Consider the following 284,943-nt stretch of genomic DNA (forward strand, 5'->3'; position numbering starts at 1 on the left):
CAGAATTAAGAATAGATACAAAGCTTATTCTAAATTCCAGTGCACCCAACTTAACCTCTCAGAATTCTGCAAGCTTTGGGAAACATTTTGGACAGACAACCTATGATGAGAGTATAATTTCAGTCAAAACATATCATAGCTCTTCAAGTTAATTAAGGAATGAGTTGCTCGGTTATACATTTTCACAATAAAGTGTTTCACTTGTGTTCCACTCCACTGTCAGAGCGAAACTTTGTAGTATCATAGTTACATTACAAAACCTGTGGACCTTTAACAGAAAAGTTAACTTTTGCTAGAAGGTTGTAACATCTCATTGTACGTTAATTTACTGGCATCTTTTAAACAAAGCAACACAGCTTCTATCATATTTATTACTTCTTATGAATGACATCAAGTATGGCTTCTTCTGAATTAAAGAAAAACTTGGAGGTTGGTAATTTGATTACTTGGAGGATAGTTTAGTTTCTTTGCTTAAAAGTGACCAAGGTTAAAATCATAAGCAGCCAAGTTATTTTACCCTGAGCTATCTTTTACTTTTTCCTAATAGTGATGTAATGAACTCTTTTTAGTTATTAGATACTTTACGTTGAGGGAAAAACTGTGTGTGAACTTTGACTAGATTGTGGAAAAAAAGATATCTTAAATCTCCAAAAGATATAAAGAGAGTCAGATGTTGATTGTAATTAGGGTACTTATCTCTGTTCCTACTCCAGAAAGCATGACAAGTGACTTAAACATCTATACACCTGCTTTCCCAGTGGAAGAATAGCCACAGGAGTATTCACTTCTACATAATTAATATTTGAAGAGTATAATACATGTGGAATGTATTAAAATATTTTCTGAATATAGTTCTCTCTTTACTGCAAGGTTGCATTGCTAATTGTCTAAAAGCATTTTGAACAGAGAAGTAATATTACAGATTATAGCTTGGTAGGTTAATCCATTTGTGCTTTTGCAATTTTAAAGTTACAGTGAATTTTGGAAAAGTGAATACTCTAGGAAATGAATATTTATCAGGGAGGAAAGAAATCTGTTCATTGTAGGCCGGCAAAACTTTGCATTTTATCCCGAATGCTAAAGTCTCTGGCTAATTTATTGAAAGATTCAGTTTGCATTTAGTCATAAAATGTCAGTGAAATAAACTTTCGACTTTGATCTGCCTTTTGGGTTATAACTTAGATTTTCCCAGTGATAACAACTTTGATGGAGTACGAGGAGGAAACTTAAGCTAAATTCTCCAGCAAATCAGAATTTAAAATGACAAAAAAATAAATGTGCTTTATGTTTAAATTTATAATTATCTTTCTGTTAAGGCTGAAGAGATGGTTTTGACAGGAAGCTTGAAATCTCTCCTTCCCCATGTGCTGAGAAGAATAATTCGATGCAACAGACTCAGTATTAGTAATACTTCAGGAATGGCGGAGGGTAAGTAAACCCAACAGCTCTAAGTGCGAAAGTGACTCCATTTTAGATTCGTAGCAATGTGTTTTCTATTTTTGTTTGTGAACGAACGTGGGAATATCAAAAGCACTGAAGTAAAACAGAAGAAAACCTTAAGTTGACTTACGTTCTTAAGTCACTTTGGTGTTTTTGAAATCACATTGTAAGCACCTGACACTGTGTTCTTAAATCATAAAGCTACGTCACAGAAAATGTAATATCCTACCTGTGTAAAGTACATGGACTTTGTTTTCAAAGTTTGCAGTGCGTGCCTCAGCTCCCAGTCATGTCATTAAGAAATTACGGATGCAGAAAATATTTGAAAAATCTTTAACCGAATGTGGCTTTTCTTACGTATGTTATTATCATGTTTTGTAGCCTGACATACTGGGTTCTTTACAGAGACCTTGCTTTACTTAGCACATGGGATGCACTTTGGGGAAGAATTAGAGACACAGTTAGAGAAGTGGTTTTCTGCTTCATTTGTTGCAGAAGTTGGAAATTACTGACTCAGCAAGGCTTAGAATTACAAGGGGGAGGGGAAAATAGTTTTATACTCAGATAACTGAATACATTCTGGAAAATTGATTTCTATCTTGCCTCTCCTAGCTGGACTTTCACAGAAGCAGAGAAGTCTGTGTCATTGTTCTTATCAACTTTAAAATGTAACAACTAAAAATACTGTGGCAAGTACCTGATCAACAAGAATGTTAAGGGTCATTTTATAGAAGCATACTGAGTCTTGAAATTATGGTTTTCTTTTCCATCAGTACAAAAGTTGAAAAATACTAACAGAATTAGCATTGTAATGTTAATAATCTGCAGTTTGCCCCAGCTGTATTTTTAAGTACATGTATTGCTGCAGTAGTTGTAAATGTGTTAGTTTTAACATTTCAGAAAAGTATTGTTTACATAGAAAACAAGTTCAGACTTCTAGCCATGAGCATACAGCTCTGTTATGCACAAACTAAAAACAAAACAAAAAACAAACAAACAAACCAACAACCAAAAAAACCCAAACTAATTGGAATTTCTCAGAATCACAGAATGGTTTGGGTTGGAAGGGACCTAAAAGATCATCTAGTTCCAACCCTGCTGCCATGGGCAGGGACACCCTCCACTAGACCACGTTGCCCAAAGCCCCATCCAACCTGGCCTTGAACACTTCTAGGGATGGGGCATCCACAACCTCTCTGGGCAATCTGGTCCAGTGCCTCACCACGCTCATCGTAAAAAATTTCTTTCTTATATCTAATCTAAATCTACCCTCTTTCAGCTTAAACACATTACCCCTTGTCCTTGTCTTACATTTGTTGGGTGATATACTACTAAAACAATTCTTTCTTACTGCCCTCATTGTCATTCACCTAAGAAATTAAACACTCTAAACTTCTCTGAGCTAGGACATGAACGTGTTGAAGCAATGCGCAGGGTGAAGCACATCCAGCTTCACCAACCTTGCTTGTGAATATATCCATAATGATGGATACCTAATGCAAGTATGTATGTAAGATGATGTGGGAAGGGAAAAATATCTCTTCATCTATAAAGGAAGTAAGGATAGTTATCAGGCGGATCAATAAAGTTGTCAAAGAGTTATAACGAAGCTTTCTGAGTTTATAGAATGACTGAAAGTTACCTACAGCTTCAGACTGTCAGCTGTGACTAGTATTTTAAATTCAGCGTTGTCCGAGTTGAATGCACTGACTAAAACCATAATTTTAAGAATTCATGAATATCACCAGCAAAGTAGAAAGTGCCTGTGGATTTCACATGACGACAGGGGATGAAGTTGAGGGGTAACCGAACGTAGTATTTTATTCAGTGGTAAATTTAGTATGTTTATTTAACAAAAATATATTTCTGTATTTAGCAAGAAACTGTTTCTGCATTTAGTAACTTTTGCTAGTAATAAAATGAATTTTTGTGCTGAGTACTCCCAAGAGAGCAGTTTGTGGTCACATTCAGTATGCAAATACAGGCTTACCTCAGCCTTTGCTTTGCATTTTTCCATCAGGAATAAATTTTATCTTTTGGTTTCTCTGGTTTCTTTGTTACTTAGAGAGTAAGATTTGACTGATTTTCTACAGCCTTTTAAGGCAGATCATTGATTTCATCTAAACGATTGCCTCTTGAATGACAGGCTACTGCAGTATTTAAGAAAGTGAGAGCTTCTATGCGACCTCTTACTCGCCTGCCTGATATTAGACATGGTAATAACTTTTCAAGACAGTGTCAATACAGGAGTTAGGGGCTGATAATTGGCAGTTTTATACACCATAGACTAGTTGTGCTCCAAATTTCCTCTCTGTATTTGAACAGCTGGTATTTACATGCAGGAAAATTAAAACGGCATTGGTATTAACTACTACTGTTTAGAAAATAAATTTTTGCTAAATAAATGAATGTGAGCTTTCTTCATTGATACACATTGCAAAAATGTTAATGCATAGCAGTAGTCAACAACCTTTTAAATCAAAGTTGATTCTAAGTGAAGAAAATGCAGCAGTTCTGCTCATTTTAGTTTTTAAATTAGAAATAGTAGAAATAACTGAGATTGAGAGACAGGTAAGAGTTTATTCCTGAGCTGTGATTATGCCTGTTACGTTGCAGCCCCCCAGTGAAATTCCATAGCCAACAAACTCTAAAGAATGGGCTACATAATGTCAGGATACCAGGAGTTTACTATTGGACTGGCCATGATTTACAGCTTGGTATTAAATGAAAAAAAATGGTGAAAGTGTGGTATGCAATAGCCTTCCTTTGGCTCTGTGCCAACATTTGCAAAATAAAACATTTTCCTGTAGAGTACTAATTTCCCAGGTTAGGTAATAAATTATGTTTATATATAAATTCATAGAAGCATTTATTAAAATAATTATGCTATCTTTATATTCTAGTACTATCCATGTCTGCCAATTAAGCTGTGAACTTCACATACAAAGTACATCTAGCTATGATTTCAAAAACATTTCAGAAAGTTGTTTAATTTAATTACAGAGTTTGGAATTAAAAATTTCCTTTGGGTAATTTTTTTTACAGACCATCTAAAGAAATCTATACAGAGAAGTTACTGTTTCACAAACAAAAAGCTGAATTATAACCAGTCACTCCTACCTTCCACAATTTCAGGCTATAAACAGGCCAATGTCGTGATTTTGCACAAGTCCTTGGCTGATGACTTTGAGAAGTTTTGCCATGCAAACGATGGACCCCTGCCGCTGCTGTACAGAAGTAAACCGGGTGATTGGAAATGTCCTTCTCTGAGCGGTGATTCTGATATCAGGTAACTACAGACCAACTCTGCTTCTCAAAATGCTGCAGTGAATGCTGGTGGTGATTAGGAGGGTTTCAGGGAACAGCCTGCTTACACTGTTGCACATTTTGAACAAGTTTGTTTACTTGGAATTAAACCTTTGAATGAAAACTATGCATGAGTGTAACAGCCTGATCATCTTGTTCTTGAGAAACATGTTATGGTAATTTTAAGTATTGTAACTATTTCTCTAATGCAAAAGTGAAATTGTGTAATTTCTAAATACTTTGCAGTCTGAGCAAGCAGAATTAAATAATAGGGTTTTACCTTTGTTTTATTTAGTAATAACACAGGCATGGTGACTGCATGATATTGGTAGGGCGTCTGAAATTTAAAAGATGTACTCCTGTAGTAAATGCTAAAAACAAGACTTAAAAAGCTCCTTAATTTTTGAAACCCTGAGACAAGACAGATTAATCTAAGGGACATTTACCTGTAAAACCTAAAAAGTACCAAACTCTACCATGTTCTGTTTACTGGCTTGTTTTTGTGCAGAATAAGGTGTTCTGGGGTTTTTGCATGTGTTTGTTTCGTTGCTACTCAGAAAGAAAAGAAACAGATAAAGTAGGCTGCATCTTGTGGTTTGATACTGGATTAATGTCAATTCAAACAATTCACCTTGTCTTCAAAAAAAATGATAAAGCTGTGATAACTTCTTATTTCACTAGAACTGACTGCCTACAGTACAGAATGTATGAGTATGGAGCTTGTACTGGATCCCTGAAAAGCCTAATGGAGTATTCTGAACAACTTAAGGACATGGTGACTTTTTATTTAGGCTGCAGCTTCTCTTTTGAAAAAGCAGTCCAAAATGCTGGCATTCCCATCAGAAATGTTGAGCAAAAATGTAATGTAAGCATGTATAAGGTAAGTATATTCGCACACATACATAGTCTATGTCGTATTGCCTTTGAGTATTTGCCCATGTTCACATTATGTGCATATACCTATTGCTCAAAATCAGAACTTTTTTTTTTTTTTTCCTATCTGCATAGTAACTTTAGGCATGTGCTAGTGCTGAGTACATAAAAATACAGCGTAAAATACGCTCAGCCTCAGTTCAGTGCTTTTCTCAACTTCCTGCAGGGCCAATCTGCTTTTTTACTCATTTATGGTGACAAAGTTTTTCCTTGTTTGCCATGGCAGCCATTTCATTTGGATTCTGTTCTGGTTTGCTCCAAATTGCTTATTTGCTATGAACCCAGACCCATGGGACAGAAGATGTTCCCAAAAACTTGAGGTATCTACCATAGCACTGAAAATTATAATTGTGCTCAGAAAGTTTATAGTGCAGATTTTAATGTCAGCAGAAGTCCTCAAATAATTCTGGCTCCAGTAGGAAGACCCTTTAATATTAAGAACGCTTAACTACACATCTGCATGCCTTTTTCATATAGTTTGTATGCTGTTCTACTAGACAAAGGTTATTGTCATTTGCAGTGTTAGCATTTCACAATCTTTTTGCTATACTCCTAGTCAAAATGAAGGCACAAATATCTCATACATGAGTCCCTCTACCAAGCTTAAAGAAAAAAAATAATTATGTATCTGCTTAAAACACTTAAGAGTATTTCATAGTTCATAGCACGTCAATACTCTAAAGAACTGTACAGTGTGTTTCTTCAGTGACAGGTATAACAACTTTTATTATAAAGATTGTTAATGAACATTTTCTATACAGCTCTAGCTCTCTATATATCTTGTTTATGTTTGAATGCAACTTAGATATCAAACATTTTGTTCTAAAAAGCCAGACTGCTTTATTTCTGAATAGAAAAGATGCTTCAGCATCCCAGTCAGTGAGGATGTTGAATTCCATAGAACCTTTCTAGAGGCGCAAAGGGTTTATGTGCGTGGAACAGGCATGCTGCTTCTGTAGCAGGGGGTACTGCCAGCAGTAGGAGTCCCTGACCCTGGCGTGTTACAGAGCTCTGGAGCTGCCCTCAGTTCAAATACAGAGGATAGATTCAGACCAGGCAGATTTGTCGTTGTTGTTACTAGCTTTTTGCCTTTCTGTATAGGAAGCACACCATCGTTTTCTGACAATATTTAGAATATACTGAGCTCACCACACTATATGCTGCATGCACTGAAGCAAGAAGTGCATAGTGTTGAAAATTGTAGTGATCTATATGAAGATGCTCAAGGATGGAACATTTCACTCCTGCACTGCTGGATCTTACAAAAAAAGAAAAAAATAGGGATGCTAAGAAGTACTTTTTTTTTTTTTTTAACATATTTAAAATTATTGTTAGTATGTGGCCTTTCTAAACTCAAGTACAGCACAAAGTTTTAGACTTATTTCTTCTAATACTTTAGAAGCATTATTCAATATTCCTGCTAACACTTTGGGTTCTTTTAAACCACCAGACAGCTGTGCCTTGCTACCGTGTTTCTGCTTTTTGCTGCAACTTAGTAGTCACAATGAGACCTATTCCTGAAAGCAAGTTGGAAGCAGCTGTGCAAGCAACATCTGAATTAAAAGAAGCCCATGGAGCACCAATTCACATGGGTGACCCTGGTCAGTGCTTTTCATGTTTCACTCTGCATGCACTTTACTGCATATAAAAATGAAAGGGGGAGCCATGGGAAGCAGTAGGACTGAAATACTTGCACCAGTAAATTTATTAGGTTTTAATCCTTTCTAATGGTCCCAAACCTGAATTGAAAAAAAAAAAAAAAAAGTAGGTTTTGAATGATCTGAACACAGCGATTTCTTGGATAAAAGATAGCTGTCTGATGTCGATAAGTTATATGGCAGGGGTGGTTTTGGTAAAAAAGTGTAATCACATTTTTCTAAAATGTATGCAGTTTCATTTATATGTGAATACTTTCTTGCTGTCAGAGACTGCAGTGACAGGCAATGATTGACAGCATGGGGAGAAGTATGTGTGGATGCATTTTATGTCTTAGCAGATGACTGCGAAAATAAATACTGCATTATTTTTAAAAATACTGAAATAGGATACATTGAGTAGAACACTTAAGACAGAATAAATAGAAGTATGACAAGAATATATTTTTTTTAAAATCCAGCTCAAAACAAGTACAACTCTATTCTTTACAAGGAAAAACTGAAAAAAATTATAAAACAGGAGGCTGTTTGGAAAAAACAAAACAAAACCAAACACCTGTAAGATGAAGATATATCACAATAAAAAGAAAATTCCTCTCTGCTAACAGAAATGTGTCAATCAGTAGGCTTATGGGCTGCATACACGGAAGGATCACATTGCAGAGCACGGAAGGAGATGCCATTGGTAACAGTACACCCCAATAAGTCTGAGTGCTTAAATCTGAAGAACTAGTAATAAGTCATTACTTTGAGTAAGATGATTGGGCAAGTGAGGGTCTCCACTATTTATTTATTTTTAACAGAAAAGAGTAAATTATTATATGTACAGATTATATAAATTAATTCCAGAAAATACAGTGGTACATTAAAGCATCCGAAGAATTTAAAACCAAGGGAAGAGAGCAAATGCTTAGAATGACCCAGAATATTACAAGTAGTTGTTAAAATAAAGCAAAAAATTTAGTGAAGGCTGGATAAGAGTGAGATGTAGTTATCTAACCCAGAGAGGTAAAAGAGCAGTTGCTCGTTTCTCTAGCTAAAGAACGTAGGAAGCTGAAGCAGTAGAAAACATGTTCTAGAAAGAACCCATTTTGCATTGCAGTAATTTTTTCTTGTTTGCCAGCGTTATGAATATAATTCTTCTGTTGATAGAGAAGATTTATATCATCTTGGAAGCTCAGCATAGACATCTAGCTTGCGTTTTGTTGCAGAAATAAAGCGAATACATTTTTACTGATGTCATCAAGTACAAAAAGGGAAAACAAGTGAGCTCAGTTTCTGGGGACACGCACTCAAAGGAAAACTAAATATGCCACCTCAGTGGGACTTGCCACTGTTGCAGTTCTAGCTTAGTGTCACTGAACGGTGTTTGGCATCCGCCCCCCCAGCTTCGCAGTAGTACTGCTTAATTGGAATCTCTCATCATTTCATTTTTGATCAATTCCAGGTCTGCTGGGAATACAAGATCATTCCAAACCAGATTATGGAGATCCAGTTCACCTTCACCCCGGTGATATTCCAGTGTTTTGGGCCTGTGGAGTAACAGGAGTAGAAGCAATCATCAGCTGTAGTATGTACTATATTTGGAGATGCTTTTGAAATTATCCTTCAATCTCTTTTTCTCTGTCTCGTCCTTCTTTTTTTTTTTTCTTTCTTTCTTTTTTCTTTCCTTTTTTTCTTTCTTTTTTTTCTTAAATATGAACTGAATGAGTTGGCTGATTAGCAGACTTGATTTTAGGGTGAGCTAAAAACCACCCCAACCAAACAACAAAAAGACCTTTGGCAGGACTATTTTCCACTGTGAAATACAGGTCTACCTTCAAGGAAGCTCTTACTGAAATTCCACCACTTTTGTTTATTTTAGAGGCAGAAATCCAAAGCGCTCTCAGCATCAAAACATGTTTTTTAAGTATTATTAAAAACTAGAAGTTTAAAGGCATTCTTTTTTAAGCTTCTTCCTTTTAAAATGTTATTTTTTATTACACTGCTGTAAAATAATAATAAAGGGAAAAAAGAAAAAAGAGGGGAAGAAAAAGCAGCCAGAAATCTTTCCAAAGTGTTGTCAAGAGCTAGCAAATTGCTTGACCTGGAAAAGAATTCTGAGCTTTTAGGTTTTGTTCTAAAATGAAGGGAGCGTGACACACTTTACATAAATGAAGCTTTGTCCTCCACACAGAGCTGTCCTGCACTTTATCCAGTCATTTATAACAGGCGTGAGCACAAAGGGTAAGAAAATGCAACTAAACCATAGTGACAGTATTACACACTGCTCTAAATCACTAGTGTGGAATGAAATCTCATATTTTCGTTCTTACTGAAAAAGAAGCTTAATAGTCATAGGCAGTATAACTAGGAGAGCCTTGGGAGGTCATCTGCTTCGTCCTTCTCTCCTTGCAGGATCTATTACATCCTTACAGATCTTTATCTAACCTGCTCTCAACATGTTGAGCACCAGGAGCAGAGACTTCTTTTTCTTACATACAACCCCTTTTCTCCAGTCCCAAATCCAAACTGAAAAATCCTGTTCTTTTTCATGTTCTCCAGCAGTTTTATTCATCTTGCTCATGCATTCTCATTGCAGGGAAAGGAGAGAAAAAAAAATTACCAACCTCCCTACAATCTTTTCCCAAAGCAGCTGTCTAGCCTGCCTTTTACTTTTGTTTATTTCTCCATTTTCTGTATTAAACTCAGTTGTCATTAATGCATTCCAGGAATTTTTTGTCAGTTTGTATCTTTCTGTGCTCCTTTCTCATCTCGATAGTTAAAATTCTGCCTAGATTCTCACAAAACTCACATGGTGTGGTGAGGTATATTAAACCCCAACTACCATGTTCCCCAGCCGCTTTTAAATTAACAAGCCATAGACTCCCAACAGATCCAGCACAGACCAAGCACGTATGTACTTGTTACAGAAATATCTCCTTCCTTTTCACCATCCTAACAAAGTAAGATTTTGCTTGTACCAGTTGTGATTTATCCAACAACATACCAATTTTGCCAAATCAAGTATAATCTAGATCAAGACTTCTGGAATTAGTATAAGGACAGCAAATATTTTCAGTTTAGGGAGCTACTGTTCTGTCTTATTTAGACCAAAGTTTTAGATGCTACTCAGATTCCCTTTGCTAAGGCTTACTGGTCACCTTTTGTCATTATTCCTTGCCAGTTTATAGGTCTCCTAGCTAGGTCAGCAGGACACTGCACAGACATGCTTTTCCCCATTTTCTTAATCCGATAAAGGACTACTCCTAGCCAGCAGGCAATACCTGACATAGTTTTGTCCTGTCACTATTACAAGGATATTCAAAGGAACGAGAGACATGCTATAGCTTCCAGCAGCAGTCTAGAACCTAGAAAATTAATTTATTCTTATGGAAACAATATCACCACCACACTCTGCAAACTTAAGCATTAACTTGTTCTTATGTCAATGCACTAGTTTCTTCATGAGTGTCAAACCCAATTTTCAGACTTCAGACTGACAGACTTCCTTGGAGGGTACCAGTGTTCAGTTCCTAAGTTGCCTCAAATTTATAGCAAATAAGATATTGTAGAAAAACCTGATCTCAACTACCTACATGAGCTTTTTAAAAGTGAGAATATTTTCAGATGTATATGCATACATTTCTTTCTCAAAGTGTATTAATTGCTGCAGTGTAACTTAAAATATCACCTGTTCTTATATAAGTGCCATCAGACAGGGACTCTGTGTTGTTAAATAGCTTTTTGTGATTTTATCATTCTGATATTTCGAAATATTGCAATAACAACGTGTTTAATTGAAATTTTTTTCACCCATTTTAGGAGCTCCGTTAGCTTTTACTCATTCTCCTGGCTGCATGTTCATTACTGACCTAAAGAATGACAACGTTGCAGTCAGATCCTCAAGAGAAACCCCCGAAGTCCACTGCATTTCTCAAGATCCTCTGCATTATAGTTTAGTATCAGCAGAAGCAGCCCAAAAGATAAAGACTCTAGAGACCCTAATTGGAATAGATCCAGGTAAAAAACAAAACCCCTCTTCCTTTAATGGATTTGTTATGAGGTAGATAGGACCTATCCTGCTTTTTTATATATCCACAAAGTTCAAGAAAACAGTAAGAATCTAATGGCAATTTTAAGATTTTAAAAATTCTTTGTGGAATATAGCGAGTTAATATAACTAGGTCTTACATTTTCTGTAACCGTACTTAATATCAGAGCCTGGCCAAAACCATTCAACCTTATGGGTAATGGAATATCTGATCCTGATGACTGTATACTCTCAAAGTACACAGAAGCATCGAAGTTTACAGCAGACTGAAGAGTCCACAGAGAATAAGAACTGTTACTGAATAAAACTGAAATTGGTATGTAAAGTACAGGGCACCTCAGCCTGCTGGGTGAGTAAATAGCACAATTCTTAACATATATTCATGGCTACTGTGCTCCTACCAGAAAATTCTAGTAGCTGTGTGTGCTTTTCAAACATCCCTCTCTGATGGGTGGAATTACATCAAGCTCTGCTGACATATTCATCACCAAGGTGGTGTGTGATGGACCACAGTGACCCCATCACCACAGAAGGTTGAGAGGTAGGGCTGCATGTGTGCACAAGGCAGATGAGATGGAAATAAGGTTGCGCTATTCAGTTCGCCTGTTCCCAAAATACACACTTAAATAGTCCCCTCTGTCTGCTGCAACTTCAGAGAATTTCAGAAAATTTATGGGAAACATCAGTAGGCAGTAGTGGAAAACAGCTTACACCCGGCTCTCCCAAGCTCCGGGTTTGGGCTGTGTGCATATGTTTGGGTCTGTTTATTTTTACTCACAAGGCCTCTCCTTTTCCCTCTCTCTGGAGTTCAGCTTGGCACAATGCCATACTCTGCAGAAATACAGGGCCTAACTTAAGAGTTAGCTCATTTTACTGCTAAAGGAGAGTACAGTACTTTATCTCAGTTAATATACCCCACTTCTCAGGGACTAATATTCCCTGCTTCTGTTACTTAAATTTTGCTCAGAACTTTTTCTGTGTCCACTATCTATATATTGCCTGTATGTTATGTAGGAGGAACAGAGGACGAAATGGCAAGGGGGAAACTGAGGACAGAAAGAAGAAAGTGTGGCGGGCGATGGGGGTAGGTGAGAAAGATGATGTGAGGAGGCTAGAAAACAATAGTGAGGACTTACCTCTCGCTATCAACCCATGAATATCAGTGTGTCATGCTGGTATTCATGGTTTTCAGGAGTGCTAGCAAATCGAAAGGACTGCGCTGTGAACTTGTGTTTCTGAGTGCCGGGGAAGGGAGAGGGGAGAGGAAGTGTTTGAACAATGAAAGACACGCACAGATAACACAGCATTGCCTCTTTAGAGGCTGACCCATGAGAAGAGGCATCGGTTAATATTCACCTATTTCTCAAGATCAGATAACATGGTTCTCTGCTGCATAAAGTGTTACAAGATCTTTTAGCAGTCACCTGGATACCACTGTATTAACTGAGTTTATAAAGCCCCCTGGTAACTTGCCATGTCTCTGAAACCTCACTTCTGTGGTTAATCATTTCATGAAGTGGAATTTATTTGGGAATTAGCTCTTCCCTAAAGGGATGGAGTTAAAGACAGACAAAAGACCAGCTTACTCATCTGAAATCTGCATCAAAACTTCTGTGAGATCTGGGATACTTGAGTTGCAGTCCAGCTTTAGTATCTAGGCATGGTCAAACATGTCTCACCACAGATCGGAGGAAAGCAGAAGGCCAAAGGAAAGGAAGCAACATGCAATAAGCTCTCAGAAAAAGCTATTTACACGAATACCTAGAAATGCTAGGTATAGTAATTTTCAAAATCCACTTAACTGAAATTCTTAACCTGGAAGCACAGCCCATTATCTTCATTACTCATATCCTACACCTTCCTAGGTTTCCTGAGGAAATTATCCCAATTCCTGCCTTGAACAGAGGTTTTTCTTTTTTTTTTTTTTTAAACCCATGTTATGTCATTAAAGTATGCAGGTTCACCCACACAGAAATGTCAAAAGGAGAATGATATATTGAAGTGTACTGCTCTCTTTAAAAACACTTTTATAGGAGACCGGGGTATAATTCATCTACACCGCCAGGACGAGCTGCTGAAGGCTTGCCTGTCTATCTCCCATGCTCGGTCTGTGCTGATAACAACTGGATTTCCTACCCACTTCACTTACGAGCCGCCAGAAGAGAATGACGGGCCCCCAGGAGCCCTCGCTATTGCAGCCATGTTGCAGGCCTTGGAGAAAGAGGTTGCCATAGTAACCGATCAGAGAGCCATGAATCTGAATAAAAAGATTATTGAAGAGGCTGTTCAACTAGGTAAGACACACATTTTCTCAGGTTTTTATCTTGCCTATTTGAGCCAAGGTTTGTTTCAGTTAATCTCACTGTCACTTAGTACAAGTTGGATTTTTTTTTCCAGAGAATGAACCAGAGTTCATCCTCTAAGTTGTGATCAGCATTGCTACGATGACATTTTGTTAAACCTAGCTGGCATCAAGTTAATGCTTGCATAGCTGGGTAGTGATTCCAGATTAGCTGTTTGTGATGAATTCTGGATGTCTGTTCTTATTCTTGTAGACCTGTTTTCTACCTCAAGGTCCCACTAACATCCAAATGAGTTTAATTTAAAGTAAGGATGCAGGGAGCTTATCAGGGACTGTGTAAAGACATTGAGTCCTTCCTATTCTAACTGTTCTGCTTGCTCTTTTTTGTTTTTAAAGTTACTCAAATGTACATCAAAAAACCCTGTACATAATACCAGAATTGTATTTTGTTTTCCTGTAGGAATCCTGAAGAGACCTGTCCCTCTATTGAGTTTTCAAAGGGAAAGTGCTGATTCAGCTTTAATGTTTTTGTGCGAGAATGGGAATCCTGGAAGACCTAGGTATGTGTATTCAGTTTTTGAGAACGGGTCACACCTCTACGGTGTAAAGTTATGATAAAAATAATGACCATGATCTAAGAAGGCGTAATGGTTACAAGTAAATCCTTAAGACTTGGAAGGAACAGAACAAACTTTGAAGCCAAACATTGGTATTAGAGCACACGTGAGTACAGAATTCCATGTTATTCTGCAGTTGTGCATTTCTGGAGTACAAAAAAAGAAACAATACTTCATACGTCAATAACTCCTTTCCTTTGAAAAGTTTTTAAAAGCTTTTCAGCTGTTATCCCATAGATACATACACACACACTATATTATTGTACCAGTTTTTAAATCAGTGAGAAAATCAGAAAGGGGAAGTATTATGTCAGAGTCAGTGAGAATCTAGGAAAAGACTAGGAAAAGGAGTGTGTTCGCTTTCTAGAGCTTTGGCTCAAGTCTGACAACTGGGGAATCTGATTTAATAAAAGGGAGTGTGTTTGTAATAGTGTGAAAGTAATCATCCTGCTGTCTTTAGGCAGCCACGGCTGCGTGCATGCATTTCTCAATATTGATTTCAACTGTTATCATATGCATTGTTGAGTATACAATGTTGGGCAAAAGTTCAGATTTATACAAAGTGTGTGATTAGGGTGAATGCACTGGAGAATTTGCTAAGTAGCTGTACACACATTTCATTACTTAGCAGGCAACTTACATTTCCTTCAAGTAGGCATATGTTGCTCATTCCTTGTAAAGCATTCTAATGTAGTTACCTTCAGTTTGCTCTCTTTAATAAAAAGATCTTTCACCCTGGTATTTGCTTCATCAGCTTACTCAAGTCCCATTTCTTTCCACAGGTTAGTATATGCAATAATTGTATGCTGTAATAGTATGCAAGATAGTGTCTTCATTTTTTATGTATTGTTTTACAGCTATGCATAATATAATTACAGGCAGCTTCTATTTCAATTGATCCCACAGTCCCAAAAAGCTAAAGTAACCGTTTCTTTAAAGTAGACAACTAACCTGCTTAAGGTATCTGGAGTCACAGTGGGAGATACCCACCCACAAAAACATTAAGTAATTCAGCAGAATTAGTAACCTCTTGACAGTAAAATTGAGGAAACAGAAGCAAAATAACTTAATTCTAACATACAGCATCAGCACTGAGTACGAAAATTCTGCTTAAAACATAGGCCATCTGCAGTACATCTGTCTACTTTCACAACTAGCAAAATAGCCATAGACTTAAAGAAAAATCCTCCAAATCTGAAGACCCAAACAAAAAACTCCCTAACTAGAAACAAAGGAACATTTGCCACGCAATGTACTTTAAGCAGAGACTGTATTTACACTAACAAGGATTTAGATGATCATTAATTTGCCACTTTTGTGTTTTCTTTGAAAACACTTATAGAGACTAACATCTTAAAAGGTACTACATATTTTAGCATGAAACAGAGCAAGGCCAGATGGCTGACCCAACGGATTGCTGGCTAGGAGGGTTTCAGGAACTTCTCCATTTCTTGGTGGCAAATGTGGTTTGAGGGAGTTATGCTAAAGCTATAAAGGAACTAGACTAGCCTTTGAAAATAAACCATAGAGAACTGCATTCTGAAATAACAAAACAGTATCCAAGTTTTACCTTGAGTCCCAAATGGTCAAAAAGTAGAACAACAAAAGAGCACAACAGGAGAAGCAGCCAACAGAAGAGTTTGTTATGTGAGAATCACAGCTTTGACTCTTCTCCTGTGTTTTTTCACTCGTCTCTAACCAGATTTGATCACCTGATAGCAATAGAGCGTGCTGGGATGGCTGCTGATGGCAATTATTACAATGCCAGGAAAGTTAACATTAAACATCTCGTGGATCCTATAGATGAACTATTTTTGGCTGCACGAACCATTCCAGGAGTCACAACAACAGGTATATCTGAGTTTTTGTGTTATATTTTCAGAGGCAAGAGAAGCACAGAACAGGAACTGTTACTGGAAGTGAAGGGGAGCAGGAGGCAGGTGCTGAATCACTAACTGCTTGTGGGCTACAGCTGTTTGTCGTGGTTGAATTTAGAGACCGTTGCTGGAGAAAAATTAGAGGTTTCTTTTGAAGAGTTCTCACAACCAAAAAAAATGAAGGGCTTGGTTTCAAAGTTATTTAAGGACAAAAAAAGCAAGCCCAGATGTGTGTATTACCTATCCATCAGCGTGCATACACGTGCTTCTCTAAGTGTAGTTTTTGACACTGACTTTAGCCTGTATTTTATGTGTGAAAGGCAGCACAGAAAGCAAATGTCTACTGAATTGAAACATTACTTACTAAAATACTGTAGTTATTTTTATGATTGTTACACCTGTGTTAAAACAGCAGTCTGGACAGAATCTTAGTTTATATTGCCTTTTAGCAGTACATTCTCTTGAGCAGGGATTGCATATTTGCATCTATTATAATAGTGCCTTCTCTAACAAAACATACATATACAATAATAATCTTTAAAGGAGTACATTGTCTTTCCTAACAAAACTACATTAACATTGACTAATACATCTAATAAGAGTACTCTTGTCAACATGGTGCTCCTCTCTTTTATCCATAGTCCTTTTTTTTTTCCTGAAAACTGACTTGTGTTAGGTTTTGAAACAATATGCCATAGATCAAGGATTTCCAGACATATATAAACTGTTGTACAACACCCTTGTATAATTAGATGCTTCGTGCAACACTGTGTGGCCCAAAATGGACTTCGGAGATATATAATCTATATAAATATTAGAAACAAAATTAGAAATAACTGTACATGCCAGGCTGATTTCAGTCACATCTGTCTGCTGATCTGTCTTTTTTTCTTCTTGTAGTACTGTGGACTCACTCCTAAATATTACAAAAGCACTGGAACTTTGACTTCTCAGTAGTAATATTTTTCAAATGTTTCCACAGAATTTAGAGAGCTCCTGCAGAGATAATGCGTAGTCTGATTTCACTGTATTGGAATAATTTAAAAGCTGTATAGCAGAAGAGTTCATTGGTATTTTTTTGTATTATCTTAAAACTTGTAATACATTTTACCTAGGTTTAATTCAAATTTTTGTCCTATTGCTAAGGAGTAACTTCCAACATTGAAAAAGCAGCACTCTAGATGGCACTCTGTTGGCAGTCTCAGCAGAGAAGCTGAAGATTGACTGAATAAGGATAGAAAAAGCCCTCTTTCATAAAGATGTATTCTACACTGCAGAACTAATTGAGTAGCTATAGACAAAACAATGTAATTCTTTCTTACATTGTCTGTTACCTAGTTAACAATTTCTTATTTTGCTTATCACACTAACTTTTTGTGTCTGCTTTTTAATTTGATTATGATTTCTCGGGATAGCTGTTGGCTTTTTCAATGTATTTCTGCAAAGCCTAGCTTAACAAGGCATGAATCTGGGCTGTGGCCTTTGCATCTTGTCTCTCATTACTGATGATAATGTATTGCTACTAATTCTAATAATTTTTCTGGTGGGGTTGTCTTTGACTTTCTTCATGGTCAGTAGGAATTTGGAGGCATATGTCTAGTTCCAAAATACAATGCAAATACTGTACAGCACCCATTAGGGTGGAGTTCTCAGATAACTTTATAGATTGGAAAAGGATACTATAAAGATCAAGTTTTCAGCCTTACAGAAATCTTTATATAGTGTGCTCAGTGGCAAGAAGTCCTGTGCTAGTAGGTGGAGAGGGGAAATATTAGAACATTTGTTACATGCTGATTAATTGCTGTCAAACAAGATCTGTGTTTAAAAAAAAAATCTGATCTAGGAGTCTGAGCACAGACAAATCATGAACGATGTCTACAACTATATGGGTACCAGTATCATAAAAAGTCATGGAATAAGCAGCAACCTTCAGGAATATACAAAATAAGAAGACATAAAAGACTGTGGATGAAAGGACTCATTTTCCACAAAAGACTGAAATAAAAGATTAAGAGATGTTACTGAAACCACATGCTATTTTTTTTCAGCTGTCATACAATTGACATAGCTAAATGCTATTTATACAGGAGCTAATGAAAAGCTTTCCAAAGTGCTGCATGTAAAAAATGTGGTCACACTTGTTTCCCTTTCATACAAATGATTTTTAGCATAGAAGACTGAAGTTTCCTGCATTTTTCATGAATGTAGTTTCAGAAACCAACGTAGTCAGTGAAAACTTGCATGGAATATCTGACAGAACTATTTTTCCTCTGCCTGGAAAGCATTCAGGCATTTAGGAGAAGAGGATTCATCTTGTCTATTTTCAGACGTCTATATTTGAGATGTCTGCCTTGGGGTGAGATGAACTGAATGTTTGAAGGGTCTGTTTCTCTCTGCTGACGTTAAAATAAGTCTAGCTGACTAGCTCACATGTAGATGGCTGCGTTTTGTCAGGGGAATCTCATGCTGGAAATCTACAGTAACATGTAGTCCTCTGCCGATGTGTAGAGGAAGAAGAAAACAGATGGTACAGGAAAATTTTCCGTGTGGTGTTCTTTTCCTCCCAGTGTAATGCTAATGGGATCCATCCACAGCAGTAGATCTCCTAACCGCATAACCATCCTGGTGACAGGACTTCCACATACAAGACAAAGCAAAGCAAGGCTGATACAAAAAACCCTGAGCAACAGATTAGTGTCTTTCAGCTAAAGGGGCTGGTGATGATCTTCGAAGGACAAGAGATCATTTTAGCCTTTTTTAAGAACATTAAGATCAAAATTTTAGATTTTGAATATAAGAAAAATCAAAACATCATGTGGCTTCCTACAAAAGAGTAGTAACTACCATATTTATACACACTATGATTATGTCATTACCTGTTTGAAAAGTACAACCAACAAACAGATTTTGGAACGCACCATTAAATCCCAATGCCAGAATAAATGTGAACAGATTATTAAAGTAGGTAAGAAAAAAGATTAGCTCTTTCATGGCAAATCCTTTTATGTAAGTTATGTGTCACTCAGTTACACTCTCCTTGACTATATAAACTTAAGGAGTTAAAAAAAAAATTGCCAGTGAGAAATAACTTTCGATTTCACTTAAAGAAGAAATTTGCTACAGACTTATGTGAGATATTTATGCAGTTACTAAAAGTGTTAAATTTATCAATTTTCAGGGCTTGAAGTATAAATTATAAATACTGTAATTTCTCTCCTGTAACACATGCTATGCATTAGAGCACAGTCACATTTCAAATTCAAATACTATACATTGCAGTGAGGAATTGGAGCTCTTCACTGTTCTGTTTCACAGACATTACCTAGGATTTTTTCTATAAAATCTTCAAACTTGAGAACATGCCATTTGGACTAACAGGTGAAAGAGAAATGTTCATTTCCATTTAAATAGATGGATTTTTTTTCCATTTTTTTAATACATTGGTAAGAGACTAGAGGTACTATCCAGCTTTCATGTAAGCTGCTAGTTTATGTCTTACCCTCATCTCTAGATCTCTGAACAACATCTAACAATTTTATGTCCCAAACATAGGGTTGCTCAGAATTTTTCTGAAATGACATAGGTCCCACTGATTTTACTGAAATCACTGAGACAAATACATAGTTTTTCTGTTTGACCAACAAAAATCAAGGCCCCACACCCTGAATATAAGAACACTAAAAAAAACTTTTATAAAGACTAACTATTTTTTTCTTAAATTACTAGAAAAAATGAAAACAGTAATAATACACAGGGTTGGGCTTTTCGTATCCTGTTGCACAACGATAGTGATCTGTGTAAAACAGATTGCCAGTGCAGTAAGTCCTACTTCTGCCAAAGACCTTATGCATATTTTTGCTCATCTTTCTGCAATAATTGCTACTTTTAATCTCTGTTTTGTAATTAAAACTTGTAACAAGCCGAAGTTTTCTATGCTTGCTTTATTATAGAATCATAGGCTAATTTCTCAGGTTATTTGGGATTCATTTTCTATCTTCTTTCTCTATTTGTGCTAATGTACTTATGATAATGCATTACACAGAATACTCGTTTAAGGCCTTCCGTAAGCAAAGTTTACTATCTTAATTCTGTCTGCAGCTCATGAGCGCTTGGTAATTTTGATTTCTTCTGCATGCACCAGTACAGCATACATCGCATATGTACACTTATAGGTTAGCATGTGATTGGCGATGCTTTCAACTATTTCAGAGTCTTCTGTTTTTAGACACTTTTGATGAAAAAGGCTAAATCGTCTCGTACAGAGCCCTTAACTGTCACAGAGACTCTGGGGAAGACACTGGGTGCTTTCTAAATGGATTGTTAGTTATATGCTGGGTTCATACTCATTTGGTCTTCTTCTCTTTTAATAAAGGTGTCGGAGATGGAGGAAATGAATTAGGAATGGGCAAAGTAAAAGATGCTGTAAAGAAGCACATAAAAAATGGAGATGTTATAGCTTGTGATGTTGAAGCTGATTTTACTGTCATAGCTGGTAAGAGATTTTTTGGGGTGTGGGAGAGTTGCCGATGTTTAAGAATAGAACTGACAAGAAAACATCTGTCTTTCCAACTAATTTCTATTGGCCCTTTCTTTGTATGACAAAGTCATCATTAGCAAACAAATCTGTCTCTGGTTTATGTGCATTTTCTGAATAGTTAAGCAACTATGATTCCAGCAGGAATGACTGAAAATTGAGGATGTTCCATGAAGAAAGTGTATTTAACTGGAAATAGTTGGGCAAGTCCTGAATATTCTTTAAAAATCACACCTTAAATAAAATAACAAGGAAGACTGCAGGAGTGATCTATGTGGGAATTAAAATGTCTATGCACATAGGAATTGTCAGTATAATTGATGAGCTTCTGTGGGTGTGAGCCTGTCAGGGTCATCAGTCACATTGCTCTTGCACAAAGAGATGAGAAGTCCTTTCACTGGCCACTCAAGGACAGATGTACATTCTTAATGTACAACAAAAGCTGAATGCTATAATTAAAATTCTCGTCTACCCTAATGTCTTAACCACCATGAAATAAAATTTGCAGTGAGAGAGACGTGTTCAGCAAGGACCAATTTATGAACTGAATGGTCCCTATTGTACTTAGGCTGAGGCCTCTAGGTTTCTGACCTGGGTATCTAACACTCTTGATACTAAACCAGCAATTTTTGGGGAGAAATGAGAGTGTGGTGATAATTACATCTACTTCTTCTGGCTAGATGTATATAATATCTACGGTGGCTTGTTTGGCAATTCTGATGATTTTTACTTTGAAAGCAACTGTCACACCCAGACCATGCAAAGGGAAGTGAGGTGGAGGTTTGGAGATGTTTATGTGTGGAAAACTACATGCACTAAAACAACTTCCACACTTTTGACAATTTTGCTATTCTGCATTTCTGCAAAAAAGGTGTCAGGCAGCAGAGGTAACTTCTTACAGCACATTTCAAACCTAATGATCTCCAATACAGTCTTGCCAAAGAAGCTGTCAAACAAGACTGTGTGGATTGATTTGATAACAGTGTACAAATATTTATGGATATTAACTATGTTAGAATGTCTTTTTGTACATGACATTTGCACTAAGGACACATCAACAAGGACAATTAGTTTCACCATGGCTTCATATCTTATAAAATAGCTGAACTCTTTAATCATTCATCATTTGTGACCAAAAAGGGATTCTCGGCAGTGGTACAGAATTCCATTATAAAATCTGACATCAGTGAAGATTTGCCTGGTTCAGGATGCTTTGTCAAAATCTCCTACCTCTGCGTGGGTAAAAGCAGACACTGGGCTGTAACACAGCTCCTCACGGTTCATGGACTTTACATTAAGCCAAGTGGAATTGTATTATAGACAATGCCTGTTTGAGTTTTTGCTTTGTTGGAAAGACAAATCACAAACTAAGCTAGATGGAAACTTGCAGAAGTTCAATCTGAAATACTAATGAAAACATTTTAATACGTTAAGCATTGTGTATTTCTGAAATAAATGCTCCAAATTCATGTCAATATTTAATTCATATCCACATTCCATTTCACCATTGCTACATGAGACTCCATTGTACGTGCCTAATGACTTATGCAGGTTAGGTATCTTTGCAATAACCATTCTTTACTTTTTTTTTACAGTTTGGTTTCACAGTGACATTGTTTTGCAGGGGTCTCTAACTGGGGAGGCTATGCCATTGCTTGTGCTCTGTATATTCTCAGCACCTGTGAAATACATGACCGCTATCTGAGGAAAGCTGTTGGGTTTCCACAGTTATCAAAGAAGATGGTCTGGCTATCAGCACTTCCATCGGTTACCAAGGTAATTTCTGGGCGTTGTGACTTGCTTGTGACATGCAGATGGAACTGGCTACCAACCGCTAAATGCTGCCTAGTCCAGTTCAATAGCTGACTGCAACATGGTCCTTTGCTGACTTTTGGGAATCCCTGGTGAACGAGCAGCCACACTGTACTGAGAATATTCTGCAAAGGTTTCAAGATAGATTGAACATAAAAACCCTTGAAAATGAATGTATTCGTGTGCTGCAACTTCCAGCACAAGGCTCTGCTACAATTTTACGGGCAGTGCAAGATATCCTTGTATTGCAATACAGTGATTAAAATTCCTCGTTCACTTCCTCAGCATTGTTCATGCTTTTATAAATCTCTGTTGTATCCTCCTTTAGATGTCTCTCTTTCAAAACCAAAAGTCACAGTCCTAATACAGAAGCCACTCCACACTTCTAATCTTTGCACCTTACTTATGATCTTTCCGCCTTTTCTAGTTATGTTAGAACCTTTCTATAAGTAGTTTTGAATGTTTCTAAATTAAAGTTGGAGAAAAACTTGCAGCTGCATATTTTTAAATGTGTTTTGTCTAATGCAGCTCTGAACAGTGTGATATTCTGGGAATGCAATGCTTTCAGACTGAGAAAAAGTAAAACAACTGAGGGGTGAGAAATGACTGTGATCTGTGCTCATCCTGCTAAGCACATGGCTCTATTTTAAACTTGGCAGTATTTAAAAAAATAAAAATATACTCAACGATCAAGTAAGGTTTGTTCCACCATTACTTAGGAACTTCAGGTCAGTTTTATTGGCAGATTACCTCTGCCAGAGTACAAAACCAGTAAGTTTGTGACCTACAAGAATGCTAAGCAAAATTTAATCCCTCTACCATAGATACTGCCCACAACAGTGGAATACTTCTGCTGAGATGACAGTACATTCTGTGTGAAATTCCAACAAAGCACCACTTAAGTATTTTAATTCTTGCTATTTTGGTTTTTCATCTGAAGGTCGTAAAGCTGAAACTGATCCCAACGTTTAGCATAGCCATATAGCCACTTATCTTTTAACTTAACAAAGCATATGGCACCTTTTGGTGCAATCTTTTCCAAAAATAGATTAATCACTTTTCACTTTTCCATGTTTTTTTTTCCAGTTACCTCTAATTTTTTTGCCTTTAAATTGACATATCCTAAAAACTATGATCAAAATTCCTGGTAATGAGATACTGTAATTAAATGTGATATTGTGTACAGGAAATCCTTCTTGTTTTTGTTTTACTAAGCTATACAGCTGGGAATATTGATAATGAGCCAATAATGGGTTATTGAAAGTGCAATACTAAAAACTATTGAGATAAAATTAATGGAAACAGTTTTGTGGAGGAGAGAAAATTACAAAGTGTCTGCCGAGAATATATCTTTAATTATAAATCATGCAACAATAAACAGTGTAGAAGATCAAACACATTAGTGTTCATATCCTCCATTAGTATAAAAAAAAATTCAGACCATTTATATGACTAATTTCTGCCCAATGCAGTTACTTTTAATGCTATAATAATTACCCTAGTAAGATAAAGAGCACCACCACACATACCCACCTCAGTGTTCATGTTTGTCTGTAATTGGAAAGAAGACATGTGAAGCAGTGCCTAAGCACCAAACAGCTTGCGTATAATGTGGGGGGTTTTTTCTTCCAAAAATGGCGTTCCTTCCATGAAAACTATAGAGCGTAATAACTAAATGAAGACTTCTCCTGAAACACAAAGATTATTTCTCTGCAGCCTGGTGGTCAAGCACTGTAACAAACCCCAGAACTGTGGAGCTCTCCATCCCCACTGAACAAAACGCTGAGATTGTTCTAAGTGCACAGATTAGTCTTGACCTACATTTTAATAAGAGATACTGGAAAGTGTTTGTTCCTTGTTGTTTCTTGCTCATCAAGTTCTCAATTTGATCTAAAGAATCTTTACTTACCTTTCAGTTGTGGAGTTGAATCATAATGATGTTGGTTAATACGGTATTTTTCAGATGTTTGTGGTATTTTTACACTGAAGTGACTGTAGGGAAATAAATTAATTCATACACAGCTAGTGCTGAGCATCCTACAGTCAACTCTGTGTTTCCTTGCATCTCACAACCAGGTTAATATGCCAGGCAGTTGTTCTTTCACTGAACTCTTCATTAATGGTAAGAAATGAACTGCCTAGTATTTATTTTGAAACTATGACCTATAAGAATATGAATTACTTTATAAATCAGCAATATATAAAGGTGTGACATTTGGTTTAGTATTCTTTATTAGCTTTGAGATTCATAAGGAAGTTTTTTTCCCTTGAAAAAAATGCAAATTAACAAGTTCTTTTTCTATTAATTTGCTTGTTTTTCTGGTTACCCCACTCCCAATGTAATTATTTACTAAATAGAGAACTGTGAGCAAATTGCAGCACTTCGCAATTAAGGAAGGGTACTGTAATTGTGTATGTTCCTTACAAATAGACACAATAGCATCAAGTTTTTCAGGCATAGTTAAATAATATTAAGGAAGCAAGCCTTTTTTCGCCATGTAAGCAGATCAGAGGACTAGTATGTAAATACATAGGAGAAACAATTCAAGTAAGAAATGATGTTTTGCTTATCTAATTCAGGTATCTATTCTGTGACATGAGAGATCTAATTTGCTACTTTGCATATAGACACTTAGTGCTAAGAAAAAACTCTCTCATGCAGAAAGATCAGGTGCTTAACTTCGCTGGTGTATATTTATAATTTTATAAATGACAAAGTAGCACTTTTTAGTGCTACTGATCTATCCAGATAATTTTCTTAAATAGCTGTATGGTTGCTGTATCATTACATAATGTCAAGACTGACACCATGTAACTATGTATATTTTTTCTTTAATAGAAAACCAGCGTCTCATTTAACTTTGTTACAGCTAAGAACTAGGACGCATTACCAGGAAGTATAAACCAAATCTTTATAAAAATTATACTAACTTCTCTGCTAATTGACTATGCAAAGTAGGCTTTAATTCTTTCTAGAAATGTTTATGTTTTGGCCATATGCAATATTATGTAAGATACAATCATATTGTGTCTAAATTCAGATTTAAAGATATTGTGTTCTTTATGGTTTAGAAGTCTTCCTAGAACAGACTTTAACATTTAATAAGAGAATATTAGACATTTGAACTTCATAATTTTTTCATCATTAATTTGCATCCAGGAGACAAAGGACTTTGCTAGAGGTTATTGTGTAGGAAAATCACACAAGAAGTACTTCAGCCTATAAAACTGTTTGTGGAGGACACCAGTAGGGCAGTTTCAGTAGCAATTTCCATCAAGGCAGGCTCTCACACAAATAGAAACAGAGTAGTAGGCCAAAGACCAGCAAAAAAAGGGGAAAAAAGATAGGTCTGTGACTATTTCAAAGTCTTCTGTAAATTACCATGGGCTTGGGGCGGGGAGAAGCTGAGACGTGACTAAGCTTTTTATTTTTCTTAGATTTTTATTAATAGAATTAGAGAAATAAATTCTTTTTATAGTAAATACTAAGACAGTAGAAAGAGTTTTACTGTGTACATTTCATGTCAAATGAAAAGTAAAGCAGTTTATGCTAGACATACGCCCATTTGAAACCAGACCTTCTAATTTCACCATTCATAGAACCTGAGGTTTTTCAGAGCTGATTTTTATTCCATCTTTTCATCTCGCAATGCTAACTGGCCCGTAGCTCACAACCAAGGATTTTGTTCCCTCTGTGTACTTTAACAGCTCAACTTGGAACACACTTTACTATCTGCTTACATTACTGTTAAGCAAGAAAATAACTGTTATAAACATGAAATTGAGTTGCAGTTCTAAACAAAGTAAAGTATCTGCTATTTCAGAGAATCCCAAGGAAGCACAACTTTGGGGTTTTCTTTTTTTCCCCATCCCTCTTCTAAGCAATCAGAATTCTCATAAAATCAGTAGGAAAAGAGGACAGAAAGCAAAAGGCACGCAGAGATCACAGAAGATGCAGGCAGTGTGATCGCGCAGCCTGTTCAGGTACTCCCTGTAATCTTTTTTCCTGACGTCTCCTCTTTCCTTTCTATTGTTTTTCCTTTAAAATGCATCCGCAGCCAGCTGCTACGCTGGGGAAGTGACAGGTAGTTTTTTGAGATACTTTGGGTGGAGGTTCCTCTGATTCTGTTTTATGCAATATGGGAACGTGAAACCAGGCAGAAAGGATTCATGCTTCTGTATCGTCACCAGCGGCTTTGTGTGAGGGAGCGTGGAGAAAATAGTATCATTCAGTAGTGAAGAATATGAGCCTTTTGTCAGTCCCTAAGTTCCAGACACTACGTACATTCTCTGGGACAATTTAAAATGGTGTTAGCAAATTGCTATCCAAAATTAATATGGAGGATGTGGTCTGAGCCTCCCCTAAATAAGTTTAAAATAAAAATCTTGATGAATGCTCTTGTCTGATTCAGGATTTTAATTATATTCTATTTCTTTGGGTTTTTAAGGAAGAAAAGCTTCTGAAAACACTTGTGCGGCACAGGGTCCGCAGTGGAAAAACTGCCAGCCTAGAAATGGAAGTGGACGGGCTGCCCTTCTACAACACCCATTCGCTTATGATTGAAAATCTGCTGCGAGAAGCACAGCACTGACTGCCCCAAATGATTTCGATATCAAGAATTGCTCCCATGTTATTTCTTTATTTCCTAGGCTCTCACAAGGTATAAAAGGTCAGAAAGAGATGACTTTTCATCTCTGGTGTCTTGGCCGCACACAACCTTTCATTGTTACCCTTACAACATCTCTGTGAAGCGAGAAGGGGATATCATCATGCTGATTTGGTCTAGCTTTCTTTCTGTAATTTTATAATGGATATTAAATGATACTATATACTAAGAGGTAATCTGGCTTTTACAAAGAAAGCTTGTCATTAAAATGAAATATTATTTCATTGCTGTTCCTGTTTTACTAACCTCATAACTGCAACAGGAAGTAACCCCTACAGCAACTTGGATTTGAAAATACATTGTGGTGGGGAAAAAAGCTGCGGTGGAGAGGGGAGGTTCAAACAAAAAAACCCCAGAAAGTGTTACAGTAGCGACAGTTGTTAAATACAGCCCCCCTGCACACCTCCTGTAGGCTCTCTTCTTACGGTGGTAGATAGTTTGTGGACGAGAAGTGGAGAGCTAACTGAGCTAATGAAACTAAGAGCAGCATTGCAGACATTCTGTGTAAAGGGCAGGCTATACCCTTTGCCTCCTTCGTATTAGTACTTTACCATTTCAATATTTTGTCCCTTTCAGGTAACACAGAGAGGTTGTAGGCATTTCAGGGTACCCTGTTGTTAAGAATAAATGAATTAAACACATAAATAGTGATTAAAAATTAATGCTTAGAAATTAAAACATCATTAGAAATAAAAAAAATTTGCATTCAGTATGAAATGAAATTATGTAAATGAACATTTAGATTAATTCCAGTTATAGAAACTCAGCTCCTGACAAGGCTGAGTGAAGCAAAATTAAATTATATCTCAAAGGCCTCCTAACGCCGAACCAGTACATGACAAATGGTTGTGAATTGTGCCTGACTTTTGCCATTTAAAGCTGTGATTTTACTTCAACTCCAGAAGATTGTCAGGGCTGAAGTTCTGCTAGTTGTCAGCTCTCACAGCAGAGAGGACAGGGTATATTTGACACTGCATCTCACAGGCACTGATGCTTTAGCTGCCATACAATGATTATAATGGTACAAAAGGCGAGCATCAAAACAGTGTGCTTTAGCAGGATGAGAGCGGCAGTTCAGTTTAGCCACTGCTTTTTTCAAAGGACAATGGACTTCCAGCAGCCAGCGACACCTGGTATCTACTTTTCTTTCTGGCAAGTGAGTTTTATTTTCCTTCTCTTAGATAAGACAAGCACATAACTTTTTGAGAATGATAAAAATCAGTTCATACCACAGACACCAGCATACTTTGACCGTTAATCTTCTGAAGTCCTTGAGGATACACAGCTTTGAAAGACTTAAAACAATTGAACAAGTGACAGAAAGATATCTTAATGCCAGACTTACTGCTAGACAATCAGACTCACCAAAGCTCCCAACGTTTATTTTATGGATCAGTCATTTGGTTTAGATTCATTTTATCTAAAGCCTTATTGAAGGATGTTGCAGTGAAACTACCTTTGAAGTTTCATAATTAGAAAATAGCTCCTTTAGAAGTCTCCAAACTATAACTATTAAGTAAAATATTTCATATGAATGCCTGAGGTTTTTGCCAAAGCCAGTAACCCCGCAGGGTGGCATATGTTCACTGCTACACAGAACCCACAAAATGAAGTTAGCATCATTTAAACATGTCTGTCTGGGAAGAGAAGCAACTGATTTCCTTCTCTGTGTGCTATGTGCTTAGCAGCTTACTGACATACTACGCTAACAGGTGCAATGTATATTATTCTTTCCAAACACTAACTTTTGTCAAAAAACCCTTAATTTAGTAAGCTTTTGCTCTTTTTTTCCCCAAAATACAAGTTTTAATGGAGTTCATTAAGAAATATAAAATGTAATAATTGTCTTTTTCTCTAATGTGTGTTTTTAAAATCCCTTCTCCTGTGCAGTCCCAGCGCTGTATTTAATCCGATAGCAATGCATAGCTTATCTCTAGCAACCAGAGTAGGACCCTTGATTGACTTTGTTCTGCCTGAGACAGAAAGAAAAGCTCTGGGTGAGAGTTACCTTCCTTCTATATTGGTTACAGTTCTGCAGCCTAAGCCTAACAGTTACAATATAGAAAGAATGCATAAAAAAATGACTTCAGAAAAAGAAAAGAGATAAAAAAAGAAAAACAAATGAAGAAAAAACTCCCCCTTCTCTTGCGGGTTAGCAGGTCAAATGTTGAGAACTGGAGCAAAATGATGGACTCCATTACACAAGTTTCCATCTGATTTTAAACTGCAGCAGCTGACCAAAAGCCAACCACATCAAAGTACCAACTCAAATAAGCCTTAATCCTTCAGATGACAATTTGATGTAATAGGCCATGCTCTGCATTCCAGCTGTCTAATGTAAACAACATGGGTAACTGTAAAGAAGTAAAGTATAAACAGGACAACAAATGTTTCATCCTAGAACAAACCACGTGTGTGTCTTCCAGCCTGCCAGGTCATGGGAGTCCAAGCATTTGGCTCAGTGTGTAACAACCCAGAAGCATGGCATTATGGCCGTCAGGAGTCACTGCCTTACGGCTCTGTTGATGCAGACAGGAGATCACAGGAAAGATTAGGAGAAAGTAAAGCTAAACAGCACTGATAGAAGAAAAAATACATGTATAAGGTAATTAATCCAGCTGGGTAAGTGCTCTAAGTATAAAGAAATGTAAAATAATTAAACAAACCAAATGTTAACCTAAGCAAACCTAATCCCCTCCTGCGAGTGGGGACATGAATCCTTTCTGCAAGAGGAGAGAGGAGAGGACCTCTAGTCTCACAAACAGAAACTGTGGGCCAAAGCCATAAGACAGTTATTTCAAACAAAGAGTGAACAAATATAGGAAGAAAATTACAAAATCATTCTTTATTAAACACATCCCCTACTTATTTCTAATATCACACTCTCAAGGTGATTTCCAGAAAGCTGTTAGAATATATTGCCTTTAGGAAACTGATGACAAGCAAGGCTGTGTCACAGTGACACAGGTGTAGACCGTCTGTCTAGAGAATCTTTTGACATTTAAAAAAACCAAAGAAACAAAACTGGTTATGCTGCTGGAAGTTATCAGCTCCAGGTTGCAGAGAGAGAAGTGTTTCAAGAAAGGTTTGAAACTAGAGGAGTGAAAGGACAAGGCAACAGTTACAGATACAAAAAGGTATGATGAACAGATCACAAAGAAGAATGATACAGGATTCATTAGTATAATAAAGAAAGAAAAAAAAACCACCAAACCTAGAGAGCAGATAGTGGTAGAAACAACACTATAAAGCACAACTCTCACATCTTTAACTGTCATTACCTCCACTTATTCCTGTATTTTGTTTGCTGTCTAAACCAGGAAACATAGCTCATTCATACATCATATTTCCGATACTGTGTTTACTGAACAATGACCAAACCCTAAGCTATAGTATCTGTGGGAAAAAACAGAGTTTAAACAGTATCCATTTAACAGTTTCCCTGACAAATGCATGGTTATTTAATTGCCTGTATGGTCTATGCTGCACAAGACACACAAACTGCGAAGGACACAATCCAAACCTTAGCAAGGTTTAGTAGAATTCACATGTAACTAAATTTGTGTTTGAACACAGTGACTCAGAGAAGCACACGGGTTCAAAGCACCTCATGTGCTATCAACCTCCTGTTCTTTACCAAGTCAACAGATCAAATTATTTATCCCCATCGGAGCCAAGAGATCTCATAGCTCTGGAAGTCAATAGGAGCCTTATGATGAGGTTCAGCAGTCTGAGATTCAACAGTCAATCAACAGACTGAAGGTCTCAGTAGATGCTGAGTTTAGAATCATAGAATGGTTTGGGTTGGAAGGGACCTCAGAGATCATCTAGTTCCAACCCCCCTGCCATGGGCAGGGACACCCTCCGCTAGACCAGGTAGCCCAAAGGCCCATGCAGCCTCCAGCCTGGCCTTGGAACTTCTTGTGCATGTTCTCCCAGAACACCTTATGTTATTGGACTGGTTGTTTTAGGAGGTTGGTTCTGGCAGAATCTCTGCACGCGTTGAAACTGGCTGAAGGGGAAGTTATTTCAAAGAGTTATGGGAATGTTACAGAAATGCAATTTTTTTTTCTTTTAAAAGTACACATGGGGACATTTATTCTGTCTCCAACCTTTTCAACAGATGATGACAGTTTGTAGAGAATTATTTTCTCTAGATGCTACAGGGACAAACAGAAAGCAGTTAAAGACAAATTCAACAGAACCACACACCATGAGTACTAGCTTATTCCAGTCAATGCATTTATCAAGACAACAGGTTTTGAGCGGTACTACAATGACAACAGACATGCAATCGTAACTGAACTGACTTAGCAAGTGCTTTCCTCACTACCACCAAGGTCCAAGCACCTCCAGAAATGACCTCACTGTACTGCATTGCTAGTAAGTCTTTTAGAGGTAACACTGTTGTGATACACAGATAAATAAAATGGATGCACAAACACGGCCACAGCTGCAGATTTTAGATTGATGTCCTTTTTTGATGAATGCTATAGGCTGCCCATGTTAGTTGCGGGGAAGTCCTTCATTTCAGCACCATCATGTGATATTTGTAATAACCCTGGTTGTTGCTCGTGCTGTGGCTTGCTGAGTTTCTGGAGCGTTCAGCGGATAGGATTCCTTCATCTCAGTTCTTGGACACCCTAAATATGTTAAACAAGAGTCTCGCATCTTGGCAAAGTTCTGGTAAATGCTTTCACTGGAAAAACAGTACAATACTGGATCAGCAACACAGTTAAAAGTAGTCAACAGGAGAGAAACATGGTAAATATTGAATATTTTCTCAGCAAATGAGCAGTTGTTCTCCAATAAGCTGCGAATTACCAGTAGAATGTGGTATGGTCCAAAGCAAACTAAAAAAATCAAAACAGTGCTTGAAACCAGTCGTTTAATTTGGATTTTCTTCTTCTTTTGAGTGCCATGACTCTTGTGGACAACTCGTAAAATCCCACAGTAAGAAAAGGCCAGTAGAAAGAAGGGGAAAAGGAATCCAGCAGAGAAGCGGTAGTAATTGACATTGTGCTCCCATTCTTTGATGGGGTAATGCTCGAAGCACACCACGTGGCTATCGGCATCTGTACTGATCTCCCTGTGCCTAAAGACAAAGCAGCATGTCATTATTTCTTTGGTCCAGATAATGATGCTCACAATCACAGCAGCCTTCATTGTCCGAAACTGTTGAAACTGAAAAGGGTGCACTACTGCGAGATAGCGGTCAATGGAGATGCAGCAGAGGAAACCCACACTGATATAGATATTCTCATACAAGAGGATGCCACAAATTTTGCACAGCAGCTCATCATAGGTCCAATTGTCATGCTGTAAAACATACTGAAGCCAAAAAGGCAAAGAAAATATGTAGAGCAGGTCTGCTACAGTCAAATTGCAGAGGTAGATACCCAATTCATTTTTAGCCTTGATCTGTAAATACCCATAGTACAGCGACAGGCAGTTAGCTGGCAAGCCTAATATAAATACAAATATGTATACCACAGGGGATAATGTCTGGTGGATATTATGATTAATAGTGCACTCCTCAGTTGCATTCTCTGTGATATTCACCATCTTCTACCTCTTCCTGTGTATCACTCATCAGGGTCCTGAATGAATGGATGTAAAATTTAATTTCATCCAGTTTCATGTATTGCTTATTTCTTCCACAAACCTTTAGGCTGAGGTGATGACTTGCCGCAGGATGTTAATAACCTGGAGGTAAAACACATGAAAATCTTCAGAAGGGATATGACTATCAAATATATAGTACGGTTTTCAGGAAGCTGTCTTTTCTTAGCCCTAAGTTTTCTTATAGTCTCTGATAGAAGTTAAAGCCTGTCTGGGAAATCATGGTTCGTGTAAGTCTAGTACTTACCAGAAAGCCACCAAAAAATTGTGTGTCCGAGAATCCCAAAGCAAATTACAAACATTTGTTGCTTTAGCTTTGCAAGTATCGATATAAAAGGTGAAGAAATATCATCTCTGTTTTGCAGATGAGGCACAAAAGCAGTAATCTGACTTGTCCATGATGGAAAAAATGTCTCTGGCAAACCAGCGGTCCACTCAGACTTCCTTAGAGGATGCAGGGCGCACAAAACAGTTGATTTTTAATTTCCATTTCTTAAATTTGCCTTTAGATACAAGAATATGCAGTTCAATGCATCAGGATGAAAAAAATGGAATTTTTAGCAGTATCTCTTACAGTTACAGTAAACACAATCCTGAAAGCAAGCTGTCTGTCTTTGTCGGAAGGACACTGTAAAAACCTGGTACAATGTATGCCCATGGTCTCAGTCCCACAGGACATGCTATTACAGACTCCTTATTTGCCATCGACTCTCAAACCCACTCATTTACTGTTACTATCTATACATTTGTATCTTTCCTTTTCATCTTCATTGAATATGAATCTAATTGTTTTCACCTGAAGAATCTTCCATAGTGCAAGCACATACTCATACAAACCATTCCTATACTATACTCTTGCTATTTAAGACACTTATAAAATAACTCCTGGCAATGGGTTAGCACCCAGCTCAACTAGGACAAGCATTCAGCCTTGAGCCAGCTCACAGTGATTAAGCCCTAGACTAAACGAAGTATCACATTCAGCATTTTATCACCTCAAGTGATGTATTCACATTGGTACAAATGCTCAGGACTGGAAAACAGTGGGGCAAACTGAGCCCAGTCTGAAGAAGATGTATGTTTTACCTGATGATGCAGAGCAGCAAGACTATATTTCTTTCAACCTCTTTGCAGAAAATTCACAGTTGCAGTGTATTTTGTGTACTCTTCCTACAGCTTCAGTTAATATGGATTCAAAAGGAAACAGCGCTATCCAGGGACAAAGGTAAGGCCTTGTTGCTTTTTCCTGTTTACTATCCTAATTTGTATTTTTGTCATCATCCTCTGTCCTGTCTAGGAACATACAATTTTTTCCAAGGCAACCCTTATGAAAACATGACCATACTACAGTAAAATTACTGTCAGCTGCAGCATTTGAGGATGTTACTATCAAATAATTTTTTTTTATAATTTTTTTTTAAATAGTTCTGGGTTTTACTCCTATAGAAATTGAAAAGAAAATCACTTCCTTCGGGCCAGAAAAGAACTGCCTGGCTGAAATAATTGACCAAACCTGCAAAGATTTTCAGTGTTTAGCTTTAACAAGTGTAGCACAGTCCCACAGAAATCACAGCAAACTTAAGGTCACATGTAAATATTTAAGAATTAGATGGTAGTTTTCATTCCTTCGCTTTTCCTCTTTTTCTTACCAACAGACAGAACTCCAGCCTCTGTTTTGGCAGAAGTATTCTCGGGGATCTCAGATACCTTCAGTCATGAAAGTCATGAAACAGGCCAACAGAAGCTCATCTCTCAAAACTTCTAACTTTGTTGTCCAATGCAACTTGTGTGAAAGACTGGTCAAGCCTAGCACAGGGCCAGTTCTGCTCTCCTCCTCTCGCTCTCATGCAGCTCCTTTGGGGGTTGAGAGACTGACCCTCTCAACTGTGGGTGACACAATAGTTATTACGGATAAATCAAGCACAGCAGGAGAAATGCTGCTTAAGGGACCCAGTCACAGATACCTATGGTTCAGTTTGTACAAAGAGACTGCCATAACCTTCCCACAGAATAATGACAGTAACGTTAGCAGCGCAGACGTGTACAGCAGAAATTACTTGCTAAAGTTATGTACTAATTCCCCAAAGGAAAATGTTACTGTTACTTAGGGGCCATTACCTCTCCTGTAACAATCCAGTGCACTATGCATTTCTCAATGGCTTCATAACCATCACACAGCTTTTCTGTCTACAGGAGACCAGGTTCCACACCTGCAAGGACAGCGCACAGGATCTTTGCTGAAGCAGGTTTGATAACCTACTTACCCCGCCTTTTCCAATCCAGGCCAAGTACAGTTGTATTTGAGTTTGTATTTGATACCATTTACCTCTGTATAATAATTTGGTTTTACATGTAAGAGTTTGCCTGTACAGGATGATTGGCACACCTAATTATAGTCTAAAATGCCTAAAAATCTGAGATCTATCATCTAATCTACCGACTAAAAGTGTGCAGTCAGTGTCCAGCTCCTGCTGGCGAGGCCAAATAGTAATTCAAAAGCTGTTGACAACTTTGAAAAATCAGACCTGTCTTTATATGTCTAACATAGTTCAATGGTGCTAAGTTTTGTTCATTGTTACCCAGTGAGTCAATATGGATCGCAGTATGAGAAAAAGCAGATGTACTCTACAGTTGCACTGTTTTTTGAAAAATGTTTCTTTTCCTCTAAAAACTTAAACTGTTTTTGTTAAATTATGTTTATGTCAAGGAGAACTTGTTTGGAAAAATAATTTCTGTTTAGCTTACAAGTCTTGCCAGAATGCAAAATGTGAAGGAGACAGCAAAAGTCTTATTGATATGACATTATGCTAATATAATACACACTTATGATTACAGCAACATTTCCTGCTCCCGGAGGAAGTGCTGGAGTGGGCTGTTTTAGGGGGCAGGAAGAAAAAGCTGGCTGTTACGAATCTCTTTGCCTTGTGCTAACAAACCTTCCCTGATTTCAAAGATAGGGATGAAAAACAAAGGACCAGATTCTTGCTTGTGCAACAGCTGTCTTATACCGCTCTCCTGGTCAGCGGTAGCAGTGAGCCAGGAAATCCTTCCCTCCTTTCAGCTGCCTCAGCGCGTGGGGTCCAGGACACCTTTGTGCCCCCTGACCCCTCGTGCCTGGCTAGTGCCAGGCTCAGGAGCCAAATGGGAAATATAAAGGTAATTCACCTTTCCCCAGCACCAAGTATACTAAACATAGCTCTGCGCTAGCCAGGGAGGGAAACTATGATTTTTTCAACAAACTGGTATCAAAGTACTGCAATGGCAGTGTTCAGCAAATGGGCGCAGAACCCCCCAACCTGTCATTAAGAACCTAATACACAACATCTTACATGCTGTCTGGAAAAGTGAAAACTGAAGGAAAGGTGATGCAGGGTATGGGACAGAAAAGGCAAATAGCTCCCCCATTACTTACTGACCTTGTCTGGATAGGAGGAGGAGAAAAATGAAAGAAGTTGCTGTATGAAAAACATCTGGGGTGCAGATAATCATAAAGCTGAAAGCAGTTACAAATGGGAACACACAGGATTCCTTTTAGACAGCTTTAATATGGAAATAATGCAGCTGTGTTTTAGAGCATAGTTTATGTAACACCTTCAGTATCACGAGCCTCCAGTAATTTCCAGACAATATTTCCCTCTCATATACCCACATCTTTTAGGTGATACTCATCTAAGCCCAAGTCTTGGAAACAAATTAGAAGACTCGCCACCTACATGAGCTCCAAACAATTCTCTTGTTCCTGGATGAAAAATAAAGCCAAGGATGCCAGGGCTTCAGAGAGCTTCATTTTTTCTTGGTTTAAATAAGCCAACTTTCATTACTCACTGGACAGTTCAGCAACAGATTCTTTTCTTTCCAAACTCCTTTGTGCCTTAACTGTTGACAAAAACATAAGTCCCCCTGCACTGTGAACCATGGAGCAGCTCACGTGTTAAGCGCTGTCTGCTGGCATCGGCACAGGAAATAGCTCAGAGCCGCTTACAACAACAGCCTCTTCAGCTCAGACTGAGTACTAGCATGGAGCCTGGGTGGGTTTTTTAGTTTCAGTGAACATTGCTACAGTTTTCCTCATAAGAAATCTGTCTGCAATTAGACCTACACATTTTTAGCTGAGATAAAGGGGACTACACCAAAGGACTTTCTGGTAGACATGTGCAAAAGTTGCATGCACAGCTTGTCTCATCCGCAAAGCACTCGCTTCTGTGAACAGGGAGCTAATGTGGTTGTGAGCCTTTATGTGACAGTAGGTCTCTTGCTGTTTAATCTGTCTCCATACCTGTCATACACTGCAGACAGGCCTGAGTCACTCGGCTGTCATAGCAGGACTTGGACTATGCTGCATATCTCGGAATCAGAAACCTGAGGTTGTTTCAGTTTAGTATTTGGTTCAGATCATTACCTACACGAACACCAGCCCTTAAACTCACACACTAAGCTTCTCCCCACACTTGAGGGTTTGTCAGTTTGGTTTGATCCTGGTTGCCAAAGCCTGGAATAATAAGGTCAGGTAAAGAGGCTGGGAAGCAATGACCAGCAGAAGAGACTAGAGATCAGTCGAACAATCTAAAATGGGCAGAAACTAGCTAATATGCGTAGAGCAAGTTTGTTGTGGTTTTTTTGTTTGTTTGTTTGTTTTGGTTTTGTTTTCTTTTTTTTAAAATATGTAGAAGAAAATGGAAATCAGAGTGTGTGATTGAGTATGAGGAAATGGCACAATGATGTTTGGATTCAGTTGGAAGAATTATGATGTAAAAGACAGACCTGTTGGAGCAGGTGCAGAGTAGGGCCACAAAAATGGTCAGAAGGATGGAACACCTCTCCTGTGAGGACAGGCTGAGAGACCTGGGGTGGCTCAGCCTGGAGAAGAGCAGGCTCCAGGGAGACCTTACTGGGGCCTTTCAGTACTTAAAGGGGCTTATAAGAAAGATGGGGACAGACTTTTTAGTAGGGCCTGTAGCAATAGGACAAGGGCTAATGGTTTTCAACTAAAAGAGGGTAGGTTCAGACTAGATATAGGGAATAATTTTTTTATGATGAGGGTGGTGAGATACTGGCACAGGTTGCCCAGAGGCATGGTAGATGCCCCATCCCTCAAAACATTCAAGGTCAGGTTGGATGGAGCTCGGAGCAACCTGATCTACTTGAAGATGTCCCTGCTCATTGCAGAGGGGTTGGGCTAGATGACCTTTAAACATCCATTCAAACCAAAACTATTCTATGATTCTAAAAGGGTCACAAGTAGAAAGAGCCATAAAAGGCAATGAAGGTTGTTTTATTAACACACAGGAAAAGGAAGGGTAAAGACAGACAAGTGCATATAAGGCACAAGCACAGTTTATAGATCTAAACATAGATGCTGGTTCACAGTTTTGTTTCTAAAGATTGAAATAAAAAATAACAATAAATATTTCAGCTAACAAATGTGTTTTTAACAGTAGGATGGAGGCATAGAAAAATTAAATAAGCAAAGGCTAACAGATGTTTCGAAAGTCTCTGTGCACTCCAAGGGAATTAACTAAAGCAATTTGTGAACTATTGATGATGTCGTTTCAGGAATTATGGTGGACTGGGGTAAAACAGACATAACACCTGTCTTGTGAAAAGAGTAGTTGGAGAATTACACACCAGACAGCTTAGCTTCAACCAGACTAGTCATCAGACAATCAATACACTTATCTCTGCATAAGTGACTCACAGCTGCAGAGACTCACCCCAAGTGAGTCCTGCCATACTTCAGGAGTAGATGACATTGGGCTGGGGTTGGCAGCTGCACTTACTTCACACCCTGTCTTGGAAAGACAGGAGAAGTTCCAGCCTCAGTCCTACCTGCTTTCTGTAGGAGGACCAGCGCAGGCATGGATGGGCCCTATTTTCCCTGCAACATGCAGCCTTACCAGATCATGTTGCTGCTCCAGTGAGCAGAAAGCAAAGGAGAGTTGGAAGGAATAAAGGACAGTAGTGGAAGCTGGTCTCATCTCCCCTGATTAATCCATGAACCTGTTGCCTCCCCTCCACTGTCAATGATCGGTCCTGCCCCACACAGCATCACACCCAAATATCATCCCAGTCATATCAGTACCCCAGTTACCAGAAACTACCTGCCATGGCTCACTGCCATTCCCATCCTCATAGCCTCTTCAGCCTGATTTCAGACATGATGGCCACCTCCTCAACAGCTTTCAGCTCCTGTGATACCCTAACAATTCCTTTCTCACAAAGAGCCCCCACGCACCAAGGCTATTGATGCACGGGGGGAAGGCAGGACCTGAGAGGGAGTAGAGTCGCTAGCTGCATTTCAGCGCTGGTGAAAACCAGGGAAGGAACAGGGGGGAAGACACATGGGCAGAAAGGCAGCAGCGCTGCAGCCAAACAGCTTGGAAAACCACTTTAGAGATGCTGCTGCAGTAAGAGACGCACTATTCAACAAGAAACAGCAGTGTCGGACCAATCTCATTTCCTTCTTTGATAAGGTATGCGGCTGAACAGCTAGACAGAAAACAACAAGTGTAATACATCTTGACTTTATGAAGACTTTGACACATCCCAATGTACATTCTCATTAACACCTGGGAAATTATAAAGGCATTATGTACTGCCAGATGTGTTACACGGCCACACTTGGAAAGCAGCCACCTGTAGTCCACTATTGGTTTGGAACGATGACCTGAGTTGAGTGTGCTTTTCAGGATGCTAGTCAGTATTTTCATCTATTCATAATTTCTGTCTCATTCAGAATGGGATAGAAAACGCACTTACTAAATCAGCAAATGATACTGACTTGAGGAGGAGTATGTAACACAAACAGGATTTAAGATTATCTTGATCAGAAAACAAAACAAAATCCATTGAGGGCAAATGTAAAATTACTGTGCTTGGAAAGAAAAAAAATCAAATTGTCAGTATGCAATGGGGAACATCTGGCTATGCAGCAGCATGGATAACCATGCACTTAGGTTCACTCTTGCTGCTGAGAAGAAAAGAATTACAGTGGGACACAGTACTTAAAGGGCACAAAGTCAGGTGTCCTCTCTAATGACCACTGGTGAAGTCTCTGGAACCTTTTGCACTTCAAGAGATACACAGGCAAATTAGAAAAAGTCCAAATATTTTGGGCAACCAAATTATATAATCCCCATTTCTCTGTCTCCATAAATTCAAAATTATATATTCCCTTTCAGACAGGAGTTTCCTGAAGGTAAGTTGACAATGCTTGTGAAGCACTCAAATGTCCTACCAATGACCTGTAGATAAAACAAACAAATGGACAATAGGCACATTTATTAGAGGTGGAAACAATTTAGTGAATAAGATATGTTATCCTTGTTCATCACTTGGCATCAGGCAACATATTACACAGCTATGCTTAGGGGCACAATACAAAGCCATGGAGATACACTCAAGCTAGCACTGACACTTATTTCAGGGACCAGAAATGGCAAAGCTGCAGTGGTGTGATATTGGCCTGGCAGGTCAAAGAAGGGCGCAGGGAGAAAACCAAGGTAATACCAGTCTACTGCATTAACATTTCTACAGGAAAGATGCTCAGATTTGGCTCAAGTGTCTCAGCAGGGCACTGGTTTTGTTGAGCTCAGAGTTGGCAGAGTGCAGTTCATTTTATGTGCACCATAAACGTATAGTTTCACTTCTAAACCATTCTCAGTGAATCTGGAATTAAACATATACCACTTTAAAGACAGATACATGGGCCCTACAAGTATCAATTATAAATCACTAACAACAAAGTGCGCAGAAATTTTGGGTTTTGTCAAACCTCTGTGTGAAGAGCAGTTGGGTGCAAGCTTTGTTTCTGTCTTCTGCTGGTTTTGTTGTTTGTAAAGCAGAAAGTCTACCTCTCTGCTATACTTACATTCCTTTTTTTTTTTTCCCTGTCTGCTTTTTTGCATTAGAAGAACAAACTCTGTATGTCCTTTTTGCAAGAGAGTCTTACCGGAAGCATACAGTAAAAAAAAGACTGTATCTTTTTAAACCTCTGAAACCATCTTACGTAAATTGGGAGAAAAAAGACAAAAACTCAATTTCTCCTTAAACTGAATTCCCTTCTAAAATTAATTTAGGTCTATACACAACCCATTCAGTGTTTGTTAACTTGCAAGTGGACCCTTCTAACATGAACCTCTGTGTATAATAATTACTCTGTGGATCTGTTTCAGTGGGAAGAAACCATAAAAGTATTCTGTAAATTACAAATCACTTTTGTCATTATTGTATGACTCCATTTATAAACCTATTGTCAAAGAAGGAAGCCAGCAACATTTTTTCAGAACCCACATAAACAAAAGACTAATTAGTCACCAATGTCAAATTTTCCCTAACACAGACATGCAATTATTCACAGCATTGGGTAAATGACTCCATTTGCTTGAACTTTAATATCCTGGGAATTTGTCCCAACTTCTTGGTATCTGCTTACCAAGTTTCTCCAAAGTCTGAAGTAAGCTCGTTACGTTAAATTTTTCAGCCCTAAAACTTCAGATGCCATCTGGCCCACAGTGGTGGGGTAGTTGAGGGTTTCATGCCCGCAACCTGTAAATATGTCATTAAGAATTGATCACGTGGATTTGAGCAGCAGGTTCATGTTAAAATACTTGAATCATGAATCTTTTTTTTTTTTCCTGATAGTGAATTCAGTGCTTGTTGAAAGTACTAGATTGGACATCACCACAAGCTGAGAAATTTGACCCGTGCAGCCTAACACAGGCAGTGTGGGCAGATGAATGCAATGCAGCTAGAAGCCAATGAAGATAAGCCCACGTGGATTAGCCATGTAATTAATTCAAATAATTTCATGACCTCTAAATCTAGTTCAGTGTTCATTTCCCATCAGTAATGACATGGTAATGTAGTTTAACCTTACAAGTGTGCAGGCCCGCAGATCATGAAGCTCTGTAAGGAACAGCTGAATCAGTATGGACCACAAACCTAAATGTTCCATATTCAACCCACTTTGTAAGTCAAACTCACTCTCAATTAAGCAGAAAGCCACCTAGGAAGCAAGCAACTGAGCACTTCTGAATCGCCATAAGAAAGCTGAGGTTCCACACACCAGTAAGTTGCAATAGCACATTACCCTATAGGCTACAGTGGGAGAGGTCACAGGGAAGATTTTTTGGAACACAAAATTTACATTCCTAGGAAATGGCAATATTTTAGAAAAAAATGCCCTAACCCAGGAGATTATCATCCCAGGCTCACATTTGTCATTTTAGAATGCCAAGTATTCAGCTTCTTTCTTACCTGATGTGCAAACTGCTGCATATGACATATTACATATTCCGTATGATACAAGAAGTCAGTAATGAAAGGTATCCTGGAACACTGGGAAGGATGTGGGCGTTCCAGGGGTCACATACTGAACTGAAGTCAACAACACACTTTTATAGAACACCCACACATATCACACTGCGATGTCTCAGCAGGCTGTAGGTACTACCCCTCCATCCTGTAAGGCTCTACAGAGGTGCACAGATCCTCTGGGATCCACTGGCTGTGGTCAGGAGAAGCACAGGGGAAAGGTCAGAGGTCTAGCAAAGCCAAAGACTGTGAGAGTCGGCCTTGTTTAGTCTAAAGACAATCAGATTGAGGGCAAACACAGCAACAACCTTCAAACATGTTAAAGATTGTTGCAAAGATGAGAGAGGCTGGGTTAAATAACATGAAAAACTTTCCACTAACAAAGGCAAGTGGAGCACTGGGACAGATGGTGCATGGGATGTAGGGCTGTCATCATGGAAGGTCCTAAGGTCTGGCAAACAACTTGAGAATGGTTCAGCTGATGCCCCTTGAAGGCAAAGAAATGCTTGGGGAGCTCTCAGGACCTTCCCATGCTATTATCCACTATTGTTTGCCAGGTGACGTGACACAACTCATCCCTCTTAGCGACATGCAATAGCATGGAAACAAATTGTATAAATCTGACATGAAGTAAAGTAATTTCCACAAAGGAATTTTGTTTTGAAACAAATAATCATTTTCCAATGACTTCTTATGAAATGTTTTTCATTTTGAAAGTTTTTTTCCTAGAAATTAAACCTATATCAAAGTGAAATCTATATGACTTCACATGCACAAAAACTAATGCAAAAAAATCCATGTACTGTACCATTTCATTTCAGGTTTTTAGGACTTTAGACTTCTTAGACAAGGCCTGCAGATATGAAGGAGAACTTGACATGAAGGGTAAGGAGGGCAGATAGGATAATAAGCACAGTTAGTCCAATATCTCAGACTACTTCTTATTCTTTATTTAGAATTAGGGTCTTTTTATCAAATGTAAGGTCTGAACAACTGGCTGAGGACAAGGAAGTGCTGAAAAGAAACTATGCTTTGGAAAATCCCTATTTATGGTAATAAGAAGTTCATATGATGTGTAATTTCAGGCAAGCAGTCCAAGTGGTATCAGGGAGGTGAATCACGTAACAGGAATTAGTCATGCCATAGTTGCTTCAAAGCTTTTAAAAATGATCCTCATCTGCCCCCTCCTTCCTGCTGCTAAAGATCAGCCAGGTGGATGACATGACCCTCCAAGTACTTCACCGCTGAGCTATTGTGACTAGCTCCTACCCACAGGGGACATCCCCCTGAGGCTTCACAGATGACTTGCTTGAGTACAGTACAGTGGATGGAAGGAAATAAATACATCCCACCACTTTCTGCAGAGACCTTAAATCTCCGTATTCCTCAGAGAACAGCTCCAAATCTTCCCTTCCCCTCAACTAAAACCTCAGCCCACTTAACCTCGCTCTCCCCCACAATCCTCCTTGACACAAAAGCCAAAGCACTGTCCTGTCTCTACTTGCCTGCCTGCTGCCTGTCCAATAATGATCAATCATAGACAACAGAACTGCTTATAACAGAACCTGTGCACTGACCCTTATTTAAAACACCAACGCAAGAAAAGCCAAGATTACACAGGTCTTGCTGATTAGAAGCCACACAAGCCATGATCAATGGCAATATTACCAGTAAGGAACAAGGACTGGAATGCCTGTGTTGCAGCCTGGGATTGAGAAATAGGAACTTCACCCTGCTGAACTAAATGAGTTCTGATTCATTTTACTATCTACAGCCTTGGGGAAAATCACTCTTCTGATTCATGTTCCCAAACTCTGTGTTACTGCCTCTTTGGTGCTTTGACACCAGCCCTGTGCTCCATCAGGCAACGCCAGATGTCTTGCACAGAATTCAGTGACTTAAGGTTTAGGTCATATCTGTATTACATTTCAACGGTTTTTGCCTGCCTTGGTTTGCCAGCGTGCCCCTCTACCCCCAGCTCTGCCATACAGCCCCTGCGTCACTGAGCGACTGCCCAAAGGGAGCCGTGGCCCTGTGGGAGTCACCCCGCAGTTTTCTCAGCTGCCTGAGCATGGGCCACCCATTTACAGCAGGTGGGCCATAGCACACTGCCAGCATCCCGTACTGGTCAGTTTGCACACACCAAGGCTGGGCAGAGCGAGGCAGGTGTTAGCCTGTATCTTCACCCAGATGCTTACCGCACTATACAGACACAGCCGATGTGTATATTGAGAGCAACTTGCTCTGTGTACCCATATGCTCTCACAGAAAGGGGAAGGGGTGCCAACAACATGCAAGGCAGTCCCTTCTGTCAAGCCTCCCCAGCACCACTCACTGGTTACAAGGGAAAACTTTTTTTCAAAAACTAACAAGTTGGAGACCAAAGCAGGGACCAAATTCTCTTTCTGCCTGCATCTTTTATAATGCCACTGCCTCCTGACAGAACAAGGTATAATTAAACCCAATATCAGCACATCATGCCCTCCAAACAGAACTATCTCATTAACTGAAAGTAGTTTGGAAAGCAACCAAACATCCATCTGTACAATTTTTTTCTCCTCCTTTACTGATAGTTCAGTGGATAGAACTGATTTTGCAGGGCTGCTGACAAGCAGTAGCTTGGGACGTCAATATGTTTGACAAATAGAAAAGGCTGTCTAAGAGAAAAATTTTGCTTGCTAGGTCTAACCGGAATGTGGTTGAAACTGCCATGTCTAAAGAGATTGAGCACATCTCCTGTTCAACGAGAATGTTAACATTTTCATTATTCCACGCATCAGCAAATAATGATACATTCAATAGAGTCATCTCTTTTAAATGCTATTTTCTGCATATATGATTCAGTATATGATTCATTTTGTACAGCAAAAGTATTAGGACACAGCAAAGTGAAAAGTTGTTTACAATATTTGGAGATTATTCCCTTCCTCCCCTCACTTTTGACTTCATTCTTTTTCTTCTATTTGGATTTATTTTAATCCAAGAGATGAAATTCATCATAGAATAAGAACCCATTCAATGGAAGCACCTAACATCGCGTGCACTGTCACCATTTTAAACTGGAATAATTCCAGTACAATTCCAGGCACAATAATTTGTGCCTTTGTTCTGTGTTTGTGTTTCTGGCTTACACTGATCCCCATTGTGTGTTTCAAACATGTTTCTGTTCTAGATCCAATTCTTTCCAGTCTAGCACACCAGCCACCCTTCCACACACTGCTGTTTAGCTGTGCTCATTTCCTTTCAGACTCAGTTGAGTCTTTTTTGGCCCCTGTTCTGTATTTCTGTATTTATTCCTTGGATCCAGCATTGGAGGAGGGGTGCACTCACGCGTTTGTGCATGTCTTCAAATAGTCCCCATCTAGCCTGTAGAGATTTAACTCTTCTAAGCTATCCCTTTTTGCTGTCTTTAATTAAGCTTCCTCCTTTTTTGCAGTTTCCCTTTTGGAGATTAACCAAGTTTCCTGTAGATCTAAGTCAATATTTGCATGTAAGGCGTGTTCTCCAATGTTATTTCTCAGACTTCTCACGACTGTGTTTTCCTCTACCCTCTTTCCCTCGTTGCTCTCACTCCCTAGATGACTATTGAAAACTTCTGTCTTTTTTTTTTTTTTTTCACTTGAGGATAACAGACTTCAACAACCCAGTCCTCAATGGATAAATCTAAACAAAGTGCTGGCATCTATATTTGCAGTCTTGCTTACATTTTCATTTCCTGAATTTTCATTTCCTCAATTCTCTTAATTTTAATTTTAAAAAGTCTTCTAGTACTCACATGATTTTAAGTGCTAGTATCTTGCTTTCATTGAGATTTAAACAAAGTCTATCCTGCCATTACTCCTGAGTGTCCTCATTTCCCAATGTATATGAGCCTGTCTTCACTCCTCCATTCTTTTTGTCATACCTTGAAACTGCCTCTCTCTGGCAGTTTTGTCAGTCTGGCCTTGCATATGCTGTGAGAAGCCTTCCTCAGCACATTGCTGCTGAATTCCTGTACTTTATAGAATCACAGAATGGTTTGGGTTGGAAGGGACCTCAAAAGATCATCTAGGTCCAACCCCCCTGCTGCGGGCAGGGACACCCTCCACTAGACCACGTTGCCCAAAGCCTCATCCAACCTGGCCTTGAACACTTCCAGGGAGGGGGCCTCCACAACCTCTCCGGGCAACCTCTTCCAGTGCCTCACCACTCTAACAGTAAAGAATTTCTTCCTAACATCTAATCTAAATCGACCCTCCTTCAGGTTAAACCCATTACCCCTTGTCCTGTCACTACACTCCCTGATAAACAGTCCCTCACCAGCTTTCCTGTAGGCCCCCTTCAGGTACTGGCAAGCCGCAATTAGGTCTCCCCGGAGCCTTCTCTTCTCCAGGCTGAACAACCCCAACTCTCTCAACCTGTCCTCACAGGAGAGGTGCTCCAGCCCCCGATCATCTTCATGGCCCTCCTCTGGACTTGCTCCAACAGGTCCATGGTCCTTCTTATGTCGGGGACCTCAGAGCTGGATGCAGTACTCCAGGTGGGGTCTCATGAGAGCAGAGGAAGAGAATCACCTTCTTGACCTACTGGTCGTGCTTCTTTTGATGCAGTCCAGGACACGGTTGGCTTTCTGGGCTGCAAGCACACAGTGCTGGCTCATGTTGAGCTTTTCATCCACCAACACATCCCCACGTCCTTCTCCTCAGGGCTGCTCTCAATCCATTCTCCTCTCAGCCTATAGCTGTGCTTGGGATTGCCCTGACCCACATGCAGGACCTTGCATTTGGCCTCATTGAACTTCATGAGGTTCACATGGGCCCACCTCTCCAGCCTGTCAAGGTCCCTCTGGATGGCATCCCTTCCCCTCCAGCATGTTGACTGCACCACACAGCTTGGTGTCATCAGCAAAGAGTGCACTTGATCCCACTGTCCATGTCACTGACAAAGATATTAAACAGCGCTGGTTCCATTAGTGACCCCTGAGGAACGCCACTCATCACTAGTCTCCATTTGGACATCAAGCCATTGACCACAAGTCTTTGAGTGCGACCATCTAGTCAATTCCTTATCCACCAAGTGGTCCATCCATCGAATCCATGTCTCTCCAATTTAGAGACAAGGATGTCATATGAGACAGTGCCAAATGCTTTGCACAACTCCAGGTAGACGATGTCAGTTGCTCTTCCCTTATTCACCAACGCTGTAACCCTGCCATAGAAGGCCACCAAATTTGTCAGGTACAATTTGCCCTTGGTGAAACCGTTTTGGCTGTCACCAACCACCTCCTTATTTTCCATGTGCCGGAGCATAGTTTCCAGGAGGATCTGCTCCATGATCTTGCTGGGCACAGAGGTGACTGACTGGCCTGTAGTTCCCCAGGTCTTCCCTTTTTAAAAATGGGGATTACATTTCCCCTCTTACCAGTCAGTGGGAACTTCACGGCTATACTTCAGCGTCCTGTCTAAGAACCTAAATTTTCTTTCCAGCACCTCTCCATCCCACCTTTGGATGTACACTGGCATCCACACAAGTGGTGATTGCCCATTTCCCCTGTGTCAGAGCCCCATCAGGTTTGTCACCTCTCTCCTAGAAGACAAATTGCAGCATCCTGCCTGGAGGCACAAAGTCAGCCATCCATGTTCTTGAAAACTGACTGACCCTTCTCTAGTCTCCTTTTAAAGAAAATTGGGAGGAACAACCTGCCCACACTAATGGTATTAATCTGGATAAAAAGTCCAACACAAAAATGGAAAAAATAGTTGAAGAATCATGATCTTACAGAAATGAAAACCCCCTTCTTTTATGGTACCAGAGAAGCAACTCAGAGCAAAAGCAACAACTATACTGTAAATTGTTCACATTTCCCAACACGCATTTGACTAGAGAAAAAGGAGAGAATTAAATACTTGTTACAGGGGAGTTCTGACGAGCTCTTGGGCAGGAGATGGAAAAACTGGCACAGGAGATGTGGGATTCCAAACCTGAGAGCTGTTCAGAAATCCAGGTTCTGCTCTGGGGTGGAGGTGTAAGACCATCTCTGCAATTTGGATACAAATTCAAATTCCAGATAATAATGTCCTGACATAATAAGTTAAGGGATCTTAGTTTAAACCTCTTCCTAGTTTAAAAGACAATTCTTATTTTGAAAGCTACATCTGATCACTTCTTAAACACAGAGCATAGAACAGATACATCCTCTAATTAGACATGTGCATGGACACTAAATCATTATCCATCAGAGAGTAAAAAAAAAAAAAAAATTCTTCTTCCTTTGGCAGATGGAAGACAAAATGTTTCCAGATATAAAATGATCAAATTCTAATTGTTACTAAAATATTAAGTTATAAGAAAGCCAAACCAAGAGATCTCTGTAATAATATTTCCATTCTTCCCTACTGATGTTGTGCTGCTTTAGCATTTTGTTCAGGTGTCATTAAACTGGCTTAAGTTCTATAGTTTGATTGCTTTAGCAATGCATTCATTTTTGGTCTCCCTTTCCTCTGTCAGCTATCTAATCTCCCTTCAAAGCCCATGCATCTTTACTGTCAACCCATAGCAAACAACATGAGAGAAAGGAAGCTTGAAAGCTTGTGGAATAAAGCAGAAATGAGACACTCAGCTCATCCAAGCAGCGATAGCTGTCCGTAGCAATTTTTCAGTGGAGAATGTCAGGAGGATGCCACTCGTGGAGTGACAGTAAGAGCAGCACAGTGTCCTCGCCATTACCCGTAGACCAGATCAATTTTGCATTTCTACTTGCTTCTGGCATAGTGACAGATCTGAGCATAAGCAACCCCAGATCAAACTCCAAGACAGCCCAGCTGGAAACAAATTTGTTGCCACAGAAACAAATTTCTGGCAAGAGGACTCCACGGAGAGGAACAGAGTATACTTTCAGGTGAGCCCGTTTCTCTACCTCTAACAGTGTTTTAATCCTATTATTTAGTCTTTTTTTTCTTTTTCAGACAGATTAGCTACAGCTTCTGGATGACGTGTGTAAAAAGTTCTCCTTTTGCTACCCGGTAGATTAACAGAGTTCAGAGCGTGGTTTCTAGTGGAGAAAAAGGAATTACAGTGTACGCATCCCTCAGAGAATAAACTGCAATGTTGCTCTTGGCTGTTGATGATTACTAATACCTTTACTTAAAATTATTGGCCAGTTTCTTCTAAACATTAAAGCTGTTCTGTGTCTTTTCAAAACCAATTGCCATCAGCTGTCAGGGACAGCAGCTCTGCAAATGCTTCAGCTGGCAGAATAATTCATAACAAGCATTAAAAGCCACTCAGAATAAGCTTTATAGAAAAAACAAACCTCTTAGAGGAGACATTCAGCTAATTACAAAGTAATGAGCCTCACAAACCCACCATGTCCGGAGATCTCTTTCCACAGTTCTCCACTTAAAAATAATTAGCAACTTGTGTAAATGTCCTCGTGAGTCCAAAATAACTTTTTCTTTGGTTATCACTACACTGACACAAGAATAGTCAGAAGCCCCAGGGCAACATGAATGCACTCTCAGGTCAGGTCTAGAAAAACTGGCAGGGAAAAAATTTCCTTCTCCGTGCACTGTTCAATAGGATGCCAAGAAAACTTGCAGTTACAGCATCAGCTGGTTAATCTGAGTGACAACATCCCCAGGGCTGACGAGGGGAGGAAAACTTACACTGATGCCCACACCTTTGTACACCTGGCCCTGTGCAACCAACTGTGCCTAACCACAGGTAAGAAGTTTCCAGTCTGTCCGACCTCAGGAACCCCCAGGCTCACCCTATTCGATGACATCTAGTATGATAACACCTTTGTACACCTAGTTTGGCTGGGAACTGGTTTTCTCCCTTCTCTCCCCTTTCCCCACATCTCCCTTCTCTCTTTTCCCACTGTCTAGGATTGCTTACACTCCTCAGGTTCCATAACAAAGGGAGTCAATTTTTGTCCACCAGCCACAGTGAGATAAATACATCTCACTGCATATGTCAAATGAGATGAGGTTTTTTAATGACATATTGGAATTGCCACATCTTTCATTTAGAACTGTGATATTCAAATCACAACACTGTGATGTAGACATTTTCACTCCCCTGGCTGTGCCCTGCTATCACAGAACAACATACTGGTCTGATCCTTTAAACCCCACATTTTCTCACTGTGTACTCCCCAGACCCTGGAAAGACTCCTAGAAGTTACCTCCCCAAAGTTTTATGTTATCCATCTAAACTGCAGCTGTATAGCACCGAGCATAAAATAAGCTGGAAACAGCTACCTTTTGCCTCTTCCCTCATAGGGAAGGTAACAGAAAGACCTTACAATTGCATGTGTAGAAGTGGCACAATATTGGGGAACAACAACATGTTAGCAATAGGATGGGAAGGCAGGAAGGATAGGGGTGAGGACAGTAAAAAAATTTGTTTCCTCAGAAAAGGAACGGAAGAGTGGGTGTTAAACACAGAGGACTGACTGACTTTTACAGGCTTCTTGATTAAAGCAAACTTGAAAGAAGAAGTGGTAAGACACCATACTCTTCTGGAGCCAGTGTGAGCACAGTGCTAATGTGGAAAAAGTCACGGAGGGAGCTGATTAACAGACTGCTCAGAAAGTCCCGTAATGCTCACAATGACAGTGTCATGTCTTATGAGCCTATGTGTAGCCATTTTTCCTTGCCACACTGTTAAGTTTCCTTAAATTTTTATTAATAAATATCTGCACGTGTTCTGAATGGAAAAGGACAGGAAAAGGCTGTTATATTCTTCTAAATTCTCTATTTCTCAGCTCCTCTCCCCATGCATACATGAAGTTGATCGCTCAGTGATTTACTTTTCTTGTTTCCTTACAAAGACTGTCAAGAACCAGAAAAAGGCACTTGTAACACAGGCAACCTACAATAAGGAACAAAGGTTTTTAATCCTATTAAAAAAAAAAAAAAAAAGAGGAATAGATTCATTTCTGACCAAATGGATTTCATTTCACTAAACAAACCTTCACGTTTCAAGTTTTCCGAGTCAGGTTCTGAACAGCAGCAAGAAAAGTAGCTTACTGTTTGGAAAAATATAGTAGTGACATACTTTTGAGATACAAAGACAAATCTATATAGGTGTACACAGAGCACCCACACACCAAGGTTTAGCAGTTCCTTGTTAGGCATAATTTTTGGCTTGATTTTTTTAGGAGAAATGAAGTATTTGAATTGCTTATTAGTCATTCAAAATAGTTCATGTCTAGTCAACTTATACAGTCCTACTAAGTTCTCTGAAAATGAGTACTGGAATTTATCTACTGGCTATTGCTCTGGTTCCCTGCTGCAAACATGAAACAGTATCTTGGTTTATCTTAGCAATTCCCTTTCATCAATAAAACTTCAACATTCAGCTGTCCTTGCACCTAAGTGGAACTCAAGAAAGTTTTTTTGGAAGAACTTTGAATAAAAGTTCCCACTAGTGGGAACTTGCCAAGGAAATTAATTTTTAAGTTGTGAATTTTTTGGACATGTTGCTGTGGTTGAATCCTTGGACTGCCTTCTCGTTCTGCTTTAACAACCTAGCCAAAAAACTGTCCTTCCACCTTTCCAGGGGTCATAACCTTGTATAACCTGGCTCAGTGATGGAAAATTAACTTGCTTTTCAGAATTAATAGATAAAAATGAAACTCACCTGTGAGCAGAGTTTATGCAAAGATGTTTTCCCTGCAGTGCAAAGAGCACAAAACTTCCCTTCTCCCAGCTCTTGCTCAGGCTGCTGGTGAAGCTGTCCTCCTCCCAGCTGTGAGTGAGGCTGTCGGTGAAACAGCACAGGGGAGGAGGAGGAGATTGTGTTTCAGCTCCTGTGCTCTTTATGGTTCAACTGCAAAGGAGTCAGCCCAGCCCTCGCCTCCCTCACCCACTCATTCATAAATGAAAGAGATGAGTGCCAAGAGCAAAAACTAAATACGGAGATGGCAACGCACGCAGAGCAGTGTTCACACCCATACCTACTGTCACAGACGTGAACCATCAGATAACTGCACTATGATTACAGCAGCAAAGCCCAAATACTGCTGCTTACAGCTTGTCTAAACACACAGAGATATTGGCTCATGCACGTGTATTACAAAGTATACAGAGCATTAGTGCTGTTATTAGTATTATTTCCAGTAAGTTGTTTCTAGAGCTTGTTGAGATCAGACCTTCATTATGTCCAAACACAGCAGAAGCTGATCTCTACATAAGGGAGCATCTTCTCTGACTGCAAGAGCAAGGGCTGCAAGGGCAGATTTCCTTCCTCTCGTTTACACAGCAAGACAGACTGAGACATTATCAGATCAAAGAGCTTGTCCAAGGTCATTCAGGAAGACTGTAGCAGACGCAAAAGCTGACCTCCTGCTAACTCACACCACTACTCTTATTCCTGCAGGAGTGAAAGCTGCACCATGGGATATATGTATTAAAGTATCTGTCATTGAAACTGAAATGCACTACTCTTAAACCAGATAGATACGAATTACGCCCCTGAAGCTGGAAACAAAAGCTGTTACCAGTTCAGGCTCTGAACTGGTACACAACTCACCTGATGTAACGCTCTGCTGTGGTGCTGCAGGGGCACAAATAGGAATCTTGTGTGGGGTACTCCAAGACATGTTCTCCATTTCCAGCCTGGTGGAAAGCAGAGTGACATAAGCACAGAAACAAAATAGGAAAAAAAAAAAAATCAAATCAGGGAGAGGATGCCACGATACTTACAAAACTTGGAAATACTTCAGGAATACCCATGGCTAATGTCAGAACCGGCATCAAAAAAACCTCCTTATTCCAAACACAGGCAAAGGGATCTTCAGGTATGACAGGCTACCAGATGGCAGAGCCCTTCCTCTGCCAGGGCCTCCAGCAGATCAGAGATCTAAAATTATCTGTGAGGTTAAGGGACCTGTCTGAGTTTCTGAGGAGGAATGCAGCAGAAAAAATAGGAAATTCTTGAACATGGACAGAAAAGACTGCAAAAAAGCACAGAATGGTCCTTTGCAGGCTCACCATGCTGCTCGGAGGATGGCAGAGCTGCAGACAGCATACCTGGCTGAACAGGCAAGGCACAGGCTCCTGGGAGCACAGCCAGAGGGTGAACACACTGTGCAATATTAAGAAGTATGAAGGGTTGATATCAAATTTATCAGGGCTACTTGAAATGCTCCCTCCTCTGTTTTGTTGGTGTTTTAATTTAGTACTCATTTAGTGTTTATTACTTATTTAGTATTTATATGTATTTCTATATACATATAAAAGAATACATGTATTAAGAAAAATCACACAGACTGGGATCTTTCAGGAAGAAAAGTAAAACACTTGTTCCAGTGCCTTTTAAACCACAGTTATGTACCCTTGGATATCGCAGCTCTTATTAGATTTAAAGAATTTATAAAAGATGATATTAAAAAATGAAGTGCAGTTACCCCCTTAGCAATATGCGCACTACTCTTCAGTAAGGAGCAAAGGGGCATTATATTGGACTACTTGCCTTCCCTGAGAGCCTGCCAGGGGCAGAGATCACTTTGGTAGCCAGGTCTCATTTGTAGCTGCAGGGAAAGCATTTCCACCTCCTGCAGGGTCCCAGCTGCAGATGAGGAACAAGTCCTGAGAAGACCTACAGACAGCAATTACCCCTCTGAGTGCCAGGGAAAGCAGAGACGCTGGTGGAAGTAACGTGGGCAGTATCTCTTTCCTAGTTCCCACCTTGGCTACAAGTCTCTGTCGTGCTGAACAGCATACGTGCTCAAAGATGTGTTAGACAGATGTTACATACAGGTGACCGGAATATCCAGAAAGCAGAGGCAGAGCCTTGGTCATCAGACACAATATATGTCTATCAGAGTGTGCTAAAAACACAGTGCTTGATGAGCGCAGGTGGTCAATCAAGCCTTGCAAGTGGAACAGAAACAGTCTCTTCCACAAAAGTCCTTTTCAAAAAACTTACAGAGCAAAATAAACTCCAGAAAAATCCTGGTTTGTTTTTCTTTCATCCAGCCATTCTATTTTGCTTGTCTCAGCATGCAGATGCTGTAAAGCGGGTCACTAAAATAAAGGGATTTGGTGGCTTGGGTCACCTGCCCTCGTCACTTCCAAGGGGAAGTTGTTGCAGCCACAGCCTCCATCACACACACTCAGCAACTGCATGTTGGGCTGTATTTAAAACTCTAAAAATGAAAAGAAATTACAGTTTTCGTAGACTTTTATCTCCATGAATTATACAGCAGCTATTAAAGCTGACAAAGAGCTATTATTTGGTGCAAGTGGCAATTCTTGCTTTTCACTCGCTTTGGCCAAATCATTTTAATGTGTATGATGATTAAGTAACTCCACTGAATTGAATAGCTCCTGGCTTACATGTGTCAGAACCAGAAGCAGCAGGCTTCAAAAAGAATGGAGTTAAACCGGTGCTATAAATGTCACAGATGTCACAGAAATGCAGCAGGAAGGAGGTCATTTAGACCATGTCCTTACTCTGAGGCCTAATAAGGAAAGCTAGACTACCTCCTCCAGAGCTTTAGCTTCTCCTCTTAAATTGCCATTGAAGAAGATTCTGCCTCTCCTCTGGCAATGTCTCCATCTCCTGGCTAGGCTTGTTCTTAAAAAGCTTGTGCTAATTTAAAAAACTTATTCTTCCATGTTTCCAATTATTTTTTTTCTTGTCCTTCTGTGAATGGACATGAAAAATTATCTATTGCTACCTTTCTCAACGTTCATCATGTAAATGTCTGAGGATTAATCATGCTGTCCCTCTTAAGACTTTTCTTTGGTAGACTAAACAACCCCATTTTTTTCATTCTTCTTCACAGATCATGTTTTCCAGACCTCTGCTCACCCAGTCAATCAGCATGCCTCTCTAAGTGTATTCCAGTGGAGGTCCTTTCTAGCAGTGTTGGCTCTGTTTAATTCCAATTACCTGATCTATGCTTTGCCTATAAGGGTCAACTTTCCTTTCAAGCACCCATTTTTGTGAAGATAGGAGGAAAAAATAACCTCTCTCTCTTTTGCAGTGATAATCCACACACACATTCCCATTTTGTGCAGCTGAGAAACAAGGACTTGCAACTGCTCTTCCTTCCACCCTGGTACCATCTCTAGAGCCCTTGCAGGTCCAGCTCTTACACTGCACTTAGGGGTGGCTATGCAATGCCCCAAGACTTACAGCTCAGCTCTGTCTTCCAAGCCAACAGAAAAGCACCAAGCTCGTATCCCCAAGAAACAAAAGAAAGGAGAAGAGCCAAAGTGCTCACTAAGCAGACCACTGTGTGCGTCAGTGCTCTACTGACAGCATGAGAGGGCTTTGACAAAGCCAGCACGGATGAAAAGCACTGGCCTGAAGAAGGGCTGCTGATACCATGACAATATGCAAGGCTTGTGGCTGGGGTCACCCGCAAGCAACACCTTGATTATCGTCCTGAGGTCTCACACATGTGACACTGGCTATTTGGGAGCTTCTGTCCTTCGAATGGTAAATCTCTGAAGATACACCCATTCATTAACTACTTGAAAGACTTTCATTTCTGCTAGTAATGTCTGTTGACCAGACTTTTATCCCATTCACCGTCATGCCCCACAGAGGAAGAGATGGAGTCAGGACACGCAGGGGACCACTTTTGCAGCCTCCACTGCCAGTGAACAGTGCCTTTCTGCTGACTTGGTGGGTTAGTGCCTCAGCTCTATCTCACATTGGCTAGCACAACTCTGGCTGGGTATCAGTCAAGCTCTGCAGGGCTAGAAATGCAATCTGGGGCCAGTTAATGTATGCTTTCATAATTCAACTTACCTTATCCCTTTCCAGGGATCCTCCTTATGAGAGCCTCTTTTAGCAAGTATAAACTCTATCCTGGCTCAGAGGTTACCAAACTGCTTCTCAATTGGTACCTTCAGTAGCTACTTTCTGGAAGGTGGAAAAAAGATTGGCAACACCTTTGGCAACTCAGAAAATCTGGGGATCTTCTGCCACAAATTGAAGCCTAGCATGGTGATGCAGGCTGAGAACATCTCAGCTCATCACAGGAACATGTCCACACCTCATAACCAGCAGGAAATTCTCTCTCTGTCCTCACCATGCTGGTGTTACCTAAGCTCCTTCAAAAAGTAAATTCAGAAGAGCTCATAATTTCCTAATTCTGCCCACCTCAGCAGAGGTGGGAACCTGGAAGGGCAGAAAGATTTAGTAAACTAGTTATGGACAGCAAACCATCCTCACAGATTTTTTTTTTTTTTCCAGATAGCGTATGCCTCTCTAGTTTTCTCCTGAGGTAGAAAACGTTTCATTTACACTGGAAGAATAATTTAACCATCTTTTGCACCTAGACTGCAAACATGGAACACAGAGACTGCATTTTACACACTAGAAATGGGCTTCATGTCGCTGAACTTGGAGGCCTACTAATATTGTACAGTGCCTACGTGTGGATTAGCAGTCATCATCTGCAGAGGATTAAGGACCTGTAAAGGGTGAGTTGGCTTGTCCTAGAGTGAGACTCTGCCGTACAGTTGCAGGTACCTGGTTCTCCACTGGGGAGAAAGGCCTCACTCTTACAGCGTGAAGAGTGAGGTGATATGAATATTACGCTGCTGTCCAGGAGCTCTGCCTGTTTCTATTCATAGTACTGAACAATGCAATGACAGACATAAAGAAAGTTGAGAAAGCAGAAATTTCTATGCAGGAACTATCAGAATGAAGAAAATGTTTTGTCAAAATCTAGGAGGCAGGGACAGTGAAATTATTTGTAGTCATCACAGTTACTCCAGAGTCCAAGCTAGAATATCTCTGTTCTAGCTATCTGCAGAACAACAGATCAAATTCATTCTTTCCCCAGCTATTATGCCACTAAAGACACACTGGCTTTGATGTGTGGCCTTGCAACTACTGGTTGTGTGAAGGACCTGTGGATGGTTGTGGATGTTTTGGGAGTAACCAGCTGGACCCACTATGAGTGCATGCATGGACTTCCACTGAGAAATGGAAAAGAAGGTTGGTCACAGGTAAGTGGAGCTCTTCAAGATGGATAGCCATGTGGGCTTGAACTCCTGTGCTGCTGCTTACTAGTATGGATCTGGGAATTTTAGATTGAGAAGAACTGTGGTCATAAGGTGGTCCGTATGCCAGTGCTGCCCCCATGCAGTAGGGGAGTCAGGGCCTAAAAGCCCTTGAACCAATACTTCAAAGGCAAAAAAAGTCCCTGGTCTTCAGTAACTGCAGTAGATGGTCAGTCAAAGTATGAATGTACATTGTTCTCCAGATACTGGTGTTTCCTATAAAACATTTCTGCAAAGACATCTGGCTAAAAACAATAGACTGAGGTTACCGAGTTACTTCACTTTTGGAGTTTCTTCTCACTTTCAGTTTTAGACTTGCTTGTAAGTTTATTCTCCTTTTCCCAATAAACGGTCTGTTAAAGAGATATAATCTGTTAGAGTTTTACACATTAAGGGAACATTTCTTTTGATTTTACTTACAAAACTTTATGTGGGTGAAATTTGATCCAAGAAAGCCTTGTTATTATCTGTTTTCATTCATTTGCCTGATTACATAAGAAGAAAACAAGCACGTGTTTGTATAGGATGGGGTGGGAGACTGAAGGGAATTCAGGATCTGCCAAATGTGACTCTGTTACCATTGATATGGCTGGTTAAATAAACAAGGAAAAGGATCTGTGTTCACGGGAGCTGCATGTCGGTAATAGGACTGGGCTTCAGGAATTCAAGGGGTTTTTTCAATTAAAGAAGCCAAAATAAGCAAGGAAGGAAATTCTAAAACAATGAAAATTATGTGGAAACTCGTATTGTTAAAAATACTTAATACTAAATAGAAACAATATTGTCTCAATATGCAAAAAGTGATATGAGCCTTCTTAAATGCATCTATCATCCTATTAGTATTTTTAAGGGCTAACAAATTCTCACAGAACTTTAACCATCAAAGCTATCTGTTGGGCCTAAAATGTGTAACAAGCAAACCTAGAAATTGTTATAAGATCTTGCATTAAAATCCTGCTACAAATAATAGAATTCTCTATTTATTGTGATGAATAAACGTTTGAAAGACATTTAGATGTCTAATAAGTAGATAATTACATTTGAAAACAAGGCTGGCTCTAGACTTCATGCAAATGTGCATTTTCTACACCTAAAAAAACCCGCAGTGGTTTCTAGCACACAATATATTTCCTGCCCCAAGGCTTGGCCATCACTTGTCATGAACACAGAGCAAAATGGAACAATACAAATGAGCTAAAGGAAGACGTGGGGAAGAGACATGATGAGAAGATTGTGTGAGGGAGGAAAGGTCCCTTGAACTGATGGCACTGGTGTATTTGGGCAAAATGTTTGAGCAGGATGAGCAAGAATGAGGCAAGGGAGTGTGGGGAATGTTTGAGATGAAGAGCTAAGGAAGCATCAGGAAGCACTGAGAACAGATACTGTGATCAGGACTACAAAGTGACCTCAAGACTTCAGAACGTGACTGCGTAACAGAGTCTGACAAGGGCAGAGATGTACAAAGAGATGATGACAGCAAGAAAAAAAATGGCAAAATGGTGAGAGCTGGCTGATAGATGACTAAAACCTTTAGCAATGGAAGCAGGCATGGAAAGAGTAGAAAAAGCTAGAAGTCCATCTGGAGGGAAACGGTACAAAAAGCAAAAAGTGAACTCAAGAGTAGGAAATAGTTAAAGGTAGCACTCTGGGTTAAAGAACAGAAAGGTCTCTAGTGCTGAGAAGTCATGAAGGACAGAAAGTTGTTAAAGATAAGGTGGGTTTGGCCAGACTGCGGTAGTTGGTTCCACTATCTGAGCTGTGGGACAGGATTTAGCAAGAATGCTCTTTTGTTTCCGCATTTCATGCAAAGTGTTTTCTGCTAACACATTGTGTGGTTCTTGGAAGAAGTGGTTTTAAGGGTAGACCAAAACATTAAAAATATACTGTTGCCCATCAAACATACGTTACCCACTGCCTTTAAGCCTAAGCTAACCAGGAGCAAAATACTACTATGTGGAAAACATAAGTAAGAGAAAGTAGCAACAGCAGAGAGATCCTTGCGTCAATGTAGGTACCAAAGCTGCATTCTGGAGTGTACACACTGGTACCCTCATCGGATGCCGATTTACACCTTTTATGCCTTAACCGATCTAAAACTAGTCTACATGGAGGAGGAACAACTTTACCTGATAGCTGGGAGGCCTAATGGAAATGGAGTACATAAGCTGTCTTTCTGCTTACACAATGCTCTTAATACAGCTCTCTAAAGGGTTCTACCCTGTTGTCTCATTCACTTATGGACCAAAAAAGCTGTGAGGAAACGAAGATTATCAACCGTAGCTTAACTTTAGTTAAATCCCAACTAAATCGATACCAGGTCTATCCCACACAGCTCATTCCTGCCAGTTTTCTACATTTGCCTTTTCATAGACTCATAGAATACCTTGAGTTGGAAGTGACATATAAGGATCAAGTCCAACTCCCTGCTCCTTACAGGACTACCTAATACTAAACCATATGACTAAGAGCATCGTCCAGATGCTCCTTGAACTCTGACAGGCTTTTGCACTGCTATGAACAAGCAATCATTGTTCAGAGGACTGCGGTTCTAAAAAAAGTTCCCAAGATTTTCACTTCACAGTTATTTCCCTGATTCTCAGTATTTCTTCTACTTTCACCCACAAATAGCCAAAGGGCTCCTACAGGAACACTCTTGAACTGACTGGGAGTTTTCCATCTGTGCAGAAGGCTGAGATGCTGCAGCTGAACATCCCCAGGTAATCAGCAGCCCCGAAACACACATATCTGTGAATTAGGTGTTTTATGGGCTCACAGTGCGCACACATACAAATTCAAAATTTTGGATAACATCCAGGATGTCAAGGACAACAAGAAAAGCTTCTATAGGTGTTAGTGATAAGGGGAGGATGAGGGAAAATGTGGGTCCCCTCCGGAATGAAACGGGTGAACTGGTTACCCAGGATATGGGGAAGGCTGAGGTACTCAATGACTTCTTTGCCTCAGTCTTCACTGGCAAATCCTTGAGCCACACTGCCCAGGTCGCAGAAGGCAGGGCCGGGGAGAATGCAGAACTGCCCACTGGAGGAGAAGATCAGGTTCGAGAATATCTAAGGAACCTGAAGGTGCACAAGTCCATGGGACCTGATGAGTTGCATCCGTGGGTCTTGAGGGAACTGGTGGATGAAATGGCCAGGCCACTCTCCATCATATTTGAGAAGTCCTGGCAGCCTGGCAAAGTTTCCGCCAACTGGAAGAGGGGGAACATAACCCCCATTTTTAAGAAGGGTAAAAAGGAAGACCCAGGGAACTACAGGCCGGTCAGTCTCACCTCCGTGCCTGGCAAGATCATGGAGCAGGCCCTCCTGGAGACTATGCTCAGGCACATGGAAAACAAGGAGGTGACTGGTGACAGCCAACACAGCTTCACGAGGGGCAAATCGTACCTGACAAACTTGGTGGCCTTCTATGATGGGGTTACAGCATCCGTGGATAAGGGAAGGGCAACTGACGTCACCTACCTGGACTTGTGCAAGGCATTTGACACTGTCCCGCATGACATCCTGGTCTCTAAATTGGAGAGACATGGATTCGATGGATGGACCACTCGGTGGATAAGGAATTGGCTGGATGGTCGCACTCAAAGGGTTGTGGTCAATGGCTCAATGTCCAAGTGGAGAATGGTGACGAGTGGTGTTCCTCAGGGGTCGGTACTGGGACCGGCACTGTTCAACATCTTTGTAGGCGACATGGGCAGTGGGATCGAGTGCACCCTCAGCAAGTTTGCTGATGACACCAAGCTGTGTGGTGTGGTCGACACGCTGGAGGGAAGGGATGTCATCCAGAGGGACCCTGACAGGCTGGAGAGGTGGGCCCATGTGAACCGCATGAAGTCCAACAAGGCCAAGTGCAAGGTCCTGCACGTGGGTCGGCGCAATCCCAAGCATGACTATAGGCTGGGCAAGGAATGGATTGAAAGCAGCCCTGAGGAGAAGGACTTGGGGGTATTGATCGATAAGAAGCTCAACATGAGCCGGCAGTGTGTGCTTGCAGCCCAGAAAGCCAACCGTGTCCCAGGCTGCATCAAAAGAGGCGTGACCAGCAGGTCGAGGGAGGTGATCCTGCCCCTCTACTCCGCTCTTGTGAGACCCCACCTGGAGTACTGCGTCCAGCTCTGGGGGCCCCAGTACAGGAGAGACATGGAGCTGTTGGAGCGAGTCCAGAGGAGGGCCACAAAGCTGATCGGAGGGATGGAGCACCTCTCCTGTGAGGACAGGCTGAGAGAGTTGGGGTTGTTCAGCCTGGAGAAGAGAAGGCTCCGGGGAGATCTAATTGCGGCCTTCCAGTACCTGAAGGGGCCTACAGGAAAGATGGTGAGGGACTGTTTATCAGGGAGTGTAGTGACAGGACAAGGGGTAATGGGTTTAAGCTGAAGGAGGGTCGATTTAGATTAGATGTTAGAAAGAAATTCTTTACTGTGAGGGTGGTGAGGCACTGGAACAGGTTGCCCAGAGAGGTTGTGGAGGCCCCATCCCTGGAAGTGTTCAAGGCCAGGTTGGATGAGGCTTTGGGCAACGTGGTCTAGTGGAGGGTGTCCCTGCCCGCAGCAGGGGGGTTGGACCTAGATGATCTTTTGAGGTCCCTTCCAACCCAAACCATTCTATGATAATTAGAGAAAAAAAAAATCCTCTTGCAAAGGTGCACGGAAGCATTTTCCATGAGTTTAACAAGACTGGAATAATTTTGGTCAGAAATATTTAAAGCAGCAAGGGAACACAGACTTCCACATCCCATAACCTTCAAAATACCCTGCCAAATGATAAAATAATCAGACCAGAAGCACTACGAAATGCTCATTTTGGTCCTTCACAGACATACTTTCCTACTTACTTATTGCAAAAAACTCTCTTCCCTCCAATGTAAGTCTCTAGAGATGCCTCAAGCAGTCCACTGGGGAGTTGTGCTTCTCCAGCTGGAATATCCTTCTCAAACTCTCGTGTTCTTCCTTAGCAGCATGTTCCCAAATACAAACTGTGCTTTCTTGCCATTAATGTGTCTCACACTTCCAGATCACACCGACTACTGAAAAAGTGAGGTGATCCTTGACTTGCAAATTTCAGGGATTATCACATGGAGAAGGTGCCCACTGTTCCTAGTGTGGTAGCCCAGCTCCATCCTGAATCCAAAGGCAGCCAGCACCTGATGTTGGAGAGGAGGGGGAGCCTCTTACATTTTACCTCATGATGTTGTCTTAAAGGAGCAGCAGCTCAGCTCTCATACCATAAATCAAAGGCATTAAAACACTACGATATTATATTAATCTATTTGATTCCATAAAAGCCTGGTGCAATGAGTCTCACCAAGAGCTTCATTTTTCCCTTCCTAAGCACTCTCTCCTTTAGCATGACTTTCAGATCACACCACAGGGAGTCACTCACTGAAGAGGGAGCTGGGCTCCTCCCATTTTCCCTTTGTGCAATACATGCTTTCGCAGGCTAATGCCAATACTTAGATCTATTGCTCTTCTCATTCTGGTATGCAACGCACACATTACATACTTTGGTAAAGCCTCACCGTCACAGCTACATAATCCTCAGTTACAATAATCTGTGGTTAAAAACATGCAAGTGTTCTAACTAGAGCTGATCAGAACAGCATCTGGGAATGATAGAGTGCTGACGTTAGTTTCCACAGCATTCTGTGTTTTGTTTTAGGTTCGTAGCTTCTGTGTAATAACTACATTTTCATTGTCCTGTCCTCAGTAAAAATCAATTTCGCTCCCTCACCACTACCCCACAAAAAAAATCCAACAGTCAATCAGGTGTCCCTCCCACGACTTCAGCAGGGGTAAGCACAGGTAGTCTGTCACTGGGTTGCCCGCTCATCCATGTTACTCTTTAATGGGATTCTTCACAATCCTCCAAATCTGAACTAACCTCAACTTTGTGTCGCACTTCATCAACTCGTATCTCACTGTCCTTAGGGCCCAAGTTAGCCTTTTAAGGACTTTCCTATTGAGAAGCTTTTAAACATGAGGTCTCTTATCTACTGTTCTCGTCATACTTTTGAAGAAATCCTTGTGACCAGAAAAATCAGTTTGGTTTTGCAGAACGTGCCATGGCTTCTCTGTCACCTTAAACTCTCTAAATCATCTATTTTTTCACCACTTTCCAGCTGATGTCATTCTCTCTTAGTTCTTATGGCAGCCTCTAGTACCAGCTTTGAAGATAGACCTTCAAAGCCCAGTCTATTTCTCCAGTCTAGCAACCCTAAATAACGATAACTTCATTTGTTATATTAAGTAACTGAATTATTTCATTCTGCACTACTAGGTTAATTCTGCCTGGTAGTGGTGATTTGTAAAACCATTCCCAAGTTTTCCATTTTGCCTTGAACATCTCCAGTGCTGCCAGGATCTGATATTCCACCATCCTGATGGGCAGAGAAGCTATTGTTAGGATAAAATTTTTTGGTGAAGTTTACTGCAACTGATTTTTTCCCCCACCTCCCTTTCATCTAAAAATGCAAAACCACAATTCAAATGCTCTCAGCACAGCTAGGTTCATGTTTAACAAAAAATAATCAAAAAAATCAAAAAACAAAACCAAACCTAAATTGTGTTAATCTTAATCATCTGTTTAACAGCCAGGTTGTAGTCATTTCACATGAACTAACAATTTCTGGACTATTTCTTCCATGTTCTGTCTTACAGTCATTTACCTTTGGCTGAACTTCTGATATGCCCCCAAACATCTGGATGATCAGAAATAATTTCCAACCACGTGGTGTTCCTGGATGTGGGGGGTTTTTTTTATGTGTCATGGTTTAACCCCAGCTGCTCACTAAGCACCACGCAGCCGCTCACTCACCCCTCTCCCTGCAAGGAGATGGGGAAGAGAATGGGAAAGAACCCCCAATTTGTGGGTTGAGATAAAGACAGTTTAATAGGATAACAAAGAAAGAGAATAACACAATACCAACAATACAAGTGATGCACAAATGCAATTGCTCACCACATGCGAAAAGGAAAAAAAACCAAAACAACAATCTGATGCCCAATCTGTTTCTGAGCAGCAATCCCAGCTAGCTTCCCCAGTTATATCTGGAGCTTGACATTCTACGGTAGGGAATATCCCTCTGGCCAGCCTGGGCCAGCTGTCCTGGCTGTGCTCTCCCAGCTTCTTGTGCACCTGGCAGGGCATGGGAAGCTGAAAAGTCCTTGACTTAGTGCAAGCACTACATCTACCTAGCAACAACTAAAAACATCAGTGTGTTATCAACATCATTCTCATACTAAATCCAAAACACAGCACTACACCAGCTACTAGAAAGAAAATTAACTCCATCTCAGCTGAAACCAGGACAGTATCCACCTCTTATTCCATACCGTTTACATCATGGCCAGGTCCTATACTTCCCAATACATTCCAATTAACCACCATCACTTTTCCTGTCTTTTGATACGTACACACAGATTTAATTCCCTTAGTCTATGGGCCATCCCTCTAAAATGTCCGCTGAGTTCATTTAGTCCATGACCTTTGGGCTCCATCTGCCGTAACAGTCTCTCAGGGCAGGAACGATGGTGTCTGCTGTTGGATTGTTGCATGCTGCATCTGGAGCTCGTAGCTGCTGTATCTGGCGTGGTCCATGCTCACAGTCTGTGGGTTGAAGATGTCAATCTCGAGGAAGTTGCTGGGCGCACGTTGCTGAAGCCAGTTTTGGTTTCATCACCTCTGCACCTTGTTTGGTTTCATCAAAGTTCATTCTTCATTAATCTGGGTGATTCTTACTGGAATACTGTTGCTATGGCATATAGTAGTGATGACAAACAATATTATGTAGCAATTAACATTATACAATTTAAATCATTGGCTATTCTCACCCAAAATCAAATCCCCTGAGGTACACATCAGACTGCCACGTTCTTCTGCATCACCCACCAAGTGCAGCCAGGTCCTTGAGTGAAAGCAATCCCACAGATGGGTTTGCCTTTGCCTGAGGCAGGAGACTCTCCTCCCTAAAATATTCTTCGTCTGCACTACAGGGACTTTTATCTCCTTCAACAATACGTGAACATTTTGACTGGGTGGGGCCAGCTCAATTGGCGGACACCCTAGCGTTGACTAACCAGGTGGTCTTTGCTAAATATCTCTTCCCATGTTTGAAGGTCCCACCATCCATTGCTCTCAGTGTAGTTTTTAGCAGTTCATTGTATCCTTTGAGGCTGGTGCATGACAGGGGATGTGATACACCCACTCAACGCCATGCTCTTTAGCCCAGGTGTCTATGAGGGTGTTTCAGAAATGAGTCCCGTTGTCTGACTCAGTTCTTCCTGGGGTGCCATGTCACCACAGGACTTGTTTTCCATGGCACAGGATAGTGTTCCGGGTGGTGGCTTGGGGCACGGGATATGTTTCCAGCCACCCGGTGGGTGCTTCCACCATTGTAACATGGTGCTTGCCTTGGCAGGTTTGTGGGAGTGTGATGTAATCAACCTGCTAGGCCTCCCCATATTTATATTTCAGCCATCATCCTCCATACTACAGAGGCTTTAACCACTTGGTTTGCTTGATCACAGCACATCTTTCACATTCAAGGATAACCTGTGCAAGAGTGTCCACGGTTAAGTCCACCAGTTGATGATGAGCCCATCTATATGTTGCACCCCTTCCTTGATGGCGTGAGGTGCCATAGGCCTACTGAGCTATAAATAATTCACCCTTAGGTTGCCAGTCCAAATCCACCTGAGCCACTTCAATCTTAGCAGCCTGATCCATCTGCTGCTTGTTTTGATGTTCCTCAGTGGCCCAACTCTTGGGTACGTGGGCATCTACATGACATACTTTTACAACCAGCTTCTCTAGACAGGCAGCAGTATCTTGCCACAGTGCAGCAGCCGCTGTGCTGCCAGTTGCTCCACTTCCATTGCTGCAACCACCCCACACGGCATTTACCACCACCCTTGAGTCAGTGTAAAGTACTGTCCACATTTGCTCAGCAATGTCTAAAGCCAGCTGGATGGCTTTCACCTCGGCAAACTGACTCGATTCACCTTCTCCTTCAGAAGCTTTTGCAACTCATCGTGTAGAATGAGGTAGCTTTCCACCTTCAGTGTTTTCCCACAATGCAACCAGACCCATCAGTGAATAGGGCATACTACTCATTTTCTGGTAGTTTATTATGTGGTGGGGCTTCTTCAGCACGCATCATCTCCTCCTCTGGAGACATTCCGAAATCTTTGCCTTCTGGCCAGTCTATGATCACTTCCAGCATTCCTAGACAACTGGCGTTTCCTATTCAAGCCTGCTGCGTGATCAGCGCGACACACTCCATGTAGCGTCAGTTGCATGATGTGTAGAAGGAGCCCTCTCTTTGAACATCCAGCCCAGCACCGGCAGTCGGGGTGCCAGGAGGAACTGTGCTTCAGTACCAATCACTTCCGAAGCAGTACAAAATCCTTCATATGCTGCCAATCTCTCTTCCCAGTTAGGCTTAGGCTTACTTCAGCTTCCAGTACAGTCAACTGTTGGGATCCCCCTGTCACTCCAGAAATACAGATGGGTTCTGCCCCTTCATGGCTTGATGCCATTAGGGTACACTGCGCACTAGTGTTCACTAGAGCTTTGTACTCCTGGGGGTCTGATGTGCCAGGCCATCGGATCCACAGAGTCCAATAAACCCAGTTGTCCCTTTCCTGCACCTGGCTGGAGGCAAGGCCCCTCTAGTCCTGGTCATCATATTAATTACCAACAAAAATTTGTTTCCTCACATTAAACAGCTTCACTGACTTCAGAGCTTGAGCATGCTGCAGGGAGCAAGTGTTGGCAAAGGTACAGCTCTTTGGCTTTCCCAGAAACCTATCAGCTACTTAGCTGCCTCCTTGGGAGGGGATCCCCTTCAAAAATCTGGCCTTTAATAGAAAACACGATCTAGAGAATTAAAGAGCCACATATACAAACTGAGACACTCCATTACTGACCATTACTTGAAGCATTAAGTCCAGAACCATTCACAGCATTGTTTAGTACACATAATTAGCAATCTTTAGAGAGCACGCCCTTCCCTCTCTATGTCAGGAAATACCAGCATCCTACAGCCATTTGCCACGCAGAGCTGGGAAAACCCGGCATGCTGAAGCCTGGGGCTCCTATGAAGAGAGGTCCCTTTTCCCTGGTGCTCAACACGTACCGGTGCACACCAGCGGCCGGCAGCTTGCCAGCTTGCTGCCAGCACTTCCAACAGCTAGGCCCATGCCCATGCCCATGCATGGCGGGTCTCAGTAGCCTTCAAAGTTGTGCAAATTCAAACAGCCACTATTTCATTGCAGTTTCCCTTTTTTTTCTTGGAAGGAATCAAGAAGCTGGAAGTGAGATGGTCTGGCAGCTCTGTTCCCTCTCAGAAAAACCTCTCCTTGGCAGCTCCTGTCACCTCACACAAGCCTCCTGCCCCACAGCAGCTCCAACTGCCTAGCTCAACTGGCACAAAGGCAGAAGGATTTGCCATTACTCTCTAAACACAGTTGACTTCTTTCCTGTTAGCTTCCACATGCTGAAAACACCCATTTATCCTAACGACAACTGCTTTAGGCGCGCCAGAAAGGCAAAGAGTAGCAGCCCCTTAGCTACGGGCAGGCCTTGTTCTCCCACCCACCCCATTTCTTACCTGATGGTGCAGCACACAGCAGGAGCACACTGACCTGGTAGCCACTGCATCTATCAAAGAACTGAAAACAATGAATTAACTGAGCAGACTGCAAAATGACTGCTCCTGCCGCAGCAGGACAGGTATCTATACCAAAATTATCCTTAGTGTTCTCAGGAAGGCCCAAGCACCACAGCATCATGTGCTTCAACAGTTGTTCATGTTGTAACATCTGTATTTAAAATTATCCCATACTTGAAAGGTACTATGTAAGTATTAAGCACATTTTTATTCAAACTCACTAGAACTGAGAAGGTAAATAACCATAAGTAACTCAGAAAATGACAGTAAGTTGTGACTGGGCAGGTATTTATAGCAAGAGCAGATCTACAGTAACTGACAACTCACAGATCAATTCCTAAGCAGTCCAGCCTGCAGGACAACCAAGCACATCCCTCCAAAAAGGAGCTGAAACAAGGGAGAAACACCAGTCTTTCATCTTTAGTGATCTGGTCAAGAATCAATGTTGAGAGGGAATTTCTGGAAGAATAATTTCAGTTTAGCAAAAACAGTATGTTCTAAAACTGCTGTATAGCACATAATTTAAAAATTGTTGCTGAACTATTGGTTTGCCATTAAAATAGCAGAGAAGGCAGAAAGGTCCTTTTGCCATTCTCTTCATGTTCAAAGACGAATAATTTCTCAGTTTTTTAAGGCATCCTGAGAGTTAAGCATGAAACGTATTTTACAGAATGCAAGCTTGGTCAAAATTGACAGCATGCTTGGCACTATGTGAACAGGTCAGAGAAGCATAAAAATCTCATGGTCTGATTCTACAGTGACCTGGAAGTCACTTAATTTGCATGATCAATTCTCCTAAGGTCTTCAGTAAGAAGGTTACAATCAAATGGAAAGATTTCTGATATGCCTTTTGTGGCAAGATTACAAAAACAAACACGACTCTGCCACTCAGAGATGCAAATAAATACTGAGGCTTACACGAAGCTATTGCAGACAGATCTCCATCCAGCACCATGAATTATGTTGTGGAAATTTTTTCCCCAAGGAAAAAAAAAAAAGTACAACATCCATCTATTTTATTTTAATCTTTATTATAAACAATTTTGTAGTTTCCAGAATGGGATTACTACATATTAGATAACAAAAACATCCTCAGCTGAATCAGTTTTAGCTTTTACTAGATTAAATCAGAACCAGCAAAACAAGTTTTCTTTTTTTTAAGGATTTAGTCTATCGCAAGAAAAACAGCTTTATAAACATGAAATACAATTAAAGATACACATTTGATCATATATACATAAGCAGCTGGTGACACTCTGGACAGAAACATACAAGGAACTTCTTTGCACATAAATAGATTTTTAAAATTATATTTCTTTCACACGTATACAAAATTATTTTGCCTTCTATACTGAGCAAAGTTCTTGGAGACACAAACAAGGATTTCTAACAGACAAAATCCCACATATCACTTAGGATGTGGGCTGTCATGCACACAAGGATGTAACAATACAATTTACACAGCATTCCTATACAATACTTGAGCTTCTTATATACATACTTACAAGACACTTTTGTACATGAGATGCCACCTTTGCAATTGAAATGGCATCTCCCCTGAAAGGCTGCATTAGTTCCAGTGTTTGTATAAAAGATAAAACAAGTTTCAAAATGCAGCACCACTTGGCTTGCAGAGTCAAGGATCCACTGAGCTGCAGCTATAGTGAAGGCAGCGGGGTAATTACACTGGCCTCTCTGTGTTTACACAGTCCCAGTGGGGAAGGTTAAGATGTGACCTTTGAAGTCTACACGTTACCTCTATAAAATGTGGCTGTGGCAAGACCACTGGATTTTAATAGATCCATGGCTAAATCTGCACACTTTTGCTGTTCGGCTTTCTCTTTAACCTACTTAAGCCAAGTGTCTGGTTCTGTCTTTGGGGGAGAAGTTTGGCCTTTGTATGACCTTTTTAAGTATAGTTATTTACCAACGGTGGGGCTGGGTTCAGCACACACACAACCTGTGAAACTTTTCTTTAATGCAGGTAGAAGGGGTGCACAGCACAGTGATGTCAGAGGACCCTGTTAAGCTTCTCTTGGAGTGGGGAATGCTCAGCACCTGTAAGAATCGCGTGCCAAGCCTGCTGTGAGATTAGGTCAGGCTTCCACACTTTGTTTTAGGCACAACAGTGTCAAAAGAAGGGCTGGAGTTTTGCTCCTTGTTTCTCTTAATCATACTTTGTCCAACTAGAAAACAGTACCTGGAGAACACTCGAAAGCAGCATGCAGGTGATGCCTCTCGCACAGCATCTAGACAAATGCTACCGCATGTCTGCAATGACAAACACATATACTACTAGCTGCACCTGTGGGTTACACACATCCATACTCATACCAAACTGTCTGCTGATCCCCCTGGGGATCTGGAGACCCGGGAGTGCTGTTGGAGCTACTTCCTCTCACAGGCTCCTCCATAGCCCCAGCGCTGCCTTCTGGCAGCTTACCCTGGCACTTGCTAAGTAGGGCATCACCCTGGCCTTGGCCCAGGGAAAAATTTCCCTCAGTGCTGCTGGATACAGCTCTGGCAGGGACCACCGTGGCCACCTCCCCAGTACGAGGGGCTGGCTTGGGTTTGACTTTAGAGGGAGTGTGTGATGCAGGTGAGTACTGTTGCCCAGGGTTCACACGCTCCTGTTGCTGCATGTTCAGATTGCTGGTGGACGTAGTGGGTGAGGCAGAGAACTGATGGAAGGAGAGTGGCCTCTCATCCTTCGGTGGGGCCAGGGAAAGGCGCCTCGCGTCCAGCTGCCGACAGCGGGAATCGACACCTTGCAAGGAACCTGCCACCTTTGCGGACTGTGGCCTCTCTCTTAATGTTGCCTGGGAGCTCGTTGGCACAGAAGCCCTGCCGGTCTGACTGACAGCATCCTTGCCCCCACGTGGGTCTGCTGCTGACTTCTGAGGGCTCTCCTGCCTGTATATCTCTGGGCCGGTAGCTCTGAGGAGGTCTGCTGAGGCTAAGCTAAACGCTCTGCTCAGTGACGTACTCCTCCTGCTCGCGGTTCCGGGCTGCTGAGGCTGTGCCATCTGCCGCATCCCACTGGTGGGCTGGTGCTGTGGCGTGTGAGGAAGCTTAAGGGACCCCTGGGAGTTTGCCAGAGGCTCAGGTTCAACTTGTCTGAGGTTTGGCTTTATGTGATGTCCAGGCTTAGCCATTCTTCCTTCTTCATTGGCGATGGTCATCTTTATAGTTGGAGCAACAAGACTAGTGGGCATCTTAGCAGCCTCCTTTCTGGATGGCTGAACCAGCAGGTTCCCAGTAGCTGAAGGCTCATTTGCTTTCCTAAAATAATCGCTGAGCAAGTCATCTCTGTTAATGGAGGTGTCCTGGTGTGAGAAAATATGCACATGCCACATTAATGACAACACTTCTTGTTTAAAGAATCATGCAGAGCTTTGTGTTCAGATTATCTTCCGTCCCACTTAGTTCAACCCAAATACAACCACAGATTTTATATTTAAAGTGGGGAATGGAAGATACACATGTTTACAATGGGTATAAATCCTAATCAAGGAGTAACATGCTCATCATAATTAAATCATGACAGCCTTGTTTGCCAGATTAATTGTCTTAAATTTAAAAAATTTCATCTCATTTGCAACTTGGGCAGCAGCTCTTTTGCTTCCTTTCACATCAGCCACTGTAACATCAATATCATATTAACAACAGCCATTGGTATCAGCAAGATATCAATGATGGTCTGTCATCTTACAGAATACAGTTCATCTGAATAACACTCTACTGTAACTTCAGAGATATAACAGGAGAGAATACCTTGGGGAGGTGTGCTAGCATTACAAGAAAGTTGCATTGCTTCTCCACTGATTCCCTTCATCTCTCCCAGTCAATATACTATACACGTTAAAAGCTGCACGTACAATATAATGAAATGTACAAAAAATCATTACAAAAATGGAGAAATGATTGCTTGCCCACAATTAGCTTGCAAATTTCAAGTCAGACAATTAACCTGGCAGTAAAAGAAAACATACAATGAATATTTTATGGATATGGTCCATGCAATCCAAAAATGGTGATGTTTGATCAGCTGCCATTGGACTATTAGTACAAGGCATGCTCAGAATAGTTAAAGGACATGCTGTCTTCACGAAAAACGTGCTGAAACAAGCTCATGGAATTTATTTCTTTACTTGTCTCTAGGAACTATGTTAAAACTTAATATATTCATTTCGGTAGTGTTCCAAACGTTTCTTCCAGTCACAAAACTCGTTCGCTAGAAGCACACACCATCAATGGTAATAGCGCAGCGGGAAGATTTCTATGCTCAACTAAATGTTAAAGTGTTAGGGTTATTTTTAACTTCACTTTAAACCACTGTTACGCATGTTAACATTACAGAATGACTAGTCCTCCAAAAAAAAGCATGTTTATGAACAAGCACTGGAAATACTTCATGAACAATTAATGCAAGTGATCTGGCAGCCTTTAAAATAACAGCTAAGAGTTACAGTATGCTTCTATAGGCATTAATATGCTAGCAAAAGCTGTGGTAAGTTGGGAGCTGTTGCCTTCATAGCAAGAACAAGGGATACCCTGGGGATATACAGTGAAGTAGATCTCCTATTTCCCCTGCCTGTTCTGTGCCTCATGCTGTCGGGACATGAATGATTGAGGACCGATTCGAGTGACTGCGAAGATTCCTGATGGAGGGAAGGACATAGGGAGTAGCAAGAGGGATACAGGGCATCAGCTTCTAACAGAAATTGGTGCAATGAAATCATTTCACTCTCATTTAAACTGCGCCGATGCTGAAAAGGAACAAGGACGACAGAAAGAATGAAAATGGAGACATGGTCAGGTACAGACAAAAACAAACAAAAAAATTTTGAATTTTAAAACATCTCTAAAAGCTAAGAATTGTATTTAGGATAATAAGGGAATAGGAGGTATATTTAAACATTGCTCTGAAAAGTCAAGGACCAGAATTTACTGATGCCATAAAATGGTGCAGCTCTGTTGATTTCAATACTGTTACCAAGGCATTCATGAAACAAACAGCTGCTCACTTACACTATCAGTGAATTGTTAAGATATTAACATGCTCAATACTGCACTGCCTCACTGCTGTACAGCACGTCTGAGCAGTGAAAAAACAAATGCCATCTAGAAAGCAAACATTTCATTTCTGACAAAGTACTTCAGCGTGTGGCATATTCTTGCAGTCATTGAACCAACAGAACAGTGCCAGTCAGCACACAAACACGTGGCATGGTGAAAGCATCAAGAACTTCCTTCGGCAAGAAAAATATTATCCCTCAAATGCACTGATGGTATTTTCAGATTAGGAGATGGTTTTAACAATTGTGCTTCAATTAAAAACTACTGTTAGGTTTCACTTTTAGTTACAGATCTAGCAGCTGAAAATTACACAGAAAACTTACTAGTTCACAAATAAAAATACCTGGAGCTGAGACCTGATGACATAACGAAACTTTGACCACAAGTGTTTGATATTAAAAAGGCCCAGTAATCCAATACATGGTACTTGCAGTGAATTATCTGACTTGCCATAGCTGATAAACCAAAATAAATTAGCTGAGTGCTGTGTGAAAGTTAATCTTGCCTTAGTTGTTGGAACTGTTTCATTCATTTTGCAAATTTCAATAGTTCGCTGCAAATTCCACAGATATGAACAAGGATCTTCTTGTCTCTCCTTGATTCCCTATGCCCTCGCTCCCCTGAATCAGCTTTGAACAGTTTTTTTGACATCTGGAATGGACCATCTAGCTCTATTTACTTACACTTGGTGGGGACAGCCTGTTGCTCTCTTCCAAGAACTCTTCCAAAGTTACCATCTCACTGCCAGGTGAGGCAGACCGTTGCCTGCCTGTGTAAGACTGGGATGGAATACTCTTCTGAGGTATATCATAAGAGATTGAACCATTCCTGTGGGAGGAGGACTCATGCCTGCTGCTAGGGCTCAAGATGGCAGAAGCGGAGTGAAAGGGATAGGTGTCTTGGAGCAAGGCTGGTGCCTCTCTGCTTGGCACCATATCTTCACTGCTGAGACTCTCGGTTCTACCATGGATATGATCTAAGGAACCTGAGGAGAAGCATAAACATCATTAAAGACACTGTTCTTCCCTCATTTCAGTAGATTTCCTACTGAGGTAGGAACTCTATCATACAGGGACACTTCTACACAGACTAGGTGGCATTTTTGACCTTACTTTCTTCTCCCACAGAACTTGAAGCAGTCAGAACTTTGAAAAATCAGGACTAGTAAATGTCTTACAGTACACACTTTGAGCCCCTGTGTCAAACAAGCACAACTACTTGTCCAAAGAATAGGTATTACACAGAGAGCAAGGGGCCTCTTTACCACCTCCGTGCCAGGAGATCTCCCAGTCTTGGCTGTGTGCGATCTGAGAGCCAGAACCTGGCAGTGGGAAACCAGAAAGTGGATTTTTCCACAGTGTCAGGTCTCCTGGAATCCTTCAAGGACACACAATTTCAGCAAAAGCAAATCTCCAGAGCACACTGATTTCATACACAAGCTGCATACAAAGTAAGAACGGCAGAGACCTGTTGTTGTAAAAGGAGTCTAAGAGTGGCCTGATACTTCCCACAACATAATGCCAGTCAGACTGAAGCAAAATTAGATTGCCTGCCTTAAAAGCCACTCCTTGCCAGAATCAATCTTAGAAAAATACTTCTTGCCAGCAGTTTTGATTCCCAAGGCAGCCATGTCCAGATTGCATAATCATTACAATTTCAAAACAACAGTCTTCAAATTTAATTGGAAGGAAAACGGCATTTCGCACACAGTTTCATGGATTTCCACTTCCTGTTTGTCAGAACTCAGCTATAAAAGCTTTACCTTTCAAATTGAGAGGTGAACTACTGCTGGAAGCGTTTCTGCTGCTCTCTAAACTGTTTGGCCTGGATGCTGAAGAACACAAAACAAGCATTGAACGAACAGATTTTAAGTTCCTCTGATTCTCTAAAAGACTTGGCTACAGTCTGCCTTCTGAAAATAGGACTTGTGCAACTAAGTGACTTTGAAAACATTAACAACATAATATACAGAGGATGCCAAAGTCTGGACAGACTAGAAACCTCTTTTTTTTTTTTTTTTCTTCAAGTCACATTGTTCAGGATCCATGTTGTTTTTCTCACTTAGTTTTTGCACAAAGAAATATGTTCTGGGTTTTGCTTTTACAGCAACTATAAACAAAGTAATGTAAATACTTAAGAAGTTCAACAACAAGTTGCTGTCTCTTGCTCAGTTTGTTTCTTTGGAAGGAGCTGGTAACCAGCCTGCAAATTAAGTCTTCCAGAAATCTCTAAGGAGACAGTGCTGCTGCTGCACCAGCATTCCCGCTGTGCATCTGCACCCCCCCACCCGAATTTTTTTTAATTGCTGATTCACTCCCTTAAGGAAGGAATTTAATATTGTCTAAAAAAATCAGCAACCAATCTGTAGGACGTGCATTGAAGGGTCTGTTGCTGGGACAAGGCAACTCATCTCAACATCAGCATTGTTTTTGAAAATTTATTTTGTTAAAAAGTCCATTAAAAGCTTCTCAATAGAAAAATAGAAGTACTTAGACCCACATTCCCAAAATGGTGTTGCATTACTACATCTATCATGTTAACTTAGCTAAAATGCTCCAGAACAGTTCACGTGGATGCAGTGAAACAAATCTTAGTGTAGAGGTTTAGAACATTTGTGTATGCTACAAGCTTACCGTGCTGTCTGGTGCTTGCAAACTCTACCTCAGGGCACTGTTCACACAGATTATCTTCTGAATTATAGCCTGAAAAGAACACAGAACTTAAAAGGCAATATTAAACACAGGAAGGTTAATCCTTCAGCTCAATCTCCAATGCATTCTGAGGTGATCGAGAGGCTTTTCTAGAGCCAACATTGGAAGAGCAGCCATCTTCTAACCACTGCTGTGAACCAAGGGCAGGGAACCACAGGAGAACTGACATCCAGATGTGGTCTGTCAAGTTGATGACATTACAAAAGGAAACCTTGTATCTGATCAATTAAACCATTAAGCAGATAAAGTAGGAGTGAAGATACTAGTGCTCTGGTTTTGTACTTGAATGCCACTAGAAACCACATTTCACCCAAGCAGGAATGACGAAGTAGCCTGACTTATACTAACAGCTGGTATAACAAATGCACTGCACACCTTTTGGTCTGCTCTGGAGCCTGGGGATGGGGGTGGAAGTGTGCAGATGAATAGCTGAGGTCGAGTAAGTCCTGGGACCCAGTTCCACACAGCAGTGTTTTGTCGCAGAGTCTGCTGAGATTTCAACATTATCATTGCTGCCTCCATGATGGGAATTCCTCTTTTGCTTTAGGTCCATTAGCACTGCGGGGGAGAGAGGTAAATAAGTAAGAATCAATGAAAAATAGCATTAAGAGATTTGCATTTATCTGCCCATACAAACATGACAAGCAGGCACAAATAAACCGCACAACAGAGGCGCTAGTTTTGCAAGCTTTTCCATAAACAGTTCAGTATTGGATAGGAAATTTCTGCCACCAGTTTTTCAATCATGTGTGCTCTCTGTAAAGTGTGGGAGTGACAAGGGCTGCTTAGTGCCAGTGGGAGGGTTGATATTATACATGCAACAATTACCGTGAAAGGAGGAAGAAAAGGAGCAAAGACATGAATGCAGAAAAGATAAGTGAGGTGTGAAATTCCCGTAACATTATTCCTTGCAGGTACATTTTATAAGCACTTACTTCAGTAATAAAATAGAATAAGGAAAGAGTGACAGAAGTCACGCTTTTGTTCAAAGAGAAATAATGCTGATTTGGAAATTACCTAGCATGATCCACACACTAAGCTAAGTGCTTTCAGGTTTAGATCTTTGCTATGGGGTAAGAGCTCAGTCTCTACAAGGTTAAAACTCTGCTGCTCTTACGATGCTCTGGTGCAATGATTTTTAAGTGGAATTCCTGGGATCTTCACATGAGAACAACAAAAACTACCTGCTAGAATATTATTTACAATCAGAAAGCTGAAGAAATCTTTCCTAGTGATGAGGTAGGTTAATTCATTTCTTGTAATGTGAATGCAACGCTTTAAGGCACACAAATTAGAACAAAATTTTTAAGAATTTACTATAGGAAACACCCTTAATGAGATGGAAAGTTCTAGTTTTCTATATATTTCTATGGAGCACTTGCTTAACTAATAGTAATCAAATGTTGAAAACACAGCAGAATGCAGTGGTCAAAATAAACAGCTTGCAGAGACAACGGGCAGACAGTTAGTTCAAAGCACAGAGCAACAGCAAAGCTGTATTAGAGAAATGGACCAAGTTACTGTCATCTTAGATGATTCCTGGAAGCTGACTTCAGAAACAATGTTTTCTCCCACAGTCTGTGTGGGCTGCACAGCACAGGATGGCACTTTGTCTCAGAACTGAAGTTTATTGCATGCCTGTAGGGGCAATTACTGGCTAAAGCTCAGCATGCAAATCTGTATTTCTAATTGACTTTGTAGATGCAGTTAACATCTTCCATAGATGCCAGAATTATTAATTGCCCTGGAGACAAACATTCTCTACAAATCCCAAAACAGGCAGCAACAGGCTGCTGTGCCACAGAGGAACAGTTCTCAGAGTGAGAAGGGAGATGAGATCTTTTGGCCTTCTACGCTGAGCTCCCTGCAGTTGCCCATGCTACATACGCTTCTCTAACGCAGAGTGGGGACTGGACCCATGCATTCATTTCAGAAGCCACCACGTCGTGACTATCAGGCAATAAGAATTCCAGGCAGTGGATCTGTGATGAAGGTTAGTCCCAATCTTAAGAGAACAAATCTACTTTTTTCTTTTTAAAAAAACAAAAGAAAACACCTGTCAAAACTGAAGCAGCAGAACTGTAACTTTAGCTCAATTCAAGATGAATTTTTGTAGCTGGAATTGTAAAACCTTGCTAAACAGCAGGTTTGAATGCAAACGTCAAGACACTTTGTGGAGAATGATTTTCCCAGTAGCTTCCACTCTATATTCAAAGTTAGACTATTTAAAAGCAGACAAAGATGGTAAAAACCCTGTCATTTTTAGCATTAAGTGGCACAGAAAATTGGAAAAATCTCCAGGATTTGAGACTGTTTATATATTGGATGTGTATTTTAGTAGGACTACAACATCATAGAAAGCATAGCAACAGCAAATCAGGTCAACGCTTTAACTGGACACGATGCAAGAATGTGATTGCAAGAAAATACCGAAGCACATAGCAACTTCACTTACTTATAACATGCACCACAGCCAATATACATACGCAAACTGTATGCCATGAGGTCCCCTAAAAATGTGCTGCATTGAAGAAATGATCCACAGTGTGCAATAGTGATTCATCTTCTACAGGAAAACTTAAGTCCATGTTCACTAATCTGTGCTTGTATTTAGAGTATTGCAAAGACATGCTGAATGTTTCTATCAAGGTGTGTGTTCTTTTAAGGCATGTGGGATTTATTTATTGATTTATTTTGCTTTAAATATTTGTCAGAAATAAATGAAGATAAATACTAAAGAGAAGGTGTTAGAAATTTCCCATTTCTGGGAAAGAAAGAGGTTCATTAGGAGAGGATGGCATGTCGGAAGACGACCAGAACCGGAGCCGATTAGAGAGAGACTGGTGATTCGATGGAGACTTAGGAGATTTTTCTTTATCCTTGCTTTTGCTTCTCAAAAAGGCAATCTTTTTGCGTTGCGCAGCTAAATTGTTATCACCCAGGTATCCCAAAAAGAAGAAGAAAAAAAAAAGTAAAAAACCCTTGTAAATAAAACTTAAGTGTCTACACAACCAGCAAAAATGAAAAAGGCTAAACAAAGACCAATGCATATATTTGGAGGACTAATTAACACAGTTAATCATAGTTAATCTGACTCAGATTAATACATAGATTACTATAACTAAATGTAACCAAGTCCATTAAGAAATTACTGTTAGATCACCCAAAATGTTTTTACTTTAATTAAGTAAAAATCAAATAGGTGTGCATGTTACTTGGTGATAACATACTCAGATTTCCTAGATGTCTTCTAGACTTTAATACTATTGATCATTATCTCAACATAAGCATGTTTCATGTAACATCAAGAAGAACGAAGTCCCAGAGACTTTCTCTTATCTCTGGCACTCCATGAAGGCCTTGTTGTGTGGAAATCCCAGCCCAAATTCCCAGGTTGAACTTTGGATGCATGTTAAACACTTAACATCTCCTGGAATCACACGGATGATCTGAGACATGCATTTTAAGTGAATCAACGACCTCAAAGAATTAGAACAGAGAAAGGGAAATATAAAACCCAATCAAAACAAAAACTTCAGACAGACAGACAACAGAATAAGCAAAACTTGGGATATATATTAGCTTTAATAAAGATCAGAGTATTTATTTTGAGGACCTTTCTTTTAAATTTCCCATAATTAGGAACACATGATTTACTGTAGGAACTATGTGACTAAACAGAAGAAATCATTCCATCTTCCTTAAATTTGCCTTAGAATCATTTTACATTATGAATTTCTTAGTTTAATTCAAAGTCAAAACACAATATCATCCTCCAAAATAATTAGATTGCAATAAATTAGCATTTCCTGTTATTTCTTTTGCATGTGCGCCATCTCCTGGCAGTGGCTGTAAGACCAACTATTACCCATTTGAAGAAGAGTTGCTAATGAACCATAATATTATACGGTCCAACTTTAATCTGCTTTGTGGCAAAACCCCAGTAAATGAAGTATCTCCACCAACTTATTCAGTAACATGCAATATATTCAGGCAAACCAAGAAACTATACATGAAAGCTGAAGGGAGAAGTAGATAAAAGGAACAAATCAAACAAAAAAAAAAGCAAAACACCACCCCGCTCCCCATACCTTTTAGTTTACTCAGCTTTTAGTTTAAGGATTTTTTGCTTACTAAAACTTCTTAGTTCACTAAAAAAGGGATACAAAACATAATGTGATGGAGTATAAACATATCCTATATATTAAATCTTTTTTACATCTTTTTTTGCTCTTTTAAAAAAATACTGTTCATGTTCAGCTCATGAATTGAGGCTGGACATTCCTTACCTTTGCTTGAAGAACGCCCAGGCTTCTCTCTCTCTTCCATGGAGTTTGACCCTTGAGAGGTATTATCCTGAGTTTCTTGTTGATGTTTCAGTTTTTGGGAGGCAGATGGAGAGTTCACTGTCTCTGGGGATTCAGAATGCCATGGAGGGCCTTCTGCTGCTGGTTTCAACCGCTCCCTTGTAGTATCCTTCTTTGGCTTCATGAATTTGACTAAGGCTCTGGCTCCAATCCAGTGGTTTTTCCTGATAAGGCAGGTTTTGTGAATGGGATTCATGAAAGACTAAAAGAAATACTCCCCAGAGAAGTTTACAGCTGTGCTAAAGCCATGAAGCCAACCTACATTCTTATTTGTTTACTGTCATGAATTGGTTGGAAAGATGCAGCATGAATTTCACAGAGCTTAAGACCCATTTTCTCTTCCACAGTCAAAATTATTTTACAGAAATATGTCTTCAGCATGAGAAATGTGAGAAAGTTCCCTCTGCTGGAAATCTAAACTACACATACGGACCCCTATAAGACATTTTAACAGTGTGAAAAGCTCTACTACAGAAACAGACTGAGAAGGAACGAAATGAAAACTGCTTTAAAGATGAATCCTTCTCTTTGCTAAGGCTATCAGTCAGAACTACGCGTGGTGAAATTAGCTTGGCTTGTTTTTGTTGTTCTTAATACAATTATAAGTCCTTCCTCTCTGATGGACTGCTTATCCCCTTTGAAAGGGTAGCTCTGGAAGCTCCTACTGCTGCTTAGTCACCATAGCGGGGGTCCCTCGCCCCTGCTAGGGATGACATGATATTCATCAGGGCAAAGTGGCTCTTTTCCTATTAATACTGTTTTAGATTCCAGTACAAAAACAGAGGGCCCTGCGCGAGGTAGGTACTGTGCTCTATATTAACACAACCTGCTGCTTCAGGGAATGGCTTGCAGAGTGAGAGTGAAGAAAGAAGTGGAGATGACACTGGCCTTATTTCAGACGAAATTTCTGTTATCTCCAGTCATGGAGAGCCCCTTCTCACCCTCACAAATCTGTACAATAGCAGAACTGAACCCATATGGGACTTACTTTTTTGGAGTAGGATCATAAAACTTGTACTGATCCATTATCTTCTCTTCAAGTTTTTCCTTGTGTCTCCTTAAGGCATTCAATTTATCACTGTGAGGGGGAAAAGCACATTCTGAACCATCTGTATGAAATTAAGCATAATCAAAAAAACTGAAGACCAAAAGCCACTAAGAGAGGAAAGGGATTGAAATACCTTCCTATCACATAACCTTCAGACTCCTACTGAACTCATTCACTGTCTGTTTAGAGGGCAAACACAAAAGCCTACAAAACTTGTTGATGGGTGATTTTTGTGCAATAAGCATGAAAGGTGAAAGAACAACAGTAGATTGGTGCTAGATTACTCACTAATAACTCAGGCAGAGTTTGTTTGGTGGGTGTTAATCTTTGTTTCTTGAAAATTTGTTTGCTGATTGTTCAGTCTTATTCACAGACAATTACTCAAGGGTTAAGATCCTTACATAGTCTGAACTTGTTGTCTACATGATAACTGAGTATTTTACTCCTGTTCTGCTTGCTCTGTTGTAACTAGAGAAAGAAATAATGTTTGATCTTTTTAAGATTACTTTAGTCCCCTGCGAGCAGTGTCAAAGCAGCTTCAGCAGCAGTGCCATGTAATCTTACTATTTCTTTTTTACTCATTATTTTATTAACCTGGACAGTGGATATTAGCAAATCTTTTTTCATTCAGGTAGTAGGTCTAAGGTACTTCCATCACAGAACTGTCAGACACCTGGATAAATATGCTTAGAGCACATTTGAATTGTATTCAAGCCAATTTCAGCAAACAATTTCTAACATTTCAACCATATAATCCAGTACTGAAATAAAACTTTAACTCCCACATCATCCTGAGGTGCTTAGACTAAAATTTCTTGAGATTAAGAACACTTTTCTTCCTTCTTTCATACCTATAAGAGAAATTCACTGCAGTGAGGACAAGATTCTTTATAAAAGTACACTATGTTTAAACAGGTTATCTCACTTCAATTAAGTGTGTGACCCTGTGCACAGGGGACACAATGATGTATGTTGACACTTGCATCCTTAAAAACAACATCAAAGGAAGTACTTCTTATAATGCAAATGACAAACTAGAGGAGTACAATTATTTGCTATTCTTCAGGAATCTAAATATAAAATGATTAAATTTTTTTGCAACTCAGCTGTTTTCCAAGCTCTTCAGAAATCTTTGAGAGGTACTACTGGGTTTAGCATCCCATCTTTTGTAACTAAGTTTTCACATGGGTTCATGTATATTATTTGAAAAGAGCTGTGCTTGTCCAGGTGTCTCCTGAACATCCCTTTGCAGTAAAGGCAATATGAAGAAATTTTGTAGCTTCTCCCCATTACATGTATCTTCTCCTAAATATCCCCTTTTCTAGCCAGATATCAAGTAGACCTATCATTCTCCTGCCTGTCCTACTCCTGATAGGTGATGTGTATTCTATGTTTGTCTAGATGACCTTTTTAGGTTTCACAATTCAAATCTCTAGTTTCTTACATATACTGTTTCTGTTCTTCATGATACTGCTCCTTGTTCTCCATGTTCTGCTCCAGTAACATCTGATTCTGCTGGCTCAGCATCTGAATCTGACTCAGGAGATGATGGTTTTCTTCTTCCAGATTTCCCTTTAGACGGGACAGCAGCTATTAAACAAGATAGATTAATCTCTCCTCTGCATCTGGCTTCCCCGGAAGTGCACCATAATCAAGCTAACACAATAGCATAACAATCTAGGACACAAATCAATAAACTTCAAAGTATATGGGGGTATTATTATGACCACATAGCTTGACCTTCTATACATAGTGTGCCAAAAACTTTGCACAAGGAAAGTTAGCACTCTAACAGGAACCCTACCTACAGCTACTCACCTCACAGTGGTTATCCAGCTTGGTCAGAGAGATATCCATGGACTGGTGCTGTTCTTTCAGCTCATCGTAGCGAGCCTGCCAACGATTCAGCTCCAGCTGAGAGTTGTTCAAGGAAGTTTTCAGTTCTTTAGTGTGTGAATGCAGCCCTTCATACTCTGCCTTTAGCTGGTTGTGCAAGAAATTCACCCTAAACACAAATAAGCCAGCAGGCTTATGAAGGACACTTCACAGAAAGTACCTCACATTCAAAGACCACACCATCAGTGTGCAGCTGTCACTAAATCAAACATTAAGTTCCAAAGACCAACTTCTAGAGACATTTTTATTCTAAGCATATAACAAAATTTTATTTAGTAATAGCATTATGAAATATTTTAAATGTACAAAAGAACTGAAAGGAAAATAGATGGAACGTAAAACTGCTATTTCCTCAATGTGTAAGAAACAGACCACAAATTTCTGAGGCACAATGTATTTAAGAACATTTGGATATAAAGGCAGCTGTATTTGGCACAAATAAAGAACACTCACAGAATTTCTTTCCTGATGCATGAAATATGAGCATTAAAGTGTCCTGAACTGTGAGACATTGTAATGTCGTAAGACGATACTGTGGTATTCTTTTATAGCTTTTGGCAAGTCTAAAAACATCTAAAATCATAAAGGCATAAAATTAAATAAATAGATAAATAAAAAAAGATTAAGTTCTGTATCTGCTGACAGATCAGCTAAGCCTTGCCCTCTGCCAGCATTGCTATCAACATTGTGCCACATCTTCCTTTGTCCCTAGAGAAACTGAGTTGAAAACAACAAGCTTGAGGAAACCTCCTTTGCGGAGCTCTGCAGTGTTCTAAAGCAAATTACGACTGGGACAGCATATGAAACTTTCGTGACTGAACTTAAGATGTGATTTTTAAATATGATTCAGTCTGACATTGCTTTAACTTGATATGACCTTGACTGCTTATTCGTACCAAACTATTTCTCAAAATGCCTTTGTAGTATGAACAGTGGCATTGAACAGGTTATAATGGAGAGAGCCCCAGCAGGGATACAGGTTGAGGGCAGGGGGAGGGTACGTTTTACTGCTGTATTATATAATGTTCAGAAGCTAGCTCACACAAGGGGTTTTGACATGAGCTAACACTTACCCAGTGATTATATGAATCACTAAGCCCACTTTTAATAACAAAAATCAAGTCTCTTTCAAGTATTAACAAATGGCAGCTTTCTCTGGGCAGCAGAAAGTAAACAGCAATGGTAACTCCTAGAACTAAGTCATATTGTGTAAAAAACATAATACAGTTCTCCTTAAGGGAAAAAACTGGGTAGGAACGATTTCACACAACTCCAGATATTACTGGGGATTTTGGGTATTTGTAGTTCTACTTAAAGATAAGCGCTTGGAAACAACTCGTTACAGAAACGCTTGTGAACTGAACCACACATGGAAGCTTATTTTGAGTGAACAAAAGTGCCGGGATCAGAGCATGTTTGAAGCACTGAACAACAATATTTGTTGACAGTGTCCATGAAGCTGATAATCTTAAATGAGTTAAACAAAATGATCAAATTAACAAGACAGAAACTGAGAAAAATTAACAGACACATTAATGAAGGTATTCTGGAACTACAGTTAACACAGCAAAACAACTGTGTGTTTTGTATAATTGACTTTTTAATGATATATACAAGAATTTAGCAAGGGAATCATACCTGTCCAGTTCCTCCCTCAGCTTCTGATTTTCCCCAGTGGTTATTGCATTTGATCTCCTCTCTTGTTGCAGAACCTCTCTCTCATTTTTTAAAACTATTTCCAACTCTTCCAATTCTGCCTTGTGTTTCATTAAACTGTTGTATCTGTAAAAAGAGGAGTAGCATACTCTCAGCTTTCATTTAAACATTTTTCTTCCTCTTGTTTAAGATTTTTAATAGGTAATACCACAACGACCAGAAAAGATTTTTTTTTCCCTGCCTGCTTAGTTCCATACATATTTGTGTGGTTAAACATCTACCAAGGCTGAAGAATTCCACAGTATGCATGGCAATTTGGCTTAGTTTATAAGTTAACAGGGAGGCTTTTAGAAAAAAAAATGCATTTTTTAAGCAAAGTGGAATGCAATTGCCAGAACCTTATTTCAATTCCAGATTCTGATCATTTGGTAAAAAGCATGCAAGTCTCCAGGGTGAGTGGAAACTGCACCATTAAACTGGAATCCCACTCATAAGTAATTGTCAGTGGCAGGTTTTGAAACCTGACTAAAAAGCAGAAAGCAGCAGCCAAAAAGAAACAAGAAAGCAGTGGAATGAGCAACGGTTTATTAGGTAACAACCTAATGCATATTAGGTTATAGGCAGAGGTAATAGCATCCTGCATAGGTAATAAATCTCCTGCATAAGTCAGACAGATGATGAAGCTAGTGTCAGTGAGCTGACAGCAAAACACCTTTAAGCAGGGGCTGACCCATCTGCTCGAGTGCCTCTACTTGTTCACTAGCGAGAAACCCAAGAGCAACACCGGTGTTCACGTCCAGGCTCCCACTGTTACCTGGTTTATACAATTTGTGCATAAATCATTCAGGGTGGGGAGACAGACAGAGACAGAGGGCAGATGCTGTCACCTGTGTCTTTAATTTCAATCTCTGGAATGCTAAAATAACAGAGGTGTGGAACAACTCCCCTGATACTTGGCACAGGCATCGATTAGGCAGGCTCAGCCTCCCTGAGCTGCTACACCACAAGCATTCAGAAAATGCTGCAAAGAATGAGGTGGTTTGAGACCACTCTGCAAAACAGCAAGCTGTTCTCAGAAGATTTTTTTTTTTTTACCCCTCTGGTGGCCTCTGTCAGAGTCTGTGCCCACTCCCCCCTCCCCCAGCAGAAGCCACTGGGGACACTTGTGCAGTGAATGTTAAGTCATCAGCACATTTTTCTATGACTGTGATAAAAGGATATTGCCCCAAAATATCCCTGGGCAGATACACCTGTGCCAGTCACAGAGAAACATCCTTCTAAGCAATTTTAAAACATCAACTAGGTGGAAGATGCAGCATTGCATGAAAAAGCAAGAGAACAAGCATCATCTATCTGTGACGCTCATCCCAGCGGAGATGAATGCAGAACACAGTTATTCTGCAGTCACAAAAACTTCAAAATAAAACCACAAGCTGCAGACAGCACCAAACACACTGACTCCTGCCAACTTGTTTTTCTTTCAGGCTACCATTCCCTTCATCCCAGGGTCAAATTACAGCCTGTCCCAAATTCCAGTCCATTGAAGGGCCACACAGAAAAGTACCTGTCTCCCAGACAAAAGCTGCTTTTTACTATTCATTTCCAGTAACAGCAGTGGAGTTTAATTAACCTTATTTATTTGTTTGCTTCCTCCATTCAGCTCCAGGACATTTCAAATTCAATGTCTGTACAACAAATGGAAGAACCTGAAAGCAGAGGAAGGTTTCACATCCAGCTCCAAGAAGGATTTAAGACAGACTGCGTGCCAATCCAGAGTCTGAGAAGACAAACTCCACAGTGAGTCCCTTGGCAGAGACTACCACGGCTGCCTCTGCAGAAACTGTTGTGAATTCTTTTGCCATTTCTGTATGATAGGGCTATAGGGCTACTCCATTCATTTTTATTCAAGCCCTCTATTTTTTTTAAAGAGGGCTACTTAGAGGAAAGCAGTATACTGGTCGAGTTTTAACAGCCTGGCCCAGCTCCACATGCTGCCTCTAAGCATGGGAACCTGAAGGTAAACCACAGCTGCTCCCCTAGATATTAGGTAAAAGGTAAGAAAGAAGAAACTGTCTGCAAAAATACAAGTGATTCTGCATCTCTGGAGCCCTAATGAAGTCCTCAGGCAAAATTTTCTTGCAGTCAATCATGTGTCACTTTACTCCTTTTGGCTTTCACTTTTCTGCTGCTTTGTTAGGAGAAATACTGTGGGTAGGTATTTGTGACTGAGGGAACTTGAAAAATGCTCAGAAATGCTATGATAAAAAGCATATGGCAAAAGGAACCCAGAAGAATAATTACCAGCCAGCACTGGTAACATAGTAATACAAGTCCCTGCAATATGTAACCTTCCACAGCAGGGATTCTGTTTTTCCAGTGAGATGAGTTTTTCCCAGTGAATCTGCAGGATTAGACTTCTCCAGAGTAAGCCACAAAGAAATACTCAAGGATCTGCTAACCAATCGTAGCTTGTAAGTTATTACCTCCCTTTAGTAATGTGCAGTATGTAAAGCAATTTTAAAAATGCAGCAAGAGAGTCCAGCCTTTGTGTTCACTGAAGCCAGCCAAACACTGCAAAGTCAAGAAACTGCTATTAATGGTAAATGATCCTAACATAGTAACTCTCCTCTTCTTGCTAAGTCAAACTCACATGTCTGGTTTGTTGCGCTATGACAGGCCATTTCACTGCAGTTACACACAACCCATTATTAAATCCCCACTGCAGTGCTAATACTGTGCAGACAGAGCCCTCAGAGGTTTAATGAAGTTTGCTCAGGTGCAGAAAATATTCTGCGGTTAGAATGCATCAGAGTGAACTACACAAACCTTGGAGATGTTGGCTGTACATAGTGTTATGAGCCCACAAGCTAACTAAAGTTGCTGTGGATTTTTCTAGATGAGCTGCAGTCATAGGTTTATGCAGGACTGTAATCCTGCCTTAAGCAACAGAACTATGATTACAATGCTGTCACCAACTGAGAAAAAAACAATTGCCTTGGAGCTGGGACAAGCAAAACCTGTCTCTTAGACACTGCACAAGCAAACTTGGCTGTGCTGAACTGCTCTGCAAAAATTTATCAGGTAGTGCATTCTAGCTGAAGTTGAAAATGAGGTATTTCATCTTAGCAGTTAAATGCCTCAGAGTGCCAGAAGAAAACAGTTTTCTTACAGCTGTTTTTCTAACTTTTTCCCCTCTGCTCCCTCAGCCAGCTGAACTGCACATAGCACGTGATGGAGGGAAAACAACACGCACAAAGAAAGTGGCTTGTCTCTTTCTTCTGACAGCCAAATGGAGACACAGGCTGTCCTTGGACAAATCACCTTGATAAGTATCTTTTGAGACTGATCTGCTGAGGAGGACACTGCACTCAAAATTGCCAAAATCAACCTGCTTTGAGTATAGAAAAGGGCCACTATCTACCTACCATCTGCTCCCCTGCAACATCTCTCATTGGCAGCCCCATCTTGGTATCAGACAGTGCAAATTGTTAATATTTACACTGGTGACCTGAGCACTTATCACTAGAGATAACCTATTTTTAGAAAACCACTTTTTCCTTAGGCTAGAACTGTTTAATAACTGGCTCATCAAGAAAAGAACCCAACAAACTACCTCAAGTAATCTCAAGCAAAGTCTGAATCAATGAGAACCATTTATCGGTCAGAGAGACTTGGTAAGCAGGAACAGTGTCTGTGTAATCACTTACAGCTCATTTAGTTGACAGCCAAGCAGCTGTCCTGTCACACAGCCCTGGTGGATATTTTAATCACAATACATTTGTTTCTGTACTTTATCAAAAGCTACCACACATTGTATTGCCAGCTCCTTAGTCTTGGGGGAAAAAAACCGTTTAGCATCAGTTTTTAGTCCACCCTTAAAGATCAGTGCTGAGTCGCTCTGAACCCAACTCATAGACTTGCACAGAAACTGAACCTAAACACAGATATTGAGGAAAGTCACTGAATTGTATAAGAAAAGTTTGAGGGGTAGGCAGAGCAGCATTTGTGTAGTAGTACATTATATATATTGTTCAATCCATGCACAATTGTTAGAAAATGACAGTGGCTAGCAACTAAACAATAAACAGATTACTCTGATTTCACAATTGAATTGAAGGGCTTGAAGCAAAAGCCTTAAATTCTGAGAACTAAAAGAAAATAAGTAATATATCACTATCTCCTAGTTAGCCCAATACAGCCTCCTTCAGAAAGCCTCCTTCATCATGAAGTTGATGCCACACAATCTTCAATGACTTAAATTTCTCAAGATACATACTACTCACACGTAGGTAATTACGTAGGTGACTTGCAGACCTTACTGTATGGCTAGAAAAGATACCCCGCACAGTAGAACTGGGAGAGTCTTTTTCAGGCTGCATGTTCTTATAGCACAAATCCTTAAATGTAGTAAAAGCATCGACGCAACTTCTGATGAAGCATCCCTAAGACCCAAGACCATGTTTGCTAAATATCACCAGTCATCTGTGGTCTGCCACCTTTAGAGGTCTAAAGTCGACATCTTTGCAAATATTTTGACCTAATCTCCTAACTATAGTAAGGATGAGAAGACACTTTTTCAGAGGAACAATCTCCTAATGATATTAAGAATGAGAAGACACTTTTTCAGAGGAACAACTTAGTAGTTTCTATTTGTAATTGGAGACCAACATTTAAGGCTAAAATTGTAACATGGGCACATTCTGGCTACACTACATCCCCGAGCAGTGAGCGTACCTCTCACCCAGACCTTTGTGCTCCAGATCCAGGTTTTTGTGTAAAGTTTTCAGGCAGCTGTGCTGGTTTATTAGCATTTCATATTCTGCAGACTGTCGTTCATGCAGTGAAGTAAGGTGTTCATGGTCCTGAAGCAATGACTCATACTCAGCTTTCAGCTGCTCCTTCTGTTTCAGTAGATTTTCATTCTCATTTTCCTTGGCTGTCTGCTGATTTTGGAGTAAAGTATTCTGGGCCATCAGTGAAGCACTCTGGGAACTGAGGGTTGAATTTTCTACCTAAAGTTTCTCAAATAAAAAGCAAGCATTACTTATTTACACCTACTGGTACGTACAACAAACATGTAGTAGCAGCTTATATCTGTATAGAGTTAATCAAGAATGCATCCATTGCTTTGTGGACTTAATACATCTATGGACAACTTGGCATCATTTTGATATTATTGCTGGTAGTATGCACCATATAAAACCATGCTATCAGCAGTGTGAAAAGTATCAGGATAACCTCCAAACTGAAAAAACATTGCTTTACTAGCAGAAGCTCTTGAGCCTGAAGACCAAGATGAGCTGGAATATGCAACTGCATCTCTGACAATCGTGTACAAAGCCAAAAGTTACCCCATGTTTGTGTACAAGTAATGAAAACTGAAGTTCACCCAAACTCAACAAAACTAACTGCACCACTGTGTATGGGGGCAGCACTCCTAACAAATGTGATTTCAGTAGAGCTAATCCAATGTTGTCCTTTAAAACTGTTCTCATTCTCAAGCTAAGTTTATTTCTTCAAAATTAAATTAATGTTTAAGAGTTACTATTTTCCACCAGCAACTTTGACATTTTGTCTGAGAGTATGAAAATTGTGTTTGGAACTCATTGCTACAATGTCTCTTGGGAGCTGACTTGTGTCCTCTTCCCATTTCTTCCAAACTCTTTCACAGGTATGGCATTTAACAGAAAAAAGAGCAAAGATCTTTTATTCCAGAAGTGCTGCTTCTGGAACAACACATCTGCATTTTGCTGTGCTGATTTTAAAAATTCCTCTCTAAATAACTACCTTCTTAATGAAGATGGCTCTGTAGCTAATGTCTGGTAGCTAATTTCCCTCCTTGCTTGGAGGAATTCAGACCTCAAATTAAGCTCCACCTTATGGGCCTCATCTTTACATTGCTACATCTGCCTACCAATACAAACATTTTCTTATTAGCTGTCATCATCTCCACCTACTATAATCAAATCAAGTCCCCTGGCACAGACCTGGAGTTTGGCCGTCTGCGTCTGCAAGGCAGTGTTGTGCTCCTGAAGGAAGACGTTTTGCTTCTGTAGTGTCAAGATCTGATTGTTGAAGGAGACATTTTGTGTTTCCAAATGCTTCAGCTGTTCTTTAAGCAGCTGCTTCTCAGTATGCAGGGCTGCATTCTGAAAGAGAGGTGGCATTGAAATGGTGACAGGAAGAAATAAAACAGCTGTCCTGATCATTTGGAGTCCTATCAAAGATGAGAACCCATTAGCAATGATCATTCTGCAACAAATGTGCAAAAGCAAACTCTTCCCAGCATTAAGTGAAGGTAGGACAGATGTTATACACAGGATTAACCCCTGCAATGATGTTATACAAGACATATATAACATTAAAGTCCCATGCAATCCCAAGAGATACCCAAGGAATTTGGTAGACTTATGCGCTCCAGAAAATCCAGCAGATTCCTACAAGCTTAAAAATCCAGTTCCCAGCAACCCACTCATGATCACAAGGGAAGTCTGAAAGACAACAGGAAACAGGAGAAGGCTTACATTCCTTTCCAGTTCAATTGCTCTGTCCTTCAGTTTCAGCAGCTCCATGGTAGCTTCTTGGTGTCCCGTTTCCAATTTCTCATTCATTTGGTGGTTGGGAATGAGTTTCTCTGCAGAATACCTGAGTGACTTCTGAGCATACTGCCCATCCTGTTGAGTCTGCTTAAGTGCATCAAAGTCCTTCTTTACCTGTAAAGCCAACCAGCAACAACCTTCAACACTGATTTAACAGTGGGATTTTATATTCATAATTATTAGATATGCAGTTCCTCTCTTGCACTGTAGGGACTTTAAGGGATTCAAGAACCATTACTCTGACTTCACAGATGAGGAGGAAGCTGAGACACAGACAGGTGGAGGAATCCATGTATCTCGGCCTCCAGTCAGGTGCCCTTTGACTCAAGCTCACTGTCACCTAACAAACCAGCTGTTTGTAGGTGAGATGTTTCAACTGCAGTCTTCCTCAGTCTATGCTCTCACTACATAAAGTAGAAAAACACCGCCATGGCAATGAAAAAAAAGCCAAGGGAAAGCAGAGATCTGCAAATAGTGGTTATGTAAAAAAAACTCCTGCCGTGCCCCCAGCCCAACAATTTTGTTCAAACTGGTACCATTATACAGAAAGGGCCAAGAGAAACCAGTCCAGTCAAAGGTTTTTGGGAAGTGCATGTATGTGTGTAGGCATGGGGGAAGTAGAGATAACTTGGTCTTGCCAAGTTAAGGAAAAAAAAAAAAAAAAGTATGTGAATGTGGCAAAACCACATGGTGAACAATTAAAATTCAGTTAACCTCTTACCATATTTAGATCATTCTGTAACTGCTGGTTCAAGTTCAGATAGTCTTTCACTTGAGCTTCCAGCATTGCAATCTTTTCCTCTTTCACAGCTAGCGTTGTTTTTAGTGCTGATTCAGTTTTGCTCTCCAGAATCTTGTATTTTCTGAAAGACAAGAGAATAGCTTTCCAATGTCTGCCACTAGGATATGAGCCACCATCTATGTAGGAGGCTTCACCTTCACCCATTCCAAATCTCCGCACGTTACATTATATGTGTTTGCTTCGTCAGGAAAATTATTTCCTCTACTGCCACGAATTGCTACAGATATATTATTATATTGGGGAACCTGCTTTTGGAAAATCCAATCCATTTTAATAGAGATAATGCCAACATGGTTCTACAGAAATATCTAAGAGCTATATAACTTAAAAGTAAATAAGTTTTTTTTCCCCTAATGACACTACAGAAATTTCTCATGGCTCTTTTGTACATTCTTGATAAGGAGAAAAATCTGCAGTAGATTCTAAAGACTCCTACGAGGTGGGTATGTTTTTCTAACTAGGTCTTACCAAGAGGCCTACATACACATAGGTTGTTGGGGTTTCTTTGTTTATTAACTATAGGACTTGCAAAGGAATTCCTTGCAATCAGGAATTTCTTAGGCAACATCTACATTTATATTAATAGGTGATTGGGCCATCAATTACATGGAGTAATGACAGACTGTTTAATAGACATTATTCTTACTTGTAAGGAAAATATGAGGAGGGATACACACTGAAACAGCTACTCAGCTATTCTGCTGTGGAGCAGAGGGGGGCTGTAGTAACACCGGCTAGCGTTGAGAGAGAAAATGGCATTTCCTCCTTCCATCCAAGAAAAAGTTTTGCAAAACTTGCAGTATACTGCCAAGCTTGCTACAGAAAAATATGCTTTATGTCCAAAATTGGTAAGGGTAATTGGAGTGAGACAGATGAGAACCAAAAAGAAAAGCAAAGGGCTTGAGTTAGGCTGAAGGAAAGCCTGCAGAGTCAAAAGAATGACTTAAGAGATCAGTTTCGTTACGTGTCATCATTGCCGTTGTCATCCTGTAGCAGCAGCTCTTTGTTCAATCCTATCTTCTCCAGTTCCTGGCTCAGTTTGTCCAGCTCACTAGACAACTGTTGACTCTTCAGCTTCTCCAGGACCAAATCCTGTAATGGCACTAACATTAGTTGCTGTGCAAAGGGTGGTGATAATTACGTAGCACTATAGATTTTTTTTTTTTAAAAGTACTGAAAAAGTCATTGGATAAAATCCTAGTTCCAAGAAGGTCAGCTAAATTTCTTCACCAGTGGCAGCAGACTGCAGAATTAAACTGATTGCTTTTATTTCTAGTTTACTTGGAATAAATCAGAAGAATGCTTCTTTTAGCCTTTGTCTCCCTTACAGAATTGAATTACTTCTGCCAACGCTGGCATCCTGCCCACCTGCCAAGTGGGAATGTGTGCAGGCCAGGAGACGTCCTGCCCTTGTGTCACAGGCAGGATGTGTGCAGGATGGGACACCAGCAGAGGGAGTTCCCACCTCTCAGCTAGGACAAAAAGCCCTGCTGAAAAGCCCAGCCAACACTGGTGCACACACACAGACAAGTGACAGGACTTCAGCATGAAAGTTTCCTGCGATGATATGGTTAAAATGTTATTACCAAGGAACTTGGCAATAGTGCATTTTCATTATTGACTCTGAGTTTCTGACATACAGTAAATTACTGCCAAAATTAAAAAAAGCATAATTACACTGTTATGTAAGAGGACAGCTCTGGAGACTACAGAGCTTGGTCACTTATTCTGGTATCTACTGGCCCATTCTGGTTTCATTTAGGTTTCTTTGGAAGCAACGTTAGAAAACCTAGGCAAGGAAGTCGTAAGAGGAGGACATTTGATGGAGTTGTACCAGAAGGTATATTGGGACAATGCTTTGCTGTTATGCCAGTAAAGTAGTCTGTGTGAAAATGGCCTGAGAAGATGTAATACCAGCCTGCATGTTTAAAAAGAACACATCATTTCTGGTGAATAGGCAAGTTCAAGGATTCCTACCATTCAAAATTCTCTGAAATGCAAATGTACCATAGAAAACTACATTGCTCATGTTTCTGCTCAAAAGTTTTCTTAAACAAGGCATGAGGAAAGAACAAAGTTACTGAAGCACTTCAAGAAAGAAAAAAAATATTCTGGATATCAAACAGAAGCAAGAATAAAATTTTTAAGAAATACTTTGTTAAGCATAGACTGTAGGTATTCAATAGTCCTCTGATATCACAAATTTAGCCACACATTCATTCATACGGCAAGGGAAAAAAAGGTAAGGTTAAGGTCAGTGCCAGTCCATGGTCTGTAAACAGGTCCCTTCAACATCCATGAACTCCTTCTGTAGAATCTATAGAAAGTACCTAAGGAAAAGAAGATACGCTCCTGTATGGGTCTGCACCACTGGAAATTCACAGAGGTCTGAGAAGGGAAAGATTAAAAAGGAGCCTTCTCAAAAATGCTATTTTATTTATTTTAAGGATAGTTGGATAGAAACACAACTTGGTGACTGTTTCAAATGTTTCTAATAAACTTTTTTCCTCCTCAAAGTTACATTAATGTTTCAAAAACTAAAATAAAACTAAATCTTCAAGTAATTGCTTACTGTATTAGTGTTGCTAAACTTATTTCACTGAACTACTGCAGCATTGACTGTTTTCCTTTGAATGCTCTTTCACAAGAAATCCTGTTTCCAGCAGGACAACAGCTGCTGGGGCAGGCAACGAGAGCAAGTTGCAATAACCTGAATCTGTTCATGGGCCACTTATGAGAGTATCAGGTTCTGGCACACACATCATTAGTTAGCCAATGTCCTAATGCTAACTGTGTATTTTTAAAAGATGACTTCTAGGAAAAAAGTGTGATTACTGCAGTGGAGAGGGGTGCTGGAAGATATGGCTGGTGCTTAACAGCAGAGCTGTTTAGCAAGCTCTCACTTTGCATGGAAGCTTTTGGGGAAAAACACTGTAGGTAGTGTAAAGCAAAAACCTGGTGCAGCTGTTTTTGAAAGGGTTAGGTTGGTCATCTGGGATGATTCTTAGCTAAGTCTGTTTTAGAACAGGGATGCTAATGTGTCCGCAACAAGTGCTCTAATTTCTAGGCTTAAGACCCAATCTCCCCTGCTGGAGCTCTCATGTTAGTGAACAATTTTGTAGTCCAGGGTTAAAGAAAGTACCAGAGTCTTTGGTTTACAGCTACCACGTGGGAGGTGTGTTGAGGCCTTATTCTGCATGAAAAAAAGGCGTCATGTTTGTGGACACAAAGCGGTACATCGCAGTTTTTAGCAGGTTCCGCTTTCCAAAGCGACACTATCCAGTGATGGCTGTTAAGGCTGTGAAGATCTCCTAGCTCATGTATTAGTCATGGGACAGATGTCTCCCTTTGGTACTTCACAGAGCTGAAATAAAAAAATAGTATTGTATTGAAACCAGTAGTATTACTTTGCTTACCTCTCTCAAGGTAGCCAGTGTTCTTTTATCAATTGTAACTTGCTTTATGAGATCTTTATTGTCCTTTTCAAATTCTTTCAGCTTATTAGATGAATCTCTAAATCGAGCAATTTCCTTTTCTAGTGTCTTGTTTTCTTTCTCGGCAATTGCCAACTTTACTGTACTATCATCCAAAATAGCATCTTTCAGCTCCACTTGCTGCCAAAGCCGTTTCGTTTCTTTCTCTAGCATTTTTTTGTCTTTCTCAAGTTGAGACATTTCTTGTTCTAGGGTTTTGTTCTCCTTTTCTAGCATCTCTAGCCGTTTGGCAGAAATCTTTAGCTCCTCAAGGTTTCTTTGGAGGACCTGATTTTCACTCTCCATTCCCTGTACTTCTTTTTCTAACTCCTGGATCTTTTTGCTGCTGTTCTCCACAATTTGCTGAAGTCTTTGGTTTTCAGAGTTGACGCTCTGATAGCTTAACTCCAGCCTCTCTGATTTCTTGCTCATTGCTTTTAACATTTCCACATTCTTTCGTAAGTCCTCTTTCTCCCTTTCCAAATCTTTATTTTCTGCTTCTATTTGTGCCATTTTTGTACTGGTAAATCTCATGGTCTCCACCACTCTCCTAAGCTCCAGATTTTCTTCATCCAATTGCTTGTTGTCCCTTTCCAGGTCCCCAAGCCGGATGGAGATATTTTGCAACGTATCCAGGGATTTTCTTAGTTTCCTATTTTCCACTTCCAGATCCCCATTCTCCTGCTCAAGAACTTCCACTTTTTCTGTCACTATTTTCATTGCTGCTGCCTTCTTTGTGAGCTGTTCATTCTCCCTCTCCAGCCGATGGAGCTCCTTTTCCATTTCTTCCACTCTTTCCACTTTTTCTTTAACCTGGTCAAAATCCTTTTGCAGTTGTTTCTTCTCAAATTCCAGCTTGCTCAGTTTGCTACTAGTGTCTGTAACTGTTTCATGAAGGATCTTGTTCTCTTTTTCAATATCTTTTACTCTTGCCTCACTGCTCACTTGAGATCTTTGTCTCAGGGATAAGACAACTTGATTAAGGTGATCATTCTCTTGTTTAAGATCCTTTATCTACAAAAACAATAAAAAAGTCATGCAAATGTTACTCATCTACCTTACAAAGTGCAGTATAAATTAGTCCTGAAGCAGACAGACTATTGTTAACAAACCCACATCCATCTAATCCAAGACAAATTTCTCAACAGTTTTTCCTGACTAAAACCAACAACCCAAACTAATGAAAAACATTGTTACCTCTGATAACCTGCGATTCTAACAAACTAAAAATAGCGCTATAGTCCTGCTACCAGCTAGGAAGGTCAAGGCAGAGGAAGAAAGTAGGCAGGGGACCTTCAGAGAACACTTTGAAGAAGATGCTTTGTTAGGAATCATTCCTAAGAAAGGGCATCTTTCTGTCTAGGTTTACATTCATCTTTGGGATCTGAAGACACAAATTATCTCTGATAAGGTGTCAGAAACCCCAAAATGTTTGAAAATTTATAGCAGTTATAGATCTCATTAAAGACACACTTTCTGTAAGAACAGTGGACTTACCCCACTGGTCAAAATTTCAGCTGAAGCCATTGTGATTTAGACCGCAATTTGCATTTGATTCTTATCTAGACAACTTCCACAGAAATCAAAAAGGACTTAGACCTGAAAAAATCAGAATCTGCCCTTTTCTGACGATTGAGGATACTTCTGGTTTTACTTTCTGTCCTACCTGTGAACTATTCATTAATTCTTACCACAAAGAGTCTGCGTGTGTTCTAACTGAAATGTAGGACTTCGGTGGTAAAGTGGTTTCCCAGATAGAAGTCTGAGTAAGAATCCTTCAAGATGAAAAGCACTACGCAAATAAGACATTTTGTTATTTAATCTTCACTGCACAAAACTTGGAGCAAATTTTAATACAGCTAGAAAATACACAGACCAGTCTCCAATGATCTGTGTCTGTATTTTCTTCACTAATCAAATTAATATAGATGATACCTTGCACGAACCTGTAATAGGATAGTTTAAAGGCACTGCACATGAACTGCAGCACTGCAGTAAAAGCTGAAGGGCATTTAAAATATCAATCTAGAAGACATAAATGGTCTCTCAGCATCTTTTTAAAACGTAGAGCAAAAAAAGGTTGGGTGGCTAAAAAAAACCCCAACCAAACCAATGAGGATATACAGCTGGCAGAAGACCAATCTTCTGCAATAAAATCAGGTTTTATTTGCACATCCTAAAATCAGTTGGTATCCCATTTAGTAAGATACAGGGCTTTTTTCCCCAAAGAGGGAAGGTCTGTCCTTACAAAAGCCTGAAGATCCCCCTATGGCAACAGGAGCAGTAGCTAGCAAAACATGCTGGGCTTTTTTGCTTGAAGAAGCCTCTTACCTACATTTGAAGAAGTTCACCCTCCACTTAAAAGCTCAAACTGCCCTACCTCCCCAAGAGAGCCAGATGCTCTAAATGGTATCACTAAATTACCGCTTCCAAGCATACATTTTTATATTACATTTGTAAAGTTTGCACCTGTCTGTCTTTGTCAGCTTTCAGAGTCTCCACGACAACTTGTAGCTGTTCTTTATCTTTTATCAGCTCTTCACTCAAGGTCTCCAGATCTTGATTACTTTGCTTCTCTTTTTCAATTTGATTTTGCAACTTCTCAATCTGTGTGGAGAGAACACACCAAAACACATCAGCCACAGAGCGACACAATGACTGTTTGCACTTTAAGTTATTCTGAAGACCAGAGAGGAATGAGATTTATGGCTGAAAAATGTAATCCTTCCCTTCTGCAGCTTGCCAGTCCCAGAGGAGGAAATGGACTGTTTTGTTTCTCTCACAGTGCCAAGAATCTCCCTTCATGCCTATTAAGATCAGACCATGTAAGACACAGCAGTAAGAAATGCTTCACCTGACTGCCCGAATGTCCTATTGTGCTACTGTCATCAGTGATTAAGTTTCTGGTGCTCACCTTTCTGAGGGACTTTTCAAAGTTGTACTGATAATGCACTAAGCACTGAAAAGCAGTAGCTCTTCAGTATTTAGAAACAACAGGTTCAGAGAGCTAGGCTCCCCAAGTCAGGAAGTATTCCTTTTATGTTTGTAAAGCACTGCGAGCACCTACAGCTCTCACAAGTATCAGCTCATTTTTTTTATGTTGGTATTGCGAACTTTGCCAACAGTGAAAATGTCAGTGAAAAAGGTATTAACAATAATTCTTACAAGTGGGAAATAGCTGGAGGCTGGGCTCTGCCTATGTCAACATGTGCCTCATTACAGGAAGTGTTTAAACAAGCAGGGGCTGCCCAGATTGGAGATAAGAAGGGCTTAACAGTTAGAAATGTAACCATGTTAAGGTTCATTGCTCTCAAAGGAGCTGCTCAGAGAAAGCTGCAACAAACTCAGTAACTCAGCAATAGCTGGTCTTCATTAGCACCTTCCAGAGAACTACAGGCAAGTAAGAAATTACTGTTTACAGCTTGTTTCAATCCAAGAAGTCAGGAAAGCAGAGAAAACAGACAGGTACTTGGAGTGCTACTGCTTGCCTGTGCCTGAAAGGAGGGTTTTCTATTATTAGCTCCTCTGAAAAACTTGCAAGAAAGGAAAAAAGATGTATGTGACTTTTCCTTCATGTCATATCCTCTTGTACTACCTGAATAATCCTGTTCTGGCTATGGGATCCTTCCAAGCACTAGATCAGAAGACAGCCAAGCATACTCAAACAACAATTTTTGAAAGTCTCAGTTGATGAAATCTAACTCCAGTTAAATGACTTGAGGGAGGCCAGAGCTTACTATGGATATCTCAGGAAAGCTACAAACAAATAACAAAAACCCACAAAAAACCCCCACCAAGGAAAAAAACCCACCCCACAGGCACACAACAGTCGAGAAAACCACTTTTATCTCATCCTGTAACTTTATACACGCTTGTCTTTAACAGTCCTTAAGAACTGTTGTCCTCTTCCTGTTACTACAGTGTAGTAACCATTCTGCAATGAATCAGAGAGACTTCCCCACTTAACCCCATCTCCCCTAGCGCATCCTTCTGTGGACATGCATACCCTCTAATTAAGGGGATATATGTGTGAGAGAAATACAAAAACACATTAGAGAAAGAGAAGATAAAACAATCACCAAATTCAAGATTATTTTACATATCATGTATCAGGTCTCTGTACACTGAGACACAACTGCATGTCTTGCACAGACTACAGAATACTGTCTACTACCTTCTTCCCCCAAATCTCCCTGAATGGGATGTGAAATCCATCAACAACTTGACTGACCTGTGGTATTCAGCCAACAGCTCCCATCATATTCTGTGTTTCCCTGGTGAAGAGTCCATGCATTTCAATCGCTCCTAATAGTATTTTTACATTCCATTTTTTTCCTCATTGGTCTGATACATACAGTGCCCCCCCCTTTCACCACACAGGCACTCCCCACTACTGGTTTTTGCCTTATTTAACTACCAGGCCTGTAGGTGACCCCACCATGTCAACAGATTCATCATCATCAAAAACATTAGACTAATTCTGGAATCACAACTGTTGGCACCAATACAGTGCCATAACAAGAGGTGCCCACAGGAATGTGCCTGGGGCAAAGCCAAAGGTTGACCACAGTTGTTCAAGTGATTTAAATTGCTGTACACCACAGGTATCTGCTGAGTGCTTTATATGCCTTGATCTCAAATTTTTAGCATGTAAATTAGAGCTGGAGTGAATTACTCATACACAACAGGTCATAAATGTGAGTGTGGAAGGAGGAGTAGTGAACTGAATTTTTGGAGTTTTCCTTGTTCACAGAAGAAAGCCAAGAAGTAGAACTAGTCTCTCAACTCAGCAAAAGAATCTCTCCAGAAGACAGAATGATCCAGTGGTGGATACCTGTTCTCCTTGGCAGAGAAACTGGTGCTCTGATAGTTATAATCTGATAATCCATGACCATATCCAGACTCTTTCTCCCCGTGTCCTTTAAAGCATTCAGTTAGCCCACAGGCAGGCCAGAAGGGACTGAAACCTTTTATCAATGTCTCACACAGAGGTTACAGCAGTAAAGGGAAAAGGAGACATGAACCTTATATTCTGGATAATTTAGCAAAGGTAAGAATGTGGAAAAAAAATTATATGGAATTTTTTTATACTCAGACTAGCAAGCATCCTCTTACTCCACTGGCACTTGGCTCAATTAATCAGAGTTCAGGATGCAGGTTACTAGCCAGACAAAAATAAAACTAGTGGTTGGAGGTGAACTGAGCACTGTGTTTCACAAGGACAAGCACTGAGTTGGCATTTGTGCTAAATGTAATCACAGTTAATAATAGTGTAACACACGTATATATAAAAATAAATTTAAAAAGTGATGACCTACATGTTTATCATGAAGATTAAAAGAACTCTTTGCAGAGAGCAAGACACTAGAGAATTTCTAATAGCCAAAAGGACAAGACAAAGAAAGAGCTGATCCAGGACTATGGACAGCAAAAAACCCAAACAAACTTACTTAAAAATATACTAACCTGAATTCACCTGTGTGATTTATTTGACCCACATGGAAACAATATTAAAACTTTCAAACAAACAAAACAGTTCAATGTGGCCATGGCTCCTTGGCTAGTAGCAACTGCCATGAGATGACAAAAAAGGGACACAATCAACAGTACCACCTGAGAGGGGCAAATGAGCACTGAAAAGACAGCTCTTATGAAATAGGAACAGCCACTCTCGCTTACAATGATGCACATAAGTAGGCAGTGAAGTAAAAGGCAATAGAATACACCAATGTTAGAACGCAATTAAACAGATGGGCCCCAAAACATGCCCAGTCTTCTGGGGAACATGGGTGAATTGCCTGCAATCCCTCATTGTACAGCCCTGCGTGCACTGTGTTTAAAAAATGAAGACCTCTTTGTTCCTGTGAGCAAATTACCTTTTTACTAAGTTGTTGATTTTCCTTTTCCAGTTCCACAAACTTTAGGCTGCTCTCTCTGGAGGTCAAGGAGGCATCTCTCAGCTCTTGGATTGTGTTCTGCAAGCTCTGATTATCCTTCTCTAGCTTCAGTATGCGACTCGAAGCACATTCATTCAACTCAAACACAAAGGACTTTCTGGCTGTTGAAACATGAGACTCAGAAGGTGGCACTAACCAATTCACAAACCCTTCCTAGGTCCTTAAGATTCACTTGTATGAAGACAATTGCAGTCAAATCCTTATCATTTCAGCTTGACTGCTAAGTAAACTGTTAAAAATAGAACCCATTTTCACAGATAACAATTAAGACCTTTAATAAATAGGTAAGTATCTGAAAAGATAACCATCTTAAAAGTTAGTTACTTTCCTAACTCTTCTTAAAGTTGCTTTAGCCATGTTAGCAGAGTGTTTAATGTTAGTAGCAAAATATACTTTGATACCCTCACATACTTCCATCAGAGGAAATAAATTGAGGCAGAAAGTAAACCACTTCAAACTGTTTGCTAAAACAGCAAGATGGTGCACTTCCAAAAGCTAGTGAAAACTTAGGTGTTCGATCATAATTAGTCATGGAAAAAACCATTCAGTTATTTTACAAAACAAAGCTATTCTTCCAGACAGCTTTACTGAAAACTGAACATCTGCTTACTCTAATGTATTCCTTTTGTCTTCAAGTTAAACTGTTCCTGGTACACAAAGGCAAACATGCAAGTCTTAGAAGAATCAGGTGAGTAATCAATAAAAGCTGAACTGCACAAAATAGCTTATATTTCCCACGTTCCATTTAGCATTGTTATTTAGGCTGGTATTCTAGACAGAATGAATGTTAGACACAGAAACCAATGCTAAAACCTGACTAGTGAAGGAAGCATTAGTTATGTTTGTCACAGTTATGGAAATCAAATCAACCATTCAGAAAAAAAAAATCAGCCAGTTATTTTAACTGCACACATTTTTCAGTATCTAGTAAAAATAAATGACTTCAGCATACACTACTTCCTGGGACTTAAAGACCAGCTAATTGTCTGTACTAATTGTACTAAAGAATAGGAAAGATCAGACTCCTCCCAGTCATTCAGTCAGAAATATCCAGCATTTGGTGTGACATTTCTGCTGTGTCATTTACAAAACTCTCTTTTTTTTTTTCTTCCTTTTTTTTTAATTTGTATCATTTTACTTAAAAATCACTCTCTCAGTGACAAACACAATAAAAGGAAAACTTTTTAATGCTTTCAAAAGAAAGGGAAAGAAACTAGAATGAATACATTTTAGAAGTTCTGAAAAACTAAGTTCAATGTCAAGTGCCTGAACGAAGGAAGTTCTCCAAACTTGGATTCAACTTCTGTTCCCATTTTAGTCAACCAACCTGTCTAGTCTGAAAGAGACCACAACCACCACAGCAGCTACCCCAGCTGGTACTCACTATCTGCAAGATCTGTGCTTTTAGACAGCTGTTCTAGTTCCCAGCCTAGGTGTGCAGACTCGTTCATGCTCTGTTTCTGTGCAATCTCCAACACCATGTTCTCCTCCAGCAGCTCTTCAATTCTCTTCTTGTCTGTGTCCCGGTCCTGTGCAAGACATGCACGAATGAAAACGCACAGTTTATCTATAAGATTGTTCTGTCAGTTGAACTGCTACAAGCACAACACACGTTGAAGGCAGAAAAATCTCCTTAAACACTTTGTACTTTTATATTGAAATACATGTACAGCATTAAACGTTTGCTGTGGGCTACCACACGTGCCACAGAACACAGTGCAGAGACACCCAGCTGGCCCTGTTTAGAGTCAGCTCAGGTCCATGATACACCTGAAGGGAGGGCCACTGGTGTGAGAACATAGTGGGTGATGACAAGGCCAGTACAAGCCAGGGCTGGTAAGGCAGGCTGGATTCAGGCTGTCTCCAGAGCTAAGCTCTTGAAAAACATGTAGCATCATGCACTGACACACTGGAGACTCTGCAGATGTAACCTTGAATTCTACTGAGCTTCCACAAGTCGTCATGTCAAATTTGGATCCAGTCATATGGATCAGCAAGTAACACCTCCCTCAATTTGAGTTTTAAAATATCCAGAAAACAGCTATGGAGAATGAATCTACTGTTGTCTCTTGTGACTGTTTTGGCCATTTGCATTTGTGGGAGCTGAAGTGGTGCTTCAGAGGGTCACAAATTTTCAGAAAGCATTACCCAAAAATTCATCAAGTCACCCAGAAAAGCATCCTTCAAAATCACCAGCCACTTTGGGACAGCTGGAGCGTGACATGACCCTTATAATGCCCTGAATCAGAATCAGTCATTAAACATAACTCCACACAGCACCCTGGACATCTTTGTTTCCAACAGACTCTGTTGGAAACCCTATACAGTTAAACCCACAAGAATTCAAAACACAGTGGGATAAGAGGGGGGCTGTTAAGTAAAATACAAGAGACAAAAGAGTATTTACTTCCAGTGGGATTATAAAATCCAATGTTGCTTTTTCTTTGTATACAATCTGCCACTTCTTACATTTCCTTGTCTATGAAGCAATAAGCCATGTCTCTGATTTACACAGAAATAAATTTTGGAATTCTGTGTCTTTTCTTCTACAGCAGTAATGGATTCTTAAAATCACTGTAATGGGTGGGGGTTAAGATCATTCACTACAGTAATTTCATTTCCCATATCTGAGATATTTCTACTTAATTCACCAGTCTCACACAAAGTAGCGTGGGCAATATTTACACTGTTAACATTATAATATTTCAAGAATTCATGTACACAAAGTTCAAACCAAAGACCTCTTTAAAAGCACTGTTGATTTATTTGCCTGTCTCCACTGGTTTCTGTGACATGAATCTGTGACTTAGCATAAAAACAGAAGTTCAAAAAATTAGCATAATGAAAAAGAGAGGACATACCAGCTCTACATCATGAAGTTTGGATTTCAACTGCAAATTTTCCTTCTCTAATTCATGCAGTTTATCACCACGAGCTCTTGCCATTGTTAGCTGTTCTTCTAGCATGGCCTTCGTTTCAATTAATATAATGTTGTCCTCTCTTAACTCCTAGGGATAAAAAGTAATAATGTTAACCTCTTTACATAAACTGACTTTTCAAAGACTAGGTGACTTTCATAAACTGAAACACATAGTTTTGTGTTGTGCAAAACACAAGAAAGAAATTTGACATGTTTCTCTGTTTCATAAAAAAGTTTTTACCTGATATTTTAATGGCAGATGATACTACATTTAATTATCTGTGAGTCATTAATGCAAGTAAATCTAATATTTCTTATTGTTTTCCCCTGAATTTTGAAAGTTTAATGGAGTTCCTTTTGCTTTGTATGAGGCTAGATCAAGAGGTGCACCAAAGAGACTCAAGACACAGAAGAGAAATTCTTCAATTCCAATTCCACTGTTATAATACCCTTTCCTGAGCCAACTCACTGCAGTCCCCAGTTTCAAACCAGATTATTTACTTTCAGGGGACGTTATAGTGTATTCAAAACACATTGGGGAGCACCATCTTCAATATATACTATGTCCACATCCCTGTTTTCAGTACACTTACACATCCATCCAGAGGGACCTTGACAGGCTGGAGAGGTGGGCCCATGTGAACCGCATGAAGTCCAACAAGGCCAAGTGCAAGGTCCTGCACATGGGTCAGCACAATCCCAAGCACGACTATAGGCTGGGCAAGGAATGGATTGAAAGCAGCCCCGAGGAGAAGGACTTGGGGGTATTGATTGATGAGAAGCTCAAGACGAGCCGGCGGTGTGCGCATGCAGCCCAGAAGGCCAACCGTGTCCCAGGCTGCATCAAAAGAGGCGTGACCAGCAGGTCGAGGGAGGTGATCCTGCCCCTCTACTCCGCTCTTGTGAGACCCCACCTGGAGTACTGCGTCCAGCTCTGGGGGCCCCAGTACAGGAGAGACATGGAGCTGTTGGAGCGAGTCCAGAGGAGGGCCACAAAGCTGATCGGAGGGCTGGAGCACCTCTCCTGTGAGGACAGGCTGAGAGAGTTGGGGTTGTTCAGCCTGGAGAAAAGGCAGCTCCGGGGAGATCTAATTGCAGCTTACCAGTACCTGAAGGGGCCTACAGGAAAGATGGTGAGGGACTGTTTATCAGGGAGTGTAGTGACAGGACAAGGGGTAATGGGTTTAAGCTGGAGGAGGGTCGATTTAGATTAGATGTTAGAAAGAAATTCTTTACTGTTAGAGTGGTGAGGCACTGGAACAGGTTGCCCAGAGAGGTTGTGGAGGCCCCATCCCTGGAAGTGTTCAAGGCCAGGTTGGATGAGGCTTTGGGCAACGTGGTCTAGTGGAGGGTGTCCCTGCCCGCAGCAGGGGGGTTGGAACTAGATGATCTTTAAGGTCCCTTCCAACCCAAACCATTCTATGATTCTATAAATGTCTGTTTAATAAAGTTTCTCATCCTCTCTCATGAACAGAATTTTAATTCACTTAAACAAAAGAAGTTGTTTTATATTTATCACTTAATACCCCCCCACCCTTCCCCAATAAACACATGAGCATTAACTGCACAAGCCCTGTTGCTTATCCATTACAGCTTTTGCATCCATTTGTACTGAGTAAAAGTTTAACTTGTTATTCTGCTGTAGCCACAGGATTAGAAACAAGTTAATTACACTGCACTCTGAACATCCCTTGCAAAGCAACAAATGAAGCTCTGGGCATTCAAGTATCTTATCTCCAGAAACATGAAATGTCCAAAGCATTAAATCTGGCCATGTATTCTTGGTCATGTTTCAAAACACATTTATTAAATTATGTCTTATTTCAAGTTTTAATACCTCACTGCTAGCTCTTACTCTTGTTGAGCCTAAGGTAAGTCTTGAGTCAGAGACAGAATTTTCTATGGCAGGAACATACCAGCATTTAAAAGATTAAATGGATACAGGAAGGATTTTTGCCCAGAAGAGTTACAATGGGGCAAGAAGCCAATTATTTGATTCTCTAAAAAAATTTCCTTTTGTCTTTCTTTGCTTTCCTCCCTCCTCTCCCCATCCCTTCCCCTGCTCCAATACAATATGCAAAACCAGAAAACCTGCACATAGGCAGAATGAAATGCTGATGGTTTGACAAGTTTATTCCTGGACAACTGTCCTCAAAATGTGAGGTCTCTGCTGACATCAGTGCTCATGTCTGCGCTCTCAGACCACAAACATCCAAACCAAGTAGATTCCTGAAAGATCACCAGGCATGAGCAAATCACTTTCACTGCTTAATCAGCAACTACCTTCTCATTTTGGGGCAGAATCAGCCTTAAGCAGCCTTATATGGTTCAGTTATTTAAAAATACAAAAAGAAAAAAGGAAAAAGGAAAAAAAAAAGATCGTGAAGCACAAGTTAAGAGTGTCTGATGACAGCCACTCCCCTTGCCTTTTGATACTACAGGGGCCATGTTTTAATAGCCTTATATAGCAAGTAATCTTAGTTGTTTGCTGCATCTTGACTGTAGATGGCGTAATATGGAAAGTCTACCTTATGCAGTACCATATTGCCCTTGATTTCTCAGTGGGTCAGCTACCAACTTGCAAAATATGAGAGGAAATATCTCCCGACGACAGTAGCATTAAAAGGACAAGTATGTTAGTGCTTGTGAAGTGGTTCAACTCCCGCAATTAAAATGTCTGAGTCTGCAAGTAACTAAAATAATAATAATAATGAAACACTAATGTTACAGAACCAGCATTTTGGGCCAAGTCTGATTTAACAGAGTCACTTAGGGTGGGCAAACTAAAACGGCTGACACTGAACAGATGACAGACCAGAGAAAGTACATGACACAACGTGCTGGGTGTCATGAAAGCTGCCAGAATACCTGTAATGAAACAGCAACATGACAAGAGTTTACTTTGCTACATCATGACACTTGATCTGGACCACAGCCCTTAGGTGGTGCGTAAGGTGGTGCCTGACCTCAAAAACATGGCCTGAGAACTATTCCCAAAACTGCCTACCAAGCAGGAACTAGTTACTTTAGTGTCTCATGAAGAGACAAGCTATGTGCCAAGTACGTACACACACCTAGGCTCTGGTACAAACCACACATCACTGCGAGCTGCAATACATGGAAGACCGAAGCACTTTCCATGCTGGGGGGGGGGGGGGGGGGGGGGGGGGGGCGGCGGCGCAGACATGTCAGTTCAAAGGAGTTCTGATGAAATCTTAAATTAATAACCTGGTGGAAATGCCTGCTATGGCAAGGTCAACATTGCTCACTGGTATACCCATGATCTGAGGTTGTCTTAATATTGAAAAAGTTCATATAATTTAAATAATTGTAGAGTTACATCTCAAGGCCTGGAAGGTAAAAATGTCCTAACCAAAACATGTCAGCACCAAAATCTCCCAGAAGTCACTAGGATAAAATAGTTGACATAAAAACGTGTCTGGCTACAAATCACACTTGTTAGACAATCAGCAGGCGGTGGTCATGGGGTGGTGGTGCTTCCACTGGAATTAAGGTGTTAATTAAAGAAAAAATACAAACCCATCAACATTATTCTGTAACTATGAGTTTATTTTAAAATTGACAACAAAAATAGTTGGCTGTGGATTTATTTTTAAATACTCTGAATTTACTAGGCAAGGGATTAAAAACCCCTTTGTTTTAGATCACTTAGGTCAGGATGGTTTAATATCTAATGTATATAATTCTGCTTTTGTAATTTCTAAAATAAATTACATATTGTGGTTTGATGCTGTATCACTGTGCCTTGAAATAGCTTTAAGAATGCGCATTGTGTACTCATATGGTTACAATTAACTCTGGGGGTAAGCGGTTGCACAATCAGGGTGTGTTGCTACTGGAAAACATTTTCAGAAACTAAAGTAGCAATCGGATTGTTTAAATATGAAACTAGAGAATTTGTACACACATCCAGACCTAATTATTAAACAGAGTTCAGACCCCTGCAGTTCAGAAGCTGCCCCTATTGCGCCATGACACAGTTAACATCTTGTGACAATCAAACATTGCCTTGGACAGCTATATGAAAACACACAAGAGATGCTTTTGCTTTTTTCAACATTCACAGAAATTCCTCCTGTCATGCCGCACGGAAACGCGACTGCAGTGAGAAGGAGAAAGAATGGGCAAGGCGGACTCCCTGGCCATCAAAAATGATCTGATCTCCTGGAGCAGCACAAGGTTCTATGAAGAGGAATGCTGGAGAGAAGCACCTCCTTGGAGGAAGCCCTGCATTAAGCCTGCTCCTCTACATTCACAGTTTCGACCTCATTAAGCCATCTCAGCAGGAAGGTCTCCAGAGCATATTCATCTCCACGTTCTTTGAACAATGGTCAAATTAAAATATCATTTCTGAACAACTTTGTGAAGACATACAGAGAAGGAAAACAACACACATGCCTAAATGCATCACGTTCACATAAAGATTTGCTCCTTTTGCATCCCTTCTGAAATAGCTCCTTAAAGCTCTTCCTGCTGCCATTGCTGATTCGTATTATGTGCTTTCAGAAACTACTTCTAAGCTTGCTCGCAATTCCTAAAGTTTGTCACAGTACCACACACAGAGCACATTCCATGTTTTTTGCTCAGCTACCAAATGTGTACGTGAACTACAAGAAAGAAAAGATTTTTAAGTGCTCATTTAATAGCTTTCTGCGTTGATGCACAAAGGTAAACCCACTTTTTCTTCTCACTTACCGATTTGGCACTGCTTATTAACAACCCTGTCAAGACCCTATGAGCCTTAAGGTATCACATTATCATAGAAAAGTGGCTTATGCTGTACTTTATGCACCTACATTTGCATTGCTGTGCCTCTAAGATTTGTTCAGGTCTTAAGACTTAGAGCTTAGGAAGCCATCTGCAACCAGTAAATGCCATGAGATGAATCAGCACTGTACTGTCTAGTGGTAACAACTTCTACCATGTTAAATCTCTTCATAAATCTTACAACTTGGAATTGTAAGCTAAACAGTTTTTGAGGGAGTGGGAGGAATCTGAGCAGACACTGAACTGACTTGAGCCATTAACCCTTCTTTTGGAGGGGCAGAGGACTTGAGAAAGACAAGACAGAAAACTGAGGGACCATGGAAAGTAGCCTTTGTACTACTCCAAAACCATAAAAAAAAAAAGACAGAATAGTGCCCTGTGGAATCAGCGTGACACCAGTGGAGTTTGCCTGACAGTGCCACTGCTCAACGCTGTCAGTCCACGGCTGTGCCAAGACTCGATCAATAATGGCAGAGGGAGTGGTGAGAATGTGAAACACTCTGGCTATTCTAGACCACAGAGCAGCCTGCAGACAGCTGTGCAATCCTGTTGCATATTAGAAGAGCTCAGCCCCTAGAGCAGCAACAACTTTTGCTAGAGGCCACGCTGTGACCCAGAATAAGAAAAGTGCCATTTCGATGGGAAATATTCTTTGTCCCACTACTGTATTTCAGGGAGGTATTCTTGGAGAGCCAGCACTCATCTCTATGTTCATCAAAAACTGACAGGGTGGAAGAGGGAGGGAGAAAAGTTGGGAACAAATCTGAAACTGAAGTGGAGGTCTCTCTACCAAATATGTTAAGATGAGCATGCAGACAGCAAAGCGGGAAACTGCTGGCTCCAGGACAAGCAAGGAGGCTGAGAACTCAAAAACAGAAATAGCTACTCCCTTAGATGAAGACAAGACTAAAAAACTGTCCTAGGTCCAGCTAAATTATCTGAGCAGCAGGTAGAAGCTAAGTGACTCCAGTACACAGGCAGAAGGGAAATGCCAGGATGCCACACTGATAGCTAGTGTGCCAGGTTAATGCACGACTGATTTGCCAGCTTCAGGGAGGAAAACAGACAGAGCTTCATACTTCCTAATGTAAACTGGGAATTACCAAGAGGGAAGACAAGCTTTTGTAGTCTATTACTACATTTAATAACCATCCATTTTAGTGAACCTATTTGTAAGAAGCAGCAGCTAGCTGGCCCCCTAGAATCAGAGTCATTTAAGTTGGAAAAGACCTTTAAGATCATCAAGTCCAACCATTAGGTTGCGGGGGGTAGGTCACCTACTAAGAAGAGTTTATAGAGCAGAAATAAGGTCTGTGTTCTCAGCCAAAGGCCTGACAAATGTGAGTTTCAACATCACTATTCTACCTCAGATCCGGAATTTTATCTAGTTGTAGTGAGGTTATCGTTTACTGAACCTCCATGTATTCAGCAAGTCTGGATATTTATTTGACTTTGGCTGAAGTGTTGTGGATTATTGAGAGTTAAGGTGAGAATGGCTCAAGGAACTGAAAGGACAGAAAAAAAGAGCAGTCTGATCTAAATTTAAGGTCAGCCATGCTGTGAGCAGTGAGTTTGTCTAGATGATCTCCAAGGTCCTTTCCAACTTAATTAATAATTCCAGCATGAGCATAGCTGCAGGTGACTAAGCTGAGTAACTGGCATTACTACTGGAAGAAAGCTATACATTTTCATTCACATAGTGTAAACCTAGTCAGGGCACTAGAGAAGATCCAAGTTTTCCCTCCTTTCTATTACAAGCAACAGTTGCAAAAAGAGGTGGCTAGAATTTATCATCTGAGGTTACGCTTAGAAAAGCCCAGCCATTTTAACAACGGTTGTGTCTGCTACAAACCCCTAAGGAAAAACACCCAGACATTCATTTAGCTAATAAATACATGACATTTAAAACGTTGGTCAAAAGGAACAACTCTGGAACACAGGCATTTTACTTAAGAGTAAATTTTCAAGGCTAAACTAAAGGTCTGGATTCTCTAGAAGTATCCAGAAAAGGTTTGTCCTGTTTAGCCACATAATGCCGAACTAAGCAGAGTTTATTAAAACTAATGGGTATTTATTTTTTGTGTGTACCAAGTCCTTCTTGCCACTGAAAGAAGTTTTAATGTTGCTAAGTCAATAACTATGACGTACATTATGAAATTTCCACTTGCTCTGATGTTTTGCTACAGTCAGCTCAATGACAAATGGCACGTGAACCAGTAAAACAACACAAGCCAAACATTAAGGATTACTCAGCAAATCTTCCTCCCAATTTTCACTTGCCTCCATGCGAGCTTTGTAAAAATCCACATCATGAAGTTTCTCTTTGCACCGAACGAGTTCCATCTCAAGTCTCTCCACACGGTTTGCCCTCTCTCTCAGAGAGTCGAGCTCATCTCTGTATGCTCTGGCAGAGCGAGCATCTGAGGCCAGGTGGATATTCTGTGAGAAGTGAGGAATAAGCAGAGAGAAAAATCTTAGTTAATACTTTAAAGCATGTTCTTTCTTTATTTATTTACTTATTTAAAGCACAGGCAAATAGCATTCCCCTGGTTCAGGAGTAAGAGAATTCTCCTACTAGCCAGAGGTTCTTTAGCCTTTTGGGACTGACATTTCTAATGTCTGATGCTGCATAAGCCTCAGGCATTACTAGGCTATTTGCAAGCTGAAGAGATAAGACTGCTCTCACCAGTTAAGTGGAAAGCGTAGCATTGCTATGCCATAGCCATAATCATCAAACAGCTTGCTGGAGTAACTTGATTTCTTCATTAAAAAATAGGCATAGTAGTATTTTTAGCCTTACAGTGACAGAGGGTTGTGGGTTTTTTTAAATAGGGAAGACTATCACAGTAAAACAAGCCCATCTTACCTCTTGTTTTATTTTTTGCAGCTCTAGGGTGAGCTGCTCAACTTCATGTTTAGAATCTACAAGCTGCTCAGACTTCTCTTCCCTGAAAAGGATTAGAAGAAAATCTTAGTAATTTTTTTTTCCCCTGAAACAATATGGATTATATGGACACTGCTGGGAATCTGGAAAGGGAGATAGAGATCTCCTAGCATATTCTGAATGTAGAGCCTCTTTGGCATGACACCTTCATGTAAGAGGTTTTTTCTCATGATACCATACACAATATCATGGATCTGAGTTTGCAACTCTATTTTTATACTAAGTACGTCTGCTTAAATCTCACTGGTGCTACTACTGTCGTAAGTAGCTTCGCTGGCCTCTGAACTTCCCACTAATAATTAAAGAGTGCAGCTAGCAGTTGGCATTTTGAAGAGGGGAAGAGAGAGATGAGACACAAAAAGAAAAATGGAAGTAGCCATCACTCTGTGTTTAAAGACCAGTTAAGAAACAAGAAAGATGGAACACCCATACTAGCTTCCTACTGCTATGAATAACAAATATGAAAGATGCGATTCTGAGAGTTCTCATGGAGGTCAGCGTACTGAAGCCGACAGGCACCTGCATTTTCAGGATTTGCCAGACTTAATATACAAGTCTCCCTAGAAGCACAAATCACTGGTGACTCACAGCTCCTGCCGGATTCTTCTTAATTTAGCCTTTGTGTCTGCCAGCTCAACTGCAAGGTGCTGCTTGTCTTCATTAGAAAGAGGGTTGGCTGGGTTTGGTGAAGAAGCTGGACTTGGTGCTTTCAGAGGACTTGGTGGTTGCTGAGACTGCAGATAATCTCTCTCTTGAGTGAGATCTACAATGACCTGGAAATACAGAGAAGTATGTAGTGTCGAGAGATAAATAGTGTAATTATACATTGTTTTTCAAGTGTCTAAAAATTATTTATAAATGTAGAAAATTATTAGTCTGGTATTATACAGAATTCGAGTGATAGCCAGGACAGAAGGTTACACAAAGGAGGAAAGGAATCTCCACTATGCTCAGACCACTGAAACATTCCCCTTCTAATGCTCAAAATAAGCAGTTTATTTTGGTTGGAGAATTCATAAAAACCTGTTATAACTAACAGTTCTAACTAACACTACCACAGTCAAAAGCATGACAGAAAATTAATAGGTTAAAGAAGGGGAGAAGCCTCCTCCAGAGATCTGAAGGGAAAGGAACGGATGAGTTAGCAACAGATAGGGCTGTCTTCACACAGAAAAAGGCTGGAGAAGACACTGGAACCCATGATGGTAGATATCAACAGAGGGACAGGCAAGCAGTCACTCAAATATGAATGACTGAGCAGACACGTAGAGACAAAAAATCTCACGACAAAGCCACAACTCCAAATACTCCACTCCTCTTTACCAATCATTTGACCACACCTTAGTGTTTATATAACAGAATCAATGGAAAAGTCAAAATCTTTCTACAGATTTTCAGAGGTGTAGTAGAAAAGTGCAGAAGAAATAGAAACCCAGTGCACAAACAAGACACAACAGAAGGAATAGAGCCTGTATCTGCTACTTCACATGAGCTCTATATGGGAGAGATAAGTCATCGTACTTCTGTGCATTCATCTCTCTCATCAATGAGCCTCTTGAGGTGGAAAACCATATTCCTGGAGAGAGACTCTAATTCTTCTGGGGCCATATCTGGGAGTTCCAGCCACTGCAAGTCAAAGACATTCTCCTGGTTCTGAGTCACCTAGGAACAGGAACAACAACAAAAAAAAAAAAGTCTTGCCACTGGTTGATCTATAAGTTTGTTTGCTGTGTATGCTGCGTCCCCCAGGTTCTTCTACTGATCAATTAAAAAAATACATCACATTTCACCAAAACCAGCTTGCAAATAACAAACCTTAGCTGTAACACTACCCAGCCATTTCTGGTATTTAGATTTTTTTATAATTATTAAGGCTGATTTTTTAAGAGTAATCAGATACATATTATGATCAATAGCACCTGTGCTTGCATATTAGAAGTATGCAGTTGTCTTACTGCAAGCACTGAGGTGGTCACCACAGGGATTTGAAGGGACTGATCCCACACTGAACAGTTAGGCTGGTGTCTCACTGAGAAGCCCCGCTTTCAATGAATTTGCAATTTGCAGCTGATACAGCTGGGAGGAACTGCCTTTAGCAGAAGTATCTCTGGTTGCTGCCAGCAGTGCACCTTTCAACTGCTGGCTTACCCAAACTGATTTCCTCTGAATCATTTAGCAGAAATGTCAGGCAAGTGTCTCACGCTCAGTTAAAGACTGTTCCTGCTTTAGCCATAAATGCTTAGCTCATCACAATTTTATGTGTGTGGTTTTTTTTAAGCAGAACTGTTTTTACATGTTAAGAAAAAAGTTCCTGTCTCAGACTTTCACTATTTGTTCCTCAAATCTGAGCGTATCAGGCTTTCTACACCAGCATACACTGGCACCCGGTCGCAGGTAGTGCCCGCTCCCGGCAAGGCACACCCAGCAGGGGCCATTTCCACATGGCTCTGGCTTTGGGTCTCCAAAGCAAGCTGGCTCCTAACACCTACCTGTATTCCTTCCTTCTACAGAAACCTCAGAAGTTCAAGAATATTCATCATTAGATCAAACTTCTCTTTAAAAACAGAGCGTATGTCCAGTTTCAGCTGCAGACTACACTTTTCAAGACCATCTGATTAAGTGCTTACACCATTGGTGCAAGGGGCACTGCAGCTCCTAAGCCATACATACCTTTTGAAAATATTACATGTGTATCCTTACAACAATTCCTTCTACATAGCCTCTACCTGGCAAGCAAGGCACTTGCCACTGCATCTCCTTAAAAGACCACTGAGCCAAGTTCCCAGCGGCTATAACTTTCATCTTATAATTTGATTACAGTAACATATTAATTTTTTTTTTTGTGAAGCTCATTATGAAATTCCAAGCATTAGTATTTCATAGGGAAAAAACCCAAAAAACCAGAACAGCAACACAAAAACCCCCCATTAAGTCAAGGAAAAGAGAGGTAAAAAGTTAAAATAGACAATACTGAGAGTCTCACCTCCTGAATGTGTGACACAATGGCAGCTTGTGTTTCAATATCCAGTTGTTTTATTCTTTCAATAAATTCTTCTTTTCTTTCACACTGTTAAAAGAAAACACACTATGTTCTAAAACTTACTTTCCATTTTTTGTTTAAATAAAAAAAATCCCCACATTACTAGCGACAATGTTCAAGATCTACACTTTGTCACACTAGAAAGTATAACACTTCACTGCTCCATATGGAGCAAGAACCAAATTATGCATTAAGTTATTTAAACTTTTTACAGTCAGTACAATTAAGGCTAAGTTAAATGGCTGGTTTTGCTCTTTAAAAACAAGCTCAACATGCAATGAGATCAAGAGATGGGGCAACAGCCAGAGGAAATCATCACAGCTTCATTAATGGAGCTGCACAAACGTAAAGCTACATTTACATTGCATCATTTAACCTGTCTGCTTTGCTGTTTGCATTTTGCTTTGTTTTGGCAATGAAAAGAGATGCATCACTTCAGATACTATTCACATCAATGAAAATGTTGCTTGTTGGACTAAATCAACATGTGCTTTAGATAAAAAAATGAGACTGGAAAACATTTTGGATATAAATGAGTGGTGTTTCAGACAAACAGATTTTAGTAAATCTTTTACTTAAGACTTTAAAAGAGGCAGACGTCTGCTATCTGTGATTATACACTAACACCACCATTGCCTTCTTGTAACAACTCTGCATTGTGGAGAAGTTAAGCATTACTTAAAGTTGTTTTTAACTCATTTACAGCGTCCTTTTGGGGCCTGCTTCTGAGTCTCAACCATTCCTTTCACTGGGAAGAACCTCAGACCCGAAAACGGGGACTGAGGATGCACAGCAGCTTGCCACATCAGATCTTCAGTCTTTGTGCTGTAACACAACACTGCCACAGTTCAGAGCAGCCATATGTAGACAGCTTTACCCTGACATAATTGACTTGACGTAGCTGAGCAGGGTAAGTGTCCTAAGGCATGACAAAAACACTAGACAGACCTACAAACAAGGTCAATTATAAGCAAAGGCTAGCCTGCAATGCGTCCATTGTTTACCACCACAGAGGTTTGGTGGGCAGAACACTGATTGCTTTATCTGGTAACTGTCCTGCATTTCTGGGGAGTTTCCCATATACATTGCCACATAAAAATCCCCACATGAATATACAAAGTATCTATTCATTTCAGATTTTCTACATGTAATATTGAATCAAAAGATTCTGCAAATAAAATCAGGATTCATTAAGCAAATGTTTAGACTGTTAGCTTATCTATTTGTTTGGCATTAATATGCACACTTCCACCCCGTATTTTAAAATGGTAAGAAAATAAACCAACAACAATCTTGATATCAAGAACACTGTTTAAAGCTTATCTCTTCCTACTTTGTTATCAAAGTGGACTACTTAGTTGCAAGAGTACATATCCTATGGCTGATTAAGCACTGGCAACAAATTGAGGGTACTGCTATCACAAAGTGTGCTTCCTTTCCCCTCCATTTCTTTCATTCACCTACTGGATCTTTTCACAATTTCAGCTCACAAGCTGTCTTGAGCTGGTGATTCGTTCTTACAGCACTCATCTTTGGATGGATTTTTTCTCAGTCCAGAAAAAACCCAAAAAACAGATTCACCCAAAAAAACCTCACAAAAACCCATCTTATTTTTCAAGCCTTTAATGAATGTTCACCTGCACAGCACATCCCAGAACCAACAGCAGCAGCTTCTTAATTTCATCCATACTTTTACCTAGAGAGGAAAAAAGAGAATCAGTACATATGTACAACAAATTAAGTACTTGCAAGTGATTCTCTCCAAAACATCCACCTGAAAAAAGAAATAAGATCTTTGAACAAGTGCCCGAAAAATACATATGCACCCATTACAACATTACCATACTTTCCACGTAACAATACAGTTCTTGTAAATTCAAGTCCCAAATCCAGCAAAACTTTTTCCTCAATGTGCTAATCCTCACCTACATTTTCTGAGGCTTTTCTGATCAATGCGGGGGGGGGGGGGGGGGAGTACTTTAAACTGTTCAACTCATACGCCCGATGCTTTTGCCTTGTTTTGTGATTAACAAGGGTGCAAAAGCACCCACCAAATCACCACCTCTCTCCCCTCTTCCAAAGCAAACCCACCCTGGGTAGCAGCAAAGGAGGGTTACTCTCAGAGAAAGAACTTGTCCTAAATTCCCTGTCTGTAAAATAGTTGCCATTCGACTCCCCAAAGCTGAATGCCATTCTGTACACATAAATTCTCTCCAAGAGATGTTTTAGCAAATAAATTCTGCCTCTGTTCTGCATCAAAGCCTGTTCACACTTTGAAGCGCAAACCCCAGGTGCTAAGAGGGATAAAAACTGAACAATGTAGAAGGGAGAATATGCAGCTAACCATATGCTCGGGGAGCGGTGGGGGGGACGAGATACACGCAGGTTGTTACTGCGGGGAATCCTGCTGCGACCAACAGCCCTGCCTGCCACCTCCTAAGGTTAGGAGAGAGAAAGCTGCACAAGGGGAACCAGTGTGGCTTTGAGCCAGCTCCAGGTCTTGTCTGAACAAAATTAATGGAGAGATTTTTGGATGGTAAAGAAAATTCGTACATCAAAGATAGACAAAGAGAGATGGAAGGCAAAGAGCTTCAAAGAGGAAATAAATCATTATAGAGTGAGGTTCAGGAAAAGCCTGTCCTCATCCACACTGAGGGAAGGAGAGAAATAGGCCACATATAGTTTTCTCTCATCCCTACAGATCTGCATGCTTCCTGGTACAGAGTGTACAACTGATAGGTAAACACTTTCATTTTATACCCTGCTTTACTTGGGTGTTCAATTGCACTAAATAGATAATAATTTCTGAGGGCAACCCTGTTCCTCTGCCAACACCATGCCCTTGTAAAGCTGCCCTGGCAGAAAGTTAAGAGGCATATGCAGGACGCAAGGCTGGGGAACTGGAGTTAAACTGATTCATCAATTAAGCTGCCGCAGCCCTGCAGATACACAAAGACATACTGACCTAAATTACTGCGAGGTTACTTCCATTATCAGAACCTTGCAAGCCAGCGTGGCCATGTGCAGGCGGCTTAGGAAATAACTTCTTTTCTGATTTCCTGATTTTAGAGCACACAAATGGCCTTCAATGTACCTTACTTGTTAAACAGTTTTTCAACAACTTTTAGGAATGTTGATCTTTAAAATGTTTCAAGAATGCCCTACAGAAATTATTAGTATACTGTACGAATCAACACTAGAATTCTCAATATCCAAGTCCCACATTATTAATCATTAAGATTTGGAAGCAGGAATTCTTCTCTTCAGCAGAGACAGACATATTTAAAACGTGCTAGTTCACACTTCACCCTGCAAATACAATATTATTCATTTCCCTGCAGAATATTTAAAAACTGTTTTTGAAAGATGTACAATCTTTCCTACTCTTCTCCCCCTATCTGGCAGCACACATGGCTTGGTCTTTTCTGAAAAATTACAATTTAACATGCAAATAACATTTCAGTTTGTGAAAGTCAGATTGTTCTGTATGATTCTGAATAACGCAACCTTAAATGTAGACAGTGCCACAACAAAAGCCCTCAGCAACAACAAAAAAAGATCTGTTACTTCATGAACAGTTCCTCTGAGGGCACTACTAGCCCAAGCAGATACTTAGTTTGGTCAGAAGACATTTTTTCATGAAACTGAGTTCTCATAGGAGTTTCAGCACTGAGTTTCATTCTGCATCAGCTTCAGAACAGATCCAGACCAGGGATTAAACGCAGAGCATGTCTGTGGGACATGAGAGCAAGTTGCTAAATTATAGACAGCAAGTGACTCAAGTGTGCGTGTCTCCTTCTCCCAAACTCACTCAGGGCAGAACACCTCCATAAGAGACTGAAGGACTAGGCACCAGGCTGCTTGCTCTGGATCACACCAGACAAGTGCTCTAACCCTTGTGTGCTCTGGGCACCTCCATCTGTTGTTGACCATAAATTCCAATCTGTGCACCATGGCATCACAGCTATCCTCAGGGTGTGCCTAGTGGCTTGAAATTACTCATTTTAAAAACCATAAGGGTTACTTTCCAACAGTGAGAGCATCTCTACCATCCTACAGACACACAAGCTACTTAACCCATTCAAACCACACTCTCTGTACCAGAGGGCTTTGCTATTCAGTCCATGAGGTAACAGATGGGCATTGGTGATGCTGCATGACCCTGTGAGGTGAAAGACCTTCAGCTATTACTGCAGAGTAACTTAGCAAGGTCAGCTCTGTTCTCCCACCAGGGACTGACCTTGCCTGGAAATATCACTTTGAGACCTTGTTCCCACTCAGGCCCTCCCTTCAGGAAGGGAAGCTGAGGCAGACATGGCAAGCCCCTTCGGCAGGGAAGGCCAAGCCAGAGTTTATAGAAAGGAGTGAGAAATTAAAAGACTTGAGGTAATAATGAAATTATTAGTTTGATACTGTTTTAAAGCTAACATTTGGCAGACTGCTCTCCCAGGAAACTTAGCTGTCAGGATTTTTCCAAAATTTCTTTTTTAATAAATTATGCTTGCAGACATGCTACGCACATGTAAATAAAAATGAGACTGCACACCCACGAGAAACACTTTTAAGGTTGAAAGGTCTACTTAGCAGATCTACTCTGCCAGCCAGACAAGTGTTTCAGAAGATCATGTGTGACTGTTTTAAAGAGTTACACTTCTCTCAATTCCTTGGGCTTTCATTCAGAAAGCCATTTCCCATGGGGTGGAGACAGTTGGTTGGCATTAAGGCACTCCAGGATCACTCATACTCAAGCTAGATTTGAGTAACATTTTAAAGCCTTGTAGAATAACATTATTTATAGGAGATATTTAGAAGAAATAGGGAATGAGTATGAAAAAACCCACCTCTCTACTAATCTGAAGTGCTTCAGAGAGTTTTCAATTAAACCTCAGAATGAGCCAGGAAGGGATTAATTACCCCTCTCCCCTTTCATCTCACCCACAGGAGAGCTGAGATACCACACACTTAAGTGGAGTGCCCAAGGTTACTGTGTGAATCGAAAGCACATCTAGGATTATTATGCAGTGCAGCAGCTAAGTTCTACACTCAGGACAGTGCGTTTATGCTGTAATGCATGCTGAACAAAAGCGAACGATCTTTATCCCCAATTCAATCATGCCTCCTGAACAGTGAATGATTCTACTGTGTTTTTCAAAGGTTTGATTTGTGCCAATTTAGTAAGGTTGTAAAGCTCCTTGTGCACTGCATGAGCAGGAATGTGTGGGCTTCCCTATGCTGGCTCACTGGGATGACACAAGTCCTTCCCAGACAGCGGGGAGAAAGTCTGCTGGGTCCACCCAGGCTTATTAGCTGACTTTACCAAGACAGAGTCCTCCTATGACCCAGGATGCAAATGCTTAGGTCTGGGGCAGCTCATGGCAGACAGGTACCCGCCAGCTGAAACAAATGGACAGGACTCAAACTAGCACTTAAACAGAAAGGTGCTAATTAAAAAAACCAAACCAACAACAAGAAAAAAACCTAACACCAACCCAACCCAAAAACCTCTTTTCTTTTACACCTTTTTGAAAATTCCAGGGCAGCTGCTCTCAGGCCGCATGTTTGTGCCTGCAAGGGAGCCAGCCACCTGGGGGATTTGCAGAAAGACCATCTGCTCCCAACTGTGAGAGAGGGCCAGCAGGTTTTCTGGAAAATAAAGGGAGGGAAAGCCAGAGCACCACCTGTGCATCCTGGGAGCCTCCCTGTGCCAGAGCCAGGAGACTCCTCTGCTCTCACAGGGGACGGAGGGTGGGAAACAGATGGCAGGACTCAGGGAGAAGGCGGGCAGAGGGATTAGGAGACACAACAACAAAAATGGAGGATCAAGGTACAGAGAGAACACAGACAATGAAAGAAAACGAGAGGGGGTAGGAAAGATGTCAGAGAACACTGAAATGAGAGAGCCCAAGCACATGAAGTCTTCAGCTTGTGATGCTTCTTTCTGCATATTTCTACTCTGACGTTCCTCCAGTGGAGGAGAGGGAGCACCAGAGTGCGTAGCGCTGCACACAGTGGCCGGTGGATGTGCACAGGACATGGCAAGGGGTGAAACACACAAGTGCTGTTTTTCCCAACTGTAGCAACATCCTGAGAGAAAAGAGCTTGAATGCTAAATTTACACTATTGAGGCAGTGTTGTGTTATTAACTTCATATTTTATGAACCTTTGTGCCTCTGGAGGACTGTGAAACAAAGTGAGGAAGGAAATCAGGTATGAAAAAATACCCTAGTGAGAGCAGACATCTTTTATGAATTTAGTGAAAAACAGTTTCTATAGACACTTATTAGCAGGGACTTTGGGCGCTCTCATTCACAAACTTAACGTGTAATTTGAAAAGGGGATCTAAATAGCAAAGTTTGCTGGAGAAACAGAAATGAGCCTACTTCAGGCAAAACCAATCTCATTTCAATTCTTGGTCTGAAAAAAAAGTTTAACCCCCCCAATAAGCTATGACTGTTTCAAAGGATTAATTGCCATTAGCGTCCAAGTGCATTCACTAGCTGTGTTAAACTAAGCATGTCCAGAAACTAAGAAATCAAACAGCACCTCTAAATAGAGGTTCAGGACCATTACTATACACTGATATTCCTTGTGTGGACACATGAATGAATGGCCTATGTAAGACATGCTAAAATCAAAGGTAATTATTGCAGTGGTGTGTATAGATTATAAATATGCTGGTGATTCTCATACTGAGCACAGAGGGATTTGTAGTGCAGTAATGAATTGAAAAAGCTGTTTGGCAAGAAAAAACATGGAAGACAACAAAACCAGAGGAAATTTAATAGTAGTAGCTGTCTACTGTACAGTGCAGTGAAGAGTATAAATCCTGTAATGTCAGCTGCATCCTTCTGCAAGTCAGATTCCTGGGAAAATTTTCTAAATCCTGTAATTAAACTTTAAAGTTTATTTTCAGCTCCCTATATTCCAGAAAACAGTCAAAGTCTTCATCGTCTTACAAATATTTTTGCAACTTTTATGCCCATGGCCAAATGAACCGAAGTAGGCTAAATTGCCATGGCATGGAACAAAATGATTTAGAGGACACGAAAGCAAGCAAAGCTCCTGAACTCTGCAGACGTGTAGCTTCTCCTATGCAAAAGCCTAACTGCTACTGCATTTTTAGTGGTGGCAGCTCTGTGTTTCCAATAGTCTCATGTTCAAAGCAGAGCTGCAGAAGCCTTCAATAGTCCCAACTGTTGAGAGCCAAATGGGAGCCAAATAGCACAAACAGCAGTCTCAGCTTCAGAGTGGTTCAGATTATAATTTAATACATGTAACACCACTTTTGGCTGTGTTTTAAAAGGAAAAAGTAAAATTTGCAGATAGCACGGGTGAACAGACAGCTCTGAAAAACCTGCATAACAAAATATCACATGGGCTTGTTACAAGGAATAAGTCACTGAAATTGTTACACAGTGAATCATATTGAATGATCTCACAGTGCTCTGGTCTTGGACCTATGGAGTCAATACAGTCATTAGGACCCTTCCCAGCTCAAACAGTACAAAGCAACACTGAATTTGTTCCAGGAATGTGATCATGGGATCACTTTTTCTTCCTCTTGTCAAGAGGGGCCTTTCATTCAGGTAACTTACCTACAGGATGGGGGAAGGCAAAACTGGGATTTCATTGCTGCCTCTCAGATCCACCCCAGCCCTGCGGACTGCCTGCACCTCAGCCTCCAGCTCCTCGTGCTCCCCACATCGCCCAGCGCTGTCTCCGCAGATGTCCCCTCCAGAACTCTCCTCCTTTCCCCCTCAGTCTCTGTCCTGGACTGAATCACTGACACAGAGAAAGAGGTTTCTTCTCTACCATTCTTGATGCTTCCCTCAAATAACCATCTCCATCATCTCTTCTCTCCATACTGCTGTCAACCCCAGCCTCCTCACTTCTCTGTCAGCTTTTCCTGGGGCTTCTCTGTATTCATGCCAGAAGCACCACTTCCCATGCTGATGGCTGCTTTGTCCTCACATCTCTATTCAATCTGCAGCCCTCCTTTAGCTTTCTCACTGACAGAAAATCTCTCATTTCACTTGTTCTTCCCCTCTCAAGTGCCCCTGCCTTCTCACTCCTCTCTGCAAGACACTCAGTAACAAAGACATTGACAGTCACCTGGTCATCGCTCACACACATTGCTCACCACAGCCTATTACTTCATCCAGCTTTTTGTATTGGTTTTACTAACTTCTCCTCAGCCTTCTCCTCCCTGTTCCCTCTTTAAGAGCTTCCCAGGTTCCTCTTCCTTTCTCAGCCAGGTTCCTTGTCCTGAAGGAAGTTCTAGTTCTCCACTTCTCTGTTTCCTCAGTACATCTTACCAGTGATCACCTACCTAAGGGTAACATTAAGACAAGCTTCTCTTGAAATCCTATCCCTCAGACACTCTCCTCCTTGAACACATTATTGGGAGCAAGTATATCTCAAACCCTTCTTAGTTCACCACCTTCCTCTGTAGTGTCTAAGCTGAGACTGGTTCTCAAAATCATTAACATAATATGGCTAAGCAAGAACTTCATACTTTTTATACACGCATATCCCATCAATTTTAGACATTCAGAAGTTACATTTTTGCATTCTTTATCCTCTTCTCACGTTCTGAATAATGCCAATGATAAGTCAGCAATGGATAAAATAAATTTTAAAAGACCACAAGAAAACCCTTACAAAATCAAACAAAACCAAACCACCACATTTTAAAAGATCTTGGAAAATGAAGCAAACTTTCTGGTTGTAATTAAAGAAGGTGAAAGATGGGAACACACGATTACCAATATCTTCCCTACAAGAGACACATCAGGTACTTTCCTCCTAGAAAGATCTATCGTGCTGACAAAAAACAGCAGGTCAATGGTGGGAAATTATAGCCAAATACAGGACAGCTTTCAAATGCGCAGCTTCCCCAGGAACCAACACTGTGGTTACTGCATTATGAATCTCCTGCCAGCTGTCGCTCAGGAATAGCCATGACAAGAAACCAGCCAGCCTTTTCCATTGACGCTTAGCCAGCAGAGATACTGCCTTGTTGGCCCAGACATCTCTATTCACTAGCACTCTTGACGTTAGCAGCCCAGGCTCTGCCCATTGCCTATATAACTGAAAAAGCAACAGCTCTTGTATTTTTGTTTTCTTCCTTACCCATAACAGTAGCCTGTACAGGAGACTTAGGACTGGCACTGATTGCAGAAGAAGTGGATGCCTTACCCTCAGCTTGACTTTACTGCAGAAGTGCCCAGGCTATGAGTTTCAATGATCCAACAACTCTAAATTAATATTCTTTTCTGATATAAACCCTTTTTTGTACATGCACACACTACTGCTGCTAAGAGCAGCAAAATAAAACCTTCTGCCAAGGTTTCTGCCATTTGTTTGTTCTGGAGATGCTGATTACCATGTCATTCCCCATCACTGCTGACACGGTTCATCCAGTTTTCCTTCTTTGGTAAAAACAAATACACCATGCTCGGCACTGGCACGGGGCTAAGGCAGTAAACCCAGTAAAAACCACAGCAACAAAACCTTTCATTTCAGAAATGTGGTTCTAAGGAGAAGTCAACTTCATTTTCAGGCTAAACAGCTTTCATTTTGTATCACCAAAGACAATGGACTCTGGACATGAGCTCATTGGCTTTCAAGTCATTTTTGATGTGATACCTCACGTGACAGATGTCCTTGCCTAGACAACACAGCCAGATAGATGTTTTCCTCACTTTTTCCAATTTGTCGCGTATGTATTTTTCTTTCCATCCTCACATATTTTTCTTCCCACACTTCATTTGCAACAGTTCCTTCAAACTTTAGAGCAATTCTGCAAGACTCTTCTGGTATGTACACACTGCCACAACTGAACCGATTATGCAGGCACACAGGACAGAAAACCTGGAGGACAAACGATCCTCCTATAGCAGAATGTATCCTGGGTCACTTGCAGCAAGGAGTGAAGAGACGTGACTTTCAAGCAAACAGTTGCTGCTCTGGCAAGAACTAACTCACTATCACATGTTTATGTGTATGACGTGCAAACACAGATATATCAGATTATATTTGTATGTACAGGTATGTAAATATAAGTTACATATTAGATACATTAAACTGTGAGACTCAGAAGTACTCAAATATTTGTAGTTTGGCTACAAATACATACAGTTTAAAAGCATGTTTGTAATTTAGGAAAATAAAACAAATACAGATTTTATTTAGCATTTCAGAGGAGGGAGATGAAGAATCCAACAAACTACTCACCAGAAAGAGGATCTTTGCCAATCATTAAAACATTTGGTAAATTCATTACAATCAGCTGCTGGAGGACCTCCTAAACAAAAGAGGACAACAGGCAAAGTTCAGTGTGAAGGAATCCCAATCAATCACATCACAAAGAATACAGAGCTCCATCGATTACAAAGCTTTTAACGTACTGGCAGGTCAGAGGTCACAAGAGGAAGCCCCACATGAGAGAAATCACTATCTGAAGATGGCATCAGGTTGCACAGCTAACATGCACTAATCACCTCTTAACAATGGCTAATATAAAACTTAAAGGGTCCCATGGCACTAATCAGGATAAATGCGTGGCCATGCCAGGCACATCCATCAGTCATGCCTTTATCCCAGGCATGACCTGTACTCATTTGATGTTCCACATACAGCTGCTGTCATGTTCCAGGGTGTACAAATGCAGTGGGTTCTTCAAAGGTACCTCAGCCATTCTGTGAAGTTTGAGTAATTCAAGTAATTGGTCAAATTATTTAATGGGTCTGAGATTTTAATAGTGGGTTGGGGAAGTGGGTGTGGGGGGAAGCTGTTGAACAGACATCTTGCACGGCTCAGAGAAACTGGATTTGAAGTTCTAGATTTGTTTGCATTCTTTTTAATAAGGAGTAAAACAAATTAAGTATGTCATGAACCTCGTTTAAAGGTCATTTTATTTTGGAGGAGACAAGGGAAGGGAGGTGCATTGCTTGGTCAGGTTCAATGTGTAAATGTCAGCTGCCTGAAGCCACTCTGAAATGACAGAATGAGCTTAAGGGACAGGCAAGGTTACAAGCCCTGGGGCAAGCAAAATGCTCAAAGGTGGACAAATAAATACACTGCAAAGGGTACTCTGCACAGTAACACGCTCAGCTATGCACCCCAGTAACATACAGAGCACAGGAGTACAGTTATTAGCTTCAACTCTCCTGACGATCTGAACAAAACATTTTGCAGGCAAGTATTTATTTCACATGAAAAGCCTGGGAGGAAAACGGTTGTGGGATTAAAGCACTGTGCTGTTATTCAGGAAACAAAGGTTCACACATACAACTCTACCACATGTTTGGCAAGTGCCTTCTTCCCCTGCTTGTCTCCAGTTCCCAGCCTACCTCTAGGCCACTGGGAGGGCACATGCATTGGGACTTGCAGAGCATTCAGAGCCAAGGCAAAAAGTACTGCAGCTGAGCACAGAAACACATTTCCTGAAATAATCACCCATTCACCCAAACACTTCCCCTCCAAGTTACCCCATTGTTATTTCTCTGCTTTCATAGGAGGAAAATTAAGCCTGATTGAAAAAGGAAATATTTCAGTGAGCCTGCAGCATTTGATAAGTAATCGGAGTAGATATTAAAAAAAAAAAAAAAAAGTGTTTTGGACATAACATCTCATTTTTTTCCTCCATCCATATCCAAAACATACTCCTCAGTAGTTTCTCTTTAGGATAAAGTAGAAATAGCTCATTGTCACAGCTGATGGGGTTTTTGGTGCTGTTAAGAAAGAAGGCTCTACAGACCTTTATGTAATGTGGAGTTTGGCTAATGCGGACCAAGCATTAGCTGAATCATTAGCCAAATGCATTTTCTAGATTGTGCATTTGAGACACATTAAACAAAAGTTTGTTTGCATCTGTCACCAAAACAGGTGCAAAACCTATTGGATTTAACAAGCACATGGCTGGACTGTGATATCTGCTATGACAATACAGCGTGGCATTGAGGCTTCAAACAAAATTAAAAAAACAGAATTTGCATATACCAAAGTATTGAGCTTTAACCAGCAATTTCCATGGCAAAAAAGAGAAAGAATTTTGCTTCCAGTCACCCAGCGTGTGGAGCGGCACTGAGGCAGGAATGCATAAGGAATTTGCGTTGTCTTTGTGTAATCATCAGATCGCTAGCTATTTAACTGGCAGACACAAAAGACATTACAGCTAACCTTTATGCTGTTAACATTCCCATGAGCTCCTTCTGCAAAATTATTTGAGTATACCATCCAACATAACCATGACTGAACACCCTCATAGCTGTTTGAACTTAGTATTTTCTGGCAAGAATCCGACAGTCACTGAATATAAGCAGAAATGGCCCCGAGCCTGTGAAGAGTGATTTCTTAGTTCAGACTGAAAGATTCAAATTGTTGCAAGAGGTGATACTCTGACCTGTTTATTTTTAAAATAAATTAAACAGATAACGATCTTTATTGTTCTAAACACCTTCACCTTCAGATTAGTGCTTGTGATGATAGTACCTAGCCTTTACGCAGTGCAGCTCACCAGTAGATCTCAACATTTTATAAAGGAAGGTCAGAGTCATTCACTTTCCTTACCTTGAAAAAGGAGAGCAGTCACAGAAATAAAGTTACTTCAGTTTAATAAACTATCCTTTGTTAACAGAGATGTACCAATGAACCGTCCACTCACACAGCTACAAGTGTGAGATAAAATGTGTTAATTGAAAGCTCTTGCACTGACACTGATGTATTTAGCTCAGATTTTGTCAGGGCTAAAACCACAAAAAGTTAGTAAGGCTCAGCTGACACCCGGTGAGTGACTCAGTAGCTAGGATAATGTGACCATGTCTCAGGTCAATTACTTAAAATCCTACATCTGGAAATACAACCAGAGTCCCCTCCCCTAACAGCAAATCAGGAAATCTTCAACTTCTATACACTTACCAATATCTTCTTGGTTTACTTATCTGAAGCAGCAATAACACAGGTTGACAACTAAAATGCTGTCCCTCAATCCAGCCTCTCCGCTCCTCTCACATCTTACCATCCCACCCTGAAGACCCCACGAAGTCAAACTTGGGCTTCAGGCTGGGAGCTGTGCTGTTAGAGCCTGTGAACTGGTGCTGACAATCAAAGGGCTCCATGGACCCGACCGTCTCCCAGGGTACAGCTACACTGGGCATTGGGTTAACCTGGACACACTGCTAGAGCCCAGCTAGAAAAAGAAATGGTAGATAAAATGCAGCATTTCCCCACAAGGGCAGAAAGTTATAGTATTATATAAAAGGATGCTGTTATGCTTGAAATCAAACACAGCTGTGAGACACCACAGCAGAGGCAGAGATAGCATGTACATGTCCTTCTGCCTCAGGTGAGCCGCCTGGCTAGGGGCGGCACGCCCAGGCAGGAGCTGCTGGAGAGCAAAGCACAGTTTTCAAACACTTCAAATAACCCACAAAACTCCACAGTACTCCAGAGAGCAACTGTACACACAAAAAGTCTAATTCCTCCTGTGAGAAACCTTTTAATCATTTTCACAGCACGCCTAAAGCTTGGTTAAAACAGTAAAGGTTACAGCAACGACATATGGTAACAATTTCCCTGACTATTACAACAATTAGGGTTTGAGCTGCCAGCTTTACACCTACACCATTAACCCAACTGAGAGGCCTGAGTGCAGCATCTGTAGGTGCCTGAAATGCTCTTCTGCCAAAGATCAGGATACTTGAAGCTTGAGGAGATTTGTCCAAACTCTCATCTCTTGACAAGCAGTGATGGTTGCAAGAATGGATGCTTCTAGTTAACAGGTCAACACTACTATGGCAAAATATAAACATCAGCAGCCAAGTCTTACACTACTTGGAACCAGACCCCCGAACTCAGTAGATAAAGCCCACAAAGGTTTCTGTGTGCAGAGTTACGTGACCCCGTATCGAGAGGGAGGGCTTTCTAAGGGAAGGTCAAACTGGGCATTCAGTCCTTGCTCGCTCCCTCTGCTGTACTTGTCTGCAGAGCATGAAGCAGGCTGAGACAACCAGCAGATTTGAGCAACGAGAAGGGTACTGCCTAAGCCAGAGGTAAATATTGCTGAAAGCAGCTAAGCGTTCCAGGACTGGTACCCCAAGGATTCAAAAACATTATTACGTTACCTAGAAATCATAAGGTTAAACATAAATAAATGCTGTGTTCTCATTAGCAGCCTTCTGGCATCTAAGCCCTTGCTGTGCACTTGCTTCACATTTGCAAGGTCTTTGCAATCACTTTGCTAAGAAAGGAGCTTAAAAAAAAATAAAGCCAAAATTCCCCCACGTTGATTCTAGCAGTCAAGGGCTTTAAGAAAAATCAAGACACATACAAGATTCAGGATAAAATTCTAAGCACCGAGTTAAGCACTTAGACTTACTAAGAGCATGAACAAACATATTCATTCCCTCCATCTAAAAGTTTTCAATTCTTTTCTGGAGTGCTGAGGCACATTTTACCTACTCTTTTTATCCTTCCAAGATCACACACACTGGATGTTTTCTCTCTGCCTCAGATCATCAGAAGAGATGCGGTGGCAGCTCTCACTCTCAAGTCACCATGGTCACATATTAATGTTTCATTTACCTGTAACAGGGACCCTTGTAATTTTGTAGGAACAAAGCCTCCTTGGTCCGTACTACACTTCAATACACGTTTGCTCCTTAAAAATACATGTGCAGCAGCATGGAATAAAATGGTCTTAAGGTATTACTCTGGGCTGCATTTTTAAGTGCCAATGTAAGCGTGCCAATGGCTCTTGCAAAGAATGCATTGCTAGGAAAGGAGTAGGTAAAATTGTCCTTTTCATGGCTGAGAGACCAGGCAAATACAAGCTCTACACAAAAACTTTCCCCTGACTGCAGCACAGCATTAATGTCAAATAACTACTAGCTTCTCATGCAGAATTAAATTAACCTCTGCCTGAATCCTAAACAAGAAGTGAGTACTAAGTAAATTATGTAAGAAGAGCAGCAGTCTGCTGGCCATTGTAATTCAATGCTCAAGCCAAGCAATTCCATTTAAGTATATTGCTTGGCTATAAAATGCTAATTGTCCAGCTGACTGGAAACCAAATGGTGCTTTCCGACTTAAAATGCCCATGAGGAAAACCCATCACCAGCTTTATTTATACCAGCAAGAGCAAACAGGGAACCTGGCTTACATTTCAGCTGCAACTCAGGCCAACAGAGTAGGAAAGTTCAGCAGCATCCTATCTGCGCAGCAAAACCAACAACTTTCTCCGATAACCTCAGTGTGGATCTGATCTCACAGTCATCCCTGGAGTGGGAAACACTTGGTGAAGGAGACACTACATGCTTAGAGAAGGTCGCAGCGGGAGTCAGTGGCCACCTGCGCCAGCTCAGAGCCTCCCTGCAGCAGGATGGGGCAGCAGCGTTTCTCAGGCAAGGTGCACTCCAAGTCCAAGGGACAACTGAACTCAAATTCAAGCTTTTCTGGAATCAGAACTCTAAGGAAGAGTGAACACTTGGGCTAATGAACAAGTTTTAGCATTAAGACATCTTTTAAACAGCAAATTGAGACACAGGAGTTGTTTTTTAAATATGGTTTTTCAAAGTTTCCATTATTATATTAAAACTGCAAACAAGTTAATCTGCAGCCTATGAGGAGGTTGTGTATTAAAAGAAAAAAAATAACTGTCTTCCAATGTGAAAAAATTTTTAAAAGTCTATTTCACCATAATTATCTGAGGAGTTAATGGTGACAGGGAAATAATTTATAGCAAGATTCTGTAAACTGCACGACAGGGTACCACAAAAGATTAGACAAGATGAAACAAGTTGTTGCAGATGAATGACAAGGAAGTGAAACACAAACAGATCTTTTATTGAGATGTTTTCCACGTACATCTTACCATGCGAGCACACCTGATGACACTATGCACTTGACTCAGTATTCAGTGTTTCCCTGCCAACATATTATATACATGACAAAATTTGATTAAGAACTTTGCTCATCTCTGCAACAATTGTATTTGTTATGTGACAGACTAAGGGATTAGCTGTCTTTAAAGGGATTTTTTTTTTCTCCCTGAAATCCAGCAAATTACAAAGCATGCTTCTAAAGACCCTTCAGGTGAAAACCCAGAAGCCACTAAATTAACTGTTGCCTCATCTGCTATAAATAATCAGTTCTGACAATCGTAGACTGGAATCTCAGTAGGAGGGGATGTAAAGGAACCATACCTAGTCTTAGCCGTGCTCAGCCTGTGCAGGGTGCAGACAACCCACCAAATGACAGAAATACACTCAACGTATACCATACAAGATCAGGTTTTATTTAAAAAAGAAAAACACACATATGCAATTTGGGTGGCACATAATAGAGTATCATATAAAAAACCCTAGAAAGGACCCAGGCACAATCATTCATCCGAGTCATTGTTATGGATCAGGTTTTGTTATTTGTATTAGAGTAGTGCAGAGGTCTCAGCCAGGAGCAAAACCTCATCTGCTGCAAGCTGTACAAATACATAGTGAGACATCCCGGAAACAAAGAGCTTGTCATATATATGCAAGGCATCAGTAGGCTGATGAAAAGAATAGTAACAAGCAACAGAGGAAGGAAACGAAAATAAGATTCTGTGGCTATAATGTGATCCATTGTGCGTACTCTCGCTGCTTTATGAACTGGTTAAATCAACTGCTCCAAGCCAGCACAGAAATGAATCACTCTGGACATCAGAGGGCAAGTGAGCAAGGCAAGTCCTGATAAAAACATTTGCTTTAAAAATCAATTTGAATTGTTTACAGTGTATATTGTTTACATCATATAACAAAAATTCTATGTATATTTAAATAAAGGTATTTTTATATATGTAAAAAGTATTTTAGGACACAATTAGTTTTACTTCTAGCCCAACAGAATAAATAATGGAGAAACCTGCCACCCCCCCCATCAGTTGCAGAGGAAATATTTCTTTTTAATCAAACTAAATACGAAACCGTACATTTACTTCTAAAACATGAAATGAAATGTTCAATGGCTATGTAGCAGCAGATTTCCTGCCCTAGTTTCACTGACTCCAAGATAAATGACTCATGTTAATACAACTATACAGGTCTATGGTTCTGCCTAGTGGCAGTATTGATTTGACCCAGAGAGGAAAAAAATCCGATTGCGGAGCACCGCGTTCTCCTGCTTTTATTGCCAGCAGCACCTTTGACTAATTTACCTACTTTGCTGAAAATAAAAAACCTATTGATTTATCCTCAACTTCTGTCTTCAAATCATGTGCAAATGACTTCAAATGTTTATAATAGTATCCAGACAAATTACTCTTGACTTCTATTCTATTTCACCTTAGATTTGTCCTGGGGTGGTTTGTGCAGTAACAGGGAATATGAAGTGTGCTGTGTTAAAGACCTGTCACTTGACATTACAAATACAACCAGCTGAAATGCAATCCATCTGTTCAACATGCTTCCACCTAATCTACGGTGGTCTCTAAGGACCGTAATAATTCAGGCTAACACACATTAAAAAGAAACACCATAGGGCATCAGAACAGACTTGAAGCACTTGTGAATTCTCTGAAACTTGGTGCCAAGCACACTCGTTTTAAGTCAGTTTTCCCATATAGAGTTTGAGCATATTTTGCTGGAATAATAAAGCCAAAAGGTTTCACATCAAACTCTAAAACCAAGCAAGTATATTTCAGCTTTTAACACCAAAGCCTGACACCAAAGTGCATTAGCCATGCAGAGCTCCAAGGTACAAACTCTGCTTCACTTCCCTTGTTCACTGGAGTGAAAAAATTTACAGTATTAAAATACAGCTTGCCATCAAGAAACAAACACCAATCCAATAAAAGCATTTCTAGGAAGATTATGTATAAGATGTGTTTTCTACCATTTCTCTTATTACAAGTATTTCTAAAACTTGGGGGGTGGGGGGTGTTACATGGAACAGGCACACTAAACACCTAATTGGGCACATGACACTGGTTCACATAAAAAACACTGAATTTGTTAATACAATTTCTACAGTGCCATGAAGTGCAAAAATAATTAACCTGAGGTAAGTATATCCTGAGTTGTGGGATTTATTTAGAGGGTCAGAGAAAGAGATCTGCATTGTAACTTCAGCACTGCAAATATGAGTCCCAGGCTCTGAAAAAGCACCAAGAACTCCAAAGAAGCAGTTGACCACTGGAGTGGCAATCATAATGCAACGCCTGAAAAAAAAAAATCAGCAGCCAAAGTACAGGACTACAAAGGAGTTAGAGACAGGAAGATGAAGGAATACTGGTTACATATCACAGCAATACCGCTTTCCTAAAGATTAATAACAAGCAGAAGCTACGTGTATAAACGTACACACATTTTGCACTTTTGCCAGTATCATCAAGTCATTTATTAGTATAAATGTTGCTTGAAAGAGAATGATCCATCTTGGGGAAAACTCTGTAAAACAAACTGTTAACCCCAGAAGGGCGCAGAGGTATGTATGACAAGAACACTTAGGAGGTTTTCTAATACAAATATTGACAAGTCAAATCAAAGCCAAATTTAAACAAGAAAACAAATCTGTGAAACTAGAAAAAAATTAATAAAGTGGAGAAGGGACACACACAAGAATGGGATACTTTCAGGATTTCTAATGAATTCCTTGTTATGAACAATATTTTAGTAGCCAACAGAAGGCCTAACAGATGCAATCAAGTTTAATGTGAACGTATGAGTCAAATTTCATTAGCAGTAAAGAGTATTAGAAGTAAAACAAACATCTAGGTTGGCTGTTACTAATCTGATGTCCTGTTTGAAGCAGGAACTCCCTAGTAATTTTCAATCTACCCCTCAGTCCCCAAAAGGGACAAGCTGCTTTACCCTGACACTCTTAGTAATGCTGAGTAACATCCTACTGTCTCAGTAGCCGTCTTGATTGCCATGGGGTCAGCTCAGAGAAAAGTATTTCTCATGTTAGCAAGAGGTGCCATGCCTCGCCTTTGCAACATCCAAACATCCTCGGAGTTGCTCAAATATAAGGTAGTTAAATGCTTAGAAACAAGCACAAACGTGCTCGGTCTTTCCAGGATAATACTCCCTGAATAAACAGGATTTAATTCACATTACATTGGTAAACCATTTTAAGAAGCTTGAATGGATGGAAACTAGAATGGAAAAATGCAGAACACCATACCTAGAAACTGAGGAACAGTAAATACATGGACAGCATTCAGGCAGTGATGACCAACAGGGATCTTATGGGATAAAACATGTAGGTTATTGGTTAACATTGCTTGTTTTGAAATGCATGAAAATCTTTCAGTCCATAACTTGGGAAAAACATTAATCCCAAAACATTTTTTCTCCCAGAGAAGAAAGGGACTGTGACAGTACTGGAGGAATACCAGAGAGGGAACTGAGCAACTGGTCTGTTAGCGCTCATCCTGCCCCACTAACATGTATATAAACTTGGAAGGAAAAATAGAAATCAATTAAGTTTAATTGAAACTGATTGATTTCCAAAAGCTTAAAGATTTTTAACCATGAGTTTCCAACAAGCTTAAGCCTTCTTGTGCTTGGGCAGCTTATGGGCAATCTAGTATTGAACAACAAATTCATGTTTCAGAAAGCATGCGAACAGTCACTATGCCATCAGTTTATTGTCGAACTTCAACAGAGGATAGCAGCACGGGCAAGAGAGAGGTCCTGGCAGCATTTGCAGACAGCTGTGCAAAGATCCATATGGGATTTACAGAAAAGGGAAGCTTTCAGCTGGTCTGAAGCGAAGACAGAAAGGGTACAGGGACAAGCTATCCCACCCTGCAGGGATGCCTGACCAGACAGTGAGATGCTATGTGACAAATGGGGTTGGGGAAGTACAGGGAAAGGTTTTATTGATAATGGTTGTAGGTTAAAACAGAGGAGCTCATACACGCTACTCATCTGATTACATTAGCTGCTTTCGCATTCATCTCCTGCAACAACCCGACCTTCTCATTACTGAGAGCTCTCTCTTGCAAGCAAACTCCTGTTACCAACCAGTTACCAGGGGTGCCAAAAACTCAAATACCAGTAATGTAGAGAGAGAGTCCTCACAGTTCAGGCATGCCACTATCAAACACTCCTAGAAAACTTTAAGGGTTGCAGGTTCATGTTATGAACTTTCCAATTATTTTGAAGCAGAATTTATACCCAACATCATTACCTCAACATATCACTGCGTTATCAGTATCATCTAATTTACCCAATAGCAACAAGTTCAATAAAAACCCAGGCAGTCCCTAGCCAGGAGATTTGCCACTGCAGCAACGGTCTACAAATTTTTTCTTAAGATGGGTAAAGGGAGAAGCTTCAAGTCAGACCACATGGTTCTTCCATGCACAAACATACAGTGGTGCTTCTCTTCATAGCCAGCAGACTGCCCCAGGCAGATCACAGGCAAGGGATTTCAAAGGCCGTCAATGCTTCTTGCACTGTACAGGTGGAGAGGCTGCAGTGAATTTCATGCAGCTTTCCCAAAGTAACCCAAGCACCTTTGTGAAAGAAAACGCTCCCAGCATTTACTACATCAATCACCAGTTTTACCATTAGCACTGTGCTGCAGTTACAATAGAAAAAAAAGAGACCGCAGAAACTAGCAACAGTAAAAACTAATAGTGAATAAAATGGGAGAGGGCAGGGAGAGGACATGGGGGGCATGCCCTCAAAACAGCCTCTAGGCCTCTCAGCATTCCCTTTCTGGATTTTCTATGCTTATTTGTTTTCAATAGCAAACCACCTTTCCATCTGCAGAGTTATTACATCTGGCTTGGAGATGGGAACAGTTACCTACAGAGAGGAGGCAGTCATTTGCAGTGGATACTTGGATATTCACAGAGTTCGCCACCAATAATTTGCACCTCGGCAAAGCTCAGCCAGGTGTAACCCACAGACAATTACCAGGTCAGGTTGCCAGGAACAGCCTCCCTGGTTTTCCCAACTTGTTGCCACAGAGGAGGTGACAGGAGCCGCCTCCTCTGTCCCACCCCAAGGTGACCTCTCGCTGGCATCTGATCCCTTTGTAAACGGCCAGCCCAAAGCTACCATGACAAAAAAGGATGATGCTTCACGATGCTTAGCCCTTCAGCAGCCAACCAAGGCAAGCAGGTCCAAGAGGATACCTGGGGCAGCCCCACTACATCCTCAGCCCCAGGATACTGGGGCTCAGGTCCCATCCTGTGTCATCTCCATCTAATACTCTGGAATTACTACATCTGCTCAAACCTGGGACAAGCAAAATCCTTCTGGAAACACCATTAGATTTGTTGTACATACACTGTCCCGTGTTCAAGCAGTTAGAGTACCACGGCTCAGCAGCAGGAGCATTAGGAGTTTTACCCCACACCACACAGTAACAAGCTAGCTTCTTAAGCACACAACACTGAAAAGTCTGCAAAGTGATCCTGTATACCTGATTAAATTTAAGGTTAGTCTTTCAGGGTCAGGAAAATTCAGTTATTCAAGGTATTTTGAGTCTGAGAAATCACACAAAAAATGAGTTGCTCTAACACTTCCTTTAAAAAAAAAAAAGTGAAAACTCAGACATTTTGAACAAGTATGGAAAACCTCAACACAAGGTGCTGTGGTACATTAAGATTTTAAATCTGCAATCATTAAAACCTCCCTTATGACAGATTCATCCTCTACACACTTATAAAACCCAGTCACCTTCCATGCTCCATTTCACACATGTGAAAGAGAGAAAAACATCAAAAATTAACAGTGAAAACCCACCAAGCCACAATGAGTCCACAGTTCAAGTAGCAGTTAATATCACAGGATAACAAAGATCATCTTACTGTTGCAACTGCACAGCAGGGGAAATATTTCATATTCAAGAAGAAAGAAGTTATGGCCAAAAAAGAAAGATAAAAGAAAGAAGTCATCACTTCTAACAGCTGCCACAATTTCACCTACACACAGAACAGGAAATAGCCAATGTCCCCGTGTGGTAGCTTCTAGGCAAAATTTACTTATCAATGGTAATCCAGGCTATGCATTCACACAGATATGCATACTTGCACATGCAAACACTCTCTCAGGAAGAGTTTTCAGTCTTGCTAGTTCTTAACAGTGCTCCTTTAAGGATCTGAAATGACTGATTAACCCTGCTTAATACAATCTGTGTAATCTACTGTGAATCTTGCAGATAACTCATAACTGTTAACATTAATTATCTCAGCAGAGCTTTACCCTTCTTGCTCCCGCACCAGCCTCATACTGCAGACCTCAATTTAAGAGTTCTCTTTCATGACAGCCCTAGCAGACAGCTTAGGCAGAGTTAAGCAGGAATGGCAAGCATCTGATGTAGAAAACCCGGCTGAATAATTTATGTGCATTTTTAAAGACGACTTTCTCTCCCCATTTTATACTTTTCTTCACCAGTACTCGCTGGTAGTCACAGCATACAATATCCTAGGAATACCCATGAAATCATAAGAAAAAATGTGAGGGGTGCAGTTGCATCCTAGAAGATCCTTTCTTTATGCCATCTGTCACAAAAACAGAGGTAAACTGTGTCACTGTTGTTATTAACATTCAGGAAAGATTAACTTCTAATACTCCTGCTACACCAGTTTTAAGGCTTCTGACCACTGGATTTCCTACGTCAACAACATACAATTTCCTCTTAAGCTGCAATGTTTAGGGTTTTCATGAAAGCTAATCTCATCTATCATGTACTCATACAAAACCTCACCTATAACTGAAAGAAAAAGTGACTTTGAAGACCTTGTACTTACTGAGGAAAACCTTAAAAATGGTCACAAAAGTTTCAAAATCAGCAAGAGCCCCCAGACACTAGGAGCTGCTCTGGCTACAGGCAGAAAAAGCAGAAATATGCACACTACCAAAACCCTTTTGTATTACTAGTGTAATTTTTCAATTGTAATCCTTAATCTTCAGTGTCCTTTAAAGGCACATGAAGGTGGCAGGTATGTATGTTTCTAGGCAACTTCTGAGCTGCCTCACATGTGGAGATCCTATCCCTTACCTACATCAAAGCTCAGGTTTACTATTTAAGCAACATAATCAAGGGAAACTTAATATGACGTATCGAGTGACTTGCGGTCCCTATCAACCAGATCACAAAACAACAGCAGTGCAGCCATGACTGGCTGGCCTCTCAGCTAGCTGAAAGCAGGAGAGGAAGGGAGGGTAAATCCCCAGAAAGATTGCTCCAGGCAAGAGGAATTCAAGCCTCAGGCTACAGAGAGCAGCAACATCTCCTCCAGCCTAGCACATTTGGACTGTGTTGCTCTGTAAAAATAAAGATTATTAGAATTTTAAAAGGTGCAGGATACACAGAAGTTTATATTGTTGCTGCAACTACTGAGCAGTAGATCTAAGCCTAGTAGTGTTCAAAGCATGCCGAACCTCCTTGGTGGTCTGGAAGAAGTCGGACTCCTAGAAGCAGCCTTAGGTGAAATTTTAAGGGATGCTACAAACGGAAAAAGGTAACACAAGCAACATTTTATCAGGGAGAGTGTTCACACCCTTCACCTCAGTGAAACAAAACCTTGGCAAGGAGATCCAGCTGTACAACAGGGAAAGGAGCAATGCTAGGTCTACTGCAAACTCCAAAATGTTGACGTTAAGTGCTGGAGTAAGGACTCTTTTTTGTTCTGGTTTACACGCAGCTTTTCACATAACTTATTAAAATGGCTCTGCATCATTGTTTAAACATACTTTGGTGGAGGCATTGAGTTACTTTGACAAACCTGTTTTTTGCTGAGAGCATCATGAATTGGTTGAGTGATGAATGGCCAATCAGAAACTGGAGCTCTATGGGAATTAGTGCAGTAATTCACCAAAAGAAGTGCTGCAGTAAAACAATTTGTGCTCTTCAAACCTACAGTAGTAGTTCACATTTTGAAGCTGGGCATCTGAACGAATGGTCTTACTTCTCAGTGCTCAGAAAACTTGCAGCTCCCACTGATTTTAAAGGGAGAAACAGATTCTTACTATTTGGAGGAAATAATCAGAGAAAATCCAGCAGTTATAATACAGTATCTGAATGCAAGTCTAAATGCTCTGGCACCTCAGTAGCACTACCTGAATTCACCATTCCTCTAAATCTCAGTATAAGCCAATGTCTATATCTCCCTAACATTAAGACCTATGGTAAATACAGGTGCTAAAATCAGGTTTTTAAGTTTGAATTTCCATGCTAAGCAATTTCTATTGACAGCGTAAACATGCAGAAGATCTGCTAGGTCTCAAATATTTACTACTGAACATTAACACACAGTAGTAAAAAAAAAATCAGAATTTCCCGAGCTAATCTGCAGTCACTGATTTCACTTTCTAAGCAGCAATACAGAAACAGGCACAACCCAAACTGAACATAAAAAGAGCATTTGCTGTGTTTCAGATTAGCGGATACATGATTCCTTGTGAATTTTGACTGAAAGTCATTCTCACGAGGTAGAAGCAACAGCCCCTTTGAAATCAGCTCAGTACAATGCGGGCAGGAACTAAGCAAACTTCTTCAAACAGCTCTGCCAACACCATTCAGCTCCAAGCTGCAAAACTCCTGCTGTTTCAAACTCAGGGCCTACTGTGAGCAGACTGCTGATTACACCAGGTTGTATGGCAGGTTTTTGGTATGTGCACAGGGCAGAAGAATGAGAGTGAAACCTGCCCAGTGGTCACATTAAATAAAAAGATTTCACACCACAGTGAAAGAAAAGGACACTTTGCCATCTATTCAATCCTTTGTCCCCCACTAAAGAGAAAATATACTGTAGTAAGTTATACACATACTCTGCTCAGAGTGTACAACTCATGTAAGTGTTACTGGACATGGCACCATCGTGAAAGAGATATGGGAGACAGCACAACACAAACATACTTCCAAAGCAAAGGAGATACGCACAGTCAAACAAGCCAGAGTGCTGAAATGCAGCGCTGCGGCACATTTAATTTGGCTCTTTATTCCCAGTTACACATGTACATCAGAGAAGACTTGGAGCAGTCAAGGAAACGAAAGCAACTCAACAGGCATTTTTCAGGCTGAATTTTATGAGGAGCTGCCACAGGAATCAAACTGTTAGAAGTTTCTGTGAAATTCAGACAGGGAAGACCCTTGGGTATATCTCTGAGCAAGGGCTCCATACCAGGCAGCATCCACCTCACCCAACACACACCTCAGCACATGCCTGCTGTCAGGTGCAAGCCATGGGGGGAAAAAGCAGGGTTTGTGGAGGACATAGGATCTGCAGAAAGGTCTCCTCTGTTCCCAAAATAGTTGGTTTTATTTATGAATTTGAGCAAAGAGGCCTCTGCTGCCTAATCAAGTGCAGCCCCCTCGTTGTCTTGTAGCATCACAGCTGTGAATCTCCTAATTGCATCTTTGGTATGCAGAAGGTAAGAAAGATGACATGAAAAGCTGCACTGGTTGGTCATAAACATGGACATTAGAGTCTTTCCTCAGGGAATGGCCAGTACAGAAATCAGATGTTCAGAATATATTTCTGCCCATATGGTTCAAAGTGATGAATAATGCACTTTGGAAAAGACGGATGACAAAAATAATACAACACTGCAGTAAAGCGCCCATCATATTAAACAAATAACAGGTGGTGACTAAAAATGCATTTTTAATGAGCACCTCTTTATAAATGCACACAATGCAAAGTGGTTTCCACTGCTTTGTAACACACCACTCCTCATTGTGGATTAAAAATATCTCAGTTACAGAGCTAGATGTATAAGCTCTTTACTTTCTCTTTGGACATCTCATGGAAATATTTTTTTTTTTATTTTTAAAAAGAGCAGCCAAACAACATGAACTTTAATTTCTGAACTCTTAATACTCGTAGATTAATTAACGCTAACTTTTTTCACTAGGTAAATTTGTAATTAAATATTCTGCCTCATCAAATGTGCTGTTCTTCACATGTATACAATTAGCTGAGGAAGAGGGCATTCCAGTGGTTAATGCAGAAGACAGTGAATTCCTGGGTCCAGACAGGCATGAAACACAGATCCACAGCAGTTCTTCAAAGTGAATTACTGTGTTCCCAAGCTCTTCCCAAACCAGTCTGCATGAAATCCAGTGGCCAAGAATGAGACACTACTCCATAGCAGTAGGTGCTCCTATACCACGAGGTATTAAAACATCCTAAGAAACATTTCACAAGGATTACTTATCCAACTGAGAAAAAGCTAGAGAAATTACTATATAAAATAGTTATCCAAGATATTTAGAAAGCAAGACTGGTTTAAATAGACTGCTTATGAAGCTGGAAGAAGTCTCAGAAAGAAATCTCAGGCTGTTAATACAGTGAGGAAGTGAGACTTGCACTATTACAGCTACAGCGTAATAAAGTATGTTCAGCTAAACCTGTACCTGCTCTGTCTCAGCAGAAAAGCCATATTATCTCAAGGACTGTGGCAACAGTTTAAGCAGTTACTCAAGTCTGAATCTTCTTGCATGAAAGTCAGTGTTACAGAACATGAAAATAAATGTATTCCTCCTCTCTCAAGTGCGGCTGTCTTGTTAATCTCAAAAATGACATATTCCTCGTATATCAGTCACCACTTTAAAGCCCTGATTCATACAGAGAGACTTAGGAGCACATAGCAGGCTATTACTTCAGCAGGTTGCTTATTTCTACTAAGCATAATACTCCTTGTAATTCTTAACTGCTTTCCTCCCCGAGGGCATACAGCATACGTCTTGGGAACTGGAACAGACTTGCTCTGAATATCAAAGGAAAATTAATGACTTGTCATTAAAAAAGGTGAGAGGTAGTAGTTAAACTCCACCCTCTTCTAGTTGGTTCCTTAAAAGGACAATAATTTTTAAAAATGTTATTTTTCTCTGTTTAATAATTGTTTAGACAATATGCTACAAAAAAACAAAAAAAGCTTGTCCCTGCAAACAGAAATTATTTTAGGCTGCTGCTTATTTAATATCGTATTAGTCAGCCTGGTTGCTCTGTTAAGCACAAACTTCGATGGCTTCCCAAGTGCCAGGAAACCAGTTCACTCCATTCATAATTTCTCTTTGATTCAGCAGCAGCGTGTGCCAAAGATGCAGAACTCAAAAGGGTCCGTATCACACAGAGGGGATGATGATTAAACAAACTGGGAGTACTTAAACTGACACAATTTCCCTCTCTCTCCATCCTCACAATAGTAAGTGCAGTGAACAGATCTCAGTGTTAAGAGCCAAATTCTGCCTTTTTATGAACTTCCCCGAGGCCTTGAGATTTGCATCACAGAATACAAAAATCTTTCACATCCTTTCCTAATTTAAGACTAGCAGGAAGAGCTCAGAATACCCTTCTAGTAGACTTTTCAGAGCGCCCAGCAAAAAGCACTGCACTGTAATTCTAGCATGGCATTTGAACGCTTCTTTGCACATACAGAGTAATTAAATGACATGTCTTATGCTAGCCAGCTAGATACCGACGGTATATATTAAGATAAACTCTGAGCCTTATTATGCTAGTGTATGTGGGGAGGAACTGCCTTGTTGAAGCAGCTGACCATGACTGCAGTTGCCAACTGCCATACCTGAGGGGAAAAAAAGATAGCTTCTGTCACTGTGGATGGCCCAATCACCTGTAGGAATTCAAGCCATTAAGCACAAGGAAAGTCTATTTAATGGGAGCTTCCTTCTGCATTGTAGAGCAGCAAGACTCCAGAATAGCTAGCAAACACCCCTCCACAAAGCCCTGGTCTCTTGAGGCAATATGGGTGTAAGTGTTCACAAGGGAATACATTCAAGCTGAGTTTACTGTATCTGATGAGGGGGTAACCACTCGTGATGGATTCTGTCATATGCCCTACACAGTATGAACTGACTTGGAAATGCTTTATGCCCACCCCAGAAGAGCAGAGCAGTTCAGACTGTTATAAAAACAACTGCTATTTACTCTGTCACACCAACTCAGGTCTCTCCTCTGAGTGCATCTCTCTTACCAGCAGGTTTGGCAGAGCACTGGAAGCTTCCCAAACTAAGCCTCCAAAACTAGGTGTCCTGCTAAGCTCAAGACTGGGAAAGCAAGTCAGGATGGGTCCTTCTGCAGGTATTCAAACAGTTGCCATAAACACTGCAAAATCTCTAAGTACTGGTAAAGTACCTTGACATTGGTAATGGCTGCAATATGCTGTCAAGGAGAAGAGCCAAAACAAACCATGATCTGGCAGACAGCTCTGGTTTCACAATATCCAAGGGTATCAAAGAAAAACTGCTTAAAGACCCTGCCATACAAGATGCTTGGCATCTCAAGTTATATCAAGTCATTGCCTCTTAAAATCAGGTCCTACGCCACACAAAAAAAGTGCAATCACAAGTTAACTGAGATGCTTTAAGAAACAGGAGTCCAAACTGCAGCTGCATCTTAGGGAGACAAGTCTTCAAGTAATAACAAGTGATTTGAAATTTGAATCCCTCAATTGCACAGAATCTGGACCCAGCAATTTATAAAGAGAAAGGGCTAAGTCAAAACGGGAGATCAAAATCACATTTCCAATCAAGATTTTGGCTCCAGCTACAAAGGAAGTGCATACTGGAAGAAATGCAGGACAGATCAACGAAGTTTGAGAATTAAAACAGAGCACTCTGGTTTAGTTTCTTCTGCATGACTGGAAGCTGGGAGCTAGATTAAGCGCCAGAGCACTCAAGTGTAAGCAAGGCTTCTAATAATGGCAGCTTTTGTGGTCCTCTACTACAGACTCATTCCTTCTGCATGTAGAACTGTAAAGATACATCCACGTGCTGTTCAGATAAGCATTTGCCACAGACCACAAAGACAAAGCCTTCAATACTGACACACAGCTTTTTCATATTCAGGAAAACACAGAACAGCCAGAATAGGTTTGGGGTTTTTTGTTTGGTTGTTGGTGGGTTTGAGATTTTTTGTCCACTCACTTTTTGAAAGATCAAAATTGAAGTGACCTTGAGACATTTATTCCATTAAAAGGCAACGCCTTGTAGTTAAATTGTAGTTCTGCTTTGAAGTAACTACACAGTCTTGAGAGACTCCAAATAACTCAAACAGGTAACTAGTCAAATTAGAACTTTTTTTTTGTTCTTTAAAAAAATAAAATTGAAGCTCGCTTTACTTTTAAGGTAACAACTTCTCAAGACTACTTCTTTGGAACTTGCATCCTGACAAATGGGCCTTTTAACACAGATAGTAGTTCTGCATTTAATATCAAAGCTTAAAAAGAAATTCACCTCCTTCCAGTTTCTAGTGGTAAATGCTTATGCCTCCCATGGGACTTCAGCCACTTAGCTTTACTGTAACACAGCTGCTCCAAAATAAACCAGGCTTTAACCTCAGTACCACCCTCCCTTGTTCTTCTAACACACACTGCGCACCAAACAGGTCTTTCTGCAATACAAATATGATGCTGCACTCCCTTACAAATACCTTTCCAGTGGATACATTACAGATGGGATCACCATTAAAAAAACCCCACACAACTCTTTAAAGTGCCACAGAAAATTTATCTTTCTTTTGCTTCTCAACCTTACAGCAAACAACTTAAGATGTTTTTAAAATCAGTTCTTTAACATCAGGTAATCAGGAAGAACACCACCTATTGTTGTTTAAAAATATTAATAACCCACTAAATAATCATTTTCACAGGACAGGAAGATATTTAAATGGAATTAATGCAATATTTTTCCTTTGTTCAAAGGCCATAAGTCTTTCCTACCACCCCCCAAAGGAGCAGATGTCTATCACTGTTATCCTGATCACCTAACAACAGTAACAATGTCAGACTAAGTCTAAAAAACAAATTAAATAAACATCTAGAGACTTTTAATAAAGCTAATTATGAAATAGAACAGACAGCGACAGCTCCATGGGGGACATTTCAGTCTGACAAGCAGATTTTTATTAAGGCACTTTTACTGGCCATATGAGGATCCAGCAGAATTTAAAGACTTCGCTCCCCTTCAGCTCCATCTCTTAATCATAATGGGAAACAGGAGAGGCACCAGCTTGCACACAGCTTATATTCAAACAGCTCATCTAAATAGCTATCAAAAAAAGTCATTCTGCTTACTTAAAGCACAGTGTACATACATATTAATTCACTGCTTTATTTGCTTTTTAGAGTTTGTTTTGGTTTTTTTTTTTAAGCTTTCCTTTTAAAAAACAACATATTTGCAAATGGGAGTTGTATGCATGTATCAATGAGTGACAGCATTTCAATTTCTGCGCATTCATGAGCAAGTGCCTTCCCGAATTTGTGCTGGCAAGGAGTCTGTACACCATGTGAAGTAAGAAATATACCCTTTCCTGTGGTTTGTCTTCAGCAAAAGATTAGTCCAATAGAACTTCCTCTTGTCCCCATGTCTGTTGCCTCCTCAGGTCCAGAGACCCACTTGGAAGGGTAAATCCCATCACTTAACCAGGGTAGGTGACTCCACAACTTCCAAGCCCGTTTCTTGACCCAAGAGCATTCATACTTGCTCTTAGGAATACTGAATGTCTACACAAGCTTGAGCAGACCTTTACAATGCAAACCACTTTTTTTTCTTTTCAGAAGTAAATACAGCTCTGCGTTTGGATATGATGTTCTTTCTATCCAAGATCTTCCACACATTTCTGAAATTGATAATCACTCCTTCAAAATGACAGATAAGCACCGCTTTAAGACATCTCAAATAGTCTCAGATGAAATCACACTGTGGAAGAATTGCTTACAGGTCTAATACTAATAAGTCATTAAAAAGAAGCAGTGAGAGTTCATTACAGACCTTTGTAACAACAGCCAATTACAACGCTGTTGAAGTGGAAAGCCTAGGCCAGCTGAGTTAGAGGCACAAAGACACCTTTGCTCACTCCGCACCACAGGGTCACAGACGTCACTGGAGCTGACGGGAACAAGCCTTGACACCAAACCTTAATCCAGAGTCAGAGTCGTGTAAGTGCAAGACTGTGGATCGAATCCAGTGTGCCACAATACAGCATGTGACCATATCCTCAGTAAAAGCCACACTTTCACAGACAAAACATGCAAATAAAATAAGAACGTAGATCACCTTCATTCGCTACCTGCCATTAAAAAGCAGAAATTATTTGCTTTGGGAACTGATATGCAATTAGAAGGCTTGTTTTGCAATCATACTTTATACATTTGTGGAATTCATCTTGTGTCTTTAAAGACTTTTTAATGAAAAGGACTAAATGACATGAAATTCTATACAGAAACACAAGCAATAAAGCAATCTAACTTTCATTTATTATCTTTTAGCAAAAAGAAATCTCAAGGCTATTTTCAGCTACAAGAGGCACGCAGGCTATTTTCTAACTTACCCAAAATTGGTAGGCTCTATGAAACTTAGTTCCCTCCTCCACAAAATTTCAGCTGACAAAAATGGGACATTTGCCTGAAATCTAGGCAGCAGGACTGAACATGGCTGTCTGGTGAGACTGTCTGAACAGTGACTTACATCCTAAACCTAATATCCAAGAAAATATATGTAGTAGAGAGCTGAAATACACTGTGGCTTTAGCATTAGTAATCACAGCAATAGTCTAGGAGATTAACATTAGGCCTTGCTTTCATTAAGAAAAGCCACACACACTCTCACATTACCCTTTTTTAAGCCATATAATGGAGACAGTGAATGCGTTCTGTAATTCAGACATCTCAGGAATTGTTTTCAATTAACATGTCAGAGGTTAAGTAAATACTGGTGTGTGGGAACCAAACAGCTATTCCATACTGTAAAATTTTTACAGGTCACCTCCGTTTGCCTCTATTTTAGGACACTGCTCCTCTCTTTTCTTGGCTCAGTTTCTTCATTCGTCTGCACAATGAATTCACACCCCTCTAGCTTATTAAGCAAAACAAAGGCAAGACTACACAGACACATGCCAGCCTATTCTGACCTTTCCCATATTCCAGCTCCAGGAAATTACAGGCAATAAAGTAGTTTAAAAGCCAACCTATTCTCTTCCATCTGTTTGACGTCACTATATCATTCTGTATTAAAATGCATGTGGAGCCTCAGGGGAAAAAATGCATCTCTCTAAGCTCAGTCCTTCATTAAACTTCCAGACATAATTCAATGTATCAGCTGAAATGCACCCCAGAACCACAGCCAGTCATCTCAATCAGGTGGCTGACAGCACACTACTAGCCACCTGAAGTGGTAGCTCTCACCAACATGGGAACACTTTTAAAACTGACCTCTGCAGAAACTTATTTCAACTCCGGGGGATAAATGTTTGTTTTGTCTAGTTCTTCTGGAAATGAGCAAGACAATTCTCACTAAAAAAGCATTAGATAGTCTGGCTGGTAGTGATGAGTCACCATCTCAGCCTCTTTCTCACCAATATACTTGATAACAGGACCTATACAAAGTGATCATTATCTTTGCAATTTTTAAGTTTGTTACACTTGCAGCACAATGGTACCACTATTTTCAGGTGAAGGACTAAATCAGACTAACATCTCTGCTTCAGCATTTCCCAGAATGTCTGTGCTGAGGTCAGTCATTCCCTTGCCCTGTACCCACCACCACAATAACAGAATATCTTCACAATACCAAATCTTACATGCAACCATGATCATGCTACTGCAGAACAGAAAACCTGAGAACATTTTTGTCACTGCAGAACCAAGAAGGCCTCGTTAAGCTAAGTACTGCATAAATACATATAGACAGTCTGTGCCTGTAGCAAGTTTAAACTAACTAGAGAAGTCAAATGAAGAATAGGAGTGGAAACAAATACAGAGGTAATAAGGTCCTAGTCCAGGTTGTGCCAGTGGCAGAATCTCCCAAGTCCTAGTTCACTGCCTTACTGAAACACAGAGCATCTCTACAATAGTACCTTAGTACTTACTTATTCATCATACTAACTGATTTATTGTAGACTTGTAAAAAAGACAGAGAGGCTCAGCGGCTGCTCACCATTGTTTCTTTGTGCAGCTGTAACTTAAGGCCAGGAGAACAAGCACACTACCTTTAGTAGGTGCAACAATATCTGTACAGAAAATGGAGAGAACATACACTTAAGAGTGCATGAGATCAGCAAAGTTTTTGAATTAGAAAGAGTTATCTGTTGAAGCTTCTGATATCTTGCTCTTGAGAAAGCTGACATTCTCAGTTAATAATCATGGAATTTAAAGCTTAAGGCGAAGAAAGGTTCCCCCTAAGCCAAGTTGCTAAATTAAGATCTCTAGGGAACAGGAATCAAAAGGAAAGCAGTCACTCAGGCATATTGCAGCTTAACACACCAAATGGGCAAGGCTAGCAAAAAAACCCTTTAGTTTTATCTAATTCCGTAGGCCATTGTGGGTAGAAACTCTCCCCCTCAAAACAGAGGAATGCTTTTTCGCTTAAGGGTGTGCACACTTATGTGCATTTCTAGCATTCTGGTGTTTACTTTGCTAAGGACTGGGTGACTAGCCCACTAGAACTAGCCTGCCTAGTAGGGAAAGATTTCAACTCACAGAAGAGGATGTTACTACTTCCAGAACTTTATTTATAGCTTGAGTACAGTTGCCAGTCCATAACTTGTGCCCAAATCTGGAGCTCCAAGTTTGAATTCCTCTCTGCAGTCCAGTCAAGAGCTTTAAACCTGATTCAATGGTTCAACTACAGAAGCAGGAGTTGTTTATTGATCTGGAAGCTCCTGGTATTGCCCTACTGCAGCACCATCACCAAACCGCTCACAGCAACAGCCAAGCTCACAGGCAGCTAACTCCCTTTAACGTGCCTGATAAAAACCCTGCTGCTTGTACTTGTTTTACACAAATACAGAGCAGCCAAGTAAAAGGACACAGGTCTGAAGAAACATGCCTTAAAAGTAAGGTATCCTTGCTCACAATTATCTCTGAGCCCAACTAAATGAGTTTAGGTGGGGAGGGTGATATAGTCTCTAAAAATTCAATGAATGGTTTCATCTTTACTCCCCTACACCCTCACTTTAATGGAAATGCTAAGGATTATGAGTTCCTTACTGAAGCTGCACGAGCCATACAGTCACAACTGGTTTCAGAACTCTCTCTCAATACAATTTTTTTTTTTCTAAATTAAGGGATATTTCCAACCTATTTAGAAACATGAAGCAATCTGCTAGGTATTTAGTGGCCACAACTGCAGGGAATACAGGCAACAAAAATAAAGCCGTGACCACATTGCAGCATTTCTTCCAACGGCATTTCTCATCCACATACTCCAGATGTGGCCATAATACCCATGCAGGGACTAGCCAAGGGATGATCACTTTTTTTTTTTTCCTTCTTCTCTCCATTAGCCTCAAGTTTTTCATGTAAACAGTAGGAATTTTTGCTTGAGAGTGCATTATATACTGTTGGAGTGATTACTGGCATTTTTTAAGGTTAGGAAACTAGCTGAAATAAAACAGATCCTGTCATAAATTTAATTTTGTATAAACTGGTATCAAAGTGATTTTTAGTTCCTTAGAAAAACACTAAACCCAAGTACTGACACCCAAGCAGAGGAAGCAAGCAAAGCCACTTCAAGCTTCCCCTGTCAGTCTGCCTTAGGTCTCTTCCAAAACTCTATAGGTATGAGCATGTTCTCCAAGTGTTGCAGATACCAGAGCAGCTGCTCTTACATTGACACTTCAAGTACCAGAACCTACAGGATTTAAATATCCTCTACATCCCAGCAAAGGATCAGACCAACACTCCTCAAATTTTCTGGCTTTCTTCTTCCATCATCAGAAGTGACGCAACCAGCAACAATAATAGCTCTTGCACAGGTTACTGCAGCTTATGGGAGTTTTTTTGTGATTTTTAACATTAGCAAACTCTGCCAGAAACAGGGAGAACACCACACCACTATGAAGATAGTTGCCACAGCTGGGATTAATCACCTTTTGGAAAAGCAGCACAAGGCCCTGGGGGAATTAAGGCCATAACAACTCATTGTCAACAAGAGTGCCCTTTTTTAGGGAAGCCAAACATCACTCAGTTTTGCAGTACTCACACCTGAACTATTTTCAAGCCAGTTTAATTGGACCAGTAGATAACCCTTAGTGCAGCTCACAACAACAGTATTTCAAAGTGAAGGCAGAGCTCAGGAATAGCAAGATAATTTTATCTGTGTTGCACTGGGCTAGCCAGCGTCAGCTTAAGGACCAACATTCCCAACTATGTTATCAACACAAGGCAGCAGATGACAGCCAGAGATCAATCTGTTCATATACACCGGTTAGCTGTAGTATGTGGTAAAGACTTCACCCTTGGACCAGGATGCACAACACTCGCACCAGTGAGAAGTAGATGAGCATCTCTTCTCCAATACACTCAGTTCTCTATTGACCCCTTTAATCAACATCCTCACTGCAGTTACAGACAGTAACCTGTAACTCTCTGTACTAAAACTATTCCCTACCAAACCATTTTAAATTCCAGTTTAAAGATGGCCAAGTGTTTGAATTCAGTTTTACGTGTCTCTTCTTGGTCTGACTGACACTATGAGCAATGAACACATTCTGCTGTGCTCAGCCCTTTTCCAAGATATGGCACCAATTCCAGAAGTTTTATGACCAGCTGTTTCTCCAGTGAACCAGTGCTGTAACAGTTATTAAATGCAATTAATGACAGATTCTCTTGAATGCTCATAAAATGCCACAGCAAAATGAGTCATTTGCCTGGTTTCAAAAGAGGGACCTCTCAAGCCAGTAACAGACTTGCAAAGGTGCAACTGCTGAGAGAGGGAAATGCAGAGATGTTGCCTGCTACCACCAGTAACAATTACATACCCAATTAAAAAAAAACCAAACCCAAAGCCTGCAGCAACCAATGTTGTCCCCCTTTTTAAGCATCTTGACACTATTTTTTTCCTAGTAACCATCAGCAATCCAGTTTTACACAGCTGAAAATTACGAGGAGGAACTCTTCAGAAAGTTGTTAATGAACAAATAAATTCAGTTTGCAAACTTCTAAAAATGAGGTTATTTCAACTGGAAAAAGGCTTTTTCATTGCATTTACTTGTCCTAATTTATGCCTGCTGAAGCACAGGTAGAAACTGATCTTTATGGTTCAAATCAAAGCCAAATTCCACCAATAACCAGGCTTGTTCATAGTCATTCCCAGACAGACCCTCAGCCTAAGAGATCAGGAAATCCCTAGCACTGTGCAGAATATCTGGATTTGTGCTTCTGGATTAGACATGTCCTTGTTTTCTGAAGTAATATTATCTGTATTAATCAGAATTTCGCTTTAACAGGGAGATTAGCTATACAGATAAACAAGAAATCTGATATTAGATACAGATATACTAGACAATTACATAATCTGAAATGTCAACTAGCTTCTGAATATCAGAGTTAATTTTAGTAGCCACTTCTGTCACCTTCCTCAGATACAGTTTACAGTACTATGAATTTACATCATATTCTTGATCACTCCTGCCCAGTGCAGAGAGGGGCAAGGACTATTTCACACCTACCAATGTCCTTCAATAAGGCATGAGGTGGCATTTTCTTCATTCTAGGAGACCTGGTCTACCAAATTTAGTAACTAAGCCATAAATTCGACTTGGGTCCATTAAGTGAAAGGGAATGTTAAATGTCAAGGCCAAGACTGTATTTTTAGAGCTTTAGTCTCTCTTGAGGAAGCAGTAAATTTTTATTTCTATTGTTTGTCAGGAAATTTCCCTCCCATTTCCAATCGGCAACCAAATTTGATTGTATGTTTTCAGTCATTAAGACATTACCCTCATTTTTAACTTAAGCTAATGTATTAATACTACTTCATCAAACAATGCCCACAACTTCAACTTATTTAAAACCATCTCTAACATTCAGGAGAGATCTAACAATATTTAATATATTCCAAAGCATCCATTTGGTTGCATGTTGAAAAAAAAACTAGTAAAAACTACTTAAATCCTAAAATACAAGAAACCCTCCAAACATCTAACAGACACTAGTAGAGATACAACATTATTCTCTGCATCAATCACACTTAGAACTTGGTTACACCATAGATGGCCTTAACTCCTGCCAAACTGTGGAGAGTTGAAGGCTGCATGCCACCACATGAAAGGGAATCTCTGATTGGCATTGAAACCTTGGATTTGCCCTGAAGAGATGACTGTGACAAGGACAAGTAAGTTTCTCCATATAACGTTGTCATCACAAAAAAAAAAGTGACTTTATTTTAAACTTTGTTGTAATTACAGATTTCAGGACCAAATGCAAAGACTGATCAGCTCTCACGACTGCTCTGTTTACAGGCAGCAAGATTCATAGTACTTAATTTCTGGACTACAACAGGAATATCACTGTTATGCTTGCTATTGCAAGCCTCAACTACTGCTTCCCATTGAAAACTCTGCATCTTCATCTATTTTAGTTGTTGCTAGCTTTATCGGATTATGATTACGCAGCTCAACAGCTAGGTCAACAAGACACCAAGCAACACATCACACGATTCTGAATCACTTTTCTTTTTTCCTGAATCTGATCTCTCTTCGGCTACTCTTAAAAAGAGGTCAGATTATCAACTCCAAGATAAAGAACTCACATGAATAAAAAGCTTTAGCGTTTCAAAACCTGAAGGACCTGATTCTCAGACTGTAAATCTTATGGGGGTGAAGAGAGAGGGAGAAAGACTAGTCCTGTTCCTGCCCTTAAACATGGTCCTTTCCATATACATTTACACTGTTCAGTGAGTAACAGAGAAACAAAAAACCCTTCAGCCTCTCGTTATGACCAAATGGAATTTCCCCTTAGAAAGCACAAGTCTCAGGAATGACATCACATTGCATCAGCATCTCCACTTCTCAACAATCAAGACACAGGTCAGCTGTCATCAGAAATACACGATACTCTCCTACTTCATCTCAAACCCAAGTTACACACTTCATTTTTCTAGCAGGCTGCTGAAACTCCTACATCCAACCCCATCTGACTTGCTCCACAAGTTCCCCCCTCCCCGTTAAGCTCCCTAATCAAGTCCAGAAGCACAGTAGTGGCAATAACATGGAATAGCAGTAGGCAAGCTCTAGAAGAGAACGGCATCAAAAGACACTACTGTAGTTAAGCATTACAACTCTTCTATATTTTGAAGACAAACCCAATATGTAGTCTCTTCTATATGTACATAAAGGAAGAAATGTCCAGGATGAGCACACCAACTCCTACAGTTTAGTTGTTCTGTCCATTATATGATTAAGACACATATGCAGAGGAGCATTTTAACAGCCCTCAGTGGTTTCAGCCTGGTTTATACTGCACAGCATTCAAATCTGGCAAAAGATGTGTAAAAGGAAACAGTAGAACAGTTACCCCTCTCACTGAGGAGTCTAAATATGCACAACAGTTTGTATACACAAATTCTATTTAGAGTAACTGAATTCACTCCTATGGCTTTCCAGCAGCACCAACATGTATTTAAGTCTGCAAAAGTGCTCAGCTGTCACCACTTTGGTTTTAGGGGAGCACTGTTACAGCAGAGGAACACTGACGGTCAATTCAAGGATGTCGCCCAAGTAGTGCACTATTTGTGAGAATTTGCAGTCATTCCTGCACTTAAGTCTCTTAGAGAAGGAGTTCAGAACAAACAACTGCTTTAACACCTAAGAACAGGTACACAGCATAAGAAGACTACCTTCAAGATAAGCACAAATTTATTTTTCCCTAATTAATAGTATATCAGTTTGAGGTTTATATTCTAACATTAAAGACATTTCTTCATAATGATTTGCTGGCAGCCCCTTTAAGAGAAGGTTACTTATTTTAAACAAGTTTTACACCCAAAAACATTGATCCAATTTCAGCAAACCCCTTCACATACACATCCCACAATCCCACCACAAAAGAGCCTTTTTACTACATGTATCTCCAAGTGCTATGACAGCCTTAGAACACAGTTTCTTCTTTAAAAAAAGAGGGGGCAGGGAAGCAACCTCTGGCCATGAGGGAGAGAGAAGGTGGCCGTATTGTCATTTCATAAGGAAAGCATGGCTGAAAGTACTTTTACACAAACACAATTTCCTCTCCATTTCCTGTAGCAAGCTTCTTTTTGAGCCACCAGCCCCTGCACTAGAGGAAACATTATAGCAATCACCACAGATCAGTGAGCAGAGAGCAGAAATCTCACCTGATAGTAAGTCTTAATGTTTCTGACTAAGATGGTCAGGTTTTGAACCCGAAGATAGGTGTCATTATTTACATGCTTGTTGACGCGTTGGTTTGTTGGTCGAGGATCTCTATCAAAAGAGGAAAAAGAAAATAAAGCATTAGTAGTTTATTCAGTGGTAAGACTAGCATCTCAATAATACACCAATAGGAAAACCTTTAAAAATTCACTCATTAAATGCACTGACATAATTATACAGGATACGTGTACGTTAGTTAATGATAGAATAAGCTCATTACGTTTGCACCTACGTATAACTTGGAAATCTTCCTGCACACCACAAAGTAACCTACTTTAGGTTAACCCACACAGCAATTCAGGGAAGCTTCCCTCCTTATTTGTATTTCCCAAAAGCAAAGAGCATATTTAGTTTGTGCACGCTAGATCAAAGTAGTCTCTGATAATAAGGGGTTTATCTTTATTTAAATAAAGGGAAGCCTAGGAAAGACTACCATGCCTGCCTTGGCTTTGGAGTTTTATGACAAGAAGAGGGTGTTAATACTCGGTCAGTGATCACTGTGCAAACTGCAAAACCCAGATGTGGGTTCACTGAAGGGAAAAAGGAGCACTGCACTTTTATTATACCCACATCATCTAGCTAGATCTCTCTCACACACCCATCGTGTCACAAAAAACAGCTCTAGTGGGATCTAATTCGACTGGGCTTCAAGATATGAACAAAAAATATAAACACAGGTGAGATACAAGCAAGACAGGAAAAAAGTTGGTGGAAAGATTTTAGGGATAGAAGCCTTAAGTTTTTGTTTGATTTTAAAGGAAGCAAATCAAAACTGTACCTGAAGCAATTTTATTTCTAAAATAAAAAACACGGGAAAAAAGCTGCAAATAATTTAATATGAATGTGCACCTTCAAATTCTCTGTGTACATATGCTGCAAGAAAAAGGAACCTGAAAACCTTTATCTGCCAATAGCATAGATCAAAGCCTTGTGTTTCGCCTCTAATAAAGACTCTTATCAGCAAACTCCTACACAATCCAAACACCTGCCTCCCAGAGCTCTGCTTTGCCTGTTAATTAAGCCATTCACAGCTCTTCCAGGACCAAATATTGAACTTGGGCATTGACAAGGAAATAAAAGAGGAACTGATCCAATATTTATTTTTAAAATATATCTGCCAAAGTTTACATTAAGTATGTCAAGGCGCTTTTTTTTTTTTTTTTTAAATGCACAACAATCCCAAAGCACCTCTCTAGTGAAAGCCCCACTACATGTATAAATATGACAGAATACATGGATATTCCAGAGACAAGAGAATACTGCCTTGGCATCAGATAACATCGGACACAGTATTTACATACCAAGGTTCAAGCAAACTGAAGTACAGATGGCCAGAACTGGCACTGATGTAAACTAGTAAGACCATACACAGCTTTTACAGCAGCAAAGGATTTTGTATACTGGCTGGCACTGTAATAAATTATGAAAAAAAAATGTGACAAAGGCAACCATAAGAAGCTTTTAAAGGGAAATCTGCAATAAATATTCCATTTTACTGATGCTTAGATACATGAGTGCAGAAGCCATACCCATACACAGTTTGACAGTATGCGTCTTCAGCAATACAGCAAGTTGGAAAAGTGTAAACGGTACCTGTGCTTGAACTCAAGTACTTGCCTTCAGTACACTCTGAGCAGATGCTGGATGCTTAGCCTTTCTAGGTGAGATTGCGACAACAAACCAGGAAGGCAGAGGAACATACATTAAAGAGAAGCTGGCCAAACAGAAGGGTCAGCCTACAGTTCTCATTTCCACATGAAAACTCACATAGGGAGCACGCTGCCATGCCACTGTCTGGCAGCGACCCAGGTCTACAGCCAGGGAGAAAAAGCTTGGACCGTGTAGTGGAGCAATACTTCACAACCCTTCCCCAAACAGCATAAAACAGGGCAAAAATCCACAAAACGCAACCCCTGGCCACAGCAAAGGAGAGGTAATTTCTTCACCAGCTGCAGGCAGTGTAACTGCAGGACTTGGATGAAGTTTTCAAGAGTACGTAAGACGCAGAACAACAACTCCTTCCAAGACAAGACCTGCTCATCTTTTGGCACAGTGGAGCTAGCAGTCTGTTACAAGAACATAAGCACTGGCAGGACTGGGGCCCTTGGAAGCAATTCTGGACCTTTTATCCTATCATCTTCATTAAGGGTAATTGATTGCCCCAAGAGCCCTTAATGCCACTGACCTCAGGGTCCTCTCAACCTGGAGCCAAGCCACAGCACAGTGTCACTCTGGCAGTCCTGCCTTCTCCTCCTCACAAAGAAGGAAGTTAAAAGCTTTTCTGAAAACATAATGTAGCTTGAAAAAAATGACGGTTTGAATTTCTGAATACATTGTGCAACCAACTTCATCTAGGATCTCAGCTCAATTGAGAGGACCCTTTGCACAAGAATTAAAAGGCGAGCACAGCCTACACTTTGAACTACCACACAGCTTACTGTCTCCATAGGGAAGACTAAACAATTCCTTCTCAACAAGCAATATCCCATTTCTTATTGATTTGTTACCATATTTTTTTCTTAATCCTGGATCAGATTAAGCTCAAGTACTGACTACAGCTGTCCTAGCTCCACAGCTGAGGTCTTGGAGGAGCTGCAGAAAGTTGCTCTTTGAGGCAGTGGGAGGTTCCCAAAAAAATAAGACAGATTTGTTCTTTTCCATTTACCAGGTAAGCCCAGTTTTATCCAGCTGAACTGACAAAACATCTTTTGACCTAATAAGCATGGAGATGAACACTTAAAAGAATCAAGTGTTTGAGGCATGTGTTTATTCAGAGAGAATATGGTTTGTTGCATTTTTCAAACATTTTCTGTGTCAGACCTCCTCTGGAATAATGTTGTGTTACACGAGGTCAGCTGGATCCATCCTGCTGCTGCTGCCGCCTCGTCCACGTCACTCACCCAGCTCCTGAGACATCTCGGAGGACACGGAAGGGACGAGATGAAGGAGCAGCAAACGTGCCTCCTGCTGCAGGAGCAGACCCAGACCCACCTGCTGCCTCCTCCCCAAAGGGGAGCAGAGAGCAGCCCAGTGGCAGGGGAATGGGGCAACCCCCCAGGACCGAGCAGGCCTGAGGCTGCCTGCGCTCAGGGAGGAGTAAGCTGCTCCGACACCCGCAGCCACACGTGCTCACCCATCTCAAGAGAGGTGAAAGAAAAAGGCTAAAAACCTAAAGAGATCAAGGTACTCACAACACTACAACCCAAACAGCCTGATCTACAGCAGGGAAAAGCAGGAAGGGGAAGCAGAGTCCTCAAGGAAAAAAGGCACCTGAGTAAAATTACACTGTAAGAGGCAAATTCTGTGTTTAAAGACATTTCTACCCTAAAGAAAACAGAGCTGTTGGTACCATACCCTGCACATTATAGCACCCGTTTCGTTGGTGGAACTTGTTTACGAAGAATTTTACAGAAAGAAACTCTTTCCAAGGATCATATTGAAAATTAAAAAAATTTTTTGTAACACCAAGTAACCCAAACAAGTTTCTGTCTGAATGTATCTGAAAAAAAAATAATCACTGAACACAATCTCAATGAGATACTATTTCAGTCCCTTGATGTTTAGTCTTTCCCTTACACACAAATATTATGAAAACTACAATTCTCTTTTTTTTAAAAGCCACCTACTCCTCCAGATCAAAAAAGTTATCTACATAAGACTGAGGCAGTGTGACTAAGGGAGGTACTTTGCAAACCTGTAAAAAACACCAAAGCCAAATAAACAGAAGTTAAGTCTTAAACCTCACCATATACCCAAATGTTTTAAAGTTGTCCTCCAGTCTGTACATCTTCATGACTTTTACAGGAGCACAGAGGAAAGGAAGGGCCAGGAGACAGAGGCCAAGTGATGAGTTCAGCAGGCACGGGGCCGGCAGCACAAGTGCTTGAAGATGCAACCCCTTAAGCCACCAATTAATAAAATAAAAGTAGCAAAGAAAATAATTTCATTTTTAAAATTGGAAATGACAATCCCATTTGAGCAATTTCTGACAAGTAATTTTGATGAGTACGGGGGAAGCCTGCAAGCCAGGCTCAAGGGTTACGGGATGCCAGAAGGAACCATCTGTGTCTGATGTGCCCAGCATCCCACAGCACTTCGCTCTGCAGGTAACTCACTGAGAATACACCATGGTTCAGCCAGTCTAACTCTCCTATCATCAAGTGGGATGATGCCACTAAGGCTGGCAGGATTTCTAAATTGCCTGGAAAATGGTAGAAAAATGTACCTCTAAACGAGATTTTAAATTGAATGGATGCATATGTAACCTTCCAGTATTTGTGCCACTTGCTACAAACCACAAGAAGCAGGCACTCAACGTGGCTGTTCCTGTCACACGGTCGAAATTAAAGATGACAGATTGACAGTACCACAAACCATGACAGTTGCAATTAAAATGAAAAAACCTATTATTGTGCATTTTTATTATGCAGTTTTAATACAAGTAGCTTTATCAGCTGTATTCCTAATACACATTCCTGTTTGCTAAACATTTTAACAGAAAAAGCAGGGTCTACTAGCAATTAGAACAAGTCAATATGAGAACACTTATGTGCTTATGTGCCTGCACATGTAAACCCCCACGCTATTTCCCAAATAAAACTTTCTATAAGAAGTTAAACAAGGCAAATATTTGCTTATGCCTGTAGGTATTATGCCACAGCTGCAACTGTAACCCTGAAGGCAGCCTATGCAGTGTCACCACGTGCTAGTTTCATACCAGGAAGTGACGCATAACCATCTGAAAAAAGTTCTTTAAAATTTGTCTACAGAGAAGCTCATTAACCTGATACACATAAATCCACCAGAAACACAGAAGGTCAGAACACAGTAGTTCCACTTTGAAGATTAACAAACATTTTTGTATGCAGAGTATTCAGCCGGTACTGCAAGCCTGCAAAAATCAACGTGTCCTTCATGCATATACACTTGGACAGAACACAGGAAGTGAAACCACTCATTTACAGCAAAATGACTTGAGAAAACATTTGGCTTGATTTAAAATATAAGTGGGGAAACCAAACACTGCTGTTGGGCTCTTCCTATTAGATTTAGCTCATTAAGCAGCTAGGCACCACTATTGAGAACTAAGCAATCTCCAAGTCTTTTTAAACAGGTTTTGCTTTGTTAGGGATCACCAGCAAGCCAAGGGATCACCAAAGCCCAACAGCTGGTTACCTACCAACCACATTGTGGCCAGAATCTGCCTAAGACCAAGCTGGGTTCCCTTCCTCCATCCTTGCACCGTGGCTACATTCAGTGTGCCTGAGCAAGCTCCATTTCATTGAGGGCTGGCATTCCTGAGGGCAGTTCATTTCCAGAGAAGATGGAGCAAAGGCACAGCCCTGTTTTCACCTCCTGTCACGCAGCCAGCAGGGACCTGGCAGGCAGGAAAAGCGATAGATGTCACATATCTCTTTGGTGACACAGCTGCCTTGCTGATATGAACCCAGCACCTAAAAAACATTGACACCACAACATCAAGGAGTTGGGATCTTCTCCACCCACTTTAAGTTGCCAGCAAGCATTTGGGCAAAATACAACCTATTACAACAGAAACTGGAGGCTGACTGGACTCGCATCAACCCAGTCACGCCTCAAACAGCTAAAGCCTTACTTTCACCCAGCAATCTCCACTCAACAGGTATATCTGGATTTCTTCACAGATCCACCTGTATTTTTGGCCATGGATTAAACTTGAAATCTGCTTAGCTGCAGGACAAAAATGTTTTATTTTTAATAATGAAACTCCAGAGAATTTGGCTTTTGAAATCTTCACCAAAAGAAACTTGATCTGCAGTAAAGTACTGCATCACACCTGGTGTTTAGATGCAAGTTCATGTGCCTGTGTTATTTGTGTTCCAGTAAGCAAGAAAGCAGGATATTTAACGTAAAAAAAAAAAAATAAAGCAAAATAACACACAAATGAGGAGACAGCGATCCACATCAGGAGCCCAGCTCTTTCACTCTGCTACCCCGTGCTCTCTGCCTGCGTGCGCATTCAGGCAATCAACACTATCACAGCACAGCGTATCAAATTCTAGATCTATCAAAGGCCCTCATTAATACAATTTCAGCAGGAAGAAATCTCAAGCCAACCACTTGAGGGACCCCACTTCAGGGACCAGGACTCGAAAAACTGATGAGCGAGCATTTAAAAAAAAAGCCCCACAACACATTTATTTTTCTGTTCTGAAAGATTTGTGGGGCAGAAACACGCCTTGCAAGGCTTTCCTGATTTACAGGCAAGCAGTAATTGCATTGCAAGTTCCAAAGGTTAAGTCAGGAAAAAAGTGAAGTTCATAGTCAGCACCTCTCCGAGCACCTTGCTGGGTTGCAATACATAAATGCAACTGCGATCCTTCCCAAGTTAAGCAGTCTTGGGCTCTCAGTAGAAAGCTCTTGGTTTCAAGCTCCTTAGACACCATAGAAGCACTGCCAAAGCTCCCTAAAAAGGGGGAAAAAAAAAAAGCCCTGTGTATAATGGCACAATTTCCTACTCGACACTGCTTGTGCTTTCCCCACTTTCTGCGACACTGCTGGCAGAGATGTTTTTTTGGAAAAAACAAACTTATTTTCCTGACTGCTTAGGGCAAGAAAACATGCCAGGGCATTTCTCACAAACACGTGATATCAAAGTGTCACTGCACTCAGCCAGCCTATACGCTTATCTTCTTTATTTCAAAGAGATCTTATCGTTCACTCCTTGTCCCCAGAGCATTGTTAAGTTGCTCAGTAGACTTTAACAATTTTACTTCTCCTTAGACATATTCCAATGGTCAACTACAACGTATTTAAGTTTGCATATGTCACCTGATAAAGTGCTTCTAAAACACATCACTCTTAAGAAGGCCACCATCATTCAAAAGACACATAACTTCAGCTTATTTAATAACAAAATTCAAGAGCAACTAAGTTAATTTTTCTTGTTTTGAAATAGTAAGATTCTTTCACATATTAGATAACAGTGACAGTTTAGTTAGTTAAACCTGCATCAGACTCAACTGCTGCTGCTCCTTGATAGTTTGGTTGGTCATCTCTGTGCCAAACAATGGTCATAAATCAAAATCCAACATCCCACATCTTGGAAAACTACAAGTCTGGATCTGAATGCTCATATTCAAAGCTTTAATTTACAGACAGTTCTCAAAGAGTAATTATGCTTTAAAAAGAGAAATGCTGGAAATTGTTTTCTCTTTACATCAGGTTTCCATCCCAGCTAACATTTTACACCACTAATTTGTTATCCCCAAATGGGTCAATTGATCTGGATTCTGTTCCAAATCATCCATCTTCACTATCTAAGTTTCAGTTCACAATTTCGACTGTTAGTAATATCAAACAGGAAGAAAATTTTATTACCTTTTGAGATGGAGCAGCCAGGTACTAGAAGATAACAAAACTCGCTGACTTCAGTGGGTAGGGCATAGGTTGTCAGAATATTTTTTTTAAGTTAATTTTCAATAGTTTCACTTAAAGATTCTAATATGAATTCTTCATTTAAGTGCTTGGAATTGGCCTAACATCTCAAATCACTGGTCGAGCTTCAATTAACTTCATTCACTTAAGAGAATGCAGTGCCAAAATTGAGTGATTTCTTAAGTCTCTTTCCCTAAAAGTCAAATACTCCTCCTTTCAAACTCTCTCTCTCAGAAACATTCAGAATATTCAAAAGCAAATACAAAGATGACAGAAAACGGTCAGGATCTGCATGCTACAGACTAGCAACAGGAAAAGATGTCGTTAAAAAAACGTACAAGCTCTTTCAACAATTCACTTCAATGTTACGGTATTTTCAGTGTTTGCTCTTTTAACGTATTTATAAGTTCCCTCAAGATATATCCTTACAGCACTGCCCGAAAGAGATATCACTGAAGTTGGGGGGTTTTTTTTCGAATTTATGTATTTAATATCTAAGTTTACACGAGATTAGACACACTTCAGATGAAATCCTCCCAGTAAAGCTTCATATGATAAAATACTTTCATTTCCTTATTTGCACTGCTGCATACCTCCGGTAAAGCATATATGAACAACTAAGAAAAAGTAACTGGGGGGGGAAGAAGTAAAAACCACATACCACCCCAAAAAATCCTAGAAAAATGTTAAAGTAGATTTTATAGAACTGGATTAGGTTTTTTTCCTTTGTTTTTGTTAATGTTAAAGAGCAACCAAAAGGAAAAAAAATGCAATCCCGGTGCTCTCGCCCTACACCCAGTCCTTGCAGCCTGTCCGCTCCCAAAGCTTTCCGACCGAAGCCGTGGATGAAGACGCTACCCGATTACAGAGCGACCCACCGCATCTCTCCCTCCGCAGCCCCGATGCCGCCCGCGGGCGAGGAGCCGAGACGAGCTCGGCGCTGCCGCCCCTCCGGGCACGCCTGGCCCGCTCCACGCGGGGCTACCGTCCATCCCTCCCTCGAGAGCCCACTCACATTTGCAGCATGATTCTGTTCAGGACGACGCCATCCACCAGGTCCATGTAGACGCCGAGGTTGTCCTCGTCCCCGCTCCCCAGGGCCCCGAAGGTTTTCACCTGCCGGGAGGAAGGGCAGTGGGGTTGGGGGGATGGCCCGGCCGCCCCCCGCGTCCCCGCTGGGCCGGGGCCGCCCCGCCGGCAGCCTCCCCGCTCCCCCCGCCCCTGCTCACCCAGGTCACCAAGGGGCTCTGCAGGAAGAGCTCCAGGAGCTCAGAGACGGTCACGTCCATGTCGCCGGAGCCCGGCTGGCGGCGGCGGGAGGCTGTGGGAGCGGGGCCGGCTCACTCAGGAGACAAAGGCGCGGAGCCCATGGCCCGCCGCCCCGCTGCCCGCCGGGCGCTGCCTACAGGGGAAACAATGCGCGGCTCATCGCTCCCCGCCCCCGCGCCGGGGGGAGACGCGGGGCCGCTGGCCGCCGCCGCTGCGGTCCCTCCTCCCGGCAGCAACAGGCTGGTCCTCCCTCGCCGAGCTCGCCCCGCAGCCGCAGGAGGGGCTGCCCGGGCAGAAGCGAGGAGCACCAAGAGAGGAGGACAAACGGGGACAGCCGCTCGTGGCGAACTCCCCCGAGGCCGGGAGCAGAGGCGCGAAGCTTCCGCTGGGCAGCTCCGAGAGGCGGCGCAGCCCCTCAGACCCCCTCCAGCCGCCACCGCGGCGCTACCTGTGGCGGGGCGCGCCCTTGCCCCGGCAATTAGACCCGGGCCGCGGCAGCGCCATGACAGGCACGGCCCGCCGCGAATGAGAGGCGCGGAGAGGTCGGCGCCGGCCAATGGGCAGCGCCCCTGAGCGGCCGCGGGGAAGGGAGGGGCGAGCGGGGGCGGGCCGCGGTGCGAAGCCGGGGCGATCTGCTTGCGGTTTCTCCAGCGCGCGCTGCCCGCCCCGGCTTCGCCCGCCCGTTGCTCCTCCCGGCAGCCCCCGCCCGCGGCCGTCCCGCCTCCGCGGCACCGAGATCCCTCGGCCGAAAGTTTGCGAGAAGGGAGCCGGCGGCGTCCGTCCGCTCCTCTGCGGCCGGCCGTGGCGCGCCGCTGCGGAGGCAGGAGCGGCCCCGCTCCACTCCCCCGCGGCTGCGGCTCGTTCACCCATTTGAACCGAAGGGATTGCGGAGTCCCGCGGCGAGGTTAGCCCGCGACTTGGGCGGCTTTGGGACCGTGCCGTGGGCCGTTATACCTGCGCACCGCCTGCGCCGGTTGCTGGGACCTGCAAGGCGCTGTGCCCTCCTCTGCTGGGGAACGACGCAAGCGCAGAACGCTAACGCGCAGGTTTAAAGTTTCTGCTTTAAAAAGCACGAAACTACCCATAAAGTACTTCAGCAGGCAAGAAGAGCTTTTGTAGGGATGCTTCAAAACATGCAGTATAAACTTTTTCTTGCAGCACAGAAACCTAAACCGGAAAACTTCTGAGGAAAACGAGAGGCACAACCTGTTGTATGCACGTTTGAAATAAAATGCAACAAGGTGCAAATGGCGTTCCTCACCGCTGCTTTCCAAATGTGTGACAGCGTTACAGATGTCCTTGTGGGCTAATGGTGCCGAGATTTATGGTGTGAGCTCTTCGTAGAGGGACGCCGTTTGTTCTGGGCTGGTGCAGCTGCAAGCGCAAGGGGTGCGCGGTGCAGAACCCCGCCCGCGGCACCGCCAGAGCACGGACAGCTGGGGCGGAACAGCCTTGCACCAAGGGTGTGAATTACTTTCCCGCGGGGACAGAATTTATTCTATCTTTAGTTAGGAAAAAAAAAAAAATCCCAGGTAACCTGGGTTTATTTATCCCAGTGTCAGATATTGAGGAAATATAATTTAGTCATAAAGTTGAACCATTGTGTGCATGGTGTTACATAGCGAGGTTTGGTTTTGCTAGGATTCATTGGGTTTTGCTATTTTTCACAGATGTAGTGTTTTCTCTCTGGTATTTATCAGTCTTTGCATCAGCCACTATATCTTGTTTGGTCATACTGAACTCTCAAAATATATTTTGGATCTTACAGAGTCGGGCAAACCGTATCTGAATTTCCTTTTATTATTAACCGCTTAATCTTCCATACATATTTTTGGGAAGGGAGGTGGGTTTATGTGTGTTTGTGTGTCGGCTGAGGGAAGGACATCTGTTGTTTTGCCTGAGGGACCTGAGCAGTTTGTAAGCAATCTATTACTAAATGATAAGACAGCGGTGCTCATTGCAGCAGCCTGTTTGTCCCACTAAAGACTGGGTTTAATTGTTTGCTTCATGAAGATCCTTATTTTAGGCAGCCCTGTACATATAGAGGACCCTGCGTTTTTTGGTAGCATCAGTCACTGATGCATTAGTGAGGTCGGACTTTGTGTTTGCTTCTGACAGACTTTAATAGAGCAGAAAGGGAAGCTCGCCACCATGTCAGAGTAAGAATGCCGGGTCCACCTCCCTCCCTCGGTGCCACTGCAAGGCCCTTGTCCCCAAGTGCCAGCTGAGGGGAAGGTGCCACCGCTGCAGCGCCCGCACTCCCCATGTCTCCATTAGATCACCCTGCTGGGTAACACCGGGATTCCCACTAAAGAAAGCAAGAGTATCCCAAGCCTCGGGCTTCAGATCTGCGTTCAGATGGATCCCAGTATTACATGGGAATGGCCATAAATTGGTGGATGTGCTATTTAAGGCATGCAATTTATTTCTGATCCTCAAAGCTGTAGTCCAAGGAAGGAGAACTCCTGGCCGCTAGGCTGGACCTGGCCCGCGTGACCTGACACTTGTTTACAAGCCAGTACAACTGTTCCTCTCTGAGTTTCTTGAGGGGATGTACCAGGAGAGTACAAATAGTTAAATTAACCCTTTATTGTGTGAGTCATGTAGCCTAAGCGTTTCTGAACCGGGAAAGAAGGAAGTTTTGCAAGGAGACCATCTGTTGTAGTGGGAAGGAGAAACAGGTATGCTTTGGAGTGTAACAGCTCCTGCTCGGGTGTGGAGAGAAAAAGAAGAATGGTTAATAATTTCTCAGCACTTCAGAGGGATGGACTGCTATACTTTAACTTCTCGAAGCCTTGTGATCTCCTGTTGTGTGTAACAGGTTTTATTAAATAAAATTTTAAAGCTATTACTGCAGTACTTACAACAGAGGATAGGTGTGTTAATTAACAGAGTCAAAACAAAAATGTCTTTGAAAAATATATAATCCCCTTCAGAGAAGACAGAATACAAATGCAAGACTGCTTTCCTACTTTTCACAACTTGGATGCAACTCGTTTGTAGGAGTACGCCTCTACAAACTCCTGAAATGAAGCAGCAGTTGCAAGGGGCCGACGGAGGTGTTGCGAGTAGTGAGATGGCTGAAAGGGAGGGCGCGTCACGGAGCACAGTTATAAACCGCCAACTTCTTACCCGGGAAATTTTCCTGGGCATGCTGTTAGGTGCCACACGCTCACACGTTGTTCAAGGGTACTGCGTGTGTCACAGAAAATATTTGGCCGCCTGCAGTAGCGTAGCTGCGGTAGCAGGACGGGAGCGGGGATGGGGACCGGACTGAGGACGCCGCCGCCTTGGCCGCGGGGGCCGGGCGGCCTCTGCCGGTGGCGGCCGGTGGCGCAGGCGGCGCGGCCGGGCCGGGCCGGGCCAGAGGCCGGGGGCGGCTGCGTTTTTGGCTCTGGTGCTGAAAGCAGAACACCACTAGAAAATAGCATTTTTCTCGTTTTGAAAAACAATGCCACTGATGTAGCATGTAAAATATCGGTAAACTCCTTCAGCGCGTGTGACAAGGGGGAATCGAAGCGCTGCGAGGGTCTGCAGCCCTCAGCTGAAGCGCGACGAGCCGAAAGGCTGGGATACACGCTGAGAAGTGCTCACCGTGAGTCTTTTAAAGTCCCCGAATCTGACTGCTCTCTTGAGCCGCCAAGTTCAAGCTGGCCCCCAGGAGCAGTCAGTGCGTGTTGGCAGAAGCCCGCTGACCTGCAGAGGCAGGAGAGCGGGCTGGCCCCGGCGTCCTGCCAAGTCCGATCTCGGGCTCACAGTGCAGGCCGCCGGGAGGTCAGGCTGCCCGCCTTGTGCAAAACACGGACCCTGGCTATTAGGGTCTGCCGGGTTTTTTCTCCTCAGTAATTCCGTGTCATACCTGTCAGCCCCACCTAGGTGTTTGCTGCTTCCTCTATGTTCCCTCCACACCATGACTTAGCATTTATAATATGAACACTTTTATATACCTGCCTTGTGTTTCACCAAAGATGGAGCTTGTAAAACCTCATCCACCTACTACACGTCAAGTTCTCATTTCTGGTGGTACCTGAAGCTGCTGCCTTCACACAGCAAACAAAATAAAATAAATGCCGGTGAATATGCCCAAGAAAATAAAATAAATGCTTGTAAATATATCCAGGAAAGTTCAGATCCATGCAATTGCATTTGGAAATCATACTTCTTACAGTAAAGAAATGACGAAAAATTGCAGTACTTCATTTTAATGTGATTTGCAACAACTTTTTTTTCATACCATTTGCACACGGTCAGCTTTTAACTAAAAACATAATCATCAAAGAAGCAAGAAACACCAGAACCACGATTTAAAACGCATACAAAGGTACAAGCAGCTCAAGACACCAGGATGTTTAATGCCTCCCTTATCATTTCTAAAGCACTCTTCACAGCCACAAAGCACTCGACTCTCAGCAACACAGACCACAGAAGGAAATTTCTAAGCTCAAGCATTTCCAAATGTTCCTTCAGGCTGACTGTAAATGGCATGATTCACCTCCCTCAGACTGTCCCCTAGCAACGATTACAACCATCAACAAAGCTCCTCCATTCATCTGCTGTCTGAAGTGTAAGTTGCTGAGGGATGGGAAGAACAGAATTCGTGAGGGTACAATACAAGAGTTAAACTCATGGTAATCAGGAAAGGGCTTTTTCTCCTCCTTTGCTTGGGACTGTCGTTAAGCAGCTTTCTTGTAAATATGACTCTACTGTTCATCAACCAACTTCTCGGCTACGAAGCAAGTTTACTTTAAATAGACTCTGGAGCTGTAAACAATGGGTGCCAGGAAAAAAAGGTGGCCAGAAGATAGCTTTGCTCCTCACAATACCCAATTCTGAAAAGCTGTTTTCAATATTGTTCATTTTGTTAGGACAAAGGTGGTAAAGAAACGGCGTTAGAGAAATTTGAATGAAAATAAAAAGAAACAAAATGATACGTGCTACCAAAACACAAACAAAACCCCAGAAGTATTTGCTTATGTGTCTTAGATCCGTCTGAATGCGGGGGGGGGGGGGGGGGGGGGGAGGAAATGATGGTGATTTACAGTCTCTGTAGCTGGTATCTGAAAGAAAACATTCAGAGAGAAACTCCTAGAAAACCTAGCTTTAACCTTTGATACAGGGTGGGATGTTAATTCAGTGCTGAAATTTAAGCCAGCTGATGAGATTAACATAATACAGAATCTAAAATACAAGGAGAGTCTGGGCAGAATATCTCATAAACATCTCGGTCCATAGAAAATAAAGACAGAGTCAAATACACGAGGCAAACAATAAAGTTAATACTGAGCAAAAGATATGGGGAGAAGATGAAGGGGCAGCAGTGGTTTATGGCTCTTTGCATGAACTTGAAAGCAAGGGAGGAGTACTCGCATCCCAGGCAAACACAAGAACCATGGCATAACCTCCTTGACTTGAACCCTTCAGAGAAGCAACGAGAGCCACAGCAGCGGAGGAATGCGCATGACCCTGAAAGAAAAGAGAACAAATTCATTTAAATTAGAGTCATAAGCTAAAGAGGTGCTAGGAACAAAGGCTGGTCGTGGTGATCTAAAGCGGTGAGCTCGGGTGGAGTGTGGGAATTACATGTCGAGCAAATTGGGAAAGATGTCATTTGAAGCAGCAGCAGAGAGGGGAAGGTGTCTTGTAGGTTTAAATCTCATGGGCTTGGCTCACTCTTACAAGTGAGATTATTTTTCAATTACAGATGCTTGAGATAATTGTTATGTGCATTATAACAGCAGTGTTTCACAGATGTTGTAGTAACTGTAAACTCACTGTAGACCATAAAAGGACTCTACTTTGGTGACGCTACTGTGCAAAAGCCATTCTCTTCCTTGGCTATACGCACCTCCTGCCTGTCCTCGTATTCTGAAGACAGACGTGTAGGCAGATTATCTATCAACATAACTCAGTTCTCTCACTATTTGATGTAGTAGTAGCTGGGGTGTCCAAAAAACACATGATCAGACACATGTGGTGGTGATTGTATTCACTACACTGTACACACTGTCGTATCTGATCTACATCAGCCACCTAGCCATACTTTGCTAATGTTTTACAAAGGTCAGTAGGATACTGCAAGCTGCCAGACACATTTTGATATTAGCAGCACCCTAAAACAGCCATAGCGTATTGTTACTGCAGTAGAGGAAGCCTGGATGCTCAGGGAGAAAGGGCTAAACCAGGTGGTGATGTGAATGGTTTAGATATCGACATCACACGTCTAGCTTGCAAAGTTTCTCTAATTGCCAGGTATGGCTCTGGAGAAGGAGAGGCAAGCTGAAGCTTGCTTTTACATTTGAGGCAGGTAACTGTAAGGACTCCCCAAAGGTGCCAGTGAACTACAAATTCTGATCTTGTGGAGTGAGGTGCTTTGCTGTTCTGGTGAGCAGTTTTGTGCCCGCAGTTATAACATGCTGAATGTGGCATCTCTGGGGTGTCTTGGTCCATCTCAAAAGGCAGAAGAACAATACAGTTATTAGCTGTCAAAAATAAAGATATTCGCCCAGTGACTTGGGTAGAACTCGACCCAAGTTGTGCTCAGGGATGAGTGGCTGAAATGCGTTCCCCATAAAGCCGTCAGGCACTTCACCTGGCACCCAGTGCTGCCAGGTTATGAGGTAGGAACGTGTTTTTCCCTGGGGTTACAATCGTGCATCCTTACATTAGCAACAGGCTGCAAAAGACAGCTCATAGCTCCAAACAAAGTACACAACTACCACAGCCATCTCCTTCAGGTATCACATCACATATGATGTAGCTACAGTCACACATTTCTCAGCTAAAGAGTTGTCAAGGTAGATTTGCATACAAACATGCCATGCAAATGTAGCTCTTCCTTACTACAAAATTAACATGAATTAGACACCATTCAATTGGGAAAATTAAACATACTAAAAGTGTGGAATTCAGATCCTAGAGGCTTGAGTCTACCTTAGGTCACTGGTGTCATGCACTTCACTCTACAGGGAGGTCTTCTTTTGAATGTCCAAATATAGAAAGTTCATCTTATTCACCCAAGCGAGCAAGAGGAAAGTCCGAAGGTCAGCTAGTTGTGTACTTGAGAGGTTCCACCTGTTGTCCTGTCCTGTTCAGAACAGTGAACAGTGAGGACTCTGGTTATTCTCACTCTGCTGTGCAGACATCTGTATGGCCCTGATGGACAACTGTATCAAAAAATAAATCCCACAACACAACTGGTCTAACAAAATGCATGCATCTCCATATTGGTTCCAAAGGAACACATGCTCTAAAGATGAAATACTGCCTATATATTCTGATAAAGATACTGCTAGCTGTATAAATACTAAAAAAATTTGAAAGGTGCTTTATAAAGAGCACAGACATAAAAAACTTCTCCAGACAGACAAACACACATTATTATTAGCTTTGGTATGTAGTTCTCCTGCCCATGAAAACCAAACACGTACATTCCCCTTGTTTCTTGCTGCAGGTAATCTAGACCTTGAAGAGATAGAAAATTTATTTCCATTTTGAGGCTAAACTCAAACATACTAAAAGCTGTGCTCTGTGGTTGGGTTTAACCAGCAGTTATTTCTTCAATAAGAATTGCAGCTTCCAGCTCTCCTGGCTAATCTACAAAATCCCGACTGATGGCAGCAGAGGAAGTCACTTCTGGTTTGGGGGAATCATGGAGGTGGGGGAGCCATGGCGAGGAGACAAGCTTTTTTTCAGGGTAAGATGATCTAACTTAACACCATTTTCAGACATGTAAAAGTGGCAGCAGATTGGAAATATAGGGGTTTTTAAAGTGTCTCCCAACCGTTCACTGTTGTTAGCATAGACTCCTGTGAATCAGTTCATCAGGAGCTGCTTCCAGGTACCTCCACATCCTTCATCGCAATGTTGATCAGATCTTGCTGAATAGCGAGATTAACAAATTGCATCATAGCTTCCATCGGGGATCCTTGACCACTCAACACCCATTCAGTCACAGAGCGAAGGTACAGTTGTACCGTCTCTGGCCTCACCAGGAAAAGCCTGTACTGCACTCTCCAACCCAACAGCATCAGCCTCCCATCTGAGTGCCACAGCTGTCCAACGGCCACTTCTCATCAGCAGGTTTAAAATAAGCCTTACTGAGGTAAGCACGCTTTAAAATCAAATTTCCAAGATTTCAGCCACTAAAGCATACATCTGAAGCACAAGAGAAAAGACTAGCCTTGTCTGAAAACATGAGCATAATGTAAGGGCTCTGGTGTGCACATACTTCCAGAAGCAATGCTAACCAACACACGACCACTGAATGCTTCTGAACCCTTTTAGGTGAGCAGTCCACATACAGTATCTTTATGCATGTAATTTAAAGTTGCTTACAAATGGAGTACCAAAATCAATGTTATTCAGCCCAAATCATCCCCAGTCTGTATTACAGATGCACATTTTGTAGGCATAAATCCACCCTATACCAAATAATTTCCAGGTCTCAAACCAAACCACAAACAGTTGTTCACATGGAGCCATCGCAGAGAAGTTCCGAGACAGACGGATGCCTTTCACCTCCAGGAGATGCAACAGTGCACAGCGAGGCTACCAGCATGGGTCTGAAATCTCTGAAAATCAGTAGCTATTTCAATCATTTGCTAGTAGCATTCTACCTTTTTTTTTTTTAAATATTATCTACTGGCTTATATATTATTTTTGCATTGTTCATAAATATAATTGGCATACAGAAGACAACATCTCCCCCCTTCCTTTTTAAGATTGCTTTTCCAGCAGTCCACAGGGTTTCATTTCAGCTTTGAAGTTTTATTAATTTTAATTTATATAAAAACCCCACAAGATTTACAGGCTCCAATGACTGTGATTGCAACTAGAGCAACGTTAAATTGAGATACAAACTCACCAGATAGCCAGCCTCCTACAGAAACATAGTAAGTTACACCTCCCTCGCATGAATAACAGTCTTAAATTGTGGCTGTGGTTGAAGGCAAGCATTACGAATCCTTCCACAGAAGGTTTTGCTGTACCTGCAGCACACCCACATGCCCAGCCTCCTTTCTGGACTAAACTATAACTGTATATACCTTCATTTCTTCTGCATTCCAAAAAGAGAAAGCAGTATGAGCAGGTGGAGAACATGCAAAGGGACAACTTATCTTGAAAAACTTCAGTTGTTGGCAACTTCTTTTCTTTGAGTGCTTGCCCACTTCTACACTTACGCTGCAGGTGAGTCCAAGCAGTAACCCATCTGGTCTCTACTTTCACAACTTCCCTGGAATGGGTCTCGATATCCTTAAGGCAGGGGAGCTGCAGTACTGCTGCACAGACAACATTGCTCCAGGATACCTCCGCAGCTGTAAAACGGTTGATAAAGGCAAGGCTGAACTTCTGTGGCCACTCTACGGATGCTAGGGAACCTAATTTAGCAAGGCACCCAATGCAACTCGTGCTGCAAGGCAGCTAATTCCTTAATGGAGCCACAGCAGCAATATGAGAATGATTAATTAATTAACTGATAACAGTCTGTTTCTGAAATTTGCAGAGATGTAGAAACACAGCCAAAACCCATCTGAACAGGTTCATCCTTGGCTGGCATGTTAAAAGGATTGGGCCTACTTGATTCCATGAGAACATGCTGTCTCCCCTGGGTGGGCTATGAGAGATGGATGAACAGTCTGATCTCATTTTAGAGGCAACTTACTGTTAGATGCACCAGCTTTCAGATCCTTCCACCCTCATGATGTAGGAGATCTGTTTTTCAGTGACGTGCACTGTTACCTGACTGCAACCGCCCTTCTGCGTACAGTGGAAGAAAATCTGGAAATATTCCAGATTACCTGGAATTACTTTCATTAGTGTAAGGGTGTGCTTCCTCGGAGGATCAGATACTCTGTGTACTTTTGCCTGGTATCCCTGGCAAACCCAGGCTCAAAGCTGGGAAGGGTACCTCAGAGTAACCAGCATCGAGTCTTTCAACCACTGAAGGAATATAGGGGCCCATACTGATGATTCAAGCACGTTGTATCTTGCCTGTACCATACTTAAGAATTTACCCTGTAAACTGTACTTAAGGATACAGTTAAAATGCAATTAAAGGTGACTGAGCCATGTTTAAAACAATATACACGCAGCTGTCTTGGGATGCAGACAAATGGTATTAAAACTAAGAATAAAAAACCCCCATCACCCAGAGACAGATCTAGAATGGAACACTGTTTTGCAACATAATTTTTTCCACCTCTTAACTCATACCCACTTCTTTTTTTATACTCATCACTTCTCACAATCCCACTATATCCTTTTTTTTCTGAAATATATTTCAAGATTTCCATGAATACAACAGTGAAAGTCAGTGGGCAAGAGCATACCCACCACTGTCCCCAACTCACCTACTTCCTGACTACTTCCAACTTCCACGAATATATCATCTAAGCATAGACATGTCCTGTCTGGCCACAAGCATTAGATAATTTGGAAGACAACTAACCATCTAACTAAAAGTTAGACAGCATTATAAGACATACAGCTTACTATTTTACCAGTCCTACAGAGCTTCATAAAAATATAAAAGTTCAAAAATATTCCTACTTCCATTGTTATTTTGACCAAACCCAGTAACTTAAGGATAGTGTTTCTGCTGTTGAACATAACGCTTCAAGTGCTGAAAGTCCAAAATCCAAGATTCCTACAAGTATTCTGAAAGTATCTGAAAGTTTAGAAGATTGTAGCATCAAACATCACAAGATCAAGCATTCAATAGCCGAAGGAACACAAAACACATTAACAAAAAATGTTCCTTCAACCAAATCTGAAGAATGGCTTCCTGAGATAGAGCCTGGAGGACATGAAGATGACTATATAGATAAATTCTGAGAGCTTTATGCTGAAGGAAAGTTTGACAGATTGGGAAGGATTTAAATTCAGGCTAATTAAGAAAACCTGCAAAATTACAGATTTCCTTGTCACAATGTCTGCTCTGACACCAAAGTTGCAAAAATCAGGTTTCAGACAGGTTGTTGAGACAGCATGGAGACTTTCACACTGCTGCAGCAGCAGATGGTATCTAATCTTGTAGTGACCAAGTGCTCAACTCTTGCCCTCTCTGTAAAATTTAATGCCGAGAACTGCCCTGTCACAGATGTTTCAAACACCTTATAAAAACTCAACCTTGGAAAGTGATTTCAAATAAACTTGTTGAGGAAATATGGCTAACTATTTTTCCCTAATGAACACTCTTACGTAAATATGAAATTACTAATATGTATTAATAAAGTCCAAGCACAAAAGCTTTGAGTCTTGCAGTCAGCACAGAATCTGCCATGCAATGCACAATTTTTAGAAAGTGCTAATCTACACTTGGGTGTGATCACATATGATCCAGCCTCAGATTTTCATTTCTCTTATTTCTATTTGTATGTGATACATTAATAACATCACGATTGTTGCAACATTGGTGCAAAAGGAAATCAACTCTTGAAAATATATGTAAGAAACGGTCTCTTGTTTGCAAAGGAACTGAATAAACTCCCCTTCACAGGAAGCACTGCTGCGCAATCAAAGCCATCTTCTGTAAAAGCAGTAAGGAAGCAGGATATAGCATTTAGTTTCAGATTAATAACTAATATTATTTAGTTTTTTGGGAAAAGGGGAAAGAATGTAGTCATTGAGTTAGACTCAAAGTTTAATTGCTGTTTTTCAATTGAGTATTAGAATAAATTTCAAAAGATGGTATCCTTGTAAAGAGTTTATTCTACAACCATCTTTGATTCACTAAAACTGGTATTCCAAAGGGAATCACAGGTTTTAAAAAAAATACCACTAATGCCATTTTCCTTCAGCTTTAATTATTTCTTTTTTATTTTTGTAAGTCAAATGAGTCAATATATTGGTATTCCTAAATCATCCATCTTGCATTTTGATGAGTTAGTCTACCATCATTGTTCTGAGTTATGAAATTTCAAAGTCTCTTTGGAATACTAATTTCATATTTATAGGTTTCAATTTTTTTATTCCATCCTATTTCCCTGAATTTTTTCTTGACAGTTGCTGATGTAAAATTTAATATAAAATATTTAGTCACAAAATAGTATTGCTTTTATGCACACTGTGGTAAGATTTTTTTTTTTCCAATAAAAACTATACCATCTTCCATAAAATCCTGAACATATTAAGAACTGTGATGCAGAACAAAATTACACAGGGTGAAACAGGTACCAGCACAACAGTGAGATTATATTACATCAAAAAATTTTAATGGTCCCAAATATATACTCAACAACTAAGCATACACTCAGGGGGGCAAAAAAAAAAAATTATGACACAAAAGTGACCACATCTAGAATTCCACTCAATCTTTAATCAAGAAGGGACAAACAAATCCCCCACCTCCAAAAAAAATATCTGCAGTTTAAAGGGCAAAGGGAACAGATTAAAAAAAAAAAAGAAAAAAGAGGAAACTTTATATTCGGCCTTCCTCCGTAGAGGTTTTTAAAACCTGTTGTAGCTCGACTAAAATGTTCAGAATGTACGATTTCAAAGGCAGGTCTCTTTTATACAAAGAAACTGCTGGCATTCTTAACTAGTGAAGAATTATGGCAAAAAACGCCTTTTCTTCAGAAGTCTCATACATGGTCCAAGAAAGCATATTCTGATTGTAGCAACTGACCAGCCAATCCAGAGTTCCACTAACAAAACTCCTGCCCTGTTGGCTTGTTTTTGTTGTTTGTTTTTTTTATTTGTTTTCCATTTCCTTCCCTGAGAAAAGGGCAATGTGTGGTCCAAGCTGGAGAGCTCAAAGGCGTTAAGTCTTTCCCCTAAACGAAGTATTTCCCCTTCTTCTGCTCCTTTGAATTGGCACTTGATTGGCAGAAATCCGTTTGTATAGGTGGATCTGTGTCACACACAGTAATTCACAAAAGATTGCTGCTTTGCTGTGGGGTTTGTTTTGTTTTTGGAAAAAATATCCTTCCCCCAACTGGTAATGTTCTTCAGCAGTTGCCATTATGATGACTCAAGCTTTGCTTTCTTTGACAAAGGTAAAGTTTCCTCTTTATCTTCATCTTCATCATCCTCTTCATCGTCATCAGGATAATCTACAAGCCCAACAAGGCCTCCCTACAAAGACAGACATAATTACTATAATTAAGAAAATGTTTGCACATTGATACTTCACGTTTGTATTGGAAAATGATGTTTGCACAGAACATTGCTATAAGCATACTGATTTATGAAGTTTTGAATAAAATGAAGCAGAACAAAAAGACATCCTTCAGTAGGAATGAAAATGACATTGTCTGGAAAATGTTTAAATTAATAAATCCAAATGGAGTTTTACCTATCCAACTGGAGAGAAAATACTTCCAGCTGAAATTTAAGAAAATCCAAAAATCTACTTAGTTTTGCTAAGTGTCACTACAGCTCTAAGATGCAAATTTTTTTTTACCGAGCATAGCTGCAGCAACGAGCAATCTGGAAGCACTTCGGAAACAAATACAGAATATCCTTCAATCTGAATTTTTGAGTTACGATACTTTTAGAACACAGTCTGTCTTTGCAAAAGCTAGTTTAAATGTGTAGTAACTTGAAGAATTTTTTGAATAATATAACTGAGCGAGGTGTACAGGTTACAAAATTTAAACAACTTGGCAGCTGAAAATGAAAGCATATCTAGTAATATTAAAAGCTCCCTTATATTGCAATTAACCACAAATTTTAAGATTAAACAGCTCTGGACCTATAAAGAAGCAGCATGAACTTCTAAAACGCCCTCTAACTACACTATGTTGCAATTTCTGAAGCTTAACCAGCGTTTGACTACACTGACAGTTACTGGTACTTTACTCAAGATTGTATTACTTATTCAGGTGTCTAACGACAGACATCCAAACCAGAAAATTTCAACCAACTGTATACCAAAATATAACTTAATAAACAATTACACACATTCTGTACAGTCACATTCAACATAACACTGAGTATACTATACCTAAAATAACAGGATCAGATAATTAATGAAAAACCCAATTTCAACACTTTCTAGTTTGCGACTGTGCCACGTTTATAAACAGTAGCTTATAAACAGGTAGCTTATGCCTAAATCCAGGACCGGTTTTTCAGTGCGCTGCATATGCAGTGTAACCTGAACATTTTTCTTTTGCCACCATGATTTGAAATTTTGGAGCCAATACTGTATGCGATATGCCCCATATGTAAAGACTTCATTTCAGATTCAAGGAATTATACTGTCTGGGAGAGAATGAGCCTCGAGCAGAAATACAGAATAGACTGAACTAAATTCCAAGCCAATTCTATCCCTTCTAAAAAGCACTTGACTAACTACTGTATTTTTTCCATAAATGAAATAAAGCTGCTTCCTCTTCCTCCACAGAAGGATTTAGAGGAAGTGTCAATGAGTTCTTCCATCAGCCAAACTCTTCTCATTCATTCAGGTGTTTCCAACAGAAGGCAATCCAAACAGAAACTCTTAGGCCATGTTCTACTATAAGAAAGAAAAACCCTAAAACCTCATTTGCCTTTACTAGAAGTTAAGTGAACAAGCAGTATGGTGGCATTACAAAGTAAGGATGAATCAGAGTTATTCCAAAGTTACCTGAGAACTGAGATACATACCTGACTTTTCAGAAATGGAAATACTTGTTACGGAAGTAAACTCTCATTATCTGAACGATGCTGTACCAACACTACCTTATCTTTCCCCCAGTGCTGAGAAAACACCAGTAACTCTCTTTCCTTGTCTTTGTTTAAACGGAGTTTTAGCCAAAAATCTGATAAAATCCAACAGCGTCCTAAAATGTATTTAAAAATGCTGGGTTTGGATATTCACTGCAAGTTATACTGACTCTTTTAAATAGGGTTTCTTCTTCTACTTCAGTATGTTCCAGCCTAAAACTACATGCTATTGCAAAAGGCAAAAAAGTCATGCTAGGATATTAAAAATTGTTTGTGCTTTGGCTTAGAGCAACCACCCCTCCATTATACCATTTACTTCTTTCACATGTGCCAGTTACATCATTCTGAACAATACTAAAAATGGTAATAGTAGAAATTGTCAATGGGGGTGGTGGGACATCATGGAGTCTAGCAAAATTTGGCAACGTTTCCAAAGTATTTCTGTATTCCTACCTGCCAAATATCCCCGTGAAATTTAACAAGAGTAAAGTGTTGTCTGTATTTCACAGTAAAGATTGCTGCCAACAGCAGCTAGTTGTATGCCTCATACTTTAAGAGTTTGGGCGTTAAAACAGCTTTTATTTCTTCTTTTTATATATGTCAGATCTCCTTAAAAATGCTAAAGGCCAGACAAATCAGACGGTCCATTACTGCTTAACATGTCAGCATTCACACAAACTTGAGAGAGATGCCAAATCAAATTCCTAGTCCGTAACAATGAAGTCAACCTCTGTCCATTCAATATTACCTTAGTTGTAATAGCTGCCATCTGAGATGTACTTTTAGAAACTGATCCTGGAGAGCCAGGGGACCCTGGGGATCCAGGAGACCCTGGGGATCCGGGCAGATTACTTGCAGATGACTGGCTGGTAAGGTTAGATTTTGTACCACTGGAAAAGGAAAGCTTGAAACTCGGGCTCTGACGACCTGAAAGGTTAGTTTTCAGAAGAACTTCCTTTTCTTCACTCTCTTTTACTGGAGAGAAAAAAAAATAAACAAACAAAAAAAGGCAAAAGTAAAGCAATATTATTGAGCAAAACATTTAATTACAAATCACTTTACCATCTGGGAAAAGGCTTAATACTTTACGTACAACTTGGTAAAGTGAGTCATCAGAGACTTTTTTTTTTTCCCATACTACCATACCACCTACCAGCTGTTGTCATTGTCCAGGAATGAGCACTTTTATTCTACCGATGATATCACCTGAACACTTACATTGAAAATTTTGAATTATAACCCTGAATAAAACACAGGAGAACTTGAGTATCAGCTAAGATTGTCATTCCAATGCTTTAAGATATCAACAACAATATTTTCTACCACTCTGCTTTTAACGACAACAAAACTTGTTTTGAAGGGGTGGTCCACCAACCTGGTGTCACCATTTCAAAATCTAAGAACTTAAGAATAAGTATATGCAAATCCTTCACTGCAGTAGGACTAAAGAATACAAGTTATGGCTTCTGCATAAGCCACATGGCATTCTTCTTCTCATCACTTACATTTTTTCCTTTCCATGAATTTACTGATAGGGTCCATAATATCTTCATCATTTTTAGTTTTGTCAGAAGGGGGCACCACTGCCTCTCCATCTTCCATATCATCTTCATCAGTATTAAACCACATTTCCTCCTCATCCTCCAGGGTTCTTGCATCCCTTCTGTATCTATGGTTTCTCAAAATGGAGCGCATGCTACAGAACAGTAAGTTTTAAAACTTTTGATTAAAAAAACAACTCATATCAATAATAAAATTTCTACTCAACATTTACAGTGACAGCTTACAAATAGAGCAATAAAAATACCAGCAAATCATTCTATAATTTGAATCTTTGTATTTTCAATGCAAATATCATTAAAAACTTCTCTTTACAAAGAATCAAATAAAGTACAACTCTGCTAATAGCACATTCAGACTACTCTGTCCAAAATTCTGTAGCTTACAACAGCACTATCAAAAGTAATTTTAATAAATGTCACACTAGTGTTGCATTCAGGCTTGGTTTAACAGTTTGCACTGGTAAATAAAAAGTTGCAAACCAAAGAGTTTAGAAACTATAGACTTTTTTTCCTGAAAATACTTTACAACTCATCAGTATTTGGGGTCCAATGCGTTAAAGAAAAAAAACCCACAACACCCACAACCCAAAATCTAAATTTAGTATGACTCCAGTTTAAAATAGATACATTAAAAAGACAGCTATCTCTTCCTGCCACATCCACCTGTGACAATTTTTGGTCACTATCAGTATTTTCCATTCTTCAGAGCCTTGGATACCAAGTGCTACTTCTCCCTCCCTATTTGATCTATTATTAGTGTTGGTCTATCTCAGCTCCACTTTCTTCTTTTCTCACAGCAGCAGTATTATGGTCTTGGAGCAGAGGGACACTGATGGGCACCCAGAAGAACAGGGGAAGGAGAAGTGGAAGAAAGGTTGAAAACACTCTTCTCATTGCTAGATGATGATTCTAACAGTCAACTTCCAACAAAAGTGTGAAACCCTCAATAAATTTTGTGTAGCACTTCTTCAAAATTTACTGGCCACAATGTAAGTCTGAAATTTCATGTTTTTCATAACATCTCTGTCACTGGAATCAGAATGTTAATAATACAACCTGGGCTTATTTTGCTTAGAGAAAAGGTCTTGCATTACTGACTGCAGGAAAAAGCCAGAAGGGAAAGATTAGGAAATTACAAGGTATTGAAGAAGAATGCTAAATGTACCTTTAAAAATAAATCTAATTCTGAATAATTTGGTTGCCAACACTATCATCTGGATCTATACATACTGCATCATTTTACACTGCAATTAAATTCAAGTTCTGCTAATAGTGCAAAACTATTACTTAAGTGGCACTCTTCTGAATACTTTTGTGGCCCACGTCAACAAAAATCTTTGGCCTCCTTCCTTACTGAACTATTCTTTGCTAAAATGTGGAAACAGATTCTTATTATTTTTACATTTTATTATTTCTGCAGTTTCACTTAAGAAATTACATGGACTGTGACAGGGCTTGTGCAGCCACTATATAAGATGTAGGAAGAAGGTAAAAACTGGGCTGGTTGAGCTACAGACCTCTTGAAGCTATAATTTTCTGTTGGATAAACTTATGTGGCACAACTATGCACTATCACTTAGCTCAACTTAAGCCAAGAAAAGACTAATGTTTTACTGCCTATACTGGATGGAAATTACTGAAGGAAGTGACTGGGTGTTCTTTCCAACACATGCATTAATGTAAGACTCGTAGGATTGAGGGTCACAGCTGTTTAAGTGATAAGTTTAGCTGACACAAGCCAAAATAATAACATCTCACCTGCAAAACATTAATATTCAAAACTTCAGGTCCTGTACATACTCTTGAAAGTGCTTCAACATTTTCAAACAGATCTACGATTACACTCTCATTTTAATTGTACAAGTCTCAAATTTAACTACTGGTTAAGAAATCTTGTGGCAGAAAACTAAAGAAAAGTCTGAAATGTTAAGATGTCCTAGTATGACTAATCAGGATTAATTTTTTAATGTGTTTTCAAACTAATTCAAGACAACAGAACAAGCAAGTCTTGCTAACAGTTCCTAAGAGTAACTCAACTATTCACACAAGCAGTCCATTTTGGTTTAATGAAACTATGCATAAAAGTAATATCATTTGCCAAAAATAAATGGAGTAAAAAGTCTAAATTTCCTATTTTTATACACTCTAACCTTTTAACCTTGGGTAACTGTGTACTAAGGAAGGGAACTTTTGCTCTGGCAAATGGAGTGATTCAAGTCTCACATCAGATTGTTTTTCACTCCATCAGCAAATCTAACAGTGACAAAAAAGCATCCTCTGAAAATTTCTTTGTATATTCTATTCCTCAGTCATTTTGGTAGAGTTCATCTAAATATCTACTCCCGCAACTAAATAAAAGGAAATCTGACACGTGAATTTTTGAAGGAAAAATCCACAGAATGATATTTCACAACTGAACAATCTTTCAAATCCAACAGTGGGAATCTGTTATTTAAGCAAATGAACTTTGGATACTTGATAGGCTTCCAGCCTCATTACAACAGCATACATAAATGTAGGATATGACAACTTAGCATTATTACTGGGGGTCCAGCAACTAATGTTAGCTGAAAGCTGATCAAGAGTTTGAAGCAACACATCTGGAAATCACACTTTTAATCAAATTCAGCAATACCTGAGATGCAAGCAGGAGTCTAAATTACTTACATTTCCCACTATCACAGAACAACTGACCAATATACCCAAAACAGAATTAAAGCACTAATATTCTAAGAAGAGTATTTAGTACATTTTACCTGTCAAGTTTTGGATTATCTTGTCTTTCCCTTTGTTGCTCAAATCGTAGTTTCAGTCCTTTGAATGTCTGCACATAATCTACATCTTCCAGTGCCTTCCAGTAATTTTCAATCACATGAGCCGTTAATGATTTTATATCTTCCTATAGGAAGGAACAAACATAAAGTGACTTATTTTCCCTCAAATGAATTTATTTAAATACAACATAAAAAGTAATTGAAACAAGAGATTATTCTGAAACATTCCATAGGAAGCATCATATTAATTAGCTTATGCAAAAATGAGTGTTATGAATACAAGTGTATTAAAAAATCTAGAGCTTCAAATATTTGATCAGTGAAACAGGCATAAAAGCAGCAATTTTCTAGCAGTATCTCCTTCAAAATACATGAATAGAAAGAATCTAAAACCCTGACAGAAAATTATACCAAAACCAATTCTAAAAGGTCCTTCTCACTGTAGCTTATAAATATTTTTATATTGATAGATTAACTGATAACTGTTGTAATCAATTAAAAATAATTTACAAGATACAGACTTAGCTTTCATAATGTTTATTTCCTCACTGCAAATAAATTACTTATGCAAAAATAATTCATCAATGCATTTGTTTAGGGTGAGAACAAGGAAGATATTTTTCATCAGAAACTAACATCAGGTTTTTCCTTTGTGGCCAGACAGTGCTGGTCAAGGTCCTTTGCAAAAAAGCCTCCCAACTGTTCTGCTATGTCAGTTCAGCGCTGTGGCTGCCCAAAGCCACTCCAGACAGCTGAGACTAGCACAGGGCTGCATACTGCAGCTGGAAAACTGCTCCTGTGCATTGTTTGGCTTTCTTAGCACTGCACAGCCCCTGAATACACTGCAGAATAAACACATGAGTTACCATCTACTAAGGATAAGCAAAGCAACGTAAATTTTAATACACCAATTTTTTTTTCCTCTTTGGTTACATGCTCAAAGGTCACCTCTTATGAATGGTATTACATCAGTGACAACAAAAACACACTTTTTTTTTTAGTTTGCTCTCTTTAAAAACAAACCTGGATGAAAAAAAATGGCAAAAATTATTGACAGATAACAAGAAGTATTCTGGAAATACAACCTGGATATCTATGTGAAAAGGAGGGTAAGAAAATAAAAGATGATTTATTTCCCCATAGCATGAACTGTAAATCAGCACCCAATCTCATGGAGTACCGAAAGACGACAGCACAGAAGTCAGGGCCACCTATATGGATTAACTTTTTTCATAGCTTCAAAACCATTTTAAAATCAACTCTTCCATGATGATTAGGTCATCTCAGTCTTGAACTACCTTGAGTCTCAACTCAAAGAGGTAAGAAGTCATTAGCACAGAAGGTTTCAAGAGGTAACAAAGCCTCCTTTTTTCCTCACCCACTTACTCCTCCATGACTGACTGCACCCTAGCTTGGCTCCACTCACCACATTTATAGTCTGTACAGGATCTCATCAGAATCTGGGTGCAAACAACAGTGAGGAAACAGTAGTGTGTGCAGACAACCGAATTGGCGTGAATATTTTAAGAGACTCCCCTTGGAAGGTACTTTGTAGCACTCCATTATTATAATCAAAAAAGACTGGTATCTCTTCTGTATGTTTCCATATTCTGTTGAACTGACATCACAGAGCACATCTAAATTTGATGTTTTTTGTAGCAGTAGTTTCAAATTACATTCCTGTCATAACAGGCCGATCCGATCTGCATGATGAAACTTGATTACTGCTGTCTTTGCAAATCTGGGTACTGTGAATACACTATCGAGTGAATTTAATTTTCAAGTCACAGTAATGTTTGAACATCAGAAAAAACATGTACAAATATGTAACAGTGATATAAAAGAAAGTCAATTTAAATACAGTATTATATGGTCCCATTATGATAGCATAATTGAGAGTACAAGCAAAAAGAAAAGTCATCTTGAACTACAAGATTAAACAATACAGTAATTATCCTTCAGCATATAACAGCACTCACCACTCTGATAAATTCAAACATCTCTATTATGGCAGAGTTCATCAGATTATAACGGGAACCATTATTTAGAAATGCTTTGACCACAGGTTCAAACAAAAAGCTTTTCATTATGTAACGGTTGTAGAATTCATCCTTTAGCCCAATTATCTTCCTCTTGAAACGAAGGGCACCTGAAACAGAAGTGTTGTCAAAAGAATTTTTAAATTTAGAAGAAAAAAAAAATCCAGAAATTACTCAGCATTAGTTAGAGCAATTTGCAGCTTCAGTTCTTATTCAGCAGTACATGATTAGAACCAGGTAATACATTCAGCTATTCCCTGCTTCTCAACAGTCTTGACTATACTGCTGAAGATTACTTATCTATTTTATCACAAAGAAATCCTCCATCATAATTGTACAAGTGAAACCACTTCTGTTCACTGAAGAAATAATATACTGGTGTTTAACTATATTACTACTAACATAAAGGTGTATTTTCAATTTTTAAAATTACTTATGATAAATGTGAAATATTTTCTCAGTAGAAGAACTGGGAAATTTGCTTATCATTCCTATTATTCTAATGTAAGTTTGATTACACGGAATTAAGTCCTATTTGATTAGGATGCAAACTACCTCATTTTAAAATTGGTAAATGGCATTTTCTTCAAACACATAGTAAAGCATCTTTCTGAAACTCCAAAGACGACACAAATATTAGAATGTCGATGCATAAACAGAAAGGAGGGTATCATCTTGCTATAAGGCAGCACATTTTGGTTAGCAGCTAGGTGTACATGAAAAAAAATTATTCAAGGGTTCTAAAACCAAACTCAGGTGATTCAGTTACAAATTTAAAAGGTACTTCTTATTGTATGGTACTGCTCAGTAAACTTTAGGCTTTGTTTTATTCTATGCGCACAACGGAATCATGGAGAAAAATTTCTTTCTTGCTTCCAGAATTAAGTCATGCTGCTTTGCTATTCCTGTGCTGAGCATGGTCAAGAAACTAACAGAGTTCGAAGAGCAGCACACTGAGCTTCTGTGTGGTTTAATGCAGTCAGATAACTGTATCTCTAATTAAATACTTCTGATAATTTCTACTAAAAAAAAAATCAAAACTTATAATGGTTCTCTTAGGCTATTCAATATTGAGATTCCATCCTTTCAATTCACCTCTCCATTGAGATTAAGAAAAATCCTTCTGATTTTCAGGACAAAAAAAAAGATATCTATAAATGCAAAATTAGTTGCTAATACTAGCTGACATATCTCTAAATTGGTATGAGAAACAGAGTATAACAGAATTTCTGTATTCAGTTAAAAATTGTCATGATCTGTGAACAGTTTTCTTCCAGAAGAATGAGGATACGCAACACTTCACATTCACAAAATACTATTTTATTGCTTCGCTTTCAAACTTACACAATGCCAAGAAAGCGTGCTTTGAGGCCATGAGAACAAGTACCCTTCGCAGGATATCTTTGTTAATTATGTAGTTCTTTATGTGATAGGTATGATGCTCTACGCAGAAAGTTAGCAATTCCAGTATTAATGCCAAGAGTTGGGCTGTCTGAAAATCATCTGTAATAAAAACAAACCCAAAATAATTAAATATATCTAGGATATTGCCTTCAGAGGCTAACTTCAAATACTCAACTGCAGTCTGGTAAACATTTCCAAGTTCTTGTATATTCCCATAGATAGTTTAGACAACATGCTGGAGGGTATGTTTAGTCTTTAAAACAGAAATTGAACAAGCCTGTTATGGACTGAATATTTTCTATTTATACAGATATGGCAGGAAACCCTCTTAAACTATAGGAACAATTACATTTTGTCCATTTTGAATCAGTGTTTGAAGGTTCAGAGAGTACAGAACTTACCATTAAAGAACACAAGTATTTTAAATAGTAAAAATCTCACTTCCAATCTATCCGGAAGCCAGTTGAGATAAAACATTAATTTAACTAATCCTTTAGAAATCTAGACAATAAATTTAAAAGTTTACAGAACGTTTATGTATCTTTCATGTACCTCCTTTTACATCTATTTTGGATGTGTTGTAATATTAATAAACAAACAGTACTGCTACTAGTAGCCAGCAAAAAAAGTTACTTCATCACTGATCTCTGCTTTCTTAGTCTGATTTAGAACCAATGTCCTCAAATTCAGCACAGTACTGTGATACACACCTCAGGGGCAATTTCACATCCTCTCTAGTAATCCCTGGCCTTAAAAAACATTTACACATGTTTACAAGTCTCTGTCACTGAACAGCCCCATGAGTTACTAAAAATTATACAAATATTTCTATTTTTGCTGAAACAAAAGCTGCAGCAAGTGCTTTTCACTACTTAAATCAGATATCTCTGCTGAATTTTATTCTTATGAATTATTCAAATGACTAAATCATGAACCAACATTTTACATCGAACTACATATCATAGTCTCAGATTCTCTTTAAGACAGAAAATGTCCTTTGACAGTTACTCTGTTTCAAACATTGACATTCAACAGCCTTGATCAGCCCCATACCCAGAGTGGCATTACCTTTGCTAGGCTTGTCCTCTGTAGTATTGGCCAATAAAGGGGCTGTCAGAACATGCATACAATGTTTGTAGAAGAAACCCAAGAACTCTGTCTTTTCTGTTTTCTAAAGAATAAAAATAAAAAAAATTATATATGTAACATATCACCAAATACTCCACAAAAACCAACTCTAATTTCATTTGAAGGTATTTACTTACATTGGCAGTAGCAAGCATATTTTCTGGATCAACTAAAGTACGAAGCAAACCCATAAGTAGCACTGCCCCTCCAAGTTCTGGATCTGTGTCACAAATCATGTGTTCTATAATGAGGTTAATGAGTAATATATCCTAATGGAGGAAGAAAAAAAAAAAAAAAAAAGCGCAAAAATCAATTCTAATGCTACTCCCTTGCCCCAAATCAGAAATTATCTTCTAAAAGAGCTACTGCCTGGTTAAAAATGGTGTTCTAGCAAAAATTTTGTAAAATGCAAACAACTACCAAACAAAAAAACCCCAAACTTAACAGAAACAAATGAACTTTACGTGCCAGTGACACCTTTTGGTCAGTGGTTCAACAGTAAGGTGCAAGCAGTGAAGAAGAATCTTTCAAAGCAACTAAAAATGGTTCTGAAATTAACAATCTAATTTAGAATTTACTCTGAATTGAAATGCCAAAAGATAAAAAGTACAGAGGTGGATATTTAACAGTCTCAAAATTCAAGTGATTTCTGGAAGCATTTTCAGAGTACAGACATTTTAATTTGTATCCCCCTTTAGAATACATACTAAGAGTTTTATTTCCACAAACATTCAACATTAAATTTTACAATGCTGTTGAATACGATAAGATTACTTTCACCTAAAAATAACCCCACCATGTATTTGCCGAAAACAAGAATAACACATCAAAGTAGAAAATAATATTTACATTTAGGAATCCCTACACTAAAGCTGCTTGGTTACCACTGTTCCCCATGAAAGAGGACAGCCATCAGATTCAAGTGGCTGGAACCAACAGCGATATTCCCTGTCCCAGCTGCCTCTTTCTTCCAGTACAGAAGTAGCAGCACCAGAAGTTTCCTGTTCTCCAGCATGTTTTTGGCAGATACAAGAAAAAACATTAACTCTCTCCTCTATGGAAAAGGCAGCACAACGTTTCTTCTGCACTGAATACCACTTTGAAATACATTTCTTACTACTAGTTCTGTGCTAGCATTCTGTATTAATCAGCTACAGAGGACCTCTGGGAAATGTAAACCTCTGTCAAAAAGGGTTCTTAAACACTTAGGACCATAATTCCACTTTCAAGGTGTGTGATATTAAACTGAACACCGGTTTCTTACAAGTAAATTAAAAACACATGTACATGCTAAGATCAAGGCTGCAATTTGTATTTTGCATTTTAAGGAGGCCGTCGTTCAAAAACATTTTGGTTTGCTTGTATGACAGCTGACGTTAGCCAAAATGGTGGTTTATGGTAACCTTTTCGTCTTTATACCCAATGGAAACAGGCGAACACTCATCTCACCTGACTAACACAACTTTTAAAAACACGGTAGTTCAGTACCCTGTAGCCATCCTGACTATATTCCACACTTAGCCCATACTTATAGCTCCAGAACTAGGGCTCATGTCATTAATAAAATTGTAAATATAAAACAGTAATTTCTGGGGACGCTCTACTTACATCATCATTCTGCTGCGCTTCCTGCATGACAAACTCTCGTACCATGGATGGGTTGTATTCAACCAAATATGAGAATATATCAGTGGCTGCACTTCGTACTTGTGCATCATCCATACCCTGGAAATGTCAAATAAAATAATTTATGTTTCCTTAGAAGAAAAGGCTTAAATTGAACAAAAAACAGAAAGCATTTTAATTCCTACTTACAAGTCATACCTAACTGTTACTAAACCTGTATTCTAAAACTGAACTGACTCTAACCTCTTCTTCGTACATTTGACAACTGTTGGGCAAAATATGGTTTCCCTGCCCTTTTGGTCTATTTCCCTATTTTCTTACTTAATTGCACACCAAGCAGCATGTAAAGATAGCAAAGTGAATGAGAAAACAAAAGTAAAAGAATGCCAGGGCACTTACCAATGTCATATTGTAACTGCTTTTAAAGTTTTACAAAAATATTTTAAATGTTTTGAATCTCAAACTAAGTACAAGCTAAGACAAGACAAATGAAGCATACACTTCAGAAAACCATGTGACTGAAGTTTGGCATACTTACTTTAAAAAAAAAAAAAAAAGACCTCTCTGGAGATAAACAAAATTGTTATCACAAGTAAAATTGAGCTGACTTACCAATATGACTTCTAGTGCTGGCAGTATGCCCATATTTGACAATGTTTTGAAAAATGCATCTCTGTTTTGAGGTTGCAGTGTTTGAGAGAACGCACAAAACTCTTTCAGAAAATTTACCTGAAGAACAGGAATAATATACTAGTTAGTAATTAAAAAAAAGATGCACGTAGTCAAGATGTAGTAACTGTCCATTTCATGTATATTTTACAGATTTCTTACCAATTCCTGTCTTTTCTCCTCATCTGTGGCTTCATCTGTTAGTTGTGCAAACAAGTCTGTCAGAAATTTTTCATCTTCCTACAAAGGCAAAACAATACCATTTGTTTATCTGACAATATGAAAAGGCATCCAAGTATAATATGAAGTTCTTCTAAACCATGCCTCCTGCAATTAAGAGAATATACACTTGTGTACTGTAGTTAATCATACCAGTATCAACTTTCTAATTCAATTTTCAAACAAATTGATAGGAAACTTGTTTTTGAGCTTTTATCACATTCAACACCACCCCACCCAACACTTCATTCTCAGTTACAACCTATCTTGAATTGCCTTTTGGCTGTCCTTTTTCTATTTTCTACTGCCATTCTCAACATTTTGTCTGATTTCTCCTATAACTTCCTTCCCCCTTGTCACACACCTGTCCCCCTAAAGCACCTACAATACTTTTGCTTCAACTGTTTACATATATTTATAAACATGATCTCCCACTCAGCCCCTCCCACATATATGTCTTTGAAATGTTATGAGATCTTTGCAGCCGAACTAAAGCAAGGGCGTAACACAGGAGTGAGGTGAGATTCTTCCTCCCCAGTGTTGTGAAAAGAGTGCATTCAAATCAAACCAAATCAAAATAACTGTTCCTATTACGTACATCATTTATTGGGCATTCTGGCTGGGAGCAATCAAAAACCATTACATTATTTTTCATGCTGCTCTACCTTAGCAAAACTACAAACAGCAGCCAACACATTACAAACATGTATTTAGACTGAAAGTAGCAGCAATGCTTAATTTCCCATAACCTTTACAATCCTAACAACCAGAAGATTATTAAAACAGAAATAAACCTTCCCCTATCCTTTCCCCAACGTTACACAGCAATAAGACAGCACATGCTTGAAAAAGATACTTGCACATCAGATACGAAGAGATTTTTTCAAAAGGTGCCAGAGTCTTGTTTCTTGTGAAATCAGTAACACCATGTGCAATATCCCTACATCCCAAAACCACAGTGCTAGAAACCCAACTTGCCTTGCTTATGTTTACACAGCATAAAGCAGAACTATGACAGAACTTCAGATAACATCCACATAAACTTTCTTACATTGAAAATTAGCTAGGTACCTCATCCAGGCTCACCTTGCAGCCTTGCTGAGAAAATGAGTACCTTAGTTCCGACAGCACACCATGCTAATGCAGCTGTGATGCTGTCAAAACCCAATCCAGGATCTCTACATGGCACTGCACAACATAGATAAACCCAAAATAGGTTGGCAGGAGCTACTACCCTACCAGGCATTTCACCACACTGTAAGGTAAACCCTATATTTAGGATATGCCACACGTTTCCTCTTGTTTGATGCTGTGCTTCTAACCTGACCCAACAGTCTAGTGATAATGAACAAAGAATGATTTCTGGACACAATTTCAGGTGCTGTTTCTGTCACTGCTTCAAAATCAAACCAAAAAGAGATAGGAGAGGCCTCATGTGAAGTTTACTGAAATTCACTGTGGAGGATCAAGCACTGGAAATGTAAAGTTTCAGATTTCAACAGTCAAACATGTTCAAAACAACTATTAGGGTCTTTGATTCCAAGAAACATAACTTAAGCTGTTATGAAAGAATACAAGGGTGTTTGTCTACCGGCTATCCAGCTGTTATATGGCTTGGTAAGTTTTCTGTTCTAGTACTTAACTCATTAGCCATTGCAGGTAACATAACTAACCCACAGTAGAGATACTGATATACTTGTTTACTGAAATAAAAAAACCAAACCCCATAAAATCCAGTTCTTTTGAAGAACATGCAAGTTATTCTCCATGATTAGCAATGCATTTAAGAAAAGGGTAAATAGTTTGCTTTCATTTCTCTTTTTGCTATTTTGATCAAGATGTAAAACTAATCTATCAAAACTTTTGAGAAGATACATGCTTATCCCCAACTGGAAAGTGTAACCCCTATTTCCATTCTTACTGTGAAATTAACTTTTCACCTCCTTCATAATACCAATACCAAGTCAATACCACAGAAATACCTCAGAATGATCACAGGGAAGATTATTTCAGCATTTAGCTATGCCAGAGCCATGATTAGTGTGCTTCTGCATAAAAAAGGTACACAGTATTACCCAAAGTATCAAATTATTTTTTTAAAGTCACAATGTGGAAGGAGAGGAGGAGCCACTGCACTGCTGGTGATACGTGGGTCTCCTTCCTGACCCAGTGCAGAGCCCCAGAGGCAGAGGTGGCGGGGAAAGCTGCACTTCCGTTTTTCAACCCTCCACATATATACTATAACAAAATATTTTACAATTCTGTATTAAAAATAATACTGAAGCATTTCTCACACTACCTCCTCTCCGCAAACTGCATTAAATACATTGTAATTTTAAATTAATAGGATTATCTGAAATCTGTAGGCCTCAGAACAACCGTGATCTATTTAAAATCAGACAAATTAAGATGGATCTGAGTGATTCAAAACATCCCACCCTTACATGGATAATATGCAGTAAATGGCAGTTATTCCAAGAAAATAAAAACAACTTATTACTAACTTCACAGTTCCGTCTTAGCCCTGAAATGCGTTTGGGCGCTGTCTCATTCCAAATGCTTAATGAAAGGTAGACAGGTTGTTATTGACGGGAAACATGACCACCCTCTCACATTTATAGAAAAATTGTGATTGCAATGAACATTTTAAATACAAAATTCTCTCTCTCAAGCTGTAAAATTACTGACAAGGGCAGCATATCTAAAGACACATTCCTAACAATTTATAGAAATGCAGTCTAAGAGCACAGTTCACATATTTTAGAAGTCACAGAGCACCAACACCAAATGCTAGAATTACACAAGCTTAAGTGTTTTCTGTTGGTTTGGGGTTTTTTTTCCTGACTTGCAAAAATTCCCCAAAATATGTCTGTGAAGTGAACACTGTGCAAATGCATAACTCTTTGCACTATCTGGCCTCTTCATGCAGACAAATACCAAAACCCATTTGGATCTATCTTAGAAGCTGTGAAGAAGGTCACAACTGTTTTCCAAAAAGCCAAAACTGCAAACAATACTTTACAGGGTAATTGTAGAATCTAGCTATTTTCTCCATGCACAGAAATTATTAAATGTGCAGTATGTAAACCATGCATATACCAAACACTAAGTATATTCATTTATGCTTTTGCAAGATCTAAGTAGATGCCCCTAGGATTTAATACCTTTCAAAGTTCATGAAGATAAAATTAAGCCAGGCCATCTACTCACTCAATCATTTATGACTTTAAAAACAAGAAAACCCACAAACAAAGTAGGATCACAAAAAAGACACTATTTATATTTGTGATTCAACTTTCAAAGCAGCCCTTCTCCTCCCAGAAGGCACTTAAAAAAGCATTTTTCAAAAGCAGGCCTCTCTTAAAATTTAATTAACTTTCAGTTATCAGATACTTCATGTGTGTGATTACAGATAAACGATGAAAAGCATCCCTTTCTCAAAAAAAAAAAAAATCCAAGCCCAATGACACCTAAGCCAGAAAAAGAGTATACTTTCCTTCCTGTTTTCCACCTCCATATTCATTTTACACAGAAATAATATTTCAGCCCAGAAAATGGAAATTTCATAAAACATTATCAGCAAACAGAGAATTACAGCTTCAAACATGCATTCCTTCCTGCTGCCTCACCAGAAGATTTCATAGTTTAAAATGTTTCAATCTCCTTTATCTCACATGCCTTCCCACACATGCCTTCATTTGCTATCAGTAAGCTATTTCCACTTGAGACAACACACGGAAACAACAGCAGGTTCCACCTGATCACATGTGCAGTTTCTGTACGCATTGAAAATCATTTCCTACAATGAAAAAGCTAATCTCAGAAATCATTAGCATGCACCACTTGCAAATTTCTAAGTCATTTCCCCCAGAAAGTGGCATCCTTTTACACTTTATTGCAAGGTAAATTTTGCTGAAAGTAAATCTGCAGAGTTATTCCTGAGCCAACTACTGCAAACAGCAGACTGGCAGAAGATGTTCCAATCCTAATACATTTGGGCAAAACTACCAACATGCAGTGATATAATTCTTCCTCTAAAACAACTACAGATAACTACATTTACATAAATGGGGTTCTGTTAAGAATAACTATCTGTAAAACCACTTTTCAAAAAATCCTATTGTTATATATAAATCCAGTAAAATATACAGATATACCTGAATGCCTACAATTGTTTAGTTATTGAAAAGTGGGATAGGGACTATCAGTAATATGATTTCTGTATTTAAAAAAGTTGATTCACCAGTACAGCAATGCCATGTGACTACTCTCTACTAGGCACATAAATTATTTTAACATATATCCAATTCTCCCCTTCCACTGTCCACTTTCCTGAAAATAAAAGACTCTGAAGTCTAAATGCACATGCTTGAAAGTAATCCTAACAATATTCTGTATTCCGGAAAATAAAAACATCACAGCATCTTGCTGGTAAAAAGAACATGCCAATGAGAAAGGGGGGAGAGAACGAGAGGAAACAGTGTTTGCTCACTCTATGGCGCAGTTTTGCAAGTTTTTGGTTTTTAAGAACTAGTTAATAATACAAAGGGAAAGAACTGGTGGCCTCCAGTGTGAACATTCGTATATATTTTTAAAATTGCAAAAAAGCGTCATATAAAGTAAGAAACACCACTTACCTGTCCCACCCCCACTCTCAAAGCTTGGCGAACTCCATGTTTCAGCAAGGTTTCTTGGTGGCTATGGCATCTCAAGACTAGAACAGGCTGGAGCCCAAGCAGTAAGAGCATATTAGGAGGGGCTGTAATTGGAAAAAAACGTTATATACCTCTTTCATATCTTACCATACAGCGAATCATAAAACCTGTAATTGAGTAGGTTTCCACAGCAGTTAATTCTGTATACTGGAAATACTGGTATTGTGGGTTTACTATCCATCATGACCAACAGTATCTAATTTAGGAAGATCTTGACTAGTTACTTAAAACGATGGATCTTAGACAATTAAATCACAAATAAACTAACCTCAGTTTCTCAGAACAGCCCATTATAAAGATTACGGGAACAGTAACCTTAATGAAGAAGGAAGGAGGAATACAGTTCATAACCCTCAGTGCCAAAGGTGACCCATTCTCTCTATTTTTGGTTTTACCTCAGAATGGGCAAAAGTTATTTACCTACCAAAAAAAGTGAAATCACTGAAGCAGGTATCTTTGACGACTACAGCATTATTTTTTTTAAAAAAAGATGCCGAAAATCTCCCCCAATAAAGCCAGAATTCTTAAGAATCAGCATATTATTATTTACAGAATTCACTATTTATAACTGAAAAACTGACCTTAAATGTCAGTGACCTTTAATGACCTCAAATGTCCTATCTTGAAATCAAGTATCTTAAGACACAGTGGTAATTCTGAGTAAAGTCACCTGGCCTACCAAAAAACATAAAGCACAATCTGCACAGTGTCTCGTACAAATTTCTAGTCACTTTTCTGCAACTAAGGTATGGCTGAGCTAATTTGAGATGAAGGTACTGCAAAGTGCCTGGCATGAAAAGGGCTCTTTAGAGCTCATCTTTTTCTAACAATGGAGGTAACAGTTTTTATTCTCCTTTTCTTCACAGCCAGTGAGAGACAAAAGAACAGAATAGAAAACAACTCAGTTGCACATGCAATAGTTACAGTATGTCACAGGATACCAGCTGCTCAGGGAGTTTACTTTTAATCTGAGAAGTAAAATTTCGTAAAAAGATTGCTCTTTTGTCACACCATCAATGGCCCAGGAGATACAACCTGCAGAAGCATAACAATCTCTATTATGCATCAACTAAGAACTTGAGACTCATCCATGACTCCTAATAAACTACCATGAAGCACCCCAGAAACTCTTCAATTAATAATGACTTATAAAAGAATCAGCTTCTTAAGTACACATGTAAGGCTAGTGAGCACCAGGATCTCTTAAAATCTAGAATAAAGAATGCCAGGGACTCCAATTACAGACAACTTTAAATCTTCCATGAAATAGCGCGCACACACCCCCCCCAGCAAAGGACTGTGATACAACCAGCTACAGAAATGCATGTTAAACCACACACTAGTGGAAGAAGTTCCGTAAGAATTAGTTACAGAAGTGAAATCAACAAAACCAATCTTTTAATTTTGTTCTCAGAACTTTATTTATTCTGCTTAAAGAAATGAAAAGGAACAGTATCATACGTTTTATACATGGACTGTGGAGAAAGTAAAGGGGAGAATGAAACTTTAGGGGGCAGAGATTACAGAAAGGTGCAACCTGACATATTGCTCTATAAATAAATGAATAAATAAATGCCAGGTAAGTAGGTTTAAACCTTGACTTAGACCTACACTGTGAGAACTTTAAAAATCAACCAAGCAAGCAAGCCTTCTAACTCTTAGAAATGCAACTGACATATAATTTGTGATAGCTTCTTTTAATCCCGTCAAAACCAAGAACTTACTGTCAATGTCAAAGAATTCCCAACATTCTAATTTATAAACTCGGGGAGCTCGCCCTCAATGCAGTAGAGCTCTACTGTGAAAGGACTAGGAAATGCAATATAGCACAGGATATATTTTCTTCCTTGTGTGCTACCATTCTTGGCTCCTCAAAGCTGTAGAAAGCACTTGAGCACTTTGAAGTAGTTATTGAACTTTGAAAATTATGCAATGCTAATTCTTTTGGCTCCACTGCACAGGGAGTATACTTTATTCTCAACCATAGACAACAGCAACAGAAGTGAAGATAAGGTTCAGAAACCTGCGGTCACACAACAAACCAAAATCAGATCTGAGCCTCTATTTCAACTGTAAACTGCAACTAACAAGTTTTACAACCACACTAAACCTTGATATTCTAACCCAAGCTCACCCTACAGCCATTAATGTAACACAGGTTGTAAGAGACAGAAAAAAGGAAACTAATCAGCCACTAGTCCTCGATCAAGTCACCTCAGGATTTCTGACAAACATGCCCTTAATGATTTTGCAGGATCAGGTCCCCTTTCTCCTTGCCCAGCTCCCTTTTCAAAGTTCAAGATCCCTCTCAGAATCAGCCACTGACACCAAGACTCCTGAATAATTCTTCCCCTCTCCTCTCCTCAAGCGAAAATGTATCATCCTCAGGACTTTGCTTTTAGCAACCCTTGAAAGAGGTCAAGATTATTTTAGAGACACTATTCATACTGGATACGCAAGTTGAGACCCCTTAACTGAATCTTTTTCAGCACACTCTCAAAGTCAGGCTTGTCAGCCTTCTCAAATTGGCCATTCCAAAATGGTAAAACCTTCTGACTGTTTCAGATACACATTTGTGACTTTATCAAGGATAGACATACAGACATAAAGTTTGGTTCATCAGTTGGGCATAAGGTGGGGTCTAGCACTACTGAAGATACCCCAGGTGTTCCACCAGGCCTCCAGTGGCTGCTCCACAAAGCACATGCCTCAGCTGCTAGGCCTGGGTGATGTCCTGCACATCTGGCTGCTTATCAAATACTTCATGTGTGGACATGACAGATTAAAGCTCCGAGAGAGTGGATTAAATAATATCAGTATTCTGATCAACCGAGTGTGGTAAAAAGTTGGGAGGCCTAGTTTTGACAATGATTTGCTGTATGCGCTTGCAAAAGGAATTTTCACTCTCCTTTGCTGTATTTTCCCTGGAATTAAACACGGTGCATTCTGAGACTCAACAGAAGATAAATATGATTAAAGTAATTGGTAGCATCTAGTACTTTATCCATTTCTCCAGATCAGACAGCCCCCATAAAGACAGTGGCTATTCGTTTATTACACGTTAGGAGAATTAAGATAATACAAACCAAAATACATGTGCTAGAACACTTTGATGAGTTAGTTGAAAGTTTTAGGAAGTGATGTGCCACCTATTTCTACACAGTTCAGGAAGTTCATGGGTTGGTGCAGAATGCTTAAGACATGTAGGTCAGATATCTAAAGCATCATGTAATCTCTTTAAATTTGCAGTAAGACATACGTCACAAAAAATTGGTAATTCCAAGCAGTATTATTTAGGGACTTACAAGACAAACTAAGAAAACATTCACGCACCTAAGGCAATGTTATGTTCTGAACCTGTACTTTCCAAACAACTGATTTAATTTACTTCAAAATTAGAAACAGTTATATCCTGGTATGAGACTGTATTTGTGAAATTTAGGTGAAGTAATTTGATTTTTTTTTTGGTCATGGTAACATGACAAAAATTATCCTTAACTGTAGTGCCTAAAAAGTCCCAAAATGCAGAAAAAAAACCCCTAACAAAATCAACCCTTCAAAATGCAAACAGCCCTATTCCTTCCAAACAACCTAATTCAAGATTCTACATATGTTTGCTCCATTTAAATCAGTTACAGAGAATCTAGTCCAAAATCTGAAATTTAAGAACATATATTTAACAGCTCAGTACTCAAATCCACACCTTTTATGTCATACTTCAAAATGACTCTCAGAATTACAGAAGTGAAAGTTCCACCGAAGCACCTCAATCTTTCCAAGCAAAATTATCCAACTTTCTTTGCCCGAGTGCAAATAGACAGACTGTGAAATTCTGAAACTTACCTGTAACATACCAACAATTTCCACTTTATTAAAAAAGATGAAAGAGTGAAGTGTTGATAGCATATTTTCCTCAAAAACTGAGGGAGTGGGTAGGACCATATCTTGAATATACTGTACTCTGTACGTCTGATGTATTTTTTGCTTCAGCTCTGGATCAGATATAGGAATCACCTCTTTAAATTTTGCTGTTTTAGTCAGAAATTCCCTGTGTTTCCGTGACTGTGATAAAGATGGATCGTATTCTAGGCATCCAATTACGTCCATTATACATTCCTCAGAAAACATGACTTCAAAAAGTGCAGTTCTGTTCAAAAGAAAAATTCCCTTGATAATTTCATATAAGTGGTGTAGTCCTTCAATGTTCTCCAAGTCTTCGCACACATGAAAAATTTCTAAGAGCTTCTTAATATAGCCCTCATTTTCCAGTGCTAGTGCGAGTTTTTCACGACGTAATGGTGAAGGCAATGAAGATGCCACCAGTTCTGCAATTTCTTCTAGTCGACTTAATTCACAAGATGGCAATTCTAGACCTGGTGATGACATATCATCAAAACGTTCTTCCTCAGATTCATCGACAAGGTCCTGAGTAATATCGACAGAAGGGTCTTTGCCTTGAACCTGCAAAATAAGATGTGTTCAAAAAAGTGGAGTTTAATGTTTACTTGAACACTTTTTTTAAAATACCATTTCAAATGTCACACGCTTTTTCTTTGTATGGCCAAAATAGAAGTGCAAATGTAAGTTTGACATTGAGTACAGCTGGTTTGGAAAATAAGAGATAATGAAAAGATTTCTTCAAACAGAAGGCTTTACAAAATTATTTCTACATTAGATATTTAAGTCTATTTTCTATAAAAAGGAGGAAGAATAAAGAAAAAAGCTACATTTTCTGATTATTTCAAATAAAAAAGGAAATTCATAATTACTTGTATGGATGACAACTTTTTAATAGACTACTGAACTAAACTATTTGTTTCCAGTCTTTATTCTCTGCTGACAGATTTTCAAATGCAAACCAGTATTACATTATTGCAGTGATAGCTTTAAAAATTTATCTATAGGCTATTTAACTGCTCTTGATGCTTTTCAAAGCTTCTGCTACCTCAAACAGAGAAGAGAGGCCAGTCTTGTTAATTTAATCGTTGTTTTCAGTTCTGGAGAGCTGCAAGTCAAAATTGGTTACTGTGCACTTTCCAAATACTCAACAGAGGCACAGAATCCTCTCTTAAGAACAGAAAACTCCAAACCAACATTAACGAAAGAGTAGTGGAAATCTGGAGCTCTCAGATAAACAAGGTACAGGACCTGCAAAGATCTCTCTAGAGATACAACGAGGAAACTGCAGAAAGTACAAATTAGTGGAAAAAAACAGACACACATGCTTGGGCACCAAAGTGTTTCAGCTTTAATGACATCTTAATCGTAGTATCTGCTTGGAGTCTGATATGTCAAATCCAGAAAGGCACTGCTGTGTACAATGGTAGAAGGTACTGCTCTTTTTAATCTTGAAAATCAGCAAAAAAAATCTGGGAGAAATAATTCTTCATGGATAACAGCAAGCCTACACTTAGATTAAAATCCAGAATGCTGTTAAAACCCACATACTGTTCTGCTTATACATCAGCAACCACTTCCAGCATAAGTGGTATCAAAGTTTTTCTTTTAGAAGAAGCTTTTAATGACTGAGGAAGCTTAAGATCTTTAAAGCACACTAGACAAATACAATAGGATGGCCTCAAAACAGGATGTAAAGACACTGGTTTCTTACAAAAATATTAGATCTTTACATGAGGCTGAGGAAGCTGGGCTTCTTATCTGGGTGTTTCCCAAGAACACAATTTCCCCTTTCCCCCATTTGGTTTCTGTCCCCAACTTTTGGTCCTTTGACTGCTAAAGTTCCTGGAAATATTTCTGTACTTATTTACATAAGTTTCTGTACTTATTTACATAAGTGGTAAACTGTTGAAAAGACTCATTCCTAAAAAAGGGAATGATCTATACCCATGCAATTATGAAACCAGATTTCTTTTATTTCTGAAATCAGTGAGAACAAACTGCAAAAGACAGAGTAGAGAGAACTAGATGTTTAAGAACAGAAAGAGAGTGCATAGAGAGAGAATCAGACAAATTTAGAGAAAACCCACCTAAGGTAGCATAGAAATTAAGAAAAGTTGTAATAATTGGAATGGAAGAAAAAACCCAAACAAGAATTGGCAAACGGAACTAACATCAGTGAATATACTGACTAAACTCTTTTGGGTATTTGTCAATAGTTAATACCTGACCAAATGCTATCCAGAAACAATACTGATTCAGTGACTATATAGTCATCCAGTTGTAGTGGTAAAATACAACACGTTAATTAACACATATTAAAATATATACATGCTACATATAAATTGTTTAATTTCCTTAAACTGTATGAATTACAGCTTTGAGGTGATAATACAGGGATAGAGCTACCTCCTACTTCAACTCTCAGATTGATCTTTCACACCCTGACAGTCAACAGAAACATATTGTCACATTTACACAGAAAAAGGTTTTGTTCAGAAACTCAGTATCCCCCTCACCTGAAACAGAAGAATGAGATAAGAGAAAGAGAAGAATGAGAAACGCAGAAAGAGAAATATGAACAAGATACGGTTAAATCCATGAGAAATACATTATAATCACATACATTCTTCTCTCTACAATAAAACTTTGGACAGGTGACCTTTTCCCTTCTGGCCAACTTGGAAAAAGTTAATTATGAAATTAATTGTTATGAAACTTTTTAAGCACTCTTTCTGAGCTAAATTTCCTTGGGCGATAACAGAACTCAAAAGTTATGTTCAGCAAAAAGATCTGAAAATGCTCTAAAAAAACCCGAAATACCCAAACACAGTTTTAACTTCGTATCAAATTTCTGGAGGAAGGACAGTTTTCAAACTCAAACATGTAAAATTTGGGGGAGGTGGCTAAGATGACAGTTTTTACTTTCTATCTACTGTGTTCAGATTCACCTCTTAAAACGGCCTAAAAATTTTGAATGCAAACATTAAGATGATTTAAATGTCTCAATCTTATATTTAACAAACTTACCTGACATATTTTTTCCCATATTTCATCACATCCTGCTTTTTCTTGAAAGCTAAGTGCCAAATCATAATTTTCAGCTTCAGACCACACAATCAAGGTATCCTTTAAAGAGAGAAAGAGCATTTTCAGGCAATATATTTCAGATTTTCCAAATGTGAATAGTGTTTACAGAGTAAAATTTTAAAATAAAAACAGCTTCACACTTACTTATGACAGGACAGTATTACAACACAAATGTAATCATCATACTTTGTAAGATTTTATACATTCTGAGGTTCTTAGGATTAAAAACATTTCTGCATAAATCAGAATAAGGAAGTTCCAGAAAGAGACTGAAAGTTTTAGTTCTTAATTCATGTGACCATAATATTGTAAATCTCAAAAAGGTTGATCTAGAATATGTACTTCTACCTCAATGCATCCTCTGATAAAATACGGTAATAGCAACAAGGTGGGTTTTTTTGTTTTGGGTTGTTTGGGGTTTTTTTTGGTTTGGGTTGGGTTTTTTTTTTGTTTGGTTTGGTTTTTTTTAAATCTGTTTCAATTGGACCACTTAAACCCACACATCTTTTGTAGGATCAAAGTTACAATCATTTTTTTTCATTTTTATAGGCCCCAGAAGACACTGTGCTAATGCACAGAACAGCTGCTTAAAAAGCAGCCCCAAGATGTCTGCAAACTTTAAACAAGAACAGAAACTTGAATACGCACACAGTCAACTGCCTAAGAGTACGCACACCTATGCTGAACAATGCACATCATTACTCATTCCAAACTACAATTCTGGAAGGTCGACTTACCCTAGATTTCTAGAAGTTAGTTGAAACCGTGCTTAGCTATGTCTACTACCCAGACACTTAAGCTCTCATCTACTTATTAGAACAGTTCAAGAGTTTATCAGAGCCCTCATACTGCATGGAAAAACAATATATGGAAGTGGAAGCTGATGCTGCAAACAGCAATATCGCACACTGATAAGGTATTTGATGCAGTAGTTTACAGACAGTCTACTAAATAACTGTTACAATAAAAAAGAACCCCAAGAGGAAAATATAATCTGCATTATTTACATATGGAATCAAGTTTTATTTTAAAAGTCTTTCGTCTTCCCGTAACAGCTAGCTGAAATATAGCCACATTAAATAATACAGCCCCATGAAACTGCCTTATTTCAGTTAAGTGCTAAAACATGCATTTATTCTCTAGGACAAGACATATGAGAATTTTTCTACTTATATTTCAATGAGAACCATAAAATAGAGTATTTTTGCTTCATTAAGTATAGATTTTGCTTATAGTGATTATTCCTAAAGGAATTAATTTTAAATATTTGTGAAAGCACTATAAGTTGCCAGACATTTATAAAGTTTGAGACAGTTAATTAGGCTTAATGTACTTCAAATATTAAAATGAACATTGAGCATAAAGAGAAATCTTACATTTAAATTTTTATATGCACTTACTAGAAAACTCCTTAAACTAAACTATACTCTAAATAGCACGATCAGCTAGCTCCATTAGGATTCAGTCAAGCAATACAATATCATCAATTTGCCATTACCAGAGCAGCTATACTGCTTCAGAGGCGCTAATGGCTTTACCTTGCAAATGGCAAATAGTTTACCTTTTCCTTTTCCAAAGGGTTGAGGAAGAGGTGGTACACAGAAGAAAGGGATTTAGGAAGACCACCTCCAAAATACAAAAGGAAGAAGAAAGTCACAATTAATAGTTTATTCTCTACAAGACAGGTCACAGTGCAAATACTCTGGTAATAACAGATTGACAGCACCTAGTACTGCTGACTCCTATAGAGTAAGAAAATAACAGTTTACAAAAATTCAGAAAGGTGTTTGCTTTTGGTTTGGTTTTTTTTGGGTTTTTTTTGTTTTTTGTTTTTTGTTTTTTTTTTACAATCTTTTAAAAACGGTATGTACCTTACTGCAGTATTCATTGTATGTATCAGGTTCAAAATTTAATACGTTAATCTCTACAATTAGTATTTATACTGCAGTAATTTTCAAGGTCACTGTCTCATCAGCTTCCCACTGAGAAGCACTTACTTCATTAAAAAACCCAAACAACCTAACACTAAATCTTACGTAGACCCTACCAGAACTTTCAATATTTCTATCGCATTACATTGCCATTTAAGTGAAAGCTGTTAGATTTCTAAGCAAGCCATTTCCAAAAGAAGATCAAAACGCATTTTCTTCTCTATAAAGAACATGACTAACAAATAGGGAAATGACTAAAAGAACACAAATAAGGACAGTGTTATTTACATTAACTGTGGTAAGTTGAGTAATCAAAAGCTCTGAGTTTCTAAATAAAATCCAGCACTGGACCAAGCCAGGTCTGTCTGTCTTTTTCCTCTGGGGAGAGGAGGAATGGAGGCAGGCAGAGGAAAAATGAAAGGGAAGACACAAAGGTAAAGCTGCTTTTGAAAACTATAGTCACAGATGTACAGAGGTGTATTTGGCCATAATATAGCAACTGCTCTTGTTAAAAAAGATCATCTACTATCCTACATGGAAATTCAGACTGTATTTTTTCACCTCTACACATTCTGATTATTTTTTTAATTGTTTCTTCTTTGGAAAACAAAACAAAAACTGCTGAAAAATTATTTGAGCAGCAGAACAATAATCTGCGAGTTTGGTTTATTAGTATTAGAAAAGTATTTTCCAACTGCCAACATCAACAATTTCAAATTATTATTATTATCTGTTGTCTTATCACACAAAATTTTCAGAGTATAGATTATTATCAGTGTCTCAAGAGGAATCTATCAATTGGTACTCTCCGGATCTTTTGTAAGAGAGTGTTTGTACATTCTTTCTTGGCTCAAAGGGCTTTTAAACAGAGAACATGAAACAAAGTGAGAAAAGCACTTAACTCTGATGCATAATACACAGTTCAATCAAAGTTTAAATTCACTGTTAAATGCAGACAGTTATTAATGTAATTTCATTTTCTTAATCCTAGAAAGCTTCTAATCATCAAAAAGAGCAGCAGTACAAGTCTTATACATGTAGGGAGAAGTGACTGAAAGAAAGTCTAGATGTAGTTAAAGATAAAATAACATCAATAAAAGTCTAGTTTCTGCTTGTTTTATTTAAAGGAATCTTGCTATGTGTTTGATCTGAAATCTCAAGTGTAATTTGAATCTGCTGACTGCTGTGGATCTCTCAGCTATGGAATAGGACTACCTGTTGCTTCCAAATGTGAAACACTGCTTCTTGCAACTCCAAAAAAGCAAGTGAATTTTTTTTAAGACTGCCTCCTCCATTCCAAGAGAAAACAGGAGTGTGAATAAATACACTTAGTAATAGTAGCTATTGGTTAGAGAGGTAAGCAGATGAGTCTTGCACATTACCCCTCTATAAGCGTAAATCTTCTATGATTCATAAAAGCAGCTCTGGCTCAGAATCATATCTTTTTTTTTTGCATTACTTACAAAATGTTAGTCTCTAGACAAGGAACTGGATGACTAAAATGAACATCTAGAACTTGTTCTTATCTAGCTTGGTGTTAAGCACAATTAAAATGTGAACTGCAGTATTAAATCATAGCAACATTGTATGAACTGAGTCCGAAACATGGACAAATGTTTTATCATTGAAGGCTTTTATACTAGGTGCTCTGCAAGAATCCTAGCATTCTAGCTGCTCATGTTTTGCAAGATGCATTAGAGTTCTTGGCAAGATCTTTTTTAAATAGGATGATAATCAGGAAACTACTCATGCAGAGTTCACAATCTTATTCCAGGTTTAAAAATCATTTGCTGCTTGGCAAAAAAATATGTTGACAATAGTGTCAGTTGGATATGTAATCGCTACCTTAGGTCATACAAAATTTACTGTCTCCCCAAGATCATTTATATAAATTTGTCTTCTTTCATATTATTGTTCATTATGACTGCTCAGATATAATCAGGACTTCTTAATTTTAAGAAAACACTGAGCATAGCCTCTTTTTAGAAGACCTATGCATTTAACATTCAGATAAAGAGGTATTTATCATTTCCACCAATAGAGGTTAACTTTTTGCATTCTTATCCTTATAAAGATACAGCCTGAGGCAAAACTTCTTCAGAATACAGTTGGGCATTTCTCTGCTGCTTGTCTCATCATTGGCAGCATCAAGCCCACACAGAGCAAGTTCTGGTTAGAGGTTTTCAAGGAAGCACTACTGTGTGTTACGGCTTTATTTGAGACTTCATTCCTAAGAAGCTAAGCTTCAAAAATACTACTGCAATAGTTTAAGCCAGCAAGCAGTGACAATCACACTTAGATGGACAGGGCTTAGTATCTACCATATGATTTCTCCTCACTTTTTGAAATTATTGCCAAAAGGCTTACTTTCCTATATAAAAAGGTTGTTGAATACACACTATCAGTCTCAAGGTCTTGGCATAACACTCACCAGAAGTCATGCTTTTATTAGACATTAAATCAGTTTTATTTAACTATTAGCAAGCTGATTAGCAGGTGTGTTGTACAACATTCATACAATCTCCAAAGCAAGCCATAGGATTTCATAAAGAAGAATTTCAGAGCAACTAGTACTCAGCATTTGATTCTGCTGATTTAAGATTTCTTTCCTAATGTGATAAATTTAAGAAAACTGTTATTGTTTGACAATGCCCTCTCACTGGTGTTCATGTCCAGGGAGAATACGAGTCTTCTCTGCAGCTCCAAAATATTCACTTGGCATCCCTATGAGATTTAGGCTACTCTCAAAAAGTAGTGATCCCCTAAATTAGATAGGTCTTTCATAAATTCTTGCATTCTGTCTAAAAAGCAAATTAATCTCTTCCACTGCGGGCCAGGAAAGTGTTGGCAGTTCAACAGAGGAAGGCTGTTTCTTCCCCTCTGGGACTGCCTGATTGCTAGCCTTCCTTACCTAAGCTTTGTTTACAGTTACAGACACCTCCCTGGACATGCCAAGCCACCTTTCAGCACCTTGCTAGCTAATTATTTACACTCAAAAGTACAGTTTCATAAGCAGCCTTCTGCTTACGACAAAATACTGGCACTATCCAAGTTTTTTTTTTTTTTTTAAAGTTAAATACATATAGTTATTGTGGTAGGTTGCAGCAGAATCTTCAGTCTAAAAAAATGCCTGCCCCAGTAACATAATATTAAGTTTCAATTTTGCATTTGTTCACCTAGAACCTGGATATTTGGATGTGTTAACAAGTTATCCCAAAAACTGGAATAACATATCAACAGCACACTCAGTCTTTTGGCAGAGTGGATTGTATTAGCTTCTACAAAAGCTCGATCATATGTGACTTTTCAGTTAGCCATTTGATAGCTGCATTCCCATAAATCACATGAGAAAATCAGTTTATTAGTTCTATAACAGAACCTTGACTCGCTGGCCTAGTGACCATACCCAGAAACAGCAGAAAAATTAGATTTCACAGGAAAACATGCATGAAGATAAAGGAACATGTGATCATTTAAAACAGGTGAACCAACCCACCCCAAAACCAATAGCAGTCACTGCTCTTGTTTCTCCCTCACCCCATAAAACCACACACTTTTCCTTACTGTCTTAGCTACAATAGGCACAAATTTTATTGAAATAGTTTCATTGTTGGCTTGCTTATCCTGACAGCAAGGGCAGGAAGTTCATCTTCTCTGAGCATTCTGCCAGCGGCTTTTTGGATCTTTTAAAAATTCAGCTTTGTTATTAATAAGTCTGCTCTCCATCATTCAAGGATAGCCACCTTTGAGCTACATAGCTAGTAGATGGTACTCTGGATGAATTTAAGCTCTGTATTCTTGTGAGGAACTGAAAAAGGGACTGCAAAAGCAGAGGACATGAGACACTGAAGTTTCTAGTGCAGAGGCAAGCTGGAAGCAACTCAGGTCCTCCTTGTTTCAGGCACAAAAAAGAATGCAATACATACTTCATCACTGGGTTACAGAATGTACATGGATGTATCTAGAATAAAGTTGAGGATAGGTCCTTACTGCTCTATTGCTAAAGCATTGCCAAAGTATATTGAAAGTATATTGAAAAGTATATACCTCAGTCCACACCTGTATCAGCTTTCTCCCTAGATACATGTTATGTACATAGAGTTTATTTCTCCTTTAAGGTTTCATAGGAAGAGGTGTGTTGTCCTAAACTTGTTTAAGAACAGCACCTCTGTCGCTAGCATTCTGGAATCATGCCATTTTAACGCCTTTAAAAAAAGCCACATAAAAACCAGAGCATGAATTGAGTGTGTCACCAGGACATTACAATTAAAGTACTTCCACCTTTACTAGTATATTATGAAAACAATCAACAAGAGAAGAGGAAAACTAAGTATTCTATGTGTGGTTCAGCAACCCATAGTATAATTAAATTTTACTTATTAAACAAAATTTGCTTTTAAGCCATGTGCTACTTACCCATAATTAAATTCAGTATATTCCATACCAAAGTTATAGGACTGTTACTGTAACATTTTAAATTAATAATACCAATAAAACTTAACATATAGACCTAAATAAGGCCAAGTGGCTGTACTTTTTTTTGCTTTTTCAGAAGAAATCTTCTGCCTACAAATAATACCTTAACACCAGAAATATCAGTCCTTTTTCTGAGCCACAGGACATTACTTTCAAGTTGTTTTCTTCCTAGCTTATTTTCCTCATATGGATTCCTTTCTTCTAGTTCTAGTAAGGATGAGTTTGCCAGGAAGTACAGGGTTCAGAGCATCCAAAAACTTCCACTGGTAGCAATTCTGTGTTACAGAATCAGATACATAGACATATCTTTCTTTTTGAACACACAGCGGAATACGAGTCTTCATCGTGACAGAAAGACTAATCTAACTGATCTGACTAGTGAAAAGGTAGTTAAAAGACTACCTATGTGTTTCATGCTTTAAGGATCAATTTTAAACCTCTAGATGGCAGGTAAATCTGGGAAAACTGGGGACTAGATTCTGCAAGCTGAAGTATTTCAGGACCATGTTGATGTATGAAAAATGAGTCCCTCAGCAGGTCTCAGATCTGCCAAGTATTCTTCCTCTCCAAAGGGAAAAGCAGACAGTTGTACGTACCGCAATTAGATCAACACGCCAAAAGAACAGAGGCAGCAAGGCAAACTTGTACTCAGGTCTTCGTGCTATTATTTTTGACACGTAATGATCTATACATATGTATACCCTGAGATTGCATCATTTGTGCTATCAACAATTAATGAGACAATCTCTTTCACACTGGCGCGAATAGTGCAGCATAGGTAGATGGTTCTTTCACGAGTGGAAGAACTTCACTGTTTATCACAAAGGTATCTATAGGCTTGTTGAAGACTCCAAAGCAACTGGCATAGCAAGTTTCCCCAACAGCTGATCTATCACCCATCTCTCATTCCTTCCAACCACAAATTATATTAGTTGGTCCAATAAAAGATTGTTTCTTCTTACAAGCCTCATGTCAGCCTAGGCAAAAGTCAGAACTCATGCACTTACTCTATTACATATCTAAAGTGCCCATAAGCCTCATGCTAAGTATATCACAGTAAAAACAGATGTACTGCTATGTACCCTATAAAATGGAATGGAAGTTCACCCTCACAACAAAATTTTGAGATAAAAGGCTGGTAAGACCATACCACTGGAAAGTTACTTCAAAGTTTTAAGTCTTATGTTTCTAGGAGATTTTTCTTGAAATTTTATGAATGCAACTGACAACTGCAGGCAAACTCAAAAGTAAGTCTTCTGTCTCAGGCTGCAATTTCACTAGTAGCTGAAGGGACCTAAGTGGCATTCTGCACCTAAAAAGGAAAGATCTCACTCACTCTTCCATCCCACGTTTCCACAAATGGATCTTGCATGAGGTGGCTTGAAACCTCTGCTGACATAGAGAGTTACTAGTTTTTGAAAAGATATTTGGAGTACCAAGGTGATTTCAAGGTGATACCAAGACAGTTCAGAGTTCTACGAGCAGTGCTGGAAAGAAGCAACTCCTCCTCTCAGCTGCTAAGGTCCAAGCTTAGCTCATATAGTATCAGGTTTAGACTCTGAACTTGCCTTTTACTAAGGAAAAGGATAAGTAGGCCTCATCTGAAAGATAACATGCTACAAAGTAGGATTAATACACACACCAAGAAGAACTGCTATTTCTAAGGCTCAGAGTGGAGTCCTACATTCAATCTGTATTAGAAACTGCTTTGCTTAAATAATATGAACAATTCACCCGCAAATATAAATGTCTGTCTATGCAGCATCTGAAAGCTTTAAGAACAGCACTTTTTCTTCTCCAGCACGGAAAGTGTACAGTGCTGCTCTAACAGGACAGATTCATGTTTAGTATTTTTATATCTTTAATCATGTTCTCACAATCATCAGTGATGGATTTGCGCAGTGCTAGATTATAATACATCTGACGGAGTAGCAATGAGCACAGCTACGAAGTGCTGTTGCACTGACAGGCATGTGTGGTGTTTTGCACTGATCTTACAATTTTATGTCTACTTTAAGTAGGCTTCGTGTTTGATCTGGCATGCAGCCTATTGATACAAAGCTCACCCCTCAATGCTCTTTGAACAGATTTGAACCAGCAAAGCAAGTTTACACCAGATCACCACTTTATGCCATAAAGCTGTGAAATATTCAATGTCATTTCAGGAGTCCTAAAGCTCAAGTTACTGTATCAGAATCATGACCTCAAGCTAGTTAGGATTACAACTGTTAGCTTGCTTAGCATTTTTGCTGGTCTTTGTCCTTTCTTACTCCCTGCCATTGATTCTCCACCCCACATTGCCCTTACCAGTTCAGTATGGACTGTTTATATGATGCATGATGAACTATCAAGGGGCAGATAGAGTTTAACTTTTCCAAGGGAGGATATTTTTAACCCAGACTGGTTCTCCCCATTCGTTTCAACTTATAATCTTACAAACAGCTGCAGCCATACCACCACTGGGACCACCTGTGAGGAAAAACTACAGTATGTCTATGCTTATAATAAACTATTAAAGTTGAAGACTGCAGAGTGGTTTAATACATTAACCATACCTGACAGGATTTTAGCAAGTCTGAGCTGACCAGAGAGGTAACAAAATATGATCTGGTTCAGCACTTCTAAATCTAAGGGCAATTCTTAGCATCCATGAGATAAGAACAGCAAACAAAGTGCAAGACCTGCAGTTCACTTCTCACCCCTCTTAGTAGCATTCTTTAGGGGCTCACAATGTATGGCTTAAATAACTGAAACAAGGTGCAAACTAGAGGCGAGATGCTGCTTTTATGTTTACAGAATGCCTTGAAGCCATAGTAACCCATATCCATCTTCCAAGTAAACGCCAAAGGTAAACATGTAAATAGCTTTAAAGCCTTCTAGTCTTCTCTTAAATAGAAGACATTGAAAGTTGTAGTATCTGAAATATAAAGAAAGAAGCCAGATGATATTAAGTTTCAGATACTATAATCCTGAGGAACCTCAGCTACCACAACTGTGCTTTGCCCATCTCTCCCAAAGCATCTTTTGCTACAAAACAGAGTGCCAGTTATCTATATAACTTCACAAAAAAATGTAGAGAAATAACACACATGCATCATGAAATGCACGAAAGTGTTTAAAACTATTTTGCATGCTATTTTTGGTACAAGAACATAAAATATAATTTGCAATAGAGGCAAAAAAATGACAGTATTGCTGAAGTTAAAGAACCTGCCTTTAAACATAAGGGGGAAAAAAAAAGTATGTTTACCTGTTGCTTCTGGTACGCAGTGTTCGGGTTAATTTTGGACTCCAAAAGAAGAGAGCCTAGAAAGAAAAAAGTTCCACTTATTTACATATGTACTAAAATTTCAATCTCAACATAAATTTTCTGATCACTCTTTCCTCAAGTAGGTGTTAACACCTTTCCTCCCAACAATAAGCCTGTTAAACCCACATTCTACAGCTTTATATTTCATTTTTCCCTCAATTATATTGTTCACATAGTACAGAACATTCAAGAGTGTTTGGAGGGCTGGATTTTTAAGCTCTTTCTTATTCTGAGTAATGACTTTTCCACAGAAAACTTTAGAGATGATAAAGTCTGCAAAAAATCAGCACACAAAAAGCACCACAACTGCATTCCGTAGATCACCTAGAGTTGTTTTGTACAAAGTTTGCAATCATGTAGTATTTGTTCCTAAAATTTAGCCAAAACACTTTATTATTTTGCTGGAAAGCATATCCAGAAACTAATGCTTAGAGCGGCAACCATTGTGACTGCCAATACCAAAAAACTTCAGACATGATAAACTTGGGAACAATGGTTTCACAGCAGTTTTTACTGATTTAAGACACAGAACAGCAATTCCATTCTCATGTCTGTTTCCTTGTCCTTCCTTTTGCCTAAGTGTTAGTGTTAATACACATTACATTTAAATGGTCTGGAGGGTTGATCTAGGTGAAAATAATCCTTAAAACTGCTTTTATTTTTGGTTCAATCACTTCCCTCATCCACCTTGCTGCTCAGCTGCACAAATACCAGTGCATGAGGGACTCTCTACAGCCATGACTTAAATTTACATATTTGCAGAGCTTCACTCAACATAAAGTACTGATAAATTAACTTGCATAGTCAGTCTCATAATTAAAACATAAGGCTGCAAGCACCCCTTTAAAGAGGCACTTCTCCATTCATTTACCTGTTTAAATTTATTCTTTAAGAGAAGTCCAAACTTTAAGAAAAGTCTCAACTTCTCAGTTTCATAGCTATAGTTTTAAGACAGTCTTATATTACTAGAATACTTGTCAAATATCCTCACAAAATCTACACTAAAGAAAAACTAAAATGCTTCAACTACCTCAAATAAGGAAGTCTGAGAACTTCAAGACAGGACAATAAAACAAATTAACCTGGATACAAAAAGCATACTTGGAATTGAAAGTTGTACTTCCAAATATCACAGCAGAATCAACAACGACTAGCTACTTTTCACTATCTGAAGAGTATACCAATTACAAAATCCACAGCAAAGATATCCCAAACCAATGTTTGTTTACTAAGTATGACCATCCTCAATTTCAAGGGTTACATTTACAAACCTCCCCCCCACTCCTTTCCTGAAGAATTGCTACTGACTAGAAGAAGATCATAGAATACTTTTGGTTTGAAGGGACCTTTAAAGGTCATCTAGTCCAACCCCTGCTGCAATGAGCAGAGACATCTTCAAGTAGATCAGGTTGCTCAGAGCCCTGTCCAACCTGACCTTGAATATTTCCAGGGATGGGCCATCTACCACCTCCCTGGGCAACCTGTGCCAGTGTTTTACCACCCTCATCATAAAAATTTTATTCCTTGTATCTAGCCTGAAGCTACCCTCTTTTAGTTTAAAACCATTACCCCTTGTCCTATTACTACAGGCCCTACTAAAATGTCTGTCCCCACCTTTCTTATAAGACCCCTTTAAGGTCTCCCTGAAGCCTGCTCTTCTCCAGGCTGAACAACCCCAACTCTCTCAGCCTTTCCTCACAGGAGAGGTTTTCAATCCCTCTGATCATTTTTGTCGTCCTCCTGTGGACCAGCTCCAACAGGTTTGTGTCTTTCCTGTGCTGAGGGCTCCAGAGCTGGACACAGCTTATTTGCTTAAGTATGACAGCATAACTAAAGAAAAAAATAAAAATCAAACTATAAAGCAGGAAAACATCTAAGATGAGCTTTACTGATGAATCCAATACACTGTGGTACTTTGGCCAAAGCCTCAAGTTCTGCATTTTGGGTTTGCCTCGTCTAGAAAACAGCATTCCCTTTTCCATTACCATCATCAGTCACAAGCAGTTATTTCACTTCAATCTTACTTTCAGTTTCAAAGTCTCAGCTTCAACTACATGAAGTTTAGAATATTGTTTTGCAATATTAACTCGGTTGACTAACTTCTAGAAAGTCTTTACTGTCTAGAAGTATTTAATACCAACAAATCTGAATTAGAATCTTGTAAGAATTAAAAGCAATTGATAATTTTAACATTATATTTTAACTGTTGAACACAGATCTACAGACATGGAAATCCTGAAAATAGCAGAATATCGTAACTTGAATACGATATTTGACAAAATACTATTATAAAATAATCTCAAAGGCAACTAAATGCAGACATTTCATCTTCCAGGCTGGAAGCAGATACTGGAGAACGACCTCTTTACTAGACTTACCACAAAAGAGCATTTCTTCTTCTCTACTAAACCTGACGCTTGCAGGAAAGACAAACCAAGCCTTATAAGGCTTCACTTGCTTCTCATTACCACATGATTCAACTTATTCCTCACCATTCCGGACAATAACTAGAAAAATATGAATCTGGAGATAGAAACATACTGAAGCATAAATTGTGCTCTATAACCTATAACTGTCCTAAATCCATCCTTCCGGAAAATCTGATGCTCCATTCATGCAATTTATTCCCCCAAAAGGGTTCAACAACTCAAAATCAGTGAATATTCTACTTGTTAGTTCAGTAAGTTTATTTTCGTACACTAAGTTTTATAGGGTCAGGCCCCTTCCTGGTACGAGGCAGTCTTAGGTCTCTGTTACTTGCTTCTGGGAACCAGGCAACAGTAAAGTAACAGATGTCTGTAAAACAAATAAATTCCTTAGAAAAGGGTTACAGAAATTTAACATACTGCAAATAAAGTTCTCCATTCAAAGTCAGTATCAGTATTGATTCCAAAATACAGCTCAAGATGCTTACTCTTGCATTTGTCAAAAGCAATTACTTTCTATCTAGGTATTTTTCTCTTGGTACTATCCTAGAATACATTAAGACGATCCAGCCTACTTTATAAAAACACGCCAACAAAATTTCATCATCATTGGCCCAATAACTCTATTCAAAGTTAGGCAAGACCTCAAATCTCACCTTAATATAAGCTATAGTTTTAATACACATACACACACCCCAAATTATGCAGATCTAGTTATTTTCTAAATTATAGGCTTGAATGAATTTGTAAAGGTAAATGCATTGGTGCCAGAAAGTAATAGCTGAAAACACCTATAGAGAAGAAAACATTGATAACATTGCAGAATCCTGTTATTTGCCACTATAATGCAGTATAGCACAATTGGGGTTTTTTGTTAGTATAACATCATCATTCTGTGCTGTGAAAGGAATACATGTATAGGGAAAGACTTGCTCAAAAGAGATGACATACAGATATACAATGCTATTTTCAAAGATATTTAGAGAACATCAAATATCCCAATCCAGTACTCTTAAACAACAAATCTGCAGACTTGTTTACATATATGCATATGGAGAAGACCTGCTGATATGGAATACTGCTCCTCTCCCATCAAACTCTTATGTGGATACCTCCTCAAAAGCAGAAAAGGTAGAATGTTGCTCATTACTCACCAGTATAAACATGTTTTTGTTTAAATGAAAATTTCAATTCAAGAGCTGCAAGATGTGCAGAGGTTTAAGTTCTGTGATTAGTTCTGCTGCTACTGAATCACAGAAACTTAGGAAACAGTTCAAATCAGGGTCTAAGAATGTGCTCTGCATTCACAAGAGACTATTCCTCAGTCTAACACATTTCTGAAGGGTCAAATCCAAACATTAAGGAGAAGAGAGAATCAGGAGAAAAGAAACAAAGAAATCCTTCCCCCATCTCTAACTTCCCCCCTCCCCATTTTAACCTAAGGTAAGTACATAACCACAAAATTTTCTGTGTTGCTTTCCTAAAAATAAATGAATAAATTTAATCCCCTGAGTTTGAGCAAGGCAAAGCAAACTTAAAACAAATTTTGGCTAAGCCTTCTGCTAGTATTACGGGGTTATTGATACCTAGCCTAAAGAAACAACGAGGATGCAGATGCCTGCCCCGTGGCAGAAGTCATTAACATACAGAATTCAGAAGTGGTGAACTACAACTTCTGAATAAGAATGATTAGATAGTTCCTAAGACAGCTGGCATGTATGGCCTCCAATGGGCTAGTTTACTTTGGCTTGTCAAAAAGTTTAGTTACAGGACTAGCAAGCTTTAATTAAAAGTTTAAGCATTCGAATTAACCTAGTTTGTTGAACAGAAAAGTTCATTTTAGAGGTCACTTTGGTCATCTGGGCTCGTAACAAAAAGAGCGGTTTGAAACCGTACAGAGAAAATCTAGCAGCACACAGACATTTTAAGAATGAGGCAGGGCACAGCAGCTAAAAATACCATGTGAGAAACAGGTAAGAAATCAAAGGCTTCTGATTACAAACAGAAACTCACATAGACTGTCATCATTTGTAAGAAAAGAGTTCGCTACTGCTCTACTGCAATTCAAGTAGAATACACTGCAACTAGGAATCACACAGAAACTTTTCAGGGTTTTAAGTAAAAAAGTTAACAGTTGTTTAAGTGTAAAAAAAAACCAACACACCCACAAAACCAATTCCCTGTTTCAAAGAATAATATATCTGATCTGAAAGCAGTTTACGATATTTCTGTACTATAATAGATTACTAAATTGTCTGCAACAGCTCTTAAAGTTAGTGCCTGGGAGCATTAGACATCTCAGATAGCAACACAAATCACTCATCTGCTCTAAATTCTTTTAAGATGGTGTTAAAAAAAAAACACCAGCCCAAGGAAAAAACCCACCAACACACTCCTATAGGTAAAAAAATTGCACTCTTATTCAGTTCTTATTGCTCCAATTCCAGATGATAGCTCACCTTGGACTTGACATACTGATTGTAGCTCCCTTATCAGAACACCCCGACCCTGCCATAAAATCTCAACCACTTAATTGTAAAGCAGCTACGGAGCTATACCAAGTCACAGCTGCACAATCAAAGACTGAAGTATGTGCTTACCACATGGTAAGCCAAATGAACCTGTGCTAATTCTGCCGTTACTCTGTGCACAGCCAAACTGGCCCTTTAACAGGAGTGGGAATTTCCCATACACAGCAGGAACTACTCCTAACATCCCCCACGGCCTCCCCCACGCAGGAAACGGGGCCTTCAACTTCAGGCAGATCCCGAGGTTTTCAGTCAGCTTCCTACAGTAAGTCAGCAAGAACATGCCACTGTACACAGGATGAATCTCAGCTCAAACGTTAGGAAAAGCTGATATAGAAAAGGAGGGAGGAAGGAAGAAGTTTCATGGTGGAAAGAGCAGGAGCTGACAAAGACAGACAATACAAGAAGAACGCAATGGAAACATGGAGGCAAATGGTGTATAGGTCAGGTTCCTAGTACTTGTGTGGTTTTGATAACTAGTAAAAAAAACCCCAACCCACAGTCAACTACTTCATTTAGTTAAAAAAGCATCTGAGGGAACAAACAAATTGCATAGTACCTAAAACACAAGTCTGGCGTTGCCCTTTTGCAAACCATTTTCTCACATGTAAAAATGACTGTATTTGCCTTCAAAATTAGCCCAGAAACAATTGCCACCGGGAGTAAACAAAATATAAATCAAATTTTATGAGGTGTTTACACAAGCAAGTTAGAAAACCTAGCCTATTAATAGAGTGCACATATACCCAGGACTGATACTACCTACTAAATTAAGAACTTAAGTTCTGTATATTATTCAGTACTCCTGAAGTACCTGTATGCTGTTTGAGAAAAGTCTAATATGTGTATCCTATTAAACATACTTCTGTGTATTACGTGCAATTAGTAAGTTTGAGCCAGTTCTGCTTTGATTAGAGTATCTTAGCTATGCAACGCAAAGTAATGACTTCACCTTTGTTTCAGGATTATTTATACCAAGTTGTATTTTCCTTCTTACAGATTTCATTTACAACAAATAAGCTGGCAACAACAGTCCAATTCAGGTTCTAATCAGTCTTAAGCATACATATCCCACTGAAAGTCAATAAAGGGATTTTAGTTTGAATGGGCTATTTCTTCACAAGCAGGTTATGAACTGCAGTTCTTTCGCTTTCTTTTTAGAAAAGAATTAAAAAAAACAGGAATTTGTTCAGCATATAGAAGACATGACCATTTTTAAACATGAGCACAGCAGCCATGTAGACAGCATCTACAACAAAATATACTGTAAAGATTAGCCTAAAAATTTAGTGATAACCTTCTTTTTACCTCCCTCACTCATGTTGAAATTAAACTATTTCCACTTTTAATGTTTTCTCTTACACCGTGAAGTTGGCCAAACTATAAAGGCATCTTCTTCAGTATAAATGCATCTTCTTCAGCATAAGTAAATAAAATCAAGTATGCGTTTAACTTTTTAAACACATATAATACACGTATAATCAAGATACTACAAAACCCTGAGATTCATGATTTTCAGAACCTCAATTATCAAAATCCTGCTCAGATGAAAGTTTGACTCCTCCTTATCAGTTTATGACCTTTGCTGTAGAGATTATTGTACAGTTTGTCAGAACTTTCTCAAACAGCAAGAACTGATGATTCTCAAGTTGCTTTTCATCCTACTTCCTACAATGGAAAAGCCAAATAAAATTACAAGGTCTGTTGACGGTCACAAGCTACAAGTCACTAGATACAGTAGCTATATATCTAATTAAGTAATATATCACGCACCAACAGACTTCACTAGGAAAATGGTACATGCTAGACATTGCCATGTACACATTTTTAAATTTACTGATCACAGCAGTCATGAACTCACTTAACCAATAATCAAGACTAGCCCAAATAGGGGTAGATAGTACTACTCGAACTTTATTATTGTCATATGTTGTCAGAAAATGTGAAGGAAGTTGATAATGCATCGTTTAAAATTTATTGACAGGAAGATCTAGAACTGCTGAAGGACTGAGAACCACAATTCCATAAAAGAAAGCATCTCTGAAAAGGCCATTCTGTCCATTGTATTATCTTTACTACCGTAACAAATATACTTTGATAACTGTTGATAGCTTTTACAATGTCTTGCATAATTCTTGCCACCAAAGAAGGCGGGGGGGGGGGGGGACACACAACACGGACAGACGAGACAACACAGGAGAAAAATAAAAGGTCATTAGATGACTAACATCTTTTAAAAATTTATACTAAAAAACATGACCTAAGTTTTGAACAACTTTCACGAGGGGATCGTTTCCAGAAACATCTAAGGAAGGATGATCACAATGATCAGTTTTGAAACTGGAGTACATTGGGCATCTAGTGATAGATCACTAGATATCCAAACCCATACAAGATGTACAACAAGACCTGAACGTATTTTGTATGCAGCACTGTGTATTCACTATGAACCAAGCGTCTACTATGCTTGCGCTTGATGGCAATCTTCCATTTCTTTCACTTGGCCTAAAACGAATGAACTATCGTTAGTGCATACCTGCTTTTAGGAATCACATTTGAATTACGCAGCAAAACATTAAGGCAACAGACACAAAGCTAAGCCCAATTCCTTTTCTGGGTAGGACGAGGAAAGATTGTACCTTCAGACATACACACTTACCATCACTCTCTGCCCTGACTAGCAGGGACATGCCCTTCAGCCTCTCCACGTAGCAAGAGGACACATGCCCTGTGCCTCGATCATCCCACTGGCGGTCCTCATTTAGCGTGTAAACCTTCACCCTCCGCCGGGTGTCAGTCATCCTGCCGCCTGCCACACCACAGCCACCACTCTGGCTTGCAATTGCTGGAGGAGCAGGAGGCTGGTCGGGGGCTAGGCCCCCCTCAAAGGAGGGGAGCGGGAAAGAAGGTAGCAGCCCCACACGGGCACGCCAAGCAAGCTCTTCTTACTCCTCTTCAGTGCTCCAACGGGATCCTCATTGTCGAGGGTAACGGAGGATTAGGGGGCACAGGGGAAGAGGGGGAACAAGAAAAGAGGTGAAGATGTGAAAGGGGAGCTGCTCCAGGCACAATCAGGCGCTGCACAAAAGGCGAGTAAGCCTACACCGGGGAGAGCCACAGAGAGGAGAGAGGCTCTTTGCAGGGTGAAGGGCAGGCAGGAGAGGCGGCAAAGAAGGGATCCTGGAGGAAAAGTGGATCCACAGGAGTGGAAGCAGCGGTGGACAGCAGATGGCACGGGCAGCAACGGGCACCCGGCCCGGGGTGACAGGAGCAGGCGACCCTGGAGGCCGGGGCCCTGGAGAAGGAAGCAGGCAGGAGACTGGCGAGGCCGGGGTGCAGCAGGCGGGGGAGACAGGCAGGAGAGGGGCCGTTCGCCCCGGCCTGGAGCTCGGCTCTATTGTGCAGCAGCTGCCCAGGCCTGAAGCCCCTCGCTCGCCGTCCGTCAGCGCGGAGCTTCGAGAAGCCGCCCTCCTTCCCGCCGGGGCTGGCCGGGGCCTGCGGGCACTGCCTGTCCCGGGGCAGAATGAAGCGGACGGGCGGGCTTAGCGCCCCGTCTTCCCCATGGGCTCCCGTCGCAGGCGGCGGCTTCACTCCCAGCCCGACTCCGCCGCCATATTCTTCTTCCTCCTCCTCCTCCTCCTCCCGGTGCTGCGGCGGCTCAGTCCCGACTCCTCAGCGCACCCTGCGACGTGGCTGCGCTCCAAGCACTGAGCAGCCCGGCCAGCAGATAGGCGCTCAGCTCGGCCAAGAGGGTGAGCGGTGACGGCGCGGTACAGCGCGGCCCGTCCAGCCCGGCTCGCTCCGGCTCCGCCTCAGTCAGTGCGCGGCAGCCATCTTGGTTTCACCTCTCACTGGAGGCGCGGGGTCTCCCAGCCAGCGGCAGCACGGGCCGCCCGCCAGCATTTAAAGGGCCAGCTACGCCGGGCGGGCAGCGGGCTGGGGTAGGGGGCGTTTCGCGGCCACGGTCGGGCACCCGCGCGCCGCGGGGCCCCACGCGCTCGTGGCCGCCCCACGCAGCACCAGCAGCCCTACCGCACAGCAGCGTGCCCTGCACCGCGCCCAGCACCGCCCCCACGCAGCGCTCTGCCGGGATCGCTCCCGGACTGCGCGGGCGGGACACGCGTGGGGCCCTGGCCAGGCCGTTACCGCGGGCTCAGCGAGCGGAGAGGCAGCGCGGCACACGCCGGCGGCGCGGGGTGCAGCGCCGGCTTTCCCCGCTGCCTGCCGCCCCCGGCGGTTGCTCTTCCCGCGCTCCGTGCGGCGTCTCGGACCTCGCTCGGTGCTGCCGGCGCCGGGAGGTACCGGTGACAGGTACCGCGGCCACAGCGGCGAGGCGGGTCCGCCGGCAGCCGCACCTCTGCCCGGGGCGGGGGAGCAAACGCGCGGCCCCGGATCCCACCGCAGAGGAGTCTTCGGGGAGCTGCTCCCGCCCCTCGCCTGCCGGGGCTGCACCTGCGACCTTGTTTTGGGGTGTCTTTGCTTTGTTGAGCACAACTGGACAGGTCCTCTTGCAAAAGGGTTTGTTTGGTTTGGGGTTTTTTTTCTTTCTTTTTTTTTTTTTCGTGTCACACATTGCTGAGTGATCCAAAAGTTAAACAGCTTCTGGTTGAGCGGCTGTTGGATCTCCATAGACAGAGATAGGATCTAACAATTGCAATAACAAACAGAAGCTGTCAAATCTCTGCTTTTGCCACTGCTGCCAACATCTGAACATATGTTTGACAGATTTCCCTAAAATATGCAAAAACACTAGTGCATTTGGGACCCCACAGACACACCACTGCATGAGAGTCCATTTCAGAGAATATTCTAGATATGCTATGTCCATGGGAGCTCATTGCAATTTATATGCTCAATTAGATTTATTTTTATTTTATACTTTCAAACAAGTATTGATATTCATTTGTCGAAGTGAGTTGTGCTGGGCTAGTTTAAGCCAAAACCACAGATATGAGCTTTCACCCCAGAACCTATTACGCATCACAAGGAAGCCTCCAGTCAAGCCCTGCTTTCCTTTCTCTGTCTTCTATTTTGCTTGCCCCATGAGAAAGATGGTGTGCAGCTCCACAACTGATCCCCAGTTTCCTGATGTGCTCAGACGAAGCCAGCTGGCCTTTGCTTTCAGGCCTGGCTCTGACACCTAAGGACTGGTTAAGAATACAAATGTCCTCAAAAGTATCATTCAGGCATCCATAATGTAGCCGAAGTTATGTTGTGCTCAGTTGTTCTTAGTACGGTGTTCTTGGCTAACGCAACGGAAGGTTTGGAAAGATTCACTTGTCTGAGAACTGCAGATTATGGCCCTTGATGAAGGGAAACCGTCACGCAGCACATGCACAGAAAGACAGTCATCACCTTCGTTTGGCAACCTGCGCAGCCCTCGAGGGGACGCGCCTGGGGAGGTGCTGTGCCAGAATTTCTCTTAGGCAGTTCTGGAGATGGAATTTTGTGACTTCAAAAAAGATTGATGTCACTTAGGGAAACCGCTGTGGGACTGTTAACACTCATTTACAATTTAAAAATTGTACCCTCTTGTGGCCATGAGATTAAGCATAGACCACTGTTTACTGCGGTTTTGATTCTTTCGGGGTTTTTTGTGAATTGAAAACCAGAAGTTCAATCAGATTTCAGTTTGCATAGTTTACTTTATGAAAATTTTGGCTTCAGCTTCTTTTCATTAGCCTTATGTTAATTTTATATCAGTCTGAACAATGCTCAGTCCAACAATAGTGCCCACTTGTCAGGTTTTATCCTGATTCTTATTATATTTACCAAGGGCTTTTATTTTTTTTAAACATTTCCACCCCAAACATTTCCAGAAGAAAGATTGGGCATTGAGGGCAACTTCCCATGTTGGAAAGCAGATGTGAAAGAAAAAAACCACTCAGTTTATTTTTCTTAGAGTAATGAGTTAGAAGGCAAAAGTGTGTCAGGTCACATCTCAATTCCTTCTCTCCATTTCCAGAGGTTTGAAGGACTGTGTCCAGAAGGAAACATCTTCAGGGATCGTGGGAGGCCATTCCTAACTGAGTTAAAAGGTTAGGCTCCCTTAGTTCCTGTAAATAATCAAGGACCTTGCCCTGGCAGAGGTTTTGGCTCACCAGGAATTGAGTAATAAATGAGGAAATGGAGTATTGAATACAATTTTGAACTTCATATTCATAGGAAAGTAACTGCCTATGGATCAATGTAATAAGAATGAGCCTAAAATGGGTTTACCAGTGAGAGCCTCTTGCACAGCAGTCAAGACTAAAGAACAAGATAACTTATTCTTTCAATATCTGCTCATAATTTTGGGAAAGAAAATTACATTGTTATTATGAGGAACTTCAGATCAGACATGTAACATGGAGCTATGCACTAAAGGGTTACTAGAGTTCCTAAAAATCCTAGCTAATGATTTTCTGACAAAAAAAAAAAATCATATTAAGGAAACTAACAACTTCAGACTTTATTATGGTAAAGATAATTGCTAGAATGAAAATCAGTGCTTGCCTGAGTATTTACATACTGCTACATTCAGTATGTGCAAACAAGGTTATGATCCATACTATATACACAGACATGGACACTGGCTATGTCTTCTTGTTCCCAAGACATATGTTTTGACTTGTTCCCAAAATAATTGTGGAAAATGAATGACAGAGTGAAAAGAAAAATTGCATAGAAAAACTGTGTCAAAGTAGGGGGAGTCTCTAAAGAAGTCTATAAAGTCAGGATATTGTGATCAAGAAAGGGGAGATTCAGAAAAGTACGTTTCTAGTTTAGTTGGGAAGTAAACACAGCAATTTGAAATAAATACATATAAGAAGTAGGAAAAAAGCAAACCTAGCAATCATTACAAGTTATAAAACATAGAAAAATAGATGAGAATGTCAAAGAATATGCATGGTTGATAGTTTTAGGCACAGCTCAAGTTTTCTAAATCTTAACACTATTATAGGCCCATTATATCTAGATTTTAAAAAATGTTGATATTGATACAAAAAAGTAGAACTGTTTTAATAACTAATTTTTTTCTATACTTGAAAGAATGTGTGATGTATTTGTATCATATGATGACAACTAAGTGCCTTCCTGGTCATTATTAAGAAGGATATTGAACAACTTTTCTTAGAAACATTTTAAAGTACACCAGTCCTAAAGAACTTGAATTCGAGAGTCCTAAAGGAGTTTGCATGTGTGCTCTCAGGAAGCATGAAACCATATTAATTTTTAATGAAGCTTAAATTATTGCAGAAGTTCTGCAAGACAGGAAGATGGACTATAAGTATTCAAATTGGACAAGTGCAAACACTGACAACAAGAACAAGTGACATCAATCACAGACAATAAGTGCTGATATAGGATGCAATAAGTAATTACAAGATGGGAATATAGCAGTAGCAGCTGATGTGGCTTTATGGAAAAAATTGTTTAATTTCTTGTTCAATTACGAAGTTGCTCGTAAGGGTAATGGTGCAGATATAATATCCTTGGATAGTTCTCGGGTATTTTTCTGGAGAGACAACATTGTATTCTATGAAGAAAGCTCGCTCAACATGGGTCAGATGTGGGGTGACTGACAGAGCTCAAAATAACAATCAGTGAAGAAGATTCTAGATTATTGTGCAGAAATCAAGAGTAGGACTGATGATATTTAGAATTTGTCGTAATGATTAGAAAGTCAGCGTAAAACCTCTGTGAATAAAAGCTATGTATGACGTACAGCTGAGGACAGAGTGGTCAGAAACAGCCTTCACCTACTGAAGGCTCTGATGGAGGAGAAGGAATGGCTCAGCCTGGGACAGCTGGGAAGGTTACTGGCAGCTGCTTCTGTCTTATTCCAGCTTTACAAATGTCTGTGAACTCATAAGCACCTCCCAGTCATCACTGCACATTTGCAAACAATGACACTTTAACTGAAAATTCTGAGCTGTAAACAGTGTTGATTTAAGAGCTGATGGATGAGCAGCTCAGGCAGCCAGGGTGGGGGGCACCATGGTCAGCTAGGGATGGCCTGGTTGTACTCGGACTCACACCTCCTAAATGGCACCATTCAGATACAGCCAAATACAAGGTCACACCTATGGAAATAAATAGTAAGGCAGCTCTGAAAGAAGCTAGGCTGCATAGTAAACAAGCAACCCAACACAAACTTGTTATATCACACTGTATCTGTAAGATCTAATACCTTTTGGGTATGTTGTAAGCTAGCAAGCTGTGGAAGAATCACAGGACTAAAAGTAGCTTTAGTGCCATGTTCTATAATTCTGGTGTCCTCATTCTGAAAAGATTTTAAGAAATTGAAAAGGGTCAGAAAGGACCGATCTGAATAATTTTATTTTTTTGCAGATCCATTTGTTGCGCTTCAACATCTCGGATTCCCGCAGCATGCACTGTTTTGCAGCATACCCTATGAATCATGTCTCAGATGCCGCTGCTCAGTTTTCACATCCTGCCGCAGATCCCCTAGAAGCAGTAGCCCTGTTCTTGTACCTGAACCACAAACCTGACCTTGTGTAGGTCAGCAGTTAAAATTCTGTGACTCTTCCTCCTACGTAATGTGCATACGAATCCCCTCAACAGAAATGTCAACTCTTTTCTTTCAACCCGTATCATCATCTTAAATTTCACAGTGCTGAAAAGTCCCTAGTTGTCCAAGCAGAGCTTCCTTAAGAATTCTGTGCAACTGCATAGTCGTGCAAAGGCTGTATTTGTTTTGAATTCCTGCATGCCTCTCTGGAAGTGCTACACTTTATCCAAATATGTAGGCCTCATCATCAAAGACTGAAGAATTTCAAAGCACTGCTGAAGATATTGGATGCAGAGAACATGTCTAGGTCATTTATTCATCCGATAGTAAAAATTCCCCTTTTTCTGAGAATGGAACTCTGAGACATCTGGATTATGCTAGCTGTCCCTATGCTATGCATATTTCTATTTTTTAATTTATTATTGTGCCTGTTGACTGTAATTGTAGGCTTCTTAAGTAAGATATTGAGTACTTTTTCTCCTTTTTCTATGGCAGACTTCCTATTTCTAACTTTTGCTCAATTTATCCTTTTTTTTTAAACAAGATTTCTAGTACTTTATCTGTAACTCAGACTGCAACAGGCTTCTCTTAGACCCATATGGTTGGTGGTTTTTTGAGAAAATGATGGATAAAGAGGCAGGAAGTATGAAATCCATGTCATAACCTTGTTTCCAAGAAGCTTTGAAAGTCCACCAGAAATCCAGAAGAGAAAAAACTATCCCATTTTCCTATTATGTATCTACCTCAGCACCTAAAAAATTACTAACCAATGCAATACTCTCATTAAAATAAATTCCTCATTACCATAGGTGCATCCTGGGGTGAGTGTGGGAATTGTTAAAGCTGTTTCCAGTTTGCGTAAATAAGAACTACACGGGTGGATTTGGAGCGATAAGGGAGAAAGACAAAAAGGGGCGGAGAGGGGACATTGTCAAAGCCAGAGCAAGACAGCAGCACATGGATGCAGACAGACAGACACACATCCATACACAGTCACACACGGAGTCTCAGAAAGGTTGATACTTTCATTAGAGCAGTCATCTGGGATGACTGGACTGGACCTGGGTAAATTTAGGATCAGGTTCCTGGACAAAAACTGGTGAAGCTAACACCACCTTTGTATGTAATAAAATGTAATAAATGTAAAAAAAAGTCAGAAACCTGAAAAAACTGCTCTGGAAAAAAAGGAGGAAGATGAGTTTTTCGAAGAAAGTGTTTTAGAATCAGCCATTGTACTGACAGCAACTCAAATACAGGCTTATTTTTTCAGTTTTAAAAGTTATGAGTTACTTCAGTGTTTGTGACAATGATGGCCTTAAAAATGCAAATAATTCGAGACTTGCACAGAGCAGGAATGATTGTGGTACAAGTTGCAACTAGGCAATATGAATAGCAGGCAGATTGGGAGCACATCCAGCTACTAGGGAGATTACTTTACTAATTATTTAAGTCGGCTCCAGTATCTTCCATTTTACATATGAAGCTAACGAAGCAGAGGTGAAAACCCGACACCCAGGCTCTGTAATCTGTGGATGAGCTCTGCAGTAACATAGAATAGCCATTTAGGGAGGGAAATATGCACGGTCCTCACATCGCATCTCTTCTCTAGTCAAAAGTGAAGCTTGGTAGACCAAATGGAAAACTGGAGGTTTTGCTCTCATTGTCACCTAGAAATAACAACCTAAATTGTTTTGGAATGGGTGTGCCTCAATAGTCACATTGAAATTCTCCTGACTCTACATTCCCAGCCTAGTCCCCTGATTTTCCATACGTGTTGGCTCCTTTCTTGCTCACGCCAGAGCTAGGATGTGACAGACGTCTGTAACATCTTGAAAGGCGAGAAGAAGGACAGCAAGGGCCAGTTGTTTAATGTCTTCTCCACTATAAGAACTGAGGAGCAAGAAGTCCAGCTGTGGGTGGCACGGCCAAAACAAGAAAAAGAGGTCTTTCTTCATACCTCACTGAAGAAAGCGATGGAACGCTCTGCTGCAAGGTGACATGGATGCTGAAGTCCAACGTACTAATCTACTACCAGTCTCTCTTGCAGAGAGTACGGATAGCCTCAAAGCAGAGCTCTTAAGTCAGAGACTTTCTGTGTCTAATGGTCAAAGGCATTAGTGGCATGTGGGGATTATCAGCGGATGTGCAGGAGGAAGAAGGTTGGGAATGGTGTGTGTGCTCATAAGGTCTGTAGCGGTGAGGTGCAAAGGGGGTGCAGCAGCTTTCACGCCCCGGTGCGTTGAAGTGCGGTGTGAATGCAGCTACACGCGCTGCAGGGCACTAAGGCCTCTGCTCCGCGGCTGTCTGATGCATGCCAGCAGGACTGGGAACAGTCCTGAATAAACAGGGCTAATAAATACTCCTAAATAAATATGACTAAGAGCACACTTGGACATTGCTACCAAAGACAGTGTGAGTGCACACCATTTCATTAATCACCACTACAGCTTCTCGCTATGTAGAAATTACTTAATAGTTATTAAATATTAATTGTCTAAACTAATTAACATGCAGGATTTATTTATGAGCTGTACAGTTTTCATTGGTGATGGAAGCTGAAAAAATAATTATGAGTGAATCTATAAGAATATATCTCACTTCTACCTGTTTATTTGTGTTTCATACTGACTAAAACAGTATGGTGAGAAGAGAATTCTTTACATTTTCTGAAATGTTATGCATAAAAAATTTTGTAAACATATACTTTCTGGAGATTTCAAAACCAATTTGGAAATGATAACTCAAATTCTAATGGAGAAGTTACATATGTAAAAATAAAAATTTCAGAAGATTAGTAATATATTATGAAATCAGGAGCTACTTTTAACAGAAAGCATCTGTAAGAGGTTCAATAAACATGCAGGGGAAGAAATAATTTATCTTTTGGATATCTTCTTTTACATAATTTGAAAACACTGCTCCTCTACCTAGGCAGAAGTAGCAGTTGCAGTATTTGAAGTTTATAATGGTGATTCTTTGTTGTTCCCTCTGAATTTATGTTTCTTTGTTCTTTATGATTCCATCATAATTTTGTCTTAAAGATGCTGCAAAGATAATGCGCACTAATAATTCAATTGCTAATATCCAAATAAAATGGTTTTCAGAAAAGGTCACAGCATCATCAACATAAATCTGAAACAGAAAACATTTAAAATACCTGTTATTCAATTATAACTAAAATTCTATATCAAAGTTTTAATGTATTGAGTTTATAATTTCTAATACAAACCAGAAGTTGTTCTCAGCACAAAGGTAGAAGAATATGGTCTTTTTCTTTTAGATGCAAACAATCTGGCAGCTGAGCAGAAATTTTGGTCTGCTTCAGTATTTCAGAACAAAATCGCTAGGTTGCAAGTTGGAAGGTGGCTGGTCACCGCAGGAAAGCAATTTCAGTGATGGAATATCAAAAAAGATGTTTTTACATAGTAGGTATCGATTGTTATGGCAACATGGTATTTTATAAATAAAAAGCTGTGCTAGAATTATATACATTTCATTAGTTCCCTATTCTACCTTTTTTTGTGTTTTCTTTGACTACAGGTGTTTTGGGCTAAGGGCTGTATCTACGTCTCTTTTTTTATAAAACATTGAGTCATGAAGCCCCAAACCCCAGGATGGATCTTGGTGTGTTACCATTTTCCAACTGAAAAACAAAGTTAATGATAATGACCTTTTAAAAGCATTTTCTGGCTGTGTTCTAACTATCAATAAACATCATCTTAACAAATAACATATACTGATGAAGGCCCTGTGCGTGTGAACCTCGGCGGGGTCACGAGGGTCACAGGGCTGCGGTACCTTTTTTTGGAAGCTTCCGCAGGTAGACAGAGGGCTGGCAACTGAGTGGGAGTTCATGTGCAATCCTTGGGCTGACTGTCTCGTGTTGAGAGATGTGCGCTGATAGCAGGTGGCTCAAGAGCCATGACAAGTCCCAGGGACAAGACCTGCGCTGCTGGGGTTCCAGATCACTGTGGAACTGGCAGGCACGCTCTAGATGGAGTTTGGATTTGATCAAAAGGGATTCAGTTTACCATGTTTAGAAAACTATGACACAGTATTGGAGGGAAACTGATTCTGCAAATGCCCAAGTATGTGATCAGGACGCTGTCCAGCAAAAGAGTTGAGGTTAGACTTGCACAGGTGAAGCTTTTGATGTAACTCATTTGTTTTTCATATGAAATGGTATGATTGTTATTTTTAAATAGCACTCAATTATAGTGATGCAATGACATATAGTGACATATAGTGACAATAAATGACATAAATTACAGTCTATTTATGGTACCTGAAAGTCATCAGACAGGTGACAATGGGGAAGTCCAGGAACAGTTGATAGTTTGAAATGGAAAAGTCCAGACCCCTTTTAAAAGATCATCAATATCATCATTGATGGTTTCTTTGTTTTGCACAAAAAAAAAAGTAAATAAAATGTAGGCTTTGCTGAGCAGAAACATTTGACACCATTTTCAATCAGTTCTGTAAGAACTGCTGAATTTTGAATATAAAATAGAGCAAAAGAAAGGCTAAGAAGAAACACACCTATGCTGCTCTTAAGAGCAATCAAGCAAGATTTAAATAAGGACCTTCAGTTGACTAACAATTTTGTTTAGTGGTGGGTATTTTTTGCATTCTGGTGCTCACAAAAGCTCTGCTATCAAGCAGACTGAAAGCTGGGTCACTGTTTTCTTTACATATTTTGTTTCTTGTTGATCAATAAGAAAGGTTTCCTTTTGAGTCAGATGGAAATAAAAGCACAGTTTCCTAGTTTGGGCAGCAGGGCCACATTCCACTGCAGGAGATGTAGTTTCATCATCACAGCCCAGCTCTAAAGAGGTGATAGGGGCCCAGACTATACCGGCCCTGAGGCACCGCATTAGGAGAGGACAGCTTCCATGGAGGTGTTCAGGGGGTTCAAAATCAGCTAATATAATTCAATTCATTCAAATAAGACATACTTATTCTTCTGAAATCTATACGTCAATATAATTGCACAGATTAATAAGTCATATTTCTAAGGCAAAAATCTAGGTGACAGTGTATAGAACAAACTGATTAGTTAAAAAAGGCAGGATTTTTAACAAGATGCCTAAAGCAACTTATTCCAAAGGTTCATACACAAAAGACTCATCAAATGTTTTCTTCATTGTCTCTGCGACTACCACCTTAAAATATTACATGATGCATAAAATATAACCCCCTATTTATCCCATCTAGATATGGACCCAAATTATAAATGTGTTGTTCAAAAGATATTTCAATTCATATCGAAACTGCCTCAAAGGTAAATGGTGTTTAGTTCTGGAACTGTGGTTTATACCCATTTCTGGTCAAATGTTTACTTTAATTTGAAATTATAAACCTCACAAATACATTTAAGAACACAGACTCTGGACTATATATGGTAGTCTGGAGTATTTTTCCTGAATAATCTTTTATTTTCAACATTCCTGGTGCTTCACTGATACCTGTAAAATTAAAAAAAAAATTCAAAAATATTTTCAATTTTTCATTTCCCCCAGATGTATTAAATGCACCTAATGTAGTTTTTGGTTTCACAGGCAGATAGGAAAAAAGAACTAGTTAATTTCTTTTTTTTTTTCCTAACTTTTCCCCTAACTGATTCCTGTGAGGCACTGCGCACTGTCTCCCATTAGGTGACGGATTACATTCACCATTGACAGAGGCATTTGGGATTGTTTGGAATCCTTTCTCTAACGCAATGCTTAAGGATCAGTAGAGCAAGATGCTGACTGTGAGAGATTGTCCAAATATATGAAGTGAAGCTTCATGAGAAAGAGAATAAAAACCCAGCATGACATGCAGGGTCCATACCTGAGTCATCATTGATAAGTTCCAGCTCAATCTGACCAAGCATCATCAGTGCTGGACAGTCTTGAGACCCATTACAAAACAGGCCCAACGTCCTTGCAGGAGGCTGTAGGTGCTGATCATACTGACTGAGACATTTCAGTAGCCATGGACTTGTATCTTTGGGTCAGCAGCTGGCTCAGGATGCTATGAAAGCAGAAAGCTGTGTGGGAGCCCAGTACCGGCAGGTAAGCTGGATAAACAGTCTACCCCCCCACTCATTTGGGGAACGTAGTATATAAACAGCAGCAGGAGGTGTCGGATGCGTTCTTCACATTCTTGCAGCAGTGCATGGAAAAATTGTGGGCCTGATTTTTTTCTGCAGTTCCATTTGTCGGCTATTAGACTTGTGGGGCTTTCTAATTTTTATTAGCCTCCCTAGGTGTTTGAGGGTCACTTATTTCAAGACATTCTCTAGTATTTCAAATATGTGGTACCATAGCCATTCAATTTAATGCACATGTATGTGGACAACAGAATTACCAGCTGCCAATAGGCATTTGTTGAGGTCCCCTGACACTGCTATCCTAGAGCCCTGATCACCCAAAGACCTCACAGTGCTTTGCAGGCATGAGAGAATTCTAGGGCAACTAAAGATAAAGGAAAACAAGACTAATTCCAGTCAGTAAAGCTGCAGCCTTTATCCCTTCCTGCTTTCCTCTGTGCGTCTCACTTCTCATAATCCCAAATCATTGGGATTATGATTTATGCTTTCCTGTTACCTTTTATATATCACATGGACCAGCACTAAATCCCTTCCCTGACCTTCTCACCTAGGAAACCGTGGATCCAATCATGCTCATCTCCCTCCTTCACTCATGCAGCTGCCCTCTATCAATCTTCACTGCATTTCTCCTGATCCCTTTCAGCACAGCCAAATGATTTGTGCTTAGTTTATGTTCTCACCTGCCATTCTGCTCATACCCATCACTAGTTTGAAATCTCTGCTTTGCCACATCTCCTGCTGTAGGACTAATCTCTACATGTGCAAGGTCCTACACAACTCGGTTCCCTCCTCAAGCCAAATACATTCTTGGTGTTTTTTTACTATCCTTCTCCTTCCTGTCTTACACTGCCTTGAAAGCTTTCCCCTGTCAATCAGCTTGTACCAGCCTCTGGTTTATCCCATTATTTCTTCTTCACACTGCAAACACTGTTCTTGGTTTTCCCAGGAAGTGACTTTTTGGAGATTTCTGCCACAGCCTTTTCATTTAATTCAGTCTAGCCTCTTTGTAGGCATGAGGAGTGGCAAAGGGAAAAAGATTCCCGATAATATTGCAAAATAGCTGTACAGAGAACCCACTGTAACCACAAACTATGGTGAAGGCATGGACATGAGAAAAAAAGTAACAGTCTGGGGGAAAAGAGATGCTTTTCTTAGAGTAATACTTAGAAAGATTTCTGGCTTCTGTAATCATGCAATGACCTTTAAAGATCATGATTCTTGGTTTCACTGAAATTACTGGGTTTTGCCATGGACTCATTGGGGTCAAAACTGTTCTATAATTTCAAATTTCCAGTTATCCTTACTTTTGACTTCCCAGCCTGTCCTTTGGCTAACTTCAGTAATTGTGACAAAGTAAGGAAATGACAGATTTCTAAAGGACCTAAAATGCTCAAGTTGGAAATGGATTGGAAGCATTGTAACTGGATACTTCATTCTTAGAACCTGAAATTTAAGTTGTATATTGTTATATGGCTACATTTAAAGGAAAAAAACCTGCTCTGGTTATTTCAGGCATTCATTAAGCCTTTCAAGCCTTGGTGGTGGTTTGGAATGTCTCCTTTATAGTCCAATTTGAGCACAATTTTCCTTGAGCAGTTCTTATTCTAATACTGGTTGGGTGTCTGGCTAAGTACCACAGTTTAGCTTAGACACAATAATTTTACTTCTGCTTTATTTCTTACCTTCTCTGTATAGTCTGAGAAAGCTGAAAGTGAAGATGTTTTCTCAGCCAATGTACAGTTGCATTCAGCTCGAGAGGACTTGTTAGCACACTTTCTATACAATTCAGGAATCTGCGGAAAGGCCATGAAAACTGATTCTAGCTCAGTTTCTTGACCAAATCCCGAATACAAGACTTTAGAGAAGAAGTTATGAGTAAACCAATGCAACTATTCCTCCATGGTGTAGGTGATTTTAAAATAATGATACCTGCTACAAGTCAGATACCAGCAGATACCAGGCCAAAATTTTTATTTCATTTCTAATCAGGAAAAATATTGAAATCTTAGGATTTTTCAAAGAAACTGATATTTAAAAAAGTTTTTCAGACTTGCAAGATGCTTTTTTAAAGATTTTAAAATTTCATTTGCACTTTATTGTTTCCATTAATATTACTACATCCAAAAATTCTGACCTTTTAAAATTTCAGTAATTTTCTGTCGAAATATTAATGGTATTCTTTGTTTTGATGAGATAGCATTTTCCAGCAGAAAGTTGTTCCATTAGGGAAGAAAAATGAACTGTGTCTGAAGTTCCTAAAAGACTCCTTGGAAACCAAAAAGACCAGCACTGGATGGATCCAACTTCCTTTGCCCAAACCAAGGAGAAGAAGGGAAGGCAAGGGGAAAGACGAACCTCTATGCCATCTTCCTACTTTTCATTGCTGGAGAGAATACCTCTACTTGCATGGGCCTTCCCCTGCAGTAGCACGGAAGCAGAAATAAAGGAGATCGGTACCGGGACCAAGGGCATAAGAGCCCACTGGTACTAAGGGACCTCTTTGGGGAGGATGGTCATGCTCCTCTGCTAAGCAACTCCTTTCTGTATTTATTCCTAAAGCCAGCCCTGCCTGAATGACCCAGCTGCTCACCTGAGGTTTCCTTTAGTCAGCCCCAGCTTATCTCGTCACCAAAGGTTCTGTTTCTTTAGTCTCACACTATGGTGACAAACCATCTAATGGGCCTTTCCCTTTCCTGCAACAAGCAAAAAGTCAATCTGTGCTTTAGTTGTTAGGAAGTGCCTGTAAAGAGGATATCTTTAAAGTTTAGAAACCGCTTGTAGTGTAGGCAAAAGCTGGGAACAGAGAGAGGCAGGTATGAGTTAAAAAAAAAAAACCTGTGAGCACGTTCCACATGACATTTTCACTGAGGAACCACAAAACTTCTACTACTTCTTCATATGGTGTCGACTCTGTATTAACTTTTTAGGTTTATCTGTTTAAAAGTCTCAATTTGAAAATTTTGATAACAAAGTTATTTTTTTCCCATATGTCTTACAATTTTAGAATTACCACGACGGGCACACTATGCCAGTTGTTTTAACAACAGTGTTTTGGGAGAGAAAGAGCTAGGTTTACAAATATCCTCTCCTGCCTTTCTATTTTAACTCATGACATCTTATCAGTACCTCCGCCAGTGGTGATAAGAACAGATTTGAAGTGGAAACTCTGGCACAGGTGCTTTCCTCATTAATGACTATGATTTAAACATTTACATTGAAGTTATCTGATTTTATATTTCAATTCCTGTTCTGTCTCACTGTCTATCCTCTCTGTTAATGTAATATTCATAATTTTACACCATCACATCCTTCAGAGCCTCATACAAAAATATGTATCCTCCAATAGTGTGTAACCAAATGGTCTTAGTTGAACGAAAATAGGCTGCAGTTAGCACACCCCTGAACTGTCCTGTCTGTACAGTCTGCTTTTTGAAATATTCATTATTAAAGTATGTTGTAGAAAAACAAAGAACACTGTGTATGAAGTAAATAATGGTAAAATAATTAATTTTAAGATATGTTCGGTAACCATGAAATGATTAGAAAATACTTACTTTTGAACCCCTAGGATAATTTCTCATTCTTAGTTTGCTGGGATCTGCATTATAAATGTTTTCACCAAGTGGAATAGTTGTTCTCTGTTCAGATACAGGTCTGTAGTTTACCTGCACATAAATATACTGTAAGACAGAGGGATGTAGATTAAGTATACATTTATTGTGCAGAAAGGATGATAAAAAGTTATTCTTAATGTCAGAATAATACAGCAGAAGCAATGGTATGGTATTAAACTCCAAAGCATACAAAAAAAAAGCAAGTCATTCATCTATATGAAATATTTCAGGTCCCAGGATGTCCTTCAGAGAAAAAGAAATTTTTTTTTTTCTTCATTCTTAGTCATCATCTCAGCAGTGACAACTGAGCCAACAGGTGCTTACTACTCATATGAATTATGTAATTTAGTGTATGGCCATAATTTCTTGACTGGGTCCTTCAGACTCAGGATTTTCAGGTGATCTCTCAGCTCTACCTGACACTGCTGAGAAACCATGTTCAGAAGACATCAGATGCTTTCAGTCCACTGTGACTGAATCCTAGAGATCTTTAGCATATATGTTACTATTACAGGCTTGTCTTAAGTTTAAATCAAAGAGATGAACAGCATATATGTCTTATTTAGGCAACAAAATCAGAAATATGAGTTTAATATGAGATACAAGTTCTGTTAATCAGTTGCATTTTAAACATAGGACATATTATGCAGTTTTATAATAGTTTAAACTCAACACCATGCATTTCACAAAATGAAACAAAAACTTGTTAGCAAAAGAAATCTTCAGGCATTTAAAGAGGAGATGTTAATGGAATTACAATTAAATGGTACTTTTTCTAATAGTAGTACAGCGAAGGGTATCATAATTGGGAACTGTGCTGTTTCTTGCCTCCAGCTATCTCAGTTCAGATCTTTCATGGCAGAGGAACTTGGGGATCCTGAGGGAAATTTCTTTTTTTTAAAAAAACACTGTACTGAAAATAAAAGCCCTGGGAGGTCATGGGGTTACATGGAAAGTAGCAGTTTAATTTATTCAACCTAAACAGCAAAAGGCATATTTTAGCATATATTAAAAATAGACTGATTTTATGCACTTTTTCAATCCAGTGTCTGATTTCATGTGTTGATCTATTTCTGCACAATGGATTCTCACTATAGAAATTGGTAGGTTGCTGTTGACAACTTCTTCAGATAAACATGCACAGATACACATGTAAGTATACAGATGCTCCTGGTTCTTTTGCAAAAATGAATGCACAAGGTAGGAAGTCCTTCCCTTTCTATACCAATTCCTAGGCACCACCCAATGACTGCTTAGCTTTCTTACCAGCAGTTCTTTTAGGAGAGGAAAATAATTTTCGTCTTTTGGATCTTTCTGTAGCCACAGTTCAGCAGGCATTGGAACTGGAGAAATGTAATGAATTGATTTCCCACATAAGCTGCCGCTCTTCAGTGTTATGATATATACTACTGTATCACAAATACATGATGCTTCTGGGATAATCACAGCTATTGTAGATTTACCCTATAGGTAGTTATTTTGTGAAAATAAATTAGTACTCCCAAAACAAAGATACCCATTTTAAAGAGTGTAGTAAATACCATGTTTGCACCGACAGATATATCTGAATTGCAAAGTTTGTTCCTCCTGTCTACTAACCTAGTGCAAGGGTATAAATGGACTGGTTTTAATTTGTTTATCTTGGAACCACTTGTTTCAAAATTGGCTTTCTCCCTTTGTAATGCTCCTAGGGTGATGATCAGAAGACCATGTAATTGATCCCTCTTTTTGTTAGGAATGGCCTCGTAGCAGGATGTGCTTAGCAAGGTGTCTTTGACTGAAGAATTCCTAGTTCTACTTTTAATGTAACAAAGCCTGATTTTGTTAGTTTTCAGTGTATGTGGTGATGCCATAATTTTACAAGAGTACTTGGGGGAAGCAGTTGTCAATTAGGAATTGGTAAAACTGATAACAGAAATTATGTGGACAAGTATGGTACAAGCTGATCACTGCCACACATGATTGGCACTGATATTATTTATGGACTTGTGTATTTTTAGCTACTGGCAATGCCTGCCACAGGAGAGAGGGGTGGTAGATACAAATGGAAAGAATACTTTGAAAAGGGTGTTATTTTTATACTGAACTTCTCATATTGCTCAACTGAAGTTGCCTCAGCATGACACTGAACACAGTCAAAGAAAAAGTGTCTGTCACAAGACTGTAAGAACTGCCACTGGTCAGACCAAAGGTCCATCTATTTTAGCATTCTGTACAGTGACCGGTTGTGACTCTTCAGAGAAAGAGTATAAGAAATAGGATAATACAAAGTGGTCCTTTTTTCTGACAATCAGTTGTTAAAGCATTTTGGACCACTGAATTCAACAGCAAACAATGGACATATCCTCCACATATTTGTCTAATCCCTTTTTAAACCTATCTATACTTTTTATTTCCAAAGCATCCTCTAGCAATGAGTTCGGCAATTCAATTAAGCAACATGTAAAAAAGTGTGTTTCAAATTACTATGTAGCTTTTGCACTTCTCAGAAACCATGAACCACCATCTTTATACCACTGATTTTATGCCCTATCCACCTGTAATCATCTCTCTTCTACAAAGGAATGTCCTATTCGGTTTCTCTTGTATAGAACCTATTAATCATTTCTGATCAGTACTGTTTACCTTCTCTGTTTACCTTCTAGTGCTACTTCATTGGTCTTTGAGATAAATGACCAAAAGCGTAGCCTTTAACTGATTTGTTCTACAAACTTTCTAATGACATGTCAGTGTGAGAAAGTTCTCAGATTATTTTTCCAGTTCTTGAAATTTGCCATTACCCATCTAAGGTTTCCCTGCTATATCAAGGTAGTTCCATTCCATCAGAAGACATTCTTACAAAGATTGATCTCACCCAATGCCTATAGTTGGATCTCCTTCAATCTTTCTGAACTACATCATGTGATATTTATAGTTAAATGCACACCTCTATATAATCAGATAGGAAAAGGACTCCAAACTGAGAAAGTTCAGAAGGAAACTGGGTGTTCAGAGGATTATATGAAGGAACTGCAAGAAGTAACAACAAAGAAACAAGAGTGAACCAAAAACAGAAGAGGGATACTCCTACCCAAAGTTTCATATATCGTAAATTTTTTGTGAACAATGTTCATTATGTAGAGGAATGGTTTGTTGACATACATCAATATTCTATCCAAGGACTGAGAAAAGATGATCAGGAAATTTCAGTAAAATTTTACATAATTTCTTTTTTACACTACATAAATAAATTGTTACTTTTTTGGACTCAATCAAAAGATAAAACTCGCCCATTTACCAAAACTACTCAGAATAAAATAATGCTGTATTTGAATACTCATTCAGAATAAAAGAATGGTGAAAGCAAGGCCATTGCTCAGAATGAATTGTCTTCCCTTCCTGGCTTGTAATGTTCACTGCAAACAGAGAATTCCAATGTGTAACTATCCATTTCATCCCAGTCCTCCTTTGCATTCACTTCCAGTAACGATGGATTGCCAATGACAAGGTTTATTAATCGCATTTGAAACATTGGATAGGCTGTGAAATTGAGCAAGAAAGCGAAGAGACGTATTTAGTACTCTGTTCTCTGTAGCTGACAAAAATCCCAAGGAAGGAAAAAAATTAGAGCTCTAGAACTGACTTCCATTCAAAGCTATGTGAATGGAATAGGGACAATTTCTTCATGGTAACTCTACGTGTACTCCCTCCACAGTACTGGTAATTGCTTCTTGGCCAGTTTGGCTGACTGGCTAACTAGTCCTGCATTGCACTGTAGCCAAGGACAATGAAAGTTACTGTGGAAGCATATTAAAATTTTTGTCTGTAGCCTTTCCATCGCCACTTATTTCACACTTCATAATCTGTACAAAGTGATGATTTAGAAAATGTCTTTCTGACTTCCACTGCTTTGAGCTCTCCAACTCTTACGCTTAATTCATTCTTACAAGCCAGCTGGCTCCCTCTTTTTGTTGATTCTTTTTTAACACACACACAGCCACCACCACCACCACCACACACCCACTTCTTTTTGATTTTATCCACATTATTGCATGAAAGAAAATACATGCAAGTGTAAAGGAAGTTCTCTTCACAGCTGGTTTTCTTTGCTTTGATCTCAGTGTGGACTTGGGTACTTAAAATAGGATTTATCTGAGTTTCAGGTACCAAAAGCTGAGTCCGAAGCCAGTTTGCTTTTCTGTTTGGCCTTCAAATTCTCAGTGTTCACAAAATCACTGAACAGTTGAAGTTGGAAGGGACTTCTAGAGACTGCCTAGTCTAAATCCCCTGCACAAAACAGAATCTACTACAAAAAGGGCTGCTCTCTGATCACTAAGGATGGAGAGTCCACAGGTGGTGTTTTACCATCCTCACAGTAAAATAGTTTTTTCTTGTGTTTAAATGGAATTTCCTATGTTTCCTTTTGTGACCACTGCCTTTGTCATTGTGTTCTTTCAATGCTGCTTCTGAGCATTACCAGGCTGCTCTGGTCTATGCAAGTAACCACCACGTATGTTAATAGGGATCCAAATGTAAGTGGTGTGGCACATCAGTTTCCTAAGGAGATCTGTTGGGTTGGCACACTGAGTCAGGTTAAAAGGAATCTTAAGCGCCTCTCTTCAGTTTTCCAAAGCCAGCTGCGACTAGGCACGCTGATCGTTGGCAGTACAGTCTGCTAGTCAGAGCACTCACCCAGAAAGTACAAGCCCTGTGTTCAAATTCCTCCACAGCCTGAGTCCAAACCATTTTCTCGAGAGAGCATCCTGATTGTTAGCTTTATTAAAGCTGGGTGCGCATGTTGCTGTCTCCATCTTTCCTATTGCTGAAATACTTGCTGCTAGCCATGTACACAGGGAAATGAGGCCAGACATACAGCACGCATGGGGGAGCACGATGGTTCAACCTGATAGCACTGCAGGGGGAAGGGAGAGTCCTAAGTTCCTGGTTGATGGTTGGAACAGGTTTTTATTTCTTACTCCAGTGACTAATAACAATAGTCTTAAGATCAGAGACCAGAGTTCAATTACTAAGCTGCAAAGTCATTGTGCAGTGAGTGTGAACCCAGAATGAAGGGCTATATGCAGAACGTGTACTCATTTGGTAGCTATGAGAGGGAACAATTCAGGCCACAGCAATCAAGATTGTGGGTACATTTGCAGCATACATAAGCATCAGTGGCAGCAGCACAGTTGCTTGTTTTTCCTTTAAGAGGCAGAAAGGTCAGACAGGTACCACTGAAACTAATAACAGACTCGGGGAAATTGGTTTAATTTATTACCAATCAAATCAGAGTAGGATAATAAGAAATAAAAACTGAATCTTAAAACACCTTCCCCCCCACCCCTCCCTTCTTCCCAGGCTTAACTTCCCTCCCGATTTCTCTACCTCCTCCCCACCAGCAGCACAGGGGGATGGCGAATGGGAGTTGTTGTCAGTGCATCACACGTTGTCTCTGCCACTCCTTCCTTCTCAGGGGGAGGACTCCTCACACTCTTCCCCTCCTCCAGCGTGGGGTCCCTCCCACAGGAGACAGTCCTCCATGAACTTCTCCAACTTGAGTCCTTCCGATGGGCTGCAGTTCTTCGTGAACTACTCCAGCGTGGGTCCCTTCCATGGGGTGCAGTCCTTTAGGAACAGACTGCTCCAGTGTGGGTCCCCCATGGGGTCACAAGTCCTGACAGCAAACCTGCTCCAGTGTGGACTCCTCTCTCCATGGGACCACAGGTCCTGCCAGGAGCCTGATCTGGCACAGACTTCCCACGGGGTCACAGCCTCCTTCAGGTGCATCCACCTGCTCCAGTGTGGGGTCCTCCACAGGCTGCAGGTGGATATCTGCTCCACCGTTAACCTCCATGGGCTGCAGGGGGACAGCCTGCCTCACCATGGTCTTCTCCACAGGCTGCAGGGGAATCTCTGCTCCAGCATCTGGAGCACCTTCTCCCCCTCCTTCTTCACTGACCTGGGTGTCTGCAGAGTTGTTCCTCTTACATGTTCTCCCTCCTCTCTCTGTCTGCAAAATGCTGCTCCTGAGGTTTTTTTTCTTTCTTAAATCCATTATTTCAGAGGCGCTACCACAGTGTCTGATGGGCTCGGCCTTGGCCAGTGGCAGGTCTGTCTTGGAGCCAGCTGGCATTGGCTCTATCGGACATGGGGGAAGCTTCTAGCAGCTTCTCACAGAAGCCACCCCTGTAGCCCCTCTGCTACCAAAATCTTGCCATGCAAACCCAATACGAACACCACTAATAACACTAATGCCATATGCTTATACTTTCAACAAATGGCCAGTCAGGGTAAACTTGAGCTTCAACTAGTGAACACCAGGTACTGCAGAATTACCCTTCTCACGTCTGGGGGAGAGATGTTTATCTTAGTGATTATGAATTTCTTCTCCTAGACAACCTTACCATGCAAACTTTTACCAGGAGGAATAATTTCCTTTACAAGACAAATCTGCCCAAAATCCACAATAATTTTCACACAATTAAAATAATTCCACATACATTCATTTCAAAGTAGGCATATCATCAAGAACCATAGTAAATCAGTAAAAAACCACAAAAAAGTTCTAAAACTCCCTACTGTTAATGTTTTCCTTTGCTCTTCCTGAGTTTTACATACATACTAGTCAAACTACACACATTTTGCTAGATTAAGATTCTATTGAAGAACTGATCTCTGTTACTTACATTCTCTTTGCTTCTATTCTATTAATTTGACTTAGTCAATGATCTGCTAAGGACCAGCTATTTAAGAAGTTGCATATGTGAGTCAGGGGCAGTAACTATGTCCACATTTAATAGAAAATGAATAAATACTTTAAAAACCAGATCATTTGGCTTTATTTTAAATGTCTTCAACTATGTTTATTTATAAGTTTCTCATTTGAAAATTGTCAAAAGCCATTTTTCTTTGATGAAAACAAAGGGTCATATGTATAGTCCAATTAAATCTATGGAATGGTGCCCACTTCTCAAATTAATTTTGAGACATTGAATCAACATTGCTGATGAACCTATAGACTTTACATTTATAGCTAGCTTAAGGCTTTAAATTAAGCCAGTGCTAAGGTATATGACAAAAGATAACACATGTATGGACATTGCCAAATTGAAAGAGACTTAAAAGATTTCATAATAGCCAAAGTAAAGTGCTTTTATTTCTCAGTAGAAAAGACAAGAGAGAAGAATCCGGTAAGATTCACTTTTGGCTGAATATAAGCATTTAGGATACATTTCCCAGGTAATAGTGTTTGAAAATAAAGAATATTTTAGTAGACATACATAAAGTTTATGTATAACGTGAATATAAACATTTACAATATATTTCCCAGGTAATAGTGTTTGAAAATAAGGAAGAACTATTTTAGTAGATACATGTAAAGTTTACATTTGCTGGGATTATTGAGCTGTACAAAGTCACACAAACTAGCTAATGGCCATTTCATGTATTGCACACAAAAAAGGACTGAATGTTAAGTTTCTTACCTGTATACTGAGGAACTGCTCTGAATCTGAAAGTGTAGCTTGTGTTCAGATCCAAGTATTTAATACTATTCTTTGCTATGTTGTTATAGTCTTGCATCAAATATGTGCACCCTTCTAACTTCAGGTCCCATTTTTTTCCATTTATAGTACCAAAGTCATGCAAGAACCAATGCTTAGATGCAAAGCTCCTGTCGAAAGGCACCTTGTCAGGCATGGTGGGCTCTTCTATAGCAGTTTTACTGTCCAGAATTCTTGTGATTAGGAAGCTACTAATCCCTGGAATCGCTACTGTCTTTTCCACATCAGTGCTTCTAAATCCATTTTTACCGAAAGAAAACAAAGCAAAGAGTCAAAGTTTGCTTGTTAATATTTAGCATTGTGGTTCTGTGGCCAAATCATGATCTTCATTTTGAATAATTCCTTAACCCTGCTATTTGAAAGACCACAAAGCAACACAATCTGCCCCATAGCTTCAGTTTAAAATGTTCATAAACAAGCTTTGTGAGTAAAATTCCTCACTGATTAACAAATTCATTTTAGTTACAGCAATCTCACCGTTAGAGGTAGAATCCATGGCATGATCAGCACTTCCATTTTAACACGATGTATAAAGTTATATGATTACAGCATATATCCCATACTTCATTTAAAAATATTAATGAAAATTGCCTTCCCTCAGAGCATCAATCCAATGCCATTACTACTGGAGATGGGATAGAAGAAAAGTCCTCTAGTTAATCACAATTTTATTTTCATTTATGTTTGCCTTACTGACCAACATACAGGCAAGAAATGACATAGAAACACCTTTTTGGGCCTTATTCCTTGCAAAGTGACTTCAAACTCTGCTTTGTGCACTGCAGCAGGAGCCAAGTCTGGTGCTCTGAATTTTTATTTTTCAATTTGGATTTCAACAGCTACACCAAAAAGAAGTTTAGGTGTAGCATAAAACTTGCTGCTAAGCGAACCATGCAGAATCACCTTACACATACTTGTAACAAAATTTAAGAATAATGTACCTGCTTTTTGTCTTGGAAAATTAATTCCATTTGAACTTTAAAACCAAACAATTTTCAAATATCACTGTATAAATTTTAACTAAAGATTATTATTTATAATTAGCCAAAGTTTAGGAATTAGAGACAAAGGAAGGCTTAGAGCATACTGGCTTTTCAAAGATGTTGATTGTAGTTTCCCTTTTGTGAAGAAAGAATTAGGGAGTATGTGCACAGCTCAGATGTCAGAACATTTTTCCTGATAAGAAGGTTTTTGCTGACCAGCCTCTCCTTGTCCACATTTCAAATTACCTTTCTTAGTTCTTCACAGCCTGCCTAGCTTTACATGCTGTTTTCTACTTTCACTGTGCGTTTTCTGGACACTGTTGGAATGTGACATTAAATACTGATGATCTCCATAATAATTTACAACAGTGAGGAAGGGAAAATTGTTTAAAAAGTTGTTAAAATATTTTTTGGGTAGGGTTAAGTCCTTTTGAAACTGGCAGGTATAGCAGCTGCCCTTCATAAATTATTAAAGAAGTGACTGAAGTTTGTCTAGTTCTAGAGAATGGAAACAATAGCAACCTCCACCCAGAATCTGCGGAGCTTCCAAAAGACACATGCTGGGCATGTGTAAGCAAGGGTATCATAGATTACCTGCACCTAATTTCAATGTGGACTGCTAATCTGTCAAGGTGCATCTAGATGTCTTTCTGACCATGGGTTTAGAAATACACTAGCAGGTGCATGCCCACCATACCCTGCTGTAGGATTAGCTAGCGTATAGATCCCAACATCTAGCTGCTCTTACTTGGTGCTCAATGGGATGTCATCTATGCTCCATCCATTATGAAATAAGCATCCGTATATTACCTCATATTTATTTCAGGATACAACCGTGCATTTGAACAACAGTTGTCATGAAGTGGTTTTGTCAGGATTTCACTATAAACTGTTCTGAAATAGCCTCAGGAAGAGAATCATGAAGACTCAGGCTATGGGTACATTGGTGAAATCAATTGATTTGTAGTGGAAATGTTCTCCTTTGGCAGCGTAGAAATCCTGAGATTGGTTACCTGATGCAGTATCTTTTCATTTAAATTTTATTAAAAAAGGATGAATTAAATTCAGTTTTATGACTAAGATTTCTGGGGAGTTTTGACTTCAAACTTTTCAGAAGCAAAATATATCCCTGGAATTGCGCTGAGTGTTTCTAAGAAAAAACAGATAGTGCAAGGGGAACTGCAATTGCTTAATCTTAACCTTGTTGGTTTACTGTTGTACAGATAAGAAAGTGAGGTGAGAAAGGAAACTTGTGGAATTTCTTTTAGATTTGTCCAGTGCCAGGTCACACCTGAAAATGAATGCAACAAACCCAGAGATTTTCTGATTAACATGCAGTTAACAAAGACATAGGTGGTCATCTGGCACAAGACTGAACTTTGTAAGAAGCTGATCTTTTACCATTCACCTCACACTTCCCAGTAACAAACAGAGAAAAGATCTTACAAGCTACTGAGAAAATTAAAAAAAAAAAAAAAAAAAAGGAAAAGAAGTGACCAAAGCAGGTATCAACTTACCACACTATGTCTGGGAAAGGAAGATTTAACTTTGTATCGCTATTTCGAAACTGCTCATTATGCCTTGGGAATCACAAAACCTTTGTCAAATGATGTGAACATTTGTGTTAGTTAGCTAAGGAATGTTCACAGTGAAAAGACTCTTTTAGGGATACGAAGCCTCTGCCCAGTAATGTCATGTGAGACCCTAAACAGGCTATGTGCCAATGATGTGCTTAAGCCTCTGCCTGTGGGGAGGTGGTAATCATTCCTGAGGGGCTCGTTAAAAGAAACTACTCTCTGGCAGCTGAACAAAAAAACAGAAAGGAAAGAGAAATCTCTGTGAAGATTTCAATGCAAAAATGTTGTTTTAATGTAGTGATATGAATATAACCCAAAAGAAAAGAAAAAAGTGGAAATAAACAAACAAACAAATATTTTTAAGACTGCATACAACGTTCAATTAGATGTTTGTTGCCTTGCTGGAAAGAGTTGTTTACAATGATGTTCTTTTAAACCTCATCAGGAGCATGAGTTGAAAGAAGATGAGGATGTTATGAATTTACTAGATTTGTGGTACTGGTAGGTATAGAAACCATCTTTCATTAGGAGTAATGTAAAAAGAGTTTGAGCTTCTTTATGAAAGAGATGAAATCAGAGGGGCCTCGAAGTCATGGGGAAAAGTGGAGTAAAAGTTATGCCCAAGAGTAGAGATTGGCTGAACAGGAGCATTGTCTCAGTGAAGGTGAAGTAAAAGGAGTAAGGAAAAACAGGGAACTGTCAGAAAAAGGAGCAGAAAGCCAAGAAATAGCAGAATAAACACTAAGTAAAATGAAAGAGACTAAGTATCTTGGCCTGAACACTGGCTGAAAGTGGCTCAGAAAGATAGAAACTCCCCCCACTTTATGCTTAATGCCTTGTGTCTAAAGAACACGCATTCATGTGCACATTATAATGAAATACCTGGCTCAGTTACTAATTTATTCTCTTAGTTGAACCAATATGCCTACTAAATTTAGCATACTTTGGAAAGACAGACAATACCGTTTTGACTTTTGGATCGTTTTTATCTAAAGTCAACACATTTTCATCCTCAACTAATTTGCAGCCTGCTGAGTGATCTGTACTGCAGCCAACTGAGAGATGAAGGAAATGGATGGAGCAATGATTCTTCCACTCCCCTGTCTTACCATACTAACATGTAAAACTCTACGACATTGCTGGACGTGATTAAAATGCAGGCAGCTGACTTTGAACTGTAGTGGATTTTGCTTCCATAAGTTCTTGAAGTGACTTGTGAGCTCATAAAAAAATTTGGAGTGCTAATAATCACCTGGTAATTGATAACATCCTAATATACTATAGTGATTTCTAAAATTATTATATGACTATGTTCAAAGCATATCACAATTAAAAAGATAAAAATATTTAAGGGCCTATTTATTTATAGACAGCTATAACCACATCTATATGCATGCTTGAAATAAGTGGAAAATGTTTATGAATTTAAATCCAAATTAAGCTTGAAAAAGGGCAAAACCCAGTAAGCTCAGGAAAGAATGCAAAATAAAGCAAGCTGAACTTATCTTGGTACCAGGTAGACTGGAGGGTAACCTTGGTTTTAGATAAGACAGCTGCACCAGTGAATCATCAGGTTCCCTGAGACTATTAAGAAAGAATGTTTTTGTAAGCTAGCCAGACCAGCACTGTGGAATGGGTGGGGGGCAGTGTATAGGCAGCTCAGCCCAACATAAAGCATAAAAATTGTACGGATAATAAACTTTGCAGGGAGCAATGGGCTTGAGCTAGCTTCAATCCACTTATTCCTTCCAGGTGACTGGGGATGCCCAGTGCCATGACAGTGAGCATATAAAGACCAGTGATGAGAATCATATTTGCATTGAGATTCAACTACAGTTGAATATTTCAATTGCTCTGTTATGCTTGTGTTGTGATTTCAGTTCATTGCTGTATCACTCTGCTAAATCAAACCCTCATGTAATGCCAAATATACCAAATAAGTAAATTTGATATTAAACATTAAACCCTCCTTATGTGGAATATCTAAAAGAACCTGGTCAGAGAGTATTGGACTCTGACAAGCTGCCAAGAAGAAAATTTTCCTTTTTTGATCTTTTGAATCCTGGTGAGTTCAGAACTGGGGAGAAGCTATGATGTCAGGAGCTGCTACCAATTGTCAGAGATGTAAAATACTTTGCATCCGCTACAGGCGATGGCTTTTTAGCTAGTCTGTTCTCTGGCACTTGCATTTCATATGGAGCTTCCCCCATCACAAAGAAGCAATGGGCCTATTTAAAGTAGGAAACAGTGGTATTGCAATGCAAGACTGCAATTCATGGCTTGAAATAAGAGGGAACATATATGAATATCCCTTGAATGGGCATTATAGTCATTTACAAAGTGTAAACACCGGTATAACTACAAACACTAATGGGTCAGCTGAACATAAGTCTTGGTCCACTCTTGATGGTCTCAATGACAGTCTGCTGAAGTGTATTGCACCAGTAAACTGCTGGTTCAACACACAACATTATCACATAGGAAGGCAGCAAATAATAAACACAGGTTCCACAAGCCCCACAACATTGTACTTCAGGGATCAGATTCATCAGTCCTCCATAAAACAATGTTCCCACTGAAGATCTATCCTACTTAGTAGTTGTCCAAGAACTACTGTGGCTCGCTCAAATGACTGCTATTTTAACCAGTTTATTTGCTGTTGATGTTACTCCAGCAATCAAGAAGGTGGCAAAGGAGGTAATATTTCTAATCTTTGCTGTTAACTGCCTGACAGTAGTTTTTAACATTCTCTGAGAATTCACAGGGCTTTGGCAAAGTTTTGCATGAATCAGAATTACTACTAGCGGATCTGTCTTTGAAAAGCTGAAAAAGTAATAGAGAAAGAATGCCGTATTCAAAAACACTTCCACAATCAAATGATGGAATTTCATATCTGTTAGAACATTTTATTATTTATAATTTCTAAAACAGCGTATCAAAAAAGTAAAAATAGAAATGATGAAGTATTTTGCCAATGCCCTTTTGCTAGTTACCATTTGAAAGTATTAAATACACTCATATTAAGTCTTGATATATTATTATCATCATCTTACCAATACTGTATCACTTGACCTTTACTGAGGTTATGAATTTTTGAGCTCTTGATACTGCCTTTCCTTCTGGTTGAATTATGCTCAAAAAATATTATTTGCTGCTCAGTGATACATTGTGGGCACAATACATGGTCAAATAATTTGTCTACTTCCTAAAAGGTCAGAAAAAAAAAGGTTATCTTATTTATTCTCCATTTCTAGTATTATAATTTATAAACTTATTTTGATGCCACATAATCCAATAAAAACCTATTGTCAAGTAGAAATAATGACAATTATTAGTTTCTGTAAAAGTGGCTATTTCCTCACCTTGTAATGGACATCTTGTCCATAGAATAACTAACTTTTTAAAAGTTATGTTTGTTTGATTTCAAATAGTAGAATCTGTAATACCATAAGTATTTTCTTTTTATAGCAGAGGACTAGCTGAATTGTGTGATTACTGTCAAAAAATCTCTGAATTGTAACCAAGGTAGTCCTTTAGACCATTTTCTCACTGATCATTTAAAGCATCAGCAAAAACGAATAGTAAATGGTACATGGATTATATGATTGGATGATGCTTGGTACTACTTAAATTGATTCAGCGGGTATAATATTCTGATTGTTACTGTTCTGCTGATAATGGCATAATCAGATGCAAAATATGCAAAGAGGACTTAGCTATGCCAATACAGTTAGAAGCACCATGTCTGACAGGAGGGAGGTTACTTGTAGAGTCCCACAGTCTTTGCATTTTGTGTTCTATTTATTCGAAACTGATTTGGAAAACAATGAAAAACAAGGTGATGAATGTCACTAATGATTCTAAGCGTAGTACAGATAGTGTCTGACTATGTAGAGTTGCAGAGGGATGTGATGGTATTATGTGACTGATTATAAAAGGGCAGGTGAAATTCAACGTGGATAAGTGAAAAGTTGGAAGTCAGAAATGTCATTTTTCATATACAGTAACATCTGCCTACGCCTCAGCACTGGAGACCCAGGTGTGTTCCAAGGGTGAAGTGAATGCTCAAAGTACAGCCTGGCCACACCAGCTGGAGTAAAAGGCCTTTTCGAGCATGCTGAATTTGGAGGGAACTGTCGAGGGGCTTTAAACACAGAGGTCAGTTCACTCTTTGTGGTAGAATGGAGACTGGTACTACAGGATTCATAAATACCTATTCTCTAAATATTACTCTGAATGCAGAAGAGTTGTCACACGGACCAGCTTATACATACAAAATGTACATACAGCTGTATATATGCAACAGCGTGGCATTTCTCCGTACAATAAGGATATTTTTGATTCAATATCTTGCACAAACCAAATCTTCTTGAAGTTGTGCACATTGACAAATAAACTGTTCCTTGCAGATTTAAAGGATATTTTGCAAAAGTTATTTAAATTTTTTTGACAGCTGACTTCCACTGATGTTAAAACATCTAGCTTCCTTATTTCCAGCCTATCAGACTTTGACTTATTCAAAGTAACTAGATGCAAACCTCCCAAATGGTCATAGTACAAACTGACAACACTTGCTGTTAGTCTCGGACCTGGCACATGTCTCCAAACCTACAAAGAAGAAATACAGGCAATAAATTAGAAGTAGATAATGCACAGAAAGAAGACAAAAGCCATGCTGCTTAAGCTGGTACAGAAGCAGCAGTGAGGTTCAGTACTTCGATCAGCTCTCTTGCTTTGAACATACACCTAAAGAAATACTTTCACAGTGAATTAATAAAGGGAAGAAAAGAACCTCTCTAGAGCAAATCAAGAAGTGAATAAAATAGAATGGTTTTTCCTAAGATACCTCAAAAGATACCATGTGCATCATCCTGCACTGGTCATTGGGGTGGATACTTATGTCTAATAAATTCAAGGAAGTTCTACAAGAACAAAGGGCTTTGTGTCTGTATAGTTCTTTATAGGATTGGAAAACCTAGGTCTCCACTGAAAACATGGAAAAAACAATGGCAAAATTACCATTGATTTCCCTAATCTTTCACACAAAATTTGCGTCTCGCTAAAGCATCTGTACACACCTCCTCCAGTGAAATTTATGTATGTACATTTAACTTGCTATGTTTCTTTGTGTATTAGTGGAGCAGTGAGAAAACTGGATTTGGATTCTCGCAGGACTGTCACTACACAAAAATGTCACATTTTCTTCTCCTTCATGGCGAAGTATAGTACAAAAACATTCAAATAAAGTCAGTAGCTCTTGGACTGGTGAATCACGTCATAGAAAGTGACTTCTAAAGACTTCTCTTCTTACATGGATTAACTTTTTTTTTTTCCCCAGGTGAAGAGATTAATTAAAAGACAGCTAAATCAAATCTATACTTTCCTGATATATAAAAGCCAATTTTATCCTAGTATGCTATGCATAAGTCGTAGTTTAACCCCAGCTGGTAACTAAGCACCACGCAGCCACTCGCTCACCGCTCCCCCCCAAGGAGATGGGGGGAAAATGGAAAAAACCCTTGTGGGTTGGGATACAGACAGTTTAATAGGATAACAAAGGAAGAGAATAATCATCATCATCATAGCAACAACAACAACAACAATAAAAATAATAATAAATAAAACAAGTGATGCAATTGCTCACCACCCACAAAAAAACCCCACCCCTGATGCCCAGTCTGTTTCCGAGCAGCAATCCCACCTCCCGGCTCACTTCCCCAGTTATATCCAGAGCACGACGTTCTATGGCAGGGAATATCCCTTTGGCCAGCCTGGGCCAGCTGTCCTGGCTGTGCTCTCCCAGCTTCTTGTGCACCTGGCAGGGCATGGGAAGCTGAAAAGTCCTTGACTTAGTGCACTACAATTACCTAGCAACAACTAAAAACATCAGTGTGTTATCAACATCATTCTCATACTAAATCCAAAACACAGCAGTACACCAGCTACTAGAAAGAAAATTAACTCCATCTCAGCTGAAACCAGGACAGTATCCACCCCTTATTCCATACCGTTTACATCATGGCCAGGTCCTATACTTCCCAATACATTCCAATTAACCACCATCACTTTTCCTGTCTTTTGATACGTACACACAGATTTAATTCCCTTAGTCTATGGGCCATCCCTCTAAAATGTCCGCTGAGTTCATTTAGTCCATGACCTTTGGGCTCCATCTGCCGTAACAGTCTCTCAGGGCAGGAACGATGATGTCTGCTGTTGGATTGTTGCATGCTGCATCTGGGGCTCGTAGCTACTGTATCTGGCGTGGTCCATGCTCACAGTCTGCGGGTTGAAGATGTCGCACTGTTGGTGCCTCTGCATCTTTCCAGGCCAGTACTGCCAATGATTTGACATACGCTGGTGGTGTGCTCTGTACAAACTTCCACCACATAGGTCAAGTACATTGGACTCCATCTGGATCTGTGGGTAACTGCATGCTGTCCAGGTCATCTCCCACATGGCTAATTCCCTCAGGTACTGGATATCTCTCTTCATGGTGGTCCACTTGCCTGGGTGACATAAAACATCTTCACTGAAGGGATACCTTTCCCTCATGCCTGACAAGAGTCGCCTCCAGAGGCTGGGGGCTTGTATCCCTTTTCCATTTGCCTTGCCAATGCCCCCTTCCCTGGACAGGGTTCCCAGCTGCTTGGCTTCCCTATCCTCTTGTAGTGGGTTGACCCTGGCTGGAGGCCAGGTGCCCACCAGAGCCGCTCTCTCACTCCCCTCATTCACCAAACAGGGGAGAAAAGGCATAACGAAGTGCTTGCAGGTCGAGATAAGGACAGGGAGAGATCACTCACTAATTATCGGCACGAGCAAAACAGACCAAACTTAGAGAGGGAATTCATCTAATTTATTACTAGGCAAAACAGAGTAGAGGAATGAGAAAATAAAATCAACTCTTAAAACACTTCCCCCCACCCCTCCCATCTTCCCGGGCTCAACTTCACTCCCGGCTTCAACCTTCCCCCCCTCAGCGGCACAGGGGGACGGGGAGTGGGGGTTACGGTCAGTTCATCTCACGGTGTTTCTGCCGCTTCTTCATCCTCAGGGGGAGGACTCCTCTCATCGTTCCCCTGCTCCAGCATGGAGTCCCTCTCACGGGGTGCAGACCTTCAGGAGCAAACTGCTCCAGCGTGGGGTCCCCACGGGGTCACAAGTCCTGCCAGCAAACCTGCCCTGGCGTGGGCTCCCCTCTTCACGGGTCCACCGGTCCGGCCAGGAACTTGCTCCAGCGTGGGCTTCCCACGGGCCGCAGCCTCCTTCAGGTGCCTCCACCTGCTCCGGCGTGGGGTCCTCCACGGGCTGCAGGTGGAATCGCTACACCCCCTCATCCTTCCTCCATGGGCTGCAGGGGGACAGCCTGCTTCACCATGGCCTTCACCATGGGCTGCAGGGGGATCTCTGCTCCGGCGCCTGGAGCTCCTCCTCCCCCTCCATCTGCACTGACCTTGGTGTCTGCAGAGTTTCTTACATCTTCTCACTTCTCTCTCCGGCTGCAAAAGCTCTCTCTCTAAGTGTTTTTCTTCTTCTTAAATATGTTATCACAGAGGCGCTGATTGGCTTGGCCTTGGCCAGCGGCGGGTCCGTCTTAGAGCCGGCTGGCATTGGCTCTATCAGACACAGGGGGAGCTTCTAGCAGCTTCTCACAGAAGCCACCCCCGTAGCCCCCCCGCTACCAAAACCCTGCCACGCAAACCCAACACACCTCTAATTCCAGGCTACTGGCCCTGCTATCCCAGCATTGGAGCAGCCAGGTGACAAGTTGCTTACCTAATCAATGACTGAAATATTTTTGCATATCTCACAGCTCACTCAGGGAGGGGATTGGGTGATTATCTCTGGTTCTGTCTTTTCTTCCTGTTCTTGTGATGGCCCTGTTTCATCATCCTTTACTAAATGAGTTGACTTCTGTGTCCATTCCTTCTTATGTATAGGGGGGACTGATACTGGTATGGGTTGGTTCTCTGGTTCAACTCAATGCTTATCGCAGGGGCTGGAGTAGCTGCAGCACCTGTCACAGGGGTTGATCTCTGGGTGGTATTCTTAAATAGTTGTTTAACCCTAAACAAGACCTGAGACACATTCAGGAGACCTAGCAATAGAAACATGCTGGTCTGAACATCCTCAGGATACTCAATATTCTCAAGAACTATTGTAATTAGCCTGGGGGAGAAGGGGAAGTTGAAGGAAGCTGTCTTCCCCACATATTGTCTCTCTGAGGAGAAAAAGTAAAAAGTATAATTATTAATAGCTTCTGACAGATGGCACCCAAAGTACAGAGATGAAACCGCCACTGTTGCTCCACCTTGCATGCTGCCTGCTGCAGCTGAATACAAATACAAAACTGGTCTATCAATGATTTTATCATACCATAAGCCAGCAGTGCACCAAACAGCAGAGCTATAACCTTAATCCTACGCCCAGAGGTGACAAACCACACATGAACACTAATAACCAGTATATGTGGCAAGTACGGTGTTATATAACACAACTCTGAGAAACCGGGACAACATAGCACACTACAACAAAGGAAAAGGAGAAAGGACAGTCTGCCTGTTAAGATTCAATCCATACAATGACAATACAGGAGCTATTTGATTACAGCCATCTGCCTTCTGCAGCAGATGAGCAAGGAATATACGGTATATGACTGACTAGCTTGCTATGTCTTTTGACAGCCTCTCAGCAAGTAATGAAGCATGACTCCTCATGCGTAGCACAGTCAGATACTACAGTTTGCTTGTTTGTCTTTGTATGTCGGTATCAGCATAATACTTTGCCTGAAGCCTGCTGCTCTTCAACTAGATGAAGGATTGTGTGATTACAAGCTTGATTCTGCAAAGCACACAACTAATAAAGGAGTGCTACTACTTTCTACAAATCTTGCCTTTCTTTCAATTCTTCTAACCTGGCAGTTCACTCAGAACTTATCAACAGGAAGAATTAATGTTTCTGCAGAGAATATGTTTACTGTAAAATGGCATTAACAAGGTATGTGTGAAGATTGGTTAATGCAGGAGCTTTTTCATGTAGTTGTCATGCCTGGCTTCACTGTTTAAATTCCTCACCCTCCTTAGTGAAGAAAAAGGCTTCCCTTATCACTCGTAAATGTGACTGAATGACTGTACACACATGTGTTTGCTTTTATAATTTTTTCATCTTCCAGATTTATTAATAATTGAAAAGAATTGCCTCCATCACTAGATAACCACACCTGTTAAATAAATAGTGACTGCTGAATTACTATGTAGACTTAGAGGCAGAGCCACTACAGAGATTGTTTGTTAGTTAATTAATATTTTCTGAAAAGAGTACTAATAATTTTGAGCTTGATTCCACTGAAACCAGCAAGAACTTTGCCAAAAGAGTTCTAACAACAGATTTGGACCATTTACTTCCAGAAAAAAAAACCCAAAAAACAAACCATAGAGAAAAAAAATGTAGAGAAAAAAGTTAAGTTACACTCAAATTCAACATTACTTTCTTCACATATGTACCTCAATTTCACAAACATAGAGGAAATTACTCTGTGGGTGAAAAAAAATTCTATATGGCAAAAGTCTGGTGTTTGGAAATACAAACACTGGAAATTTTGGGTTCTGGTACAGTTTGTGATCTCTCATATTGTGAACAGCAACTATTGACTTTTTCTGAAGAGAAATAACACATGAAGTATCAATAGGTGAGATAATACTATAATAGCTATGCAGTTATATAGACTACCAAAAAAGTAAGAGTAGACAGTACACTTAAGCTGGGAATGAATTTAAAGTCAGGAGAAAGCAAACAGAACACATATTTTAGAGAAGGAAAGCAGTAAATATTACATATTTGAAATCAAATATGTATTTCCTTTAACTGGTCAAATATAAGTACTCCATGGTCACCTGTAATATTCAAGAAAGGATTTTTTTTTGGCATTTGGAAGATGAAAAGTTGTTAAGAGGGAAAGATTCTGTAGCTAAACCAAAGGAGTTGTTGCTGAATCTGTGGGAAGCCTGGAGAAGCCAATTGTGTTTCCAACTGAATCTAAAAATTCACTCACATCAAAATAATTGTGCTGATGAAAAGATACTGTCACTTAAGTTTTTGGGTCCTGTGTATGGGAAGGAGGAAATAGCACAGAACTGAAAGAGAAAAATACATCATTGCTATTTTACAATTTTTAATGCATCACTGGCAGAGATCTCAAATTGAGATACTCTTAGGAGAAATTCTATATCAGGCAGAAGTACAACATAAACCAGAAAAGCATTTGCATCCTGTAAACCTCTCCTCAATCTTTTCAGATCGAATTTCCCACAGTGAACAGATTCTTCTAAGTTCTTGTAAATTGCCCCAATTTAGAAATAGGAAAACTGGTACACAAAGAAACAAGTGATTTGCCTGTGAAGAAGCTGAGAACAGCACCAACATCTCCTGGGTTGAAGTGCCTTCCCTAAACTGCTCACTAACATCATGTAACCATCTTTGTTCAAATGTGTTAGAATGATAAGTAAGAAAGATAATTTAATCTGATTTATAAACATAATATAGATACACAAAGCCAGAGAAATTGTCCCTGGCTCTACAACATACCTGAACCATAAAAATATCTATTCCTGTATTCTGCTCGTAACTGATCAGAAACACTATTACTCTTTTGGAAGATGTCTTTGTGTCAATGAGTTCTCCAGGAAGGCAACTTGCTCAACTAGAGAAGGGATCATAACTATAAAAACAGGTCAACACCTGAGACAAAGAAAGTATAATATTAGTAAACTCTGCATGTTGACATTGTGAATGGGGTCATTTGAGTTTGCTCTGTTTCTGTATGCTAAAGTTAAAATTGGATCCTCAGCATAAACTAGCTCAGTGACACATGCTTAAATAAAAGGTGTAGAAGTGTCAAAGGAGAATGTCTTCTTACAGAAGTTTTCAGCAATACTTACATTTATTCAAGTCCTGAACTTTACTTGCATAGGAGATAGCATTCATTTGAAACTAAGGCAAACATCAGTCGTTCATCTGGTATCAGCAGATGGAAAACTTGGGAGGGGAAAGTTAAGCAGCCTTTCCTATAGGTATAAGAAATTCTTTCTGATAAAGAATTTCAAATTCAGGTCCCTGGATCTCCATCTAAGTCCATGCAAAAAGCTATTTGCAACTGTCTAGTGCCTCACTGATCCTAAAAGGGCCAGAAGTTACCAGTACCAATCAGTAAGATTTTTAGGATATAGTATGAACTAGAATGTATTGATTAAATAATCTGGAAAGCGATTTTTTAACAGCAGTCTTAAAATTCTAATCCTGGGATACAATATGTCAGTGTTTATGGACTAGTAATATTAAAGTTGAATATACTCAGGCAGAGAAATGGTAACAAAATAGGAATCTGAAAATTATTAAGCTATCAGGCAAACTTGTACTATGCAGCATATTGTTGAAGTCAATGGAAACCTTCCATTTTCCTACCTGGCTCCATGTCTTCTCTTTGTTGAGCATGACATTAACAACATCCTCTAGAATAAATGAAACTAATTAATCTACCATCTCTAAAAAAAAATTTTTATACATCAACAAGTGATTTTATACATCAACAAGTATTAATGATACAGTCCCTGCATACAAAAGAGGATGTGCCTGCTGGTATATTTCTGGGCAGTTTAAAAGGAACATTAGCACCTCTATGGTGTGTTCTTCAATGTATTGAAACAAGAACTATTTTAAAGAAATGAAAAGTACATTTCTGCGCATAAGAAAATAACAGCCATTTAAAGGGAGAAAAAGATCCTTCTAGTCTGGTATTTGGGCACGGGGAAAGAAAACAGAAACTCAGATATGTACTTTGAGAAATTCCCCAGACCTTTTTCTGCACTGGTCACGATTTGAGTCCTTTCCTAGTCATCTCTTTAATGAAACATGGAATAGTGGTGTATGCACAAAGGCTAATTTTGGCATATGGATATTTCCCTTCAACTTGCTGGTGGTGTTAACTCTTAGCAGTGTTGATAGTAACAGCAAGTGCTCTTTGCTTTCCGTGCACAAGGTGGTGCTCTTACCAGCCCTCGGCCCTTATAACAGGTACGTGCAGGGAAGCTGCTGTCCGGGGCTGAGTTAGAAAGCACAGGGTCCTCTTCATCCAGCGTTTCCACTCTCTGCACTGACATATCAAAATGATAGGTTTCTGTTCCTTTCACCAGATGCAAGGAGATGTGGAAGAATATTAGAAGCAGGACAAAATTTAAGAGATTAAATAGCTCTAAAATTAAAGAGAAATTTGGCAATTAATAATCAAGGTGTTCACATGAATTGGGGAGTTTGGTCCCTAAATTCTGTCCAAGTTTACTGGGATATGAATTCCTTCACAACTTTCAGATTGAAAAGCTGAAAAAAAAAATTTCTGAATGGACTTTATTATGATTTTTTTAATCTTCCTCTTAAATTTAAAATCTGATATTTTACCATCAGATTTCTCTGTTAGCTAGACACTAGTGATTATACCACATATACTTGCACTGAAATAATCATCCTATGAGAAATAAAAAGAAAGACATCATGAAAGTGATTGTATCTCCTTTGACATAAATAAATAACACAAGTTTACTTTCAATAATAGGCAGGCAAAAATGAATGATTCATTGTATTTGGATATAGCTAGACCACTTAAAGATTGTCTGATCTCAAGCTAAGACAGACACAGTCTGATCAGTACTCTGAAAGACCTCCAAGGAAATAGCACATGGATTATTCTGCTGTCAGGAAAGTGAAATGTCTGAACATAAACAGCAGCAGCAATACCACTCACTGGAGATCTAATTATTCCGATTATACAGAAAATCAAAGCTTTGTTTATTCTGTTTAAAAACATCCCATTGCATTCTTACAAGAATATCCGCTGCTAACATCCCAGCCAGATTCAAGTAGCTGCAACTAAATTCCAGAGTTACAATCCAAAGTTGCATTTTTCTAGTATCTTGGCTTACTCTAAAATGTATCTATGTTCAGATGTTAAGCAGTTGAGATGTTTTGTCCCAAAGAGTTCAAATACTTTCAAACAAATATTCACTCATGTAAGGAGATTTGCAAATACAGATTGAAAACACATTACATTTCCAGATTTCTTACCATTTCAAAACCACGGAGCCTCCCTTTAGAGAACTAGGGAAAGAAAGGACTTAAGAAGGATAAAAATAGCACACGATGAAGACAGCACAATTTCTAATGATGGTAAAAGAGATTTGCTGGTGTCTCTACAATTTTTCTTCTTTTTTCTATCTTTTATTTTTTTGTTTCTTATATTATCAGGTCACAAAGTAATATGGGCACAGGCATTGCATACAGTAATAGAATGTTATCCTTTAATGAGGCATTATATTGTGAATCTGGTTTTGCTCCTCCAGTGCACAAATATATAGCTATTGAGAATATTTAATTGATTTTAATTTTGTGAGTAAATATCTGATAGCTGTCCATCATACGATCATGATTTCTGTTGCTAAACTTGCACATACCCAGTTTAGTGAGGTAGAGTCACTCAGATACTTCACGTGGAGTCTTTTAATTCCAGAAAGATGCCACCACCATGGAAGTCGCATTAAAAACAAGCTTAGTAACACTGTTCATTATTAAAATAGTTGAATACAGAATCTTCTAGTAAGAATCATAGAACAGTTCATAGATTTGCCAAACCAGCTATTTGGAGTGAAATTTTCTAGCAAGCTTTCTATCTCAGGCTGACATTTCCAAAATTTGGAAAATAATGGCTAAGAGTTCATCTATCACTAAGGACAGGGTCAGGAAAAAATACATTGTTTTGTCCTAGTTCTGTAAAATAAATAAGTAAAGTTAATGACTTATGGAAAAGCTCTTGTAGCACCATGTTTTCCATAAAGACTTGAAATTTGGCAGCAATACTATCTTTGTGTGAAGGAAGGGCTTTTTGCAGTCCTATGAGAATCCAACAAACTTCAACCTTTCTGAAATTACAACTACTCGTATACTCAGAAAAGACTTATTCAATTTCAACAGTTAAAAATCACCAAAGAATCTCTAATTGCCTGCAAGAGTGGCTCAGAAATGCAATGTGCTTTGCTGCACGGATAATGTTTTTTTAGACTGTCCCGTGTCCTCTGCTGCCTGTGCCAGTGAAGGCAGTGGAGAAGGCAGAACTACAGTTTGTTGTGAAAAAGGCACTAACGCACAGTGGAGAGCAATACCAGAACTCTGTGTTAATTTTGTTGTGGCAGCTCTGTTATTGTGCCTGTATTAGTTTAAGAACACAAACAGGCTAATATTATGGGAAGCCTGTATTTTATTACCTCAAATAATTCAGCTGAAGAAAAGAGGCTTTGGACCACAAGTCCTTCTTGATGTGACTTTATTACCTCTGCTTCCAAATTCTGCTTCAATTAACATCACCAGTGCTCATGAATACCCACCATGAGGATTTGCAACGTATTATTCCCCAAGTTACAAATGTAATTGCCTGTTCTGTACATAGAATGGTCACTTCTATACATAGAATGATCTGTCAAGGAAATGATTAATTTGAAAGAAAATGCCCACAATTTCAAAGGAACCAAATCTCTACAATTAACAGGAAACAAATACAAGGAAGAACATTACTTAAAAAAACATATTAGATACAGGAATCTCCAGTATTTACAGCAGTGGGCAATCCTTTGCATTGCTTATAATGAATTTTATATATATATATCCCAAAATGCTGATTAAAAGATGCTGATTATATACCAAACAGAAAAAAAAAAAAAAAAAAAAAATCTTCAAAATGAAGAACTAATCAACCTTGCTAACTGGATTTCAAATCACTCAGATCAACAAAATCCATTGAAAACTTGGGTGTTTGGGCAGCTTGAAATTAATAAGCAGGTACTTAATTTCCTGTGCAACATTTAATTTTTCCTTCTGCAAGAGGTACAAAAATAATAATAAATGAGTGCTGGAAGACTCATACTTCTTTCAAAATACTTTGATAATATGGCAAATGCATGTGTAAAATTTATTCTTTAGACAACATTAGGTACTTTTTTGAAAGATGAACACTAGGTTTCTTGTCTTTATTCACTGCCTTTAATTTTATGATGTTTTACTGAGAGTTTCAAAAAGTAATCTTTCACAGAATGAAAACAGAAGACTGAAAATGTACAGTGTCATATTTCCAGAATACCTCTCTGAAAAGAGTTACAATTATTTACTCCCTATTTAGCTGAAATTTTGCAAAACTGGGTTAAAAAGCTACTTCATGTTACTTATTTTTAAGATTTTTCCAGTAGGATGGCATAGGTCTTCACTGACAAATAAACCCATTATTGTGAGGACTATTAAATAGTGATTTGTTAAGGTGATATTCCCAAGTGACAGGTCATCACAGACTTGTGGAAGGAAAAAATGAACATTGTGAAAAATTGTTGCTTTGTTCCCTTCACGCATCATTTGCCATTCCTAAAATCTACCCTAAAGTATTCACATAAACATCCAGGAGTTCCCCTCAAACCTAAAGGGGAGGCTCATGCAGACAACCAACCTGCAGAGTGACCTACACTTGAAACTGTACAGCGAAGCAGGCTCCTTGGATAACTCAGTGTTCACACAGTGTGTAGGACATCTCCATGCAGTCAGCTAGGCAGGTTTAAGATCATACTGTCCCTGCAACCAGCTGTTCTATAGTGCTTTACAAAGGATTAACACAAAAATGGTTAAGATCCATGTCTAAAAATACAGCTTACTAAAGGTTTTAAACATCCAAACTAAATTGCTTCCCCTATCCAATGTCAAAGTTCCTTTTATATGCACAACAACACTGTTTTTAAATAACATCCTAGCAGCTGATTCGGAAGCCAATTTCCTTTAAATCGACACTCCCTAAAAAGAACAAGGCTATGCTGAGTAATAAATGTAAAATTTCTCCACAACCACAGATGAAACATCAAAATCTCTGTAATTCCAGGTATATAGAGAGAATACAATATTCTTCATACAGTACCCCAGATGCCATCATGCAAATAATGTCCATACAATCAAACAACGACTACTGACCAAAGTAAAACAGACAATAAAAATGTACAATCATTTAAAAAACCATTGGGTACAATCATTTAAGTGCTGATCTTTAGTCCTGATTCTTAAAGGAGACTTACAAAATAACTTCAGAAGAAGCATCAGGGAGCTCGTATTCATAACTCTACTTGATATAGCAAATTATAAATATTTTTTTGATACTGCAGGATTGTTTTTCCCACTACTTCTGCTCTTCTGCTGACCCTTAACTTCCACCAGTACAACCTCCCTTGCCTTTTTTCTTTTTTTTTTAAATTCTCATAATCATTAAACAAATTCAGTTAAAATTAGAACAGTTGTTCTCAGGTTATACTTCATTTAAAATAGTATTGCTTTTGTTTCACAATCAGAGAAGGTCTACGTGTTCTAAAATAAAGAAATAATTTTATATCCTGTCACTGGGCACCACTGAAAAAAAGCCTGGCTCTGCCCTCTCTGCACCCTCCCTTCAGGTATTTGTACACAGTGATCAGATACCCTCTGAGCCTTCTCTTCTCCAGGCTGAAGAGTCCCAGGTCTTTCCACCTTTCCTCATCGGAGAGATGCTCCAGACCCTTAATCATCTTTGTGGCCCTTCACTGGATTCTCTCCAGTGTGTCCATGTCTCTCTTGTACTGGGAGCCCAGATCTGGACACAGTACTCCAGGTGTAGCCTCAACAGCACGGAATAGAGGGGAAGGCTCACCTACCTCCACCTGCTGACAATGCTTTGCCTAGCACAGCCCAGGATACCATTAGCCCTTCTTTCCAGCAAGGGCACGTTGCTGGTGCCTGTTCAATGCATTGCGTCGCTCACGGGGAGACAAGGTGAGAGTAGGAAGCAATAACCAACAGCAGGTGGGAATAGGGATTCAGTCCACATTTGCCTGACTTTATGTGGCTTTGGACAAGTTATTTATTCTCCATGTATCGCATACTCCACATCCATCTCAGGAAGCATCAGGAGAACTTTTGTTTAGAAAACACTTTGAGGTCTAGGTAAGAAGATATAGTACAAATGTAAAGTCTGACACCCTATCATCTTTAGCAAGTCCTCCTTTCCACATCTGTGCTTCCTCTCTGTTTACATTTCTCACCTCTTACTTCAGCTTTATCCCTGTTATCCCTGCATTTAAGGTACTACCCCTTCTTTCTAGCACAGCTGCAATGCAGGCAGCAGGAGAGACTGCTTCTTTCTCCCCACCATACCTCATCAGACCTCTCTGCTGCCTCATCCATGCTCTGCTGGGCTGGCAACAAGCTGCCACAGCTCCTTGGCTGGGGCACACCGGCCTGCGTGAGGCAACTGTTGGTGGTTCCAACCACCCTCTGCAGCCAGCCCTGCCCCTACAGGGAAGTGAAGCCACGGACCCCTCTGAGAGCAAACCCAAGGGCTACCAGCTCTGTCTCTTTTCATCCCTTGGACAGCAGCCTTGTTTCAATTTCTTCAGTCACTACAGAGCTGAAGCTCCCCTGCATTTCACTCCTGACCCTGTGAAGACCAGCAGTAGCAGTTTGTGTTTTTCCTTTAGCAGTTTAAAAAGATTGACAACCAGAACTGCTGCTGCCAATCTCTCCTCCAGCAGGATTAACATATCTCACTTCACCCTGCAAACAATTAGATGTGTGCTCACAGCCAACTGAGTTGAGGGGTTAGCAACATTTGAAGCAGTCCCTCACACATCTGCTTGCAATCATCTGATCATACTGTTAACTGGTATGAGCTACATTATTTCCTCTGACAGGCTTGTGACAGATTTCTTACACTTCAGACCAGACATGGCAAAGAGCAAATTCTAAAGAGAATAGCTAATGACCCTATTTTTTTAAGGATGCCATATCTTTTATAAGTATTCATATTTATCCTTTTATAGACAGTGAGTAAAGATTGCAGCATCAGTCAGTTCTGAATGCTTAGCGTTTTCTCCCCTCTTTAACAGAACACAGGGACAACTGAGTGTGGATGCAAGTTTTTGTGCCATAAACAGCTTGTGCAGCAATATACTGCTGACATGACTGTAGGTAGCTCTACTAGCTGGCCAAACACAAAACCATAGTAAAGCCTTGTTCACAGATGATGGTATCAGCATATCTACATTTCTCCTCTGCCCTCCCAAGCTGCAAAGGAGACAGCTTCAAATACGGGATAATAAAACCAGGAAACAATTGGTCATCCATCACAAATGTCCACTGGAGCAAACTGCAAAATGGGAAAGTTCAACAGGTGGAAACTGACTGAAGGAATAAAGACAGTAGTGACACTACTGCTCTACATAGCCTATATATGCCCTATGCATATTAATGTATACATAGACATACATAAAAATATATTTATAAAACATCAGAAGAGTCCCTTAAATCAATAGAACTATGAAAGTGACAGCAGTTGTCTTTTACAGTCTAACTTGTCACAATATACACATTAGAACAACTTAACATCCATATATTACAATGCTCAGCTCATAGAATTAATAGTAATTGCAAGTAATAATTGCAAAGATGTTAAAGTATTTTACAAATGCCAGCAAGCTGAGTTCCAACATGCCTGAGATTCAGACAGGCACAGTCACACAGCAGATGGTGAAAATAAGATACGGTGGTGAAAACTGTTGTCCCTAACTTACCTAAAATGTCTCTGACATAGCCAGGAAAAAACTTTTGATCTCAGAACTTTAATTTCTGATGTCCAACACTGATCCAAAGCACACTGTAATCTGTACAAAGATTTTTATGTATTACAGAAGCTGTTGGGTCAGTCTCTTAAAAATAAGACCATGTTGTCATTATGATACCAATATATTATCAGCATAGGAGAGCAATAGTTGCCAAACATTGTGTTGCAAAAGCAATGATAAGCCACTGAAACATGACAATTAAAATAAGCAGTGGAAAATTGTACTTAGTAAGGAAAATAACCATTTAAAACAACAACAAAAAAAGAATATTTAAAGAAAAAATCAGAAATAAAGGAAGCTTTTCTATTAAAGAGAATTTTAATTCAAAGGAAAGAAATCACTAGGTATAATAATATTATGCTAAGTTCTCACCAGAAAGTCAATCATGAAAAAACCCCAACAATCACTGGGAAGGATAAAGAAGGTCATAGCGCAGTCCATACTGCCAAACTCATTTTTCTTCGTCTCAAGGAAGCTGTGAGAGCTTTCCAAATACTTACTGTAAATAGCACACTCCCTTCCCATCACAGAATATCTAAAGGTCAGTGGTGTCCCCAAGCCTAATCTCCATAAGTTTCCATAAACTAGTTTTGGCTGACTTTATTTTCTAAATTTCTTGCTACTATTGGGTGCTCTCTTTATATTTCCGAGGCCTGAACTCTTTAGCAGTAGAAAAGGTGCAGCCTAAGAACAATATATGCTTCTCCCTCGATCCTAATCTAAAGGATCTGCTGCTGAAAGAAAAAAAAGCCTTTATACTAGTTGGTATCTGTGATAAAGCAATGAGTTCTTATGTTGCTGTAGGTTTTTAAGAAGCACAGATTTGTTTGCTGTGAAATGGATAATGGCCAGCGAGCGTATTTCACATAATCAGATACAACCATGTAATTGGTAATTCTCACTGTTCTGTGCTTGTTTGGGACTGGTGGTCTAACAGTGAAAGGTTGATCACTCATCACCAATGTCATCAGCTATCCAGCCCCCTACCCAATTTGCTAAACATGGGTGACATGCAATATTTAAGACATCTGTGTTTTAAGAAGGCTTTGGCTTTCTCTCAAAATACTTTTTCATCATACTTGACCCTGCAGTAAATCTGTAGCAGCAAATCTCATTTTGCAAACATAGAACACAGGATCACTGTAGACTGAGCCAAATGAGAAAATAAAGGTTAAGGAGATACATTTCTGTTCAAATACACTTAGCTCCAGAATTAGCAGAGACAACACAGAAAGTGCTTGGCTGGGTGCATCCATTCAAAAAGAATTTTCTTCCAAAGTTCATTCTAGTGCTAATACAGGTCTCTCAACTAAGGCTGGAATGTCAATCGTTAGATGGGAGAGACAAAACTTGCAGGATGTCCCAGATGAACTACACTGGCACTGTTATGTTAAAACTGAATAATTTTTTTGCAGTGAGGTCTTTGAAATTTATGAACCCTCAAACTGTTCATTAGGAACAGCAGGAAATGGCAGACTACTATTATCTTTTATCTTAGATTGTAAGTTCTCTGGGAGAGGTATTGCCTTTTTTTTGAGGGTCTCTCAGATTCTACATGTTTATTGCAAGGAAAAAAAGGATTGAAAGTGTCCCTCTTGTCAATCTGGATCCTAGAAGGATGGAGACGTCAATCAGCCAACACAGAAACCAGCTGTTTTGCACATGTTTATGTGAATTGTTAGAAGCTCAAGGCTGTCAATTTTTCCTTTCCAAGTAACATGGAAACTCAAATTTTTCAGCAATTGAAATGGCATAACTAAGCCATATTTTTAAACTGATTTTTTCTTGGACAGTATAAATGAAAAGCAATACCATCCTGACTGTACATTTTGTAACCTTAAATGGAGAGAGTTCCTTTTCAAGGAAGATTAAGAATTCATTCTGCCGAGTAGTTTTAGCACTGGGGTGTAAGACAAGACACCAGTTTCACAACCTTCTTGCCAATGGCATAAATCTCATCTAGCCTAATGTAGTCTCTCTGTGTATCCCCTTTAGGAAGACAAGCTGGGCTGGTAAAAAGAAACACTTCCCAATCTCTGTCCATTCTGAGGTGGGTCAGAGTTGTGGTGAAATCGGTGTGTTTCCAGGTCATCAGACAAATATATCAGATGGCTCCTTACTTCAGTATGTTCCTTACCAAAGACTCTGTGGACACCATAACTCCAGTTCTGTGAATTATGAATCAAAAGAGGCTCCCTGCTGGCACCTTACTCATATTCTCTGCAATGAAGAAAGCAGCAGGTTCCCTCACCTGACTGAAGGCAGCAACATGCGCTGAAGTTGCCAAACCAATTTGAGACCTATTTCCCTTCAAATCAACTATAAGAGGGTATAGGGTTACTTCCTCATCTACTGGAATTGCTTTCATTGGTCTGTAACTCCCTAATAGTGATTGTCTCTGGTTTCAACTTTGGCAGCACCTTGAAGCAGTGCCTGTATGGTTCAGCAAAGTTCCCCATTTAAGAGGCTGGAGCTAATGAGCAGTTTGGTATGTCTACACAGCCCAGTGCTGCTCAGCACCAGTGTGAGACATCAGCTCCGATCCCAGGGAGACACATAACCCCTGTGAGTGTGGAGGTGGTTTAAACAGTCCTGCTGTTTACCAGTTCACCAGTGTTGGTGGCCATACCTAGTCCTGCCACTTCAGGACAGCGTCAGCACTGCAACATCTGCACAGCTGTACCAGCTGCGCAGGGCACTGCAGCTTCCAGTATGGCTCTTACCCCATTTTCAAATGATCACTTTACGAGATAATAACTGTGCTAGAATAAATCCAACTCATTACTGTTTGTGTTTATTCCCCCCCCCCCTCAAAAAAAAAGGAAGGAACAGCTGAGGAGCTTGGGAAGAGCCTGGGAGAAGGCTCAGGGTGCGAGCTTGGATGTGCAAGCACAAGGATGGAGCCAGGGCTGAGGAAGGGGGCGGTTAGTTGCACTTCGAACTGACCAAAATGGAGCGAAGGGGATTAAATCTCACCTCAAATCTCCCGATTTACCAGAGGCCTGCCATATGGTTTTCGGGCAGTTCTCCACAGTAGCCACTGTGTGGCAGAAGAGAACAAGACTATGATTTTCTGAGGAGGGCAGCAGGGGAAGATCGCAGCCCGCGGCTGCGGGCGTGGGACAGGCGCCATCTTGTCTGCCTGCGGTGGGCGGGCGGCTTGTGGGGACCTACGGGTCGGAGGAGAGGCACCGCTGGAGAAATTACAACCGCTAGCCGAGCAAGCGTGCCATTAGCTCACAGTCAATTACTTTTAAAGGTGCGAAAGAATCCAAGTGAAGGCAGTTCCTTCAGTTAACGGGCAGAGCCAAAAGCTGGTCTGAGCTTTGCTGGTGAGGGCAGTGTGCCCCGGTCTCCTCTGCCCGTCAGGGAGCCGCGGAAGCCGCCGAGCTGAGGGGCTTTAACGCAGCCGTGGGCCCTGGGGAAGCTAGTCCTGAGCTGAAGGAGCAGCCTGGACGTGGATCTGCAGGACAGCCAGGCAGAAGAATCAAAACTGGATTTAAAAATAATCCCCTCAACAGAAGACAATAAATAGAACTCCAGGGAGTTCCGGTTGGCGTGACGAGAAAAATTAAATGGCTTTTCCTCTTACAATCCAGTGTTCCTTAAAAGAAACAGAAAACTTATTGACCTGTATTCACAGCAGAGTAGGAAGCCCTATTTTTAGCAAATACTAGATTTTCTGAAAAACGTGCTTTCAGAACATCACAATTATTAACAAAGCTGCCACTTAATAAAAAAGGTTTCTCAAGACTTGAAAATAATACTGAAAGGTCAATGCATGCTGTTGCTGCAAACACGGGACAAAATTACAGTTTTAAAATTACATTTTAAATTTGATTTTCCAGGCAATGCATAACAAGAAATCAAAATAAACCCTTTTGTTTTGGGTTGACTAAAATGTTTTCAGTTCTACCCAAACCAAAATTATTTTCCATTTGTTTAGTTTGGCCACCAAACTGAAAAGCTAGTATATCATTATCCACACATTACAGCAAAAAAGACATCTTAAGGACATGCAGGGTTTTAATTAGCTCCACTTCAGTATTCAAGATTGACGCTGAATAGAATTACTGACAATAAATAGTCCTGATCGGGAGTTTAAATAAAAAATGTGATTTTTTTTCACATTAATTTTGAACTTGATACAAAAAGCTTCAGAAGTGAGTCAGGGCCTCTTTGAAGTAATCAGCACATAAATAGAAAAAATGGCACTGGCTGAGTGTGCTTGTAGACAACAGAAATAAAAAGAGTTGGGTAATACAAAATAAAAGACAAATATGATTGTCTGTGATGTAGTGTGTGTAATAAGCTACAGTCTCAGCATGTTTGCTTAAGTATTGACAAACTAAAAGGCAAAACCAACCCAAAGCAATCCAAACCTACATCACTTAACTAAGCCATTGTGTCAAAACACACTTCATGCGATACCAGACTGTGTTGAGAGCATGGTGTTGAACAGATGAGGCTTTGGGCAACCTGGTCTAGTGGAGGGTGTCCCTGCCTATGGCAGGGGGGTTGGAACTAGATGATCTTTGAGGTCCCTTCCAACCCAAACCATTCCATGATTCTATGATTCTATAATTCTATAACCACAGGAACAATTGATGTTGAATCCAAGACTACCAAAAAAATGCAAAAGCACGCAACCACCTATATGAATTTGCAAAGGTTTCAGGAAACACGATCCAAATTTTAAGCAAATGTTTTTGATAGAAACTCATGAAAATTAAAAATTTAAGGAATGCAAATATTATTATTCACTTCTTTGCTCATTATGGGAATATTTATGAATTACGTAATGGAACTGCGCCTTATACCTTGTTTGCAGAAGACGTCTGTGTTACAAACCTGCGCTACATTTCAATGGCCACAACGTTTGTCTTCCATTTTGCATGGCATAGTCTTAGACAACTATGATATTAGTCCTGAAAGGCAACATGCATGTAGCCTGGCTTTTATAAAACATGTAGAATGTATTTCCAGCATATGAATGTGGGCATTAGTCTAAATGGAGCTAGTTAACTTGCTAAAATATTTGATTCAGCTGGCCTGATAGAATGACTGCTTGCGTAAGACTTTAAGTGCCACAGTTCTACAAGCAACAACTTTGCACTGGTTACAGGTTAAACAGGTTTGCAGCTAAACAGGGAAGAAGAACTGTGAGAAAGCTTAAATGTTGGTCAACTAAAGACACTATTGCTGCAAGAAATGACTATGACAAGACTGATCCTCTATGGACAGCTGATCCTCTGGCTATACTTCAAGACAGAATTTTGGGTGTACATGGAATGAGGAACAAAAATCCATCTGTCCATGGCCAAAGGAGTCATAAGCGGCCAAATGGAACAAACAGAAGATCCTAAAGTAAGAAAAAAAGACAAAGTTATTCAAATTTACTCAGTTCACAAAGACCTATTCATTCATGTGATCTCTTCACATGGTCCCATTAAATTGCTAGTCCCTTGAGACTGGTTTTCATTGTGCACTGCAAAATGAAAAACAGAGAAGCACTTAACAGTCATTGGTCTCTACCAAACTTCTGCTCATTTATTCAGCTATATCCCAGTTTTGATGCTGTAGAATTTGCACAGAATCTACAAACTACTGTAAAATCTACGGGGGGCGGAGGGGAGGGGGAGAGGGAGAAATAGTATTCTTATGATTGCAAAGACAATCATGGAAATATGAACCAAGTGCGTCAGCTTCCTGAGTCCATAGCCAGCCAAAACCAGCAGCACTAGGAGGGTGAACTTGACCTCTGCATCTCAGTCGGTTGCTTACTTTTTTCCCTGTAGGTTTCAAAGTCAGTATTCATTGCTGATCTCCACTGTCGGTCATTTGAAGAGATGTGTCTTTCAGGAGTTTGTATCCCAGGACAACCTGCTTCCTTTGATGAGCTACTTCCTTTGATTAGCTACTCAAGTTGCTCTTCAAAAGTGAGAACTGACAAAGTTTGATTTTATTTATGTTGTTGATGATGAGGCTGTTTCCTGGATCATATCTTTCAGTCACACCAGTTGAAATGTTGCTTCAAGTTAGCACCAGGATCAGGTCTACATACTGAGCAGTTTTTTCCTACAGACTCACATAAGCATATTAGCTAGTAGGTATGTTCAGTCCATTGGCATGCTACGCCTTCCCACTGTTTTCTCATAGAAAGATCTTCCAACTTAAGTATAATACAGGCTGTAGGTGTTGCTGCCTTGTCAGCAGCAACATCTGTCCGTTTCCCATCGCGTATCTGAGACACTGATCTTATGGCTGATTAGAGCTGTCTCTAATAATATACTTTGTTGTGAATTGTAGAACCTGTAGCAGCTGCAGGTGAAATTCTCAGTCTTGATCATGGATGACATGCTAACTAAGTAGGAAGCAATATAAGAACTCGTACAGATAAGAAATGAGCTATTTTCTCCTGAGAAATAGCTGCAGCTCTATCTAGGCTGAATGGAAGTAAAGTCAAAGTGTGTTATTAAAGCACCTTTCCTATTAGTCAGTCACAAAAAGAACATGCCAATATCACTTGGGAAAGTGAGGCGTTTCTGGGTACCTTGCTTTCCCTAGACGGTCCAGCACTTCATTAGCCTAAAGCATGACACCAGATTGGGTTATAGTATTCACTTGTTGGGATTTGAGGGAGAAACTGTTCCTTCCATCATATCTGGATATCCAAATGTCTCTGCTATTAGTTGTTAAAGCTTTGATTTGGGAACACAGAAGAAAAAACATTTCAGTGCTTTTATGGACCCATGGCCAAAACCAGCAACAATGGCAATTACACAGGGAATTGTTTGTTTCCCAAGAGGCGTTTGCATTGTGACCTCATCTGCCTGAGAGTGTTGCAAAATGTATCTATTTTTAATAATGCCATAAGGTTGATGAAAAGCTTGGTCAGGGTTCGGCTCTTTCCTTTGCCAAATGATCCAGGACTTGCTATCCTGAGGTATAGCTCATTGCATCCAACACCAAGGGTAGGCTGATGATTTCTGCTAGACTTGGCATTCTGTACCACCCAGGGAAGGGATGCCTGGATTTTCTAGTCCCAGTTTCTCCTGCCTTACATCTGTTCCACCTACAGAATCTGTCTTTGCCAGCTGCCCTGTCTGTGAGAGCAGAACCTGGAAATTTCTGGCTCCAGGCACTACTAGTGGCCCCTTTGCATGCTTTTCTGATGGGTTCGAGTTTGCATTTCAAACAGGATGATTAACTTAGTCATAAACCTCCTGCGTCAGCATGTTGATATGACCTTAATCCTTTCCCATGTTTACAGGTCATGGCAGTAGTTTACCAGGCAGACTGCAAGCCCTCCAATGTGATTAGTCTTTATGCCACTCTACATAAGTCTTACCTTAGCAGACTCTTCTGGGAGCATTTCTTTGCAAACTGGAGTCTATGTGAACAAAGCACTGGCCATTGGCCTGCACTTACCTTGTTATTTTAAGGGGGTTTGCCTCCATATGGGGCTGTGTAGATGCATCCACAACTACTACAGAGAGAGAAATAGTTTCACTGCAGTGATCTGTTTCACTGCCTGGGGCAAAAGACACTGATGGTTTAAGTGGGAACTGGCTTCCTCACCTGTTAATCATATATGAGTTCCAGTGATGTCCAGCTTTGCTGCTTCACAAAAAGAAGAAAGAAAAAAACAAGTCACAAGGAACCTCAAAAACCTCAAGGACCTCTGTCGCCTCTGCACCTCAGCTGACCTCCACACAAAATGTTTCGCACAGGCAGGCCCAAGTCTTCATCTGGGCTAGCAGGTTTTCAGAAACCTTCCAGCACTCAGCATGGGACCTGGTGATCCTACCACACTTGCTTTGTGAAATTTCAGTTACACTATTCAGAACGTCTAAGGTGCTACATTACAAGAGCAGCAAACTGAGGGGCATTGAGGTAGAATTAAGACCCCATTTGCCTCAAGTACAAAGGATCTTGAGGTTAGCATCTCTGTTAAGTATCCAAACACCAGCATGTACTTGTAAAATAAACAAAAAGTTAAAATTGTTGGAGGGATGGGCAAGAACCATAATTTCTTTTCCTGTATACGGTACTCAGTGTCAAAATATATAAAGAAAGTTAGTATTTTAGAAAACCATTAAGCATTCACTAGGCATGGGAAATCTTCCTCAAACAGACGTACTGTTATGAATTACAGCATTTATCAGCCTACTGATGATAGAGTTTACTGTAAGTCTGCTCTTTCAAAGTGAAACCATATGTTGAATGGGAAAGAGTGGAAGCCTAATGTAAATGGAGATAAGGCTGTTTATTAAGCTATGCTGATGGGTATTTTGTGGGTCAATGTTCTTTTACAATATTGTTAAGGGTTATATAAATTCTAATTGGTATATGCAAACAAATTTACAGGCACTGGGTATAACATGATTTCAATTAACTGTCAGATGACAGTTCTGGAAGATGGTGGGATCAGTACTACCAGGTGCCAAACATCCACCACATCCAAACTTGGTATCGTTCCCATGTTCAGATATATCAGTCATGCTAGTTTCTAAGGAGCAAGGAGAAAGACAAGCTGATAGTAAATTTTTTTCAACTGCTCTTGAAAATTTTATGTTGCAGAAAGTGTGTTGAATCTTGGAACACAAGAGGAAGTCACATTTCCAGCTATTTCCTAAGAGTTCCAAAAGCTTGAGTCTAGAAAATGTCATCCTGCTGGGTCCTGGGAGCTGTAACTGAGGGTGCAGGTTTGGCTTGTGGCTATGTCTGTCAGTCCCCTGTCTTGCTGGTTGCCTGCCATGCTTCCTTGGAGTTGCAGTCTCCTTGGAGGGAGCAAGTCCCGGTAGAGGACAACAAGGCATTTGAGCTACAACTCCAATGGGAAGAGATGGGAGTATTTCCAAAGTGAGGCTTTTCAGCTTTTGGCTTAAAGACTAGTTCTGAGTATTTAATTAGTTAATTTAAAAGAAAACAAGGTTTTCCCCAGAAAGCAGGCTTTTTGTTTAAAAATGTGCATTTAATAAAGATCTAATTTTCCGCCAAAACTGTTTCAACCAATGCTGGGAATTATATTCCCTGACAAAACTACTTGAAAATGGATTTCATAATGTAGAGTAAAATCCAGAGAATTTTTTCCAGATGACTTTAGAGTGATGTTGTTATTATTCCTAAACTAAACATGATAAACCTAGGAAACTCGGAATTAAGGTTAATGAAAATCTAGCACATTAAAGATACAGAAAATACATCGTTTGAGCATGAAAATTACTTTAGTCTCTGCCATCTTATGCTGTAACTTGATAGTTATGAAAAAAAGTTATATTTGGTTTGATTTACTCCAGAGCATCTTAAAGCAGCCAGAGCGCACTGAATAATCAAATAGTTTTCAGAAATACTTGGTATTGCCAGAGTAGCACAAACGTCTAGCCAAGCTCAGCTCTGCTGCTCATGCATCAGCTGCCCACTGCCTTTGGGGCTTCTCTGGTCTTCCCTGGGCCTCACTCTGTACACAACTATCTCGTGGTCCTTCTACCAATTTCTTCTACAGTTCCTTCTACAGCTACCTCTATGTAGATATAGATAGATAGAAACCAAATGTGTGAATTTAGACGGAGCAGCACGCATCAGCTTCCTACTACTCCGCATTCACTTGGGCATGGCTTATTCTTAAGTCTTCTGCTTCTTTCATATTCCATCCTTGTGGAATGTACCCAGTGCAATGAATAGTTTATCAAGAAAATACATAAAATTAATGAGGATTCTGTAATTTCATAATACAAAAATATATTTTCCTTAGTAATAGCATAGCATTAGAAGTAACTTTTACAAAGTAACTCCACTGGTTTCAAAGGGCCATGATCCTTGTAGTGCTCTCTTAAAATAGGTCCTACTCAGCATTTCAAGGGAGCGTAAAGAGCACCATCCTCCGTCTCATTGGCAGAGTAAGACAGACACCTCCCTACAGCAGTTACTCAGCTGAAGTTAATTTTGACCACAACTCTGTCCAGTCACTGGAGGTGGAAGCTGTTTTCAAAGAGGGCAGTTCTACTACAGGAGTTTCGATTTACTGTGAAATGCAAAACCCCAAACATTCAGTTACAGGGTGGTTTTGGTCTGTCCTTTGACCTCCCCAGCCCTGTCTCCAGTGACCGAATTTGGTGAGATGTAGTTAGTCCTTTCTGCTCCACTCACCACAGTGTATTTTCAGTTCCATCATTAAATTATTTGTTTGTTTGTGTTTGGGTTTTTTTGATCTGTTTGAATGGGATATAATATTTTAAAGCCAAAGACTTGCAGGTTTGGGTGCAATTCTTTTTTCTCCCCCTCAGCTATACACAAGGAAACACTTAGAGGAAATCTGTGCAATAATGACTGCATGGAAAGGCAGAGCTTTTCACATTGAGACCTTACCTTGAGACCTAAGCCTTTTACAAAAAATTAGCAGGGCAGCTGAATAATAATATTTTGTTTTGTCTATTCCACAAGAAAAAGCTTCTGAAGAGAACATGACAATAAGTACTCAACTGAGTCGCTTAATTCTGTTAAGCATTTTTCATGCCATGCTTCACATGCAAACCTTGGAACTGCTCATGGCCATTGACTTTTTTATTTAAATAAATACTCATTCCAAGGCAGAAGGTCTAAGTAATTAGAAAAGAAACAAGATCTTCTGCATATTCATTTTCATCTGTAAAAATCTCCATTCATGGTTTCTGTTGTGATGTTTTTATTGCTGTAACACATCCCATGCATTTTAAAAGCTTTCTGTGCCCAGAGGAAAACTCACAAAATCAGCTGAGCAGAGGTGAATCACTGGTGTTCTAAGAGCACCTAGCAGTGCTGCACAACAAGTGGAGATGGGAAATTGATAACCACTTTAAACAGCTTACGAAATTAATTAGAAGCTTACTAAGGCAAAGTATGGTTATCATAGTTGGCCTTTGTCCACAGCATACAGTTTGTAGTAATGAGGTATTCAGTATCAGCTAAAGATTCTTTGTTCATCAAACAAGAACAAAGCTTTTACTTAAGTTAGAAACCAAAGACAGAAAGGACACATGGGATTTTGTGGCAGAATTGTTGCTGAAATTGATTTTAAAAAGTTTCTATTCTATTCTGTTCTGCTTTGCATCTGTGAGAGTAGCTGGGGTTATTCATGAGGCAGGTGCTCAAATGATGTCACAGTTAATGTTTAGCATCATTTTCTCATAGGTCAAATCCTTTCACACCCTTTTTAAACAAAAAGTTGGCATTAGACCACACGATATTGCAAAAGGAGTCAGGATTATATGCCATTCACACAATGTCGTGTTGCCAACAGGAAGCTCTGTAAAAGAAAAGAAAATGGTTTCACTGTGTAAATTAAGTGTAATAAAATACCATAATCAGAAAATCAACATAAGACATGGTAGGCCTGGTCCTCTTATACCTGGACTCATTTGGGAATCAGCAAAGAGCTGCTTGTGCATCAAACTCATAATAAATATGAGTGAACACAGAAGGGTTTTGAAATTCAAGATGTGTTTAATCAATTTCATCTGGAAGTACGGCTTATACTAGAAATGTGAATAGGTTGGGATGGAAAAGTAAACAAATTAATTTTAAAAGGCTCCAGTGGTGCTGCTTGAGTTTCCAACTATCCATTACAGTAACATTAGAGAAGATCAAGCAAAAGCTACCTTCTTAAACTTTACCTCATGCATGCGTCCCATTAGTATAGAATGGGGGGGGGTTAGTGATTACATTTTACATGTTAATAAGTCAAAACACATTCAAATTCAAAGCAGCCACCAGTTCACCAAGTTAAGACAAATTCAGCTTTAAACCAAGAACAGAATATATTTTCTGCTGCCAGTGTTTTGTTCTACATTATTAGCATAGCTCCTCACTCTGACTAAATCCTTGTCATCCCAGTAGACAGAAATATCAGATTCCAGCTGCTAAGTCCAAAAGAAACCGATGGTACCATGGGATGAGACTTAAAAAGAAAAGCAGCGAATGAAAAGCTTCTCACTGATTTCAGTATGGTCCTGCTTGTTTCCAGGAGAGAGAATTGGCATGAATTCCACCCCAGTTGTATACCACCATAATTTTATTGCAGGCATCTTTATCCTGTTTCATTAAATGTCACAGTTAACCACTGAACTGATGAAGGTGGGCTGGGACAATGAAAATCACTAAGAAGGGAGCTTCCAAAATGAGATCAAAACCCAGCACTTACTAACTTTTCAGTAGTACTTCATAAACTCCTATTTCTGGCTGGCGGCCTGACCAGGAACCCTGTGCGTACTTGACACACCCCGTGCAATGACAGGTGCCCAGGGAATGTGTGATGAGGCCCCTGACCGAGGAAGTCAATGAACCTTTGTTTTAGCTTTTTGCTCATATCTGATGTAATGGAAAGCTTTTACAAAACAGCGTTTATGGGATAGAACAGACAAAAAGGAATTAATGGATTAAACAAAAGGGAGAGATGCTGTGTTTGCGGAAAGTTGTGCTTTATGGCAATACTAACATTATATTTACCACCTGGACCATTACTGTATCAGATATCTACCCAGTAGGTGAATTATATAAGGTTATTTATTTGCTCACCATCAGTGAGGTGAGTGCTTCACATTCCCTTTACAAAATTAACTTTTTGTTAGTTTTAATTCTGAGAACTGTCAAACTTCCATGAAAAGATTAAAAAGCCAGACAAAAAGAGATACAATTTTAATTTCACTAAAATCTTTTCATATATCACTTTTGGACTGGTGGTAAGAACTGCTTTTTAAAGGCTCTTCTGCAGGCCAGCAAACTAAAGAAGTAAAGAAAACCACCTTTTCATTCCTTTTCAGCAATAATCAAACTTTAAAGATACGCAGGTTACATCTGAGCACATTCTTCTTGCCTCAGTATTTTATAGAGACGTTAACATGCTGCTGGGCAGTCTAAAAAATTGAAGTAGGTATTTTCTAGCTGAAACTTCCTTGTCATCTGTGATGACGTGAGTATTCAGTTCATCCCTAGCCGACATAGAGAACAGTCATTCTCTGTCCTTCTTTTCAACAAATGTTTGCATATTAGAATTTTATCTCCATGCTTTCTCTTTTTCAGCTTAAACAACCTGGTACCTTTACTCCTTACTCACAGGTCAGATTTTCTTGTTCTTAATCTCGTCATTTCCTCTAAAGTCTCTCCATTTTGTCTGTATCTGTCTTGAAAGGTGATGACTACAGTTCGACACCATCCTCCAGCTGGGGCTTTCCCAGCATCAAGTGAAGCAATGCATAACGCTGTTTCATCTGTGCAAAACTCTTAACCATGGTCTCAGGAGGGTATTTCTGATTTTTTGCAACAGTACTATATTGCCAGTTCAACTATCTTTATTCTGAAGCCCAAAATACCAGTTACACCTTCTAAAAACGTGCACCATGCCCATTTCTGCTGTCAGTATGAACCACCAGAAATTACTGTGCTCTAGTTTTGCCATTACTACCTCCTTCCAAGAGTGGCTAATTTATTACAGACATCAGGAAATGTTTCAGTGTTTTTAAAGTAAATGTAATTTGGGAGGCCTGCAGTCAGCTTGGATAAACAGCAATTAACCTTAGCACCCCGGAATATTATCCCTGACATGATTGCATGCTCAAAATTGAATGGAATAGAAAGAATCAATGCCATCGCATCATACTCCAGTGGCTGGGATGGTGGTACCAAGACATGCCTTTCTTTCTGTCTGATGCTTGGCTGATCTATAGTGTCCCCATATCTGACCTCACAAATGTGATACTGAGCCATGCCCCCTTTGCAGTTCATGTTACTTTGCACTTTATTTCTACAGTTACAACCAATATAAGAAAAAGATATGCTGCCGAAGCGCTGGACAGCCTTTTCTATGGAAGTACTCAGTATAGGCTTGTGGGGACTATGAGTCTGGAACTGAATGACTGCCAGCTTGATGTTTGTAGAGAAAGATGCCAACTTCTCTGAGGAAGATGATACAAATTCTGGCTCCCTGGGCACAGTGTGCTGTTTCGCTGTGTGGGATTTGAAGAAAGCGTCACCTTCTTTTTTGGCTGGTTTATTTCTACTCACAGTAACAAGCTCACTCAATAACAGGACCACCTCTTATGATGCTACTGCCAAGACCATTTGTCTCCCAGTCTGTCTGTGTGTGTGTATGCAAAGGCATGTATGATGTCAAGTAAGTGGCAGGTCCCAGAACTCCAGAATATCAGGGTTTTTTCCTCTTTGCCATCTCTGGCTCTAACTGATGTCCAGGCAGTTGGACACCAGTTTCCAACATAAGCACAGTCCCGTTGGTTTCTCAGCTTTCACTCTGTAATTCTGTTTAATAGCAGTCAGTAGCCTGTGCTTTCATGAGGACCACGTGCTTTACCTGTCACAACGCAGCCCTCTGATCCTTACCCCAAGAAGAATTTCTTTGTGGCAACAATGCCACTGTCTTCGTCTGTGCGCAGGGTAGTGGCGTGAGGAAACTCCTGTGTGGCTGTCCAATCTACTGTACGTTTTGCATCTTTATGAAAATGCTGAGCAGTGCCTTAGCCTGTGCCATTTGCTGCAGCATGGGGAATCAACATGGGTTTTTTCCTTTGACCTCTTCTTTAGTATTGCATGCCTTTATTCTTTAACCTTCTTTTTTCCTTGTATTTTGGATTGCCTATTACGTACGTTCTGTTATAGCCCTAGTAATTCTGCAGGAGCTTCTGTGAGCTGGATGACTACCACTGCTTCGCAAAGTCCAATGATTTTGTCACAAATTAATTGTAGAGTTTGTCACAGTTTCTATCTTAGTTTTCAGGTATGAGCTGGTCTCAGGGCCTCAATGAACTCTTTCAAATTGAAAGAATGTAATATGCTTCACTTTCTCTTCGTAAAAATGTTAATTTAGTAATTTTCACTTTTACATGTAGTGCAGTCCTTATATTTCTGTAAGATGTTTTCATAGATGGCCTAAGTTAATCTCCTTTAATTAGAAAATAGATCTTGACTAAGAAGTAGTAAAGGCCTCAAGCACCGCAATGTCAGGTGTGCTCTCAGGAGGCTGTAGCACCCAAATGCCAGGCTCCCCCATTTCCAGACTCCTATTTCCTGGGCATGCTTTGAAATGACCACAACCTTTAAGTGTTGCAGATTCAGAATCTTTCAGATTCTTGTTAGTGAAATATTTGTTAATGTTCCAAATTCTCAAAATTTTATCCTTGGAACTAAGATTTGCTGCATAGCTCTATTCGATTAGGTGCTTGTAGTACCTGTAAGGCTGGGCACTGTGGAACTCCTAAAATCCCAGGGATGGGATTTCTGGGCTAGTCGTTTAGCAGATGCATTTCCAAACATGCGTTGTTGGCTTCCCCGTAAAAGACTAGGATTGCAGAAACTAGAAATCACTCTACTGCACAAAAGCAGTTCAGTGGAACATTTGCAAGCTTATTATTAGATAAGATTTAAATCCCATGACTGGCAGCAGAGCTGGAGAACAAAGTCCTCTGATTAGGCACAAAATTAATGTAGCACACATTCATCATTTGATGCATCTCTGCTGTGTCTCAAGCCTGACTCAAAAGGCCCACAGTCGAAGAATAATCCCAATTTCGTTCTTGTCTTTCCCATTGTTTCTTTTAACAGCTGTGGACACCTTCTGAGAGAAGGAGACACCCTTGGACTGAAAGCATCGCATTGTTTTGCAGAGACTGTTGAACAACCTCAAACACTTAAGTACTTCCAGGGATAATCAGCTAGGATTGTATTTGAATTTGTTAGAACTACAACTGGGTAATCAGTTCTGCATCCTTCAAGAGCTACCCTTCCTGTAAAGGCTTTGCCACCTTTGCTTCTGATGACCTATATAATTTGATGTACTGCAGATAAACAGGCAATATAATACTAAAATGAAACCAAATTTCAGATTTTAGATCGAATTCAGTCAACAAAAGAAGTTATTAAACATCCTGTACAGAAAAACAGTTATTGAATGAATATCGCATGAAGGGAATTCAGTCTCGCTCAAAGTGAATACAGACAATTTATTTGCATTGCCCAAAGTCAGAAATGCAGGAGCTCAAACGAAGAAAAAGCAACCGTCTGAAAAAATCATTGCTGTTTTAACTCTTTGAGGTATTTAGTAACATACGTAAGGATTTATAATACTATTTTTTAATTAATAAGCAATACATTTTACGTATTTATTGATTTAGGTCTGTAAAATAAGAAAGGATGATCTCTGTTGCATCACATGAAGAAACAGTCTTGGTATCAGTGTCAAAGACTAGAATTAGGCCATTTTTTTCCCCAAGTTCAGTATCTTAACCTTTTCTGTTAGAGTAAAAGTGGCTTCCCACTTGCAGCTCACAGACAACTAGTTCAGAGAAATATTAAAGCAGCTTCTTGGAGTGTTGGCAAGGATCACAGTAACTATTCTTCCTCTCTACCTCCCTCTTCCCTGCCACATCAAGAAATCCTATTTAGTAAGAAGGATACAAATGGATAGGGCTTATTAGTTGATCATGAAAGCATATTTAAATCAAGAAACACTAAAACTGAGAAAGGAAATCATGGATCTCCAGGGATATGAAAGGGCATGCAGAATAACTCTGCATCAGTCCAGACTCTAGGTGAGGGTTCTTCTTTCCCATTTTCACGTGAGCTGCTGAGAGTGTATTTCCAGCCCTGAACACTTGCTTCTGAGACCCCAGTGCAGCCTACTGAAGAGATGAACAGCAACAGTCACAGGCATCTTACTTTTTAGCGGAAGATTGTAGTTTCTGTGGCTTGCATGTCCAGACACCCAGCTAAGATGAGCTGGCTCAGATCTACCAACACACAGTCCAGTTTACATTGCGCCAGCTGAGGATCTGCACCTGAGTATTGGATTCTTGGCTTGTTCTGCCAATATTCCTGCTGAAGTGTTGATGTAGTTGGCATGGCTGATACACTCATTGCTTTTGTTGACCAGGCTGGTGCTTTGATCTGTTCATACAGCGAGATATTTGCAAACAAATTTGACATAGGTTTCTAAAGCACAGAATAAACTTGTCATTCCGATGACCTACCAAGGACTGATTAAAGGAAGTAAACCAGCTGGATGTGTTTGAATATAGTTTGTCTCTTAGGCAACTAAAAGAGGTGCAGGCAGGGAAAGGGAATGAAGTGCTGATGAGATAAAGTAGCTGAGAACAAGTGGATGCCATAAATACCGCTCACTTTGACTAGAATATAAGCACCTGCTGTATTTTTCAAAAAGGGTATCTGTAGGATTTTTACTCCCACAGCAAGGAATAGGGTTGCTAGACAGAGAATACTGAATCCACGCTGATGTTACATTTCCTTCTCTATGAATGTTGGCATTATGTGCAGAGTTAATACCAGAAATCCCGTTGTGGTATATTTTTGAATCCATCACACTTAAGGCTTTAATTTATACACACAATGCAATTTGTCTACACTAAAGAACAGTAACCAGCTGGGTTGCAGTTGGTCTACAAAATGCATAATATGGAGAGACATCAAAGTCTAACAAATCACAGCAAAGGACTAGAGCCTCAGAGATCTTCTTCTGCTCGCAAGATCTACTTCGCCGTAGCACAAGAGCTTGGTTAAAGTGCCCCTAACATCACTAAAACTCTACTTCTTTGCCTTTGAAATTAGGGGAGTGTATTAATCCTGATTTTTGCAGTGCTTTCTCTCTGTACTTACCCAGTTTTCCCTAATTTTCTTTCATGGGCATTCTGACCCACTGTTTTCCCCATGCAGGCTTATTAGCTTGAGCCAGTCGCAGTAATCACAAATGCAGATTTGATTGTCACAGTTTCATCCAGAATTCATTGGGCTTATTTGTCCTGCTCTTAAAAAACAGTCCTCTAAAACATTTGATTTGAGTCATCATCCAATCATGCAGTTCTTTGGGGATATTTGTGCAGTAAATCTAGACACCTTATTGAGAGTTGTGAGTCTGTGTATGTGCTCCAAAAGCAAGTCTACCTGAAACGAAGCTGATTCCATTGGTGAATTTTTTTGATGTTCTGCACAAGTCACAGGGTAAATCTGAAAACAATGGTTAGAAATCTTAGATCCTGCTCCCAAGGTCAGAGTCAGCACTCTGCCAGTGGAACACAGAGCTTTTCAACCTCAGTGCTGAGTTAAATATAGCAACGCTACTGGTTTAACAAAGGCATTATTATTGCCTGTGAACTTTAATGGAGTCCTAATTAGACGTACATGCTGGAGATTAGAAGGGGACTTGATGTCTGCTGCTACTGGTTATTTTGTTATCTAAAAATGAAGCTTTTAAAGCATTTCTTCATACTAACCTTAATGAAACCTCTGCTTCTGCTTTTAGTCAATGGTAATTTCAAGGTACATCAAAACTCTCTTCGCCCAAATCTTTAAAACTGCATTACTGGGAAACCCCAGCAAGCAGCCAGCTCCATAGTACACTGCTCCAAAATATATATAACCAGGCATAATTAGGTCTAGAGCTCAAAGGTCAATGAACACAGCAAAATGAAGCATTATTTAAATACAAAGAGGATGAATTCAGTCTCACGCCAGGGAAGTATTGAAAGAACCTAAGCAAATACGTAAATGCGTAATCATCTATCTTAAGTCACGTCAAATAAAAGCTTTGCAAATAGTTACAGGCACGTTACACTGCTTTGAAAAACATTGTTTTTCAAAACAGAAGCGCTTCTTTTATTTTGCCTCCTTCACTACCTGCCCTTAACAATCCCCCACCCAATCTGTCCTTAGCGTGGGAAAAGGGGCAGATAAGCACGTATAGTTCCACCTCGGTGTTTGAAGGACTAACGAACACCAATGCAGAGGGGACCCAGCCCTGTTCTGGATGTACATTTTCTTCTTCTGCTCTGTATCACAAACTAAGAATTCACTCCTCCCCTATGACAAGTGACAAAGCTTTGCTATATTTAAAACTAACAAGTACATTCCTATGATGTTTTTTTGCAAAGACTCCCAAGATCTTTCAGTCTCTGCTGCATAGAAATCTGTGAACCATGCCATTCCTCCTATGGAAAATTTCCTTATTTAGCTGCTCCACAGCTCCAGAGGGTTTTGCAAGATAAGGATAAAAAGTACAATTTGATGACCCCCCCCACTTTGGGCATCTGGCAAGGGATTCCAGCCCCCGGGCTAATAAGCGTTTCCCAGATCATATGTAGAGGAGGTATGAGCCCCCCTCCACCTGGAGGTGCAGCTTTTCATGACTCTGGCCTTGAGCCTTCCTCTTTGTCTCACCACACAGATAATAGCAGTCAAGCAACCATACTGTCCTTGAAGGTCAGAAGCACAAACAGCTTGCTCCTTCTCATCACCCATAATTATTTCCTAAGATAATTTTTGGAGGAGGAGAAAGGCAAGTGAAGATACCCAGGTACACATAAGAAGTTACAACTGATTTGCCCCATTGTTGTATTCAATGGTGGTAGACAACACAGAAATTCAGGGAGCTCCAAAAGAACCATACCATCAAAGCTGCGAGCAAAGGTAGCTCAGAAATGCAGAGCATCAGATGTGATTCAAGCCCTAGGACTGAAAGCTGCCTTCTTGTAGCTAGTTCTTTAAAGAGCAAAAGTAGGACATATATAATATGGGTCCCAACACTAGATAAAGAAGGGAAACATTTCTAGAAAAGCAGAAAGCTAATTGCAAAAAGCAGACATCATTTAAAGACTTGTTTATGCTAAGGGAGCAAGAAGAGCAGTCTACAGGCAAATAAAAGGAAGGAAAAAGTTGCAATCAGAAATATGGGGGGAAAAAAATCAGCATAGAGGATTTGTTTTAAAGCCACTGAAATCTATGGGAAGAATGCATTATGTTTGAGAGATGCAGATCCACTTTCAATGAAATTCAGTTTCTACAGAAACATCACTGTGAGCAGATTTTTATCTATTTTAAAAATATATATAAAAAAATAAGTGTAACCTTTTGTTAGATAAATCATACCATCACAACGCTGAAATAACTAAAACAGCTTTGAAGACCAGTTGCTTCTGCTGAACGCAACGGGAGTTTTGCCAGAGTGTGAGAGACGATGGCCTGTCCCTCAGTGCAAGCTAGAGTGAAGAATGTAAATCTGCTGGAGCAGTGTTTGTGGAACATGGTCCTGATTTTAGTGATGGCTTTTTCCATGCACCAAGCATGAGATCATGTACAGGGCTGTATTTACATGGTGATGTAATTTTACAGCAGAAGCTGGAAAAACAAGGAGGGTATATCCTGTCCAGCATGATTTATGCCAAGCTTTCCACAGCTAGCCAGCCTCCCTCCCATGTCATACATATGTTGGCAGGATGAAAGTAAGAAGTGGGACAACCCTGCCCCCAGTTTCTAGACAGCCTTATGCTCTGGCTGCAAAATCAACTCAGAACTCAAAAAGCAACCTCCATCAGACAGTTTTCAAGTCAAACAGCATATGTGCTTAATTGAATGCTTACAAAATTACCTTTTGTTTTATACAAATGTCCTGCCAACAGAAGAACAAACCAGAGATGTCTAATGGATTTAGCAATATGGCACTATTTATGTCGTGATCACAAAAGAGCAGATACTCAAATACAATTATTTTTCCAAGTAATGTTTTATAATATGGTTTACAAACTGTTACACCCACTCATCTTTTGAGGTAGAATCGTACATTTTTTTTCCTTAAAAGGAACGTTATGCCATTGAGATGTAAAGACTCAAAAAATAAATTTGTTGGCCTCGTTTACATACAGAATGCTATTAGTCATAAATAAACAAACTTAAACCAGAATTGTTTGATTAAACAGTGAAATTATATACACACATTCTGGCAAATCTGATTAAGTTTAGTCTATGGTCGGTTTCTTGCTAAGCAGGCACAGATCTCTGTATGAATAACATTTAATGTAAGATCAACTGTTGTGCCTGTTCACCTACATCCATTTTGGAGTTGACTGAAATAAAACTGGTGCAGCTTCTGAACCTCTGCTGCTTTCATCAAAATTGTTATAAATTAGGAAGCTGAGTGAATCACTAACTAGAAGCAACAGCAAATCCAACTATAAACCATGTGTGCCTTATATCTACAAATTAAGTGAACTGACAAAACAGCTTTCATAACAGTATTTTCAATGACAGTAAACTTGGATGTAACAATCAAAATACCGGCTGAACGTGCATTAAAGGAACAACGTACAGCTGTCACCATTAGACGAGTGCTCTGAGACACACCTTTTTTCCTTCTTCTTGCACGCATCCTGGAGTACGTAAAGTTCCTTCCTAATTTATATTGTGCGTTAGTCTTCAAATGATGCATCACTTTCCTGTTCTGGAAAACTGCCTTAGTCTCAAATAAGCCAGGAGCTGAATTTGGAGGAGCCAAAGTCTCGCATGCATTTATCGTGAGGCAGTCACTAAGCAGTAAAGCAAAATATTCTGCACTGAAAAGGCAAAACATCTCAGGTGATTTCTAGCTGGCCTTTTAAGACATTCAATTTGAAATAACACCTGCTGGAATGCCCCGTTTTAAAACCAGTTGTACGCTGACACTGGTGCTAGGAACACGCATGTATCCCCTTGTCTTGTGTTTTTTCTTCAGGACTGTTGTCTAACATAACAACCATGCTGATAAGCTCTGGACCCAATGAATCATCAATGAAAAGTGCTTTATGTGACAGCTAGTAAGTTTGTTTAACTGGTTCATTCTACTACACACTGCTGTTCAAGAGTCAGTGGGCATGTATGCACCCCAGGGTCTTCTCAACATGCACTTGGAAGAAAGTAATCTACAGACTTTTCCTTCCAGCAGTTTTCCATTCCTATACATCCTCTGCAACACCTCTTGTACAGATAACCTCACATAATTAACTCACTGGCAGTCCCTGTCCTCCAAGAGTTTCATTTTCCAACCCGCTGTAAACAATCCTCTGGACAAGCCCTTTACCTAGCAGGCATCCTCCGAAGCACCAAAACAGGCATTATTATGAGGACTGGACTGTTATTTCAGGTGATGATGGGTTGTTCAAAGCACAGCTTTGGTCTACTTGCAAGGTAAATGCCGATGCGATGAATAGGAACTTTTTGGTTCTTGAGCTGGGCAGGTCCCTCTCCATCCCTAGATGATTTTCCTCAACAGTGAAAGTAGAGAATTTCTGGTTTCCTCCCAGGATCTTGGGAGCCAGTAATTAGGACACAAGTAGGACACAGCAGTTTAAAAAAAGAAAAAAAAAAAAAAGTTTCTCTTCCTCATCACCTTATTGCAGCCAAGTATTGCCTGGTCCCCTCTACCCCTGTCCATACAAGAAGGCTGGAGTGCAGAGACACGGACATCCCAATGCTCCACTGCTGTGCTCTCACTAATGGAGTGTGCATTGAGTCTGCTGAGACCAGTAACAAGCAGAGCCAAATTTTGTGTGGCAGGACAAATAAAGGACTTTCTGCTTTCTAAACCTGAAATACAATCAGTTTCCTCAAGTACACTGTAGTGCTCTGGACAAACTGAGGAACAAATCTGGGCAACAAACAACTTACATGTTCCAATTTTGTAGAAAAAAAGCAGTGTGTCTTCAGCCAACTATTAAGAATTCATTAAATTCTTACATGAATGCACACACAAATG

At 40.0% G+C, this 284,943-nt stretch overlaps 4 protein-coding genes across 20 annotated transcripts in view; 1 reads left to right on the forward strand and 3 right to left on the reverse strand.

The window, feature by feature from the left end:
- The window catches only part of DGLUCY (D-glutamate cyclase), a 56,173-nt gene extending 20,663 nt beyond the window's left edge, over nt 1-35,510 (forward strand). For 6 of the 12 annotated variants that reach the window (XM_054827141.1, XM_054827142.1, XM_054827140.1 and 3 more), the window contains 14 exons: nt 1,317-1,428; nt 4,486-4,729; nt 5,428-5,626; nt 7,130-7,280; nt 8,782-8,904; nt 11,139-11,336; nt 13,401-13,661; nt 14,130-14,229; nt 15,989-16,137; nt 20,536-20,655; nt 22,322-22,473; nt 26,958-28,332; nt 29,603-29,781; nt 34,454-35,510. In XM_054827141.1, the coding sequence (XP_054683116.1) occupies nt 1,326-1,428; nt 4,486-4,729; nt 5,428-5,626; nt 7,130-7,280; nt 8,782-8,904; nt 11,139-11,336; nt 13,401-13,661; nt 14,130-14,229; nt 15,989-16,137; nt 20,536-20,655; nt 22,322-22,473; nt 26,958-27,101 (1,944 nt within the window). In that variant the 5' untranslated portion in view covers nt 1,317-1,325 and the 3' untranslated portion in view covers nt 27,102-28,332; nt 29,603-29,781; nt 34,454-35,510. The other 6 variants (XM_054827136.1, XM_054827147.1, XM_054827146.1 and 3 more) reach the window with 6 other exon arrangements.
- Nucleotides 29,775-33,601, reverse strand: GPR68 (G protein-coupled receptor 68). Its single transcript, XM_054827150.1, is given in 3 exon segments — nt 29,775-31,766; nt 31,768-32,882; nt 33,046-33,601. Coding segments are annotated over 2 exon segments (1,074 nt in total). The 5' UTR covers nt 32,742-32,882; nt 33,046-33,601; the 3' UTR covers nt 29,775-31,666.
- Nucleotides 35,511-68,818: 33,308 nt separating the features above from the next.
- On the reverse strand, nt 68,819-163,408 carry CCDC88C (coiled-coil domain containing 88C). Of its 5 annotated transcripts, none has more exons than XM_054826630.1 (31): nt 162,857-163,408; nt 162,643-162,743; nt 154,154-154,262; nt 125,321-125,390; nt 116,722-116,780; nt 115,028-115,111; nt 113,566-113,706; nt 112,633-112,817; nt 111,967-112,048; nt 111,381-111,539; nt 104,254-104,400; nt 102,777-102,921; nt 101,312-101,493; nt 97,905-98,042; nt 95,379-96,449; nt 92,927-93,054; nt 91,882-92,023; nt 91,086-91,274; nt 90,549-90,710; nt 89,296-89,573; nt 84,544-84,687; nt 82,828-83,014; nt 82,454-82,599; nt 80,950-81,039; nt 79,884-80,125; nt 75,970-76,152; nt 75,517-75,585; nt 74,646-74,714; nt 73,567-73,868; nt 72,358-72,573; nt 68,834-71,130 (listed from the first exon to the last, which is right to left on the reverse strand). In XM_054826630.1, the coding sequence occupies exons 1-31, from the start codon at nt 162,914-162,916 to the stop codon at nt 70,117-70,119; spliced, it is 6,294 nt and encodes a 2,097-aa protein (XP_054682605.1). In that variant the 5' UTR covers nt 162,917-163,408; the 3' UTR covers nt 68,834-70,116. The 5 variants fall into 5 exon arrangements, with proteins under 5 accessions (XP_054682607.1, XP_054682606.1, XP_054682605.1 ...); XM_054826634.1 differs by having other exon boundaries at nt 70,970-71,130; nt 72,399-72,573; nt 162,857-163,383; XM_054826632.1 differs by lacking the exon at nt 72,358-72,573 and having other exon boundaries at nt 68,819-71,130; nt 162,857-163,382.
- Nucleotides 163,409-175,089: 11,681 nt separating this feature from the next.
- Nucleotides 175,090-219,400, reverse strand: PPP4R3A (protein phosphatase 4 regulatory subunit 3A). 2 transcript variants are annotated; one of them, XM_054826724.1, is made up of 15 exons: nt 217,999-219,400; nt 210,326-210,381; nt 200,609-200,707; nt 197,525-198,142; nt 188,910-188,987; nt 188,691-188,807; nt 188,061-188,177; nt 186,590-186,721; nt 186,393-186,495; nt 185,265-185,423; nt 183,861-184,030; nt 181,864-182,006; nt 179,051-179,241; nt 178,294-178,520; nt 175,090-175,970 (listed from the first exon to the last, which is right to left on the reverse strand). In XM_054826724.1, the coding sequence occupies exons 1-15, from the start codon at nt 218,138-218,140 to the stop codon at nt 175,857-175,859; spliced, it is 2,466 nt and encodes an 821-aa protein (XP_054682699.1). In that variant the 5' UTR covers nt 218,141-219,400; the 3' UTR covers nt 175,090-175,856. The 2 variants fall into 2 exon arrangements, with proteins under 2 accessions (XP_054682699.1, XP_054682700.1); XM_054826725.1 differs by lacking the exon at nt 217,999-219,400 and adding an exon at nt 202,230-202,294.
- Between the last annotated feature and the right edge of the window lie 65,543 nt (nt 219,401-284,943).

Source organism: Grus americana, chromosome 5 (assembly GCF_028858705.1).
Source record: "Grus americana isolate bGruAme1 chromosome 5, bGruAme1.mat, whole genome shotgun sequence".
Taxonomy (NCBI): Eukaryota; Metazoa; Chordata; class Aves; order Gruiformes; family Gruidae; genus Grus; species Grus americana.

Excerpts from the sequence above, each read along its gene's own strand:
- CCDC88C (XM_054826630.1), bottom strand. The coding sequence starts at position 162,916 with ATGGACGTGACCGTCTCTGAGCTCCTGGAGCTCTTCCTGCAGAGCCCC. Across the intron at positions 93,055-95,378 it reads CACTGGCTACCTTGAGAGAG|GATTTGGTCCTGGAGAAGCT; the intron begins GTAAGCAAAGTA and ends GTGCCATTACAG. Across the intron at positions 90,711-91,085 it reads CAATTGAACTGGAAAGGAAT|AATGCAGCCCTGCATACTGA; the intron begins GTAAGCCTTCTC and ends CCTCTCTTTCAG.
- PPP4R3A (XM_054826724.1), bottom strand. The coding sequence starts at position 218,140 with ATGACTGACACCCGGCGGAGGGTGAAGGTTTACACGCTAAATGAGGAC. Across the intron at positions 188,178-188,690 it reads CAGCACTAGAAGTCATATTG|GGTATGGATGATGCACAAGT; the intron begins GTAAGTCAGCTC and ends TGACATTTCCAG. Across the intron at positions 186,722-188,060 it reads AAGCGCAGCAGAATGATGAT|GATATATTACTCATTAACCT; the intron begins GTAAGTAGAGCG and ends TTCCTCCATTAG.